This window comes from Cervus elaphus, chromosome X, assembly GCF_910594005.1.
Source record: "Cervus elaphus chromosome X, mCerEla1.1, whole genome shotgun sequence".
NCBI classification, from domain to species: domain Eukaryota; kingdom Metazoa; phylum Chordata; class Mammalia; order Artiodactyla; family Cervidae; genus Cervus; species Cervus elaphus.
Genome location: NC_057848.1, coordinates 34,017,442 through 34,305,799, shown reverse-complemented (window position 1 = coordinate 34,305,799; position 288,358 = coordinate 34,017,442). Strand labels below are relative to the sequence as shown.

Below are 288,358 nucleotides of genomic sequence, written 5' to 3'. Positions count from 1 at the left end.
AGATAGCACATAAAAGCTCCCAGTACTTTGGGGCGTTCCAGAGGTCCTGCTCCCTTGACCAGCTAAGAAGGAAATGAATTAAAAATAGTGGAAAGTTGAAATTGTACAATTTGAAAATGCTGTTTCAATACTCCTAAGCATTTACAACAATGGGAAAATAGGACAAGAGTGACTGTACAACTGGGACTTATAATTAGCTTAATGAGGCTTCTAATGAGCCCTAGGAGGGAGCTGGGAAGACTTAACTAAGTCAAACAAGACCTTGTCCCATCTCCCACTCCCTCTCCCAACTTCAGGGAGGCTTAATTAGTTTAGCGACTTTTCTTTCAAGATCTGGCTATAAGAAGCTACAGCCTTCCTTAGTCCAATTTTTCAAGACTCCTAAATTAGCAGAGCTCAGATGAACAACATTTTATGGGGACTGAAAAAGAGTCCTTTCCCCCATTTGGAAAACTTTCATAATTGTGTTTGTTTCTAACCCCCTCCCCGTCTTTCCTTCGCTCTGGAGCTCAAGACTGCCTCCACCCTTTATGTTTCAATTCTATAAGCTTTCCCAGCATTCAAAGAGCTATTTATGGATATATTTATAGCTTGGGCAAAGAGATAGTATCATTTCCCTCAGACTTTCCCTGTTTTTTTGTTGTTGTTGTTGTGAAATCCCAGAAGACAGTTCTACGTGATTTTCTGAGGCCTTTCTGTGAGTGTGTGATGGGCCTATTTCAGGGAGTCTTGCTAAGTCACTACTGACTTCATTCCCAATATCCCCGGAGTCCATTGCCAGTTATTTCCTGCACATCTACTGGGAGGCCTCACCCTTTGCTTCACACTGTGGGGAGTGCAAAAGCCAGAGCTGCTGTCCTCCAAGGGTTTGCAGTTTGAGGAAATCCAAGTACCCACGTGAAACAGTTGGAGAGTGATTAAGAAGAACCCTGTGAGATGGGACACTGACCCAAAGTGAGATGATCCATTTGAGACGTTTAAGATCAGTGAGGGAGAAAGAAGGCTTCATGAAGAAACTAAGGTTGGGGAATCAATGGATAAGCCAGACTTGGATAGATGGAAGAGTGAGAAAGACAGTCTTAGGAGAGGAAGATCTTGAGTGAAAACATGGGAGTGGGGAAGGATTGAATCATGCTTCCTGACCTGACTTCTGGATCACCTCAATTCCTGACTCCTCATCTTGCCTTCTATGGCCTTGCCCACTCTCACCTGGTACCCAGTGCTCAGTTTGTTGGGGCTGACACTCAGCTACCATGTATACGTAAGTTTTGGATGACAGCTGCATCTAAAGTATCATCCCCATCCAACCTTCCCAGCCCTGAGTTCCCTATCCCAGCACCCAACAGTGGAGGGATATTCTTGAAAATGTTGTCCAGCCCTGAGATTTGGAATACAAAGGAGAGCTAGACTAGCACCAAAGAGTAGTGGGAAAACCAGTCGTGGGAAATGGCTAAAATGACATCTCATGGTGGAGGAAGGGCCTTGGTCACCAAGCAGAGTGGTATAGATTTGATATAGTCAGAGATTAGGAACCACTGTGACCATTTATTTTTATTACTAGGGACAGAGTTTTCCTTTGACTAATATTAAGAAACTGGAGCCCTTTAGTTGACAAGGCAAATGAGTTGCTTCCCCTAATTAAAGGAAGTTCTGCCGACAGCCCAGTGAAGCCTATTTTTGTGTTAACCAGGGCAGCAGGGAAGACATCCAATTTACCCCTTCCCAAAGTCTTGGTTGAACTCCACCCCACACTGGCCCAAAGCTATTTGGTTTGGAAGCTGACAGTCCAGCCTCTTCTGTGGCTTCTATTCACACTCTCACTGGCCTTGGGAGATTGTAAAGTCAAAAGAAGCAGAGGCTGCAGTTAGCTGGCCAAAACCAAATGTTGCTGCCCCACAGTGCCCCATGACACTCCACTCTGGGTGTAGCTGTATTTTCCCCATAGGGGAACTTGATTTTTCAACCTCAGGGTGGAAAATGCCCGAGATGGGAGAAGAGATCAGGAGAGGAATGCAGCTGGAGGGTGCAAAAGGGTAGAATCCAAGACCTGGGTGTGGATTGACATGGGGTTAACTGGAACCTCTTGGAGAGAGTAGCCACCAACTTACTCTAGCAATCCTGGGCTACTGAATGAAAAGGATTCTTACAACTGTTCCCACAAACTTTTGAAGGAGGTCAAAATTTGTGCAAGAATAGGTCAGATGTACCCCTTTATCTGGAATACGAAGCAAACAAACAAAAATAGCACAGACTAAAAGCTTCCACAAAATAAATGAATGGCTTGTCTTTAACTTATGGAGAGCTGAGATCATGTTTCTTATTACTCTTCATTATATCCCCTGGACCTAACATAGCAGATGCTCAGTCGGTGCTTGTTAGATGAATAAATGAATCACAGTAATAATAGTAGTGACACTAATCAATATTTGTTGAGCCCCAGTTGTACCCCAGGCAGTGCCCTAAGGAGTTTACATGTGTTAACTAGCTGATTGGATCCTCACAACAACCCTCTCATGTAGGCTCATTATTATTCCCATTTTATAGCGCAGGAAAGCAAGGCTCGAGAGGATAGTTCCTTGCCCAAGGATATACCACGACTAGTAAGCCACAAAGCTTGAATGGTTACTTCCTAAGGGAAGGCAGGGACACCCTGGCTATCTCTTGACCACTTGTGGTCTCTCTGTGTTCATAATGATCAATCAAATGTACTGTGAGGCAGACCCACGGTGACGATTCTTGATTATTTCCCCTGCCTGGGATGCTATCCTCAGTCTCCTCTACCATCCTTCCATAAATGCACACATCACTCCTTTCTTTCTATTAGAATCCCACTCTTGCTTAAAGATTTAGTTCAAATTTCACCTCTTTTACCAAGATTGCACTGACTGCTCTTGCTAGAAGAGCTCTCTCCCACTTGGGAATTCATATGGCACCCATGGGCCATACCACTCTTTTGATACTTGAAGTCTACATAGCATGCCAGTTAAGAGCCAGACTTTAGAGTCAGACTGGGCTGGGTTTAAATTCCAGCTCTGCCAATTTACTAGGTGTGTGACTGTGGGCAAGTTACTTAACCTCTCCATCAAGGAACATGATCTTTGAACTGGAAAGAGAATTAAAGCCTAAGATAGATGAGGAGATAATAAGGGAGTACTTAGTTGCCTTCAATGAGTTCAAGTTTCCAGGCCCGGACAAATCACATCTGCGGCTACTGAGAGAATGTGCAGATGTGATCACAGAGCCAGTCTTAGTAACCTTTGAGAAATTATGGCAAAGGGAAGAGGTGAGAGACAGAAAGAGGCAGGCAAATGTTGTTCCAAGTTTTACTGAAGCGAGAGAGGGAGGTTGGTGTTACAGAGTACAAATATATTCCGGAAACTGCAGACCAGTGAGCATGGCATTGGTCTTTGGCAAAGGCATAGAATGCACTATTAAGCAGATCATTTCTGAGGCCTTAGAAAGGGAGCGGAAATCACTAGGGGTAAGCATGAGCTCAGTAAAAGCAAGTCATGCTTAACTAAGCCCATTTCCTTTTTTGAATGGGTATCTTAAAGGGTAGATGAAGGGGATATACTGGAGTGTAATGTATCTGGATTTCAGCTAGACATTTGAAAAAGTCTTATATCCTTGTGGAAAAGATTGAAAAATTGAAGCCGAATGGTAGCAGAATTTACATGGATTGCTTCAAGTTTCAGCAATCATATTAAAAGTGATTTTTAATAAGGGGTGGGCCCTAAGGTCATGCTGCATAATTCTGTCCTGGACCCTATCTTATTCAATATTTTTATTAGTCAAGTTGATATAAAAGAAACTTGGTAATACAGAGCAGGCATTTTCAATGGAGGCGATATCGCCCCCAAGAGGGCAAAATTGGTTCTTGAGGAGTGAAAAGAAACATAACACACATAGAGCACAGATCTGTACAGAGTAAATAAATACACAGCTTATCAGTGTTATTAAAATTTCATGGGACAAGATTAGGGGAAAAAATGTCTTAAAAGGCTCCCTAGGGGGTTGATAATTTTAAAAAGGTTAAAAAACATTCGTATAAAGAATACAATATTTTAGGTAAGAGACTCAAAATCTAGAAAAATCATAAGAGGGTAAATTGAAATAAAAAATGAACAAGGTGATGGTTATCAAGGATGTATGGAAAGCCCAGAATCTAGGTTAAAATAAAAGTCAACTGTATAAGCATAGAATCTGGCAAATAATAGTAGTTCGTATAAGAAACAAAAGAGGGTTTTAATTGCGTTACAAGCTCCATATTGAGCAGACAAGAAACCTGCAAACTGTGTCCCACGAGGCATGATTTAAGTGAACTGAAGATATTTGGCCTGGAGGACAAAAGACTCAAACTGACGCGACAGATATCTCTCATATGAAAGAGGAATTAGAAATAATTAATGTAAAGTTAATTTTTGCTCAGCCTAAGGAATAACACCCCCCCTTTTTTTTTTAGCAATTAGAGGATGTCCAAATGTGGAGCAAGTTGCCTTCGAGAGGGATGAGCTTTCTAGATTATCAGGGTGGTATTTCTGCACTGAGTGGGACGGTAGGTAGATACGGCCTCTAAAATTTCTTGTAATTCTCAGATTCCTTACTCATTTGAAAGTTACAGAGGTGGAAAAGATGGCTGAACAAGATGATCCCAGACAAAACACTCTCCCCTTGCTTTCAAAGCTGTAACCCCAAATACAGAGGATACTTGCTTGAGAAATCTGTTACTCAGGAACCAAATCTGGTGCACCCCTACTTCTGGTTCAGTTTCCATCTTGGCATACAGGGTGACATGGCACAGAGGGAGTGTGGGGAAGCGCCAAGGAGGAGATCTCGGAGACCAGGGTGAGAGAACCGCTCATATCTGTGTCATGAAAATACTGGTACGGGGCCAGTGCATAGGGTGAGCACACTTCCTTTCCTTCTTAGTCTCTCCCCTCTCGGACTCAGTGAGCCAGCAGCACATTTGATGCAGGGATGGGGCAGAGGGTGGTAATTTCAGATCAAAGGTTAGAGAGCTGGCGAATGAGATATGGAGCCCTCACGCTTTCTGAAAATCGAAACAAAGAAAACAACTTGAGAATCTAGTCCCTGGAATTGTGGCCCAGGGACTGTCTCAGGGGATAGGGCCCCAACGGGGGTGCACCATAGTATTTACAAGGCTCTGAGTATCTTGCTGAAGCCTCTTGGTCGGCAGTGCAAACCCAGTTATTAGTTCTGCTTTTCACCAAACATGGCCAGGCAGACTCTCCACAGCCCCATTGCTAGAAATTAAGCTTCTTCCAGCTGCCATGGAATCAAACTCCACTCGCTTTCCTCTTACTGTTACCCTCTCTCTGCCCTTGGCCAGAGGTAACCTGTTGCTTTACAAAACAACCTTTTCTTCCCTGTGCCCCACCAGGTCCTATTTCACTCCCATCCACTCGCTGAAGGGCTCATCACCAGCATAGATCTGTGTACCAGTGCCGGGACTGCAGCTGAGCCCACTAGAACTTTGCCAGCACTTCGAGATTTTTCTCTCCATGTCCTCCCTTGAGTCATGCTCAGGTCTGCACTCTTAACCTTGGGACAGAAAAGTCAGAAATCTCTCAGACCCCTCCCTGAAAAGTCCTCTTTCTTCTTGGAGCAGAAAGCACTTTCAAATATGGCTTTCCTGTTTTGTTTTGTTTTTCAGTTTTCTGGTGGGTGGATCTGGAGTGGGCATCCCGTTTGCACATCTGGTAGGGGCACTTTCCAGATTTTCCTCATGACTCAGGATCAGTTTCTGACTGTTAGGCGGGGCCAAGTCTCCTGAATTTAATGCAGGGCACCTCCCCCTGTGAGCAGAGCTTGGTACAGCCCAAATAGTTTTCAGGTTAAGAAAGCCAGAATCTTTGTTCAGCCGCACTTACTGGACAGACTCTGTAGGGGTTACCTGGTGAAGAGCAGCGGCGGCGGCAGCAGCAGCAGCAGCAGCGAGTCTCCTGGGATAACTCAGGTGAGGAAGGCAGACATTCACAAACTCATCCTGCAATCTTATTTGCTGGATAACTGAGTATCTAAATGAAGTGAAGAAACTTGAACTTTATAGGTAAACTCCACAGCTATCCTTTTACAGTTTGTCTGGATTGAATATGTGTGCATAATAACAGTTTGAAAACTTCAAAACTAATGAAATTTTGAATTGCTTCTTTGGGGATGTTTAAGGGGGGTAATTGTGGATGTCTGACCATGAGATTTTTCTGGTGATATCTGCTCAGGGTTTGTTTGGTTGGTTGGTTTTTTTGATTTTCCATTCCTGGGAGGCTAGTGTAAGAGGGAGACCACATTGTCAGGGCTTTATTCTAGCTTCTGCTGATCCCCAACCATGGACACATTGTTGAAATGCAGGCAAAATCTTGGAGCCACACTCTGTGCACAAGGTCTTTAAGCCTTGGCAATGGGGTGCCTGGACGGTGTACTGCCGCGCAGGAGGGAATGGCTGCAAGGTCTTTCCTGTCTGCAGAGCTGGGACCCTCCTGTCCTGGTGACAGGCTGATCTCGGCAATTTCAGGATAGTCTTGGTTTTGTTTTCCTCTGATTTTTGCATTGGTTTAAACTTTGATTTTCAGTTGAGGCTCTCTCCACACCCCGCAACTTGGGGCTCAGCCGGGCCACTTGACCAGAGCAGGCTGGGGTGAGAAGGGACTGGAACATTGCAATTGAAAATTAGTTCTGAGGATTTGGAGCTTGAAATATAGTGAAAAACACAGAGGAAAATTCAACAGGTTCTGCCATTCTGACAGTCACTTCTGGCTTCAATAAAAAGTATCCCTTGTCTGTATTAATGTTTTTATCAAAAATCGGCTAATATCTCATTTGCTAATCATTGTTATGACATTAAGGATGTTTTATAGTCTGAAGGAATGTAGAAAAAGAATCTATGGGGGACGGCTAACTGGCATACCTCTTGCAGTTTGTGTGTCTGTGCGTGTGTGCGCACACATGCGCGTGTGCCTGTATGAATACTTTGGATTTGAATAGCATTCTTTATTTATCCTTGAGTCCTTAGCAGGCGAGGGAGAAGTCTAAACACTTGTGTCGTCAGGAATAGGTTAAAAAGCAGGCTTTCTGTATCCTTGGGAGTTTTCAGTCCCCAAATTAAAAGCAGAAAAAGCCCCTTTGTGACCCCCAAACAGTGTTTCTTTGATTAGCCTTGATTTGAAATCATCTCACCTTCTGACAGCAATTCAAAAAAAAAAAAAAAAACTCCTAAGTGCATTCTCGTAAGAAGAGGACAATACACATTTTCACAAGTAACGTCCTGAGGTTTTGTGTTTGCATGCTTCCCCAACCTCCGGTTTTTTTTGTGGTTAAAAAAAAAAAAAAAAAAGACGAGTCAGGAGGTCCAAGTTTTAGTCACTAACTATGTAACCTTGGACAAGTCCCTTTACCTCCCTGTAAAACAAGCAATTGGACTAAGCAATCTACCTCTAAGAGTCCATCCAGTGTAACATTCTAGAAAAATTGAAATTAGGTTTCTGAAAGGCTGTAAAATTAGAATTATCGGATGGGCTTATTCAAGCCAAGAGGGGGAGAAAAGGGTTAGGGGGGGCAAATCAGCCAGAACGGAGAGGTGGAACAGAGGGGAGGTATCGAAAGGCAGAGGGGCCATTTTACATTGGTCTTTTGAATGTTTGTGAGTGTCTTATATGTGATCAAATATCCTCATTTCCCAATAAGGACAAAAAAGAGATTTAATTTGCTCAAAACGAGTGTTTCCTGATACTACTGCCTTACATTGGTCTTCTCTGTAATAGTTAAAAAGCACGTTCATATTCCTAATTTTGTTAGCTGTCCCCAATAACACCCTGAGGTGAATGGGGCAGCTATTTTAGCTCCATTGCTCTTACGGGGAAACTGAGGGACAGAGATGTTATTTACACTAAATGATGGTATTTGGAACTTGACCCTGGATCTCCTGACTACCTGTGCTCTTTTTAGGATTTTGAATTTTTTTTTTTTCTGATAGAGGTCTGCAACAATGTAATTAAAGGAAATTGTGTTTTCTGTTTTTCTTGGAATTTCTTTGAACAGAGTCTTCTCTCTGGGCAGAGTAGATGTGTCCTATATAAGGCTGGGTCATGAGACTTTTGTGGTCCCTTTCAGACCTCCGGCTATCTGGCCAACCATTTGAATCAGAATCGCCATGTGTTCCCTACAGCAGATGTGTGCCCACAGGTGTGGCTATGCCTCTGCCTGTGTAGACTTGGAACACACTCTTCTGTATAACATGCGGATGCTGGATTTTTATTAATTCCTCTTCTCCAAGCCCTGTTTCTCTCATGGCACACAGCTGCAGGAGTGAGGATAGGGGTCGTCCCCTGTGCTGAAAGTCGCTGTGACTTCATGTCAGGGCAGAGTTAAGTCTTGAGTGTTCAGTTTGCTCTGCAAATGCCTAATTGCTTTGACCTCCAAATTTGCCCCAAGTAGAGCACATGGGGGAAACTGGGGGAAAAGGAGAAACCAGCCAGAAACAACACCCTGGGGGCCCCCTTCCCTCCCTCTCTCCTTAAATGCCCTCCCCTCCCTTCTCACTCATCCCAATCGAAACCAGTTTATAAACCACAGACTGGATTTCTCCTATCAGATCATCACTCTTGAATAAACTGAGGCAGATTTGACTTCTTAGAGCAAAATCTGGTTTCTACTCTAAGGCTGACCCACAGGTAAAGAACAAGTGATTTTCCTCTTAAGAGTTTGTCCAGCTGCCTGAGCTTTCCAGTCCAGGGAGCAGCAAAAGCTCCCTCTCCTAAGTGCGACCTCGTGGTCTACGTGGCAGGCTCCCTCAATTTCCCTTGGCAATTCCGAACTCACCACACCCTGGGGTGTGGAGGAGCCCTGCTCAAACAGAACTGCTGAAGACCATTATCTCAATACAAAACTCCACACTTTTTCACCCAGCCTCCCATAATACTAGCCCTCCGAGACACAAGGTCCCTCTTCTTAAATGCGAATGTTCCCTTCTCGTTAGCTGGAGGCTCCCTTTCACTGATATTCAAAGCAGCCCCGGCTTTGATTCTGTTTCTGATTCTGTTTACCGACTTTCCTATATGTGGTCTTTAACCTAGAGGCTCCCTGGTCTTCACAGCTGCATGCAGCAAGTTAACAAAGAAGGAACAGTCCCTTCTCCACTCTCTTATGCCCTGACAGGGCAAGTTGTTGATGATGAACCCGATTCAAGTTTGTGAGTCTCTGAAAGTTTTCTGAGACGCAATGGGATGAACCCTGGGATGTGAAGGGTTCAGATTCTCCCATGCTTATCAAACCATAGAAATAAAGGACCTTTTCAATATTCATCACGGCAATAAATCCTAGGCAGAGTGCCTCCAAGTTAGGTATCATGTTTGCTTTGGAGGGTTTTCCTCATCTGAGCTAAAAACAAACAAACAAACAAAAATCCCTTTCTTTAAGAAAGCAGTGAGCAAAGGAAGCAGTGTGGTGTGATAAAAGTCTGTACACTAAATCTGGTGTTACAGAGAGCCACCATTTTCTAGCTGCTCCTTGTTTGAGCAGCCATTTCTGAAGATACAAAATGAAGGGCCCAGATAACATCTACTAAACATAGCTGCCATGAAGGGAACATGAGCTGAAATGCACCCATCAAGTAATAATTTGCCACGCAAACATGAATTTTCTCCATAAGGCATTCATCCATTCTACAAATATTTCCTGAATGATGGTTGTGTGCCTAGCTCTGTGCCAGGCAGTGAGAGGGCTTACAGTGTATATCTTGCATTTATGGAGCCCTTTCTATGTATTCAAAAACCTAGACACTAACCACCTCATTAGGGACAGCCACAGAATAAGGAGGAGAGGATAAATAACCCCACTCCCCTGATGAGAAAATTGAGGCACAAAGAAACCAAGGTCACAACAAATGCAATATAGTTCTCCTGCTACCTAATCAGAAATTGGGGTCAATTCTAGTCTGCAAGTCCAACAGGACTTGGGACTACAATTGTACTCTAACCAGAACCAGTCAAAGTTGAGGCTGGTAGCTTGCTCTTCCTTATTTCCTGTGCTCCTCCAGAATACTTGTGCCCTCACTCAAAGGCCTGAATGATCCGCACCAGCTGTACATCCTGCCTCTGATAAAGTCAACTGGGATCATACCAGTTTTGAAAATTAAATTTGATTTTCTTTTCAGTTGGTGCCATTCCTGTCTGTAGACAGGCCCTCTTGATATAACAGGGATTCCATTTGCAGGTTCCTGCCTGCCTCGCCAGTTGACCAACTAACAAGGGAGACTGGCAGGGGCAGAGGGCCTTCCCAAGAACAGGAAATACTCATTTATCCAAAATGTTCAGGGACCAGGAGGCTTTAGCAAACTAAATATCTTAATTGCACCAGACGACCCCCCATTTGCGGTCCCCAGCCTCTGGCAATCCACCCAACCTTCCAGGAAAAGCCAAGAGGCACAGTAGTGTTTGTTATAAATTTGAGCACACATGAAAATTGGGATCCATTTGTAAAAGGCTCCAGAAGGGAGCCTGGGCACACATTCAGACTGGCTCTGATGCTGCTTAACAGAAAAGTATTACTGATACCATCCAGGATTTCACATACAATGAAATATACATTAATATCTCAAACCTATAGACAGACTTAAACCTGAAGACTGAAAGCATTTTGGTATTTGCAGCATCCTATAGCCTTCCATTTGAAAAACAATTGCCAATAAACAAGTACTGGTGGAAAGACTGATTATTTTCAGCTTCTTAGTCCTTGGCTTCAGAGAAAGGGTAAGTTTGTTTACATATACTGGAGGTTGCAAATAACATCAAATTAAAGATTTTTTATGGTTTTCAAATGGGGAGACTTCTTCACCAGTAAGGCATTTCAAAGTAATGCTGAAGGAACACAAAATGACATAAAGAGGTCTGATTAATATTACACTTGTTATAAAATAGCAACTGCCTCATTATTAACTAAGTTTTGAACTGTGCTACTACACAGATACTCTTGAAAGTGCTAATTAGCTCCCCACCAAATTTGGTCCATTTTTTAGCAGATACTCTGACCTTAGCCCGATTCTTTTCTTTCAACCCTCCTGTAATCACAAAATGTAGACACAGTTATCCTTAAAATAAATTTTTGAAATATTTGGTGCCATATAAATTCTACACCCCTGCACATTTAAACATTGACTGTCACAAGAGGATCATTAAAATCGCTACAAATATATCTTTGTGAATCACGAAAAGGCATCAAAAACCCTGCTATTTAAAATCAAATTTGCCTTTCAAATTACCCTCATAAAAACCAGTTGTTAGGGACATCTGAGTGTGGGGCACTCTGATAGACATTGCCTAAAGAGCCACTGTATTAATTCTCTATTTAGCCATGATTATTTTTTTCAGAAAAGAAAGCAACAGTGTATTGCCACGGAATAAGAATCTATAGTCCACCGAATTAGTGTAATTGAATTTTAGTCTGTAATTTGAATTTTATCCCAGGCAAATGATTGCACACTAGACTTTTAAGAAGAAAGACATATGCAAACTTTCTACCTTTCCTTGTCTTTGGAGGCCATCTGCTGAGCTCTGTTTCTTGTGTTAGTCTCCCTGGCCAGTAATAATGCAGAACTCTTTAGTGATAAGAGGAAAGGAATTGTGTAAAAGGGCTTGTTAGAAGTGAAAGGGGCTGTTTCTCTCCTTCAAGCACCACGTGTGTGGCCCTTCAAGGCACCAAATTATTCTGAACATAGTAAAGTTATTTCTTCCCCTTTCTCTTCAAATTTGGAATTGTTCTGTGATTGAACTTGTCTCTGCCAGTGGAAAATGGAAGATTGCCCTTTAAATTATAATGACTCGTGTTTAACTCTCAATCTTGACATTTATTATCTATTTTTCCAGTAAAATTGTTAAAGTGCATATTAACCCATTTGACAGATGAGGAAACTGAGACCTGGAAATGATTTAGATGCCTTATCCCAAGCCCCAAACTAACTAATTTGTTGCAGAGTTCTGAGATCTTCTTTCCCTCAAAATGGTGACTTCTCCTTTAAAACTAAACTCAAGTTGCCTAGATCCAGGAATAAATCACTGGGATGATATCTGTTGCTCTAATCTCAGATAATCTTTCAAAAACTTGAGAACTTCTTCCCTCAATAACAACAATTTTCTCATTTTAGACATAGTTTGACATGATGGGTCCTCCTCTGAAGTTCTTCAAAAACCAGAAGTACCAGGAACTGAAGCAGGAATGCATCAGGGATGGTAGACTTTTCTGTGATCCAACCTTTTTGCCTGAAAATGATTCACTTTTCTTCAACCGACTGCTTCCTGGAAAGGTGATATGGAAACGCCCGCAGGTAACTTTGTGGTTTCAATTCCTGTCTTCCTCTTGATCTCTTTCATCATAATTCTACTTGGTTCACTATTTCACTCACACAGCCCGCTGCATATAGACTAATTTAGCAGACAACTTTAATTTTTATAGCATAGTATCCTTTTTATGTTTTTAGAGCACAGCAAAATTAAGAGGAAAGTGCAGAGATTTCCCATATAAATGCCACCTCTCAGAGTGGTACCTTTGTTACAACTGGTGAATTTACACTGACACAGTATTATCACACATAGTTCATTATTTACCTTAGAGTTCACTCCTAGTATACATTCTAGGGTTTGGACAAATGTATAGTGACATACATCCATAATTCTATAGTATTAGAATATTTTCACTGCCCTAAAAATTCCCAGCAGACAACTTTATAATGAGAAGTTTTATGGATCTGGGCTTCTGACTCTAACATGAGGAATCTTGGATTTTAATCACATTGTATCAGATTTAGTAATTTAGAAAGAACCAAAAGAGAGAGATACTGTTCTTATTTTCTTTTGGAAGTTCATTTGAGTAAATATGGTAACTCAAAAAGCTCTACTCTCATCTCTTTACTGAGTTACCACTCAGAGCAACTTCAAGATAATCTCAGACCAGTAAGGAAAAAACTCCTTATATAGGCTTGTTAGTCACTCAGTCGTTTTCGACTCTTTGTGACCCCATGGACTGTAGCCCACCAGGCTCCTCTGTCTATGGGATCCTCAGGCAAGAATACTGGAGTGGATTGCCATTTCTTTCACCAGGGGATCTTCCCAACCCAGGGACTGAACCCGGGTCTCCCGCATAGCAGGCAGATTCTTTACCTTTTCTTTACTCTTTTTTTTTCCATTTATTTTTATTAGTTGGAGGCTAATTACTTTACAGTATTGTAGTGGTTTTGTCATACATTGACATGAATCAGCCATGGATTTACATGTATTCCCCATCCTGATCCCCCCTCCCACCTCCCTCTTTATATGGTGAGCATAAATGAAATGAACTCAACAGGAACAAGATGGAGTTTGAACTGGGGGAGGGAGGCTTTTTGCTGCTCTTTAGATATCGTCATCTGCATCCCCCACCATTAACAATGTGGGATCTAAGTAAGATTGTAGCTCTTTCACCACTTATTAATAGTTGCTATGGTTCTCTGTGGAGCATCTGTAGACGGTATCTCTAAAGCAAGTGTCAGAATCTCTTCAAAAGTCCTATGTAAGCAGGAGGTCAATGTATAAAATGATAGGATGATGGCATTTGGAGAATAAATAGTAACCTAGTTAAATCTAAAGAGTCTACCAAGTTAGAAAGATATTCAATCTGGGCTCCTTCCCAAAGTGGGTGACCAGGTATACAGGTCACTTAGGGTTGTTATGAAATGCAAATTCATAGACCTTCACATTATCCTGAAGACCTTTTGATCTTATTTCATGATTATACCTGTCTGTGCACTATTGTGGAACCATCTCAGTCAGCAACTCAAGATTTGCCTTCTTCAGTGAACAAGCTATCACTCCTTAGTGTCAATTTCCACAACTTGAACTCCTGAAAGGGATTCTTACATGACCTACTTCACTTTATGTAGGTTGCCACCAGGGGGTGCCAAGACACATGGATCACTTTGAGTTGCTTGTTTTCTATATCATTCAAAGGCATGCCTCTGTTTTTGCCCATAAAGTATGAAAGCCATTGAGAATATGACTTGGAGAAGTTCTCTCCATCAGAAGGAAGATTACACTCCTGCTGGGTTCTATGCCTCTGGTTATTGACACCCTTGTAGATCACTGACCTACCAACAAATCTGGAAAACATGAGCAGAATTCATTAGCCACAAATTCAGTATAGAGAGAGGTAAGTTTTTTCTCCCGAAACACATGGAGAAAATAGAAATATGCTGTTTGAGAGCCACTCTGGATGGTGATAATCAGGACCATCACTCTTTTTTGATAACTGGCTGTGAAAAAAGGGAGGTCAATAGGGTAGAAGTAGCTGAAAAGAAAGCAGGAAATTGAGGGAGGTTTTCTAGGGGAGGGTGTCTTTTACAAATAGGACAGACTTGAACATATTTATAGGCTAAGGAGGAAATAGTAAAGTAGAAGAGGTTAAAGACTCAGGAGAAAGAAGGGATAATGGATGGGGGTGAGGTCCTGGAGGAGGTGGCAGCGGATCTGATGGGCCATAAAATCACAAGCCAACATGAAGCCGTTCCCCAGTTGTGAACCAAGCCAGCAATGCTTCCTGTACTGGCGCATCTTTAGACACATCCTCCCCCCTCTGTCTTGGCTCAGACCTTTGTCCTTTGCCTTCATCTTTCAAATTCTGTGGATTGAGTCCTAGATGGATTAGCACTGAAGGAAAAAACTTAAATAACCATGGCAATCGTCCATCTTGCCTCTGAGGTAAGCGATACTCCTTCGAAGGTGAGGGAGTGTCAGAAAGAGAAGGGAAATGGGGATGGTAGAAGAAGGAATCAGCATTTAGGGCTTGTCTGCTATTTGCCCAAATACTGTGTTTGGGGTTTTCTATACATTTTTTTAAAATTTCATACTAATCTGCTATGGCTTAGCAAGGTGCTTCCCTGGTAGCTCAGTGGTAAAGACTTCACCTGCAATGCAGGAGACACAAGTTCGATCCCTGGGTTGGAAAGATCCCCAGGAGAGGACATGCAAACTACTTTAGTATTCTTGCCTGGGAAATCCCTTGGACAGAGGAGCCTGGTGTGCTACAGTCCATGGGGTCACAAAATGTCTGGAAATGACTTAGCAACTAAACAACAACAGCAAAGCAAGGTAGGTATTTAAAAATCCACTTTGATATAATTCTTTTTTTCCCAGTGTAAAAAAGAAAGGTGGATACTATGTTCATTTTATTGATGAGGAAACTGTGTCTCAGGAAGAAGGTAAGAATTTTCCCAGGTTTAGACTGCTAACAAGCTGGGATTTGAATCCAGGTTTGACTCCAAAGCCTGTATTAGTTTTTACTCAACCACACTGCCATGTAAGGAACATAGATTTGCTTGTGTGTCTTTTGATAAAATACATAGCTTCCCTCCAGTGAGTTCTCACATTTCTCCTCACCATGTTGATGCTGCACATCCATTAATTGACCCATACCCTCCCTTTTGAGAGCATACTCTGAGCTTAGTGTTTATTCAGCCCAAAAGGAGAGTCAATTGAGAAATATTTATGTAGCACTTACTCTATGCCAGCCTCTATGCAAGATACAGACAAGATCTGAGATGAGGGACTCCCATTATAGTAGAAGAGATGGATACTGAGCTACCAAAGAGTTAAATAATAAATTAATGCTGGATAGAGGAAATGCTATTTTAGGCATACAGACAGTAAATCAACATAGGGTTTTGAAGAAGGGGAGATCATGGTGGATTGAAGTGGTTGGGGAGGGGACCTCTTGCGGGAAGTAGGGGAAAAAACAAGGCTCTGGACCACCATCTGAATCTTCAAAAAGCTGGAGAGTAGTTTCCAGTCAGAGTGGAGGCCAAGCCTGTGGTCAAGAACCACGTCAAAGTTCTCTGGCCTCCCATTAGGAAAGCTGAGAGACAGCCCTAGGCCTCTTTAAATTGGCTCAGGAAGACACGACGGGTCGTTGGACTCACTGCCTCATTGGCAAGCAGGGTTATTTTCTGAAGACTCTGAAAGGGAAGAAGCACGATTAACCTGATATTTTCTGTCTCTTTCCCCTTCTGGGTTGAACAGCCTCTGTGTCTGTAAACATTGCTGCTAATTGAACCAACCAACTGCAGTCAAGCCCCACCATCCTAGGGCAGGACTGAGCTCCTCTTTTTCCCACTTGCCACTTCTCTGCTATGTCCTAAGGAGCCACTTTAGATTGACCGGGATTATGAGAAGGTTTTTGCAATTGTTCGATGCCAGTTCATTGGCCCATATCCTCCAGAGGAAAATCCTTCTCCTTAAGGCCTCCATTGGTCCAATGACCCCAGCTACTGGCCTTGCTTCCTGGGTACACAGGTATATTCCCTGAAACCTGTATTCCTGGGCTTTCCCGTCCTCCTGGACCTTAGAAAATTTGAAGAGCTGAGTTCTACTGAGTTACCATGTGATCCTAAAATGGCAAGTAGGATTTTTAGGTTGAAATCTAACCACCAAATTCCCACAGAAAGTCTCTTCTCCAGCTCCCTCCAGCCACTCTTCCCTCCAACCCACCTGTGGCTTTTTTTTCCTGACTGACTCACACCCTACTACAATCATGTCCTTGAGTCAGACTCAACTAATCTCCGATTAAAATGGAGCAAGGCCTTGTGGGGATTTGCACAGCCAGTGTGGGAGAACGCACAACACCTGCACAAGATCTGTTAGCTCTCCTGGTCAAATTTTGAATTTAGCCTCCACTACCATTGACCTTGCCCAGGTCTTCCACCAGGGAGTACCCTCCCTGGGGGCCATTTTACTACCTTGTATGGGAAGAGGCTGATGAAGCTCTGTATTAAAGCAAAGGTGGGAGGAATGGAAGGAAAAGGCTGAGAGGAGATTTTAAAAGCAGGATACACAACCCTCGGTGGTAGATTACATATGGTGGTGATGGTGGTTTAGTCACTAAGTCATGTACGACCATTTTGCAACCCCATAGACCATACTCCACCAGGCTCCTCTGCCCATGGGGATTTCCCAGGCAAGAATATTGGAGTAGGTTGCCATTTCCTTCTCCAGGGGGATCTTCTCAACCTAAGGATTGAACCTATGTCTCCTACATTGCAGACAGATTCTTTACCAACTGAGCCACCAGTGAAGCCCAGATTACATAAGAGGGACCAATAAAGGAGGAAACATATCTCTCTGTGCCAATAGAAATTTCCAATGCCCAGTTGAATGTAATACCTTTGTAGTGTAGTTTGGGCCTAGACTACTCATGAATTCCTTTTTCTTCCCAGAAATCACATCCCTTCACCTGAATAGTCCTAAGTGTTTTTAGCTGTTGACACAATCAAAGGGAGTTGAATAGGCCCTTGCTCTTACCATCTTTCCTATTTATTTTAGATTCTGAATTAAAAAAAAACACTAACAGCTTTAGTAAAGTATAATTTATATATCATAAAATTCAGCAATTTTATCAAAGCAATGATTTTTTAAAAAATTTACAGAGTTATGTAAACATCACCACAATCCAGGCTTAGACTAGTTGCATCATCCCAATACATCCCTGTACATCCCTGTGTACATTTGCAGTGAATAAACCCCTCCTACTCCCAGTCACATGCAATCACTAATCCACTTTTGGTTTCTGTTGGTAAAACATTCTCTTCCCATTCCTAGATTTGCCAATTCCAGACATTTCCCTTAAAATGGAATCATAAAAGTAACTCGCTTCTTTGATTAGCATAATATTTTGAAGGAACACCCATGTTGTAGCATGTACCTGTTTCGTTTTATTGCCGAACTGTATCCCATTGCAGATACACAAATTTTCCCAATAAAGCAGTTTAGGATTTACCCCTGGAATCTCTTTAAAGTAGTCTGAAGGTTTAAAAAAGATAATTCTGTACTGACTTGCTTGTCCAGTTTGAAAGTGGAAGTTGAACTTAAGGTATTATTCTACAGATCCATATTGAATTTTCCTTGGAGGCATTAGGAAGGAAGAGAATGTTTTACCAATGATAAAATCTTCATACAGAAGCAAAACTCCCCAGGAAAGTGGATTCCTTGAACAGAGGGGCCAACATTGGCCCCTGAGAGGAGGTCCACCTACATGTTGTGTCTGGAGATGGTACAATTTTCTAAGCATAAGATAACTGCTTGAACTAGCTGGTAAAGCCCTAGGATCCTGAGTGGCAACCCTAGGCCTTTCAGGATGACTTAGAATCCTGGACTTACTCGTAATGTACCTACTACAGGGCCAGCCTCACTTGTAAGTGTCCACACTGACCCCAGCCCCACAGGACTGCTAGACAGCCCATAGCACTTTTGAAAGCGCCTCTGTTCTTCTGGCTGCTGGTTTTCTAGGCAGGCTTTCACTTTACTGTGGTTCTTGAGGTTTACCCTGGACCTCAGTGTTTATTGTCAGCAAATTTCACCTGTGTAAAAAAAAATCACTAAAGATGTGGATGTGGTAAGTGCCATATAGAATGTGGGGGGCTCCAAGGCTCATAATGGTAAGCCCCCTTCTCCCCCGACCCCGAGGAGTCTGGGAAGGGAGAGATGAGGACAATGAGAGGGTCTTTCAGTGCTCAGCTAAGGCAACATATTTCCTAGAGATGCTGCTTTGCTTGTAGAAAGCTTTGGCTCTGGGATGGGGGTCTGCAGAGAACATTCCTGGACTTACTCTTGGTGCTTGACTTCCTAGTTGTATGTTTTCCCACTAAGAAGTGATTTGCCTTGACAAACAGCCCAATTCCAGGATCATGTTGAGTACGCCAACACAGCTGGGAACAATTAGGGGTTCAGCAATCTTCCCTACTTCTCAAGCCACCCAAATATGTGACTGTGTAAGCTGTGACCTCTCCTCCAACTCCACTCCCTACCATTTCAGCAGTGCTTGGGCTGAAATGTCCCATCTGCACTCTGCATCTCAGCTTTGACTTACAGGGAAATTTCTCCAGCCTTGCTTCCTTACCCCCACAGGAATTATACCCAGTTGTCCAAATCTAGGGGAAAATGCAATAATAAGCCATTTCATTGTTTCCAAATTTGTCATCGAAAAGTCCACTTGGCTGTAGATTTGCATTGGCTCATTACCCTTTACCCTTTCTACCTCCTTAGCTGTTTCTAGTCTTTCACTTCCTTAAAGAGATTAAAAAAAAAAAAAAGTGGCTTGATAAAAATGTTCTCCCATGTTTCACATCATGGTGCTGACATATGTAAGAGTTTGATTCATATTTAGTGGATGAGGTTGAGGAGATTAAAGCTCATTGGTAACATTATATTTAGCCTGGAACCAAAAGCTAAAACATGTCTTAAGCCAGTCTTCCAGAATGAGGAGGAGCTTTTTGGTGAGCATTAAGCAGAGACAAAAAGCCCTGGGATGGATGACTGAGAGAGCTGGTTGTATCTCCATCCTTGAAGAACTACACAGTATTATCCTTTACATGGTGGCCATTAATAAACTTAAAGGAAAAAGGATGGACTAGTTGATGTTTAGAGGTTCCTTCTCTATCTGTATGTGAGGAACCTAAAGCTTTACTCCTAGGTCTACTAACCAGCTGAATGCCAGGAGGGTTGAGTTACTCTCCTTCTCTGAGCCTGTTTCCTCATTTGAAAATAAACAGGTTGACTAAATAGTCTCTAAACTCCTTTCAGGCTTGACAGTCTATGAACTGTTAACTTATTTTTTTAAACCCATTGTTAAATAACCATCCATCATGTATGAAGAGTGGTGAAGTAAAACTGGGGCATGGGCCAGTTTATGAGAGGAAATGGAAAATAAGGTGAATTTTTTTTTTGCCCAAATATATATTCTTCCATGATTACACATAGCTTTACAAACAAGCATGTGCTCTCTCTCTCTCTCTCTCACACACACACACATGCATACACACACATTGTATATAAAATAATCACCTTCAGATTAGTCAATAAGAGAATAATTATACAGTTCCTCTATTTGAGTTCTGCTTCCATGTCTCTGTTTATTTATATGATCCTTTAGGTCTTAAATAGAAGTTGACATGCCAAAAGTGTTTGCTGAGCCTAGATCCCTGCTATGAATGAAAGCCTTGTGGAAATTCAAGACTAATGTGACCACAACCACTAATAACTCCACACAAAACCAGCAAGTAATTTGCCTTAATAATCTAAAAGCACACTTTTCCACATATCAGTGTTCACATTACTGATTTTTCATGCTAGGAAATTATTAGATGCATTATCTAAGTCCAGGAAATCATAATATAACTTTTCATCTTGCTCCACATAAAATGGTAATGCATAGCTCAGAAAGGAAAAATTGGGTTTCATTTCATCTTAGAAAGGGCAAAGGAACAAACAGAAGAGAAAGAATATAAAAATTGAATTCACCCAACACACCTGCTCTATACTCCGTAAGTGAAAAAAAACAGGCAGTTCCCAACTCATGAAAAAAATTTGTCTTTTTTTAAGACAAAAAAGTAATGATGAGACACCTAAAAAAAAAAGACCAGAAAATACAAAGTTGACAACCCACCTAACTCTCTCCTTTTGGCAAAAGGATGACCAATTAATCTTCAGTTTGGTCTTGTCCTTGCCCAGAATGTCTGTTCCTTTCCAGAGTTATTTTGGCTTTTAAAGAATATATGGAATGTTTTATTCTGTAGACCAGACCCTTCATCAAAGAGAATTATGTCCATTAAAAAAAGAGTTTTGAGAACCAGAAAAATATAGATGTCTATTTAATAATTTTTTAAAGGACATATGTCTAGATTTTCTTTCCATTTGAGACTAGGGTTTATTTCTGCTGGGTAAGCAGAATGTCAAGGTACTGGCCAAAGGCCTCCTCCAAGAAACTGTCTCCATCTACCCAAGACTTCATTGGTATTTCCTGCCTTTGAACTCTCCAAGGGCTGATACTCTGAATCACGCAAACGTGTCTTAAATTATATGGTGTCATGTATGTGGCTATGCCTCTGTCCATGCTGTCTCTCTACTCATTATACCTCCCTACCACTCCCGTGTCCAATTGCTAACTCTAGTCATTCTTAAGGCTTCAACCTGAGCATTGCCACTACTTTTCAAATTATTCCACCTCCCACCAGGGAAACTTGGGGATCTTTCCTTCAGGCACTGGCTATACTTTGAAAATGCCTCTATTACTTTGTGTTGTAATTGTATTATTTGGGCCTCATTTTCCTCCTTGCGGTGGGAATGGCACAGCTAATGATATATTAGGGAAAGACACACATACACCCCTAACAAATGCTGCAGCCAGTCTGTCAGCATCCCTTGGAACATCCACTGGGGAAAAAGAGTGTCTGTTGAAGTGCTCCTCAGAACAGTCTATTACCATCTGCTATTAGTGCTGCTGCCATCTGTATTCATCCAAGGAGGTAGGGAAATCTAGTTGCCATGGAGAACACTGTTGCCTTTGCTTTTTATTAGGAATGGGTTTCATATATAAGGTCCCCTAACTCGTTTTCCTAGAGAGGGAGAAGTATTAATGTCCATCTCCATCAGACCTTGTCTTTTAAATGCAATCACCCTTCCTAGTACAGGCTCTTCAGGAAATCTCATCCTGACAAATAGGATCAAAATGTAATGTGCTAATCCCTTGCTCTCCTCTTTACAACTGGCTGCTGCTGCAAAAACTGTCTGAGGGCACTAGCACATTTCATCCTGTCTCATTCTCACCTTCTCCTTCCACCCTGTCACATGATCCTTTTCCTGTGGCTTGATGATCTACTGCTTTCTGTTTGTTCTCACAACCCCACAACCTTCCCTTTCTCCCACCCGTGGAAATTCTGGTCATCTTTTGATCTTACCTCATCTGTGAGGTCTGTCCTGTGCAGCTGAGCTCACACTGTCTGACAGGGAACACATCTCAGAATCTTAGAACCAACTGTTGTATCCACAGGACATCTGCGATGACCCTCGTCTGATCGTGGGCAACATCAGCAACCACCAGCTGACCCAAGGGAGACTGGGGCACAAGCCAATGATCTCTGCGTTTTCCTGTCTGGCTGTTCAGGAGTGTCACTGGACAAAGGTATTCTCCCTTCTTCAGGACCTCACTTGGCTTCTACCTTCTTGTCTTCTTTAGTAATTTTAGGAAAAGTCAGCTTGTAACTTTCTTAGCTTGCTTAATTCTTGAAGTCAGAAGTATTCACGATTGGAGGTGATTTTCCTCCATTTTATTATGACAAGTTTCACAAATACAGAAAGTTGAATGATTTTTACAGTCAACAGCCATTTACTCACCTGCGTTCTACCATTAACATTTTGCTCTATTTGCTTTGTCACACATTATTAGTTGATCTTTTGTTCACTTGCAGTACTTTGACTCAGTAGCTCTGCATACTTACACTCTCTGTACCTAATGGGGTAAAAAAAAAACCCACTGGGATCCAGGAAGTCACTGACAGATATGAATAAAAGAAAAGGTGAGAAAGATGGAAATATATCCTTGAAAAGGTTCTAATAAATTATTAAGAGTACAAAAATTCCTATGGCATTTAGGCAGAGTTCAAGGCAATGAAGTGTTGATTTGGGACAAAGGTAGAGCATTTTCTTCAGAAAAACAATTTTAGAAGCTGAAAGTGTAATTGAATTTTAAAAGGAGACTTTCCAAAATGTAATTTTATTCAAGGTGTGAATAAAATCTATCATCTATAGAATCTGCATGAACTCTCTAATGTGGACCTCTAAAAGCACAGGGGGCCTTGTGTTTTGAATAATTTTTGGTTTTTAAAATGCCTTGTTTATAGGGCTGAATATGCAACCATGAATATGATTATGTAGACAGTTTCTCATGATCGACTTTGTAGATTATCTGTGGGAAATAATTTAAGCCATAACTTGCTGCCCTCCATGATCCTATGTGTATTCAGGGCAAGCATGGTAATACTATTCTCAGCAAAACTGAACTGGGGAAGCAAAAACTGTTGGGGGGGAAAAATGCCCTACCAGGGACTTCCTAACTTAGACCCAAGCCAAATGTATTTGGTGTGCTTTCTGTTGCCCCATGGATTTTCCAGAAGTCAACTGTAATCTCAATATCTGGATATGGTCTGGTGAATAAAAATTGACTGATTGAATGTTCTTATGTTTCCAGACAATCCCCAACCATAAGGAACAGGAATGGGACCCTCGAAAACTAGATAAATATGCTGGGATATTTTACTTCCGGTTCTGGCATTTTGGAGAATGGACTGAGGTGGTGATTGATGACTTGCTGCCCACCATCAATGGAGATCTTGTGTTCTCCTTCTCCACCTCCATGAATGAGTTTTGGAATGCTCTGTTGGAAAAAGCTTATGCCAAGTAAGGAGGCGGGGGGTTGATTAGTCAGTGGTCAGGCTACACAAGGGAAGGAAGGTCATATTCATCCTTGGGAACTCATACTCATGCTCTCCCAGCTTAGCTTTGGGTGGGATGTCAGGCAGATCCAAGGCATTGCTCTGGACCTGGGACTGGCTCTCCATAATTCTAGATGAGAAAGAAATAAGCTGTTCCAATTTCCATTAAACCCCTACCTGCTCCCTCAGAAAGGTGCCCCCTTTCTGAGGCTAATCTAAGGATCACAAGACATTATGGCCTCAGGTTTCCTCCTTGTCTAATATTTACTGATGGAAAGAAGTTTCATTCATGGACTTAGATCAACATAGCCTAAGCCTAGAAATATGACTATGGTCTCAAAATCTCTCTTCTTCTGTGCCTAGAGAAAAGCTAGCTGGTAAGGACTGACTGTACAAGGAGTGTTCTGCTTTTGAGGGAACAAGATGTCCTAGACCTGGAGAAATAATTTTACAAAGGTAACTTTGCATATTTGCCCCTAGGCTCCTTGGCTGTTATGAAGCCCTTGATGGTCTGACCACCAGTGATATCATTGTGGACTTCACTGGCACATTGGCTGAAACTGTTGACATGCAGAAGGGAAGATACTCTGATCTTGTTGAGGAGAAGTACAAGCTGTTTAAAGAACTGTACAAAACATTTACCAAAGGAGGTCTGATCTGTTGCTCCATTGAGGTTTGTACTCATCAAAACCACTCTTTACTCACTTTTGGTGGAGGAAACCATGACATTTAGTGTGCAATATGACCCTAACCCTGGAGATCCAAGACAAGCCACTGTGAAACTCAGAAAGCTAACAAGAGACACTGAGCCCTGGTGCAGAGGCTAAGGATATTTAACATATCACCCTTTTGTACCAGTCATTCCAACCTGGCCATGCAGCATTCAAGCAGATATAAATAGCCTCTGCTAAATTATTCCTCCTACCTCTGCTCCTGAATGTGGAGGTTATAGCTGTTTGCTCAAAGAATTAACCAGTCCCACGAAATTTTGATGCTCTTCTTATCAATGTACTACGATGGGTCATTTGTATTGTTTGAGTTGTTATATTAAATTCTTTGCTTCTTTTCCTTGGCTTGCTTTGTGTCAAGTTAGGCAGCAGGAACAAATTTCCATGTACATAAGAGAACTAGTTTCAACCATACTGGTGTAAACCAATCAAGGAAGAGGAGGAGCCAAGCCTTGGCTCTCCCAATTCTTGTGCCCTTATGTATGTGTTTTTGTTCTCAGTTTCCTGACCAGGAGGAACAAGAAGTTGAAACTGATTGGGGTCTGCTGAAGGGCCATACTTACACCATGACTGATATTCGCAAGATCCGCCTTGGAGAAAGACTTGTGGAAGTCTTCAGTACTGAGAAGCTGTACCTGATTCGTCTGAGGAACCCCTTGGGAAGACAGGAATGGAGTGGGCCCTGGAGTGAGATGTGAGTGGCTTTTCACTTTGACGGCAGCATCCCCCAAACCCTATACCTTCTCCCAATCCCATCCCTCAGGTTGTTAAGGGGCTGTCAATGCTTAGTGACATCTGTGGGTCCTTCTTGGGCATGGAGTCTGTGACTCAGCTGACAGTGAAACAAAGCTGTCCCAATCCTCATGCATTCTGTTCCTTTGGCATCCTGCTTCCTGTAGGAAGTCAATGGCAAACATACTGGCTTATCCCTTTGTTCATTTGCCTTTAGTTCTGAAGAGTGGCAACAACTGACTGCAGCAGATCGCAAGAACCTGGGGATTGTTATGTCTGATGATGGAGAGTTTTGGTGAGGAGGATTTTTCTGTGCTAAGAGAATTGAGGCTTTCACATGGAACTGCAGGGGTAGGTATTAAGTACCATCTTCATTTCTCTCTCCTGCACTCCATCCATTCAGGATGAGCCTGGAGGACTTTTGCCGCAACTTCCATGAACTCAATGTCTGCCGCAATGTGAACAACCCAGTTTTTGGCCCCAAGGAGCTGGAGTCGGTGGTGGGATGCTGGACTGTGAACGATGATCCCCTAATGAATCGTTCAGGAGGTTGCTATAACAACCGTGACACCTTCCTGCAGAACCCCCAGGTTTGAACCAAATTCTTTTTGTCTTCAAGTTATCAAGGCAATAGGGCTTCCCTGGTGGTTCAGAGAGTAAAGAATCTGCCTACAATGCAGGAGACCTGGGTTCAATCTCTGGGTCAGGAAGATCCCCTGGAAAAGGGAGTGGCAACCCACTCCAGTATTCTTGCCTAGAGAATTCCATGGACAGGGGTTGCAGTCAGACATGACTGAGCAACTAACACTTGCACTTTTCACTATCAAGGCAATAGGAAGCCAGGTCTCACCTTGGAATGTTTCTTTGACATCAGTTCTCCCACTGGCCACTATTGTGTAATATTCATCAACCAAGATGAAGACGAATGGGCTCAGATGCTTGTAAAGCACAGTAGACTGTGTCTCTTTGCAGATATGTGATTTGGCAACATTATCAAATCCAAGCCACCTCCTCTGGCTGCCTCTCTCTTGACTATATTGCTGGGTATGCTTTGACATGCCCTGCTACCTTGTGATGGCCCCACATTGGAGAGAGAGGATCTGCTCTTTGATGCTTTCTCAATTCTTTTTTATATCTTACTGCCTAATTGCTCCCTGGGGTGCACACTTACTATATGTGTCCTCTTTCTCAGGCAGGTGATTCTCCTGAACCCCATCATTATGACTCCCTTTTCTCATCTAGAATCCCAGGTCATTATTCCCAGGATTTGAATCACTACCATACCAATGAACCTATTCCATTCATCTCCCATTACAGTGCTATGCCAGGTGACACATTAGAGGTCAAGCCCGGGCACACCTCAAAGCAAAATTTACAAACAGCCAAAGCCTGAACCTATAATAACCTTGATGCTTTGATCCACAAATGTGCTGATGAGCTAGCCCACAGGAGACAAGAATTCTGACTGTACTGCAGCCTTATCCATGGGTGTTTTCTTTCCATGAACCTCATTGGCAGCCATTTTGAAAGATACTAAAGTTGGTGGGCTGCTTTACTTAACTCATACTTTTCTCCTTTCCTTCTACCTTAATTGTCCCTAAAGAGATGAAAGCTCCTATTACCACCTCCCTTCATTTACAACCCTGGAAATGCTTTAATTGTCAGGCAATATACCAAACTGGTGAAATGGGCTTTTTTTGGCTTCACTGTTTAAGTGTCTTCACAGGATAGATCTGTGGGGGCCTTGTGAACCTATGATTTTGCATCTGTTTCCTGTTTCTTTCTAGGAGGGAGAGAAAGACACACACACACACATATACACACAGAAACAGAGACAGAAACAGAAAAAGAGAGAGAGACAGAGACAGAGGCAGAGAGAAAAATATGATGCCTTTTAGATTCACTTCCCAATGGCATGATTCCCCAAATTATGTTTGGAAAGTCTCTAACACAGCCCTGTAGCTTCCCTATAATAGTGATAACAGAGTATCAATTCACCAAGGAACTGCATCCAACCCCTCCCACAAGTCACACATCTGGGATGGCAAAAAGAGGCTAGCCTAGGGGAATGCTGCTGTGTCAGGTTAAGTCAAGCAAGAATGCTTTCTGTCTTTATAGATTCTTGATTTTTCCTATGTACAACTTAAAAAATAAGGGGATAATTGGGAACAAAAAGACCAAGAGCCTAAACAATTGTTTATTAAAAGAAAGCATACCTCTTTGGAATTAGAGGCCTGGGCATGAAGTTGTGTCTCTCAACACATGCTGAATGCCATAGGGAAAAACAAACATTAGAATCCACAGTTAGCAAGTCAATGAATTATCCAAATTCTCATTGTCTGGTCAGTGGCAAAGCCCAGAACATAACCCAAGTCTCTGCTTCAAAAGGTAGAGTTTTCCACCCTGACATTTGAGCTGACCCACCTGAAACAGAAGTGCGTTAACTAAGCTCCTTGGTGGCCTCTTTTCTCTAGTACATCTTCACTGTGCCAGAGGATGGGCACAAGGTCATCATGTCTCTACAGCAAAAGGACATGCGCACTTACCGCCGCATGGGAAGACCTGACAATTACATCATCGGCTTTGAGCTCTTCAAGGTAAGAATGGGCCTTTGGAGCAGAGACGGTAATGGCAAACAGCATCAAAATTAGAATGCCTTGGGGTTAAGGGAATTAAGCAAGATGGCGGGATGAAGCTAGTAAGAGGACCTAGAATCTTCCAAAACCAAAAAAAAAAAACCTGATATGAGTGCAATGGAGCATTTCCTTCTCTTGCATTTCCAGGTGGAATTGAACCGTAAATTCCGCCTCCACCACCTCTACATTCAGGAGCGTGCCGGGACCTCCACTTACATCGACACACGCACTGTGTTTCTGAGCAAATACCTGAAGAAGGGCAACTACGTGCTGGTCCCAACCATGTTCCAGCATGGTCGTACCAGCGAATTCCTCCTGAGAATCTTCTGTGAAGTGCCTGTCCAGCTCAGGTGCTGTTTTCTTGGCCAGCCCTGCCAACTCCTATTCTAGGCTTTGCCTCCAAGTCCTAACCCCATTGGCCCTCTCCCCCTAGATGGATACTCAGAGGGCCAAGTTGTGCAAGTCAGATTTAACTGAAATGATGGCAGGAGAACCATGTCTCAAAGAGGGGTGGTTTGTGAGGAATTCCCCGCGGAGGTCTGGGCTTCAATGCTCTGAGCTGCCATTTAAGGAGAACGGGCCTATAGCCTAAGTTTTTCTGCTTATATTTTATCATCTGTTCTCTGGCTGACTCTTTTCTTAAACAGCTGGCCCTCCTCATTGCGTCTCTCTTATGTTCTGAATGCTGGGTCACCAAAGCTACCTTTTCACCCCAGCCCTGCCTACTCTGATATTTATCTTCTGGGCCTTAAAGCAAGGGGAAAGGAAAACATACCCATAAAATATAAGCCATGTCTGGGGAGGAATGGGCTAGGCCCCTTGGCATTTCATGTTTTTCAACAACGAGGTCTGCTTTGGCTAGCCTTTCTCCTCATCAAAGGGCATTCATCGTGGATTACGTGTCTTCCTTTTGATGTTCCAGGGAGCTGACTATGGACATGCCGAAGATGTCCTGCTGGAATCTGGCTCGTGGCTACCCCAAGGTTGTCACCCAGATCACAGTGCATAGCGCTGAGGGCCTGGAGAAGAAGTATGCCAATGAAAGTAAGAAATGCAGGGGTGTCTGGGAAAGCAAAATGCAGTTTCACTTATTGCATATATGATTAGGAAAGATGGTCACAGATGAGTCTCTCCAGTGGTATTTTCAGTGTAGAAAAGTCAGAGTGGCTGTCAACCAAGTTAGGAAAATGGGATATAGGTAAACAAGGTCTTACTGTATAGCACAGGGAACTATATTCAATATCCTGTGATAAACTATTATCAAAAAGAATAGTTAAAAATAATGTATATATATTGTATACATAAAATATATAAACATACATATATATTTCAAGCATTATATATTGCATATATTATATATATGTATATATATTAAAAGGATATATTTATATATATGCATAGGTATATATATATAAAGGATTGACAGAAAAGCTTGTTTGGGCTTTTCCACATCTTACAGAAAACCCAAACAAACATTTTGGCTATGTATATATATATAAAACTGAATCACTTTGCTATATAGTAGAAATTAACACTATGTTGTAAATCAACTACACTTCAATTAAAAAGGAGAAAATGGGATATAAGTGTCTTTGGGCAAAGCCTATCTAGTATTCATTTTTATATCCTTCTATAAAATATAGAAAAGAAAAGGAAAGTAGACACCAAAGTCCTAGGTCATTCTACTAATCAGGTGTTATGCTAAAAATCCCTGAGTAGACTTAGTGAGATCATTTTAACTATCCAGGAAGAGGACTTTTCATCACTGCATTCAAAATAACGGTTACTTTGTTCCAGCTGTAAACCCATATTTGATCATCAAGTGTGGAAAGGAAGAAGTCCGTTCTCCTGTCCAAAAGAACACCGTTCATGCCATTTTTGACACCCAGGCCATTTTCTACAGAAGGACCACTGACATTCCTATTATAGTGCAGGTAAGATGTGAACAGGGACCCGCAGAGTGGCTCCTATTCACTACTAGATACTAAATGATCCCAGCTGCATCACAGATGACTAGGATACAGAGCAAGGGTTATTTTGGGTTATTTGTTTTGTACTCAGATACCTCCCACCAGGCACAATCACTGACTTCCTTATGAATGTCCATCCTAACTGTCTTCTCCTCCACATATTTAATTGTGGGCAGAAACCCACATGCTGTCAGATTCACATGTTAACACAGGCGTGGCAAATTCCCATGTAGGGAAGCATATGCCAGTTAACATGGCCCTCAACCTGCTAGGTCAGGATGGATCACTATGGTTTGGCTGTGTTCCCCTGACTTACTGCTTCTGACCAGCTGCCAAGTTTGATCCTGAACTCTGCTTTTCATCTCTGCTCTTTGAGGTACTTTTCCCCTACTCAGAGTGGTAGTAGGAAAAAGTCCTTGGTTTTTAAATAGCCCTTTCTAAGTCCAGCATTAGGTCCACAGGGACAGAGTCCAGTGTCACAGAGGGTTACTCACCTTCACTCTGTTCACTTGTCTCTCCAGGTATGGAACAAGCGCAAGTTCCGTGATCAGTTCCTGGGCCAGGTTACCCTGGATGCTGACCCCAGTGACTGCCGTGAACTAAAGTCCCTGTACCTGCGTAAGAAGGGTGGCCCAACCGCCAAAGTGAAACAAGGCCACATCAGCTTCAAGGTTATTTCGAGCGATGACCTCACTGAGCTCTAAATGTCCAGTTCCAGGGAAGCCTGACAGAGCTCTTCCATCCTTTCGTTTTCTGTCAGATGCTAGATTTTATCTGGGATTCCTAATCTTTTGAGAGAGAAATTCACAGTAATTAACTTTCCTTTTCTTCTGATCAATTCCCTATACCTCTTGATCTGAGTAGCATAAGTAGCTACATAACCTATTTACCTCCAGCAGCTGGACAGGGGGAGGTGACAGTCCCATCTGGAGATTAGACAGATGTTGGCCAAGAAAAAAGATCTCTGGGGCTTCCGGGGGTGAGAGTCGAGCAGGACAACATCAGCCTGGATACTCTACCAGTGTCATTGCCGTTTTCGGGTTCCCCATATGTCTCCCCTGTAGGGCATGTTGAGGAAGGGGGAGGGGTGATCGAGGCCAAGCAGGTCTAGCCTGACATCCCAGCTCCTGACTGAACACTACAGCAGTCCCAGCAGCCAGTGTCTGTTCACACGTCCCCAGCCCTTACCGCCATCACTACCACCACCATCAGTCAACACCGCCATCAATCTCCACCTCTGGAAAGAGTAGTCCTGCCCTAATCCAAGTCACCCCCCACAGTAGGTTTTATCTTCATGTTGAGGAAGTTTCCTAGGTGCTTAATCAAGAGCTAGAGTTCCCTGAGGCTCAGACAGTGGAAAGGGCCCGAGCTCCAGCTCCACGGAAACCAGCTGTGTGCCACACGAGGGAAAAGTGGAAGAAGCTGCAGTGGGAGACAAAGCCTCGGTCCCCCACCCATCCACACACACCTACACTCACACACGTGCACGTGGGCGCGCACGAACTACCGTTCAGGCAGTCAGTGGGCAAGAGGAAGGATGAATAAGGACCACACAGGATGAAAGGATGAAAGAGTCCATCCAGGCGTAGTTCAGCCAGTTTGGGGCCCCTGACTGCAATGTGAAACCTCCTGCTGCTGCTAGGTTTACAAACAAGCCCGTTGCCCTGTGCCTTCTAATATCATTGGTACTGAAGACCCCATCTGGGGGCTTGAGCCCCCTCAGGCTTCCCAGTTGGGAAGTGTCACTCCCTGGGGGTGTTTGTTTGCCCTCTTGTTTTTTTTCCAGTCCTTCTACAGAATTTTCTCTGAAATCTTCTTCCCTCCACCTCATCTATCAACATTTTACCCCTCCTTCAAGGCCCAGCATAAATGCCACATCCTCCATGAAGCCTCTCCCCATCCTCTAACCTCCAACTCCTAGAATATCTCAATGCTTCTGCAATAATGAATACAATGACATAGCTGTAGCTCTTAGTCTAGTTCAGCATGCAATCATTTAAAAAATTATTTTGTAGATGATTTTTAGCTCACTCTTTCCTACCATGTTTTTCAATCTATCTTCTCCACTGCCTCCACCACACTGTCTTACATAATCCAAAGCACAATAAAGTTCACATTTAATTAATTGATCAGTCTTGACTTGATTTGGCGGCACCGGAGAGATGACAAGAGTGGCCATCTGCAAAGACTCGCTTGGGAGCTGTTCAAGGGGTGGGGGGTGGAGTGAGGGAAGGGGTACTTGGTATAACCTGAGCCCAGGCACGAGTCTGATGAATGTAGAAGCCTTGGCTCTATTCATCCAGGTGGGGGTGGGGGCTGGTAGATTGGAGAAGGGGTTTCCTTTTCTAGTCGGGATATTTGTGTGGTGTCCGGGGTTACATGGTTTTGAAACCCCTCTGAGATTAGGCTCAAAGCCAAAATTACAGAGGCCAGGTCATTCAAGACTTCACACACTTCCTACCACACTCAAGTTTTCCTCTGCCCATTTTAGGGTAGGCTGTGAAGAAAATTCCTTATTCCTTGAGCTCTGCCTCCTGACAGGAGAGGATGCCCACACAAAGGAGGCATTTCCAACCTCCACAGGACTGTCCTCAAGCACAGTCCTCATTCCCTGTCCTTGCAACACTAACCCAGACACACTAGAGATGAATTCCCAAGTTCAGGATATTTTGAAGTGGTTGAACTTTGTCAGAAATGAAGTATCCAATACAGATAAGGTAATAGCTCTCTATAGTCACCAGATGGCACTATGATATCATGCTTAAATTCAAATGCTCTACCATTTTTTAAGAATGAGAAATTTTTTCTCAAACAAAAAGGTAGAAAAGAAAAAGAACTAACATTTTTTTGATTGCCTGCAATGTGTCAGACTCCATGTACAATGCTTTAGAAATGAGAACTCATCTGAATTCACTTAAACATATGAAGTGTTGTCATTGTCTCTGTTTTTCAAAAATGACATGAAGGAACAGAGGATAAAACATCATCACACTTATAACAGAGAGGCTAAATAACACATAAATAAATAACAACTCAAGGTTTCTGGTCAGTAATCATATAATGATTATTAATCAGATAATAATGTCCATTTGATGCCTAAAGCTTGAGCTGTCCAATGGAAGTATGCTGTCCCCAGAAAGTGGTAACATCTTCCCTACATCTGTATTACCACCTGTGTATCCATAATACCATACTAAGAAGTGTGCAAATAGCACACCAAATGTTTCTCTCAGAATCTTTACCTCTCTAATTTACATACTCATGTGTATACTTAAGTATGCACGTATATAATGTCAGACGACTTGGTCTTCCCAGAATAAATCCAGTGCACGAACATGTATCAATATATATTGGATAACAACATAAATGACTTTCAAAATAATAACATTGGGTGAAAGAAGTAAGGGGGGAAAAGGGTGTATCCTGCCTGGTTCTATTCACATAAAATCTCAAAAATACAGACTACGCTATAGTGATGTAAAATTTCTCATTGGTTACCTGGGGAGGTGGGAACAGGAGAGAGGAAAGGAATACAAAGTAACCTGAGGGTCATTTGGGGAGTATTGATTTGGTTCATTATTCTGAAACTTTGTGTATCAATTGTCGAGTTGGTTACACAACTGTCTATGTGCGTGCTAAGTTGCTTCAGTCTTGTCTGACTCTTTGCCATGCTATGGGCCATAACCCGCCAGGCTCTTCTGCCCATAGGATTCTTCAGGCAAGAATACTGGAGTGTCTTGCCATGCCTTCCTCCAGGGGATCTTCCCCACTCAAGGATGGAACCCTTCTGTTAGGTCTCCTGCATTGTCAGCCAGGTTCTTTACTACTAGCACCAACTGGGAAGCCTACTCAATTGTCTGCATTTCTCAAAACTCAACTGAATTTTAGTATAAATAAATTTTTAAGAAATAAAGCATTATAACACTTTACCATCCCTCTCTATTCCTTCAAAGTTTCATACATATTATATCTGAATACATTAAAAATTCCTCCAGACAATGTTACAATATTTTGCTTTCAACAGGCCTACATATTTTAAAGAACTTAATGGGGGGGAAATAGTATTTTATATTTACCATTTTTGTTTCACTTCTTTACTCCCAAAGTTCCAAGATTCTCTTTAGTATAATTTATATTCACCCTGAAGAACTCTCTGTAGCATTTCTTTTAGAGCTGTTGATGAATTCTCTTAGTTTTTCCTTCATCTGAGGATATCTTTATTTTGCCTTTATTTCTGAAGAATATTTTTGTTGGATATAGAGTTCAGGTTGGCAGTTCTTCTCTTTAAGTGATTTAAAGACATTATTCTTTTCTGCCCTCCTTGGATTCTGATGAGAAATCCACAGTATTTCAAATTTTTGTTAATATTTTGTGTATTATGTGTCATTTTGCTCTATATGCTTTCACAATTTTTCTTTATCTTTAGTGTTCTTTAGTTTTGTTATCTGTCTAGGCAGGATTTTCTTTATGTTTATACATTTGGATTTCATTGAGTTTTTGAATGTGTAAATATGTCTTTGATCAAATTTTGGGACATTTCCAGCAATTTTTTACTCAAAAATTGCTGCACCAATTCCTTTTTCCAGTCCCTCTGGATCTTGTGACATGAATATGAAACCTTTTTATATTGTCCCAGAGATCTTGGAAGTTTTGTTCATAATTAAATTTTAATTAAAACATCCACATAGTGTGAATGATTTGATAGAAATACACATAGAGAACTGTTACATACCAAGGAGGTACACCCAATCCCAGGGATCAGGAAAGGCTTTCTGGAAGCTGATGTTTAAGCTGAAATCTGATGGATGAATACAATTGGCCAAATGAAGAAGGGAGGGACCACCAGTTGCAGGTAGTGAGAATGATGTGTCCAAGTGCAGAGACTTGCAAGAGAGCATGCAATGTTTGGAGAAAAACAATCTGTTACGGTTGAAACATTTGGTGCCAGTGTGGAAATGATGAAAGATGATGTTCAAGGAGTAAACAGAATGAATCATGAGAGGTTGTATATTTCAGGAGAGGAAGTTTTGGCTTAACCAATCCTGAGGCCAATTGGGAAACAGAAAAAAAAATTCAGTGTCAGTGGAATTATTTATTCTAGTTCTGTGAAACATGCCATTGGTAACTTGGTAGGGATTGCATTGAATCTGTAGATTGCTTTGGGTAGTACAGTCATTTTTGCAATATTGATTCTTCCAATCCAAGAACATGGTATATCTCTCCATCTCTTTGTGTCATCTTTGATTTCTTTCATCAGTGTCCTATAGTTTGTGCATACACGTCTTTCACCTCCTTAGGTAGTTTTATTCCTAGGTATTTTATTCTTTTGTTGCAGTGGTAAGTGGGATTGTTTCCTTAATTTCTCTTTAGCTTCTTTTTTCTTCTTTTTGCTTTTCTGAATTTTCTCAAGTTTCTGTAACGGACATATATCATTTTTTTATTATGACAATTTTAATAAAAAACATAACACATATCATACAACTCTCCAATTTAAAGTGTACAGTTGAATGGTTTTTGATTTGTTTACAGAGTTGAGCAACTATCATCACAATCAATTTTAGAACAATTTCATCACCTCCAAAAAGAAACCCTATACTCCCCACTGCTTCCTAATCTCCTTCTCCTCCACTTTAGGAAACCACTAATCTACTTTCCTCTGTGGTTCAGCTGGTAAAGAATCCGTTTGCAATGCAGGAGACCTGGGTTCGATCACTGGGTTGAGAAGATCTCCTGGGGAAGGGAAAGGCTACCCACTCCAGTATTCTGGCCTGGAGAATTCCATGGACTGTATAGTCCATGGGGTCTCAAAGAGTCAGACATGAGTGAGCGACTTACACTTTCACAATCTACTTTCTGTGACTATGGATTTGCCTATTCTGCACATTTCTTGTCAATAGAATTATACAAAGTGTGACTTTTTGTGTATGGCTTCTTTTATTTAGTACAATATTTTCAAGGCTCATCTACACTGCAGCATGGATTAATTTCTTTTTATCTCCAAATGATCTTCCCAACCCAGGAATCAAACCCGGGTCTCCTGCATTGCAGGCAGATTCTTTCCCAACTGAGCTATAAGGGAAGCCCCAATATTCCATTGTATGGACATACCACATTTTGTTTATTGACTCACCACTTGATGGAAACTTGGGTTGCTTTCCCTTTTTGGCTATTGTGAATAATGTTGCTGTGAACATTTGTGTACACATTTTTGTGGGGCCATGTATTTTCATTTCTCTTGGGTATGTAGCTAGGAGTGGAATTGCTGGATCATACAATAACTGCTTAACTGTTTGAGTAATCAGTTACTGACAGATTATTTACCAAAGTATCTGCACCATTTTTCATGCCCCCTAGCAGTACATAAAGGTTCCAGTTTTTCCACATCCTTGCCAATAATTGTTATTATCTGTCTTCTAAATTACTTCCATCCTGGTGGATATGAAGTTGCCTTCTCATGGTTCTGATTTGCATTTCTCAAATTGCTAACAGTGTTGAGCATCTTTTTTATGTGCTTATTGGCCATTTGTATATCTTTTTTTGAAAATTGTCTATTCAAATCTTTTGTCCATTTTTAATTTGTTTGTCTTTTTACTACTGAGTTGTGTGTGTGTGTGCTAAGTTGCTTCAGTCATGTCCAACTCTTTGCGATCCTATGGACCATGGCCTGTCAGGCTCCTCTGTCCATGGGATTCTCCAGGCAAGAATACTGGAGTGGGTTGCCATGCCCTCTTCCAGGGGATCTTCCTGACCCATGTCTCTTATGTCTCCTGCACTGGCAGGTGAGCTCTTTGCCACTAGCGCCACCATAGATGCCCTTTATATATTCTGGATCTAATTCATTTTATAGATATGTAATTTTGCAAATATACCCTCCCATTCTGTGAGTTGTCTTTTCCATTTGATGGTGTTCTTTGAAGCACAACATTTTTTAGTTTTGGTGATGTCTGATTTATCTATTTTTCTTTTGTTTATAGTTTTGATGTGATATCTAAGAAACCATTGTCTAATTGAATGTCACAAGATTTATGCTTATGTCCACTTCTAAAAGTTTTGTAGTTTCAGCTCTCACAGGTAGATTTTTGACCCTTTGAGTTAGTTTTTGTGGTTGATGTACAGCAAGGGTCCAAATTCATCCTTTCAAGTGTGTCCCAGCATCATTTGTTGAAAAGACTATTTTTTCCACTACTGTATAGTTTTGGTACTCTTACTGAAAACCAACTGACCATAAATGTATGGGTTTATTTCTGGGCTCTCAATTCTATTTCACTGATCTATATGTCTGTCTTTATGCCAATACAACACTGTCTTGACTACTGTAGTTTTGCAGTAAGTTTTTTTTTTTTTGACTGTGATGGGTCCATCGCTGTGTAGGCTACTCTCTAGCTGAGCTGTGTGGGCTTCTCATTGCAGTGGCTTCTCTTGTTGCTGAGAATGGGCTCTAGGACACGTGGGCTTCAGAAGTTGCAGCTCCTGGGCTCTAGAGCACAGGCTCAATAGTTGTGGCGCATGGGCTGAGTTACTCTGAAGCATGTGGGCCCTTCCCCAGCTAGGGTTGAACCCCATGTCTCCTGCACTGGCAGGCAGATTCTTTATCACTGAGTCACCAGGGAAGCCCTGTAGTAAGTTTTAAAATCAAGAATTGGAGACTTTCAATTTTGTTATTACTTTTCAAAATTATTTTAGCTATTCTGGGTCTCTTGAATGTCCCTATAAATTTTAGGGTAAGTCTATAATTTCTGCAAAAAACCAGCTGGAAGTTTGACAAGGGTTGCTTTGAATGTGTAGATCAAATTGTGTAATATTGACATCAAACAATGTTAAATAGCATTTAATTTAACAACATCAAAATGAACATGGGACATGCATTACTTTTTAGATAAAAGTAAAACGAATATTATTTATTGATAACATTGTACACTAACTCCATTTACAGCCCCCTTCTCAGCAAGTGCCCTGTGTCCCTCTTGTGTTGTTTCTACCCGGTCCTCTAGAAACAGAAACAAAGACCTTGCTATTAGAACTGTGCAGTGCGCGCTAAGTTGCTCAGTCATGTCCAACTTTTTGCGACCCTGTGAACTGTAGCCCTCCCAGGCTCCTCTGTCCACAGGATTCTCCAGACACAAAAACTAGAGTGGGTTGCCATGCCCTCCTCCAGGGGATCTTCCTGACCCAGGGATTGAACCCGCGTCTCTTACATTTCCTGCATTGGCAGGCAGGTTCTTAACAACTAGTGCGACGTGGGGACTGGGCCATATCAAAAAGAGGCAGTTCTGACCCTGAGAATTTTTGGTTTTGCAGACTCACTCTTCATACAGTCTCAGGCTGGGCCAGGGTAAATGAAAACTACCATACATCAAGAGCAATACTGTTGGCTAAGTCTGGTGCCCTGCATTTTCCCACAACATGAATTCATTCCATCTTTACAATGAACTTACATGGGTATAACAATTCAATTTTACAGATGATGAAGTGAAAGCCTGGGGAGTTTAAGAAATTGGATTCAACTTACAGGGCTATTCAGTGGCAGAGGTGGGAACAAAATTGTTCTAACTCCAGAGCCTCTGATGGGCCAACTGCTCCCATGCCCTGAAACCAGTGAGTGTATTAAAACATCTGTCCAAACACCTTTAACCCTGCTTCCCGGACCTAGCAGAGGGAGTGTCACTTCCTTTCTCTGGACCTTCTTAGGCTGTTGAGTTGCTGCCATATTCTCCTTACAGATGCTGAGGGTCACTAGGGAAGTCTGTGGTCTGTGTTAGGGTTCTTATCCCAGCTAACCTGGACTCTGGCACAGTACATCTCTCCAAAGAAGCTCTGCCCAGAGAAGGGCATTGCCTTTTATCCCGGGGCTGGACTTAGAGTCAAACCAACGACTCTTATATTTTGGCATTTTAGTGTAGACCTTCTCACCTGGCAAAACCTTTGAGATACAGGTCTCAGGGACAATTATGTAAAGAAGTCATTTTACTCTGTAATGGAAAATGTATGTGTGTCTAGCTCTAGACCACTATAAGGCCATTTCCAAGGATTCTGAATATATTGAACCTATCCAGGTTATTGGCCAAGGACCATACCTTCTTTTTTTAATAAATTAATTGAAGGATAATTACAATATTGTGATTTTTGCCATACATCGACACGAATCAGCCACAGGTGCACGTGTCTCCCCCTCCTGAGCCCCCCTCCCAACTCCCTCCCCACCTAATCCCTCTAGATTGTCCCAGAGCACTGGTTTTGAGTGCCCTGCTTCATGCATCAAACTTGCACTGGTCATCTATTTTACATATGGTAATATACATGCTTCAGTGCTAGTCTCTCATCATCCCACCCTCGCTCTCTCCCACAAAGTCCAAAAGTCTGTTATTTACGTCTGTGTCTTTTTTGCTGCCTTGCATATAGGATCATTGTTACTGTCTTTCTAAATTCCATATATATGCGTTAACATACTGTACCTTTAAATTTTTTTTAAAAATTTTTAATTGAGGTATGGTTGATTTACAATATTGTATTAATTTCTGCTGTACAGTAAAGTGATTCAGTTATACTTATGTATACATTCTATTTTTAAAGTTTTTTTTTCCAGTATGGTTTATTACAGGATATTGAATATAGTTCCCAGTGCTATACAGTAGGATATTGTTTTTTATCCATTTTTTTTGTTTATCCATTTTATATTTAACAGCTTTTATCTGATAACCTTAACCTCCCACTCTATCCCTCCCCCAACCCCCTACACCTTGGCAACCACAAGTCTGTTCTCTGTGAAGGACCATAACTTCTTGAGCATCAAAGTGAGAAGAGAATTAGCTTACCTTCCAGGATGGAGACTGGACTGCAGCAATTGGAAGGGCAAATCAAAATGCCATGAAATAGAGAACACCATGTGATTCTGATTGTTGGCCATTACAAAGATGCCCCCTCCTCTTTTCAGTCTGTGAGTTCTCAGCCTCAGAACTAATTATAGCATTGACTTTATATGTTTTTCCTATGGGATTATCATACAGGAAGAGTTTGCAATCACAACCTACAATCAGTGTTCTTCAGCATCTTTTTTCTACTCCCTACGGGCCTAGGATTCATTAATTTTGATTTATTGATGTGACTTTCTTATGTGGTTTCTGTATCTCTCCATGGATTTATAAGCAAGGGTCATGGTTTCTTTTTAGGAAGTATTTGACAAGCTCTTGAACTTGATATGAGAATCCACATGAAGGGCATGCACTGGAGAGCAAGGGGCCTGTCCTGGTGATGCTAGAGAGTCTATGGAAAGGATTTAAGAAAGGTCATGACTTTGTCAGATTTTCTTTTCAGAACAGACACTAGCAGCATTGTGAATCAGAAGAGTGCCAAGAATGAAAACTAAAAGACTGGTTCCTTCAAGCCTTCATTATTTATTTTGCTGCAATATTCCCCAAATAAATAGTGGAGGTAAAGAGTAAGGGACAGTTGAAAAGATATTTAATAGGAGGACTCATAAGAACTTGGTAACTGAGGAGACAATATGGGTAAACAAAATGAAGAGAAGCTCAAGGATTATACCCAGGTTTCTGACTGGGGTGGTGATGGGAGACAGAACAGAACACAGGGAGAGGCTCTAATATGGTGACTATTAGTTGATGCATTCAGTTCGGGACAATTTGAGTGTTGAGTGACTTTGGGACACATTAGTGGGGATTTCAAGTGGGTTTACAATCTGGATCTGAAGGATCTGAAGTGTAGAGGAGATTTAGATATTACTTAGAGAGCTATGATATGTCGGGGGGATGGGAGACCTGGGTGTGAATAAAATTGACCATGAGAGAATCCTGGAAGAACATCCACATGTGAAGGATGGTTAGAAGCAGGACTCTGAAAAGGGAACTGGATAAATGGAAAACAGAGAAGTAAGAGAATGACCAGGAAAAACTGGTCACAGAATCAAGAAAAGACAGAGTTTCAAGAAGACAGGAACAAGGACTTTCCTGGTGGTCCAGTGGTTAAGACTTTGCTTTTCCATTGCAAGGGGCTCAGGTTTGATTCCTGGTTGGGGAATCCTGCATGCTGCATGGCCAAAAAAGACAGGAAGAAAATTTCTTGAACTGAATAACAATGAAAATATCAACTTAAACATTTTTTTTAAAAAAAGAAAGAAGAAAAGAATAGCCAACATTCACTGAGTTAACTAAGGTTTGTAGATGGCTGCTGTGTGCCTGGGGATGCCTCAAGGAATTAGAAAAAAAGATCTTTGCCCTGGTGGAGCTTACATTCAACTGGGAAGAGTCAGACAACAGATAGAAGAAATAAATGAAATGGTGAGTATGAAAGTAATTGATAGATATTATGAGAAAAAGGACAAGGGAAAACATATCAGGAATTCTGGTGGTGGAATTGCAGTTGAAATGGGGTAATCAGGTTGGCCTCACTGAAAAATATTTGAGCAAAGACCTGAAGGAAGTGAGACATGAGATGTGTGGCTATCTAAGGGAAGTGTTTTCCAATCAGAAGGAACAGTCATCACAAAGTCTCTGAGGCAAACACACGACTGAAATGTTTGGAAACTAGCAAGGAACCAGTGTTCCTGGAACAGAATGAGTGAAGGGGAGAATAGAAGGGGATGAGAAGGTAGGGGTTGGTACCCACAGTGGAGGGCCATGTAAGTCATTATAAGGACCCTGTCTTTACTAGGAGAGGAATATGGACCCAAAGAAGAGTTTTAATTTATGTTGACTGTCACGTTGAGACTACAGTTAGGCAGGCAAGGATAGAAACAAGGACACCAGGTAAGAGGCTATTGAAACCAAGCAAGAGATGAAGATGCCTTGGGTCAGATTGGTTGCTGTAAATGTGGTCAGAGGATATATACATATATTCACAAACACACATACACCAGAACACTCACACTTAAAATCATATACAGATGGTACCCAATTTACGATGCTTCGACTTAAAATTTTTCAGCTTCACAATGGTGCAAGAGCAGTTTGCATTCAGTAGAAATCATACTTCGAATTTCGACTTCTTTCTGGGCTAGTGACAATCAGTACGATAGTCTCTTGTGCTGCTGGGCAGTGGCAGTGAGCCACAGTTCCCAGTCAGTCATATGATCACAAAGGTAATTGATACACTGACAACCATTCTGCACCCAGACAACCATTCTGTTTTCCACTTTTTGTGCAGCATTTAATCAGTTACATGAGATCTGCAGCACTTTATTATTAAATAGACTTTGTGTTAGATGGTTTTGTTCAGCTGTCAGTTCAGTTCAGTTCAGTCACTCAGTCATGTCTGACTCTGTGACCTCATGATGGACTGCAGCAGGCTCATGTAAATGTTCTGAGCACGTTTAAGGTAGGTTAGCCTAAGTTATGATGTTCAGTAGGTGAGGTGTGTTAAACGCATTTTCAACTTAAAATATTTCCAATTATAGTAAATAATTTTTTTTTGACATTTAGGACAATTACAACTTTTATTTCTTCTTTTTTTTTTCATTTATTTTTATTAGTTGGAGGCTAATTACTTTACAATATTATAGTGGTTTTTGCCATACATTGATATGAGTCAGACATGGATTTACATGAGTTCCCCATCCCGATCCCTCATTCCACCTCCCTCCCCATCCCATCCCTCTGGGTCTTCCCAGTGCACCAGCCCTGAGCACTTGTCTCATGCATCCAACCTGGGCTGGTGATCTGTTTCACCCTTGATAGTATACTTGTTTCAATGCTGTTCTCTCTGAACATCCCACCCTCGCCTTCTCCCACAGAGTCCCAAAGTCTGTTCTGTACATCTGTGTCTCTTTTTCTGTTTTGTATATAGGGTTATCGTTACCATCTTTTTAAATTCCATATATATGTGTTAGTATACTGTAATGATCTTTATCTTTCTGGCTTACTTCACTCTGTATAATGGGCTCCAGTTTCATCCATCTCATTAGAACTGATTCAAATGAATTCTTTTTAATGGCTGAGTAATATTCCATGGTGTATATGTACCATAGCTTCCTTATCCATTGGTCTGCTGATGGGCATCTAGGTTGCTTCCATGTCCTGGCAATTATAAACAGTGCTGCGATGAACACTGGGGTGCACGTGTCTCTTTCAGATCTAGTTTCCTCGGTGTGTATGCCCAGGAGTGGGATTGCTGGGTCATATGGCAGTTGTATTTCCAGTTTTTTAAGGAATCTTCACACTGTTCTCCATAGTGGCTGTACTAGTTTGCATTCCCACCAACAGTGTAAGAGGGTTCCCTTTTCTCCACACCCTCTCCAGCATTTATTGCTTGTAGACTTTTGGATATCGACAGCAAATCCTGAGTTATCACAAAAAATTATTTCTTTAATTTTGTATCTATATGAGATGACATATTGTTCACTGAAACTTATTGTGATAATAATTTCATGATGTATGTAAATTCAATCATTATGCTGTACACCTTAAACTTATACAGTGCTATATATCAATTATATCTCAATAAAACTGGAAGAAAAATAAAAAATATTTTCAACTTACAATGGGTTTATTGAGACACAACCCCATCAGAAGTTGAGGAAGATCTGTTGCTTCTTTTTAGTCAGTTTCATTGAAGTATAAGTTAAATACAATAAGATTGCCTGACTTTAGTTGGATGATTCAGTTGTGGGTGGACTATGTCTTACATGGATGCTGCAATGCCTCCTGCTAAAAATAAATTGAAATAGCTGGTTTTTCCCCAAGAGTATTGTCTTATGGCTTTAAGAGTGTTACAGAATGGATTTGGCAATATAAGAAGGGAAAAGATTTGGTAACTGTTAAAGAACCAGTTATTTCAGCCAAAGATGGGTAAGGAATTGAAATACAAATGTGAGGCAAAAGTTTGCTTTGCACAGCACAAGATTTCACCAATATAGATAGTTTAACAGGATGCTACCCCCAGATGCAAGCCACCCAGGTTAGCAAAGATTTTCTTGCTTTTGGATGTAGATGGGAAAAAACGGGGTGCATTCTTACACTGCACAGTTCAACAACCTTCCAGTCTGGCTCTACACAGGACCAGAAGATCTCTAACGATGGCTGCTGTGTCATGCAAGAAACACTTCTCTGCATTTGGATTGCCAGCCAAAATTCACTCAGGGCTGGCTACTCTTGAAGGTGTTCCAATAGGCCAGGATATTTTACAAGACTAACGCGCTGCGCTGTGCTTAGTCGCTTAGTTGTGTCTGACTCTTTGCAACCCCATGGACTGTGGCCTGCCAGGCTCCTCTGTCCATCGGGATTCTCCAGGCAAGAATACTGGAGTGGGTAGCCATTCCCTTCCCCTGGATCTTCCTGACTCAGGGATCAAACCCAGGTCTGCATTGCAGGCAGATTCTTTACCATCTGAGCCACCGGAGATGCCCAAGAGCTACCATTTATTGGTATGTTTTGATATATGTTGAGCATTTTGTATTGAGTAATATGTATTGAGCATTTTAATATGTTAACTTTCTTATTCTTCACAACCCCATCATGTATATTTATCCTCTTTTGATAAATAATCAAAATAATTGAAACTAACACTTAGTTAAGAAGAGTGAAATGAAGTTCTAGCTCTGAAATCTAAACTCTTAAGCCCATGTCAGCCTAAGGGGAATCCATCACTTCTGAGATTCGCATGAATTGACAGTATGTGGTCGAGTGCAATTGAGGCAAAAGAGCAAAAGAGGTGGTGGGAGCCAGGATTTGGGTTCTGGGTTGCTGCTGTATTATGAATGATGATTTTACACTCATGGTTTTATTTTTGGAGGGAAATCCACAGACTTCTATGCGGGAGGAAGTGGAAGGTATGGAAATTTAGGAAGTTGCTGATATAATATTACTATATGACTAAAGTAGAAACTTCCAGAAACATAGATTGCCACCTCCCAAGGCATTTTGCAGCAACATTGAATGGCAGAAGCACCAGAAAAATGTTGGAGTAGGATGACAGCAGCTGAAAGATGGAGTGCTAATTGATGTTGAGGAATCGGGGGCCTCCCTGGTGAGCCCCAAATCATTGCTCTATCCATGGACAGTGAGAAAAATGGGGTGAACCTATCACAGTGGGTCACAGCATGTACCCCAGCCAATAGGCAATTAATGGAAAGCCAAGGGGGCCACCATCCACAAGCTTGCCAGCAAAGTAAATGCCCCTCCAGACAGGGTTCATTCATTTACCTCTTACATACTTAGAGTCCAAGGAGCCAAACTTGTCCTTGAACTGGCTTCTGGATCTGCTCCACCTCAGTATAGCAAGGTGCCACGGCAATGATAAAGAAAGGTGTGATTGGAGATGATGTGTTACTGTGTGGGGTGTGGGGGGAGGGGGAGGGAGCCTCCTTCAATTGCGATGCCATGATGGTAAAAGAAAAGTTGGTGGAAAAGCCAAAGAATTGAGAAAGTGAGGCAAACTGAAGCTGGTATGTGGCATCTTCTGGATCCTTAAGCCTGTGGCCAAGTGCCGAACCTCACCTTTCCCATCAGAGGAACAAGTGCTTCCTGGAAGGTCACAGAGCACCACGCTCAGGCCCAGCACAAGCAACACTGCATCCCTTATAGTACAGATGTTAGTGCAGATGACATCAGGGCTTTCACTAATAGCCTATAAAATCCTATGATCCAGACACAATTTGAAGGATGGCTTAAGGTAGGTGTTAATAATCCTCAAAATGATACAAATAATGAGTTAGAAAAGATCATAGGATACAGAGCCCCTGTTTGAGTTTCCTGAGCCATATAGCAAATTCCTGTTGGCTATCTATTTTACATATGGTAATGTAAGTTTCCATATTACTCTTTCCATACATCTCACCCTCTCCTCCCCTCTCCCCATGTCCGTAAGTCTATTCTCTGTGTCTGTTTCTCCATTGCTGCCCTGTAAATAAATTCTTCAGTACCATTTTTCTAGATTCCATACATATGCATTAGAATATGATATTTATCTTTCTCTTCTTGAGCACATGCTCTGTGAGAATACAGCCTTGCTGATAGCAGCCTGGGCAGGAACCACCTATCAGGGCACCTCCTTCCTCTGATGACAGAGCAACCCGTTTCACCCTCCACTGGTTGTGTACTAGTCTCTTTATCTTGCGTGCCATGCAGGCTAAGCCGCTTCAGTAGTGTCTGGCTCTTAGTAACCCTGTGGACTGTGGCCTGCCAGGCTCCTCTGCCCATGGGATTCTCCAGACAAGAATACTCAGTGAGCACAAGATTATATATCCACTCAAAGGGAACACAGTACCATTGGGTATTCACTTAGAAAGACATCAAATTATATACACAGGCTCCAGAAGGAATACTACCCCACTGTACAAGTATTACCAGGGTAAAAAACCTCCACTATGCTAAATCTCTGGTGTTTTTATCTCGTCCTAAGGACTCAGAGAGTTTCTGATAAACCTGACTCCAACATGTTCACTTAGCAGCTTTCAATGAACTTTACTGTCATTTAGTCACTCTTGGAGTTGGTTTTTAATACAAACGTTATCTTTCTCAGAAAAGTCCACAGTGCCTGACATATAGCAAGAGCTCAATAAACCTTTTATGAATGAAAGAGTGAATGAAAGAATGAATGTTCTCAGTGACACGGCTTTGGAATCTCCTGTGATTTGTGGCCGTTGATTCTAGATAGAAGATAAAAACTAAACATTATGCAGATGTACTTGTTCCGAATTTTCCAAGCAGAAAGATGAGAAAAAGAAACAAATTACTACATATGCTTTCTTTTGGCAGTTTTCCTTCATCTACCTTTTGCCCTGCATCGAGTATACAGATTTGTCTCTTTGAGCTCTTCTATGTAAAAACCCGATGGAGATTCTGGGCCTGAGTTATCCAGTGGCAGGATCTGCAGGACATTTCCTATATTGCTTACAAGATTGGATGTTTCCCTGCCTTGATTCCTTTGAGAGAATGCTACCTTCTAACCTGTGAATGGGGTAAATGGCCAATGCCAAGGGGGTGGGTTGAAGGGTGACAGAAGAGAGAAGCACCAGCTCAGTGATGTTTGTCATTTTTATTTGCAATACTTTAGGTCCAAGTTTCAAACTGCATTATTTTTACACTCAAGACACAGTCATGCACAATCCATATTTCAATTTTCTATTGCTTCAACCACAATTTAAAGTAACAATATCATAAACAAAAGTCCTTAAAAAGAGCAGATGCTGAGGTCAGAAGGATGGAACCATACCATCAGCAGGTTTACAAAAGAAATAATTTACTTAAAAAATCAAACAAAGACCATAAATACCTTTAATTCAGTTACAGAAGAATTTCACTACACATGGGTTTACAGATAACACATTTTAACAAAAGTAAAGCACAGCCAAATGAGATACAACTCTGATAATGAAAACACAGATCCTCCTTAACTTGTTTTGTCTGGATATTATGAGTATAATCCCAGTACACATCACTAACTACCCTGTGATCTGTCTCTTCCTTGCTGATGTACTGAGATTTAAAACTCAACCCACTAGTGGTTACAGAATTCTGTGAAAGGTCTTATTATCACTAATGAATATAGTATATGCGGGTCCATAAAGCACACCACACACGAGCACACACACTGAACTTGAATTTCACACTTAGGGCTAGTTGGCACTGCTGTAGGCAGTGCAATGGGACTGTCCACTAACTACAAGTTGATCCTCTTTCTAGTATCATACTCATCCAGTTGGCCAATCCCTGTGGGAGCTGTCATCAGAAAAGCTGTCTTTGGTTCCCAAGTGGATTTGTCAACACTCCTTAGTGCTAATAGCATGTAATCACTTTTTCCTTTATCTCTCTGCAACCTGAAAATGTTTAGGCCCACTCAGTAGTCCCAGCCATGACATGGGTTCTGCCATCTTGTGCCATTTTGGAAGTAAACTCTATAAAGCCCAACACTGCTTCACAGGAAAGGAGAGGCCGAAGTATAGTTCTATTCTAGCAAGTGTGACAGTGTATTTCTGTTCTAGTAGCAAATACTGGCCACAGCTTAATGAAAACCAGACTTCACATACAGAGTGTATGGAAAAGAAAAATTGGAATACTCAACAGAAAAGGAACACTAAATCAAAAACAAAACAACAGTGAAGGAATTGGAAGGCTGCCACAAGTTTTATCAACATTCCCTAGTATTTATTCACTTCATTTACTTGAGGTTTGATTTTTTTTTTTGGCATCATCTTACATAGTTCTATTGTTTAACTGCAACATAAGAGACCCAGGCTTAAGCATATGATATTTGCCATCACTTTAGCAGGATGAATTAGCAAAGCAATCTATAGTACCACAGAATGTTAGAGCTTTGGAAAGCCTTGGAGAGCTAGTCCAATACCTTTATTTTATAAATGTGGAAACAGACACAACATGGTTAAGTGACTTGCCCAAGGGCACACAGTAAGTTAGGAGCAGAGCCTACATTAGAATCCAAGTATTCTTATTTCTGGGCTTCCCTGGTGGCTCAGTCGGTAAAGAATCTGGCCGCAATGCGGGAGATCCGGGTTCAATCCCTGCATCGGGAAGATCTGCTGGAGAAGGAAATGGCAACCCACTCCAGTATACTTGCCTGGGAAATCCCATGGACAGACGAGCCTGGTGGCTTACACCCCACGGGGTCCCAAGAGTTGGACATGACTTGGTGACTAAACCACCACCACCATTCTTACTTCTAGGTTAGCACTTCTTCCACTACATCTGATTGATTCTAATTGCTGTTGATTTCCTCCTAGGTCCTAAATCAGACGCACATGGTACCTGCCTCACTACTGGTATTATGGGATAGCATTCATCTGACGGCAGCTTCCAAAGGAGACTCTGATGGCGCTAAACAGCTTCTATAAGTTTCTCTTGCAAGTGTGACTGTATCATGTGGCAGTAAATGCTCATTATTATCGTCTAGTTGAACACAAAAGTGTGCACATGGAAGTTATAATCTCAGTTCCCACATTTGCAGATTCAGTTAGATATTGCTTGATATTAAACAGACATCCTCAATGCACGAGGAGTTGGGTTTATATTCACTTGGAGCATGGGATCAGAAAAGGAATGGGAAGAAAGCTTACTACCAGAAAGATCATATCAGAAACCAATTTTTGATGAAAAAGTCTTTCTTAGGAAAAATAGTTCCATTATTTCCAGGGTCCCCTTTAATTCCTTCCCAATCCACATGCAAATATATGTTCAGAATTGTGTGTTAAGTTCACTCAAAATTTCGGGTCTGTTAGACTGTCAGTTTACAAATGCTGAATTTCAGTCCTCTTGCTCAGAGACTAGGAGTAGGCCATCACTGGCCATGCCTTTGTTTAACCAAATATTAACTGCAAGTAGCTCAGAAAAGGACCATGAGATACAACTGGGGATGTCAGGGTTAAGACTCTCATAAGTAGATTATACGTTGAGAATGGCCCAAAGTGGGTTCTCTAGATAAAAGGTCTGCTCTTGGTGAAACTAACACCTGAGGCCACTACCATATCATAAAAGTCCTCACCTGCAAAGTCTTTGGTGAGTTACAAGGAAATTCCTCTCTTTGGGTAGATGGTCTCCCTGTTTCTCCTTTAAAATGACAGTAGTTACCGCATACAACCTATAATTAGGCAGATCAGAAAGCACCTAGAGGTCACCATCTCAGGCCAAAGCTCAAAGGAGTTGAGATTGAATGCCAAGAGGCCAGGGCTGTTCTAAATATTTGTCTCAATGTTTTCACAGTCAGCTTTTAAGTGCAAGTCATAACTTCTACTGAAATCAGCGGGACTTGCCTACTGTTCATTAAAATAAAATCCTACCTGAATGATAGTATATCCTGTTGGAAAAGGAAATGGTGGAAACTGGGGATTTTAACCTTCTGTTCTTCCAAAATTCAACCTAAAATCTGCTAAAATGATCCAGAAAGGCAGTACCTGAAACAGATGTTGTCAAAGGGGCTATCCAAAGTGACCCCTCCAATCTAAAGTAAGCAAAACAGAAACCTTGAGGCCATACCAAAGCAGAGGGGGCAGCCAGCCAGTTTGAAAGCAGAAGGATGTGTTTGGAGTTCTAACAGCGACATCTCCCTAGCTTTAACTTATAGATACTAGTCCCCGAAGAAAGCACATGCCATAATGAGTGTGTGCCAACTGCAGCATCCAGGCAAATATAAAGCCTATGGAATAATTGTAATTAACAAATACCTGTGCCCTGCATGCTCTGGGCTCTGGCCAGAAGGCGTCTGCTTCTGGCGTCTTTTCTATGTTTCTATAGTCCCCTTTCTGATGTTTATTTATTATAAAGCAATAGTATAACAATATCAAAGAAAATTTTAACAAGAAAAAAATTTGCATAATCCCACCATCCCAACACAACTGATTTCAATTGTCTGTGTTCCCAGTCTTTGTTCATATGCGCACTTATTTTTACATAGTTGTCATCCCTGTTTATGTTATTTAAAGGTGATTTTATAGATTCTCTCTGAGAACTGGCAGCCTCATTAGAAATAAACAACCCATTGAGCAAAGGAATAGAATTATTTACATGATCTTTGAGCTGAGAAATATCGTTTATAGACAAACATCTCAAACTATCAAACAGTTTTACAGACGAAAGGAAGCAATTTCGTATTTCTTTTTCTTTTAGCAATGGAATGTGCTTCACAAGGGAGGGAAAGATGTGGGGATCAGGTGGTTAAAATCAAACATTGGGGAGCAATTCACAAGCCTGAAAGAAATCTGAATAACACAATTAAAGAATAAATACTTGGGTTAAATCTTCTTACATGACTTGGCCATCCAGTAGCCAAAATGGAACACGGACACACAAATATTTACAATGACACAAAGACGAGATCAGCAAGAACGAAGTCATTACCCAACACGGTGACTGATTTGAGGGGATGTGTCATCCAAAAATCTTCATGGGATGATGACAACGTGCTGGATCCTTGCTACAACATTAATGTTCTTTTCTTTCTTAAATAAATAATCTCTGCTGTGCTTCTCACCCTTCCCTGACTTTCCCACTGCCCTATCCCTATCTCAGGACATTTTGGAATCAACATTCGATGATGCGCCCTCCTTATCTCAGGGCATGCTAGTGACTTTAAAGATCTGGATAGACTCACCAATGTCAAGATGAGCTACAAAAAAAACAATCCAGGAAAAGGGAATAAACTACTAACCATCTGGAGTACAACTTGGTCAGGTATACCAAGTGTAAATCCTTCAGCATCATTTTGGCAGGAGAAACAGCTTCTCTCTAATACTTATTAGAAATATACATAACTCTCCAACACGGGGAATGGTCTTTAGAAGCTGTTCTCATTTTAAAATTTACATAGATATAAGTCTTTAAGAGCAAAGCCTACTGGGATATATTATCATAAAATCTTGGTACAACAGGATGTGGTGAAGTAGTACAAGACTCCCTGTTGTTAACATGCTGAATTGAAAGCATAAAAGAGCAGCCATTTCTCTGCCTCCAGTAATCTGAAGGATCACTGCTCCAGGTGTCCTTCCACCAAAAAAATGCCTTCATGACATATAAGGGATGCTCACGGACAATTTGAGCTTCCCAACCAGGTTTGGGGCTCTCTCCAGTGGCAGGGCATAGGTACCAATGTACTGAATTCTATTTGCATCCCACCTATTGTTTCATTGAATTCCCTGGTATGATGAATGAAAAATTTAAAAATACTTAATTTTAAAAGAAATCAAAATTAAGGCCTCACTCTCTCTCACACATAAAACAGTGTGGCATTAACATTTTCAGGCCCAGCCACGTCTTTGTGAAGAATAACATAATATGGTTCAAATTAATACTACCATTTGATCTTTTCACATTTGTTGTTTTATGCCCTTGTGCACATTTTCTAGGGGCAGGGGTCAAGCCCCTCCCAAGCTTCATAGTCAAAGGAAACAACAGGAAATCCACCAGGAGTGTTATCTCCTAAATATAAACATGTGCACTATATGGTTGGATAGCAGAAACTCTCTAAAGAAAGTGCTTTCATTTTAAGGAATGAACAGATGATTACATGGACGGATGTGCCTCAGCAGAGAAGGAGAGAGGCCCATGGCAGTGATCTCTTTCCCTCTCTTGCTAAATGCAGATAGGTTCTATTCAGATTCTTGACATACTACAAATCAAGGAGCCCTCTACTGCACAAACTGCTAGCTTTTCAAAGGCTTAGAGAAAAAACTCTGCAGAATTTATAAAACTGATAACACTCAAAAGAGAAGCATATCCTTTCTATGCAGACACCCTCCAGATATTTTTCTACTCTCAGAAGATTCAGGAAGTGGTGACTGTTGAGTGTCTAATAAATTGATAAATGGTGAAATAATTGTCAAATTTTCATATCTTGCCCAAGCCACAAAAGGAACTCAGCTGGACTGATAGGTCTTGGGATACATGATTGCAAAGCCAAAGGCTTTTCACTGGAGAACATCAAGATCTTTAGATACATGTTTTCGAAATTCAAAAGCCCAAAGGGCTAAGCATGGACACACCATATGCAGAAACAGAGATTAGTGATACATAGGGGAAATGACAACAAGTACTTAGAGCCAAGCGTTGACTGGGATGTAGTTTTCACTAACCTCCCATTTCTTGCAGAGTTGAATGCTTCCAATATTTCTGTTCTCCATATCTTAAAACTTTTTTTTAATGTTTGTTATAAATTGTGAAGATAAATAAGATTTTATTATCAGCAAATGTTGGATAATGGGTCTATTTCCTCCTGATGTGCCTGTTTTACAGTTGCATACATTCCACAAGCACAAAACAGGATTAAATTAGGTATCTATATCTTTGTTTACTTACTGTCCAATGAAGATTTCAGTATTTCATGCTTATATTATCTTCCTTTTGGCTCTTAGAGAAAGCCCCATCTTTGTTTAAGTGTGGCCTCTCCAATCAGGATTTCCTAGGTTTAAGATCTAGACTCACCCAACTGGAGTGCCATAGTTTTGGTGTGTCTTTTTGCAGGTATCATGAAGATAAGCAAGCAGGTTTATACAAATGCAAATCAACTACCACTTAAGCATCATCATGAAAATGTGATAAGATTTCACCATCTGAACTTTATTTAGATAGTTTTTAAAAGCCCTTCCTGAACACACATATTCCCCTCTGCTTTTGGAAAATGTCGTAAAAGAAACCTTTTCCAATACAAATGCAGAAAAACAGGTACACAAACCAAGCCACCACTATAGAAGAAGAATAAAAATTGCAACTCTATGAGGGCATGGACTTCCACATGTTCACACAGTACTTGCTTTGGGTTTTTTTTTTGTTTGTTTTGTTTCATTTTGTTTTTTTTGTTTGTTTGCTTGTTTTCTTTTTGTTTTTTACTTTCTTTTTTTTAAAAAAAGTTTTGACATCTTTTTTTCTGGACATCTAATGACAATGCAAGTGAAAAACATTACATTGGGTAAGGAGTTTTGAAGGAGGTTTGAATGCAAGAGGGACTACTCTCTAACTTAAAAACAAACACAACACTATGGAGAGGGAGTGTGCATCTTTGAGAAATCTTTTTTTTCTTCAAAGTGAATGCACAAAATGAGGGGATTCACTACTGGCTCTTTCGCTTCACGGTGGAAGTGACCTTTTTATGGTCACTTCGACATTGCTGCCCTGTATGGGCCGCGATTCAGGCTTACAAATAAATTACATAATCTGAGGGAGTAGGAAAAAGGCTTATAAGAAGTTTCTATTCATCTCAAAGTTAAAGAAACCCCACCCCATTTGACTGTCTTTTCTTCCATCTTTCCTGCAGCGGAGTTTTATTTCAGTCTTACTCATGAGGGAGATGGTGTGGGGTAAGGCTGGCAGTCCTAGCGGCTGCTGTTCTTAATCGCTTCTTTTGCAGCAATAATCAGAGGAGTCAGGCTGGAGAGAGGCTTGGCTAATTTTAAAAATGGATGCTGCAAAAGGAAAAACAGAGGAATTACTGAAATTCTTTCCTCCAACAAGTATATTACTTTACACTTGCAAGGAGCCTTTTTTTCATTAAAATTTGTATTTTGTGGATCCAATTAAACATCATTTAAAAAAATATAGCGCCAGCTTTTGTTCTTCAGATGTTTTTGTCCTTCAGTGTCATGAAATCTTTGGGAAACTGACTGGCAAAGCTAGAAATTCAGAGTAGGTGTCTTGTAAAATCTCACTGTGTTTGGGAATCTAACTTTCCGATTTTCTTAAATTGATGAATTTATCTGGAGCAGCCTTCAGTGCTTGAAAAACTGTGTTCTGTTGACCACTAGAGACCTTGACCCTGAAACCAATGGCCTCCTAACCGCTAAACCCAATAGTGTGCCTCCGCCATTTCTTTCTTGGTTGCTCTGCAGTACTTCATACAAGTGAATGTCCCTTCCTTCTTTTCTTTCAGGGCCTGTAACATTTTACTGTCTCAGTTCTCTTCTATATGCATGCTCACTGACTGCTCCCTCCCTATCTTCTTCCTGGTTTCACATCCTCTTTCCACCTCCTATAACTTGACTCTCATCATCTTCTTTTTCTAATTTAATTTCTTGGAGAGTTCATTCCTTTTCATGGTTCCAACCAAGCTCTCATCAGCCTTATGGAGATGACTCCCAAATATCCACTGTGTGACCTGATCTCTTTCCTGAATTTTGGTCCTATTTCTCTAATTGCCTGTTGGTTATTTCCTTTTGAATGTCCTCCTGCCACCTTGAACTCAACATTGAAAAATGTACATTCAATCAGGTTGACATATGGCAGAAACCAACACAGTATTGTAAAGCAATTATCTTTCAATTAAAAATAAATGATTTTTAAAAAATATATAGTTTTTTATACTATGAAGTTTCTCAAACAGGATACTGTTATGTGATGTAAGCTATAGGGGCTTTGGAGTCAGAATACCTAGGTTCAATCCACTCCTCTGCTTATCACAGTGGTTAAATGAGGTAAGCGACAGTTTCTTGTAAGCTATATCAAGGCCAATCAATGTTAGTCAGTGTATTATTATCCTCTATCACTTCTGCTTTTGCTGAATGCTACCATTGGTTTGATATTCTGAAGTCACTTTTGTGTTCTTCTTATGTTTTACATGCAATCAGTTACCAAGTGCTGCCTTTTCAATACCTTTTACAATGATCTCTTGCTTTGCCTAGGCCTAATCAACTTAATCCTGAATTATAAGAATAACCTCCCCCCCATCTTCCTGCCTCCATTTGTTTCTGTTGCTAATTCTTATTGCAGACCACCAGCTTCATCTTCCTGAACAAAGCTTCTATCATGTGTGTCCCTCAGATGACTTCAGTGTTTCCCCATTACCTACATCCCCTATGCTTTAGCCTGGTGTTCAAGGCTCTCTACAGTCCTGCCACCTGCAGCTGTCCTGACTTGAACTCTACTTCAGCCACACTATCTATTTTCTGTTCCTTTGAACCTTGCCTACATGCCTTTGATCAGGTGATAATCCTTCCATCTGAAATTCTTTCCCCTTTCCCCCTTAAACTATCTAAGACTGATCTGTCTTTCAAGGCCCAGTCAAACTCTTTCCCTTTCACAGACATCTTCTGAATGCTATAGGCCACGGACACATATCTCTAATCAATTATGACATTCACTGTTTAAATGACCACTTGGTTCCACTGAGTCTCTGAACAATCTTGTTTTTTTTTTCATATTCCCAAGGAGACTGTGAACTTCTAAAGAATAAGAATCATGCCTTTAAGAGATTTGTATCACCCAGTGCACTTAAACCTTGCAAATAGAAGTTGCTCTATAAAAATCCATTTATCTGTGTCTTTTCTCAAGTCTTCCAGTGGTGTGAATGACATGTAAGTCTCTGTTTTCCAACCTCTAAAATGGACTAGAGCCAGAGAATGGAGTAATATGGACTTAAGGTAATACGCAGATCATAGCTTACATGTATAAAATCAAAAGATGCAACAAACACATTCTTCAATCTTCTCAAAATATCATTTTGCATCAGTAATTTGACTGGTTCAGATAAAAGTATTGTTGAGTAAGGAATTAACTAGATAATTGATTTAATTACATATATAACTGTATAGCTACCTTAAGTGAAACTGTATTTTCACTTATCCTTGAAAGAGACATGATAGAAATGTGTACAGGATGTGTATGTGGGGTGGTAAGAGGCGTGAAAAGACATGGAAATGATGTATTCAAAAGTTCCAATTTTTCATCTATAATTTGAAGCTGGAATAATGGGAGGACTAGTAAAGGGCTATTTCAGATAGGACATTTTCAGGCCTCATGACAGCCTGTGAAATGCTCACAGGTAGCAGAAAAGAGAAAGTCTAGTTTTCCCAGTTCCTCCAAATTGGTTTATCCCAGGTATGACTTAGGTTGGGGTAAGGTATTTTCACCTGAGTGTGGCTCTCTGTCTCTGGAAGGAGTTCAGAAGCAATAGGAACTTTTTTTGTTGTTTGGCTGAGAACAGACTGAGTCCATCGTTAATCACACTCTGCATGACCAAATATTATGCCTTTTGTTTAACTGGATTATGTGTTCAAAGTCAGGGAGGACAAGTAGTCACTTTTCTTGGCTTGGCTATTACAGATTTTTATTTTCTTCCCCGAGGGACCATCCCCAGCAGTGATCCTGGGCATGCATTGCTTTATCAATGTAAATGCTTTTTTCCCCTCTAAATTGGTTTGTGTGGAAGAAAGACAATCCAGGGCTCAAATTCAAGTTCCTGCATTCAATACTTGTGTGAGCTTTAATTTCTACATCCATAACAGGGATTAATAACACCCATCTTAGAGTGTTGTAAGAATTAATGAGATAAAATGTGTAAAAAATTTGGTATCAAGTAGGTACTAATTATCATCATATATACGAATCCCTGAGAGCCATGAAAAGGACAAATGGTTACAGAGGCACTCACCACTGGATGGTACTCACCCAGGCAAGCAGGTGCCTGCCATTTGGCATCACAAGCAAAGGGGCTTTGACCAGTAAAGCATTAGAGTAGCAAATGCCATGGAAATAATTGCATAGTTATGTAGAGAATTACCTCCGGCCAAGAGCACCTGCGTACAACATCCAGGGGCACAAGCAAAGTTTAGAACAAAACAGCAACACCAGAGGTTCACATTGTTTTTTCCCCTTGCAAAATAAGACTCCAGGAAGAACAAAAGAGAGTTCTAGTTTAAACTGCCAACTTCTCAGAAGAAAGGCCACATGCCAATCCATTACATGTTAGATGCATGCCTATATTTCTGTGCCTGTGATCTCAAATCAAATGGTTAGCGCCTAACTCGAACTAGGCATCTCTCAACAGAGTTCTCTGACTGTCACACATCGAGGTGGAAAAGCTCAATATAACGACTCTCTGTTTGTAACTGTCCTATTTAATTTTCACCTGCAAAAGCTCCTTGGCGGATCCTCGCCTATCCACATCCATCTCAAGACAGCGATTTAAAAAGTCGCGGAATACAGCAGACAGTCTCTCAGGATTCTGCAGCTCTGGAGTTCCGTTAGTGGCTATCAGATATAATGCCTGTAGAAAAAAATCAGAAAAATCTATTCAGTACATACATATTAGGATCGTGAGTTGACACAGAAGACACACATCCAGTTTCTTCTGATTTTTACCTTGGGTCTTAAAAACTCCATTTTAGAGAATGACGTTGGCATACACTGCAAAGTTTCTGTAACACTGAGAAATGATTACTCTTGGCAGTAACTGAGGAACAGTGAGGTGCCCTACCCTCAATAGTTTAGAAATAAGGTTATAAGGCTGTCCTCTGAGAGCTAAACCAGTAAAGTGAAAATGTTAATCTCTCAGTCATGTCTGACTCTTTTGCCACCCCATGGACTGTAGCCCATCAGGCTCCTCTGTCCATGGGATTCTCCAGGCAAGAATATTGGAGTGGGTTGCCATTTCCTTCTCCAGGGGATCATCCTGACCCAGGGATCAAACCTGGGTCTCCTGCATTGCAGGTAGATTCTTTACCATCTGAGCCACCAGGGAAGCCAGTAAAATCCATATAAAATGAATTTATCATTAACCACCTAGGAAATGAAACCAAGGAACTGCCTGGGAATCTGTGACCACAGAGTTAGGGAAATACACACACACATCTGAACACATTGATATAAGTATAACCTCTGGAAGGCACAGTTGCAAAGGTGATTGTAATTTACTAACTGTTTATCTTGATGGGAGAATATTTGTGAGTAGACCAGGGATGAACAGGGGCTTCCCAGATGGCTTGGTGGGTAAAGAATCTACTTGCAATGCAGGAGACACAGGAGACTTGAGTTCTATCTCCAGGAAGATCCCCTGGAGTAGATGTACCCCTATAGATTTTAATTAGGTTTCCCATGAAAGTCTAGCTATAATAGAAAATATAAGAAAAGCTGACATTAGTAATCCTGTATCCTACTGTAAGTTGTGTGTGTGTGTGTTGGAGAGAGAGAGAGTCATTCAGTCATGTCCGACTCTTTGCGACACCATGGACTGTAGCCAGCCATTCTCCTCTGTCCATGGAATTCTCCAGGCAAGAATACTGGAGTGGGTTGCCATTTCCTTCTCCAGGGGAATCTTCCTAACCTAGGGATCCAACCCACATCTCCAGCATTGCAGGCAGATTCTTTACTGCCTGAGCTACTAGGGAAGCCCACTGTAAAATACTAAGTTGCTAATATATCTCCGAGATCTTAGTTGAGGTCACTGAGAGAGATCAACTCATGGTGTGCTGACAGAATCAAGGGCCCTAACTTTCAAGGCACACAGCTGGACTAAAGACCATGGTTAATTCACAAAAGTAAACTCATCTTTCAAAGGCTTCTGAGCTCCTGACAGCCATAAAAAGCTGGCCATTCCTCATGCCTCCTCTAAGCAAATTATTCTAGAGTATTAAGTACATATCAGGAATCATATTAGACACTGGAGATTCAAAGATGAATAATGGAATGTCCCACTTTCAAAGGTCATACAGTTTAGTGAAGAAGAGAGACTTACATATACCCACCATACAGTGAGACAAGAGCCAATCAGAGGAACGTTGCAAGTGCCAAGTCAATACAAGGATGAAGCCATTTGACACCATAGCTCAGAGAACACTTCACAGAGGAGCTTGACATTTGATTAGGGTCTTGAAGGATACACAGGAGTTTTCCTGCAGGTATCACCACCAGGGTTATGCCTGCCTATGCAACCAGACTCCTAACTATTATGAAGACACGCTCCCTCTTGAACTGGCTTGGACTTTGCAGCAAATTATCATCCCCTTTTCCCACCATGGCTCTGAATATTATTATCAAAAACATTTCTATCAAAGTCTTTTCCCAGGCCTGTTTTCATCAGCTGGTGAGAACATCTCTCCTCCATTCCAGAAACCTCCACAGATGTACTTTAGAAAGGGTTAGGAAGGGCCATTTCATCCAGTGGCTATCAACCTATAGCATGTATCGGAATCACCTAGAGGGGCTTGTTAAAAACAGATCAATCTGGAGAGGGGTCTGAGAATTAGCATTCTAACAAGCATCCTGTTGATGCTGAAACTGCTGGTTTTAGGACCACACTTTGAGAACTGGTTTATTCCACCCCATTAAGCAATGGGTTTAATGATTAATGCTCAGAGCACCTGTCCTCACAAGCCATCTTTGTTCTGTTATTAAAAGAAAATTGTTACTGCAAATGACATTTGCTGCCTCCTCCTAAAACACTCTTATTTCAGCTGGGCACAATTTCTGCCAACCTCTGCACCCTTTGCTTGCTTTTTTTCTGTTCTGTAGCCAAACCCAATCCTAAACAAACACATCTCTTTTCTCCCTTTCTACTCTCCCTAAGTCTGTGTACATGCCATACTGTTTGATTTTCTCACTTTTCGTCTCATCTTTCTTAGCTCAATACATTCTACTCCAAATAATACTGCTCCTCACAAGTATATATATACACCTCTACTCAAGTCTTTCTCACCTCTCTTCAATTCATGTACTAAGAAAAAGATTGATAGGAAATACTCCAACATGTGAAAAATGGTTCCTCCTGGGTGGCAGGATTATTAATGATGTAATCTTTGAAAACATTTTTTCAATTTTCCGAATTTTCTACAATGAATGTGACTGCTTTATTTTAAAAAATCCTCCAAAATACTATTTTAAAAATAAAATCTAAAAAGCTGTGCCATTCAGTTTACACAAAAGTTCTCAGCTATTTCTCTTTGTCCTCCTAGGATTAAACCTGCTTTTCATGCAGTACCACCCCCCTTGAGGGAAACAAAAACCCAGACAATTTCTTTTTCAGCTATTGTTTTCATTTTAATTGTAACAGTACATATTTCCAACTAATTTCCATTGCAGAAATCCACACTTTCAGTTATATTACGGCGGAACTGGCCTTTGTGGACTGGCCTGAGAACTTACTCACTAGGCATAATGCCGCTTCTATGGGAAAATGCACTCAGCGTTCCAAATAATTAACTTTAAAATGAACTTGCGTGTAAACTGGGCCCTATCTTTGTTAAAAAGAAAACTGCTACTCACTGCCCTGCTAATGAGAGACAAAACCAGTTGTGGGCAATACAATGATCAGAGCAAAAAGGATTTTCCTAGCAAAGTCAAATCTTAGCTGAAGAAAGATTGAAGAAAATCAAACTAGGCACAAGTGACCACATTCTGGTTTTTATCTAAGTTAGTGAAAGCTCAAAAGAAAACGGGCTGGCTCAGAAACTACTGTTGTTTAGTCACTAAGTCCTGTCTGTCTCTTTGCAACCCCATGGACTATATAGCCCACCAGTCTCCTCTATCCATGGGATTTCCCAGGCAAGCGGCAAGAATACAGGAGTGGGTTGCCATTTCCTTCTCCAGGGGATCTTCCCGACTCAGGGATCGAACCCGTGTCTCCTGATGGGCAGGTGGATTCTTTGCCCCTGAGCCACCTGGGAAGCCTGGCTCAATAATTAGACTAGACTTATTTTACTCACAAGGGCTTCCCTTGTGGCTCAGCTGGTAAAAGAATCTGCCTGCAATGTGGGAGACCTGGGTTTGATCCCTGGGCTGTGAAGATCTCCTGGAGAAGGGAAAGGCTACCCACTCCAGTATTCTGGCCTAGAGAATTCCATGGACTGTATAGTCCATGGGGTTGCAAAGAGTCAGACACAACTGACCGACTTTCACTTCACTATTTCACTCAACATAATACTCACCAAATCAGAAAAAGATAAATACTGTATGATATCACTTACATGTGGAATCTCAGAAATAAAACAAATGAGTGTATGTAACAAAACAGAAACAGACTCACAGATACAGAGAACAAACTAGTGATTAGCAGTAGGGAAAGGGAAGGGGCAGGGGCTAGATAGGGGAAGGGAATTAAGAGGTACAAACTACTATGTATAATAATAAACAAGCAACAAGGATATATTGTACCACACAGAGAATATAGCCAATCTTTCATAAAAACTATAAATGGAATACAAATGTTAAAAATTGTGAATCATTATGATGTAATCCTGAAACTTCTTATTGTACATCAACTATGCCTCAATAAAAAAAAGAGATTAGAGATTTCCTTTGTAGTTGGTTGCTTCTTGAGTAAGAAACCCAGAATCTACCTGACTTCTCCTTCTTCCTCATCTAGAAAATTTTCGCTCCCCCAACTTTAGTAGCTTCAATTCATGCAACCTTTAGAAATGTCTTTCACACCCATCCACTTTCCTCTGTCCCTACTGTTACAATAGCCTCCAATAGGTTTTTTTTGTACTTAAGCCTCTGTGTTCTTCAGTCCATCCTCCTGAACAATCTGTCTTATCCAAAATCTCATCATGGCATCTATTTTTCTGCTTTAGCAATTTTTATTGGCTCTCTATGGCCCACAGAGGGCTTCCCTGGTGGCTCACTGGTAAAGAATCTGCCAGCCAATGAAGGAGATGCAGGTTCAATCCCTGGGTCAGGAAATGGCAATCCACTCTAGTATTCTTGCCTCTTGCCTGGGAAATCCCATGGACAGAGGAGCCTGGAGGGCTACAGTCCATGGGGTCACAAGAGTCAGACAAGACTTAGTGACTAAACAACAACAATGTGGTCCATGGGCATGGTTTTCAAACTGTACTCCCCCAAATTCCCCTCAAGACTAGCTAAGTGGTAAAAGGGGTGGGGGAAGAAGATAGATGGAGAGATTCTAGGACCCTATACCACATGTGTTTCAATCAGAGAAATACTTATTTTATTCTCTATTTATGCTTCCCTTGTGGCTCAGCTGGTAAAGAATCTGCCTGCAATGCGGGAAACCTGGGTTCGATCCCTGGGTTGGGAAGATTCCCTGGAGAAGGGAAAGCTACCCACTCCAGTATTCTGGCCTGGAGAGTTCCATGGACTGTATAGTCATGGAGTTGCAAAGAGTTGGACAGGACTGAGAAGCTTTCACTTTCACTATGCTTCCAAGCAAGGTTTAATTTGAACCAAGGGGTCACTATAGCTGTTTGAAAACACTGGACATAGTAAAGATTCCTTTGCATGGCATAGACGGTCCTCCATGATTTGGCCCCTGCCTCCCTTTCTAGTTCTCCTCTCTTTTCATCTGAGAGCCCTGCTTCCCCCACTTTCACATACATACACGTATTAGACAAAGCTCACATGCTATTCATGCCAATTAGTTCCTCATTCCTATAATAAGAAATGCCCTTTCATATCTGCCTCAAATGCTCTTCCCTTTAGTGCCTGGTGAACTTCTACTTGCCCTTTAATTTCTATTTCAAATGGAACTTCCTTTGTAAAGTCTTCTCAGTCTTTCCCAGATGGATATGGTGAACAACCACCTCAGTTTTCCAGGGACTGTCCTGGGTTTTACTACTGAAGGTTCTACGTCTCTCAATGCCAAGCACACTGGGGTGGCAGTCACCATGGAGATAGGGTTAGCCCTCTCCTCCTTTGAGCTACTATACCCCTTTGTTTATATATCTGTTTTCATGTTCAAGGGTGAATACCTGTTACTTGTTCACAGGTCTGTTTCCCCAGACTGTGAAGGTAGGAATTGTGTCACAAGCATCTCTGGATTTTGTGGATAGTGGCTCAAAACAGGTGATCAATAAATATTTTGGTTGCTAAATGAAATGAAAACCAAAAGGTATAAACAAATCTCACTGAGATGGGAATATGACAGACTTTGCCATACGAAGTATTAAAGCTCAGAAGCTAAAGCGAATGAGTGAACATATAAGAAGATACATAGAGAATGACACCCTTTCTGAGTTGAACAGGCCTGGAATGCGGGAACTTCTGACTACCCAACTCTTCAGTGTGAGAGAAGGAAGAGAGTGCCATGAGCAATGTAGGTAAGGGGACGCCATCAAAGGGAGGGAAAACTGGAGAACACCACAACATGGTAATCTGTTGTGGGCAAACCCAGAGAGCAAGTGAAGACAATTAGTTCTCTCTAGAACTGGAAACACAGAAACTTAGTCTTCTCTGACTGATCTTGAACATAGAAAGAGCTCTTGATTTTTCTTCTGCTACATCATTTAACAAGGTCTGTTTCACTCCTAAGGTGAGACAACATAGCCCCCATGACCTACTGACCTTATTTATAATATTAGACAGACAACCTTTGGTCAAAAAATATTGCCTTTCTTCATTGTGATATACATATTACCTGGAAGTTTCTGGTGTTCTGGAATTCTTAATAAGTTTACATCCCTTGTTAAATAACAAACAAATGTTGCAGTTTTCTATGGATCCTGATGTGCAACTAAATTTACCTAAGTACTCAGCACGACTTTACCCAGCTGGAGGAATAATTCAATTTACCTTATTGGCAATTTCCTCAGTTAAAAAAGATCAAAGCAGTCATCTTAGAAGTTACCACATTTCTCCAAAGAAGTCCCCAAACAATCCATAGGTACCCAATACATTTTCATTAAGGCAGTTTTGCAACTGGACTAACCATTTAATTAAAAAGCTTCAGTTTGTGACTCAGTTCATTCTGACAGTTTGTAAAGTTTAGGAGACTCACATGGAAATAAGTTAGTAACCCTGAGAGGCCCCAACACTGATATAAAGACTCCCTTTACAAAGAGGAGAGTGGTGGAACATTTCTTTCTAAGTTGAATATTTGGAACTCAAAATACATTTTCCCGTGGAAATGGTGTTATACATAGTGAACAGGCTGCCAGACTAGCCCATAAAAATCTATTTAACAAACCATGTAACAATAAGACCAAGAGGGCTATTCATCTATATCTTAATATCTGTATAAATCCTGTTTCATGGGAAATACTATTAGTTAGCATTTACTGAATGATTACTATTAGCTCACATGATTCATACAACAATCCCCTGAGTTATACTCGATTATGACCAATTGACAGATGAAGAAACTGAGGGTGGTAGGGCTAACATAATAACTTGCCCAACATTACACAATTAGCAATGAGGGAGTCAGTATCTGAATCCAGGAAGTGTGAGCCCAGAGTCCATATGCCTGACCACTTCACGGCACCACCTCACAGAGTTCCCAACTGCTGTGATAGTGGTTGTCGTAAGCAGAGGCAGACAAGGACTCTTCAAGAGATGGGACACACTGATATAAGACCAGGTACAGAAATTTCATGGTCTAAAGGTATTGAGATCATATAGAGTCTGTTCTCTTATTACTGTGGAATTATGTTAGAGACCAATATCAAAAGATTTGAAAATAACCCACATATTTTCAAACGCAGTGTGACATTTACCAAGAGAGCTCTGTGACTTAACTATTGAAAACCTCAATAAAGTTAGAAGACTGAAAAATCCTGGAGGGTGACTGCAGAGAAGAAAGCATTTAAATGAGAAAATAATGTCAAAATGAGAAATTAATATCAAAGATACTTTAAAAACTCTCATGTATTTGCAAATTAAATTTCCATTTTTAAATGAGGGCTATATCTAAGAAGCCATGGTCTTATATCCCTGGATATGTTTCAGAATCTCCTAGTTTACAGTCTATGGGAACTTGAATAGAATTTGTATCCTACTGTTGTGTGAAAATTGTATAAATCTTAATTATGTCAAATTGGTTCATGGTGCTTTTCGGGTCTACTATATTCTTCTACTTCTCTGTACATTCATTCTATTAATTTCTGAGAGCCTGATATTGAAACTTCAACTAAAAAAAAAAGAGAGATGAGACACACTGAGCATTTGTAACTCCACCGCTACCTTTAACAAAGGGGATGGACCCTTTTGAGGTCAATCGTTTTACAATTACACTTGGAAATGGGGACAAAAGGCCCAGTTAGGTTTCCTATTGTATTCACCAGTATCTGTATATATGTTGAGTGTTTATAAGCAGCGTGTCTTCTGGTTGTTGCCTATAACCTACTTATGTCCCGATTCCTTTCAACTACCTTTGAGTGTTTTATAGGAGAGATTTGGCAACAAGTGACTTGACACCTTATGACTTAGAGGTTACTTTTGACCTGGGATTTCAGAGGTTAAAGGCCAGAGTGTATTACTGCCTCTGATGCGTTTATGGATTTCATTAAAGGCCCTGACATTTCTAAGAAGAGAGTAAATGTGGACAAATCTACAAAAAAGTTGTTATAACTAATGTTGTATTCCCTATTTTGACTTATTCAACCCAACAGTTCAGTGTGATAACTGAATAAGCACTGTGCTCTAATTTAGTTCCTGACTTGTCTTGTATAGTAGGTCTCATCTGTCACTAAATTATACATGGTGGGGGGCTCTGCTGTTATTGTTTAATCCTTAAAAAGTCATTAAAAATTGAGCTATTACAGATCTATTCCCTTATTGGTTGATGGTAAAAGGTAATTAGGTACCACCAACAGAGGTGTTGAACTACCTTTAGAGTGCTCCTTTCAAGCATAAAAAAACTGGCTATTGCCAGAAAATAAAGACCAGATGACTCCAACAATGTACATGCTCATTTTAAACTCTCAGGATTAATAGTGTTTGTCAAGAAATGTGGAGCAGGCTATGTGTGCTCAGGGAGACACCCTGGGCAGCCCAGGAAGCACCCAAGCTTGAGAACCACAAGGGGTTTGGAAGTAGAGGAGGGATAGGCATAGAGATAGAAAAGCAGGAAAGCAAAATGGGGCAGGAGGTAGAGGAGAAAAGCTGTAAGCAGCAGAGGTAGCAGAACACAGGGCAAGGACTAGGGCCAAAGGACCATGGGGAGAGAAGGTGGCTGGTGGAGTGACGAGGAAGAGAAATGAAGATAAAGGCTCCACAATTCAGGGAGGTCAAGGGGACCTGATCCTAGGATCCATTCTGCTACCTCCCCATTTCTCTGGTCCTTCTCCCATAAAACTTCTCAAAACATCATCTAACATGTGGTCTGTTGACTTCCTCATCTCCCATTTTCTCTTCAACCCACACCTAGTTTCTAGTTTCAAAGTACTGTTTACCATTATATGTTTATTCCGGTCTCATTTCAGAACACTGGAGCAGGAAGGTACTAAGTCCCTGATTCTTTGGGGCTTTTCCAAATTAGCATGTTAGAATCAAAAACCAGCTGGACTGTGATATGACCTGTGAAACATGCATTACTGCTTACGTAAACTGGCTGCAACTTCTGTTTTATATGTAGTTCATCAGCTGAACAGCTCTGTACACAATAACACGCACATCTTCTCAGTACAAGCCAGTGTAGAAAATGGGTCCCTGCAACAGCTTTATCACTGTTGTGCTCTTCCCTGGCTTCTTACCCAGCCTCACATGCAGCATGTTTCATTTGCATCACGATCGAGTGTCTTTCTTGGTAGGGAAATGGGGTTCTTTCCACTCTGTGGAATACAGACTTAGTCGGGAGATAATGAGAGAGATGTCTCCAAACAGCTTTCTTTGTTTCTTTCTTTCTTTTTGGCTGTGCCACTCATCAAGTGGGATCTTAGTTCCCCAGCCAAGGATCAAACCCACACCCATTGCATTGGAAGCATGAAGTCTTAACCACTGGACCACCAGGGAAGTCCCTCCACTCAAGCTGTCTGAAGATCACAACTCTAGAAGCCCTCCTACAGACAGTGCATACTCAAACCTGGGCCCTCCTGGCACTCATGGGAGGCTGGAGCATATCTACAGCCTAAGAAAACAGAATCAGAGACAGAGACCCATGAGTTTCCCCCTTTATTTAACTAAATTTCATGTGGAAGCCTGATACAGAAAACAAGTTAATGAGGGAACTATTTTGGTGGACTTGAGAACCACATGACCTCCCCATTGGGCCCCAAGGACCTCCATGGAATTCTAGGAGTCCATGGAATTCACAGAGTTCACGGGTAACCAGTAATCTTGTCAAATTCCACTTGTTTGAAGCAAAAAGAAATGAGGCCCAGCAAGAAGTAATCTATGCAAGATCATGGGGCTCCTGATGGGTAGACCTGGGAACAGAATTTACTCTTCAACTCACATGATAAAGGAATCTGGGAACAGAATTTACTCTTCAACTCACATGATAAAGGAATATCAGTCCTGGCCAACAATAAGTCCCTGGTTACCACGTTTGTAATCTCTCTTTGCCTCATCTTTGCCTAGTCAGAGTCTCAGACTTTTGTTTGCTGTGGAATCAGTTTCTCCTTTGGCTGTCTTCTGGATCATAAATCACTGGTTTGAACTGTCTGCTTCTGAATTACAATCTAAATGAGACTTGCAGCTTTCCTATGGCTAGGTCCCATTTTCCTATGTTAAATTCCTGACAACCAATGAGTCTTAAGAGCTATCTATGTTTTGACAGGCAATATTTTTCTGATTAAAAAGAGACTCTGTTACTGTTCTATAATTATTTTAGTTGCCGTTATCCCAACTCGCCCCTCCTTTTAGGCATAGGTTTACCCTCAAAGTAGGTGGAGTGTCAACAAACCATCAATAAAGCTTGCTGTTCCATAGAGGCTTATGGAAAAAGAAGGGAATGCTCCCAGCTCTTCCTGAAATACATTCAAAACAATATTGACAGAGTGCTAGCAAAGTACGCTTGCTTCTCTGGCACTCAGGAAGTTTATATTTGACTTTAATTCCATCAAACCCAGACATTCCAGTCCACAACACAGGTTCCAGTGGTTGGAGGGAGCTCAAAGCACTTTGGCCCTTAATTGCTGCTTTTTAGTGCTAGAGACTCTATTCTGCTTAATTCTCTTCTCTAGGCATATAAGCTAACCACAATTCCCCTAGTTCTATAATAAAAAAGAAGAAACTAACACTTGTGCAGTGTTTCAAGTGTGGGGATGGGGGAGTAGGGAGCCTCTACCTGTAGACAACAGGTCTCGATTGATACTTCTTCCCACCCTTCTCTCTCACCATACAGGTTATACACTCCTAATTATGAGCAGTCAGACTGATGGCTTTATTATCACCAAAACATGTGATGTACACAACAGCTATCAGGTGGTAATGATGGACTCCATTTATAGGAGAAGCAAAACTGAAAAAGAAATTGGCATAGCAAGGAGGTATATGCTGAACTAATGTCATTTCTTTTTTGATAGCATTGCTGGAAACAGTAAATCAAAGAATGCCAGAATGTGCCAGGATTTTGACAAAGTAATTCATGATGTCTTTTTTAGATGAAAAGGAGAAATGTGCCCAGAATAAGAGCATGCTCTTTTCTGGTTGAACAACCAGGCTCAAAGAGGGCTGATGAAGAATGGTTTTTTCTGTTTAGACAGGGTTCTACAAGGGACTAGACACAGAGCTTTGTATTGCTATTTGCTCTAGTCCTTGGTGTAAAAACCTGACCTCACTGGTTCTTGAAGCTTCACAGGGATTCTGATGTACAATCAAGGAGGAGAACCACTGGTATAAGATAGGTGGATCCCATACTCTCCTAAATACTGTTTTTAGCCTTCAGATATCTCTTTTTGATACTGATCATTGTCTTCCAAAGATCCAGTGTTTGATATGGCTTCACAGTTGCTTAAAGCAAGGGTAGAAAGAGAACACCTAAAGTTCATCTCAAGTAGGATAAAGGTCTGGAAAGTTACACAGAAAAGGGGTTCCACCCACAGGGTCCAGTAGGATCCTCCACTGGATATCACTGAAACGTTTCACAAACACCAAAATCCCTCAAACCCATTGACAAGAACAGCCCCATTATGTGGAATGCCAAGTTAATAGAGGCACTCTCTTAGTGCTGAGGAAAAAACAACAACAACAAACCAAAGATTTGTTTTATGGAAATGATTGTGCCTCCTTATTTAGAATCAGGTCATTATAATCATAGGTTTACAAAAAGATATCTTCAAATGAACACACAAGTTGGGGAGAGGAGCAGTATACCAACATTTGATTTGCATATCCACAGAGAAAGTTCGAATTTGACTTCAGTCACTTTGGTGAACAGAAAGAACAAGGCACTTTATTATTGGAGGCTGCACCAAAAATGGCTGTGGGTCACAGAACAACACATTCAAGGCCAATTACGTTGAGTGCACAGACTTCAGGCAGTGAGGAACTTGTCTCCTCTCTGTCTCTGAAAGAGTACCAACCTTATAACATTGGTACAGTTAACAACTCTTTAACCTTTAAAAGCCCTTTTATGAGCAAATTAGGTCAATTAGTACAGAGCAATTTACTTTAAAAAAAATCCCAACTGCTTTAAAACTAGGGAGGAAATGTAGCTAATTCCTTGCATCAGTGATATGTTAACAGGCAATATTCCAAGAGGGCTTGCTCAGTTCCAACTGACACAACAGGGACACACACACACACAAGCCACAGCAAAATGCCAACAGCCTTTGAATGTATAGTCCCAGCAGTAACTTCTGCTCCTCAGTGTAACCCGTTCATGGTAATTTATACTGAACCGTGTGGGACCTTCCACTCTTCAGGAGGATGCTACTGTGGAAGGGAAGTGCTTGGGGGGAGTGGGGAATCCAATCTCCCTTCATGAATGGGTAAAAAGTATTCTAAGCATCTGTTCTGTTTCCTTTCTCACTTTTCGATTGATATATAAATCTCTTTCTCCCTTTCCTTACAATGAGTTAGACACCGCGCTAGGTGTTCACATGCATGATTTCATTTAGATTTCATACTAACTCTGCAAGAGAGATATTGTCCCCAATTACACACAGGAAACAGGGCATATAGAGGTTTTGGGTCACCTGCTGAAGGTCACAGAGCTGGCAGGTTGTGGAACCAGGACTTACCCAAATCTGCCTGACTCCATAGGCCAAATGCTTTTCATATTAAAATGTTAGACTTCACTCTACCACTCTGTCTCACTTCCACTTCCTTCCTTTTGTTCATCTTCAAAGCCTAAAGTGGTATACAGGTGGTAGTCTTGGAAGGATGTTAAAGAAAGAAGGACTAAGCCAGCTCTGCCATTTTCTATTTCTCCACACATGCTCTGGTCACCAGAATTCAAGAAAACACAGGCTTCCAAGGTCATGGTATGTGTTTTTCTGTCCAACCTCTCCAGCATTTCAGTGACTATATTTTTCAAATCCCAAATAAGGGCATATAGCCAGGGATACTGGATTTTATTTAAGAGAACAGGAGGACAACATATTCAAAATCAAAACTTAAAAAGTCCTTGTGGCCCCTGGCAAACAAATAGAGGGCTGCCTCCATACAGACTTGATTGAGTCACAGGAGGTTGATCACACACGGAGAATAATGAGCATAGTTACAGTAAATCCTTATCAGTGGAATTCAACAGGGTGGTCTTTCTGACAGATCTTTTTGTTATAGCTGTAATGTAGGCTTCCTGAACCTGTGGCTTGTTAATCTACAAGTACTTGTTTAGATACAAGGCTTCGGATCCTAAGAGACAAGCTGTTAATTATTAGCTCTAATCCCAGGCTAGAAGATGCCCATAAAGATTACAAGTTGTTTCCTTTTTTCTAACAATTAACAGCCTTGCTGAAGAGCGATCAATTGTACTTGGGGAACTGAAGAATGTAATAAATACATTACTGAGGCCAACTGCTTTACAGAGCCATTTATTTAATCCTGAAATTTTGCAAGCTGTAAATTACTCATTAGAAGGCAGAAAGCAAAATAGCCATAATCTTAGTTTAGTGCCTCCAAACTCTGAAGACTTAGAGGAGGAAATCCATGGAAACAAGAGGCCTGGTGTGTTCTTTCACTGCTACTTCTTAAAGGGCAAAGGTGGTTAGACAATAAGGACAAGCCCATGTAATTATCCATAGGTCAGGGGTGGGTTTGATTAAGTTCCTGGAGGACTGACCCACAAACAGTGGGAAAATGCCCCTTCTTTTTCCACTCAGCCCTGCAGGCAGCTAATCACTCTGCATGTCTCACTTCCAGATTGTTTCATGAGCCCAGAGCAATAGCCCATAGCAGTCATTAGGGCACTCACTCCTATCTGTTATTTTCTAATCAGTGCCGGGTCTAAGACAAGAGGCCAACTAGCAGAGAAGAATTAGGAAGGGGCAAAGGGGACACTGTCCCCCTCTCCATACACAGGGAATGCAGCTCCCAATTACAAACTGCTCCATTTCAAAATAACTAGATAATTAGTCTGTAAGTTTCTTTACATGTACCGAAAGCCACATATATTTGGCTTACATATGGATTTTATAAGCTGAACGTGTGAACGCTTAACCATGTACTAAGGGCAATGATTTTTATATACTAATGGTAAAATTCAGTTTTGGACTCCTAGTTGTAAGGAAGCCAACAATATGCAAGATGTCTTTGGCACTGGCACTCTGCATAGGATTTGAGATTAGAATTTGAATTGGTACATGTTTCCTTTTCTTAATAGTGTGATGCCCTTTATATATATAACACAGCTTCTGACTTACCTTTAGGCTTTATTCAACAAAACAGCTCCTGGCTCACTTCTGCACTGAGCAAGCATTTCTTTCATGTTCCTTTGCCTTTCTCTGAATGGGTGTTAGGCTCCAAAATGGAGCTTTTCTCTTCATAGAAGTAACCAGACCACATAAGGATCTAACCTCTGATTTTGCAGTAGCAAACTGAGTTATCCAACATAAACAATTTCCATTCATTTTTAACTTGACAGTCTAATTAAGTTTGTGATTTTGCCAGGCTGGTACTGTGTCTATCTTGTGCTCTATTCAATATCCACCAAGCTGCTGTGGCTCAATAAATCATTACTGATAATGAAACAAAATCTAATTTAAAAAATTTCAGCTGTTCTGGAAATGCATTTATTTACTTTGCTAAAAGTAAGTGTTTCCTATATAGATCATTTAACTGTGACATGTGATAAAAATACTGTTTTCTTCCCACATCTTGCTTTTAAAAAAAGCTATATATTTTTTTGACAGCAGAAAATTGTGCTACAGAATTTTAAAGACCCCTGACATTAGAAATAGTGTTATCAAAGCATTTGAAAAAACTGTTGAGACATCTTAAGAGAAACAGAAAATAAATAACTCACAGTAATTTTGAAAATTACAATTTGGAGCTTCTATGTCACTTGTCCCATCAAAGAGCCCATTCTGGTGACTTTTAGTGGAGACAAGAAATGACATTTGGCTTTTTCCCCTTCCCTGGGGATGAAGGACTTGAGTTTTCTTTTTACTTACCCTGAGTGGATTTTCATTAAGGTAAGGGGGTTCGCCTTCTACCATTTCAATTGCCATAATTCCCAGAGACCAGATATCAACTTTCGGACCATAAGCTTTTCGAGTCACCACCTCGGGTGCCATCCAATAGGGAGTTCCCACCATCGTGCTTCGTTTACTTTGCTCAGGGGTGATCTGGGCACAGAACCCAAAATCAGCTGCAGAGAACAAAAGTCAGTTAAAATCAGCTCAACTTATTTTTCTTTTACGAGAGGTCACTTTCAGATACGGTTGTACCTTCCTTTAGACACTGAGCTTCTGCAACTGCCTCACTCATATCCTTTTGTTATCCGATCTCTCAGCTGCTCCAGACTTTAAACTAGTCTGAAGTAACTGAGTGATATCATTTTTACTAGACCTCAATCCTGGTTCCCTCCCCATATTGTTCCCTCTAACTTATAGAATCTTTCTTTTATTTTTTTTATTTTTAATCTTAAGATTTTATTATGTTTTAGTATTATTTTTGACTATTATAGTATAACTATATATTACAGATTAGGTATTTGTCATCCAGCAGATAGAAACCACTAGATATTCTTAACTATTAACCCTCCCCAAATCTGGTCACAATACAGGAATACAACGTGAAAAAAATGCTTCACCTCAAACTGGCCTCTAAATGCCTTCAAACCCTCACTCTCAAGAGCCCTTTTCTTCTCAAGATAGACAGTAAAAAAGCATAAATCCCCTGACACTCTCTCACATGCCATCTGAACCATAATACCTACTCAATTTGACAGAGCCATCCATCCCAAGGAGAATATTGTCACTCTTTATGTCTCTGTGGATCACTTGGTTTGAGTGCAAGAAATCCAGAGCTTGGAGGCACTATTGTATCAGGAAGAAAAAAGTTCTAGTTATATCACAAAATGTTTTTAAAAATGTGTTTCATTTCTAGATAAATTTTGGGCAAGGGTACAAGCTTAAGTTGTCAGGTGAAATAAATTAAATGTTTCAAAGCCATTTTGAAATCATGTTACCATTTACATCAGTGATGCAACTTAGCATTATACATATGAAAGCTCCTGAATCAGACTTGGCCACAAAAAGTGACGGTGTGGTAAGTAGCACTACATTGTTAATACAGTCGAATGAACCAATTACTATAATCATACTTGGACCTACTTGTCTGAAGAATATGGATTCGGCTTGATCTGTTACAGATATAGTAAGCATCTGCTTCTGGGATATGATTAGATTTAGAAGGTCTGGAGTGGGACCTAGGAATCTGCATTTAAAACTAGTGCCCCAAGCTAGTTCTGATGGACAGATAGCCAGGTTCAGGAACCACTTCTAGGCTCTGAAGTAACTATAAGTACTAGTTTGGAAATGGCTTTGTGTTGTAATACTAAAAGATGAAACCACAGGCTAAAGGCTGAAGAATCCCCTGAATATTTTAAGTTTGATTTATTGTATGAATAGAAAATATATGAATTTGGTGGATATGTGTACATATTTGGGGAGGAAGAAATGGGAATGAGAGGACAGCAGAAGGAGGAAATTTAAGTGAATAACTTAAAAAACAATGAAAGGCTAGCTGACATTATTTGGCTTTGTTTTACTATCACTGATTTTCAAGTTTCAGTGGGTCAGAGTTCCTACTTGTGTCTATAGAAAACTTCAATGAATAGAGGGTAGAGGGTAATGCTCAAGATAAGACTCCAATGAGGAGTGTTTTTTTTTAAATATTGAGAAAATTAATATAACAAAATATCCTAAGTTTAGTTTGAAACTGGGGATATGTCACTGTTATTAGAAAACAGGCAGACACTCAGACCCATTGGAGGGGTCTGAGGGAGTTTCAAGATTGTACTGTGAAAGCAACTACTTTCTGGACTGAGGGAGGACCTCGTGTAAGCTACCTTCCAGAAAATGATGGGGTTATAATGTGATCTGTATATGTACATGGCTTATATTGCATAGACAAGGCAAAATAACTATCATATAAAAATTCCCCCCAACCAGGAAGAAGTTCCATGTCAACATTACTGACTTCCATATTCACTAAGACTCCATTAGGCAGGCTTAGATATGGTACCCCGTGAATGGTATAATAGAATTCAGAAAGATCCATTACAAAGCAACTAAAATAAACAAGGAGCTGGGGAGAGAGGGTTAGGATTTAAATTGTTGTTAGGATCTTCAATTGTTTTTTAGTATAAAAGATGCGCTATTGATACTTTGACGTTATAAACAGTTTGAATAATCAAAGATAAAAAACTGCCAATGTGGGTGTTCTCATCAGTCAAAAATGTTCTATTTTCTTACCTCTCTGCAGACAGCTGCTATCTGTCCTTCATCCATACAGGTCTCTGTGACCACATCAGTCAAAGAGCCACCAGCCAAGTATTCCATGACTACCCACAGTTCATCACCCACTAAGTAGCTACAACAAGAGAGGAAAAAGACATTGACTCAGGCCTAAGGAAGTGGAGACCCTTCTATATTTCCATTAAGAAGGCAATGTGCAGTCAGTCTCTGCATTTGGTCATGTTATATAACAAGAGAAAAATATCAGTTATGCTTATGAGACACTTCCTTTATCTTAGAAGAGAATATGCATGGAAATCAAAGGATCATGAGATGAAAGTGCACCATGGAAGGAAGGAAAAGAGCAAGGAAGTCTTTGGTGACTGACTACTGTCAGTCATTCCACTGTAGAAAGCTAATTTCAATGAACAGGATTGGTGAATAGCCCTTTTGGATCATTCAAGCCATAGTGTTGACCTCCTGGACTGAACTGCCCCATGACACAATTTTATAGGATAATGTACTCACATCTCAGCATTATTTTTGATGCTACTCAATTAATTACTGAAATCTTCAGATATTCAGTGAATCAAAGAGAATCAAAGAATCATGTTGATGTATGGGAGAAACCAATATAATATTGTAATCCTTTATTGGATTACAATCCTTTACAATCCACAATATTGTAATTTTTAATCCTTTGATTAAAGTAAATAAATTTTTAAAAAGAGAATCAAAAAGATTCAAGTTGGCAATGGATTTATTGCACTGAAGTCTCAGTTCTGATAGAAGTCGGTTATCACATGCCCATTATCTTTAAGTAGGTATTGAGAAGCACCTCCCACAAGATCAAGTATGGGAAGGCAGGTCACCAGAGCAAATTCAAACCCCTAGGATAATCTGAAGGCATTTTAACAGTATGATCAGGTCTGTCTTTCCCCCTGTTTAGCAAGAGAGAGGCATTACAATGACTGGAACAATCCCAACAATCCTATCCTGCTCCCAGCTTGACGTCAGTATGAGAGGCATTACAATGAATGGAACAATCCCAACAATCCTATCCTGCTCCCAGCTTGACGTCAGTATGAAGCAAGACTTTCTATCCAGTGGTGTTCAAGCTGCAGTGCCCATAAGATTTACTCAGAAAGCTTGTTCAAAAGGAAAATTCTCATTAAAATTCTCATTTCACAAAAATGAAATACCTCAGTAGTTATGGAGAATGGCCTAGAAATCTGCATTTTTTTACAAATGCAGTTTTTACAAAATTACAAAAGCAGAGAAAAGTGACTCTGCTGTAGTTGGCCCCTAAATGACACTTGTTTTGGCCCCTCTTCTGCCTCCTTTCTGTACCACTGGTCCACCTGGTATAAAACACAGAAAGCGAGATCTTAAGCTCACTGAGGTTGTAGACTTGGTCTTATTTCCTTTGTATCAACCCAGAGTACACAGCACAGTGGTGCTAAACAAACACATTGAAATTGAATGAGACAGATATTAAATCACAAGTAAAGAGTTAGTGCTGTTTTTAAACACCTATTAATAACACACTGCTAACATAACTGATGAAAGAGACATTAATTACCTGGTCTAGGAAAAAGGTTTGAGATTAAAGTCTCAATTCCCTAGACCTCACTGTCAGTTCATCACAAAGCACCCATTAAAGCAGGGCCATTGTAGTCTGTCTTCTTTACTTAGATAGCCAGAGACTGCATTGGCTCCAAACACTTGATTAAATGTTTAAAACACCACAGCTCTCTACTATATGCCATAGTCTGTTTCCTGGCAATACAGAACCACAGTCTTCAAAAGAAAATTACACAAACTGCTCATGTTTAGAAGCAACACCATAAAATGTGTCTTCAAATGTTTAATGGGCGGACAAAGATAAGTGGGTACAAGTTTAGCAATAGAGCTGATGCTGTTTTGTAGCATTTGAAAGATATTTGCAGAATGGATGCTAAATGAATAGATCCTAAATAATTGACCATGAAAATTATATCCCATAAAGAAAACAAGTAAATGATGAAAAAAAACTTACCTATCTAAATAATTAACAATATTGGGGTTCTTATTTTCCCTCATGACCAGAATTTCATTAATAATTAATTCCTTTTTGGGCTGCTGTTGAAGGTTCATCTGCTTTATGGCCACCTGAATCATGATTAAAAGATAAGAATGAATTACCATCATTAGACTAAACACAAGCATCCATATTTTTCAGCAACAGAGTCAGACATACAAATTATTTATCTTACTAGGATTTTTCTTAATGCCACAAACCCATGCTCCTTTTCTTTGGTCAATCATGAATTCATCACTCACAGCAGATACTTTGGACATCAATGAAGGAAACTTATGTCAACCCAGTGCTACCCATTTTGTCAGGCACAAATGCCATCAAAGAAGAATTCTGATCAATACAAATAAAGGAAAGTAAAAGTCAGAAATGAATGTTAATGCTTACCTCTTGTCCTGTGGCAATGTCCAGCGCTGTATAAACAGTACCTGAGGCCCTGTGAAGGCAAAAGTTATCAAATGAATAAGCAATTGAAGTGTTATCAGTATATTTCATTTGGAATAATATGTAACTATTTTCAGGAGAGGGAAATCAGAAAACTCCAGATTAAAGGATGAAGTACAAAAGGAACAACCATTTTGGACAGTAATTGCTTCCCAAACTATCACAATGTATCTCTATTGGTGGGTCAGAAACTCTAATCAGATGTTATGTGTGCCATGGAACTAGGCAGTCATGAATTGAGCAAAATGGCCTTGTTCCTTCTAGGAAACTCCTGGAATATTTTTAATACTCCTTGAACGTTGCACAACCAATACTGCAGTCCTTGATTAAACACTTTAGGAAAGATTATATCATCTTTTGCTTAGACAACTGTAAATTAATCTTTGCTTTTAACATATGGACAGACTGGCTTTTTCATATATTTCTAATTCTTAAGAATATCTTCATCTAACAAATCAATCATTCCCAACGCTGTAATTACCTATATTATCAACATATGGAGGAATAACAACGTGGCTTTACTCTTAAGCCTTTTTACCTTTTTGTTAAACTTCTCAATAGCTTCTACTCTTAGGTTTCACTCCAGCCCACTATCTTTTAAAGTCTATCATTCCTTAAATCTTGGTAGTACTTATGCTTCTATTATAACTTCAGTTATAGGGTTCCCTTGCTTTGAAAATAGAAATTGTCTAGTAAAGCTGTATGCAGGGGAACTTTCTGTGAAACACACATGCATTCTGAACCACCTCCCTACTGCCATCCCCAAGAAAAAAGAAAAGCTTAGTCAATTTCATTGACATGTTTGTGGTGAATAAAGGAATGAGGATAGAGGTCCATTCTATGATTAAGCAGGTACTATAATGCCGCAATTTTATGATTTAAACTCTCTGGTAACTGCTGTTTCTCCTCTGCTTTCTGGTTATCTCCCTGGCTGTTTTGGTTTGTGACTCTAGGAATTCTTTCCTTATGTTATCTATTTCCTTGTTTTCCTCTCCCTTCCTCTCCGTGGATCAGCCAAACTATTTCTGACAGGCATAAGAAGTTAACATTACCTGTTCCTAGGGAATAAAATAGGTGGTGTAGTAGAAGGAATATTTGCTAACCGAGATCTGAGTTTTACTATCTGCCCTAACAAACTATATGATCTTAGGCTAGTCATTTCCCCTTTCTGAGTTTCAGTCCTCTCACTCAGAAAATGGTGATCACAATTGTTATTGTAAACGTATAATATATAATATATTGAGCATGTTGTGTTCTACACTAAGAATTTGATATAAATTATCTTGTGCAATCCTTACCATGTTTCTGTAAGGCAAGTGCTTTTACCCCCATGTTACAGATGAAAAGCCTGAGGCTGGGAGAGGTTAAGTAACCTGCCCAAGGTTATACAGTTTACAGTCCAAGGCCATCTGACTCCCTGACCTATAAAATACAGGAAAGGGGCCATCTCATTACTAAGGTTCTTTTATTCCATGATCTAGAATCCAAGGACTCTACTGCCCTCCTCACTCGGTGAGGATATTTAAATAGCCATTGGAATGAGACTGAAAAAGCACACTTGACTAATAGATTCTACCTAAATTTGGTTATTTCAGATATTCCTCAGGATCAAGGGTTTTATTAAATCTGTCTCAATTTCATGTTTGAGTCACTGGGTGCAGAGCACATAGTTGGCGCTCAAGAAGTATTTGTTCAATGAACAAATTAATAAAAGTCTTTTCAAGGAAACATGTAATTGCAATAAAACCATTCCTTTCTGTGAAGGAAACATTTCTTCTACTTAAATCTATGGAAAACACTTCTTTCTTGGAATAAGCTATCAGACATTCCCAATTTTCAGGGGCCAGTTTGTGATTTGTCCTTCTGAACTCAGAATTGCCTGGGTTCAAAGGACTAGATCATCTCAACCTGGTGTGTATTTCAGCTGCATAAGCCCTGAGCAATTACTTAAATCTATTTGCAGAGTGAGAGTGATTCAAACATGCCTTTACTTGGTTTATTCCTATATCCTCAGGCAACTTGCATAGCTCCTTCAGAGGCAAAAAAGTGATGACGTCTGCAAAATGAGCATCTATCTCATAGCGCTGCAGAGAATAGAATGGCACAATCTATAAAAACATTCAGCTCTGTGCCCAGATGAGAGGTGACACTGAATCAGTAACTGCTATGCTTTTATTTCTACTTTACATTGGAGGATAGTTGATTTACAATGTCGTGTTAGTTTCAGGTGTACAGCAAAGTGAATCAGTTATACATACACAAATATCTACTCTTTTTCAGATTCTTTTCCCATATAGGTTGTTACAGAATACTGAGTAGAGTTCCCTGAGTTGGGTCCTTGTTGATTATCTGTTTTTATATACAGTATTGTGTATATGTTAATTCCAAACTCCTAAAGGTGGGGGATGGTAGCTGTTATTATTATCATTTATTGCTGCTATTGCTGTTATTGGTTTTATTCACTGAGTCATTACTTAGACCTTCCCAATCTCCCAGCCAAAGCACCCTTGCTAGTGTCTGCCCCTAAATTCAGAAAGGACAAAGGACAAAGGCGACCTATTTGAACACTTTTTAGAGCTCCCTCATCTGTTTTTTTCTCCCTTAGGAAAGTGGTTTTTGCCTTTTTCTTTAAGTTTGGAATGTCTGTCAAATGAAGCCTCATGGATAAACCCTCAATATAAAATGGGAGGGTTAAACTATAAATGGGAGGGTTAAACTGCTCAAGTTAAACTAAGGGAGTTTATGTGACACACCCAGTGCTCTGTGACAACCTAGAGGGGTGGGATAGGGAGGGAGGTGGGAGGGGGGCTCAGGAGGGAAGGGACATATGTATACCTATGGCTGATTCATGTTGATGTATAGCAGGAACCAACACAATACTGTAAAGCAATTATCCTCCAATAAAAGAAAGCTAGGGAGAGAGGCCCCAAATTCTTGTCCAAGTGGCCTTCCCCTTATTCACTGCTCTGCCCCCACCCCCAAGTCCATTTCCACTGTCCTAGGAGCTAAAATTGCGATTGATTTAGAATACAAGGGGGATTAGTCATTAGCATCTCCCAGAGCTCTATCTTTCAAATCCTTGACCTTTGCTTTCCCTATCTCCCTCAGCATTTCATTGTCTTAAAATTGTTAAGAGTACTAACCCTGGAAGCCCAATAGCCAGGGTTTTATGGCATTCTGTGGTATAGTATTGCCACAAATCCCTACTCCACAGAAGTTTAAAGACCCTAAAACTCTAGGACATGAGTTATTAACTCAAAGACAAGACTTTCCCCTCATTTCCCCTCCCCCACCTTATTGCATATATGCCACTGTCCAGGGGCAGCCATTTTCTCCTTCCCTCCAACTCTGTTCCCAGTCTTAAAATGGGGTTAGCCTCCTCTACCCAACTTCTCACCCCTCTAGGCCCACACCAACATGTTGTTAGGCATTCAGAATTCATTGCTCTCACCAATAAGTTATTGATCGGCCCAACATTCAACCTTTGTAGAATTCTCAACACAAATGCACAAACTCAGGTACTAATCTTCAGAGTAAAGATTGATGCCTGGTCTCCAGCTACATTTCAGCACTCCCAGTACTTCTCCACCCTTCAGTTCTGATGCCTTTCCATATTTCAGCAACTTAATATTCAACTGTTAAATGTGAATCTCTCTTTCTCTTATTCACCTACTAGAGCACTATATCTGTCCACTGATGGGTTAAGGACAGTAGGCCTCATCTCCATCAACTCAAACTTTCTGGGGTTCAAATCCTCCACACAATTCCTAGTTGTGTGATACCAGGTAAATCATTTAACCTCTTTGTGGCTCAGGATTAAAGGAAGATTAAATGTGCACACTGTTTAAAACCAGTTCTGGCATATAATATTAATAATTGTCCAATAAATAACAATATTAGTAATAATGATAATCATTATTTGGTTGATCGCTATCTAATATATCCATTAAGTTTCCAAATTATAATCTGTGGATCACTAGAAATTTTTTTAAGTATCTAGGAGTTTCCAAGATATCTTGGTGTTTCAAATTCATAAGAGAAATTTGATACTTACCTAAGATGAAGTTAATTAAAATATCACATACATTTCCTTTTAGTGAGAATTACATCAACTTGTGATTGCATGTCTCATGCTGATCAAACGCTCTAAGTAGCAGTTATATGTTTTTGTTTTTTGTTTTTATTTTTGCTTCACCAAGTATGGGAAATAAGCTATAATAAATATAGTTTAATAGTTATTATTATTTACAATCTGGAGTTCATAAAGACAAATAATTGAAGGAATCTTTGCTGGTAAGGTTGGGAAGTACTTTCCTTGTAATAGCTGATGCACAATAGTGTGTAGTCACAAAGAAACAGTCTTTGTGTCAACAAGATGCCACAGTAATTCCAAAAAGACAAACTTTGCAATAGCTGTGGTATGTTGAAGTATCTCATTGGGTATCTTTATAAAATCTGTTAATCACTTTCACAGAAAAATAAGTCAGTATCACATAGCACTTTAGGAGATAATAATGGCAGAAATCAAAGTGACAAAGGTGGCAGTTAAAACCCCTAATCCTCTAGTATATTGGGGCTGAGGTGCTAAAATGGTCAACATCGTCTGTTTGATTTTTATGGCATTTAATTACATTGATCCCTTTTATTCTCCTATTGCAGTTATACTGAAGCCAGATTGCTGTAGGGAGAACATTTGTTTATGATGGGGATTTTGTGTATTCCAAACCTTAGTCCTTCAGATGGTATAAAGAAATCATGCCTTATCAGGACCCAAGGGAATATAGAGATCATCCAGGTTAACCTCCTCACTACAGATGAGAAACCTGAAGCACAGAGAGTTTGGTGAACTACGATTCAAGAATATTAAACCAATAGATTGCTCAACTGTTGGGCCTCATCAGCAATTACAGTGTAATGTGTACTGCTGGGTTCTTGGCATCACATTAGATGCTTTGTCAACAGTTTCTTCCTGACCTGGCCAAGAACTTAATACTCAAATGGAAACACTGGCATCTAGCCTAAAGGGTCCAAAAAGAAACAAACAATTCACTATTTCTTCCTTTTCCTCTCAAGACAAGTCAGTTTATGCATCAGCAATCTTCATCACGTTTTGATGTTTCTTGCTCAGAGCCAATGTCAACCAATGATCATGAGCAGCTGCCAAAGCAGTGATATGGTAGGACTTATAATTTAAATAAATTACTCTGATTTCAGCATCGAAATAGATTAGAGGCAGTAAAGAAGGGCAGGCCAGTGGGGCTAGGACGAAGCTCTTGCTCTGGGAGAAAATGGAAAGAGGACTAGAGGGTTCAAAGAGGTTCAAGGAGAGCCTCATGGGAATAAAAGTGAGAAAGCAAGAAGGATAGGGCATTAATCACATCTGAGGTTTCATAAGTATAAAATCTGATGCTCATGAGATCATAGTCAAGAGTTTAATCCACATTTAGGTTGGCTATTTTTTACATCTACTTCAACTTCTATTGCTGCTGCTAGAAAAGACTGTATTATTTATTGAGCCTTACATTCTGCCTGCTCTCTGTAAATGGATGAGCTCACTTAATGTTCACCCTATACAACCCTATGAGGTAAGTTCTATTATCTTTCTTTCACAAATGAGGAAATGGGAACTGGGAAATGGTAAGTAGCTTGCCTAAGGTTACAGAGGGTCAGCAGCTGAGCTAAAAAATACATCTGTTTGATCCACAGCCCATGGTCTTAGCCACCATTTCATGCTCTGCTACAGAAATTTAGGATTTTAACAATGCAAGTGTGGTACTTCCCAAAGCCCGCATTTGTATCTACTATGCTAAGCTGCCTCCGTAAAATATTTCTCTTGTCTCTAATTTTCTACTCACTTAGTCCATGTGCCCTATTGTGAACCATTTAACATGTCCCTGGACACAACCAGAGATCAAATTGCCAACATTCACTGGATCATCGAAAAAGCAAGAGAGCTCCAGAAAAACATCTATTTCTGCTTTATTGACTATGCCAAAGCCTTTGACTGTGTGGATCACAATAAACTGTGGAAAATTCTGAAAGAGATGGGAATACCAGACCACCTCACCTGCCTCTTGAGAAACCTGTATGCAGGTCAGGAAGCAACAGTTAGAAGCAGACATGGAACAATAGACTGGTTCCAAACAGGAAAAGGAGTACATCAAGGCTGTATACTGTCACCCTGCTTATTTAACTTATATGCAGAATACATCATGAGAAACGCTGGGCTGGAGGAAGCACAAGCTGGAATCAGGATTGCCGGGAGAAATATCAATAACCTCAGATATGCAGATGACACCACCCTTATGGCAGAAAGTAAAGAAGAACTAAAGAGCCTCTTGATGAAAGTGAAAAAGGAGAGTGAAAAAGTTGGCTTAAAGCTCAACGTTCAGAAAACTAAGATCATGGCATCCAGTCTCATCACTTCATGGCAAATAGATGGGGAAACAGTGGAAACAGCGGCTGAGTTTATTTTTTGGGCTCCAAAATAACTGCAGATGGTGACTGCAGCCATGAAATTAAAAGATGCTTACTTCTTTTTTTTTTCCTTTCTTTTTCTTTTTTTTTTTTTTTTTGCTACCCTGAGCTTGGCGGAGCGCCCTCCCAAGCCCTGACCTGAGCGGGAAGTTTTGTTTTGAAAAGGAGTGGGTCAGTGTCGTTCGTGATTTGGGAAGGTAACTAGTTCCAGGTACAAACTCCCGGATAACAGCAGGTATGCTGCTGCTACTGCTAAGTCATGTCAGTCGTGTCCGACTCTGTGTGACCCCATAGACGGCAGCCCACCAGGCTCCCCCGTCCCTGGGTTTCTCCAGGCAAGAATACTGGAGTAGGTTGCCATTTCCTTCTCCAATGAAGATGCTTACTTCTTGGAAAGAAAATTATGACCAACCTAGACAGCATATTAAAAAGCAGAGACATTACTTTGTCAACTAAGGTCCGTCTAGTCAAGGCTATGGTTTTTCCAGTAGTCACGTATGGATGTGAGAGTTGGACTATAAAGAAAGCTGAGTGCCAAAGAATTGATGCTTTTGAACTGTGGTGTTGGAGAAGACTCTTGGGAGTCCCTTGGACTACTGCAAGGAGATCCAAGCAGTCCATCCTAAAGGAGATCAGTCCTGGGTGTTCATTGGAAGAACTGATGTTGAAGCTGAAACTCCAATACTTTGGCCACCTGATGCAAAGAGCTGACTCATCTGAAAAGACCCTGATGCTGGGAAAGATTGAGGGCAGGAGGGGGAGGGGAAGACAGAGAATGAGATGGTTGGATGGCATCACCGACTCAATGGACATGAGTTTGGGTAAACTACAGGAGTTGGTGATGGACAGGGAGATCTGGCATGCTGCAGTTCATGGGGTTGCAAAGAGTCGAACACGACTGAGAGACTGAACTGAACTGGAAACAATAAGTTTGATTCCTTTGAAAGAACTGTAGAAGATAGTTCTTCCTGTTTTTGAATCAGTTAAGACTGGTCATGCAGCCAAGAGTGAATTGGACCTAGAATTAGTTCTTAGGACTAGACTTTATCTTCTGCTGAGTATATAAGATACATGTACTCCTTGTAGGCCTCTATGTAGAAACTGTCTCACTATATTAATGAGTTTGATATAAAAATATATAGATATCATATTTTCAATACTACCACACATTTACTTTTTTGGTAAGACATGTTCTTTAATGGGCTTCCCTGGTGGCTCAGTGGTAAATAATCCACCTGCCAATGCAGGAGAGGTGGGTTCAATCCCTGGGTCCAGAAAACTCCCTGGAGAAGGGAATGGCTACCCACTCCAGTATTCTTGCCTGGAGAATCCCATGGACAGAGGAGCCTGGCAGGTTACAGTCCATAGGTTTGCAAGAGTCAGACATGATTTAGCAACTAAACAATGGCTAAACAACAGTCCCTTAGGGCTCAGGAATGGTAACAATGTTACCATTACTGGCAATAATGCTGCCAGAAAAGAAGAGATTCAGAGTTTCTTATAATTTGTCACTCAAAACTTTATCACTAAATTAAAAAAAAAATAAAATTGTGCAAAAATCATGTTATCTCAGTACCTTTTTAAGTATACAGAATGTGGCAATGGGCCAGGTGAGATAGTCTTTAATTACTAGGATTATAAACAGGAACAGGCAATTTTTTTGTTCTTTAGCTAGGGCATGATTTTCCCCAGTGTATTCATGGTCATCTAATTCTAAATAGAGCTGTAACACATTATGGGTGTGGGGCCAGGGACCTCAGTGGGTTATAGTCCAGTGATAATGAGGCCACATTTACAAGGCTTAATCCCTGGAAAGGCCTGCTAACTCTCAACTACTCACTCCAACATTAAGTCTAAGCAACTGTTTCCCAGTGTGCACCATTGGTTTCAAGAGGGCCTAGAGAGGAAAAAGGTAGGGAAGGCAGGTGGCTTAATACAAACTCATTACTGTGGCTGGAAAAAAACAACCTGAAGTGCAACCTCTGCTAATGGTGGCTGATTGAGTGGTGTCATCATTCTTTACAAGGGATAGCACACAACACAGTGCATTTAAGAGTATTAAGTAGAACTGTGTTTGAGTGTCTCCTGTGGATGTACAGGTCAGCAGTGGACTGCTGCAGGGGCAGGGGCTCTGGATGCAGCATGGGTATGGCATAAGCTCTCTTGGAGGAGATCGCCATCAACCCCAACACAGAGCTGCCAGAACTTACACAGGACTGGGGAAACAGACTCTCAGAGGGCACAAACAGAACCTTATGGGCACCATGACCCAGAAGAAAGGAGCAGTGACCGCATAAGAGACTGACCCAGACTTGCCTGTGAGTGTCCAGGAGTCTGTGGTGGAGGTGTGGGTCGGTGGTGGCTTGCTGCAGGGTTGGGGGCACTGAGTACAGCAGTGTGTGCATGGGACCTTTAGAAGGAGGTCTCCATTATCTTTATTACTTCCGCCACAGTTTGGCCTCAGGTCAATTAATGGGGAGGGAATACAGCCCCAACCATCAACAGAAAATTGGATTAAAGATTTACTGAACATGGTCCTGCCCATCAGAACAAGACCCAGTTTTCAGTCAGTCTCTCCCATCAGGAAACTTCCATAAGCTTCTTATCCTTCTCCATCAGAGGGCAGACAGAATGAAAACCACAGTCACAAAAAACTAACCAATCTGATCACATGGGTCACAGCCTTGTCTAACTCAATGAAACCAAGTCATGCTGTGTAGGGCCACACAAGACGGATGGGTCATGGTGGAGAGTTCTGACAAAACATGGTCCATTGGAGAAGGGACTGGCAAACCACTTCAGCACTCTTGCCTTGAGAACCCCATGAACAGTATGAAAAGGCAAAATGATAGGATACTGAAAGATGAACTCCCCAGGTCGGTAGGTGCCCAATATGCTACTGGAGATCAGTGGAGAAATACCTCCAGAAAGAACGAAGAGATGGAGCCAAAGCAAAAACAACACCCACTTGTGGATGTGACTGGTGATGGAAGTAAAGTCTGATGCTATAAAGAGCAATATTGCATAGGAACCTGGAATGTTAGGTCCATGAATCAAAGCAAATTGGAAGTGGTCCGACAGGAGATGGCAAGAGTGAAGGTCAACATTTTAGGAATCGGCAAACTAAAATGGACTGGAATGGGTGAATTTAACTCAGATGACCACTATATCTACTACTGTGGGCAAGAATCCCTTCGAAGAAATGGAGTAGCCATCATAGTCAACAAAAGAGTCCAAAATGCAGTACTTGGATGCAGTCTCACAAACGACAGAATGATCTCTGTTCGTTTCCAAGACAAACCATTCAATATCACAGTAATCCAACTCTATGCCACAACCAGTAATGCTGAAGAAGCTGAAGTTGAATGGTTCTATGAAGACCTACAAGACCTTCTAGAACTAACACCCAAAAAAGATGTCCTTTTTATTATAGGGGACTGGAATGCAAAAAAAAGATAAAGTCAAGAAACACCTGGAGTAACAGGCAAATTTGGCCTTGGAGTACAGAATGAAGCAGGGCAAAAGCTAATAGAGTTTTGCCAAGAGAATGCACTGGTCATAGCAAACACCCTCTTCCGACAACACAAGAGAAGACTCTACATATGGACATCACCAGATGGTCAATACTGAAATCAGATTGATTATATTCTTTGTAGCCAAAGATGGAGAAACTCTACACTATACATCAGCAAAAATAAGACCAGGATCTGGACCTGACTGTGGCTCAGATCATGGACTCCTTATTGCCAAATTCAGACTTAAATTGAAGAAAGTAGGGAAAACCACTAGACCATTCAGGTAAGACCTAAATCAAATCCCTTATGATTATACAGTGGAAGTGAGAAAAAGATTCAGGAATTAGGTCTGATAGACAGAGTGCCTGAAGAACTATGGACAGAAGTTCCTGACCTTGTACAGGAAGCAGGGATCAAGACCATCCCCAAGAAAAACAAATGCAAAAAGGCAAAACAGTTGTCTGAGGAGGCCTTACAAATAGCTGTGAAAAGAAAAGAAGTGAAAGGCAAAGGAGAAAAGGAAAGATATACTCATTTGAATGCAGAGTTCCAAAGAATAGCAAGAAGAGATAAGAAAGCCTTCCTCAGTGACCGATGCAACGAAATAGAGGAAAACAATAGAATGGGAAAGACTAGAGATCTATTCAAGAAAATTAGAGATACCATGGGAACATTTCATGCAAGGATGGACACAATAAAGGACAGAAATGGTATGGATCTAATAGAGGCAGAAGATATTAAGAAGAGGCGGCAAGAATACACAGAAGAATTATACAAAAAAGATATTCATGACCCAGATAATCATGATGGTGTGCTCACTCAACTAGAGCCAGATATCCTGGAATGCAAAGTCAAGTGGGCCTTAGGAAGTATCACTATGAACAAAGCTAGTGGAACATGGAATTCCAGTTGAGCTATTTCAAATCCTAAAAGATGATGCTGTGAAAGTTCTGCACTCAGTATGCTAGCAAATTTGGAAAACTCAGCAGTGGCCACAGGACTGGAAAAGGTCAGTTTTCATCCCAATCCTAAAGAAAGGCAATGCCAAAGAATGCTCAAACTAACGCAAATTGTACTCATCTCACAGGCTAGCAAAGCAATGCTCAAAATTCTCCAAGCCAGGCTTCAACAACATGTGAACTGTGAACTTCCAGATGTTCAAGCTGGATTTAGAAAAGGCAGAGGAACCACAGATCAAATTGCCAACATCTGTTGCATCATCGAAAAAGTGAGAGAGTTCCAGAAAAGTATCTACTTCTGCTTTATTGACTACGCCAAAGCCTTTGACTATGTGGATCACAACAAACTGTGGAAAATTCTGAAAGAGATGGGAATACCAGACCACCTCACCTGCCTCTTGAGAAATCTGTATGCAGGTCAAGAAGCAACAGTTAGAAGCAGACATGGAACAATAGACTGGTTCCAAACAGGAAAAGGAGTACATCAAGGCTGTATACTGTCACCCTGCTTATTTAACTTATATGCAGAATACATCATGAGAAACGCTGGGCTGGAGGAAGCACAAGCTGGAATCAGGATTGCCGGGAGAAATATCAATAACCTCAGATATGCAGATGACACCACCCTTATGGCAGAAAGTAAAGAAGAACTAAAGAGCCTCTTGATGAAAGTGAAAAAGGAGAGTGAAAAAGTTGGCTTAAAGCTCAACGTTCAGAAAACTAAGATCATGGCATCCAGTCTCATCACTTCATGGCAAATAGATGGGGAAACAGTGGAAACAGCGGCTGAGTTTATTTTTTGGGCTCCAAAATCACTGCAGATGGGGATTGCAGCCATGAAATTAAAAGACGCTTGCTCCTTGGAAGCAAAGCTGTGACCAACCTAGACAGCATGTTAAAAAGCAGAGACATTACTTTGCCAACAAAGGTCTGTCTAGTCAAAGCTTTGGTTTTTCCAGTAGTCACACATGGATGTGAGAGTTGGACTATAAAGAAAGCTGAGTGCCAAAGAATTGATGCTTTTGAACTGTGGTGCTGGAGAAGACTCTTGGGAGTCCCTTGGACAGCAAGGAGATCCAACTAGTCCATCCTAAAGGAAATCAGTCCTGAATATTTCATAGGAAGGACTGATGTTGAAGCTGAAACTCCAATACTTTGGCCACTTGATGTGAAGAACTGACTCATTTGAAAAGACCCTGATGCTGGGAATGATTGAAGGCAGGAGAAGAAGGGGACGACAGAGGATGAGATGGTTGGGTGGCATCACCGACTCAATGGACATGAGTTTGAGTAAGCTTCAGGAATTGGGGATGGACAGAGAAGCCTGGCATGCTGCAGTCCATGGGGTCACAAAGAGTCAGACATGACTGAGCAACTGAACTGAACTGAAGTAGAACAAAGAGCATCTTCCATTTCTCCATAAACACTGTTCTTCACATATGCTAATGTGTTTCCAATCCCCTTCATCACAAAATCTACTATGAAGCTCATACTACATCTAGTTAGTGCCTCATACCAGTGTTCTGTCTTGTACAGCCCCGAATAGATCCGATGAGGAAGCAAACACTTTGGGGGTGGGTGGTCTTACCCAAAGAATCACTTCTGTAAGCCCTTGAGATACCACTTCTGCTCTTGCAAATATTTTCTTGAATAAAGAAAAACAAGTCAGAGGTTTTATTCTCAGCACTTATCCCTGAGTTCTATGCTGAATACTGCTTTGTCATATTTGCAAAGCAAGCTGTTATTCATCCAGTCCTTGAAGAAACAAGTTTCAAAAATATTCGTCTTCCATATGGGAACGTCATGTTACAATAATAAGAAGAGATAAGTCTGCAAAATACTTAATGTGATATATTTGTTTGCTTAAGCACTAAAACTAAAGTTAATTTAGAGGGATGGGGACTGGGAGGCTTCCAAAAAATGTTTGTTTGCAATTACTGACGAACTGGTCATATTCTACATGATATGACTGGCAAAGATCCAGAGAGTAGACAAAAATTTCTTTGCATCAGATATACATCTTTATGCATAGGAGAAAATGATTTCAAGAAATCCTCCCATTGTCACTTGCTGACAAATTGAGCTGCATGGCTGATCTAATATCTGAAGAGACACGGCATACAACAAAGATACTGTGGTGTAGTACAAACATGGATTATATTGGCCAATGGATTCTTCAGGACAGCCTTCTCTTTTGACACATAATTTCTTGTTAGAATATCTTTCTTAAACATTTTTTCCTTTGAAAATCAGTGTGGGGACAGTTTTCATTATTGTACTAAAACCCCACATATTTGAACATGGTTGTGTTGGCAAGAGTGTGGACAAAGAGGCACCCTCATACATTGTTGGTGGGAGTGTTAAATGGAACAACCTCTCTGGAGGGCAACTTGGAAATGAAAAATATACTTATCTTTTAATGTAACAATTCCACTTTTAGGATTTTATCCTAATGATAAACTTGCATATGCATGAAATGGCTTATTTGTTTATAGTAGCAAATATTGGAAACAAGTTAAATGTCTATCAATTTGGGCCTCGTACATCTAAACAGCAAAACACTGTGCATCTGTTAAAAAGAATGGAGCACCAAGATGGAACCATCTCTAAGACATAGGCACATGATAGCAAACGAGATATACAGTGTGTTAACATTTGTGTTAAAAATATATGCACAGCCTGCACCTGCATACACACACACACAGAGAAATGCACCATATATCCCAAATACAAGGTAAGGGGTTCTCTCCCAATTTTTCCCTCAGAAAAAAAGGGAATGGCCTTTTATTCATATCCTTATAAAATTGTTTATGTAATATAGTAATTCTCCATACCCATTTATTTATTTTTTTTTTCATACCCATTTATTTTTATCCACAAAGTACAGTTTAGGAGAGACACAGTAAGTGGAAATATTCTCAATCAATGCTGGTTTTGGATGCTCATAAAGAGTATCTGTCAGAATTGGAAAGAAAGGATGTAAATAAATTATTTCTTAAGGAAATTAATTTCTTAAGGAAATTTCTTAAGGAAATAAATTATTTCTTAAGGAATTCTTAAGGAATGACCTCATAAATGCAGGTGTTAATATAAAAACAAACTTTTTAAAGGTCACTTCCAAGCTTAATGCAACTTAAATGGGAAGGAAATCTATGAAAGAGGGGATATATGAATATGTATAGCTAAATCATCTTGCTGTATAGTAGAAACCAAAACAACACTATAAAGCAATTTTACTCTAATAAATTTTTTTAATTTAAAAAATAAACCAAAAAACAAAATGAATGCAATGAAAAGGGCTCCCAGTAGGTAAAGACGGGACAGTTTGACCATCAAAAACAGTAATAGATGAATTGAAACGGACTGAAAACATAAAAATCCCATGAGTTTATAAAGATTTTTTTAAATAAAAGAGAATACTTCCCTCTCCTACTTAAATCAAAATACCTCTCATTGGACACCTTTAGAAGTAGCTTGAGTACCAACATGTTATAATGAAAAATGGCAATTTAAAAATTAAGCATGTATCTTGACTTCCCTGCATGAGCTGTATTTCAAGGTAACCAAAGACTCCCCAGCTAGAGAGACAATGTTCTTTTTAACATAAGTATTTTAACCGATAAGTGTAGACGGAATGTTAAAATTTAAAAAACAGCCATTCTGTAACTTCTAGTGAAATAATTGATTTGGGCAATAATTATCAATAGTTGGAACCATTAGATGAAAGGCTGATGACAAAATTTGCATTGGAGGGGACAATCACCCAGTGAGTCTTTTGATCTACTCATCACTAAAACATGGGACAATCAGACACTGTACCTCTTGATATAATATACTATGAAACACAGAGCACCACCAACAAAGAAATCTTACCCCAAACTGAAACTGAGCCTAATTAAGCATCTGGATCTAACTTTCATTTATAGGAAATACAAGAAATATGGAAGCAAGGTAAATGGAATCAAATATAACCAATAGACAAATCCACGAAGTGCCTATACAAGATGCTGATGAGTTTGTTCAGTAAGTAAATGGCAGCAGTAAAAGAAAGGAGATGCTTTAGAGCAGGGTACCTAGGCCATGGACTGGTACCAGTTGGTGGCCCATTATGAACTGGCTTCATAGCAGTTTAGTGGCAGGTGAGCAAGTGAAGCTTCATCTGTATTTACAGCTTCTCCCCCTCACTTGCATTACCACCTGAGCTCTGCCTCTTGTCAGATCAGCGGGCACCATTAGATTCTCACAGGAGTGCAAACTTACTGTGAGCTGTGCATGCAAGGGATCCAGGTTGTGCTCTCCTTATGAGAATCATCCTGAAACTGTCCCCTCACCACCAGTCTGTAGAAAAATTATCTTCCATGAAACAAGTCCCTGGTGCCAAAAAGGTTGGGTACCCCTGCTTAGAGTACAGAGATTTAAGAGACACAACCAAATGTGATATGTGAACCTTTTTGGATACTGATTTGAACAAATAAATCAACTTAAACTTCTGTTACATTTTTCAGACTTACACAAGAGTAGAAAAAATTGTATGGGACCTCCCATATTCTTAACACCCAAATTCAACATTTATTATTATTTTTAATGTAATCACCATGCCATTATAACATGTATAAAAATTTAACATCAAACACCCAGTTGATAATCAAGAGTTGACCATTTGTCTCAAAAATGCAGTTTTTATGGAAAGTGAAAGTGGACTTTCCATAAATGAAAGTGGACTTCTATAAGTGAAGGTGGACTTTCCACAAAAACTGCATTTTTGAGACAAATGGCCAACTCTTGATTATCAACTGGGTGTTCGATGTTAAATTTTTATACATGTTATAATGGCATGGTGATTATATTAAAAATAATAATAAATGTTGAATTTGGATGATAAGAATATGGGAGGTCCTATTCCTATACAATTTTCTCTACTCTTGTGTAAGTCTGAAAAACGTAACAGAGATTTTTAAAAATGATATAGTATAGAGTTATTGTTAAGATCTAAATCTACACCTACAGGATAGATTCAGAAGACAATCATCTTAATGTCATATAAATGGGTAATTGTAACTAGGAATAAAATATCCAGGGTCAGAATCATATGTAGATTCAAAAATATTTCCTCTCAAAGATCTTAGATGGAAGTCAGATGATGTACTTGGTTAACTGCTGGGGGACTCAAAAAGGGGGCTCCGGGATTAGAAAAAACAATAAAGATGCATGGGCAGATTTTGAATTACACCGCTTATGAATTGTTGAGAGTAGAAAAATGTCTCCTAATTTATACATGATTTTATATAATGTGTGGTTTTAAATATGTAAATAAGGGTGAATTAACAAGTTAAACATCATAAGTAGACACCATTTATTCATATATCTAATACTTTGTGTATTCAGGTGAGTAAAAAAACAGTGTCAACTAATATTTGAGCATATATAATGTGTATTAGCACACATGTACACATGTGTATGTGTTTGTGTAAGTGTGCAGAGATTCTGTGAAAATATAAGAAATCATAAATAACTTCTTTCTGGACGTTTCCTGCATGCAAGGTGACTGAGAGGCTGAGGGGAAAGGGTTGGAGGGACACTTACTTTTCACTGTCTACTCCTCTGTATCTTCTACCATGTTCAAGTACTACCTACTTAAAAGAATTAAGCTCAAACAAAGAAAAAACACAGTATTGCTTATATCTCTCAATGTGTTTCATAACATAGCCCTGACTGATCTTTCTAGCATTATGTCCTGTTAACTTCCCTGCCAAAATATACTTTTGACTGTCTATAGAATTGGAATTCTTGATTTAATTCTTCTAGTCTTTTCAGTATGCATTCATCCAATACTTGTTGAATATTTACTCTATGCCAGACATTATTGCAGGTCCTAGGGATATCAAAATGAATGAAACCTACAGACTGAAGCAGGTGTTCACTTGGTCTTCTTCAACTGAAACTTGCTATAATCTCTACTTGTTAAATCCCAATATTCAATCGCATCCTCCTCAAAGAGTTCTTCATCATACCTGTCCCCTGGCTATAAATGATTTGTCCCCTTCTCCCTGTCCCCACAGCTCTTAGTAATTATTTATAATAATTACTGTATTTTGCTAACTGTGGGTGTGACTCTTACCCCTAAAAATAACTCATTTCTGGAGCCCTTCACTATGTGCTACATACTGTGCAAAGCACTTTAAATATCTTCTCTCATTCATTTCTCACAACCTTATAAGGTATGTGAATTCTGCTTACTATGACTGAGAACTGGTGCTTAAACTAAATACCTTGCCAATAGCCTTCTGACTTCAGAATCTGGGCTTTCTTTCTTTTCAAACTTTCCAAATAGTCCCCCTTTATTTCACCGTGGATTTCAGAATTTCAACCAATTTTATATGTCTAGACAAGCTAAGATATAAGTGGTGTAGACATGCCCGTGCAGATCTAAGCTGGAGGATTCAGAAGGACATAGAAAAGATGTTAGGGCTGCAACAGCCAGAGAGCAATTTGTGAGGGAGATGACAGTGAAGAAAAGAAGAGTGTGTGGATAAAGATGGGGGAAAGGTAGACTCATCTGGGAGTGAGGCGGTCCAGCTTATTTCTTAATACAACTCTCCATTTCTCTGTGTTAAATGTTCTGAGAGCTAGTAAGGTCTCTGTTGACTCCTAGAACCTAGTTCTTAACAACCACTCTGCATTCCACATAGTAGACCCTTGACAAAAGCTCGCTGAATGAAACACGTTATTTGTTAAACTGGATCCAAACCATTTCCTCTGAGCTGCTTCCTGAAAAATATTTTTCTATTAAAATGTTGAAGAGAAAACAAACAGAAACTTGAAAGAGAAAAAAGGTTTATTTTCAGTGCACTCTCGTTTAAGGAAAGACTTAATGAATTCAAATATATTAATGAGAAATCTGTTCGAACAGCTGCCATGTTCACGAATTCAGCCCTCTGTTACACAGCTACTGCTTATTCAGGAGTTGCACAGGTGAGCCAATGACAGCTGTTGACTGAAAATCAATATTTAATTTTGGCGTCTCACCCTACCTCATTTATTAAACAAGTTCTTTTCTATAACTATCCTAGACAGTGAAGATGCTTAAATCTCCACCAGATATATTTCTGAGAAACTCATGTTGTCAAGTTAATGATAATTTGTGGGGTACCAGTCCTGTTTTCTTTCTGTTTCTTTTTAAACTATACATACATCTGCTCTAAATACTTAGATTTGATAACCACTTATAGGATACTTTTCACAGCAAATCTGATCAAATAATGTCATTTTTAGCCTTCAAGTCACAGCTATGGCCTCAAATGATTGGACATGCAATTCTGAATTTGATTTATGAGAGATGAAGTCCAATACTCTGGCCCCAGGCCTGAATGCTGGGAGAGCAGGAACCCATACTGGAAAAATTTTCATTTTCCAAGTAGATGAGGGTGATTAATGGAGAGGTTCCTCTCAAATCTGGCTCCCAATAGTAAGTTGTTGTGCTCCAGGGAGCTAAAAATGGAATACTGGGGCTGATTATTCCTAGCACCAAATGGTTACTGACACAGGTTTGAATGTCACCATCATAGTAGGTAAAGCAAAACAATTTTTAAAAAGCGCAAACTCTATAAGCTTGAAAAGAAAATAAAAACTCTATACATTGATAATTGTTGTTGTTTAGTCTCTCAGTCATGTTTGACTCTTTGTGACACCATGGATTGTAGCCTGCCAGGTTCCTCTGTCCATGGGATTTCCCAGACAAGAATACTGCAGTGGGTCGCCATTTCCTTCTCCAGGGGTTCTTCCCAACCAGGGATCAAACCTGCATCTCCTGAGTTGTAGGCAGATTCTTTCCCACTCAGCCACCAAGGAAGCCCGTATATTGAGAGTAGAATCTAGTTTATCTAATTTGGGTCAATATTTCATGGGAAAATCCATTGAGAGCAATTTAAGTAAAAGGAAAATTAATTTAAGTGTTTTTTCCCCTGGTCTAGACAGAAATAAATCAATATTTTGCTAATTCCCTTTAAAATTAGGAAGAGAGCAAAAATCTACTGAAAAATGAAAAAAAAATGAGTTTATTAAATAAATGATAGAGTAAATAAATAGATTTAAGTTACTAGCTTACATCTTTAATAGCTATGTAAATACATCTTGATTTTATATGATGACCATTTTAGTTGGGTGTGTATGTGAAAATGGGCAGAAGGTGAAATCAACATGGATAAAAAAAGACAGATATGTGACACACACAAATAACCATAAAGCCAAAGGAGAATGTGAGGCTGATCTAGTCATTATGAGAAACAGTTGAAGACACATTCGAAAAAAAAGAGAGGGACAGAAGGAGCTAGAAAGACATGCATATACTCAGGAAAAGACAGGACAGAAGAAAGGGAGAGCTAGAAAGACATTTTTATTAGTTCAACAAATATTTATTGGGGCAAAAACAGATCCAGAGAAATGGGGAAAGCAGACAGGGGAAGCTATATAAATCTCTGAGCTTGGCCAAATGAACTCTGGCTGTTGATTAAAACTGTTTTAGGGGGATTTGCTAAGTACAAAAGGACTATGCTAGACAATAAAAGACTATAAAAAGGATAAATCAAAAAGAGTCCTGGGGGAAGGGTGGGAGGGAGGCTCATGAGAGAAGGGAGATACATACATATATACATATATATGTACTTATGGCTGATTTATGCTGTTGTATGGCAGAAACTAATACATCTTTGTTAAGCAATTATCCTCCAATTAAAAATTAAAATTAATAAAAAAAGAATGCAGAGAAAGGGATAGGTTTGGGGGAACCATCAATATTTAGGCAATAGAAAATGTAAAACCAAATAGCTTGGGGCCAATTCGACTCCTCCCTGTAAAATAATACTGGTTAGAGCAAATTAATATTTTGAATATGAAGCCTAATCAAATATAACTGTAATAAAATTAGGTAAATTGAGAACTCCCCCGCCCCCCCAAAAAAAGACTCCCTACCCTCTAAGGGCTTATTTAAAAGCTGAATGTGGTCTGTAAGTGAACTATCTGCCAGTTTCATCATTCTTGATAATGATGAACTGGTTGGGACGTTAAATCTTTCTGCAGTGGCAAGCATGATTTCTGCTTTGATTTTTCATTTTAGATTGCAGAAATAGAGAACTCTCCTTTTGCACCTTCAGAGGTTAGAAGCACAAATACCATCCTGGAGGGGAAATCTCTTTGGTATGCAAAATAGCTTGGCAGCCTAATCTTTGTTCTTGGAGAAATCAGTCTTGCTTTATTACCTGGTATCTGGGAGATATTTAAAACCATCTCTTACTTTTTTCTTTTCTAAATTCAGCGATGTTTTTGGCTCGGTTGGGTCTTAGGGATAATAAGGAATCAAAACAAAATTATAACATCTTTCATGCCCCAAAAGACAACTCTGAAAAAAACACTTTATGAACAAATAAAAAGCTCCCATTTAAACCTACAACTAGGGCAGTGTTGTCCATTAAACATATTAACATGTGCCATATTTTAAATTTGGGGGGAAACCATATTTAAAAAAGCTTAAAGGTGACATTAATATTAATAACATATTTTACTTAACACATATTAAAATATCAATTCAACATATAATCAATATAAACCTTATTACTATGGTATTTTGCATCATTTATTTCATAGTAACTTTTCAAAATCAGGTGCCTATTTTATAATTACAGTATATCTCAATTTGGACTAGTTACATTTCAGGGGCTCAATAGCCACATGGCTACCATACTGGACAGCAAAGATCTGGAATGCTATTTCTCTATGGATTGTGTATCACTTTGCAATGTTAGCTCCATCAAAGAACCCAATTCAATTAAAATAAAATCTAAAAGGTAACTTTTCCCTTTCAAGTTCCCTTAGTACATAATATTGTGTTTTTTAACCTGCCTTATGGTGTTAACCTTTTGGACAAAAAGAAAGTGAGTTAAGGTTTGTATTGATACATGGACTTGAGAAGGCATAGCTTCCTAACTTAAATAAAACAACCAGTTCACTAGAAGCTAAGAAGGAAAACTCCAGGTGGGAAATAATGGCTACAGAAGCCAATCCTGCCCTACACTTTGGTGAATTGAGTAGGCATGTCACCCAAGGTATCCTATTTAGCCTGTTTAAGCATTCATCACTATAGATTATAAATTCCTTGAAAGCCCACACTATTATTAGCAAGCTCTGTTTCTCCTGCACTTAGCATAGTGCCTGGCACATAGTTGGTATTCAATAAGTGTGTGAACAAATAAATTTATGCAAATAAATAGCTCTCATTTAGTCTAGACACATTTGAAGTGCTCCATAGCTTCCCTGATATCTCAGTTGGTAAAGAATCCGCCTGCAATGCAGGAGACCCTGGTTCGATTCCTGAGTTGGGAAGATATGCTGGAGAAGGGATAGGCTACCTACTCCAATATCCTTGGGCTTCCCTTGTGGCTCAGCTGATAAAGAAATGCTGGAGAGGGTGTGGAGAAAAGGGAACCCTCTTACACTGTTGGTGGGAATGCAAACTAGTACAGCCACTATGGAGAACAGTGTGGAGATTCCTTAAAAAAACTGGAAATAGAACTGCCATATGACCCAGCAATCCCACTCCTGGGCATACACACTGAGGAAACGAGAACTGAAAGAGACACGTGTACCCCAGTGTTAATTGCAGCACTGTTTATAATAGCCAGGACATGGAAGCAACCTAGATGCCCATCAGCAGACGAATGGATAAGAAAGCTGTGGTACATATACACAATGGAATATTACTCAGTCATTAAAAAGAATACATTTGAGTCAGTTCTAATGAGGTGGATGAAACTGGAGCCTATTATACAGAGTGAAGTAAGCCAGAAAGAAAAACACCAATACAGTATACTAACACATATATATGGAGTTTAGAAAGATGATAACAATAACCCTATATGCAAGACAGAAAAAGAGACACAGATGTATAGAACAGACTTTTGGACTCTGTGGGAGAAGGTAAGGGTGGGATGACCTGAGAGAAAAGCACTGAAATATGTATATTATCAAGTGTGAAACAGATCACCAGTCCAGGTTGGATGCATGAGACAAGTGCTCAGGGCTGGTGCACTGGGAAGACCCAGAGGGATGGGATGGGGAGGGAGGTGGGAGGGGAGTTCAGGATGGGGAACACATGTAAATCCATGGCTGATTCATGTCAATGTATGGCAAAAACCACTACATCATTGTAAAGTAATTAGCTGCCAACTAATACAAATAAATGAAAAAAAAAGAATCCACCTGCAATGTGGGAGACCTGGGTTCGATCTCTGGGTTGGGAAGATCCCCTGAAGAAGGGAAAGGCTACCCACTCCAGCATTCTCTCTGGCCTGGAGAACTCCCTAGTCCATGGGGTTGCAAAGAGTTGGGCATGATTGAGCAACTTTCACTTTTATACAGACAAATGTTAGTGGTTACCACATAGGACGGTGCAGATGTAGACCATCTCTACCATCCTGGAAAGTTCTACTGGACAGCACTGTCCTAGAGCAATGGGCAGGACTACTATTTGACTTGTTAAGTTTTAGGGGACCTCTAGACACCACAAAACTCTTTTTAAATGAGCAAGTGAGAATACCAGTGACATCAAATGATGAGGAATGAAGCAAGAGCACGAACAGGTATATATTTTACTCTCTAGAAAGTTCAAATGCATCATCATTATGGTTTCCATTGGAAGAAGACACTGCCATATATTTCTCCCTGAGTTTCTGCCTCCCTCTTAGGGTCTTCTCACCTTGATTCCCACCAGGCACAATCCCCGAGTGTCCCTCTTATCCTCTAGTCAAAATGTCTAATGAATCCTTTCCCTCATTTCCTGACATAAGTTGGCAATTTCAAAAGACACGTTAGTACAAAAGTTGGGCGGGGCAGGGGGAGAAAGAAATAAAATATAAAAATCACAAAAAATAGTCCAACTTATATACAATATATAATTTTCTGAACCTAAGAATCCCAGGAAAAGCAGTGAGGTGGCTGAAGAAATCCTACATTCTCTTACCTGGAAACAGACTCCATTAGCTGAGGGGATAGCACAATTTTGCAGGTACATCAGCTATATCCCTTTCTTCCCAGCCCCAGTCTCAGTCAGGAGACCTCTGGGGTGCCATCTTGGTTCCTGGCATATAGGAGTTGGTATACCTAAATATTGTATTGGCCAAAAAATTTGTTTGGGATTTTGTGTAACATCTTACCAAAAACCCAAACGAACCTGTTGGCCAACCCAATATCTTGTCTCATTTCCCCTTAAAGGACACCCCTTTAGAATGCTTCATTTCTCTTTAAACAAAACATTTTCCTATTTCAAAGCCGGTTGCCTACTCAGGCACTCCTGCTTAGTTTCACATCGAGGCTTGAGAAACATGTCTATTTACAGCTGACTTGTAGAACTGGTGACTCCCACCTTTAACTCCAGCGAATGATCTAACCCCCTGGTTTCCAGGTCTAGCTGATGGGTCAGGATTATTTGAGGAAACGGCTCCAAAGTTCAGGTTACTAGGCCCCACTCCAGACTTCTGAACCAAATCTCTGGCAGCAGGGCCATTCTTATAAGCATACTGGGTGAAAATGATGAACTCCATCCCATTCAGGGATTACTAATCTATTTCTTCCTTACTCAATCCATCAACTCTGCCCACCTCTAGATCATTCAATAAGGACCTTTCCCACCACCTGTCACTTTACAGTTTGACAATGAAACAGGATCTTAAGCATAACATCCATACAGATGTAGAGGGGGCAGGAGTTTTCCTATAAGCTAATGTGCATGCAAGCATGCACACATGGTTTTCATATATATAATCACTTACCCTTGACCTATTTTTTCAAATCTTGTGTATTTTTTCTTTGGGTCACCAACACTTACAATGCTTCCTGAGGGAAGGGAGGGAAGAAAGAGAGAGAGAGACATTTAAATTGATTGATTTGCCTCTATTTAATACTAAAATTTAAGATGCTAGAGCCAATGACAAATAAAATGTTAGAGAAACATTTTCATATGGTTTCTAAAATTTATATGGATAATGATACATTTTATTAAAGTAATAAACAGTAATATCTTAATTAAACTAGTAGTAATAACCCAGATGCTTATACTCAAAATTGATGATGTTTGGGAAACAAAAAGAACTAATCATAACCCAACATTTATAAAAAAGTTCTCATAAAAGGATACTGTAGATTAGGAGATAAAAACATCTAAGGACTTGAACACAGTATTTAATAAAATCACTAAGTGAAGTTGAGTACATTCAATTCTGCAGCACATTCAGTTCTGCTGGGTAAATATCTCTTGAGCAATTAATACATACCCAATACTATACTAAGGGCAATGGGGGATAGGGAAGGGTCTAATAAAGAACACAGTTTAGTAATGAGGCTTGTTGTTTTTTTTTTTTTTTAAAAAACATACATTCCCCAGACACCTGAAAGTAATATAATATTGTAAGACAATTTTACTTTAATTAAAAAATTGTACAATTATAAAATAAAATCCTAAAAATCTCCACACATCCTTGAACCTAGGACCCTGCTAGCATTCAAAACATTGTTAACAGTTTAACTGAGATATGATTTCCATACCATTAAGTTCACTCATTTAAAGTGCACAATTATTACCATCTTTCTAAATTCCATATATATGTGTTAGTATGCTGTAATGTTCTTTATCTTTCTGGCTTACTTCACTCTGTATAATGGGCTCCAGTGGAATTTAGAAAGATGGTAATGATAACCCTATATGCAAAACAGAAAAAGAGACACAGATGTACAGAACAGACTTTTGGACTCTGTGGGAGAAGGCGAGGGTGGGATGTTTCGAGAGAACAGCATGTATATTATCTATAGTGAAACAGATCACCAGCCCAGGTGGGATGCATGAGACAAGTGCTCGGGCCTGGTGCACTGGGAAGACCCAGAGGAATCGGGTGGAGAGGGAGGTGGGAGGGGGGATCGGGATGGGGAATACATGTAACTCCATGGCTGATTCATGTCAATGTATGACAAAACCCACTGCAATGTTGTGAAGTAATTAGCCTCCAACTAATAAAAATAAATGAAAAAAAAAGTGCACAATTAAATGGCTTTGAGTAAATCTTTAGGCTTGCACAAATTTACTAAATTTTACCATAATCTGATTTTAGAACATTTTTATCATCCTAAAAAGAAATCTTGTATGGGTTAGCAGTCACTCTGGATTCCCTCTTTGCTTACCAATTCATCCCCGGGCAAGCACTTATCTATTTACTGTTTTTGTTTCAAACACTGTGGAATAAGTTGACAAACCACACAAGAAAACCATTCATTTATCCTATTTGGCTCTGGGAAAAAATACTGGTTTTACAAGTTCAAAATATCAAATCCACTACTCAGAGGATCAATACGTGCCATTACTCAGAATGAATCTAAAGGAAATGACATTGACTCTTCAATGCAATGCTCAAATAGGTACAGGAAAATTCTGTGCCATAGCAGCATCATGGGAATAAGTTTGCAAGAGGACAACTTTGAAGGAAATCATTTACCTGGATACTTTCAGCTCTCCTTTTTTTCTCTGAACCACAGTATCAGTATCAGTACTTTTAAATTATCTTAAACATCAGTATCATTACCTTTAAGTTATATCTTACTAACATGGCCCCTATTCAAAGAAGTGTGGAATCAGTAAAACAAGATTTATACACATGATCTAATTATGGAGTCTATCTGCTAATTGTCACTCTTATCCATTTTCTCCTCTTCATGCCCATGGCCACTGACATTGTTTAGGCCCTCAATATCTATTGTCCAAACATTTGTCCTAGTCATTACCTAACTCTAAACTCTGCCTTCTCTAATTCCTTTTCCACAATGCCTCTGGAATAGGGTAACCATACAATTCATAAACCAAGACTGTCTTGGGTAAACTGAGATGTAAGGTCAGCCTACTTCAGAGTGATTTCACTCCATTATCCATAAATCCTCAAAAGTTCCTCCTTACTACAGGATCAAGTTCAATTTTTTTGTCTGGCATAGAAGGCCCTTTATCATCGAGCAGCATCTAGCTCCTACCCAATCAAGCCTAACCTTATATTATTCCTCTCCTCTCCAACCTTCCTAGTTTATATCCTAGCAACACCATCACTATCCAAGGCTCTGGTCTTTGGACATGCTCCCCCTTTCCCTTTCCTATCAATTCCATGAATTCCTATTTATTATGTAAGTATAATATCAAGTCATCCCTTGTGAATTCTTCTCTGATCCTTCTAATGAGACTTGTGTGCGTGCTAAGTCATTTCAGTTGTGTACAACTCTGTGTGACCCCATGGACTGTAGCCCGCCAGGCCCCTCCTCTGTCCCTGGGATTCTCCAGGCAAGAATACTGGAGTGGGTTGCCAAGCCCTCCTCTAGGGGATCTTCCCTACCCAGGGATTGAACCCGCTTCTCTTACATCTCCTGCATTGGCAGGCAGGTTCTTTACCACTAGCACCACCTGGGAAGTCCCATACATGCTTCTTTCTGAGGGCCAGAACGTTGTCTTTTCATTCTGGTAACTTCAGTGCCCAGAACAACGGCTTCCACTGAATCTGTTAACCAAATGAATGTGAACAAGAAAATATGTATTCCAGAGCTAAACTGTGTGCTACAGATAATATTTTGTGCTAATTTAGACATGATCTACTTTCTGGGCTAGTGAACAATTTAATTCAGAATTACCAGTACATAGTATACTTGAAAAAATAATAAATGTTTCACTCATGGGTTGTTCATCCATGGTGGTTAGGTTTTTGTTGTTGTTGTTTGTTTTTTGTAAGACAAGCAAGTTCATGTTCCAGTTAGGTTAAAGAAGACTTACCATATGTGAGTTATTGTAAGGTTTTTCCTTTTGTATTCCCAATCTCAGTCAATGGTACTACCATCCCACTTATCAGGAGCCCAAGTCAGAGATCTGGTAATCACCTTGACTCATCCCTTACCTTCATCCCCACATCGAATTTTCTACTGAGTCCTGGGCCTATCTCTGTTTATCTCCTAGATACCTTTGAATCTATCATCTCCTCATTACTACTGTTCTAGGTGGGCCCTCATTTTTGTTTGAACTATTCCAACAGCCTCCTAACTGGACTCAAAAATTTTCAGCCTTCACCCACTTGAGTCTAGGCTCCACACCTCTATCAGTATGCTCCAAGTACAGACCTGATCATGTGATTCTCCGGTTCAGGGTTCCTGGAGGCTTCCCCAGCACCTACAGGGTAAAGCTCAAACACCTTGGCATGGAATCCAAGGTCCTTCATATCTGGTTCCTGTGTCATTCTCCATCTCATCTCCCCCACTAGAACCTTTTGCTCTCACCAAGATGAACAACTTGCAGCTCATGATCAGATCCTGCTACGTGATTTGGCTTCTTCTCTTAAAATTCTAGTACCAACATCTACCACCAATTCTATATTCAGGTGGTATTGAATGAGTTAACATTCCCAAGCATATGCCTTTATACCTCCTTTGTGTGCTAGTCTCTGCCTAGAATGTCCTTCTAAGTTTTCTTCCTGGCAAGTTCTTATGCATCCTTCAACTCAGCTTCAGTTAAGCCTCTTCTAGGAAGTCTTCCTTGATTTTTTGGAATAAAGTTAATAACTTCTCTGTACTACTATTGCACCTTCTCTCTCTCTCTTTCTGACACTTTTGCTTTTTTCTTGCTTTTGTTCTTGCTCTCCTTCTTTGTACTTAAGCCACCATCCTTCTATCTACATCTATGTATTTGACATCCCCTTATAGATCATGTCTTAAGGACAGGAGCCATGTCTTATGCATCTCTGTATCCCCAGTGCTTCTTCATATAAAGCTGTGTGTGGAATACATTGGTTACTCAATAAATATCTGTTGAATTAAAAACAAATAAAATTAGGAATTTCATTTTGTAAATGCCCCATATTGTAAGACAGAGATGTATTTTACTTGAGTTATATCTATCACCAATTTAATGATTCCTGAGTTGCTATTTCATTTTTCAAATTGCCTCCCAGATTTCTATAACACTGTGAACTACTCTTATTCAAGCTAGCTATTAATGGTTAGTAAGGATCTGGAGCTTAATTTTTTTTAGTGAAATGATGATTTTAAAGTCACTTCAAACCATAGTTTTATTAATAAAGTCTTCTAAGAAAGTTATACTATAAGTTGCTGAGCACACTGTTTTCTGTAGACTGAACAAAATTAAGTAAGCTTCAGCCCAAGCCACTTTCTGAATTATGACCAAATCCAATTGGCAGGCATTAGTTAACAATGTTTTATGGTAGTAAATGATTCAACTTTTACTTCTGTGGTATGCAGGATAAAAACAACAATAACAAAAAGTGGGAATGAATCCTTTCATAAGGACTGTGTGTATATGTGTGCACATGCTCAATCGTGTCTGACTCTTTTGCGACCCCAAGGACTGCAGCCCACCAGGCTCTCCTGTCCATGGGATTTCCCAGTCAAGAATACTGGAGTGGATTGTCATTTCCTTCTCCAGGGGATCTCAGGGATTGAACCCACATCTCTTAGGTCTCCTGCATTGTCAGGCGGGTTCTTTACCAGCTGAGCCATCAGGGAAGTCCCATAAGAATTACCAAAAGACAACCATTTTGATGCGTTCCTGCTTCTGAATTTAACTGCTCTTCAAATAAAATGGCTCCCCCACGTCCATTACCAGTCACAGGAGAGTGTGTGCTGCCATCTACTGATGCAAAGCAAGTGAACAGGAAACCTTGTTTACAATTCTGAATTACAAAACAAGCTTTTACAGTGACCTCTTTCATCAGAGCCATTATAATTTGTATTCATAATTTATACTAAAGATAGGATTAAAAAAACATTGTGACACAATAGGCACAAAGTGACGAAAATCAGCCAGTCAAAATCAAAAGGAAAAAATGATAGCAATACCAGAAAAACTTCCAGCCAGAGCAATTTCCCAAATGAGAAAAAAACCATTCACTTTAAAGGACAAGGATTTAAGAAATCACTAAATACTAGTATTTAAAAATGGGGCTCATGATGCAGTTTCAGTGACAGAAAAGTCAATCAATGTATTGTCCTACGTATCAAATAAACTAAGTTGTCCAACCATGAAAAGATTTTCTCTTTGGCATAATGAACATTCTGATTTCTGCAAACAATCAAACAAAAAACAAAAGAACTCTCTAAACTCATATTGGCTCTATTTGAGGGTATATTAAGAGAAAGAATTTTCAGTGGGAAATTTCGGCTGGGGTGGGGGGCGGCGAGAGGAGGTGTGGGGCCCAGAGGAGGGAAGCCCGAAACCAATTTCTAGGATTGCACAATTTTGCTGACAGTCAGCACCTTTTGAAAAAAATTCAGTAAAATGTAGGGGTTTCTTTATTTTCCATCAGATTCAGACCAGACCACAATGAACAAGCCAGACCCAGGCTATCCATCTGTGTAAAACTGAAAGATGATCTGTTCATTTCAGCCATTAATGAATGGTCCCAAGGGCTGGCCCTCACAATTGCTATCTGCATGGAAGAACAGCCTGACAGCTTTGTGGTCTGGGCTACCCACCTCACAGTAATCAGATTCCTGAGACTGAAGGTGAGGCCACCCTTCCCACTTTCCCTGCTTATAATGGAGTCCACTTTGACATGGGCTGTGCCTACATTATAATAAATCTATTGAGATTTGTAATAGGTATCAAATAATAATTTTTACTAAAGCAAAGCTGTCATATTTTTAAAATCTGATATAATAGGATGTGCAAAATAAAGAAAACTAAGGCATTAAGTATTCCAAGAATACTTGAACTGAAATTATCCAGGCAATTCTTTCCTTTATTCATCCCTTTTACACAGAGACAGCCAGCATATGCAGAAGCAAACTGAATAATGGAAATAATACAAGCTTCAAAGGCAAAGAGATTTGAATTCCAACTCTGGCTACATCACACATTAGTTTGGTGATCTGGTAACTTTAGCTTTTTGAGGCTTACTTTCACTGATCTGTAAAATGAGGCTAGGAAAATCTACCACAAGGAATTACGGTGAACATTAAACTCGATAATGTATGTAAAGTGGCCAGCAGAGAAGGCACTTAGTAAATGGGAATTATTTCTGCTTTTATTCAGGAAATAGTTGGTATCAGCACTAAAGAGGCATGTTTAATCATGTACAGTAAAGTCAACTGGCTAAACCCTCAGTTCCAGTTCTGAGCGCTTACTGACTACTGTAACCCGAAACTTAGCCTTCCCAAATACCTCTGTCTTAGATTGTTTCAACATCAGCACTGTTGACATTTGGGGCTGAATAATTCTTTGCTGCAGAGGAGAAAGGAAGGAGGCCTATCCTTTGCATTACAGTGTTTAGAAGCATCCTTAGCCTCTCTATCCACTAGATGCAAGTGGCATTCCCTGTGCTACGAGAAAACACATGTCTCCAGATACTGCCAAATGTCCCCTGGAGGGCAAAATGGCCCCACGACCACCTCTGCAGAGTCTTCCTGTGGCCTATAGCCTACACCGTTCTCTTCCTTTTCTGAGTTCTTTTAGATGGACTGTTGCATGACCAAGAAGGTGTCCTCTTCTCTAATTGTGGCACACTATTAAACCTTATCTTACAAATAAAATTGTAAGCTTCTTAATATCAGGAAATTGTTTTTTGATTGTTTCCTCCAAAAGACTCTGGCAGAGAACAGACAAGTAGGAACCCGGTGAAGAGGCACTTGTTTGTTCATTTTTTCACCCATTCAATCAAAAAGTATCCATTAAGTCCTTTTATGTACCAGGCACTTTATTAGAGCTGGACATGTGGGAAAAGAAGACACAACCTCATCTTTAAAGAGCTCCTGGTCTAGTGAAGAAGACAGACAAGTACAGTGGGATTATTTGCTACAGTGGTTCAAAGTTCAGTCACTAAATTGTGTCTGATTCTTTGAGACCCCATGGACTGCAGCATGCCAGGCTTCCCTGTCATTCACCAATTCCTGGAGTCTGCTCAAACTCATGTCCATTGAGTCGGTGATGCTATCAAACCATTGCATGATAGAGGCAGTAAAAAGATCCCTCAACTCATACTGAGAGAGACAAGGACAGCTTTCCTGAGGAGGCATCTTTTGAGCTGAGGTTTGAAAGATGAGTAGGAGTTAGATTGAGGGCATAAAGTGTAGAAAACTTGCAATTTGTTAGATGCTTTTGGAGTATGAGTTTAATGAGTATGCTTCACAGAACTTTGATCCTTTTCAACAGAGAATTTTTTTTAAGTCTCTCTGACCCAGAAAGGTAACTAGAAAAGGAGTGTTTTATAAAATGGAGCAACTGTGTATGCACAAGCATGGATACACTAATAACACTGCAAGAAGGAGGCTGAAAGCATCTGCTGGCCCTGACTTCCTGTCCATATAGCAATGCTCCTAAATTAAGAGGAAGGGCTATTTTATTGTGGCTGCCCATTTTGATTGACTGTGTTGGATTCTGAGGTTGAATTATCTATCATGATTAATCAGGTGGGCGCCCCTGGGGTATGATCATAGGATATTTTTCATCAGACTGTTTCATCTCTTTGGGGGGAGGTATAATCTTAAAATAAAACTTACTACTTAATTCATTTAGCGAAGTTTTCCTCGAAACTGATTTTTTTCAAGTGAAAATATTTGGTTTCTGTGTAATTAGGAGTAAGGGGGGTGGAGATTTAAAATACACAGTGCATCTCAAACTTTTTATCTCATGATGTCAGGGAGCCTGCAAGCAGGTTCAAATTTTTGAAGGTTTAATTCCCACTCAAAGTGGTTTATGAGAAATGCTCCCATGAAGAAACAGATGATGGCAGAAAAAAACTCACTTAGCTTCTCTAGGATCTCCTCATCTGTCATTTTGGATTTTTTCCTTTGCCGATCTGTGTTTCTATACAAAGTACTGGAATTGGCGTTCTCAGCAGAAGGTGGTGTGACCTCTTTATTTGGTGCTGCTGGTGAAGCAATCGATTCAACCACAGAACGAGTGTAGATCTTAAAGACAAAAAGTTTTGTTACAAGTTAAAGACAATTGATGAACCAATATTGACACATCAGAATCAGTGAAAGTCCGCAGCTTACATGTGGTTCACTCTTCTTCAAAAACACACACACAATGATTTATTATCATGTACTTTCATAATTATTAAATGTATCCTTTACAATTATGACTCTAGAAGCATCAATTTTTGTAGATCATTAATATATTCAATTACTGACTCAATGGACGTGAATTTGAGCAAACTCTGGGGGATAGTGAAGTACAGGGAAGCCTGCCGTGCTGCAGTCCATGCAGTTGCAAACAGTCAGACATGACTTAGCCCCTGAACAACAACAATAAAGTCAGTGTCCCTTGAATCTAAAATCACCGAGTGTGGGTGATACAGATACTAGTGAAAATTCTGTAACTAAATAGTTGTATAACCCTAGATAATTACATCATCTTCCTAAAGTTTTAGGGTCTGAGTATACTGGCTATCTCTCTTCTAATTCTCAAAATTTATGTTTGACCTTCTGCCTTGATTCTTTCTTTCCAGAAATGCCTTCTCTGTCTCCTATCATCTTGTATATGAGATGGCAGCCTCCAGGACTATCAATTTCTGTAGAGGTATTTACCGAACTGTATTTACCTACAGAAGTCAAGCAGGAGGAACTAGAAGAGCAAACTATAATAAAGGTAGCATTAGGCTATTATATTTTTGGCCACACACAGACTGGATCAATAGAATTATGATATTCAAGTATCCTATTTTTCATCACTTTCAATCCAACAACCATATGGCTCACTCTTAATGTTGCAGATTCTATGGGTTTGGATGAGTGTATAAACATGTGGGCTTCCCTGGTGGCTCAGTGGAAAGAATTCACCTGCCAATGCAAGAGACGCAGGTTCAATCCCTGGGTCAGAAGGATCCCCTGGAGAAGGAAATGGCAACCCACTCCAGTATTCTTGCCTGGAAAATCCATGGGGTTGCAAAAGAGTCGGACAAGACTGAGTGACTAAACAACAATGTAATGACATGCATCCATCATTATGGTAGCATATAGAATATTTTCTCTGCCCTAAAATTCTTCTGTGCTCCACCTATTCATCCCTCCCTCCACCCTGCTCCTCAGCCTTTAATAAGCTTTTAAAGACAACTGATTTCTATAAAAAAAAAAATTTACAATGCTTCAAGTATACTGCCCTTGAAAGCTCATAGGAGTTAGTCTTTTGAGGCCCCCAAACATGCTGTGCTAATTGTGGTCTTGGTTCCTCTGCTGATGCAATACTTCCTACATGATTCCCATGGATTTCATTCTCTAGCTTAACTTCTGCCATGGTTTTAAAATTTAGCACTTATTTATATATTGTTTGGTATTATTCTTTTGCTTTCATGTGCTAATCTGTATCTCTAAATAGTAGCCCCAACCAAATTTGTATCTTATAGTCTAGTTCTTCACCAGCTGAGCCACAAGGGAAGTTCAAGAATAACAGAGTGGGTAGCCTATCCCTTCTCCAGGGGATCTTCCTGACCCAAGAATCGAATCAGGGTCTCCTGCATCACAGGCAGATTCTTTACCAACTGAGCTATCATTGCAAGAAACCTGGATTCGATTCCTGGGTTGGGAAGATGCCCTGGAGAAGGCAAAGGCTACCCACTCCAGTATTCTGGCCTGGAGAATTCCATGGACTGTATAGTCCATGGGGTCACAAAGAGTTGGACACGACTGAGCGACTTTCACTCACTCATTCTAGTTCTGGGAACACAGATGCTCAATAGATACTGGGTCATCAACTAGTTTCAAACTCTAGGATTATTTCAAAGGACATCTGTTGAATCATTTGGAAACAGTCACTTCGGACTTACTGATTTTGTATGCTCTGGTCTTGGTGCAATGACTGGTGGGGGCTCATTGTCATCTTCTTCTTCTTCCTCTTCTTCATCTTCTTCTTCAGACACAGGAGGAGCCAAAGGAGGCTCTGATGCTGTTTTTGTACTCTTAGGATAAAAACAAAGACCAGGTATTAACTCTTCATGGTTTTTCTTCAGAAATGAGAAAAGGGAGATAAGATATTTAAGCATGTAGGGATAGGAGGGAATTTTATCTTTTACACGTTAGCAGAACTGTCTGCAGTTTGGTGGCCAGGACCTGCCCACACTCAGAGATAAATTGAGGTCAGGATTTGAGCACCATGAGATTTTAAAAATTCCTTTCATTTTCTACTGAGCTCAAAAACAGTGAACTATTCATGTAACATTTTCGAGTTTTAATGTTTTTTAAATCGATGAATATATTGTAAAAATCAAATTGCTAATAAAGTCTTGAATTTGTACCAGGTCAGTTGTCATTGTGTTGACTGCTGACAGTTTATCAACAAGAAAAGGGCTATTTTGTGCCTAAAGATAAGAGTATACATCTGGATATGGCATAAATGTGTGTGTGTGTGCTGTCACTTCCGTTGTGTCTGACTCTCTGGGACCCTATGGACTGTAGCCCTCCAGGCTCCTCTATCCATGGGGTTCTCCAGGCAAGAGTACTTGAGTGGGTTGCCATGCCCTCCTTCAGGGGATCTTCCTGACTCAGGGATCAAGCCCACATCTCTTGTGTCTCCTGCACTGGCGGGCAGGTTCTTTACCACTAGCGCCACCTGGGAAGCCCCGATAGTACAATAAATATACACAAATGTCAAAATAGCCTCAAATTGAAGAGTAGGTCCCTGAACAGTATTTAGTATTTAATAACACTAATACCAACGGATTTGTGATGGATGAGAAGCAAATCAGATTCCTACGACTATGGGAGGCATCATTAACTCCATATTAATTATATAGCTATTAGTTTAACACATTTAGTGACTACAACATTGTTTCTATTTTGATTCCCATCCAGGCTACTAGAAGATGCTGAAACTTGTAAACAATGCAGGCTATGTCTAGAAGGTGTTGTCAATCCCATGAAGTCACATCCTATGGGATAGCTAGGTCTACTGGGAGTGTTTCTAATGCAACAAAAGCACAAGCAGTGTGAAGTACAATCTCCTCCTAAAACCACAAGAAGTACATAAAGTGCAATTCCACAGTCCTAAGTTACTGAGTCCCAAAAAAGTGATCCAACTTGACCTTAAGGTTCCAAATTTAGTTCATTTGATCAATAGAAACCCACCCTTAGCCAAGTAGTTTAATCAATTATCTCCATCTGGAAATTCGGCCAGCCCTTTGAACTCAAGTTGCCTCATGGGAAACTCGGCATCTTCTTACAGAAATATGCACCTCCTGAAAGATAATGTCCTCATCTTTTTGGCTACCCGCATATCATTCAAAACCTGCAATTATCTTTGACCGAAACCTTTCCTCCAACATCTAATCAGTAACCTAGATATCTCCGGAATTTAAATCTAATCTCCATTCCCACTGCCACTGTCTCACGTAGACCCACATCACCTCTGGCCTTGGATACTTGCAATATCTCCCCAGTCGGTTTCCCTTCATCCAGTCTTACCTTCTGTCCTTAATTCCTTCTGAACATGTGTGATCAAATCACCCTTCATAAGCTTTAATAACTTAACTCTCTTGTTCCACAAAACTTCAAGGGCTTTTCCCCCTGTACACTTACTTAGACCAGATTCCTTAGAATACTATTTAAGGGCTTCTATGATTTGGCTCCAACCTAACTTTCAAAGCTGAACTCCTATGATTCCTTTTCTTGCATCTCAGTCTTCATTCAAATTCATACCCCTTTGTCCGCTTGCTCTCTTCACTACCGTGCCCTTTATCATGCTTTCCCTTTGCCAAGAATACCCTTCTGTATCTTCACAGATCCAAATCGCATCTGAACTTTAGGATCGAGTTCAAATTCCACATTTTCTATGAAGCATTTTTCTAATTCAACATTCAAAATATGTACCAAGTGCGTATTTTGTACTAGGCCCTTGAAAAGGGCCGCTCCCTTTATCCCTCCCCAGATAAAAGGAAGCTCCTTTCTTTGAATTCTCATAGAAAATGAACATATTTTATGGTGTGTAACATGATTCATATGGCACTGTGCTTCTTTATGTTTATACTTTTCTTCCCTTACTGGACTGAGCTCTAAATTTCCTAGTTTTGATAAGGAGGCACTTGATAGATACATGTTTTAAAAAGTAAATTCCAGTTGTTCTTATCTTCAAACAGTGAGTTCATCAGTTTCTTTCCTGATCTGATGGAATATTTTTAACATTATGTAGATTTAGTTTTAATTCTACAAGTAAAACCAATAGAAGCAAGCTAAAAAAAGGCCAATGTATCTTAGGAGATAAAAGCTGTTTACAATAAAAACCAACACATGGACCATCCTAGGAAGTTGGTGTTCAAAATAACTGACCTCCTTAAAGAGATAACAACTATTTGTCAACATACCTATCTAATAGTGCACAATAATGACAGTAATTAAATCAAGGGAGGTAAGGTATGTGTTGATGATGGAAGGTTGGCATTTCTGTCTTTCCCACTTTGTTATCATCTTCCTTCATGTGCTGTTTTCAATGGAGTCCAGGAAGCTGTCACAGCAAAGCAGCAGCAGGAGGGCAATGAGCAGTGAGAACAGGAGAGCTACCTTCTGCTCTGTTCTGAGAATTCTGAGCAAGGCACCAGTACCAGGGCCTCATGCAAGTCTCATGTGTGGAGAAAATGAGTTTTCATCCTTGTTGCCATCTAAAAGCAGCAGCAGTAGTAGCTTACATTTAGTGAACACATAGTAGGTGCTAGGAAATGTACTAAGTATATTATATGCATTATCATATTCAATAGTCACACATGTTTTAGGAAGCAAGTATTGTTAGTATTCCCAGCTAAGACTGAGGAAAGAGAGGGTCACAGAAATCAAGCCACTTTCCCCAAGTGGCCTCCACTTGTAAGTGGAGGAAAAGACTAACAACTTATGTCCAGAGTCTTTAGTCTTTTAAGTTTTCTCTTTAGTTGTGGTAAAATAGACATAACATAAAATTTACCATTTTTAAGTGTACAGTGCAGGAGAGTTATGTATATTCACATTGCTGTGCATCCATCACTGCTATCCATCCCCCGAATTCTTTTCATCACTGAAACTCTGTACCCATTAAACAACACCCCATTTCTACCTCACCCAGCAACCACTTTCTGTATCTATGATACTGACTACTTTAGGTACCTTATATATAAACAGAATCATGGTATTTTTCTTTCTGTGACTGGATAGTTTCACTTAGCATAATGTCCTAGAGGTTCATCCATGTTGTAGCATATGTAAGAATTTCCTTCCTTTTTAAGGTTGACTAATAATCCACTGTAAGGATATACCACTTTTGTTTATTCATTCATCTGTTGATGGACACTTGGATTGCTTCCACATTCTGGTTACTATGAACATTGCTGCTACAAATATGGGTGTATAAATACCTACTCAAGACTCTGCTTTCAGTTCTTCTGGGTATACATCAAGAAGTGGAACTGCTGGATCATGTGGTAATTCTCTTCTAAATTTTTGAGGAACTGCCATATTATTTGAGAGTCTTTAATTTTCACCAGTAATGATTTACTGCTGTCACACTGACTGCCCAGGGTGACATCAAGCAGGTTAGCATTTATCCTCTATAAAAGGAAGAATTAGCTTGATTATCTATGACTCTGAATAAGCAGTTAGGAAACTTTCGCTAATGTTAATTAAAATATTTCACTCTTAAGGAAGCAAACAGGGCAGGAAATTATTTCTATCAGGTTATCAAAATGAAACTCATACAAAGAGAAGCCTTGTCTAAGATGATTTTCTCTGTATGAGTATTCTTTCAGATACTATAGCACTTTCAAGGCCCTTGAGGTAAGTTCCTTATTTTCCAGTCACTTCTCTGATAAAACTATCTATGGGACTTTTAGTTATCCCCTCCCCACTTCATCTCAGTTTGTTGGAACAGGTGACACCAAAAGATGTAGTGGTATGGCCTTAGACAAGTTATTTCACCTCTCTGAATCTCATCTGTAAAATGGAGACAGTGATAAGACTTACTTAATTGGGTCATATGCTGAGTGAGAAAAGTCAATCCCCAAAGGTCATATACTATATTATTTCATTTATGTGAAATGTCCAAAATGATAAATCCATAAAATCAGATTAGTGATGCCCTAGGGCTAGGGTGGGGTGGATGGGGTTAACTCTAGGCAGACTTGGGAGACTTTATTGGGGTGATGAAAATGTTCTAAAATTGGATTATGGTGATGGTGGTACAGGTATATACATTTACTAAAACTCATCATCAAACTGTACACTGTAAAAAGGGTGAATTTTATCATTCTAAATTATACCTCTTAAACTATTTTTTTAAAAGACTCTATGTGTATCTAAAAACTGGGCCTGCACAATTATATTCTGTTGGACCACCAGAAATACCAAACATACAAGATCATTTTCAATTTTTCACTTACCGAAGGATGGGCTGCTATGTATCCGTGTGCACTTTTATCTGAAAAGTGAAGATAAAGATATTAGCTTTGTTTTATAAAGACTGCCTCATTGAAAGACTATGCTCTAAAAAACCGCATGTGTTTGACCAGAAGGAAAATTTTCAATTCAGTATTAAATAGATATCATGACAAATGATGTTTTTCTTAAAATAGTTCATACCCTTGCATCATCACCATATTCTCGCCATCCCATTTTATAGGTTTTAATGAAGGCCTCCAGTGAATTGCACCTATACTGAGCAATGCTGAGATTACCTACTGCTGACTGGTATGACTCTACTCATCTATATTCAGAATTTTTCCTCAGCTTCCTCCTTCCCTCTCGCCCTCCTTCCTTCTTTTCCCTTCCTTCCTTCCTTCCACCCTGCCTTCTTTTCCCCTTCTGTTCCTTCCCTCCCCTTCCTACACTATTAGTCACAACATGAGAGCATCAAGAAAACACATGGTGAGTTTCAGAATACAGCAATAACTCAGATACTGTTGAGTTCTAAGCTAGATTTCAGGATCTCATCTTTGTAAGCTGAGAAAATTCGACACATAAAAATAAAATGGTTAAAAAGCAGTGGCAACATGGAATAAAGAACAAATTCTGCAAAGCTGCCCTATGTATTAAAACCAATGCCAAAGGGAGGGGCTCTTTATAGCTGGAGCTGTAATGACAGTCTTCTCTTCTTCCTTTAGATGTAAAATAATAAATTGCTTTAGAGATTCAACCCAGATTATCCTTTTCAAAATGCAAAATTATTCTTTGGTATATTTTCCAGTTGTTTATAGTGCAAATTTGGACATCAGCATGTCAAAGGCCAGGTCACATGCTAGCAAATGAAGTTGAGATAAGGCAGGAGGAACACAGTCATTTTGATCTCTTATAAACACCAAGACATATGTCTTTTTTGTAAGTCTGATTTTGAGGTCTGATCAAAATAATCCAGCAACCATAAAATTTGCGCTGTGCCATCATGGTGCAATTCAATGATCAAAGGGATAAAATAATAAATTTCAAGAGACCAGGGTTTGATCCAGACACCTCTTATTTCATGAACACATCACAAGGCCTGATCCTAAGTGACTTGACTTTCTTCACGCCAGTGAAGAGACAAAACAACAATTGTGATTGCTGATTCAAACTGACAACTACTACTTCACTGGACAATTTCTTTGTTTGAGCTCTAAAATCACCCAAGTACCATAAATCTTCTAACATCAACTTCAACTTCCAACTTATCCTCTGGCTGACTTATGTTGAAGTCATTTGGAAAAGGAGCTTGATCTGTCTTCAAATGCCCTCCAGGCATTCTGTTCTAATCCTGAAGTTCTGAGACTGAAATGACTTGTTTTTTGTTTGTTTGTTTTGGATGTGCTGCACAGTTTGCAGAATCTTAATTCTCCAACCAGGGATCGAACCCAGGCCCGTGTCAATGAAAGCACGGAGTCCTAACCTCTGGACCACCAGGGAATTCCTTCTCCTTTACTTTTTGATATCTTAGATTTATTCTTACCTCCCGATGTAAAGCTCATGTATTTCTGGTTGTTGACTGTTTCTTTGGAATCATAGAATTTGAGAACATCTAGAACAGCTTGGGGGTTCTTCTTCTGTTCCAGCTTTGTTATGTTGGAGGTTTGGAGTAATCGTGCCCATTGTTCAGGGATTCCCTGTGGACAACCAAAGGGAAAGAATGGCAGCTCAGAACATTCGGCAGCTGCATTTTCATGTTCCAGTAAAGTTCTTCACCAAGAAGCCCATGCTACCTGTAGGATTACACTTGGGAAACTGAAGTTACACTCTAGATTTAAAGTTAGTAACTTAATAATGCAATCATTCTCTTCTCTAATTAAAACACATAGGTAAAACTAGGATCCAACTTAAAAAGGGTGGGTGGGAGTATGACTGTGATAGAAAAAAAAAAGCGCATGAAAATCACCTCCATATTAACTCTGCTCATCCATGAAATGATGTTTACGGCTTAGCTTATTTTTTTCTGGTGACTCAGGGCAGACATAGCAAGACTTCTCTAAATTTGTGCACAGCACAGTATAGTTCAGATCAATAGGTTTTATACGGCTAGAATAACATAAGCTGTTTCTGAGCATGTTGTAATTAGAATATCTCTTAGAATAAAAGGAAAGCCTCACCCTTGGTCAGTTTATATTTTGCGATTATCAAATGCAATTTTTTGGGGGGTCTAGAACTTTAATATAAAGAGGGATTGAGAGGAGACAAAAACAGAATCATGGCAGAGCAATAACCACAGGAGTGCTAAATAGTAAAGGCTGCTTTGGGTATTTTCCCTGCAGCTTTCTCCTCTCCCCCCTCTATCCCCTCCTCCCCACTTCGTTCATTGGCCACATAGAACCTGGGACTGTGGCAACCAAGCCAAAGCCTTGTGAAAATTTGCAATCATCCAAAGTATTTAGAGCAGAGAGGAGGGAGTGTTTGGTACTCTAACCAAGGAGAATTGCAAAGATTACACTGGGAGGTGAGCTTTGCATCCTTTCCTACATGTTCAGCCTATGGATGCCCCCATTTCATAATTATCCAACCTCCAAGAGCAACTTGGAGCGAGAAACAGACACACTATTCCTGAAGTGCATCTAGACACAATTTACGTGGCTTTGTCCTATGAAGTCTCGGCAAAACAATGTGTGACGTGGGCCTCCAGAGTTTGGAATGACAACAAAAAAGTGAGATAAGCCAAGCAACAACTCTACTGCACACACATGAACCTGCTGCTGCAGTGCTATGACATCTCAAAGAAGCACTTTGATGCAAGCTTCTTTTGGGCCTGTGACGCACCTCTGGGAGCTTCCCTGGGCACATCTGTGAGCCATAGAGATCTGGCTGTAATGGACGTAAATAAAGAAAGAAAAGAAAGTTAAAACAGAATGTGGGACAACTTAGAAGGTGGGAGGAGATGAAACCAATGGGTCTGAATGGGGAGGGGGTAATAATCCCTTCTAAAGTGGGGCGGTTGTGAGAATAGGGAGGTATTAACTAAATAAGGGCCAGGACAGGCTACAGGACAACAGATTTCAGAAAACAGAGAAAACGACAATGTTCCAAAGTTTGGATGCAACAACTCCACTTTTGGTCAGATGCTTCCTCCATAAATAGGCAATCGTAAGAGTTACCATTACATAGCTAGAGAAATTATTAAAAGGCAGAAACATGAATTTGGAGGAAAGAAGGATGGCATCATGAAAAACTTCAACAATAATTTGTAAGTCGTCTTTTACAACTGGGTGATCACAGGTAGCCAGTGGCCATGTGATGAACTTACAAATTTCAGTTCCCAATTCTGGTGAACCATTTTCAATTTCACATGGGAAGTGTCTGTATGGCTAAAATTCAAAGAAGAGTTATATTGTGATGCTGAATTTAACCTTGACCTCATTAAAGTGATTCTTCTGTATTTTGGAGCTAAAGTCATGGCTGGCTTAGAAAAAACTAGATTAAGGATTTCCCACACAGCCAGACTCTATGTTTGAATTTCTTAGTCATTTAGACCAGGGAAGGGAAATCATTTCATTTCATACCATATTATGAACAATCTCCATTTTAATGTTGCTGTTCCAAAGTCCCATTTCCCACATAATAAGATCAGATATAAGGTAACAGCTTTGTCTAAATAAAGATATTATTTACAACACTACAGAAACATGCTTTGACCCAACTGGTTTGATTTGGGATACAGGTCTTTGATTCCTGGCATTTGGGGTTACTCCAAGCACAGTGAAAAGGATACTTTCACATGCATTCATCACGCAATTTGAAGCTAAAGCTTTAAGCCAAAAATTTGAACTCAGGAGCCCATGCATGATCCCAGTTCTGATTCTAAGTGCAATTAATAGCATTTGGTTAATACTGTAATGGCCAAAGGAGTTATTAAATGTTACAAAACCAGGTATGCATTGCACATAACCACTAGAGCGGACATCACTGGCATGATCATTACCATAATCATTAGAATATTTGCAGTTACTATACATTCTCATGGCACTTCTAAGCTTTTGTGATAATAGTCTTATGATCACTAGACAGCAGGAATAACTGCTGTCAACTGCAAAAGATCTTCCAGACAACTATACTTACCATGTGACTATGCTGCTGACATAACGTCTTTTTTCCTTTTTTAAGTTGAGATAAACCAGTTCATCAATGAGACCTAACACTTAAATTTGAATGTATGCCACAAAGGGATGTAAACAGAAAGCCATCTCATTACTCCAAATTGAGGTACAAACCCCAGAAGTCAGATAGCTCATGAAGACCTAGACGTGTGAGCATCAGAAGCAGGAGCAGTCAAGGCCTGACCATGTAGGTAAGAACAACTAGATGTATATCAAGCTGGGGATTGTCCAGTGTAGCCCAGGAGAATGGCAGCATGATACAACAGGCCAAGCATTTATCTTATCAGAAGAATTATTATTTATATCACTCATACCATTTTTCCCTCTGATTGACTTGAAGCGACCGTCACAGGTCTAGAGGTCTGGAAGGGGGAGTTCTGAAGTATTTGGGACAAAAATGGCAAGATAAAGGGTAAGGACTTGTAATAGTTTCATACCCCAAATCTCACCTCCCAACCTAATTTTAACCTCAGGGTCCAAGCATATGACCAAGTGTACAAGGTTTTACGGGCCGATTAGTCAAAGGATAAGCACCAAGCAGTACACCAAATCAGTGTCCAAATATTCTAAGTAACAGGCTCTTGTGACACAACTGGACTAGATAGTTCAACCAATTGCTCAAAATTCAACCTCAACAATTGCAGTGGGCAAATTTAGTAATATGTCCCTCCCCCTCCACATGCACACGCACATACACATAATTAGTGGTACGGGGGCAATTAAGACTCAATTCTAAATCCTACCAATAAAATGACTTTTAAAAGCTTATTATCGTTTGGTATTGTTAAAGCCAGTAAACATAAATCACAGGTTAAGATGGCAAAAAAAAAGAATTTGGTATTTTAAAAAAATAATGTGGGGTCAGATAGTTATAAAAGATTATCATGATGACAATAAAGTACATCAGATTTCCAAATTTAGCCTGTGTCTTATCCATATTCAGTGGATTTCTAACAACTGCATCAAACACTTTATTTCAATATTAGATTTTTGAGAAGAGGGGAAAAGTTCTTGTTCGGTTTAGTTTAGTTGCATTTAACTGTTTTTCATGACTGGAAAGACTGCCCATCACATATTGCTCCCCCACACCGCTCCGATTGGTTCTTTGGGTTCTAATTGATAGCAAAGTGAAAATGACTGATCTACAGTCAGCAAAATGCTGGTGATTCACTTTCTTTCACTTCCATTCAAAACCCATAAAGAACAAATGAAAGAAAAGATAGAAAAATTGTATCATAAGATGTCAGACAAGTAGGAAAAAGTGGAAAAAATTTAAAAATTGGAAAGGAACCAGACTATATCACATGAGAATAGTGGAGGGGAAAATTTTCACATCCACAAACAAAAAGGAAGAATAAAAGAAAAGAGAAATATGAAATAAGACAATAAAACAGAAGAAAAGCACATAGAAAACAAAAAGGTCAAAACTGGGAAAGAGAGCTCTTAAATAAGTGAAGTGTTTTAAGAGAAAACTTATAATGATTAAGTGCTTTTACTGTTTCAAACGTCAGAAAAAAGGAGTCATCTTTTTATGATGTTTTAAAATTTAAACTTGTTCAGATTATTCAAAATACCAATATATGAAGATTTGTTGGTTTTGGTGGAGGTGATGATGGTGGTAGCAGTGACAATGGGGTTACATTTTCTAAGTGTAGCTAACAGAATATTCTCAAATACGGCAAAGAACAGAGACTGGGCTCAAATTCAAAGCCATTTAAATAATGTCTCTGATTTCAATGATGAAATTGGTTAAACCATTATCTCAACTTTATTTAATGTCAGTACTTCTTAATGTTCTCTTCTACTTGCTACTGAGAACATACAATAAGTTTATATCACTTTACAAGACTAAGATGTTTAATCAATTACCATTTCATTCTCACACAGCTTACTTCCGGAATTAAGAAAAAAGATAACTTGTCTGTTAATTCAGAAACATGGTTTGATTCTCTAAATCAAATTAATTTCTTCCTTCTTTTCAAAAATTTAATCTTATGACAAAGTCTACTCACTAACCATCGTGTTATGAAATAGGAAATTTACTTATTTAATATCTAAATACCTCTCTGGTTTAAGAAGCCAATAATCAATGGAGATGGTTCTATCAAAGATTTTTTTTCCAGAATGCATTCAAAATTACTCATTATCTCAGAATGCACATTTTGACTGAGGTCCTTACTAGTATGAAAAAGTAGTTGATCTTCCTGAGGACATATTTCTACCTATATCTTTTCCTTCATCCATCTAAAAGAAAAATGCCAGATCTTTAAAAAAAAAAGGCATAAAATATCATAGATCTGAGATTATGTGCCATTTGGGCACTACCAATATCCAAAGAAAGAGTGGATCTATAGCTGTAGCCTTTCTGGAAAATTCTTGTTGGTATTTACTGTGGATTGTGTATATATATTTGTATAGTATATATACAAATATTATATATATATACAAATATAGAGTAAGTATATAACCACTAAAGCACACAATACACCCATCAATATTTCTTCCTGAAACATGAGGTTTGTTGTTTTGAATGTCTATAAAATATACCTGTATATAAGCCTATGTTCTTGAAATCAAAGGGAAAAAAAGGTAGATTTTACAGAGATTTTTGGTTAGTGTGGTTAATTTATCTAGGTAATCCAGGTTCCAATGTAAAGCCTGAATTATTCAGATAGACTGTCTTCATTGGCCAAGTTGAGTCAATGGTTCTCTGATTCACTTCACGTGATAAAGAACAATCTCAAGTTGAGTCTGTCTAGACTATGCTTCCTGTGCCATGGCAAATTAGCATTTTCAATCAAGTTGAAGGCTAACCACAATTAAACATTTTTGTCACGATGAACAAAATAATTTTGCCAATCCTAAAGCCACTCTCTAGTTCCACCTGTGAAAGTCTAGGCAAAGTCCATCTTCCTTGAAATCACCAAAGACATCAAGTCTGATAATTTGGGACGTGGCAATTCTTCTTTGAAACTGATTTTCACAAAGGAATTTTTTCATGCCTTACAAAACAAAATAAGAAGCTTACTTACAGTGAATTCCCCGGTGACTGCATCAAACCCCACATGAATCGTATGTTCAAAGTCTGAAGGAAGAGAGATCTCTGGGCGCTCTTTCTCTTTCTTCTTATTGGCTAAAGGCAAAATGTTAACAGGTATTTATTTGGGATAAAGTTTTGGCATCCATAAGTTGTACAGTTAGGTTCATCAAAATAATTACAAAGCTGAATGACAATTGAGACCAATGCAATTATAACAATATTTAACTCCAGAATTTATAATTTTATTTAAATAAGTTGCTGAGAGTTGGACAAAATGTCAGGTCCAAATAATTTACAAATTCCCAAATCCAATTCAAACAAAACTTGTAGTCAAACTGATTTATATCTTTTACCAGTCTAATGATATAATCAACAGGTATCTAGGTAGATTGTATTTAACTGGCTTTGCTGAATCAAATATCACCTACTAAAGAAGAAATTCATTAGACTCAAGTAAAATTAAGCTTTACTATTAGAAAGAACGAATAGAAAAGTGCTCAAACTAAAGTTTTTTATCCATAAGTGTTTCTATGTTAAACCATAGCTAAATATCAAGTAACTAGAACTTTTAAAATTTACATGTTTACATTACAAAGCATATCTTAACAGACACTTAGTCTTCTTTCAGTGAGAATATTCTTGCAAATCAATAATGTTGCAAGTCTCTCTTTATTATTAAAAATGTTTTAAATCATATCATACCCAGAACATTGCTAGTAAAAAAACAAAAATAAGAACAAATTGCTGCTTTTTACTGAATTAATTTCAGGTTGTTCCTAGAAACAAAATTTCATGCAAAGATGGGCACAATAAAGGACAGAAATGATATGGACCTAACAGAAGCAGAAGATATTAAGAAGAGGTGGCAAAAATACATAGAAGAACTATACAAAAAAGACCTTCATGATCCAGATAAACACGATGGTGTGATAAGTAACCTAGAGCCAGACATCCTGGAATGAGAAGTCAGGTGGGCCTTAGGAAGCATCACTATGAACAAAGCTAGTGGAAGTAATGGAATTCCAGTTGAACAATTTCAAATCCTAAAAGATGATGCTGTGAAAGTGCTGCACTCAATATACTAGCAAATTTGGAAAACTCAGCAGTGGCCACAGGACTGAAAAAGATCAGTTTTCATTCCAATCCCAAAGAAAGGCAATGCCAAAGAATGTTCAAACTACCACACAATTGCACTCATCTCACACACTAGCAAAGTAATGCTCAAATTCTCCAAGCCAGGCTTCAACAGTACACAAACCATGAACTTCCAGATGTTCAAGCTGGATTTAGAAAAGGCAGAGGAACCAGAGATCAAAGTGCCAACATCCGTTGAATCATTGAAAAAGCGAGAGTTCCAGAAAAACATGTACTTCTGCTTTATTGACTGTGCCAAAGCCTTTGACTATGTGGATCACAACAAACTGTGGAACATTCTTCAAGAGATGGGAATACCAGACCACCTGACCTGCCTCTTGAGAAACCTATATTCAGGTCAGGAAGCAACAGTTAGAACTGGACATGGAACAACAGACTGGTTCCAAATCAGGAAAGGAGTACGTCAAGGCTATATATTGTCACCCTGCTTATTTAACTTATATGCAGAGTACATCATGAGAAATGCTGGACTGGATGAAGCACAAGCTGGAATCAAGACTGCCAGGAGAAATATCAATAACCTCAGATATGCAGATGACACCACCCTTATGGCAGAAAGTGAAGAACTAAAGAGCCTCTTGATGAAAGTGAAAGAGGAGAGTGAAAAATTTGGCCTAAAACTCAACATTCGGAAAACTAAGATCATGGCATCTGGTCCATCAGTTCAGTTCAGTTGCTCAGCTGTGTCTGACTCTGTGACCCCATGAACCACAGCATGCCAGGCCTCCCTGTCCATCACCAACTCCCGGAGTTCACCCAAACCCATGTCCATTGAATCAATGATGCCATCCCACCATCTCATCCTCTGTTGTCCCCTTCTCCTCCTGCCCTCAATCTTTCCCACCATCAGGGTCTTTTCAAATGAGTCAGCTCTTTGCATCAGGTGGCCAAAGTACTGGAGTTTCACCTTCAGCATTAGTCTTTCCAATAAACACCCAGGACTGATCTCCTTTAGGATGGACTGATTGGCTCTCCTTGCAGTCCAAGGGACTCTCAGTATGTCTTCTCCAACACCACAGTTCAAAAGCATCAATTCTTCAGTGCTCAGCTTTTTTTACAGTCCAACTCTCACATCCATACATGACCACTGGAAAAACCATAGCTTTGACTAGACGGACCTTTGTTGGCAAAGTAATGTCTCTGCTTTTTAATATGCTGTCTAGGTTGGTCATAACTTTCCTTCCAAGGAGTAAGCGCCTGGTCCCATCACTTCATGGCAAATAAATGGGGAAACAATGGAAAACAGTGACAGACTTTATTTTGGGGGGCTCCAAAATCACTGCAGATGGTGACTGCTGCCATAAAATTAAAAGACGTTATAACCAACCTAGACAGCATATTAAAAAGCAGAGACATTACTTTGCCAACAAAGGTCCGTCTCGTCAAGGCTAGGGTTTATCCAGTGGTCATGTATGGATGTGAAAGTTGGACTATAAAGGAAGCTGAGCGCTGAAGAATTGATGCTTTTGAACTGTGATGTTGGAGAAGACTCTTGAGAGTCCCCTGGACGGCAAGGAGATCCAACCTGTCTATCCTAAAGGAGATCAGTCCTGAACATTCACTGGAAGGACTGATGCTGAAGTTGAACCACTCATACTTTGGCCACCTGATGGGAAGAACTGACTCATTTATAAAGACCCTGATGCTGGGAAAGACTGAAGGTGGGAGGAGAAGGGGACAGCAGAGGATGAGATGGTTGGACGGCATCACCGACTGAATGGACATGAGTTTGAGTAAACTCTGGGAGTTGGTGATGGACAGGGAGGCCTGGTATGCTGCAGTCCATGGGGTGGCAAAGAGTCAGACACAACTGAGAGACTGAACTGAACTAGAAACCTCAAACCAATTCCAAGAGTTTGTAGCTATTTTCCCATGTCCTTATAAATTTTGTCATGGTAGTCATTCAAAATCATTGTCCTCAAGTAACAGATTTTTCATAGTGACACAATTATGAATAAATACTTCAGTAGTTAATAAGTCAAAAAACTTTAAAGGAATAATCACTGAAGAAATAAATTTGGGAACTGTAATGAAATTAGTCTATCTCATAAACAATCCCAGGAGGAAATTATTGTGGAAACACTGTAAGATGGCATTTATATATCAGCAAATTCGAGTATGTATCTCTGCTATGGCTGCATTTCACAGTAAAAAAAAAATAATACCCTCCTAATACTGGGTAAGTCAGCATGAACCAGTTTTGCCCAATTGAAACCAATCAACTTTAGAGTTGCCAGGGTGGTAAATTTAGAACATTCTGGTTCAAATAGATGTTTCCTTGCTCTGAATTTTAGACAACATTCAATTAACCATAATGGATTACTGGTTCCGTGGGTTATCCAGGATAAATTTTAAACTCAAAACATTTCATATCCAATGGTCACTCTCACGGCTTCTTTTCTCTTTCGACTCTCTCACTGCTCCCTTTCGCCAGCCAGAGGACAGAGATATGGCACACAAATATGGAAATTCAAGAAGTAAGAGGATTAAGATACAAGATTAGGAAAGAAAGGTTGAGGTGGTCGGTGGGGGGGGGGGGAGTGGGTAAGGGGGACAAGGGTCACTCAAAGTCTTTGCCTGGCCATAGAACACATTTAGGACTCATTTTGAAAAGTATATATGTGCCATCTAAATTCAACTGGGTATAGATTCCACATTTACAGTGAATCTATTTTATTGACTATCATTTTAACTGAACAATGAAGATTAGCATTTTCTGTAGGTACTTCTACTTCCCTTGCATGTTTATAGACTGTAACTACCACTTATAATTGTTCAACTACCACTTTTACTTGTCCAGAAAGGCAAATAAAACACTCAGCTTTCTGTTCCAGCCAGTCCACTGATCACCACTGATCACCCAGCTACTCCTGTAATCATTTTCTTATTTTCCTCTTTCCTGATCTCCCATCCATGTTGAACTTGGCTAAACACCTCTCTTTCTGTTTCCTTGACAGTGTGGTCTGATCCCCCTCCTCCCTAAGTAATCATTCTTTATTTGATGGGCATTTCTTATTCTGCCTTTCCTTTCCTAGCACAGTCTTTGGCATTCATTTCTCTTGGATGGCATTCACTCCCAGATACTAACTCATGTTGGGTAGTTTCCTAATCTGTGGTTGGCAGGGGTAGATACAGATTTTGTGGGTACAAAGACTTTATGTGATTTGAGAGGAATATTCCCTTTAAGTAAAAACAATACAAAAATTGCTAGGACTCCTTCAAGAGCCTTGGAAGAATCCCAAGTGAGAAACTCTGAAGAAGCAGCTGAACTCACTTCACAGTAAATCTACTGGTGATTGGTGACTATTTTGGTGTCAAAGACCACTATGAAAAATCTAAAGAAAGCTGTGGTACTTCTGTCTACAAAATTGGATTATACACACATATACACACTTCTGAATATAACTTCAGAGGCTCAAAATTTCCCTAGGATCCAGGTTAAGACTCCCTAGCTTAGGCTATATCTTTAATCATGATATCAACTTGCATTCAAGATCTCTCTTGCCAGCAAACAGGCTCTCCCTACTTCTCCATTAGCTACGGCAGCACAACTGAAGCATGTTGACTAAGATGTAAATAAGTGTTAGTTGCTCAGTCGTGCCCGACTCTTTGCGACCCCATGGACTGCAGCCCACCAGGCTTCTCTGTCCATGAGATTTTCCAGGCAAGGATACTGGAGTGGGTTTCCATTTCCTTCTCCAGGGAATCTTCCCAACCCAGGGATTGAACCCATGTCTCCTGCACTGCAGGCAGATTCTTGACCAACTGAGCTACAAGGGAAGCTCCACTACTTAAGCTGAATTATGAGAATCAGCTTAATGGTGTATCCCTAAGGTCACCCAATTGCCAGTCCCTTATAAGCCTAATTATGCCATTCTCATCACATAGCACTAATTATAACAGAGGCAGGATGTCCAAACTTGCTCCTCCTTCAGTGTCCATGTTCTCAGTGAAATGATAACCACTCACTGCCCAGATCAGAGGAGGATTAAGGCCTTGGACTCCTCCTCTTTGGGAGACTCTAAGCAATGAAAAAATTATGACTCTCTCTCAAATAAAAACAATCCTACTGCATAAAAAAGGTAAGGAAGCCACAAAAGTTCTGATATTCCTACGGTGATTAACTTGTCTAACTACTGTATATCCCAAACCAAAATGTTTTCACATTTTGGGTGCCCTAATTTGCTGGGTCTTAGACACATGCTTTGGGGAAGGAAATGGCAACCCACTCCAGTGTTCTTGCCTGGAAAATCCCACGGACGGAGGAGCCTGGTGGGCTGCCGTCTATGGGGTTGCACAGAGTCGGACATGACTGAAGTGACTTAGCAGCAGCAGCAGACACATGCTTACTTTGGCTATTGGGTATTTCAATACTGGCCCAACTGCCCAAATCCTAAATTTGGGAGCTTCTTTGACTCCTTCTTTAATTAGATCTTAATCAGTCTAAGTCTTAATGATGTTCTAGCTCATTTTGGATCCATCTTCTTTCTTTCATCTCCACAAATCATCATCATCTTAGTCCAAGGCACCAGCATTTTTCACCAGGTCTTACTATCTCCAATTTTGCCCTCTGTGACTCATTACTCTGTGGCCAGAATAATCTTTTGGAATATACATATCTGACCACATTCCTGCCTTTAAGACCCCCCATTATCCAGATGTTCAAAGCCCATGCACCCTAGCATGTAAGCCAAGGGCCTGCATGATCTGCCCTCAGCTTGCCTCTCCACTGTCTATTCTAGATGTGGCCCCCACTGTTCCATATCCATTTCATACTCCCTCAACTGCCAGCTTCTCTCTTACTGCCAAGCTTTTACATGTGTTAGGCTGAGGCCTGGAAAGTCTGACTTTTTACCACATGCCTCTGCTTTGTGTGGACAACTCCCATTAATCCTTACTCTTGAAGACTCACTCTTGCATTCTCTCTCCTTTGGCAAGACTTTTGCTGTCTTCCCTCTGCAGACAAAGTTAAATGCCCTTCTCTTTCTGCTCCCATAGAGTGACCCAGTGTATACTCAGAGCTTGGCCCTGATTAACACTGCATTTTCATTTCTTCTTTACATACCTATCTCTGTAGCTAAACTTTGAGACACTTGACAGCAGAGACTGTATCATTCTCACATTTCCTAGCATGCGGTTTATGTCTACACATGTAGTCACTAGCATTTAGGGAATATTTACCACATGCAGAGTGTTTCTAGGGTTATCTCATTTAATTTCCACCACAATTTTATAAGGCAGAGCTGCTCAGCTGGTAAAGAATCCACCTGCTAATGCAGCAGACACAAGAGAGGAAGGTTTGATCCCTGTGTTGGGAAGATCCCCTGGAGAAGTAAATGGCAACCCACTCCAGTATTCTTGCCTGGAAAATTCCAGGGACAGAGAAGCCTGGCGGGCTACAGTCCATGGGGTCGCAAAGAGTCAGATATGACTTAGTGAGTGTGCACTCACACACACACACACATTGTTGTATAGATGAAGAAAGTGAGACTCAGGGAAGTTAAACCACATATGCAGGATTCAACAGCTGGCAGAGCCAGGATTTGAATCTAGGTCCCAGCTGTGTCCACAGAACCTATGCTCTTAATAGTTGCACTATTTATTATTCAGGCTTTCCTGGTGGCTCAGAAGGTAAAATAATCTGCCTGCAATGCAGGAAACCCAGGTTCAATCCCTGGGTTGGGAACATCCTCTGGAGAGGGAAATAGCAACCCACTTCAGTATTCTTGCCTGGAGAATCCCCATGGACAGAGGAGCCTGGTGGGCTATAGTCCATGGGGTCGCAAAGAGTCGGAAACGACTGAGCAACTTCTACATTTATTATTCAGTAGCATTAAAAAAAATCAATAGGTTTGAGCCTAATCTTCAGCAAATGTTCAATGACTGGGTCCTAAGTAAGAACTTTTTTCTTTCTTTTTGTTTTAAGGAATACTAAAAATATCTGTATCTCCTCTAGAAAATTCTCAGAGCATTTGTTGTTTATATTAAGATTCAGCCTAACCTGAATCCTGGGCTCATAAGATGCAGTCTGTTCAGCTCTGGATTGATATTTGCAGAGAGCAGAAGCACAAAGAAGAAGCACCATTTTGTAAGACTATCAACCATATTCTATTGGAACCTAGAACAAAGGTCACAAATTGCTGACTGGACCACAAACTACAAATGGTGTTTAGTGCTGGGACCCTCTGCATGTATATGGGTTCTGGCTGTAACTCCAGGGGTCAGCTAGTCTCTCTAGAGTCTCATCTTGACATCTTTCTCCATCCCCCTACATTTTAAAGGAGAAGTCATCTGTCATCTCCTATATTTCCCACTCCAATGTTCTGCATTTCCTCTAGTGACTAGGGCTTACTCCATTAAAATCCCTCTACACCTTCACTCCAACCTCTTCATTAAAGGCACTGTTGACTTCTTGCCTTAGGTTCTCGAACCTCACTATGCATCATTTTTGTGTGGGAAATTTCAAAAAAGTCAGACAGCGAGTGAGAGAGAGAGAGTTGGAGGGGTGATGGAGAGAGATTTCAGAGCCCTACTGCTAGAGATTCAGATTTTCTCTGGGGTTGTCCCCAGAATCGTTGATTTTTAAACACCCTCCAGTATTTCCTTAAGCAGCTGGGGTTGAGAAAAATCATTTTAAACCCTGCTATCCAACGAAGGCATCACTTTCTCAGATAATCCTGATGGACGCTGATCATTCTTCCCCATTCCACGTCTTTAGGCCTAGGGCAATGGAGAAGGGCAGAGTTGCTTCATTTTTATTCCAAATTGTTTGAGATCAGCCATTCTGCACTTGTCTACAAAGCCCCCTCCCTTGAGGTCACTGCCATTTAGTTCTCCTGGCCAAGTCCCCTTTATCACTGACTTTGGCTCCCAGTATTCTTTCCAACACTCAGTGCTACCATCTTGCTGTTAAACATAATATACAGATGGGCACCTCTGTCACATACACCCTCTCCGTTTAACTCCTTGATGCCCCTCAGCTTTAATGAACTTCATCTCCTTTCCACTCCTTTAATCCATTCCCATGGCCACCATTACACGAGTGGTTCTTAACCAGGGCTGCTCATCAGAATAACCTGTAGTGTTTCATAAAAATCTGAATATCTTGGGCCCACTCAGAACCTACCCTATCAGAATTTCTGAAAGGGAGGCCTGGGCAAATGATGTTTTGAAGTGCCATAGATGATGTGCAGAGTGGAGAATCACAGCTATTTCAGGCCTTTTCATTATCCAGAATGACCCTTTCTCTGTAATATTCTCTCAGATAACCCTGTTATCTTATTCTCTGGACCCAGCTTCCATTTTGCTAGCTTTCTCACTCTTTCATGTCATTACTCCTATTTTACTTATTCTTTGATTTCAACAAAACCTCCAATCCCTGGATCCTTCCATTTTTAGCCAACTTCTCAGCTTCCTCCTGGCATAGACTCTACAGTACATCATTTAAACTGCCCTTAAGCCACTGCCCTGGAAACTATGCTCCTTTGACCTCCTCTTTCAGCTCTCCAACAAAACCTTACCCTGATAGAATCTAGCCATGAAACCTCCATTTCCATACCGAGGCTGGTAAAAGTTGTTGGGGGAAAAAAGTCACAACCATGTAGATTGGTGCTTACTATAAAGGTCATGGACCAGAGCTGGGTCATCATTGGTGCTTGCAACACCCTTCTTGGCCCTGGCCAACTTCCTTTCCCATTCCTCTTAGAGAATATTCTAGAATTTCACCACTTCACTCAAACTTCTGCTTCATCTTCCCCTCCTTTACTTTTAGCATAAGAAATTCCTTCTACTTCACTGAAAAAAACAGAGGCCGTGAGTTTGGAAATCTTTTAACTTCACTTTCTGTCCCACTCCTAGCAATGTATCTCCATTAGTAACATCTCCCTTCACATCTTACTGGAACACTGTCCTATCCTTCTTCCTGAGGTTTATGCCCTCACTGGTGCTCCACATCCCTGTCCCTCTCATTTCTCCGGGGGGGGCGGTTTCTCACTCCATTGATTATTTCCTATTTCTTCTTACATCTTCAGTCTCTCCCTCTCTACTGACACTTCCTATCTGGCTTTAAAAATACATGCTGAGATATCTTTTGTCCTTAAAAATTAAAACTCCCTGCTACCACATAGCTTTCTTCAGTTGCTATAATCCTCAACTGCTCCTTCTCTAGCTTCAACTTCTTAAAAAGGCAATCTAGACTTCCTTAACCCTCACTCTTCAAAGCACTGAAATGAATCTGAGGTCCCAAACTGATCTCCTTCGTGAGATGGCAATTTTTCAGTCCTCACAGTCACTGACTTCACAGTCAAAACTGACATGCTGACTATGATCTTCATGAAACTAACGTCTCCCCACCATCTTTCACACAAATCATTCCTAGGGTCTATTTGTACATTTCTGGGTCTTCTGTAGACTCTAACTAGTAGTCTTCGGGAGCTGTCCTAGGTCCTCATCTCTTATCATCAACACATCTTTCCCTTAGGTCACTTCATCTACTTGTGTGGTTTCAATTACTGTCTACTTTCAAGACTCCCCAGGTGGATCTCCTCTGACCCCATGGAGTTAACCGCCTATTGAACACCTTTATTTGGCTGCCTCACAGCCCCTCACTTGAAATATTTTCAAAAGAAAACAAATTCTCTACTGCCTTTCCCCATCTACAGGAAGAAACTACAGTTCCTCTTGTGTTCCCTACCTCACTCTATTTTAGCTTCTCCTGTCACCATCTGATTAGTTGCCTGCATGCTATGCATGCTTAGTCAGTCGTGTCTGACCCTCTGTGACCTCATGGATTATAGCCCACCAGGCTCCTCTCTGTCCATGGCATTCTCCAGGCAAGAATACTGGAGTGGGTTGCTGTGCCCTCCTCCAGGGGATCTTCTTGACCCAAGGATCAAATCTGCATCTCTTGTATCTCCTGCATTGGCAGGCCAATTCTTTACCACTGAACCATCTGGGAAGCCTGATTAGTTGACTAGTTCTATTAATTCTTCCTCCTAAATGTTCTCTCTGCATTGCTCTCTTTTATTCTTACAATACTGACCCTTTGGTTAGGCCTCTGTGATTTCCCACCTGTGTGATTCCCACAGCCAGACTTGTCTTCTTTCATGACGCCCCCATCCCCTGCACCATCCACATTCATTCTTCTCCTGTGGCTACAGTGATATTTTGAAACACAAATCTGATATTATTTCCCCACTTGAGTGTTGGCCCATTGCCTTCAGAATCATATCCAGAGCCCTTAGTATGATATATATAAACCCTCTGGAACCCAATCCCCAATTACTTCCACAGCTCCATTTCCCACCCTTCCCCTTAGCACTCTATGCACTAGTTATGCTGAACCACCTGTAGTTATAGTCATAGAACCTCAACTAATATTATGTCATGCTTACTGCCTTCATAATGCTGCTCCTTATATCTTAAATGCCACCCAACTCTTACATAGCTGGCTCTATTCATTCTTTAAGACTCAACTCAGTTGAGTGGTCCCCTCCTCCAGGAAGCCTTCCCTAACTGCTCCTTCCCTCAGTCTTCAATAGACACCCCTCCTCAGTGCTTACTTCTCTATTGCACTTACCATGCTAAACTCTACCTACTAACTGACTTGTCTGTGTCCCTCACTAGGCCATCAGTTCCTTCAAGGCAGGAACTGGGACTTATTCACCTCTGTACCCCAACGTCTATCTAGCCTGGTGCCTGATTCACTAAATATTTAATGAATAGGCAAATGAAAAAATGAATGGATGAATGAATGACCTTCATTATATGAAATGAGATCCAATATATGGAGACAGGTCATGCCTATTTGCCATTATGTGTTCATGGATGAGGAGACACTTATCCAGTTTCCCCAAGAAGGCTGGAGGGGTGGGAGGGTATGGTTTAGAGTTGTGCTGGGTGGTGATGGCAGTGTTGCTGTTTTCCCCAACACTGGGGATGACTCTGTACTCATTCAGGCACACCTCTTGCCAGGTGCCACTTTGGGGTCAAAAGCATATATTGGTAACTCAGTTGTGCCGGGTTCAAGGTACAGCAAAGCAACCAATTCTCCCCTGGACAAAATCCCAGGGCAGTGCTATGCTTGACTTCAGAAAGCATTTTAGAAAACTGTCACCTGAGTCGTCTTTGTTGTAGGAGTTCCACTTGTCATCTTCCCCTAAAATTCCTGGAAGTTTTTTTGGACCTTCTCATTGATGTCATGGTCACATGCAGAATTATTTTTTAGAACACTATCTAGCTCCTTCAAAGCAGAGCATGAAGGAAAAGAAAAGTAATAACAGAGGACAGACATAGAGAAACACTTTCCTACATAAATTTGGCCTAAAAGCATAGAACAATCATTATTTTTAGAAAAGCAATGGAAAGCATGCAAAATTATGATGTATGGCATAATAAAAAAGTGACATTGAAAGCCATAATAATACAGAAAGATAAAAAAACATAATATTATATAAAACATTTTTAAAATGCAGAAACAATTTTTCCAAAGGGGGAAAACACCCACAGAGGCTGACTAGTTCTAAACAGCAAGCATTTCACAACCTTGCCTCTGAGGAACAACACTTGCTATAGTCCCAGCCCCCTTTCCTTGGAACCAGTCAGTGGGTCAGTTAACCAGTAGACATAGAATTGTGGATCAGTGTGGTGACAGATTGTGTTGGGTGACTCATTGGGAACCTAAGGAATGTTCTAAACATGTGACCTCACTGGGGAAATAAGCTTAGCAAACAAGAAACAGTTTGACAGAAGACAACAAAATTCTGTAAAGCAATTACCCTTCAATTAAAAAAATAAATTATTTTTAAAAAAAGAAACAGAAACCGATACTACCAGACTAAAGAAAATTTGGTGCTAAGTTGGGAAGAACAGAGTATAAAGGCTGTTGTATGTCCAAAGAAAAGAAGATCAGAGAACTCTGTGGTGGAGAGTGAGGGCTTACTGGAAAGGAAGGAGGGTTTGAGAGATGGGTCTTAAAGAAGGGGTAGGCAGGAAAGGTAAGGCATCTCAAGTAGGAAAAACAGGAGAAGCAAATCTTGGACACTGGAATATCTATAGCACACTGACGAGGAACTGAGAAGAAAGAAGAGTAAATGGATCAGATATAGTCTTAGAAATCAGGAAGAAAGAAGAAATTGGACAGTCATAAAGAGTGTGCTTGGAAAGGCTTTTGAGCAGATGGATGTGATGATGAAAAAGGTGTCTACTGGAAGACAAACCAGGTAGCTTTGTGCTACTCGGTACACATGGGATGGTGGGGGCAGGCTTCAGAATGGCTGTTCTTTCACACAGGCTGAGGAAGAAAATGAATGGTGGGGGTGGAATCGGAAGAGCCATCTGCTACTGCATCTATTGCGTTGGAGATCACCTACTAGGCATTTTCTATATAAACTGTGTGTGTGTGTGTCTGATTTCTGCACCTAAATCGAAAATGACCTGAGGACAGAGAACCTTGTCTTACAGGTAGGATTCCCCCACGACACTCAGCACAGAGTGAGATACATAAAAAGCAGACACCAATCTTTTCTGAGTAAAGTATGTAAGTAAACTGCAAAAGATGCTCCAGGTAAGCCTATATTGACACCAGTTCTGTTCTATCTCATTTTTAAACTGAGGTAGCTAATAAACTAGATCCGGGCTCAAAATCAGCATGCAGCTCAGATTTAAGCATTGGCTGGTTGCACACAGGTCTCTATCATGTGATCTTCCATTAAGTTCATTCGAGACAAAGGAGGTCTAATAAAAGATTTCACCAGGAGGCTTGTTGCAGCACTCCTAGGAGGGTCGCTTGTCCTACAACCCCTAGCTCGACACTAGAAGCCCTCTCCTGCTCCCCCTGCCCAGGAGCAATCTGTACTCAGTGTTGTGTGTTCCTGAAGCCAAATAACTTGTGTGGAGAGAGATGTCATTTCTGGCAGGGGTAGTGGAGGTGGCTGGGTTAGAGATGCATCATATTAAAATGCTTGTTTTTCACCTCAGTATTTCTGAGCTTTGCTCTAGGAATGCCATGTTGGAAGGATAGAGAAATACTTTCAAAGGGCCACCCATCTCCTACAGGTGACAACCTTTACTTTTCCTAAGAGACGATCCTTAGTGACTTGGTCACTCCTTAGCTGGATGAGAGATGCTTTCAGTGGTTCGATCATTTTCTCTATTTCACTAAGAGGCTGCCAGTCAATGACTCACAAAATCATGTACAAAATGTTACCCTCGTGGTCTTTTAAGAATTAGAATGCCTTAGTGTCTGCTTAACTACCAGGAAAGTAAATTAAGTACTGCAGTTGGTGCTTTAATTTTAAAAAATGCCATTTTGCTCCATCACCTGCTTTGTGGGTCACTGAGCACCCTGAGCCATAAACCTCCCTCTCCCCCAAGGGAAACCTTTTGCAGCCTTATTCTTGGATAAGACTAAGTATCCCAGAACAATTCTTTCTAAAGCAACAGAGCAGCCTTGCAGGTGGTATGGAAGAGGCGAGTGCTCAAATAACAATGTTGTGATAGTTTCAACATTGTTAATCAGCTATACTCCAATATAAAATAAAAAGTTAAAAAAAAAGGAAGTGAGTGCTCACTGTGAGGACAATAGTTCCAGAGGGACTGATTTATGCAAAGACGGTTCTAGTTTTTGGCAGTTCTGCTCTACAAACAAACATCCTGTTGGAGAACATATTATGAGAGGGGACCCACAGGAATGTCTCACCTCTTGGATTCATGAAATGCACATTTTCCCTTACACAGGAGAGAGACTAGTTATCTAGTTTTCCTTTTTTTTTTTGGTAGAAAAAATGACATTTTGTGGGCCTTCAAATTTATTTTTCCCATTGGAAATACCTGAAAGTACTTTGTGGTAACTACAATGGAAAATTAGGCATAAAAATAGATTTAATTCTTGGCTCTAAGTATTTAAAGCAATTGGTAGTGCAAGGTGGGTAAAAGATTTAAAAAGAGGTTCTACATAACAGATATATTTCTGGCTTAAACCTAGCATCCTGGGCAAAATACATACTGATTGAGCAGAAAAGGAAACTAATGTTTAGTAAGTGAGGGAAAGGGTCCAAACCCTTAAACACTGGATTATGAATGAATCTAAAGGGAGGGATGACAGATGACTCTATATAGGTCTTTAATATTTTAATTGTAAAGGATCAGATATTTTTGTAATAGAGAGTTAAAGGATGGAAAAATATAATACAGGAATCAAGGAAAATAATTAACAATGTTCTTTTTTTAAACAAAGGCTGTTACCTTCTGCTAGCAAGTTATGCCCTTAGGAGGAATAACTTGTAAAAAAGCATGACTACTGTTGTAACTGTTGAGTAAGAAAATAGATTAGATTCTCTTAGGTTTTACCTGCTTCCATAAAAATTCCATTTTTGATATTTCACTGGCCCAAAACCTATTTTCAAAACACATTAGGTGACTCTCTTTTTATGACAAGCAGTATTATAGTCAATCACTGAACCAGGAGTCGGGGATCTAAATTCTAGGCCAGCCTCACTTTGTAACTAGTAGTGGGGAAGTTTTATGAAAGTCAGTTAACCTCTCTAAACTTCTGCCTTCCTTTGTAAAATGGATAAACCTTGCCTTCATCATAGGAGGTTTGAAGGAGGTGATTGATATGAAAGTTCATCAAATACTGTAATAACCCTACAACTGCCATCCAAAAGACATCATCTCACTAGGAATATACATACATATTAACAGCTTCTGCTGGAGAATTAAGGAATCATGTCACCATCTAAACCCGGCACTTCCCATCTAGTGAATGATGACCTTTCAAACATAACTACCAAGAAAGGAGATTAAACTGGGCTATCGTAAACAGTCACTGCTCTTATGTCTTTTATTATATTAGCAAACCCCAGAAGTATATAGTTGGGAAGGCCCATGGGGGAAGATTCATTCTCCTGTCTTCAGGTAGAATGTGCTAAAGCCAATAGACTCCATCCTCCAATAAAGAACCTAGAAAATTTCACCCTTAGTAATTGATAATACTTAATTGGCATATCTGGAATTTCTTTAAGGCTAGTTGCATTCCCTCTGGTGGAATAGTAAGTCCATTTCCCCCTGTCAGCTCTTCAGTGCCTATGAAAAACAATGTATATTCTCTATAAATCCTGATTCTGCAAGAGTAGCTATAAGCCCAATTCAAAAGTGGCATGTTCCATGAGGATGACAGGGAAAAGGAAATGATGGTCCCATGTGAGCCCTTCTTGTGACCCCACACTCACATACAGACAGACAGACAGCCGTCAACTTCAGTGGTATCATCTTCAAAAACTTTCAGCAAAAGTGATCATTCTGGCAAATTATCAGGAACCTGACTCTTACCCATCTTCTTCCAAGGCAACACACACTAGTTTCACTCTCATTTGTACCCAATTCACACGTGCAACAATTTCAGTGGAAAATGTTGGAAAACAAAAAGGAAATAGGAGGCAATGCCCTCAACCATACACTTCCATTCACATGGATAATTATATAGGGCACAAATAAGTTTGAAGGAGTCGGAGAGGCCTCATTTGTTTTAAGGAGGAAAACAACTTCATATCCCTTAGCTGGTGTCAATTTGAGTCTTCTTGCAACCCTTCATGTTAATGTTTGATGTGTCTCTCTTCTACCTTCCTCTCTTCTCCTCCATTTCCTATATCTTCTGCATCTCTTAATCTCTCCCTCATATACTCTCTTAATTCCTCATAATTCTCATAATCCTCATAATTCTCCCCCTCATTCTTCTCTTAATTTCTCCCCATTGCTTCTTTCCTTTTTTCTACTTATCTCCCAATCCCACATTCCATACTTTTCTTTTTGCATTTGTCTGCTGTCTCTAGTGGGATACCATATTTGTGCTCAACTTCCCTGTTTACTGGCCTTGAAATAGAAGCAAAGGCCCTAGTACATAGTGCACCCTTACCCCACCATTTTCCCGTTTCAAACACAGGGGATTTCTATGAGTAAAGGGGGTAATATAGGAGGCTCTTGCCCTGGGGCAGAGCACTGACCCTGGAGGACAAGACGCCATGTCCTTCAGACTCCCCAAAGGGCAGAGCAATGACCTCCAAAGAGTACTCTTTGCTGAGCTATATGGTCTACATTTGAAGAACCAAGAGGGATTGTAAACACTATCCAGGATGTAGTCCTCTCTGACATCTGGCTTTCTGCTAAGAGAATCCTCAATTAATTGGGACTCCCACTCATTGTTAATGCAAAGAAAATAACCTTGAGCTACTGCAAAATCCCAAAGGGTCTTCAGCATCACTGAAGAAAGATGGTATACTGTTCAGTCTAGTTAGAACACTAAGAATTTTTTATTGTGAGCAATTAGATAAAGTTAATAATGTGTATTGACCAAAACATGTGAATAACAAGACCATAAAGGATAACTGAATCTTCTTTAATGTTAAACAGTAATGCTTCCTGCTGTGTAGTATAGATAGAAAACAACATACTCTAGGAATTAGAACAATAATGTATATGATATACAATAACAAAACTATGTGGCACTTTAAGAACTTTTTCAATAAAATTTTTAAAAGTTTTCACATATATGAACATATTCAATTTAGAACCTCAACCTTTGAAAGTAAGCAATATGTAAGCCAGTAGACACACCCCGGATGAGAATCTAACTCATCAAACACCCAAATCAAATTGTTAGCACATCTCTCTGGTCAACAATATTTTCTCACCATCATTTCTTTCCAAAAAACATGAAAAAAGTTTTCTTTCCTTCTGCGTGACAATAAAAAGGACAGTGTGATAGAGTAGCACAAGCAGAAGGTTTGGAGTCGGAAAGACCCAGGAGATTTCTGGCTTCTGGCATCTGCTGTGTGACCCTAGGCTGTCTACTTAAACTCTTTGAGCTTAAATGGCCTCACCTGTAAAAGGGGGTTAATACAGAGTAGTTATAAGAATTGAAAAAAAAAAAAAAAAAAGAATTGAAAGGCTCAATAGATGTAATGTGCCTGGCACAGGCTTGACACTAGGAACTAATAAGTCAATCACAGATCACTTTCTATTCGTCCTGATTTGATTTATCCAACTATCTCCTTGCCTGCTTCCAGGAAGCAGGGACCTTTACTTCCATCTGCAGGGCTCACCAGCCCCCGAATCTCCGGATTTCCCACAAACAAAATGCACATGAACTGTGCTCCCTAAAGACAGCTCTTCACGCAGCATTGCATACCCCCTGAAAGACACCTAAAGCTCTAGTGCAGCACAAGACATGAGACGCATAAGCACACTTCAGATGACAGGACATGTCCCCTCCAAAGGTAGCCTCACCTGCCTCTTTCCTACATGTTCTTCCTTTTAGAGGAACTATGCCATTTTCAGAATCCTAGCTGATTCACTTGTCTCATGGCCTTTGCCTTATTGTTTTATTTATTCATGTATTTTTAATGGATTTATTCACCCATGTATTTATTCCCCACCATGTTCTGTAATGGATATAAGGTGGTTTACAAGAAAGGGATGGGATGGGGAGGGACGTGGGAGGGGGGTTCAGGATGGGGAACACATGTACACCCATGGCTGATTCATGTGAATGTATGGCAAAAACCACCACAATATTGTAAAGTAATTAGCCTCCAATTAAAATTTTAAAAAATTTAAAAAAAGAAAGGTAACAAGGAAAAGTGCCCCTGGCTACTTTCACTGAGAAACTGGAGTGGCCCTTGTTGTTACCTGGATGCTAAGCCCCTGGAAAGAAAAGGCACAATTGTTACAGGATTTTAAGGCTCCTCCCATTAAAATTCTTAGTTTTCTCTTTCCTTTTTCAGTCAAATCTGAATAGTTTTTTTTATCCATTTGAGAAACCAGCCAAAGATATTTTTGGTAGAGGGAAATGAAAGCAAAGAGGTCTTCCTTTGTTTCCTGATTTCAAGGAATTCACACCTGGAGTAGTGAGTCTCCAACTGTGGCCCCTGGACTGGCAATATCTACATCACCTGGAAACTTGTTAGAAATGCAAATTCTTGGGCCTCAAGCCGGATCAAATAAACCTTAAACTCTGGGAGGTGGGACCAGCAGGCTGTGTCTGAACAAGCTCTCCAGGGTGACTCTGATGTACAATAAATTTTGAAAACCAAAAAAAAGAATACACAAAATGCAGTATGATAGCAGCAGAAATTCAAAGTCAATCAAGTGAAAGGAAAACAAAACAAAGATAAGCTCATAAAATGGAGCCTGGAGGAAAGCTATACCAAGTGCATACACACCATAGCGGCCCATTACAGGTGCCAGGCACGGGCCACACATTTGGCACTAAGTTTTCAAGCAGCCAACAAAAGAGAAACCTAATCAATCTCACACTTCACAGGGTCCATAAAAGAAAAATGAACCTCGTGTTCAGGATATCCTTTTCCTGGTCTAACTTCTGAAAACTTTTCTATGGTGAAGCATCATAATATGGTGGCAAACTGTCCCTCTTACTTTGCTCTAAAACAAGATTCAGCTCTTGGAAAGGCCTCCAACAAAGACAGATCCTCAACCTGGAAATTATATTTACTGCTTGTTTTTCTTCTACCTGTCTCTTGAAGTTCCATTTGGTCAATGAAATGTAGCAACAAAAGAGATTCTTTAAAACAAACAAACAGAAACCTCTGCTGTCACCAAAGCAAGTATTTTCATTTAACTCAAGAAATAATGTGACATTACTTGTGACAAAAATTTCAATAGGATCTCAAATAACCAACAAAATAAATGGCTAAATAAACCATGATGTTACTATATGATGAAATATTCTACACCATCAAAAACTATATTTATGAAAAAATTTTTAAAGATAGGGGAAAATGTGCATGATAAAATAGTGAGTGAAAAAGCTGGTGTAAAACTATATATTATGATTTTAACTATATAAAAAACTACATATATATATAGCCATTAAAAAGTATGGAAAGCAAGCCACTAAATGTTAATATTATTTCAGAGATTTGTGGATATGAGTGGTTTTTATCTTTTCTATATGTTTGTCTTTATTTTCCAAGTTTTTATTATTGATGACAATTTCCATATGATGAGAAGAACTAGGAGGAAAAATACCAACCCAGTTAGTTATCTTTGGCTTGTAAAATTTGGGGTTGATTTTAACTTTTTAAAGAAAATTTCCTATTAACTGACATATAAATTCTAGTTATGGACAAAGTCACTTAAAACAAGAAACAAGAATTCTAAAACCTAGTTTTTTAGTTGTTTGTAAAGTTCCAGAATGATACAGATATAATAACACCTCACAATTACTTAGCACTTTAAAATTTTACCTTTAATAGCACTCTGATATTGAGAATTACATTTGATTGTCAAAAATATTTTGCTAGGTAGGTCAGGTCTTATTATCTTCATTTAACAGGTGATGAAACTGAGGATCAAAAAAACTAAGTGACTGGCCCAAAGTCACAATAATCCGTGGCAGAGCTGGCCTTGACCCTAAGTCTCCAGAACCCAAGTACAGTGCTCTTTCCATTCACTGGAGACTGACTGTAGTATAACCCAAGTCATCACTCACAGGCAGAAACATACAAACAGCAACCCCTCCTCACCTATGAGGGTCAAGTTCCTCAGTGACCCTCACCTAGATAGGAGAGTTCCACTGAGGAAATTATAATTTTATGTGGTTGAAAAAAAAACATGGCAGGGGAACTGAGGTCACATGTGAACTTTTGAAAGTCCTCATAAATATTTTTTATGCAGTAAAACAAAATAACAACAGTACATTACATAAACAGAATAATGATAATTTACATAGCTTGAATTAGTTAAAAGTGACAGGCTTGTATAGTTTCCATTTAGAGCCTGAAATGGTTTCCAGAGGTGATAAAGATGTACCCGCTCATGGCAGTGGAAAATGAGGGTGATGGTGAAGCAACAAACAGAGGTGGACTGTTAGTTCAAATCATGGATCTTCGTGCTCTCAGAGTCTTCATCTAAGTCCGATCCTGAGATTAAAACAACTTGAATGGGGCATTAGCCCTAACAAGCAAGTGAATTTCAGTGGCATGACTTAACAACTTTGGCTCTTCAAGATGCTTTCTGTCTTCTCAAGTCTTTTTCTGAAGACACCATAGCACGTCTGCATACAGTGCAAATCTTTAGCTCAAAAGAACTAAAATTCATTCTTTTTTATGGCCAAGTAATATTCCATTGTGTAAATGTACCACATCTTCTTTATCCATTTGTCGATGGACATCTAGGTTGCTTCCATGTTCCAGCTGTTGTAAATAATGCTGCAATGAAGTTTGTCTGAAGGCAGCTTATCTGCTGTCTGGCACAGATATTTAAATAACACTACTTAATGATTTAGGCTCTTCTGAGGTTGCTTTTTTCTGAACACGGTGTTGTAAAAACAAAGACTCCACCTCTTTATAAATTCAATTAAAATCATTCAAGCCTTATACAAAGGCAGTTTATCAGCTGTCCAGCAATCATATTAAATGGTACTACCTGATGATTTAAGCTCTGCTGAAGATGGTTTCTGGGAGGTTTTAATCTTGTTCTAAAAAATGTTCTCCTGTTGCTTATAATTGTATTTGTCTCCAGTACTATAGCTTCCTAACTATCTTCATCATCACTTATGATAATCACCTCTGTGGTCCCGTGAGCTTCCTGAGTCATCCTCTAGCCCAGCACATCACTTAAATCAGCATCAGTAGATTCAGACTCAGCTTCAGCCAATGATTGCTCCTGTGCCAAATGTTCATCCTCACCCACAGCTTCTTCTTGTTCCAAATATTCTTAAGGTCTTTAGAAGAAATCACTGGAAGACACTTCTCTATCTCTAGTCCAATTTTCTCCCATGTATGTTTTTTTTAATTCATTTTTTAATTAGCAGAAAATTGCTTTACAATGTTGTGCTGGTTTCTGCTGTACAACAATGCAAATCAGCCATATATCACCTCCCTTTTGAGCATCTCTCCCCTTCCTCCAACATCAATGGGGGAAATTAGTTTAACATTAATGTTAAACTATCTAATGCCTCTTTTATGAAGAATACATACTTATTCTTACTTCACCCCTCCAGGTGATCACAGAGCAGGGCTGGGCTGCTGCTTGGAGCCTAGGCTGGGCTCCCTGTGTGATACAGCAACTTCTCACCAGCTATCTATTTTACATATGATAATGTATATATGTTGATGCTACTTTCTCCATTTGCCCCTCTTTCCTTTCCCTACTGTGTCCACAAGTCCATTCTCTATGTCTGCATCTCCATCCCTTCCTTGTAAATAGGTTCATCAATACCATTTTTCTAGATTCCATATATATGCATTAACATATGATATTTGTTTTTCTCTTTCTGACTTACTTCACTCTGTATAACAGTTTCTAGGTTCATCCATCTCACTAGAACTAAAATCTGTTCTTTTTTATGGCTGAGCAATCTTCCATTGTGTATATGTACCACATCTTCTTCATCCATTCATTTGTTGATGGACACCTAGGTTGCTTCTATGTTCTAGCTGTTGTAAATAGTGCTGCTATGAACACTGGGGTACATGTGTCTTTTTCAACTATGGTTTTCTCTGGGTATATGCCCAGTAGTCTCCCATGGCACAGTAATGTTAAACTATCTAATGCCTCTTTTATGAAGAATACAGCATGAGTGATGGTGTAGGAATTCCATGCACTAGGATCTTCAGACAGAGGTGCCGTTGTAAGATCCTGAACAACAAAGTCATACATTAGCTTGGCATAAGTCTTCTTAAAGGTCAGACAAAACACTGTCTAAGGGTTCCAGGACCTGAATCATGCCACTGGTTATAAAGACAACCTCAAAATGAGGATGCACATTTGCCAATGCATCTGAGGAACCAAAAGGACAAGCAGGAATCAACATGACTTTGAATTCAAGATTTCTTTTTAGTAGTCTTGAGCTTCTGCAAGAAAGCACTGTTAAACCCATTCCTTAAGGAAAGAGGGAGTCATCAGGCTTTTCTACTTGCATGCCGGTATACTGGAAACTTAGTTTAGTTGTTTCCTCTGAGAGGATATGGGCCTAGTTTTCTGCAGACAGTAATGGTTTCACTGTGAGGTCACCTGAACTACTGACACAAAACAGAAACACCAGCCTCTCTGTTTTGGCTGGCCTCATGTCAGCATCAGTTGGTTCATGCTCTTCAGAAGGGCAAACAGGACTGATTGTTCAAGGGCTTCCAAAGCATGGCGGTCTCGACAGCACCAAAGATTTGTGCATGCACATGACTCTCCTCTTTAGTTGCTTTCTACAGTTGTGGCAGATACAACGCGGGAGCTGCAGGATCTAGTGGTTCTTTCTTTGGCACCACTGTCACCTAAGATTCAGTTTCCAGGTTGTGCATGCATTTCCAGGTGCACCATGCATTTCTCAAACCGTCCATTGCTCTTGGCAGCTCTTTTTTTTTTGGGATCCACTTTGGTGTCTGCAAACATGTCTTCAAAAATTCCTCTCACATGATGGGAGATCCCTTGCATGGAAAAGTGAAAGTGTTAGTCACTCAGTCATGTCTAACTGTAGTGTGCCAGGCTCCTCTGTCCAGGGAATTCTCCAGGCAAGAATACTGGAGTGGGTAGCCATTCCCTTCTCCAGAGGATCTTCCTGACTCAGGGATCAAACCTGGGTCTCCTGCATTGGCAGGGAGAGTCTTTACCATCTGAGCCACCAGGAAAGTGTTTTCTTATTCCTTTGTTTGTTTTCAATCCAGAGGTTTAACAACATTTCTGTCTTTTCCATCCTTGGGTCACGAGGGATAAAGCATTTATTACATACCATAGGTATACAGGAGGCAATCAATATTGGCCTCAAGAGTTTCAGTTTTCCTTATGGAAATTCATTAATATAATATAAGCTACCTATAAAGCTATCTGTTTTACCTTTAAGAAGCTTAAGAGTGTCCCTTTTCTCTTAAAGAGATATCACTCTTCTTGCCCTTTAGCAACTTTCTCTGGTGCTGGAGTCCTTGTACCTAGTTTTACTCTCTTCTGCCATAATAGTCACATTTATAGAAGCCATGTATTAGGCTTTATGCTAATTAATGCAACCTGACAATTACTTATGAGGGATTTTATATTTTCCAGTGTCACAAAGTGTCAGCATATGATATTTGAGGACCAAGGATAAATGATAATATACTGTTGTGATACTTAATGCAAAATAGGCTGATTGTGTAGGGGATGACTGGCAGAAGAATGGTAGAGGAAACAAAGGACTCAGAAATTTCTTCACACTTTGTGATATAGTCAGACAGACAATAACGTGGCACTTGGACTGACTTCCGTATGCTCAATTCAACATTTTCATGGTTGTGAAAATGGTATACAGAAGTAAATCCACCAAGACTCATATTCCTAATAAGGACAACTTGTAGTTAGGAAGGGATTACTATAAATTCTCCTTTAAGTTTTATCAGAAAGAAAGGCACTATTCATATCTGTAAAACAGTCTTCTAGCTATGATTTCCCATGGCTTACTGCTGAATTCCATGTTATGTGAAAGGCAAACACAGCATTTAAGTGTATTTTCTGTAAACCTACAGTAAGTCAATCAAACATCATCCTCTGACAAAATGCAACCTCTGAAGATGGAGATGCAAAAGTCAGGCAGACCCTGAACAGCCCATGCTCAAAAAATGACTTGAGAAAGAAAGCGACAATGAAAGAATAAACTAGCCCCTTTCCAACACCCGGCCACTGATACTTTACTTTTATCCCCTCCTCCTGGGAAGATAGAGCGAAGCCTGGCTTTCTTATTCTTCTCTTCAGGGGCCATAGGAAGTGGTTTGGAGCTGTGGTTGAGTGCCGAAGAATCCCGGTTGTTACTGTTCATCCTCAGTGGGGGAGCTGGGGGTTTCTCTTCATTATCCAGACCGTCAGACATTTTCAGTTATAACTGATTGCACAACTCCTAAAGAAGAGGAGGAGAAAACAGGAGTTCAGAGAGGTCTGAAAGACAATCTGGTATATACAGGAGATCTAATGTCTTAGAAACAGAAGCATTGGTCTCATGCTATCTCAGGTTTGATAATAACCATTCTGAGGGGTTCCTTTTCTAGAGGGAAGGGAGCTGTCTCCCTAAGGCCCAATGATGCAATTTCCTAAAGAGGAAAGCAAAGGTGAGCTTTTTCAACATGTAGATACAAATACCTAAGGTGCCTTCTCCCAAAGACACTCTATTTTCTGCTGTCCACACACAGTCTTTTAATGAACAATTTACAATCTTTCCTCTTTGTGAGCAAGATTGGGCACAGGAGCAGAAAGGGTGACAGAGGATGAGATGGTTGGAAGGCGTCACCGACTGAATGGACATGAGTTTGAGCAAACTCTGGGAGCTGGTGATGGACAGGGAAGCCTGGAGTGCTGCGGTCCATTGGGTTGCAAAGAGTCAGGCAGGACTGAGTGACTGAACAACAATGATCATTTTGGTCAGGTAGTACCACTTCCTCGGAGTCTAGAATTGACATAGGCTTGGTTGTTGATTTTTGACAGCCCACAACAATCATGTTAGTCACTTTGATACTGGGATGCCTTCGGCATCTGATTCATACCTGTGTGTACCTGATGAACAAAACACATTCTATTGCTTTATGAGAAAGAACTGAGAAACAATCTAGTAAACCTGGTAGTTTCAGCAAAGTTGGGGTAGACTGCTAGGAGAAGCACTGCTCCATCTTCAGTAACAGAGTAGATGATAAAACAGAGATAAGTGTCATCAGGAGCAAAGAGGAACTCCAAGGAGAGGACCGTTTCCTGAGGAGACACCATAACCCTATTCCTTGCCATATTTTATGTCCTGGAAGAAGGAACAAGGGAATTGACAGGGGTGACAGGCTGGTAAGAACCAGTTTGGGTCTTAGCAACTTATCTGCTCTTAATTTCATTATTCTTTAGTATTTTGTGCCGAGAGCTGAACACATTTGGGTTTCATCCCACTGAAAGGTTACGTGAACTGGAAAAGCACAAACTCAAGGAACTGTTTCGGTTCCTAGCTGTCTTCCCACTCTAGTTCAAGTCTTTCCATTAGGGCCCTGACACTTGCCATTTCAAGTCAGGTGTTACAAGTACCTTCCAGGGGAAACAGGGTGGGGGAGGGATGGAGTGGGAGTTTGAGGTTAGCAGATGAAAACTAATGTATACAGAATGGATAAATAACAAGTGAACTATATTCAATATCCTGTGATAAACCATAATGAAAAGGAATGCTTAATATATATATATTAATCATATATACTTAGTTCAGTTCAGTCGCTCAGTCATGTCCGACTCTTTGCAACCCCATGAATCGCAGCACACCAGGCCTCCCTGTCCATCTCCAACTCCCGGAGTTTACTCAAACTCATGTCCATTGAGTCAGTGATGCCATCCAACCATCTCATCCTCTGTCGGCCCCTTCTCCTCCTGCCCCCAATCCCTCCCAGCATCAGGGTCTTTTCCAATGAGTCAACTCTTCGCATGAGATGGCCAGAGTACTGGAGTTTCAGTTTCAGCATCAGTCCTTCCAATGAACACCCAGGACTGATCTCCTTTAGGATGGACTGGTTGGATCTCCTTGCAGTCCAAGGGACTCTCAAGAGTCTTCTCCAACACCACAGTTCAAAAGCATCAATTTTTCGGTGCTCAGCTTTCTTCACAGTCCAACTCTCACGTCCATACATGACCACTGGAAAAACCATAGCCTTGACTAGATGGACCTTTGTTGGCAAAGTAATGTCTCTGCTTTTTAATATGCTATCTAGGTTGGTCATAACTTTCCTTCCACGGAGTAAGCATCTTTTAATTTCATGGCTGCAATCACCATCTGCAGTGATTTTGGAGCCCCCAAAAATGAAGTCTGACACTGTTTCCACTGTTTCCCCATCTATTTCCCGTGAGGTGATGGGACCAGATGCCGTGATATAGCTAAATCACTTTGTTGTACAGCAGCAATACATGCAACATTATAACTCTGTATCTCAATTTTTAAAAAGAGTACCTACCAAGTGAATCTCCACTTCCAATACAAGGGAAATCAACTACTACTGCAACAAAATCTTTGTAATTTCATCAAGTATTAACCGGTGCTAATTAGCAGTATAAGAGCTCTCCAAACACAACTCAGCATATCACTTTATTCCAATAACATACCTAAGTACAACAACAATAAAAACATTACCTGCTCTAATGAGAAATAACCTGCCATCATTCCTTTCAGCCCTTCAGTAGTTACACGTTTATTATTTTCAGTAATGAATTCTAAATTATATTACATTAAGTGGAAATTAAAAAAAAAACTTTACTGTTTAAAATTTTCTCAAATATATGGAGCCTGTAAGTATTCAAAACTAACAGTACCAATTCATAGCTTCTCCGTCTGCACAGGGGACCACCAACCAACAATGACTGGTGAGACCTTGATTTGGACAAAAGATCTATTTTACTTTGCCTAACTCTCATGCCTTGCATTATCTTAATGAATTAAGACCAATTCTAGTTTTTTTTGAGGAATTGTGACAGTGAAAATATTCAGTAGTAAATGTATGGTCATACACCACCACCAGCTTTGTAAGTCTCACATTTTCCTATATGGGTGAAACTGTGTTGTCTTTATTGTTTAGACACTCAGTCGTATCTGACTCTGCAACCCTATGAACTATAGTCCATCAGGCTCCTCTGTCCATGGGATTTCCCAGGCAAGAATACTGGAGTGGGTTGTCATTTCCTTCTCCAGGTGATCTTCCTAACCCATGGATCAAACTTGCATCTCCTGCTTGGCGGGTGAATTCTTTACCACTGAGCCACCAGGGAAGCTGGTGAAACTATAGCACAAGGTAAAACGAAAAAGAAACTGTGATGTCAAGGATCAAGTATATCCATAGACTACCGGTAAATATTTTAACTAGAATATGAAATCAGTGCTAATGGGTCTACGTTCCCTTTCACATTTTGATCCTTCTCAATTCATTCTTTCTCCAGAAGATAAGTAAGTTTAAGAGTGATTTCACCAATGGTATTCTGTATCAGACAGGTTCATGGTTTTTACTTAGTGTTGAAGAAGAATTTGCCAGACGAAGAATAAAAGCACTAATTTTTTCGCCTTGTGTGTGTTTTGTTTGTTTTACTTCCTAGGTTCAAAAATAATGCTTGAATATAAGATGATTATTAAATAAAGCTCAAATGTACAGAATCTTGGTAAAAATAATGAAAATTGAAAGTTATTACAAAAGAACTGAAGATTCTAAGTAAGACCTAGAAAACAGATTTCCGAAAAATGTGTCTCATGGGGAGAGAGAGCCACCATGTTCTGGATGATATCTATTTTCTGAGGACATATTTAACTTGAGATGACAGAAGCCAGAGAAACATACATGGCCTCTTTAAAATGATACACAAAACTAATCTTACACAATAAGGCAAGTAGGAGTCTGAGCCATTCAGGGTTCTAGTGCACCTACGTAATCTAAAATACTAGGTGCCTTTGTTGTGGATAATTAGGTGTGGCTAACAGTGACCTTTTTCATCCTTAAATACTCTCTCTGGCTAGACACTCCAAAAGTAGATGCCCTGTTTCTTTTCAGGTCGAGATTAAAAAGGGCTACTTGGAATATAGAACTCATACTATACTCTCCTATACTAGACTAGAAATTGCTGCTGAAAATATGAATACCACATACTTGCCATGGTCCACATCACAGGCATTCTGTAAGGGACCCAGCTTAAATGGCACATCTTTCTATTGCCCAGCAAACTGGAATCAGTTTAATTCCGTCCAACTCATCAAGGGATTATAAGAAGGGCTGAAATAAATCTCTTACAGAGATGGAAATGAAACTGAAGAATCTTGGCCCATTTCCGCAATAGGAACACGAAGCAAATAAACACTCAGTTTACCTAGACATTTCAGATTCAGTTTTGCTCAAATTATCCTAATATTACATCAGTTCTTCATGACCCTTTACAAGGCATAACCAATCTTCATCTTTTTCTAATGGTCCCAGATAATTCTGAGTTTGTGACAAAGGAATAATGTGGGAGACTCCTTATCTCTAACTCACCTTAAAAGCAAGGACTTCAGAGTATACTTTTAGGTGACCAATGGAGAAAGGGTAGGGCCCTGTAAAGCACTCTTGCTGTTAATCTATTTGCTTCCCAAGTGGGAGGTATCTCCGGCTATTCCACAAACATAGAAAAAAAGGGGGAGTCTATTCTGCTATGTTTATAAACAATGCTGATTTACTAAGCCAGGTCCCTCCCCTGAGACACCTCTCTACAAAGGAAACTATTAATGGATTGCTGGTTCAATCTGCCTATGAGGTCATTATTTCCAAGATCTTGAAAGAGACTATTTTATTTGGGGTGGCTGTAGGCTCTACTTCAAGAACTGTACAAAAGCACCATTATTCTCCAGGAACCCAATTGAAAAACTGTTGATCTTTAAAGTTTAACTGTTGTTGTTCACTTCTGCAACACAGAAGAAACTTGCAAGTGTGGGTCATGCTGGACCCAGCCACCAGCCATGTCATTTCACTTTTAGAACATGGCCCTTTGCATTGTTGGAGGAACAGCTAATTTGAATGGGCACCCAGCAACAGCTTATATCTGTTCACAAATTGCTTTCAGACTTGGCTACTAGGTTTTTTCCAAGAGAATTCAAATGGCTTTTGCAGATGGTATAGTTTTGGTCCAGCCCTTGGGAGTTAATGTGGCTTACCAAGGTTCTGTAATTACAATTGAAATTCATCAGCAGTAAGAAATGAGCCTCTTGTCTCATGATAACCAAGAAGCTGGAACAACCCTCTTTCAGAGTACAAAAAAGATTAATTTTTTATTCCCCTCCCTCCTTATCTCCCTTTTTCTCTCACTCTCCTCTCTACTCCCACGGTCCCACCCCCAAATGCAAGGGCAGGCATGTGCACACAGGTGCACACACACATACACACCCCTTCACTGAGTTGCCTTTTGACACAAAGATTTACTACAAAGTATTTCAAAGGAAAACTTTTATCAAGATGCATGGCAACTTTAGATGAAATGATTAGGCACTGTATATAATGGTCATTCTCTCATTCTTCCAAATGTATTCTGTTAATGTGGTACCAAATGAAACCCTCAGAGAACATTCAGTAGGTTAAAAAAAAAGCCACCAACCTGCATGTTCCAGGAGTCAAGGGGAAAGATAGGTGCTCAAATATATTCTAGATAATGTGGCCAAAATTCATACCATGACATAAGTGTGGAATTGGATACAATCAAAAATACCAATTGTGCCCATTTGTCACAGGTGCTCTACTCACATATGTGAAAAGGTGAGAATCCAGAAATACTGGCCCTACGACTTCCAAGACCATCTAAAATCAATATTTTCATCAGATCTGATATCATCAGAGACAATGGTATCTGATACCATACAGAGACAATGCATGTCTGTATTATACGGTCTGCTTTCAAAAATCTAAATCACTGTTTATTTGCATACTTTCCCAATGAGAAACAAACTAATACTGGCCTCCTTTCAAAAACAAAAGCCTAGGCCAGCAGACATACAGCCATGGTCTAATAAACCCAGAGGTAAAGTTCTCAAACCACCAGCCACACAAGGCCATTACTATAAATCGGGGAGCCCATCAATACTGCTTATGTCCCTCTCATATCAAACTAAAGGATATAACGCAGGAATGAGATGCAGCCCAGGGGAAATTTCCAAAGTTTCTGATGTTTCTGAGATACCTACAAAAAGAATAGGGTTGGCTGCAAGACACCTGGAGCTGATGAGATGACAATCAAACTGGCAAGCACACATAAGAAAGAAGATTGATTTTGGTATCACAAAAATGTAGTCAACAAGTCAAAGAACCCTCACTATGTTAAGACATTAACAGATCATGAGGGCATTTCAAATTTCTGGAACTGGGTAAATCTTTATAGCAAGAGTTAGATCTACAGATCAAGAAATGAACTTTTAATAAGTTTCCAGATTGGGAGGTATTAAGCTGACACAGATTTAAAGTCAGCCAACACCTCCTTAGACAAAGATACCAACGCTGGACTGTTCTTTGTATTTTGGGATGAGGTTACTGCTTTTACTGTGAGAATGGTGTATACACTGAATTATACTTTGGTTGTGGAAAAAAGGATCCAAGAGTTACTTGCTGGCTCTTTCTTGGGCTCCCTTGTAAACAGAAGTACACATTTTTCAAGATGGCTAGCTGAGTTTCCAGGTATAAACTTGTGATGGGGACACAAATGATGCTTTGCTAACTAGCCTATGCTGATACTAAACCCACTTTACCTTAGACACATTCTTAGCAACTGAAGTAGCCAGACACTTATGACTGACGGTGTAAGAAGATGTAGTGAACTGTTTTCAATTGCCTAAAAGGAACAAAACACCTGGCCTTCCACAAAGGGGACAATGTATTATCCTTTGAAAAAATATATAGTGCTTTGCATTTTACAGCAACTTGCATCTGAAGATTTCTAGCAACTTTTCAGCCATTGTTTCCCATAATAGGCTAAGATGCCAAAGAAGAGAGAAAGGGCATTCCTCTCATTTTATAGAGAGGAAAAACCGCCACGTCTGTGTCCCTCAGTAGCCCTAAACCCCCACTCCCAGGTGGAGTAGGTAGATGAGAGCCTGGCCCCTAACAATAGCCAACCAGATGGACCCAACTTAGCATCATTTTTACCATCTTGTCTCCAACTGCACATAGTCATTAAAAATGTCATCCCCCTCACTAGATCATAAACTCTTAGAGGGTAAGAATTCACTCCTCAGTCATAACTGTCATGCTTTCATACTGCCTAGTACACTGCCTTGTTCCCAGTAGGCATTAAATACACACGTGAGGGAATGAATGGAACTCTATATGTTCTATGCATTTGTTGAAGCTCTGAGTATGTTTTCCATAATGTAGAATAAGCCTATATGCTTACTCCAAGCAGGTCTGAGCCAAGAAGGAGTTTGGACATTTTGGCACTAGTCTATTGGCCAAGAAACTGGGCATCATGGAGAAGCCAGCCACCTTTGGATTATCAACACCTCATTGTGACCTTGTAACGACCATGAGTTTATTCAAGTTCTGCTCTTATTTGAGCCAGACAACAACATGTGAAGAAGGGAGCACCATCCGCATTTTCCACACGGGGAATTAACAAGGCATAGAGGTTAAATGACTTATCCAAGGGTAGCAAAATAACTGTAAGAACCGAGACTAGAATCTCGAACTTTCCTCAATTCCCTTCCCTTGATACCATTACAATGTGGATCCAGGTAAACCCACCCACACACGCACACACTTTCTCTTTATACATACACTTTCATCCTCCCCAAATATTCATATGACAGTTCTATCTTTTTCATTTCAACCCACTTCAGGCTGGTACTTACTGATTTCAACTGCATTTCTCATCCAAAGACCCAAGGCTAGTAGATTTACTGACACAACTCCAGGAGGATTCGTTGGCTGGTAGGACCAATTCTTAGACGGCCTTGTTTTGGGGCTTGTCTGTTCTGGGGCACTCACCAAGGGAACTCTGCTATCAGAGACAGGGGTGTGCTGTTTCAGAGAGCCTCGCCTGGGAGATACCATTACAGCGTGTAATGGAGGGAAGCCATTTCGAAGATCATTTGATCAGGAGCTGAGCTACTTGTTAGGCAGATTTGCAAAAGCAGCCAGACAAGTAAGGGAGGCACTAGCTCTTTTTACAGCTGCCTGGTTTCAGTCTTAGATCCTGCAAAAGATAGCTCACGACTGACACACATACAAAACATGGTCACACAGAACACATTCATGCTCTGTCTCACACACACGAGCAAATGAGGTCAGTTCTGCTGTAGTCCTGTTCTCTGCTAACATCTTTCTGAGTGACTTCCATTGTTTGTATCAGGAACTTCACATTAATGAAATCCAATAAGCCAGCATATTATAGTTGCAAATTTCAATGATAGGTTGCAAATAAGGAAATTAATAGGTATACCACAGCATACTGCACATATTATGTGGGGCAAGTAGCTCCCTATTTGAGCGACTTCCTAAGCTTCTAAATGGATGCAGCACCATACTTTATTATTCACTGTGTATGCTGTATGAGCTAATGCCAAGAAAATGCTAATGACCATCTGACGTGTGTTTAGAGTCGCAAACTGATGCATTATTACAGGTTTGGGCTTTTCATTTCCAACACTGATGCTTCAAATGAGAGAAATGTTTCAAATAAGATGCATGAAGAACAGAGGTAGAAATTGTTTAAGCATAAAAAAGTATAAGATGCTTCAAATAAATGTGTGGGAGAAAAAAGAGAAGTAAAACCAAGTAATAAAACACTTCCTAGTTCTCAAAACAGAACACAGTATCCTTGGAGGCTGTTGGACAGAAAAATTAGATGCAGACGAGCAGCCCAAGTGAACAGGATATGATAAACCATCTTGAGTTTCTGGGGTTCTAACTGCTCTCTGTGACTATGCATGGGTGATAATTATAACCTTCCCTGATCGACTCTGGTGAAAGAGTCACAAATTCCCTCAAACTCAAGCCTAAAAATTCAATTGCTAAAATTGCTAGGGTTCTTTGTATACCATAGAGATGTTTGAACATTGTTTTCAAACCCGTGCCTTATGGCTCATTGACCTAGGAACTTGCTCTAGTCTCAATTTTTCTATACCCAAATTGGCTTTCTATAAGGAAGGCCACTGAACATTTGAAGAGAAGAGCTACATGGAGTCAATTGAGACATTCACATTACATTTTTCTAAAATAGGAATTTAGATCATTTTAGCAAAGTTCATATTCTACCCACCACCCCTCCAAAAAAGACATTTTGCCAGAATTGGAGGTCAAAGAATTTGAACTGGTATAAAATGCAGCAACTCTTCTTCCAGCTTTTGCCCCTCAACCAAAGTTTACAAAAGAGCGGAGCATGCGTCTATATGGCATGTGGGGGGCTATAGTTAAGGAAGAGGAAATATTATCTTTAAAAAAAGGAAGAATGGGAAATGATCAGACCCAATTTCCATCTATCACACTTCACAAATGGTAGGGGATAAACTGCTGGCCACAGCCTTAGTTGCAGGAATTCCCCATCTCCTACCCCCACTGAAAGGGATTATTATTGTCTTAAAGAAAACTGGCCCTGGGTCTAAGAAAAGATTACAGTCCACCCAAAGAAATTCCTCTAGAAACCAAAAGCCTAAAGGATGACCTCACAATCAAGCCTGCTGGCTTTCCTGTACCAGCTAAGTTCACTTAGGAGCTTCGGATCCACCAAGTGATTCATTCTCCTTGCAGCTGGGTACTCAGCCACATGATTGCAGCTGCCACTGCCCACTTCTCTAAGATATGGCTCATGACTGGTTCATGCTGGAGCAGACCCCTCCTCCAGCACACGATCAGTTCTGATGCCCCAGTACTCACCCGCACACACAAAGAGAAGGCTGTCAGATACCTAAGTCTTTCTGTGGCCTGGGGAAGTCCCCAGACTGAGATCATAGGGCCCAGCCCTTACCTCTCAAAGGAAGGAAATGATATCCTGGTAGGAAAAGTGCAGATAAAGCAGAAGCAGGATTTAGTAGAAGTGGGAATCAGCAGGGGGACTCAATCAGTAGTTCCCAATGACTCCTGTGGAGCCAGGACTATGGCCTAGAACAAATCCTGACCAAAACTGGGGAAAGGAAGGGACTTCTCTGGCAGTCCAGTGGTTAGAATTCCACACTTCAACAGCGGGGACCAGTTTGATCCCTGGTTGGGGAACTATGAGCCCACATGCCATGCAGCATGACCAAAAATAGAAAAATGGGGGGGGGGCAGGAAAGGGGGAGGAAAGCTGCGTGTTCATAATAAATAAATAAATATAACTCTGCATTATAATTCTGTATCAAGCAATGGTCATCTCAGAGTGTTCTTTCTCCCTTAAGATTGAGCCTAACACATTCCCTGCACTTACAATCACGTCAGCCAACCACTAGCAGGTTATACAGCTGTATAATGAGAGGAAAAGGGAAGATCTTATGTCAGCCCAACATTGCTTTTTATAGGAAAAGAAACCAGGTACATGCCTTCTTATTATGGACTGCTGATTGACTTTCATTTCAAAGAATCTGAAGACCAAAACAGAGACCTCCTACCCTGTAAGGAGGTCAGATAGTAACTCATGCCTCTTAAGCAACCTATCTGTGCTTGCATTCGTCTATTTCAATAACAAATATTTATTGAAGCTTATGTACTAGCTACCATGCGAGGTGCTGGGAGTAAAGAGATAAATATCAGTAAATGTCCAGCCCCAAAAGAGATTATAGGCTTGAGCAGTGGGTTTCATCTCTGGCTGCATATTCTATCTAAAATGTATAGTAAATATACAGATAACAATACAACTACAGAACAGGTAAGGGCATGTGTATTGCAAATTGAAGAGTGCTAAAAAAAAAAAAGAGGGCCTGGAGGAGTTCAGAAGGAAGAAAAGACACTCTTTGACTGCTATCCTACTAGATGAGAAATCAGTACCTGCACATTCAAGGCAAGTGTTTGACATGGATATTCATGCCTTTCATCTCCATGCCACCAACATTCATACCTACCAGGTATTGTGTCAGGTACATGGAGATATATACAAATAGAGATGAATGAAGACCAATCCAAGTCTTCAAAGAGCTCACAGTTAAATGAGGATGGTGGACATGCATACATGCAATAGGAAATACAATGGGATGCAACCCAGGTAGGCACAGGATGCTTTAGAGGGACAGAGCAGAAAGGGTAACTAATGTTCTCAGAGAAGATCAGACATATATCACTTCAGCAGAGTATTGAAGGATGAGTAGGAGTTCTCTGGGGTTTGAGAAATGGGAAGTACTAGGGTGTTGTAATACATTATTCAAGAGAATATTCCAGCAAACAAATAATCCAACCATGCTAGATCATGTTTCTAAGGTTTGGGCACCTCTTTCTCCTGAACTAAGTGATTCTGGTCTTATGTAAAAACAGATCTTAAAACTCCGGAAGAAAGTAACATGTATAAGACTTTCAAAAGCCAGAACACGGGATCCTGGTAACATATAGAAGGGACCAGTATGGGTGACACAAAGCATTTTCCAGACCTAAAGTCATATATGAGCAGAACAGACTTCTTTGGGGAAAATATATTAAGACTATAATATGTGGAAAAAGAAACCACTTCCTTTCATATTCCATTTAAGAACTAAGTTGCATCTTGTTCCCTAATTTTAATTTCTGGAGTTGATTTTTAGTTAGGTCTTTTTATAAACCCCCCAAAATTGTCTCCAACCAAAGAAGAATGGCTAGTTCTAGCTCCACTCCTGGATTGTTCTGCAATCTTGAGGCAATCAATAAATCTTCATAAATGAATTCAATCCTTCATTCAGCATTTATATAGTGTCTAAAATGTGCCCAGAAGGAGGTGGATGCTTTGAAATGTTAGTGCAGGAAGGGTAGCTAGTACTCCCCACAGGTGTCTGAGGATACTACACTTGAGCAAGGTATTGAAGGTAAGTAGGAGCTCACCAGTGTCTAGGGCTAGAGATGAACTAGTTAGTCCCTGCCATCAAGGAAAACAGTTTCACAGGCATTGGCCATGGCAGCTCGGGGTGAAGATGACAAGTAGCTACTGAAGGACAAGAGAGGGGCTCCCAACAGCCTGAAGAAGGAAGCTTCACAGAGGAAGTATACTTGAGTTGAATTTAAAAGGACAAGTAACCAAAGGTCACATTTCAGGCACAAGGAACAACATGTACTAAGACCAAGAGAAGATTACAGACAATGCAGTATATGAGAGAAACTACACATAACTTGATGCAAAAAAAAAAAATAAGACCAGTAAAGACCAAATTAAGAAGGATCTCATATGCCTTTCTTAGGGGTTTGGACTCTGCCTGTCTAGATAAAAAGCCACAGGTGAGGAAGCATGGGCAGTATGGAAACAGGAAAAGAGAGGTTTCAAGAAGTAGCTCTATTCTGGACATTGGCCAAAGATGGCAAAGATGCTAGTTGCGGGATTAACTGGTCTCAGGACCCTAAATGGAAATTTATCCCAAGAAGCCCAGAGGAGTGTGGGAGGACTAATGTGGGTTTTTTTTTTTTTAGTCTTTAGGGGGTCTTCCAGCTTTATTTAAGGATAATTGACAATTTTAAAATGGCAACCCACTCCAGTATTCTTGCTTGGAGAATCCCAGGGACTGGGGAGCCTGGTGGGCTGCCTTCTATGGGGTCGCACAGAGTCGGACATGACTGAAGCGACTTAGCAACAGCAGCATATGTATACAATGGGAAACGGTTATCACAATCACATTAATTCATACATCCATCATCTCACATTGTTTTATTTTCTGCTTTGTTTTGCTTTTTGGTATGTTGAAAACACTTAAGATCCGCTCTCTTAGCAAATTTCAAGCATACAGCACAGTATTATTAACCACAGTCATCATGCTGTTCATTACATCCCCAGTGTAGCCTTTACCTTTTGTTCAGAATTCCAGACAGAACTGTGCTTCAGTTTGTTTTTAGGAAACGAGAGTAAACAACTAGCTTAGAATGGTGATTATTTAAAAAGCTAATGAAGTTTGTATGCTGATAACAAATATGATGGTGTGGGAGGCCCCTTAAATGAGCAGCCACTGGACTGCCAGCAGTAATAATATTCCCAAGAGAATTGTAAGAATTATTCTGGTTTTGGCCAGTAGGACAGCCCTTATCAGTTTCATTAAAAAAAACTGTCTAAATTTTTATAAAGACTCTACCAACAAACATAAACATTCTACAAAGACTAAATATCTACAAATGGTCCTCAAATGTATAACTTTTCTACAAGTCTACGTACAAAAAGAGAACAAACACAGTGACACATTGGTTACCTCAGTAAAAATTATACTAGAAATATCTAGTGGGAAGCAAAACAAAGATCTAAAAACCTTGTCTTTATTACATAGCAAAAATAAAAAGCTGAAAGGAACATAAATTCACATGTGATTGGGAAAAAAAATTTCTCTCTCTAGCTATACCTATTCCTCTCAATGTGTGTGCTCAGTTGCTTGGTCGTGTCTGACTCTTTGCGACCCCATGGACTTTAGCTCACCAGGCTCCTCTGTCCATGAAATTTCCCAGGCAAGAATACTGGAGTGGGTTACCATTTCTTCTCCAGGAGATCTTCCCAACCCAGAGATTGAACCTGCACCTCTTGCGTCTCCTGCATTGGCAGGCGAATTCTTTACCACTAGTGCCACCTGAGAAACTTTCCTCTCGATAGGGACAGCAAAATTAAGACAATAAATATAAATAGAGCAGCAGTCATAACATGTTTATATGGCATTATGGAATGGCTCAATGGAGAGCAGGATACATGGGCTGAAAATATTAATTTGGAGACCATCAGCATGGAAATAGGTGCAATCTGTCAGGAAGACACAGAATGACAGAAGGCAAGATCTCAGGGGGACATCAATATTTAGGGGCTGGAGGAGGAACCAGGGATCCTTGAGAAATATGGTTAAAGAAGTGGAGGAACTGAATCTATGACATCATGGAAACCAAGAGAAAAGTATTCCAAGATGCGTATGGCTATGAGGCAAATGTCACAGAGAAGTCAAAAGTGCTCTTATCTTTTTGTCCTTCCATCCTTTTCCTAAGGTTCACTAAAGTTGATGCTTCGTCATTTTCAGGTCAGAAGAGAAACAGCCAAGGAGCCCCAGAGGTCTAGTAACGTGTTTCAGTATATTTCAAGAATTTCCAGGCTCTGGACATTTGGTACTCCTTGAGCAGCATGAAGAAAAACTACATGACATGCCTTGAGAAAGATTTTTCCTTTTGATGGGAACTGGTACTGCCATAGCCATATATCACCACGACCCTCAGCTTTGCTGCGAAGGGCACTCTTATGATGTCACATTTGTTGCACTTCTGCAACATGCTGGGCAACAGACAAGGCACCACATGGTTCAGAGAACAGAAAAACTGTAGCTACCATTTAGACATTTTTTTTTTCACAAGAAGGTTTATGCTCAATTCAAAGAGGTCATACTTGCTAACCACCACCTCAAAGATGCTGTGAAGCAAAGATGCAAATATTCAGCCTGGACTGGAACCTTCTCAGCCCAGCACTGCTGCTAATGAGCTTTATGACCTTGAGTACATTCCTTGATCGCTCTGAATCTATTTCTTCACAGACGAAAGGTTGTGAGACCAAGAGGTTGTGAGAATCAAATGATCCACACGTGAGAAATGAGTAAAGCAATTTAAGGTATGTTACCCACAGAAGATGTTTACAATTACTGCCACAGATTTCATGGGCCATAAAATCACCACCATTCATTAAGATTTATGTCCCAGGCGCTCTGCTAAAAGTTACTCATGAACCAGTTCACATAACTTGCATAACCCCTTGAGGTATCATTATTTCCATTTTACAGATGAAACTGACATTCAGAGACAGCAGCTTACTTGCCAAGGTCACAGAGTGAAACTATACAAAGACAAATACCATACGATTATCACGTATATGTGGAATCTAAAATATGACACAAATGAACTTATCTACGAAGCAGAAACAGACTCCCAGACATAGAGAACAGACTTGTGGTTGCCAAGGCGAGTGGGGTGGGGTAGGGGAGGGTTGGATTGTGAGTTTGGGATTAGCAGATGCAAACTATTATATATAGAATGGATAAATAACAAGGCCCTATTGTATGGCACAGGGAACTATATTCAATATCCTGTAATAAACCATAATAGAAAAAAGTCTATACAATCTCATGTCTGTGTGACTCCAAAGTCTATGCTCTTATTTATGCTTCCTCAATCACACTACAGTTTTATGTGAGATGATGAGTTCTCAGTTACCACAGCTTTTGCATAGACAAGAAAGCTCTTAGGGCTTTGAGATGGGTGAACTGTGCTTCCATTGTGATGTTTCGGAACAAAGCTTGGAAATGAGCAGACCCAGCGCCCACAATGCAGGCATTTCAGCATTAGAATCAAGGTCAGAGGCGTGCCTGTGGTTAGAGACCAGATCTTGGGCTCCACTAGCATAAGGAGTCTTTTTCATTCCTCCTCCCCTAAGTTTCGGTATACCAGCAAATGAAGGTGACATTACTGAAGCCTTCACAATCTCAAGGGAAAAGTTGTAGGACAAGAGGGGACATCAAAATGGACAGGAAACATTGCTACAGTGGCCAGATAAGGATGTCCTAAAATGACACAGGAATTAAGGAAATGCTCATGGGTTTTCTTTTTCACTCTTCTTAAGTGGGAATGAGCATTGACCCCAGCTTGTGGTTAAGAGAAATAAAAACTTAAAGCAGGCAACAAATCCTGTGAAAATTGGGTCTTTGACAGCAAAGAACCATACTGTTTCTCTGTTACTTCAGGGTTCTGCCCCTTTGAAAGCACCTCAGTGCAAGGGTTGTGGTGAGGATAGTAAGATCTACCATTTGTTGAGCACTGACTTTGTGCTCAACATTTGTTGAGCCAGTCATTGCATTTCATCCTAACAACTCAATGAGGTAGATGGTATTAGTGTCATGCCCATTTTACAGATGAGGAAACTGAGACTTGAGGAGCATGGGTAGTTGACTCTAACAAGGTTACATGATAGGAAGTGGCCAAATTGGGATTCAGAAGCTGGGGTAGCTAAATTCAGAATCGGTGCTCCTAATGCTTCTTGCAAAGAGTGGACTCACTAGAAAAGACCCTGATGCTGGAGGGCAAGAGGAAACAGGGATGCCAGAGGATGAGATGGTTGGATGGCATCACTGACTCAAAGGACATGAGTTTGAGCAAACTCCGGGAAACAGTGAAGCACAGGGAAGCCTGGTGTGCTACAGTTCATGGGGTCACAGAGTCAGACACGACTTAGTGACTGAACAACAATGAACAACAACACTTCTATCATAATGAATGAACAGGTTATTAGATATTTTGAGAAGTATAAAATACCATATAAATACAAGGGGTGGGTCTCTTTACTTAGCACTCCTCACTGTATTGAAGTGAATTCAGGTAGGTGCATTTTTCCCCTCCTAAATTTTAGTCAGTACTGTCAGTTTTATAATTTGCTTTCAGTTAAGTCTCAGCATATTGGCAGAAAAGATCAAATATAAATTTGCTGGGTGATTTCCCTAAAGCTGTCTCCTGGAGGAGGTTGTGGCTAAATCTTAATTAAGTACAAGATTCCCATTAAGGTCTAAAGGCTCAGTTTTCTTCCTCTGCCTTATGCCCAGTGATAAACTGCTTTGTTACACAATTTTCTAGAAAGATGAACAATATTCCCTGTGCTAAGAAAGATGTCTATGAGGCAGTCTGCTTTGGGAAGTGGCTTCCTTAAATCCTGACTGCTGTTTCCAACCACTCATGGGTCTTCAAGGCCTTTGGATGCTGAAAAACCACTGGATGACATGATAAAGATTCCTCTAACCCCAAACTTCAAGACTGCTGCCTTGGACTACAGTTTCATGGTGACTTCATCTTTCCCAATCAAAGGAAATTACATCAAGGGCAGAGTCTGGGGCTTTCACCCTTTGCATTTCCCCCACTATGTAAGGTCCACAGAGGACTCTCAATTTGAGCTGGTAATGCCATTGGAATTCTGGGATGGAGGGACAGAGGCACTGGATCTGTCCTGACAATATGCTGCTGCCCAGCCACCCCTTTTAGTTTCTTAGCTGAGTTTCACAAGTAGCTGCTCTGAGTCTGGCATTATGCCAGGCATTGAGAATCCAAAATAGGTAAGGTGATGTGGTCTCTGCTATTGAAGATGTTCTCAATCTAATGATGGGTGTGCATGGCAGGGTGGAGGGGGAGCTGTTATCCCAGAGTACAGGCTCTTCCCTATGGGGTGCCAGAAAATAAATCATATGGCAGCACGGTTGTACTTTGCACTCTTTTTCCTCCAGGGAGACTCCAGCAGGGGCAGCCACGGACTGGGAGACTCCTACAGGTTGCTGGTGCAGACTAGGCTGGCTCACAGCTCTGGCACCAGGCTCCTGATCTACTGGTTCACTCCTGGGTTTTTTCCTCACCCTCTGCAAGGAAATCTACAGTCTGTCTGGAGTGCAAGGAAGTTTCTTCAACTTGTCTTTACCCCCGCCTACTGAGAAATTTCCTCTGTTGACTTGACTTTTAACAGCTTTTGAAATTCCAGTGGAGTCTATATATGCACGTGCACACTCACAATAGAAATGCATTTTATTATCCAGCTAGCTCATTAACCTTCTCTTTCTCCTCCTTGAATACCATGATCCAGAGTAAACAGGGGAAAAGCAGACCTGGCTGGATGAGAGGTACCTGCTTGAAAGCATGACTGCCCTTTCCACGTGTCTAATCAGCAGGCAATTCCAGATCATAAACATAAAAGCAGACACCTACATTTGCATAGGAAACCACTAACAGTGCTTAAAGAAATGCACGCTTCACCTTCGTCTCCCCTTGGGAGGGAAATGAAGTGGCAAGTTAAGCCATAAACTTGGAAAAGATAAACAAACCATCTAAATTCTAACCTCTCTGGAAAGGACTGGCTAAGGTTCTGCCTATTAGAGATGATTTCTGCAAAAGATATCTATGGCAAAAGGATGTAAAAGATGTAAAACTTGATCTAGGATTTGAGTTGCTTCTTTTTAATCCTAGACATAAATCTCCGTACTTTCTGATAGAAAGATCCAGTCCCATTGGCACCTGCCTAAGAGCAACACTCCTCCTTTTAGCTGATGCTGAGAAGAGAACAATGGAAAATGAGGGAGGGAGTGACAGTTGTGATCATGAACACAATTGAGTGTGTCACAATGTGTATGTATGTGTGCATGTGAAGTAAGAAAGTGTGTGAATGTGGTAAAAATCAGTGTATGTGTATACATAAGAGTTTAGGAAAGTATTATGTGGGTGTGTACATTACAGTGTGGGTCACTATTTAGCACTATTGTGAATCTATGTCAAAATGAGTGTTGCCATGTGTAAGTGTGATTACGTGCAAATGTGACTGAGTTACAGTGATTATGTCAGCACTGAGTACATGAGTAGAAGAGAATGTAATCCAGAGTGTACAAAAACAAGTGTTTAAATAGGTGAGATTGTGTTTATGGTGTCAGCATGTATAAATGTGAACATATGAGCATGTATACACATGTGTGTGTCCTGGTGAGTTATGAGATGTATAAATGTGTAACTGTAAGAAGGAAATAGTGATGACAGTGAAAATGTGTTAGAGTATATGAAATTGAGTGCATGTATGACTGCATGAGAAACAGGCAGAGGAATGTCAACCTGTATCTGTACACAAAGTGTGTGTGACTGTGTAGGAATTTGGGAGTTAAGGGTGACTATATCATCTGTGTGGATGTGAGTATGTAGGTATGACTGGGAGTGTAAGAACATAAAAAGGAACATCAATGGGTGAGTGTATGAGAATGTGAGCATGGGTGTGTGTCAGTATGGAAAAGTGAATATATAAATATGAGCATGGGGACTTCCCTGGCGGTCCAGTGGTTAGGACTCCATGCTTCCACTGCAGGGGGCGCTGGTTTGGTCCCTGATCGGAGAATTGGATGTTCTGAGAGAATAGCACTGAAACAAGTATACTATCAAGGGTGAAACAGATCACCAGCCCAGGTTGGATGCATGAGACAAGTGCTCAGGGCTGGTGCACTGGGAAGACACAGAGGGATGGGATGGAGAGGGAGGCGGGAAGGGGGATTGGGATGGGGAACACATGTAAATCCACGGCTGATTCATGTCAATGTATGACAAAAACCACTACAATATTGTAAAGAAATTAGCCTCCAACTAATAAAAATAAATGGAAAAAAAAAAGATGTCATGTGGTGGGCCAAAAATTAAAAAACAAAGTTAAAACACAGTGCATCAAATATATTAAAATAAAAATTAAATAAATAAATGTATGTATCAGTGTGTGGCAGTAGGAATGTACCAGTACATAGTGTGTCTGGAAATATGACCATGTATGAGGGTGAGGGGTTAAGAGTGATCATTGCTATAAATGTGTCCGATGTGAAAAGTGAGTGTGAGCCAGGGAGGTAAATATGATCACGTCAATGTACAAGACTGTGTGAGTGTGATTGTTTTGTGTGTGCATGCATATGTGTGTATGTGAACAGTGGAGGGCTCCAAAATAATCTAAGATGCTGAGAGACATTTCAGGAAGTGTCTTTCCCCCCCAAATCACAACATGTGTCGAGTTACATGCAAGTGCCTTAGCCGCTCTCAACCTCTATCTTCTCAAGGGTAAGAGAGATGATAAAAATACCTACCTCGTGCTTGCATCACTTTCATAATCAGAAACAAAAACAGCAACTATCAGGGAAAAAAAAAATACCTATCTTGCAGAGTTACTGTAGGATCAAACGGTCTCATGCAAATAAAAACACCTAGCATAGTGCTGGCAACAGTAGGTACTCAATAAATATAAGTTATTATTGTGGCTGTCATTGAATACCCAGGAGAGACCAGGGGCTTGCCTCTTGTTTTAGCCAGTTCTAGTTACCTTCTGTTGCTCCAGCTCTATAGAGGATCCCCTGCCAGGGCATCTCTGGAAAGCTGAATGCATCAGTATCGACAAGGCTGTAATTTCACACCTTCAATTTCACGGCCAAAAGTCTGGAGCTTCTCCCTCCATGAGAAGGCATCACAGAAACACCTGCCACTGAGTTGCAGCTCTCCTTTGTCCTGTAGGCCCAGGACAGGCTCAGTGTGAAAGAGAACTACACTGCGTATTCCTTGTTTCTTATTTGAGTTTGTTTCTTTTTCTCATGGGGTGTGTTTTTCTCTTTTGCTTGTTTGGTTTTGCCTTGGGCAATATGAGAGATATCTCTGCAACTGACAAAGAGACAAGACAGAGGGACAGTAAGATACAAACAGATAGCTAGACTGTAGCACATAGCAACAGAAGGCCAGATGGAGAGAGGACAGAGGAAGATGCTGTCATGGCTGCCTGAGAGGAAAAGACACAGGTAGATGATCAGAGAGGCAGGCCAAGAAATCTGAAAGAAGTGGACAGGAAGAGAGAGAGGCTCAAACGGAAAAGCTGGCAGGAACTGGCAGACACTTGAGCGAGACTAGAGAACTGTGAAATTTGGTCCCTACTCCTGAAGGCTTCAGTCTAGTTTACCTGCCAAGAGGAATACACCAGAAACCATGCAAGGCTTAAAGGCAGTAGAGCAACAATGGCTACACTACATGCTATGGACTCAGGCGTTGTTGGAGAGTTGGGGAAGGACACACCCCCTGGCTGGATGGGAAGACAGAGGGAAGGTTCTGGAAAGTTTAAGTTAAGCCTGCCAGATCCCGAAGCTGGGATGGCCAGGATAGGGGTACACTTTGAATAGGAAGGTAACATGAAGGCTATGGGGCAGTAGAAATGACAGGAAAGAATTGGTGAATTTGTCACACATGGCTGAAATGCCACTTCACTATCAGGAAAGCAAGAGGAAAACAGCTTGATGGGATGCGTGCCTATGTTATACTAAAGCTCCTAGATGGCGCTTGACATTTGCAAAGGACTTGGCAATGACTGTTAGCTTAGTTTTCCTACTCCAGGATGTAGGTCGAAGCTGTCATTTTCATATCAGAGATGGGAAACCAAGGGCAGTGGTATAAGCCCCCAGAAAGTAGGGTCTTTGGTGGCAGGAGCTCTGGTGGAAAGGTGGCATTTACCTGAATTCGGAGATCCCCTAACTTCCTGCCCTGGAATCCATTACTCACCTCACACCGCCACCGCTGCAGGACCTCCGATGGGCTCAGGGCTGGGAACAGCAGCTGTCACAGGGTGCAAGGACTCAGCTGCTCTCTCGGGGGAAACCTGCCAAGAAATGCATTGTGGGGGAGCGGGAATCTCTTTCCCCACCTGCTCCTGCTCCATCCATCTCCCCCAAACATCACACACACACACACACACACACACACACACACACACCAGAAAATCCCTTAAGAAGGCAGAGAGTCAGAGTCAAGAAGTATAAAAAAGTCCAGGTACATCAGAGTCCAGAAAAGGCACTGAACTGGGAGTTTCAAGTTGAGAATGGCTATCACTTCACCACTCTGGACCTGCTTGCTAGTGAGTGGACTACCCTCAGCAGCTTGGGTAAGTGCTGATAAGTGAAGTGAAGTGAAGTGAGGTGAAGTCGCTCAGTCATGTCTGACTCTTTGCGACCCCATGGACTGTAGCCCACTAGGCTCCTCAGTCCGTGGGATTTTCCAGGCATGAATACTAGAGTGGGTTGCCATTTCCTTCTCCAGAGGATCTTCCCAACAAGCACTCAGTCAAATATGACAGATGTGAAATATTTGCATATTGACAGGAGGTGGTGTCATCGAGTGGACAGGAGGAAACCATGAGATAATGGCAAATGGAGGTTTGGCTATGGTGACACCTGAGCTGCCTCAAGACCCAGCTGTTCAGCTTATTTCATCCTTAACCTCCAAGTCTCCACCATCATTTCTGTTTCCCTTCTCAACAATGTCCCTCACTGAGTTGGTGGGCAGAGCACTTTGAGTTTCCCTAACTTGCTATCATCTCACAGCTGCCTGCCGGGGGCCTCAGCCTCTGATCGTATTTGGAACTTTAATCTCTGCCACAGGGATGTCTTCCCTAGTCTTCTCCAGATTTCTTTGGGTGAATACATCCAGGGCTTTTTAGGCGGTTACAATTTATCCTAGTTTCCCCCAAGAGGTTTCCATGCCCAACCACAAAGAAGACAGGGTCCGTCTAACCCCTCCTCTCAAAGAACAGACTGATATTTCCTTGACAGGACCCCAAGCTCTGCAATCCTTCTCCTTCCTTCCCTGCCCCTCTCTTCTCCACAGTCTTTGCCCTCAAAGAAGAGCAGCACCTATGGGCTAACTTCCAACAGAGTCAGATCTAGGCTAGCACACGCAGAGGGTCCTAATCCGAACACATGGATGGATGGGTATTCTAAAGGTAGAGACAGTAAACTTGAAGCCTCAGGGAGCCAGGGAAAGCCCCGTCATTCCCAATTCCCCCCTTCTAGAATAAAAAGACCAAGCCATCCCCCAGGGATGCCAGTTGCTGCTGGCAAGCCTCCCAAGTACGTCTGTCCCCAGGGGGCCCTGGGCGCGTCCCACATGCACACTCCAGGCAGCCTTTCCAAATCCAACCCACTGCGCTGCTGAGCGGTATGCTGCCCCCTCCCCCGCTGCGTGAGACCATCCTACAAGGGCATGGGGTGGGGGCGAAGGAAGGAGGGCTGCCAAAGCTCCCGAGAGAGCTCAAGAAGAATGAGAGGGCTCAAGAAGAATGACCGCAGTAAGTCCCCTGCCCATCCCCTAGTGGGGAGGCACACTAGAGGACCTGGAGGAGCGGAGGGGGCAATTGCACCAGCCAGTACTAACCAAGCAGCTCCAGGTTTGTGTGCTGGATCAAGAGCTTTCCTTAGGCCGACCTCCACTTCCCTTCAGACGCTTGTTAACTCCAGGGCAGCCCGCTTTGAGCTGATTGCACGCTGGAGCCAAAGCAGAAGCAACAGCAACAGTAGGACACAGAGCTCCACCTAGTGGTCACACTCCTCCCACCCGTCTGGAGGTTAGTGTTGGAAGTCGGGGGTGTGTTGGGGGGGTGTCCTGCGTGTGAGCACAAACGGGGTTGGGTATGTCTGAACTGCATCCAGTACCACTTCATATTTGTGTGCCTCTACCATGTCCTCTGTGTGTGTGTATGTGTGTGTGTGTGTGTGTGTGTGTGTAGTTGTGTTTATATCATACTGCATATGTGTATCAGGTCAGTACCGTATTGTGTATGTGCCCTGGGCCTGTACTGTGTTGCATGTGTATTCATTCCATCTATTCTGTGCTGTGAAGTGCCTGGGTCTAATCTATATTGTGTATCATATGTCTGTGCCACATTGTGTGTATCTTCTTGTGTGTTTATACTGCTTGTGTGTGCACCTGTGGCTCAGCCTCCTCCTGGAGGCAGAGGTAGAGATCAGTGGAGTCCTTGTGTGCCTACCAACACCCCAGCCTTGCTGCCATCTTCCTGCCAGCATCTGTCTGGGGATTAGAGTTGACACCTCTTTGGTGGGGGAGGGAATCTGTGAGCAACCACTCTCTCTACTACAGAGCACCCCCTCCCATGGTAGGTGCCCGGTCCAGCACTGAAGATAGCTGGGAATGTTCCAGAACCCTTTTCAGGCCCAAAGAAGGAAATTGGGCACTGGGGGTGGGATGGCATCCTCTCTCAACTCCCAGCCCCAGATGGAGCTGCAGGAAGCTGCAGCCGCCTTTTTCTTTGGGCTGTTGGAAGTACTGGACCCCTTCTCCACAGAGAGTTAACAGTTGCATAGCAGGTTAAATAAACACTGACACCCCAGGTATAAGGGGAGCTCTGTCAAAGGCATTCCCATTGAGGTCACTAGAGGGCGCAATTGAGCTGATTGTTAGGGGCAATGTCTCTTAAAAGTATAGAATTTCAAAAAGTCCACCTGGCTCAGAGAAAGAGAGCAGGGTGAGGAAGACAGAAGGAAAAAGATACAGACCCTAAGCCAGGCCCTTCCTTCACCTTCACCCCAAGCCCTTCTGTTTTCAGACTGACTTGAGTCAGGGCAACTATTGGGTATCTGCCTTCACCCCAGGGTATAAGATCTGGGTGAGATTCCCCATAGCGCTTTTTAGGGTCTTGGTTGAAGTGAAAAGTAAAAAGTGTTAGTCACTCAGTTGTGTCCAGCTCTTTGCAACCCCATGGACTGTAGCCCATCAGGCTCCTCTGTCCATGGAATTCTCCAGGCAAGAATATTGGAGTGGGTAGCCATTTCCTTCTCCAGGGGATCTTACCGACCCAGGATCAGACACGGGTCTTCTGCATTGCAGGCACGTTCTTTACCATCTGAGCCATCAGGGTCTTGGTTACAGCGGGAGATTCTACATGTGGGAATCTCCCCCCATCCCACTCCCTTCCCATTCATTTTAAATAAAAGTAAGGCCACACTGCTGAGATGAAATATGTGTAGTGGTTGTGGGCTTGTTTTGTATTGTCTTCCTCTAAATTAGAGGCATTCCCAAAAGTATGATTTAAAAGGGGTAAATTGAGGGGAAGGGGCTCTCCTTGAGTGAAACTTTTTTCATTACCAAGAACAAATGGACCCACTTCCTAAAATGTTACTACCATCTTAGGAAGCACCTAGTTCACCCTGGTCATTTGAAAGACAAGGAAACTGAGGCCCAGAGAAGGGGAAGAAACACTCAGACCAGAACACTAACTTTTGGACCCCCATGGTTGGCTCCACTCCAGCTGTTTTTCCCTTTAAAACTTCCTTCTTCAGACTTCCCTGGTGATCTAGTGGTTATGACTTCGCCTTCCAGTCCAGGGGCACAAGTTCGATCCCTGGTCAGCAAACTAAGATCCCATGTGCCACATGGCATGGACAGAAATCAAAACCACCACCAAAAAAACCCTTCTCCAAATCCAGGACCCTCCCACCTCAGGGCAAAACCCTGGCCTCCATCTCCAAGTGTGGCCTCCAAGATTGTCCTATTTCACTTCAGTGATCAGGCAACCAGGCCTTATCCTGGTTTCTATTCCCCACCAGGAACCTGCTCCTCTCTTTGCAGCCTTCAAGCTCTACTTCCTTCATTTTGCTTCCCACCAGTACAGCCAGCGGTGGCTCTGCCATCTTGCCCTTCCTCGCATCCCCCTGGGTGCCGTGCAGATTGCCCCAACCTGCAGATAACTGACCAATTGTGCAAACCAAACACGGATCCATTGCATTGATTAACATTTCCAATTAAACTCCGGGTTAGACTATATTAGTGACTCCAGTAATCACCGCGCAAAGTCGCTCAGTCGCGTCTGACTCTGCAATCCCATGGACTATACAGTCCATGGAATTCTCCAGCCCAGGATACAGGGGTGGCTAGCCTTTCCCTTCTTCAGGGGATCTTCCCAACCCAGGGATCAAACCCAAGTCGCCCGCATTGCAGGCGGATTCTTTACCAGCTGAGCCACAAGGGAAGCCCACGGAGGTAAATGCAAATACCTTCCCAAGGAAGCGGGACACGAGAGGAAGCGACACATTCTGACAGGAATTGGAAACAGACTGCTAGACCCGAAGGTTCATCTGGTACCCCTAAAGCAGACTTGAAATGTATGCCAGCCTGTCACATGATCGGAGGCTCAGGCTTCACACCCGAAATGGAGGACTCGAGTCCCAGGCGCCTGAATGCTTGCCCTTGCCCGCCCCCTGCTGGAGAAGCCGAGTAGTGCCTAGTGCCGAGCAGGCAGACGAGTTCCGCCCCCACCCCCAACCCCGGTCCCTGTAGAGGCAACCCCCTGGCCTCCAGCAGGTGGTGAGGTTGGGGGGAACAACAGGGGAGCTTACGCTGCACTCTAGATGCCTCAGCAGCTTCACTTACCTTCTAGGGCAGTGGTTTTTGCCATCGATGGCCTGCAGAGGGTCCCATGGGCCCCTGGGAAGGAGGGCTTTCTATTTGAGCATGGGCAGATACATACCCCCATCCCCCGAGCAGGGGCCCCGGCTCAGCCCTGGCCCACCCCATGTAAAACCAGTCAACCTACCGTCTGGGCCAGGTTAGAAGCTCCCTCAGTCCCTTCTGAGGCCCTGGCCCCCCACTCCCTTCTCCTTACCCAGGAGAAAGAGCTAGTTGTAGAGGGTACCCTGCTCATCATCAAATTTTTTCTTCCCTCCACCAAAGCTACCAGCTCCTGAAGGCAGCTTACCTGGGTAGGAATGCTATTGATTCCCCAGCTATGCAGAAATTGTCCCCCTAAGTCTGGGCTAAGCCACAGGTGCCTCAGCACCAAAATTTCAACTAGTTCACCAGGGAAATCAGGGCCTTTGGGCTCCTAGGAAAATGCTGCCTTTTTCTTCTTCTTTCTATGGTTTTATTCCTACCTACTCCACTGACCTTACCCACCTACTCTATATGATTTCTAGATCTGATTTGTTTTTTTGTGTGTTTTTTTTTGGTCTTGGCTACCCACTTCGACTTCACAGTAGCTCAGCCTCTGACCTCGTAATAACAGTCTCTGATGGGAGTAACACCTCCCAAGCCCTGCAGTTATTCCTCAATTCCCTCTCTCCTCACGTCTGTCTGCTCCCTTCCCCTCAAACACCTCAGCAAGCTGGCTTGCTCTCTATTCCATTTCCACCTCCACCTCTAAAAATCCGCTACCTGTGGGAATGGTCAGCTAGTCAGCTACTTGGAACGTCCTTAGGATGTTGTGGCCCCATGCCTGTACCCCTATCACAGGCGAACCCCTTTTTTCTGTTAGGTCTCTCCTACAAGGCCCACTTGCCTGCCTGGAGGCTTGGAGGGCCTGCTCCTTGACATCCCAAGGTCCTCCTGCCCTCGAGATCTCGCAGCTGTTGGCTTTTACCTGCATATGTCCCAGTCTCCGGCTATTTTGCCTCTTTCATGGGGGAGGAGGGTACGATATCTGTATCTAGAAGCAGAGGCTGACATGACTCTATCCAAGCCCAGGCCTGTTAATCATCTATTACCATATTAAGCCCCTTTGCCCAAAGGTGTCTTGAGAGGCCTCAAGAACCAAATCACAGACCTGCCCAATTATAACTTTGCAGATGGCCCAGTGAAAGCCGCACTGACCTTTATACCTCGGTCATCCCAGAACAGGGCCACAGTGTTGTCACCAACAGGAATGGACCTCCTTCTGTTCCAACACCTCAGACAGCCATACAGTTGGCCTGGATTTGAGTCTGCAAAACCATGGGGGGAGCGAGACTAACATGGCTAAAGGCTTCCCTGCTGAAAACCAGTTTTTAAAAATAGCACTGCAGCCGCCCCCTTCATAACTTCCCAAAGCCAAGCCACTCACCCTTCTCTCCTTGGCTTCTACAGACCACAGCCCAGAACCCTCAAGTCCAGAGTCTGGCACTAGATTCTGGAAGGTGGGACCAAAAAACAAAACAAAACAAGTGGGGCCTCTGGCTCCCTCCCTTCAGGCACCGCCCTCCCTCAGCTCCCCCACCCCACCCCACCCCTCCACCACCACCTGGGGAAGGAGAACCTGCCAGAGCAAGAATCAGAAAGGTCCAAGTTCCCCCCTCCCAAAGTATGGCAGGTATCTTGGCAAAGCCAGTTCACAAACTGAGGGCAAGGGTCCAGCAAGCTGAGGGGGACTGGGAACGGGGGCAGTGGACCTGGTGGCCCTGCTCCCCAGACAAAGACAGAGGCCAACTGAGGGACCCTGGGCTTTCTAGGGACATTATTGCATCATTCTAGTCCCCAGAGGAGAAGAAAGGAGGTCTGCTCTGATTGCCCTCCACCACCCCACCAAAAAAGGGGAGGGGAAATGAAGAAAAATAAAGAAGAGGGGAAAGGCGTCCATTTAAGAAAATCGTCACTTTTTCTCTGTGCTTCTGTCTGGCGGTTCCCCCTCCCCCGGACTTGCCGGGCCGCGGCCACACCCCCTCCCCTTGGATGGGGGGCGCTGCTGTCGCTCTCCAGCGTCTGGGGAGGGAGGCGGGAAGATGGTACAAGACCTACACCCTGACGTAGCTCTGGGGGCGGATTTTGCCTCAAGCGGCCCAGGCCCCAGCAAGCGAGTCTAGGACTCGACCCAGCGAAGGGGCCCTGGTCCTCCGGGAATGGCCCCGACACACCCACTTGTCCGCGATCGCGAGCCGGGATCGTGCACCGAGCGCGCCGGGTGTCAGGGCTCCGGGGGAGGCAACGTAGGGGACTCGAGGCCAGGGCTCCGCGACAGCGGGAGGAGGGTCCGAGCAGGTAGAAAATCGGCCCGGCCGCCGAAAAGCAGAGCCCGGCCGCCACCCCCTTCCCCAGAGCAAGCCGGGTGCCATCCATCGCGGGATTTACCTGCCACTGGTCCAGCCACCCCGTCCAGACCTTGCCTCTCCCTCCGAGCGCTCGGGCGGGCTGGCGGGGCTGGGGCGCCGCAGCCCCGCGGCCGCAGCCGCACGGCCCGCTCCCCACCCCCGTCCCCCGGCTCTCCTCCCGCCCCTGCACACTCGTTCCGGGCAGGGGAAAGCTGGAGCCCCCCGCGCGAGACCCCAGGCTGTCCGCTGCCACAGCTGCCCGTCCGCGGTCGAGCCCTGCTCGGCAACCGCTCCCTCGCCCTGCTCCGCTATGACGTCACCCGGGCTCTGCACCGCGCGGAGGCCAATCAGAGAGGGAGCAGAAAACTAAAATCACCCTGAGTGGGCTACTGGGGACCAATCTTTTGTTTCCAGGCAGGAAGCGCCTGGGAGGAAAAAAAAATGAAGGGGAGGGAACAGGGAGAGGGAAAGGAAAAGGAGATGGAAACTTCTACACTGTCAGGGTTGTCTAGACAGAGGTGGGGCCGTAGAGAAAGAGATGCGTCTGACAGTGGGTGAGGAGGGGGTGATTGAGTACAGCTTCTTCAACTGCCCACTGCAGGAAGACTGGGATTTCAGGTACATTTTCAGGGAGGAAGTCTGTGCAGCTACACAATCACTCTTTACTGGGGGGGAATGCTATGGATTTGGGACACCACCTGTCAGGCAAGCAGGTTACACTAATGGGAGTCTCCTGAATCCACAGTAAACTGAGAGGCAGATATGGCAAAGTGGGTGCAAAGAGATGACAATCTAGATAGGAAAAACACCCTTCTACACATGAAACACACATTTTAAAAAAGAAAGCACTATACAAAAAGACAACCATTAATCCACTTCAAATATATAGGTGTATATGTGCAGTGCGGTGCTAAGTCGCTTCAGTGGTGTTGCACTCTTTGAGACCCCAAGGACTGGAATCCCCCGTGTGTGTGTGTGTGTGTGTGTGTGTGTGTGTGTGCCATTATACTAACAATCGTTCAGATGTGGCTGTCTCTGTCCATCCTTTCACTGAAACACTTCATGGCATCGCTTGTCTTTAAGAAAAAGTTCAAAATTTTGCCGATGTCAAAAGCCTTCTAAAATCGAACTTCAAATATCATGTTTTGTTATTCCCAAATCTATCCTCCCTAGATTATGTACATTAGATTATGTCAATTAGAGTAATTTGGCTAGGTTATGTAAATTAGAGTAAATCCCAGCAAGAAGCTAGCAAGCTGTCATCAAAAATGACCAAAAGTGCAAAATAATAAGTACATTCAAATTATAATGATGCAAAACATGCCAGCAAAAAAAAAAAAAAAAAATCAGAGACGAACATAAAATTATAATAGTTGGGTTAAAGAAGTAGAATTATGGGTGATTTTTCCTCTTCACTTTCAAACTTCTTTTTATAAAGATGTGTGTCTTCACATACTTAAATGGCCAAGACGGGTCTGACCCTCCCCAGTGCACTTTTATCCAATTTTCTCAACATTTATGTAACATCCAGCAATCATTTCAGCATGAAGTCAACAAAAGAAGCTTCAAAATCAAGAATGAACTAATATATCTGCAAGGGTCCTTTTAGGAAAAGTCACACACCAGGCCCCTAGACTCACCACAGACAACATCTGAGGAACCTGGAGATTGGTGTGACTCTTTGGACTAATTCATTTTATTTTATTTTATTGGTGGGTATTAACTTCCTTTCACTTTTAATTGGAGGATAATTGCTTTACAATGTTAGGTTGGTTTCTGCCAAACATTAACACGAATCAGCCATAGGTATACACATGTCCCCTCCCTCTTAAACCTCCCTCCCACCTCCCACCCCATGGACTGAAGTGAAGTGAAGTGAAGTCGCTCAGTCGTGTCTGACTCTTTGCGACCCCGTGGACTGTAGCCTACCAGGCTCCTCTGTCCATGGGATTCTCCAGGCAAGAATACTGGAGTGGGTTACCATTTCCTTCTCCAGGGGATCTTCCTGACCCAGGGATCAAACCCAGGTCTCCCACATTGGAGGCAGACGCTTTAACCTCTGAGCCACTAGGGAAGCCCATGGACTAATTCCTTTTAAATTGTGATGATACTGGGAATTGAAGAGAGAATGACATTGACCCCTCAAGTCCATGACAGAGCAGGAAAGAAGGAGGTAAAGACTAATTAAACCACATACTCCTCAACTTTAAGAATCACTTTGCATTTTACTTTTCATTTTTCTTAGTTAAAAAATATATTTATGCATACATGAGTATTACATGAATTTTGCAGAGCTGGCATTTATGTATAGATCTGAGTACAAAGCCCATGCTTTTTCTAATATGATGTGTGGTATTACTGATTTTGTTAAAATATATATTGGCTTTGAAAAAAAAATCTGAGTATATCAGCTTGATTTTCTTTAATCAGGCATTTTTAAATAGCTTTTGTTTTCAGTGTGGCTATTGTCTTCTAATGCAAACACTCCCATTACCCTCCTCCTGAAATCTTTGATTAATAGGTTTAAATCAGGATGGTTCTGCTTCCAATGATCTCACAGATATCTTTTTAATTAACTTTGGGGTTAAAAAAGAGGAGCCCATCACATTGATTTTGGTTTTTACATCATGGTAAAAGTAATCTAAATATCACTGATATAAATGAATGTCATTTACTAAATGCTACATCTCTGATTTGTAAAATGCACTCCTTTGGGTTATTTTAAACAATAAGAACACATTTAAATAATAAAAAGATATAACTGGATTTTCCTGGCTAATGATTTAACTTGGGTCTTCTAGGCTATTGATTTAAACTGTAATTAAAAGGTACTTGATTTCACCCTAATCCTCCCATATACCTCAGCTATAACTCAGAGCTATTTATGCCATCACCACACATGGTTATTTAAATGTTTCATGCATATGTTTCTTCTCTCTCTGGTGATTATAGAAACTAGCACAGAGCCAAAATCCTTTTAGGTGCTTGACAAATTAAAACATAGTGGTGTCATAGAAAAAGGACTGGACTTAGGAGCCAGAATCAACAGGAAAGATTTCAGTCTTGAGGTGAAAGGGTGATAACCTATATCATTCTTTTTTTTTCTATATCATTCTTGATACCATAAAGCAGTCTTTACTGCTATTGGGGCTTGTTCTCCAGGAATATAGGATAATTGCATGGAACCTTGCAGGGAAACTGAAATGTCTTAGAAGATTTTCATGTGTTCATCAACTCCCACTCGCCCCTGCTCCCTTCCCCCAAGTTCATTGATTTAAGGATACAACAACATTACCATAATAACTTCTTGGCATGTGCATCCTGCCTCCTAGGTTACATACCACTGTCATATCTCCTCGTGTGCATCCTGCCTATTAGGTTACATACTAAACTTTCATATCTACTCATGTGATCCTCACAACAACGACAACAGTGTACTGTGGCAATTATTATGATCTGCATTTCACAGATGAGTGAATGGAGATCCAAGGGTTGAAAGTAAGATCAGTCTCTCTGTTCAATGCCTCAGAGAGATGGTCCTAGAAACCAGGTCTCCCACTGTCAGTTCTGTTCTTTCTACCACCCTACATGGCAACTTCAACTGTATTTTTCCTTTGGTTCCCACCAGCCCGACCAGCCCTTTGACTCACATGAGAAGTGAGACACTCTGGGACAGGGCTTGTAGCAACAGAGATAAACTGAGTAGCTTCAAACTGTCTCAGCCAAATCCCAACTAAAGGGAACATTATTGTTGTTGTTGTTTAGTCACTAAGTCATGTCTGACTCTTTTGCAACCCCATAAACTGTAGTCCACCAGGCTCCTCTGTCCATGGGATTTCCCAGGCAAGAATATTGGAGCGAGTTGCCATTTCCTTCTGGAGGGGATCTTCCCCACCCAGGGATTGAACCTGGGTCTCCTGCATTGTCAGGCAGCTTCTTTAACACTGAGCCACCAGGGAAGCCCAAAGGGAACATTGCTCACTCTCATATACCATTGATGCAGTGTAAAATGGCACAGCCTTTTGGAGGGGAAGTTGGCAATACTTACGAAATTTTTACTGCATAAGCTACTTGATTGAGCAATTTCAACTCAAGGAATTTGCCCATAGATATACTCATAAAAACATGCCAAAATATGTTCAGGTATTTTTAATGCTGAATCTTATGAGAGAATGAAAAAAATTAGCATAAAGGACAACCTAAATGATCCTTATAAGGGAACTGTTAAAGAAATCACAGTATATATGTCACAGTGTATACTGAGTAAAAAAAAGTTGTAGAACTTGTACTATTATTTTATTTTTGTTTAAAAAAGTGTGTGCATGTGTTTAAGTTGGAATTATACACACCAAACCACGCTTCCCCAGTGGCTCAGCAGTAAAGAATCCACTCTCAGGTCAGGAGATGCCTGCCTGCCAATGCAAGAGATGCAAGAGATGTGGGTTCGATCCCTGGGTTGGGAAGATCCCCTAGAGGAGGGCATGGCAACCCACTCCAGTATTCTTGCCTGGAGAATTTCATGACAGAAGAGCCTGATGGGCTGCAGTCCATAGAGTTGCAAAGAGTTGGACTCAACTGAAGCAACCGAGCACATACACACCAAACTGCTAATAGAGTTAACTCTGGGAAGCAAAAGGGTGGGAAGGAAGACACATGGGTGTGTGTGTGTGTGTGTGTGTGTGTGTGTGTGTGTGTGTGTGTGTTGTGGGGGAATGGTGTGTTCTTTATATGCTTCTGCATTGCTTATACATTTTTTAAAATATATGGCATTTTCAAAAGGGGGAAATATAGCTTACTTCGGATTAGGAAGAAACAAAAGAAACAAAAGCACCCCTACTATCCTAAAAGGTATCCGAATGCCAGGTCAATGGTTCAGGCCTGGCAATAAAGGCTCTGATGTTCCAGGCTGAGCTAAGCCATACCTGGGCAGGCACTGGAGGCTGGGCAGAAATGTACAACCCAGTGAACAAAAGCAGCCTGGATTTCCTGGCTTCCTCTCCACCCCTGCCTCAAGTCCCAAAGCCAGAAATTATTCCTGGTGGTCAACTCTGGGTCTCTGTGGCTCTAGGTCTTCACAGTTTTTGCTATAGCAGCTACACTTGGGGAAAAAAATACCACAAAAAACCTGCTGCTCCGAATACAAAAGAACCTGGTTGGCAGCTAGTGCACAAGGCATTGTCTGGGAGCTTGCTGCCCACTCCTCTTTCATCTGGGCCTGTTCATTCTAACCTATTGCCATCACTGTAGTCAGGCCTTACTAGGCTCCTTCCCAACCTTCCTGCCTTCCACTCCAATCATTAGGGGCTCCAGCTGTCCTGTAGGAGGAAACATGCTGGGTAGCCTGTTGAGCAGAGGTCTCATCCGACATTGCTTAAAACCAGAGGCTAGGGAAAGAGGGAAGCCCATGGCTAGGAAAACACCATTCACGTGGGTCTTAAGAGTTCTCGACAGGGCATCAAGAGACCCAGATTCTAGTCTAGCCTGTGGCCAGGATACCTTGGGAAAGACAAATTTCCCTCAGCTTGAGATTTCTCCATTGTGAAACTTGGCCTGCCTATTTCCCTGGACACTTGTATGGAGTTGTCATTGCTTTTTACTCACTAAGTTGTGTCAGACTCTTTTGCGAACCCATGGACTGTAGCCTGCCAGGCTGTTCTGTCCATGGAATTCTCCAGACGAGAATACTGGAGTATGTTGCCATGCCCTCCTCCAGGGGATCTTCCCAACCCAGGGATCGAACCTGCGCCTCCTGCATTGGCAGGCGAGTTCTTTATCAGTGAGCCACCAGGGAAATCCAATGGCTAATGGAACACGAGTGGTTTTAACAGGTTTTAGAGCTACATGCCTCCTTAATAGACTTGATGAGTCCCCACTTACATATACTCCCTGTATGGTGGGACCTTGGGACTTGGGGGTATCTCTCCTCACCTTCCCTCGCTATAATTAGCATCTGTTAAAGACCTGCCCTGTACAATCTACAAGCTTTCAGAAGCCCACAGCCTCTGCCCTCCTCCCCTCCACTAGGGAGTTAGTGAAGGAAAAGCAGAAGACAATTAAATGCAGGTGGATGTGGATGAATTAATATGAGAATTAGGAAGTTCCTCTCCTCTGACTTGGTTTTAATTAGCCCCACTTCCATGGTCCTACATATCAAACCACATGATTTAATTGAGCTGATGCTCTGTTTGATTTTGTTCCTAAGTGGATCACATTATACGTTCCTTCCCCACACTGCCGTCCAAACCTAAGTCAAACTGCAGAGTAAACTGAATCTGGAAAGTTGGTTTCATTGCTCTTTCCATTTTACTAGGGGAAAAGAGAGAGAATGAGAAAGTGGAGGACAAAATCTAGGGGACAAAGAACCAAGGGGAGAAACAGAAAACCAAATCTTATTATTATTTTTGTGTGTGTGGACTGGCTGGACTATGATGTCATGCTTTCTCAGCTTACCTGTGATTGGCTGCTCAGTTCAGCATCTGCTGAGAGCTAAAGGATGATTATTTGCCAGAGATACAGACCTTTCAGGGAAGCTTTGAATCACTGCTGGTTGTCGTGACAACCTGGGCAGTGTCTGCTCCTGATAACCACATAATGAGGTTGTCAGGAACAGAAGTGGCCCTGTCCCCACATTCAACCTTCCCTTGTGAGCAATAGCAAAGTGGTGAGCAATAGAACTTTTCTCTTGGGAGGTGAAGGGGAAAAAAAAATCACCAACAGGCATAGTGGAGATCCCCTCAGACAATGTACGTCAGCCCAATCCTGGAGAAAAATCTCCTTGAGGAGTTCCTCACCTACCATTGGCAAGTTCCCACCTAAACCATTATATCCACTACAAATTCAGTGACCTGACGAACAGGTGGTGGAAGGGTGAAGCCTATCTCTGAAAGCATGCAGAGAAGCTGAACAGAGGGCAGTGTGAGTGGAATATTAAACTGATATAGGCAAGGAGCATTACCTCTCTTCAAAAGATACCATCATGGCGTGGTCAAAGGTCAATGGAGGGCATGTGTCAAAGATGGCAGGGCATGGCCATATCTGGTCACCAAAGCCAGACACAAAGGGAGCTTGAGGAGGATGAGTTATGTGCTTCTCTTCCTGATGCTTTCATTTCCCTGGAGGTCAACACCTCTCTCTACACTATCTTAGGGCTCCAGATATTCATGAGAGGGAATATCAACTGCATCTCTGTGAAACATTCTACATGCAAATCTAATTTTATAAGCACCTACTAAGGACAGGGCACACAGTTAGGTGCTACAGATACTACACAGTTGAACTCAACTTGGACTGTCTCCTCAAGGAACTTGGGATCTAGTTGGGGAGAAAAAATACAAACCCAAGTAACTAGGATACAAGAGAGGTGTAGTAAGTATCCCAAGGAAAATCCAAAGTCTTAGATTTCAGACAGAGGAGAATTACACCCAGACAGTTACACTCCAGTTCCAGCCCATCTTTCCAGGTTCTTCTCCCACCTGTCCTCCCTTATACTCCAAGCGTCAGCTCCATCAAACCAATATCTGTTTCCCTGATATGCCTTAACTTTCTTACTTCTGTGCCTTTCCTCCTGCTCTTTCCTTTGCCTATCATAGCTTTCTCTCTCTTTTCCCTGTGCGCGCGCGCGTGTGTGTGTGTGTGTGTGTGTGAGTCACTCAGTCATGTCTGACTCTTTGAGGCCCTGTGGACTGTAGCTCGCCAAGCTCCTCTGTCCACAGAATTTTCCAGACAAGAATTGCCCACTCCAGTGGGTTCCCCACCCAGGAATCAAACCCGGGTCTCCCACATTACAGGTGCATTCTTTACCAGCCGAGCCACCAGGGAAGTCCCTTCTTTCCCTACACGGTGATAGTTAATGCATATTTTCAAACCCTACTCAAATAATATCTCCATTGATGTACAAACTGTTCTAATGTTTATAACCCACTGTTATCTGTACCCGGTAGACATGGATGTTGACTGACATCACTGCTGGGTACCATATTCCAATTCAGTGACATACAACAGAACGTTGATACAACCAATTTTGGATTATTTGGGGGGAAGAGAATAAAGTCTTAAAACGTCTTATTAAGATGATCAACAGAAACCTGTTCTTCTGCTACACACCTTCTATAACTTTTAAATTTTGAGAAATTGCAGAAATAGTACAGAGGGTTCCCAGATATCCTTCAATGAGTTTCCCCCAATGTTTTGATACATCATATTATGTTACTTTACACAGCCACAGTACCTTGTCAAAACCTGTGAAATTGACATTGATACAGTACTACTAACTGAAATACAAGCCTTTTTCAGAATTCGCCAGTTTTACATGCACTCTCTCATTAGATAATATACCAACTCAGTTGAAAAGCAGTAAAACTATTCATGGTAGATATGAATGTCAACTTTTTTCCCCCTCAGGCCCATCCCCTCTGAAAAAAGGCCAAAATCTCAAGAGTCAAACTTGCTTGGGACTGAAAGAGAGAAAAATCAGCTTGGACTAAGGAAAAACAGCCCTGCCATTCACTAGGCTGGGAGGACAGACAAAGGAACTCAAGCTGCAAAGTTAGCAGAAAACACAGTTTCTCCCAAGGTTACATAGTGACTGTAAAATGCCATAATGACCTCCATCTTCTTTGAGTGACTACCACTATTGATACTGTCTTGCCAGTGATGGCTCAGACCCACTTTGCTATTCTCATGTATTACTAGGAATACCAATTACTAAGCCACCCTTGCCTCATGACAGTACCCAATTCCTACTCAACCCCTTTTCTCCTGATCCTGTCTCAGGAACTGCAATCAATCCAGAAATCATCCCTGCTTCCTTAGACCCTCCTCAGCATCCTTCAAAAAATGTTCCCTCCTCCTCCTCTTTTCAAGAGTGGTACCCTACAGTTCCTCTGGAAGGCATTTCCTCAATGCATATTGACTTTGTCCAACTGTATTTGACAGTCCAAAACATTTGACTTTGTACAACTACAGTCTTGTCTCTGGTAGCCTTTTGCTTATTAAGTTTTAACATAAATAATGCAACAACCAACCTATGGCTATCCGGAAGGCCCCGTGAATTATCAAGAGTTAACCATATTTCCTTGAATCTACCTAGAGTCACCCACTATACCTAAAACTGAGATTTACTTAGTAGATTTTCACTGAGTGGATGTGGGGTTGTCATATATCAGATTTGTTGGAATGGTACTGGATCCAGGGAAAATAGCCCAGAGAAACAGTATTGTATAGAAGTTCAACGTGCAGACTCTGAAATTAGTCTGCTGATATTCAAACTCTAGATTCACTAGTTAACAGCTCTGAGACTCTGACAACTTATTGAGCCTTTCTGAGCCTCAATTTCCTCATCTGTGAAATGGGGATCTAGTAGCACCTCCTTGTTATGGTAACTGGGAAGATTAAATATAGATTAAATGCCTATAAAGTGGAAAAGCTTTAGGGCAGTAGGTCCCAATTTGCTGCACTTGGACTCACTTGGTGATCAGTATAAAACACCAGTGCCTGACCCCTGCCCAGAGATTCTGATTTAATTTGTATGGCATGAATCTGGGTATTGAGGTTTTTTAAAAAATCTTACACAATACTCTCCTCTGATTCAAATGTGTCCTAAAATTTGGGAAGCACTACAGTTGGGGTTTCATTACTTAAGGATTAACTTTCTTCCTTAATTAGTGGGTAACATCTCGCCATCTCTCTCTCAGGGCCAGGAAGTAGAATTGGAGAACTTTCCCAAAGGGCAGGCATTTAAGTTTGATTCTCCCTCAGGCTTTATATTGCTTTTTCCAGCAATCCCCATGTCAACTGCCAGATGGTTTGTTCGACTTGGAAAAAAAAAAAAAACACAGCCCTTTCCTTCCACGTGCAGAACAAAGTGATGAAGACTCTGAATATCTGAGTAAAACTGCAGCTGTATTCATCTTTCCTTTTTTCCCCTTCCCAAATACAGCTCAGTCACACTTCAAATTAAGTGATCTCAAGAGTGGATTTAAAAACCAAGTTAATATGTGCACTCAGGATTGGCTGGCCATCTTGGAGGTGGCTAATAGATCCAAATATCATTGTGCTGCTGTTCCAGATAGTTATCCACCTGTTGAGCCCCATAATCAATCCTTATTTTGTTATAATCCAGGAACTGATTACATTCAATGTTCTCTGTGTTCACTTGATTGGTCACTTGTCGGGGGAGAGGATATCCGCAACGGCTTGCCCCTCTCCCCTTTTAATCAACCAAGTCAATACATTCTGTACCCAGTAAATAATAAATATGAATTAACTGATGAGTTTTAAAGGTCAGTTAAAAATCAAAGTTGAAAATATGTTCGTGCTGATGTTTTACAAGTGGTTCACCCTCTCCCCTCTTTATTCATTCCCGCAGCTAATATGGAAAATTGAACGAATTCTGACCTGCCAGGTTCAAGTTTACTGCCAAAAAGGAAAGGGGGTAGGTTGCTAGGCAAATTAATACTATAAACCCAGGAAAGTGACAGCCTACTAGGGGAGTATGCTAACATGCAGGTTTTAAGCGCCACTCTGACTGCACTTTGCATTCAAATGACCAATATGCTAATTACAATCCTTATCTGTTTGTTCAAGGCCTTTAAGAGGCTCCGCAGTTCAGAGCACAGACCCCAGCCAGCAGTTTGACTGCAGGCAGGTTTGTGGAAATAATCACATGGCATTTCTTTCAACATATTTTCAAATTCAAGTTTCTTACAAATCGAGATTGGCCTTTTCCCCATTCAGGGAATTAGTGAGGCTTAACTATGTTCACCGTGGTGCCGGCCCCCACAAACCCCTGCTAACAAAGGTTCTGACTCCTACTTGAGCACCATCGGTTGGGGCAAATTTCCATGGTAATTTGCTGGTTCTCTTTTGAAAGACATGCAGTGTCTTTGTAAACGGGAGGAGGGTGTACTTTCCCACTAATCTTGGGATCGTCTTTGACCCTTTTTAATTTTCACCATCCATGTAAGGCCAGAAAGAACTCTTAACCAGGCTTTTTGTAATTTCAAAAGCCCACGCCCCTTCATTCCTTTCTTAAGGGAGAGAGGCAGACAGAGCATCATTCTCCCCCCAATTTTAGTTGAAATCATGAGACGTTTATCAGAGCTACATTGGGGGTGGGGGGCTGAGGATTTATCATCTTCTCCTCACCCAGGCTCTATTTGGATTTTCCTTGGTGGGGGAGGGGGAATGGGGAAAGTATCCTGTTCTAGTTATACCACACAGTCTTCAAATTCCTGAGATTTTTAGTAAATGCTACATTATCTAGAATTTCCATAACAGAAGCCTCAAATACTAAATCTATTTTTTTTAACTGTATTTCACTTTTTTATAAAAAGCCTATCCCACACACACAACACACACATGTTGACATCGGAGTCATCTCTCTACAGTTTAAGACAATAATCCACGGACATTACAGGCCTGTCCTAAACAAAACTATAAATTATTCTTAATATGCTGTAATCAAGATTGCCAGGAAAAATATCAGCAGTCCCAGATATGCAGATGATACCAGTCTAATGGTAGAGAGTGAAGAGGAACTAAAGAGTCTCTTTATGAAGGAGAAAGAGGAGAGTGAAAAAGCTGGATTAAAACTCAACATTCAAAAAACTCAGATCATGCCATCCAGTCTCATCACTTCAAGGCAAATAGATGGAGAAACAGAGGAAACAGTGACAGACTTTATTTTAGGGGGCTCCAAAATCACTGCAGACAGTGACTGCAGTCATGAAATTAAAAGACGCTTGTTCCTTGGAAGGAAAGCTATGACAAACCTGTGTTGCATTGTGTCTATGCTTAATCGTGTCCGACTCTTTGAGACCTACACAGCTTATTAAAAAGCAGAGACATAACTTTGCCAACAAATGTCCATATAGTCAAAGCTATGGTTTTTCCAGTGGTCATGTACGGATGTGAAAGTTGGACCATAAAGAAAGTGGAACACCTAAAATTTGATGCTTTCAAATTGTGGTCCTGGAGAAGACTTTCCAGAGTCCCTTGGACTGCAAGAAGATCAAACCAGTCAATGCTAAAAGAAATCAACACTGAATATTCATTGGAAAGACTGATGCTGAGGCTGAAGCTCCAATACTTTGGCCACCTGATGTGAAGAGCTGACTCACTGGAAAGATTGAAGGCAAAAGGAGAAGAGGGCAGCAGAGGATGAGATGGTTGGATGGCGTTACTGACTCAATTGACATGAGTTTGAGTAAACTCAGGGAGATAGTGAAGGACAGGAAAGCTTGGTGTACTGCAGTCCACGGGGTTGCAAAGAGTTGCATGTGACTTAGTCACTGAATGTGGGAGACCCCAGTTTGATTCCTGGGTTGGGAAGATTAGCTGGAGAAGGGATAGGCTACCCACTCCAGTATTCTTGGACTTCCCTTGTGGCTCAGCTGGTAAAGAATCTGCCTGCAATGCAGGAGACCTGAGTTCAATCCCTGGGTTGGGAAGATCTCCTGGAGAAGGGAAGGGCAACCCACTCCAGTATTCTGGCCTGGAGAATTCCGTGGACTGTATAGTCCATGGGGTCACAAAGAGTCAGAGACGACTAAGCAACTTTCACTTCACTTCACTTCACTAGTGACTGAACAACAACAAAGTCGTTTCCCTTCCTGTATTCCATTCTTCCTTTCAATGTCTTCTCCCAGCCACCCAGAGACCCAAAGAGCTAAGGTAGCTGCTTGTTTCCTTACTTGGTTTGGGTAAAAGAAATCTGACTGAGTTCTTCTCAGTACAGTCCTAGCCATTTCATGGATTGCGTCCTTTAGATATCTTCATATAGAAATGAATTGCACAAGTGAAAATGTAGAAGCTGCTACAGGTTTAGGGGGAGAGGATGAGAAAAGCAATTTTTTTGGTAGAGAAAAAGAACCTACTAAAGAGACCATCCCACAGCCAAGTTTGGTTCTGATGGGGTCCAGGGTTCTCAGTCATCAGAACTCCATGATGTCAAAGAGAGATTTCTGCATTTATACAGGCAAGGAAGACTTGTCATCAACTCCAAGAAACTTCCAAACAAAAACAGGGCATTCAGTCATAGAGAAATTCAAAATGCATCTCAGTGCTGATGACCCTCAGCTTTCTGGTTAATTGCAACTTGACCATACTAGGAGTCAAGGCTAGTTCCCATCTCAAGAACATCCATCTTTATTGCTGTTCATCTTTCTGCATTCTGATTTAGAAGGGCAGGAGGTGATAGTGGGGTTGGGACACATTCTCTTGGGTATTTTAACAGACCTTTGAGATAACCTGGATTAAAACAGACTGGTGAAATTGAAAAGCCATTTTCTGGTCTGAGGGTTTTGATTGGCTACAATACACTGCTTTAAAATAACATCTTCATTTGTTATTTTAAAATAACATCTTCATTTTTAAACACAAATTCTCTTGTTAAAAAATGACATTTACAAATAATTCAGCACTTGAAGATAAGCTGGATGTTTTATGCAACTTTTGGAAAACCTGCTTGTACTGAAAAACAAAAATAAGCAAATACATTTTCCTCTAAGCAGATACTCTCCCATTTTCAATGATTTTTGAGCCCAAAGCTCTTTCTACACTAGCCAAGACAAATGGACTAGGCCATTTACCCAATAGGTCATTTGCAAAGCACCTAGGGAAAAGGGTAGTTGTTTTTCAAATAATTTACTGTGCCAAAACATACAAAAAAGGAAGGCACAAATACAAAGCAAAATAAAACCTCACGCATTCCATTGGTTTAGTGATAGCATAGTTTCAAAGTTTCTGAATCAAAAAGGTAAATATTGTCACTCTGCTTATTTAACTTATATGCAGAGTACATCATGTGAAATTAGGAACTGTATGAATCATGATCTGGAATCAAGATTGCCAGGAGAAATATCGACAACCTCAGATATGGAGATGATACCACTCTAAGGCAGAAAGCAAAGAGGAACTAAAGAGCCTCTTGATGAGAGTGAAAGGAGAGTGAAAGAGCTGGCTCAAAACTCAACATACAAGAAAAGAAGATCACGGCATCTGGTCCCATCACTTCATGGCAAACAGATGGGGAAAAAGTGGAAGCAGTGACGGATTTTATTTTCTTGGGCTCCAAAATCACTGCAGATAGTGACTGTAGCCATGAAATTAAGACACTTGCTCCTTGGAAAAAAAAACTATGACAAACCTAGACAGCATATTAAAAAGCAGAGATATCACTTTGCTGACAAATGTCCATATAGTCAAAGTTATAGTTTTTCTAGCAGTCATGTATGGATGTGAGAGTTGGTCCATAAAAGAAGGCTGACGGCCGAAAAATTGATGCTTTAGAACTGTGGTGCTGGAGAAGATTCTTGAGAGTCCCTTTGGACTGCAAGGAGATCAAACTAGTCCCTCCTAAGGGAAATCAATCCTGAATATTCATTGAAAGGACTGATGTTGAAGCTGAAGCTCCAATACTCTGGCTACCAGATGCGAAAAGCCGACTCATTGGAAATGACCTTGATGCTGGGAAAGATAGAGGGCAGGAGGAGAAGGGGGTGACAAAGGATGAGATAGTTGGATGGCATCACCGACTCAATGGACATAAGTTTGAGCAAGCTCTGGGAGATGGTGAAGGACAGGGAAGCCTGGCACGCTGTAGTCCATGGGCTTGCAAAAAGTTGGATACAACTAAAGTGATTGAACAATAAATAAATTACAGAAAGGCTTACAGGCTCAAGGACTCAGCTACTGGGCTAGGTGTTTTGAAACCACCCTGGATGTGAACCATCCACAAGCTAGACACCAGAGCTTATCATTTACTCTGCTCAATTAAAAAATAACTGTGTGCCACCCATCCACATCACAGAAAGGGAGGCTGATCCCAAGGAAGCTTCCTAGAGGAGATGCTGATATCTGCTGCAGAGCCTGAGCTCAGGATGGAGTATGAAAATCCCTAAGGAAGACACAGAGGGTAAGCAGTCCATGTTTAAAAGCTGCTTCACAATTGGAGCTAAACTATTTACAATCTATGATTAGTTTTATGTCAATTCATTTCATTTCATTTAACAGTCACTACTTCTCTTCAATAGCACAGAGAAGAGAAAATTAATTGAATGCAGTGAATCAGTAACCTCTTGTACACATTATTTTATATGCAGTGGAATGAGGCGGCTCTCAGCTAGCTTTCCCCAAAATCAAGGCCAACAGGCCAGTCCCTGCCCTCTGGATGCCCACAAAGACAGATAATCCAGGAAGGAATAGAAATGTGTGTGCACTTGTGAATATTTCATGAACACATCTGAATGGACCAGCCAGTCAGCTCTCCAGCATACTTTGAGGTTTGTGAATGTTATATTTCAAGACACCCAAATTAATTGTTGACACAAGATTAATCAGGATGGGTACATCTGCAATGAAAAAGATAAAAATGATTTTGAAGTTGCCTTTATTCATGTCATGGGTAAAAGAGGTGACTGTTTAGATATGAAATAAATAAGATAGATGCTTAATGGCTCTGCCAAGTATCTAGAAGTGTGCAGTATTGGAGAACCAAGTGAATGGCATGTTGTATAAGGAAAACAGTTGGTGCAGGCAGTGGGTAAAGCATGGGGCAATGATAGATACCGCCTGGGTAGAGAAATCCTCCTTTGCTCACTCTCAAGAGCATGGCAATGCACTTCCAGAAAAATCAGAAGTGAAGTTTTATGTGCAACAATTTATCAAAGAGGCCAAGAATTGGCTGTGATAAAAACAGAGGAAGAAGGAAGGATGTAAACAAGGATAAAATTCATCACTTAAAATGTTAGAGAGTATGGAGTGTGGCAAAGGAAAGAGGGAAGGCGCCACTTAAAACAGAGGTTAAAGAGAACAGAAAGGGTTCATGCTAATAAATCAGGTGAAAGAGAAAGAGACCAAAAACTAGTCCTGGAACAAGCGAGAGAGGCTATGGAATAATAATGACTCAAGCTTACAAGAGTGGAGCCTTTTTAAAAGTCAGCTTGCAGACAAATGAATAAACTAATTTAGGCAAGCAGCAAGTCATGGAAACCTCATAAATATAGCCATCAACCAGAATGAGGTAAGGGACTACTTAAGCAATGTGAGCCAACTCACTCTGAGCCAGCATCTATGATACATAAAATCGTATGAAGGAAAAGACTGGTTACACTTTCTGTGCTGTATTCGGATTTATGGGAAAGGAATGTCAAAAGCCACAAGAAAAGCAAATAGGAAGACTTCCTTCATTTGAGCCCACCAAATTTAGTTTTGTGATAATCCCAGACCTAGGGTGAAATAAAGTTACCTTTTGCATTTCCTACCAAAAAACTTTGCTAAGTAAATTACTAGTGTTCACGTCAGATTGTTTGGGCGAAGATCATTTCTTTTCATTATTTCTGTGGCATTAATTTGTATATCTATGTCTTAATTATCAACATGTCTCATTCATGCAGTGAGAAATCTTTTTTTAATTAACACTTTTTATATATCAGGAAGTATGATAGGCATTAAGGAAACAAAGATATAACTACATGCATATTCCTGCTCTCAAGAATTTATACTCAGAGGTCAGAAATGGAGGAAGGAAATCGGAGGCTGAAAGTCTCCATTTAAATATCATTGTACAAAAAAAATATTATGCAAATTCTTTTCTGATTTCAGTTGTTACATAACATTGAGCAGTGTTTTCTGTGCTATACAGTAAGTCTCTGTTTGCTTTCCATTTTAAATACAGCAATGTGTATAAGAATTTGAAAAAGAATAGATACATGTATATGTATAACTGAATCACTTTACTGTACACCTGAAACTACCAGAACATTGTTAATGTAGATACTTAATGTATGTTAAGAAGGCTGAGCAACAAAGAATTGATGCTTTCAAACTACGGTATTGGAAAAGACTCTTGAGAGTCCCTTGGACTGCAAAGAGATCAAACCAGTCAATCCTAAAGGAATTCAACCCTGAATATTCATTGGAAAGACTGATGCTGAAGCTGAAGCTCCAATATTTTGGCCACCTGATGCAGAGCTGACTCATTGGAAAAGACCCTGATGCTAGAAAAGATTGAAGGCAGGAGGAGAAGGGGAAGACAGAGGATGAGATGGCTGGATGGCATCACCAACTCAAGGGACATGAGTTTGAGCAAGCTCTGGAGAGACGGTGAAGGACAGGGAAGTCTGGCATGCTGCAGCCCATGGAGTCTGCAAAGATTCCGACACGACTGAGTGACTGAACAACAAAATGTATGTTAATGTGTAGATATTTCAATATAAAATAAAATTTTAAAATAAAATAAAAATAAAAATCATTAAAGGATATCTACTGTATGTCACAAAACGTGCTGTATACTTGATATATGTAACCTGCATTCCACAAGTACACGGGTGACAAATGAATTTGCTGTAATAGTAATAACTCAAGTAAAACTTGCTTCTTCTTGGCACAGTGGAGAACAACAAAGAATCTTTTCTTTTTGTCCTTTTTTGCCCCAACCTATTACTGTTGGCTTTCCCTTCCTCCAAACTCACCTCCCGCGGGCAAATGGAGCACCTAAACCTCAGAAAGAACCTGCCAGAATCAGCCCCTCCGTCCTCATCCCACCCGAAGGTCTTCTTAAGAGTCAAAAACTTCCCAAGATCCACTTGGCGTCTACATAAAGCTTAGCTATCTAATACCCAGGACACTTCAGAAGACATTTTGAACCTTTATAAACCATTGGGTCTCAAGTTTCTCCAGACCATACCTGACCTTAATTACACATGAGATCACATACATTTTAGTAGGTCACATGGCACTGATGTATGTCCTCCACCTGCTCAGTTCTCCTTACTGTTTCCCCAGTTATTTCTGAGAATCTTCAAGAACAGTTCTTTCCTGTTATTCTTCTACTCCCTCTCTCCTCACAAAAGGTCAACTGCCAATAAATGAATTGAACAAATGTTCTTTAGGTACCATGTACCAGGCACTGGCCCAGTTGCTTGGACCATGACAGACAGACATTTCTTTTCTAATGAGAGACCGTCAGGCCCCAGTGCTGGAGGGCACTTCAGGCTGTGGGAGCATGGAGGCCCCGGTTGGGGGTGGGTATGGATTCCTGGGCTGCAAATCCGCAAAGGCCCATGAACGATGCCACCCTCCCTTCAGGAAGCTTTGGCTGAAGCCACTGATGGGTCTCCCCAGAAAGGCAGAAATGCCCCCTCACTTTCCTGTGACACACTTTGTCACCTGGACCCTGAAACTACATTGCGTCTACCCTATGAGGCCCAGTGGAGAAGAGGACCTTCAGCTTCTTCCTGCAACACCCCCTCTTCAGAGCCCTCACCACCCTGCCTCACACTTTCCAACTCTGTTCCCCTGCCTGGAGAACCAGCACCATCATATCCTACCGGATGGCTCCTCCACCCCACAGCCTGAGGTGTCCAAAGGTCCTCCTCACAGAGCTCTTTCCTTTTCCTCAGATTATCTCAAGCAAATAGACATCTGGCAGTCTTCACGCACTCAGATGTGTCTGAATCTCAATTTAGGGTCAGCAGCAGGACCTCTGCTACTAACAATGTACTTCACACATAACCCTTCAAATAATCTTATGAGGTCAGGTACAATTCTTCAGTCCATGATCAATAACCCCCAATTCCAGAAAGCTCTGAAAGCCAGCTTTTTTTTTTAAATAAGTTTTCTGACAAAGTTTATATGGTGACAAAACCGTTGAGGCTCTTTCTATAAATATGCATATGTTTCCTTGCAGAAATATTGATGTGATTGATTGCTGGGTTCTGCAGTAGTAGTTTTAAAATAAAAAGAAAATAGTGAATTATGAAACTTATCTGGCCCCTAGGCTTTTAGATAAGGGGTTGCAAAACTATTTCTATACCACTTTTATAGATAAGGAAACTGGCATTCAGGGACTTGGCCAAGGTTGCAGAGCTAGCAAATGGTGAAGCCTGGTGGAGAATCAATGTCTTTCTGACTCCTAACCCTTTGCAATGTCCACTATGTAAGTTTGGCTGGGAATTTATGTAAGAGGTAGGGTGTATGGGTGGATATTGCAAATAAAGGAAGGTGGAGACCAAGTAATCAAAGCACATCTCAAAAATCTACCTTGCAAAATTGTGTCTCTGTTAGTTAACCACCTTGGTAGTATCATTTGTCACAATTCCATCCTCAAAAGAAATTATTTTCTGACAGTACATTTTAGTACTGCTTTTAGAAAACTGACAGATGGTTAATGAGGAAACTCAGAAAGATGATCCATTTCTAAAGGATTCCATGGTGTTCATCACTCTACTCTCTAGCAGGGACATGTGGATTTGCAGTAGAAAATTTGAACAGTACTATTTGCTCAAGATAAACTATCTGTGTGACCAAATAAGCCATGCTCCAGCAATGTGACAGAGTCATGGTATAGTCGCAGCATTCTAATAACCATATTCATAAGAGGTGCTAGTTTTGAGAAACTACTAGAGATAAGAAACACTGCCATATAGTTTATATCATTTTATTTAATAATCTTACAACAATCCTGAAAGTAGTTAGAGACTGTGATGATGATGATAGTGATAACAATGTGCTAAATCTTTACAGTGTGGTAGGCACTGTGTGGGCTAAATTATTTTATTTCTTTTTTATTGGAGGATAATTGCTTTACGGGTTTCCCAGGTGGTGCTAGTGGTAAACAACCCACCTGCCAATGCAGGAGACACAAGAGATATGCATTTGATGCCTGGATCAGGAAGATCTCCTGGAGGAAGGCATGGCAACCCACTCCTATGTTCTTGCTTGGAGAATCCTACGGACAGAGAAGCCTGGCAGGCTATAGTCCATAGGGGTAGCAAAGAGTCGGACATGACTGAAGCAACTTGGCACACACGCAATTGCTTTACAATGTTGTAGTGCTCTCTGCCATTTATCAGTGCAAATCAGTCGTAATTATACATATATCCCCTGCCTCTAGAGCCTCCCTCACACCATTCCACCCCTCTAAGTCATCACAGAATGCCAGGCTGGGCTCCCTGTGTTATACAGAAGCTTCTGGCAAGCTATCCATTTTATACATGATAGTGAATATACTTCCTCATTCCATCCTATCCTTTGGGGAGATTCTTTGCCTGCTGTGTCCACAAATCCACTGTCTACATCTGTGTCTCTATTTCTTCTCTGCAGATAGGTTCCTCAGTCAGTTCAGTTCAGTCGCTCAGTCGTGTCTGACTCTTTGAGACCCCATGGACTGCAGCACGCCAGGCTTCCCTGTCTATTACCAACTCCCAGAACTTGCTCAAACTCATGTCCAGTGAGTTGGTGATGCTGACTCAAAATAGGTTCCTCAAGTACCATTTTTCTAGATTCCATATATATATGCATTCACATACAATATTTGTTTTTCTCTTTCTGATTTACTTCACTCTGTATAACAGGTTCTAGATTCTTTATGTGAATTAATCCTTAAAACAAACCCATGAGACATGTACTATTATTATCCTATCAGATAAGGAAATTAAAGCACAGAAAGCTTAATGTGTCCAGTGGCACACAACTAGTTAAGTAGTCACTATTTCATAGTGGAGCAAAGCTTAAAATCCAGTTTTATTAGTTAATGCTGGGCTGGAGGGATTCCAGCACAAGCTGGAATCAAGATTGCCGGGAGAAATATCAATAACCTCAGATATGCAGATGACACCACCCTTACGGCAGAAAGTGAAGAAGAACTAAAGAGCCTCTTGATGAAAGCGAAAGAGGAGAGTGAAAAAGTTGCCTTAAAGCTCAACATTCAGAAAACTAAGATCATGGCATCTGGTCCCATCACTTCATGGCAAATAGATGGGGAAACAGTGGAAACAGTGGCTGACTTTATTTTTCTGGGCTCCAAAATCACTGCAGATGGTGATTGCAGCCATGAAATTAAAAGATGCTTATTCCTTGGAAGGAAAGTTATGACCAACCTAGACAGCATATTAAAAAGCAGAGACATTACTTTGTCAACAAAGGTCTATCTAGTCAAGGCTATGGTTTTTCCAGTGGTCAGGTATGGATGTGAGAGTTGGACTATAAAGAAAGCTGAGCACCAAAGAATTGATGCTTTTGAACTGTGGTGCTGGAGAAGACTCTTGAGAGTCCCTTGGACTGCAAGGAGATCCAACGAGTCCATCCTAAAGGAGATCAGTCCTGGGTGTTCACTGGAAGGACTGATGTTGAAGCTGAAACTCCAATACTTTGGCCACCTGATGTGAAGAGTTGACTCATTGGAAAAGACCCTGATGCTGGGAAAGATTGAGGGCAGGAGGAGAAGGGGATGACAGAGGATAAGATGGTTGGATGGCATCACTGATTCAATGGACTTGGGTTTGGGTGGACTCCGGGAGTTGGTGATAGACAGGGAGGCCTGGCGTGCTGCAGTTCATGGGGTCACAAAGAGTCGGACACGACTGAGTGACTTAACTGAACTGAAAGACCAATATAGCCTCAGTAAACTGGTTCCCTCAGTGGCATATGTAAGAATTCCCCCAAACACTTTTAAACATCCAGGTACATATTAATAGTATAAGCTTATTGTCCCATTAAGCATCTTCCCAGGTGGTGCAGTCGTTAAGAATCTGCCCACCAACACAGGAAATGCAAAAAGACACAGGTTCAATTCCTGGGTCAGAAAGATCCCTTGGAGGAGGAAATGGCAACCCACTCCAGTATTTTTACCTGGAAAATTCCATGGACAGAGGGGCCTGGTGAGCTACAGTCTATGGGGCCACAGAGTCAGACATGACTGAGTGACTGAGGGACACACACATTGCCCCATTAGGTTGGGTTACTTACATGGATTCTAGAGTCTGACATGCAATCACTCACTAACCATGAGAGCCACCTGATGACTACATGTACCCTATGAAGTATCCTCAGAAAGAATATTTTAATAGAAACATCAAAAGGTTGGGGAAATGGCAGGTTGCACGTGAAAGAACCACATGTAGCTCTGGAGGCTCAGGGAAAGTATCATTGCATTAAAGGATACAACAATTCTCTACAGGCAAACAGGAGTCAGTTAGATCACCCTCAATCATGGGAACTATGAATGAAGATTCTCCCCATTAGGTGCCCAGCATGCAGCAACATGGTTGGACTCTCTGGAGAGCAGCAGCAGATCAATGTAGTGACCAAGACAAAATATCACAAAGTAGAGGCAGTACAAACAGTGGCAGCATCAAGTATGATATCTTCTGATGATCCTGGTACTAGAGAATGGTGTTTTCTGTGGCCTTCAGCTGCCTCATCTGTAAAAATGGTGGTCACAGTACCATCCCTAGCAGAAGGATGGGAACTGCCTCAGATAGTCTCAAGGTCCTTGCCAGCGCTAAGATCTATGATTCATTTGAAAGAGTCATCCAAGAGGTATAGTAATGACTTGTTGAGTCGCTAAGTCGCATCTGACTCTTTGTGACCCCATGGACTGTAGCCCACCAGGCTCCTTTGTCCATGGGATTTCCCAGGCAAGACTACTAGAGTGGGTAACCATTTCCTCTTTCAGGGGATCTCCCTGACCCAGGGATCGAACCCATGTCTCCTGCACTGGCAGGTAGGTTCTTTTATCACTGAGGCACTGGGGAAGCCCATAGTAATGCCTTACACAAAGGCTTTACCATGAGATTAAAACATTCTTGTGCTCAAAAAAACAAAACAAAACAAAACCTTCCGTCCTCACTCCTGCCCCCAATTCAACCTAAACTGCAAAGATTTTCCTGCAGTGAAAGAATTGCAAAGATTCTTCTGCAGCAAAAGTAGCCCAGTCTCAGAAAGGCAAGATGTCTCCATTTGCTTAGAACAAGACCACAACCATTTTGAAGTCCTGGAGCACTTAATAGGAGTCTCACTGGAAGAACACACAGTCCATACAGATGATCAATTTCAAGACAGCTCTGGGTTGGTGCAACTCCCCTGGAATCCCAGCCAGCCTGTTCTTTTGTTTCAGGGTTACCTTGTGCCCATATAATGCAAAATCACTTTGTAATGGCTTGAATGGGTAGAAAATTGACCGTAAAAAAAGAAAGCGCTAATAGATAATCTAGTCCAGCGTATATCTGGCAAAGAGATTAGCAGAATGCCATGTCAGAGCCTGCTTTGTCCTGCACTGTCATTAATGACACAGAAGAGAGAAAGAAAAAGGCAGTCCGATTTCATCTACAAAAGAGCCCAATTAAGGGTCGTCTGGAAGCAAGGACATTAAAAACAATGGATGAGGGTGTGAAAATGAAACACTGCTGGAGAGTGCAGTTGGAAAGAAATGGCCCTATTCATCTGGAAAACAAATTAAAACTCACCATTCTCAGGATGTATACATCAGGCAGCAGTGGGGGATTGGCAATAGGAGTGTGTAGAGGAAGAGACCACAAAAGCATTCTGAAGGAGGCCTCTGTCTGGACAGATGATATACAGACTGTGTCTCAAGGCAATGAGACTGTGGTCTTACACATAAGGTACAAAGGGAGATGAAACACCCATCCAGATTGTTAAGCAGGAAGATGATGGATTTTGTTTTGGTTTTGTTTTATTTTGCTAAGAATATCGTTACCCATTCATCTCATTTATTCTTTCAGCATGAATTTACTGAGGCATTTGTTTTGCTTAGCTCTTTACAAACCACTTGAGGAACTACCGTGGAGCTAGGTAAGAGGCAGCCCCTGACCCTAAGAAGCTGAAAATATTAATGGGGAGACAAGACAGCTATGCAAAAGTTATAAATATAAGCAAAGAAATATCATAGGTTACAAGGTAATATACAAATTACCCCCTTTGCTATGGACAGAGTGGGTATGAAAAGCAAGAAGATAGTGGTGTTGAGCAGAAAAAAATTAACCAGAAGCCCTATAGATTTTTTTCTCCAGGAGTGGACTTAGAAGATTCTATTTCCTCAGTCCTACATGATCTATGGGATGTGCCCATAACCAACTAAGCAAGACCCTTCAGGGTAGCTACAAACCTCTAGAATTAGATAAGCCAACATTCTAAGTGTGTACTGCCTGGCAAAGAGGGCTCATAAGGTAAATACCTTCTCCCCAACCCTGTAGAGGAAGCTCTTTAGGAAAAAAGCTGCCCCTTTCTTAGTGGATCAACTAACTTTTCAAAATTGACATTCAGTCTCATTTCTCATATCCTCAAAGGCTCATTCCTAGGTTGTGCTGAATAAATAAGTCAACACCACACTGCTTCCAGATTGGGAGATAAGCAGAGACACACACTGGGATGGACAATTACTCTTTGTATTGATTGAGAACACAGGTTCAAAGTCAGGCCATGCAGGACTCAAAAACAATTAGAAATCGGCAATAAAAAGATAACCAAATACCCCATTCCCATCATATAGACCCAACCAAAATACATCTATAAATTAAAGCCACAAACACACTTCTAAACAACTATTAAATAAAAAAGGAATTTAAAATACTACAAATGCTTTAGAACTGAATGATGATGAGTACAGTACATATCAAAGTCTGTTGGATGCAGTCAAGGCAATATTCAGAGGAAAACATGTGGCCTTAAATTCACTTATTAGGAAATAAAAATGGAAAATAAATTAATTAAGCTATCAAATCTAGGGGTTACAAAAAGCACACTTCTATTTGTGGCAAATAGAAGGGATTGATAAAGATAAAAATCAGAAAATGATGAAATAGAAAACAAATAAAATAGAACTGATTCGTAAAACCAAAACATTTTTAAGTCAAACCTTCAGTAAGTACTAATTAAGAAAAAAAATGAGAAGGCACAAATGAACACCACCAGGAAGCCAAATAGGGTCACAGGTAACCAAGGTAATATTAAAAATAAAAGAATATTGCATAAAATCTTATTTAAAAGTTTTTTTTATTGAGGTAGCATTGGTTTATAATATTTTATGTTTCATGTATACAACACTATATTTTGACTTTGTATAACATACAGTGTGCTCACCACCAAAAAGTTAGTTTCTGTCTGTCACCATACAGTTAATCCTCTATACCCATTTCACCCTCCACCTAAACTTCCCCCTCTAGTAACAGCTACTCAGCTCCTTGTATCTATGTGTTTGCTCTAAACTAATATATTTCAAAAGGAAAATTTCTAGGAAAAGACAAATTACTAAAATTTATTTAAGAAATAGAAAAAACAGACAAAAATCATATAACAAGTTGAAAACATAAGCAGCTTTACCTTTTCAAACCTTTAAATCACAGACAATTCCCATTTTATATAAATGGTTCCACAGTGTAGAAAAAGCTGAGCCACTCTCACAAATTGGACAGACAGGAAAAAAAAAGAAAAAGAAAATTATAAATTTATCTCACTTATGAATAAAAAAATAAAAATCCTAAAGGAGATGAAATCTAGCACCTTATTAAAATGATACTTCGTGTCCAAGTAGGGTTTATCCCAGGAAAGTAAGGAGAGTTCAACACTAGCAAATTTATGAACATATTTCACTATGATGGCAGATTAAGAAGACAAATCATACAGTCATCTCAACAGAGGCAGAAAAAAATTCTTGACAAAATGTAATATCCAGTGCATGATAAAAACCCACAGCAAGCATGGAATAGAAGAGAACTTCCTCAGCAAATTTTTAGGAAACTGTCAGGAGGTAATATTGGCTCTAAGCACAAGCTTTGGAGTCAGACTGGTTAGGTTTGGGTCTTAGTTCCATCATATACAAGCTATGTGATCTTGTGCAAATTATTTAATCTCTGTGAACCTCACTTTACTCATATTACAAAAGTAAGGAAAATAATAGGACCTTCTCCTAATAGTATTGGTATGAGGTTTACATGATATAAAATATATAAAGGCACTTACAAGAGTGTCAGACAATATTAATTACTCGAGAAACGATTGTTAATTAGAACTACATATTGACAGAACATTAAGATGAGAAAAAGACAAGGATAGTCACTATCACCACTTACTATTCAACATTCTGATGCCTAACCAGTGCAGTAAGATAAGAAAAATATACAAGAGACAAAGGACTAGAAAACAAAAAAAAAATTGCTATTGTTTACAAGTAATATGGCTATACAGAAATCTGAGACAGTCAACTGACAAAATATTAGAACCCATATGAAACTCTAGTAGGGTATATAGAATATCATCCTATGAAAATCAATAGCTTTCCTATATATCTACAATAACTTATTAGGATATATGATAGAAAAAGCAGTCATTTATCATAGCAACAGAAACTACAAAATACTAGTTATAAGGCCCTGAGCAAGTTATTTAACCTCCCTGGGCCTCAGTTTTCTCATATATCAAATAGATGAGTTAAGAGTAACTATCTCACAGGGTTCTTATGAGGAGAATGAGACAAAGCATGCCCAGTACTTAGCAGTGTTCTCCTTCACAAATCATATATACTCATTAAATGGTACTACTACTTTTGCTGGACATTACTACTACTATTGTTATTATTACCATTCTTGTTTTTAAATTGGGTAACTTTCTATCTCACCAAGTCCTGGTGAAAGAGGTATTAGTCACAGCATCATTCTCTTTCTGCAAATAAGAAACTGTTTAACAGAGCAGGGAAATGGTTTAGCCAAAGTAGGAGTATGTCAGAGCCCAAATTAGGCACACCATCTGGTTTCCCCTTTAAACAACCAAAGCACTCTGATGTACAGAGCAGTAAACAGATTAACACAGTTCAGGGCATGTGGGAGGGGTCTGTAGAGCAATCCTGGAACTGCGGTCTTCCCTTTGCCAATAAAGTCCCTGAAACACAAGGAAAACCCTGGAGATTTTCAGAGGTTAAGTCAAGTCAGTCTCCGAGTCTAGCTAATCTTGAACAACGTTGAGGAGTCTGAAGCTTCTTTTCATGTGTATGGAGTCACTGCTTTTGCAATGAATGCCCAGTTACATGTGCCCACTCTTTCCTACAAGAAGATATGGCTGCTTTAGCAGCAGGGTGCTACTGAAGGTCTCTCTGGGGAATCTTGTTTCTCTTTAATCAGGTTCAAATCATTTAGTGTCTGCTTGCAAGTCACTGGAGAGAAATGGATACAGAGTAAGACGGTGTATCTTCCCTTTCACTCTGAGGCTTTTCACAATAATTCCATTCAGTAACTCATTCTAACAGATAATTTTTGTGAACCCCGAATAGTGTTAGATTCTTTGCTAAGCATTTTATACATACCATCTTTTAATCATCACAATGAAATGATTTTTGAGGTAGATGCTATTTTCATCCTCACTTGGCAGATACGAAACTGAGGCCCAGAGAAATCAAGTGATTTGTCCTAGCTCACATAATAAATGAGGAAAAGACCTAATGTTAAAATTCAAGTGTGTGGACACCTAGCTCCTTCCACAGGACCATGACCTGACTGCAGAATACTCATTCCATTATGCTTTCCAGGTATTTCCCCAAAGTATGAGGCAGAGAGGTTCTTTTGACAAAGGAACATGTTAAGCATTTGGTGTCAGCCACCAGGTTTTCCAAGCTACTGTAAGAAGCAAGGTGTATATTTTTCTCTCTTCATGTAACAGGAGTGGAAGCTGTCATATGGCACTACAAACAGTATGTCATGGAAAGGGCAAAGCCAGTCAGCCCTAAGCAATGATTGCCACAATGACCAGGTGACAGTCTTCAAGGGAGTGGCCTTTGTCTCCAGTTCAGTTCAGTCAATCAGTCCTGTCCGACTCTGCAATCCCATGGACTGCAGCATGCCAGGCTTCCCTGGAAGTCTACCACCAACTCCCGGAGCTTGCTGAAACTCATGTCCATTGAGCCGGTGATGCCATCCAACCATCTCATCCTCTGTTGTCCCCTTCTCCTACCACCTTCAATCTTTCCCAGCATCAGGCTCTTTTCCAATGAGTCGGTTCTTCGCATCAGGTGGCCAAATTATTGGAGTTTCAGCTTCAGCATCAGTCCTTCCAATGAAATGACTGATTTCCTTTAGGATTGACTGGTTGGATCTCCTTGCAGTCCAAGGGACTCTCGAGAGTGTTCTCCGAGACCACAGTTCAAAAGCATCAGTTCTTCGACTCTCAGCTTTCTTTACAGTCCAACTCTCACATCCATACCTGACCACTGGAAAAACCATAGCTTTGACTCAATGGACCTTTGGTGGCAAAGTAATGTCTCTGCTTTTTCATATGCTGTCTAGGTTGGTCATAGCTTTTCTTACAAGGAGCAAGCGTCTTTTAATTTTATGGCTGCAGTCACCATCTGCAGTGATTTTGGAGCCCCCCAAAATAAAGTCTGTTACTGTTTCCATTGTTTCCCCATCTATTTACCATGAAGTGATGGGACCAGATGCCATGATCTTTGTTTTTTTGAATGTTGAGTTTTTTTTTTTCATTTATTTTTATTAGTTGGAGGCTAATTACTTTACAACATTGTAGTGGGTTTTGTCATACATTGACATGAATCAGCCATGGATTTACATGTATTCTCCATCCCGATCGCCCCTCCCACCTCCCTCTCTACCCGATCCCTCTGGGTCTTCCCAGTGCACCAGGCCCAAGCACTTGTCTCATGCATCCAACCTGGGCTGGTGATCTGTTTCACCCTAGATAATATACATGTTTCGATGCTGTTCTCTCGAAACATCCCACCCTCGCCTTCTCCCACAGAGTCCAAAAGTCTGTTCTGTACATCTGTGTCTCTTTTTCTGTTTTGCATATAGGGTTATCATTACCATCTTTCTAAATTCCATATATATGTGTTAGTATACTGTATTGGTCTTTATCTTTCTGGCTTACTTCACTCTGTATAATGGGCTCCAGTTTCATCCATCTCATTAGAACTGATTCAAATGAATTCTTTTTAATGGCTGAGTAATATTCCATGGTGTATATGTACCACAGCTTCCTTATCCATTCGTCTGCTGATGGGCATCTAGGTTGCTTCCATGTCCTGGCTATTATAAACAGTGCTGCGATGAACACTGGGGTGCACGTGTCTCTTAAAAATATGGAACGCTTCACGAATTTGCGTGTCATCCTTGCACAGGGGCCATGTTAATCTTCTCTGTATCGTTCCAATTTTAGTATATGTGCTGCCGAAGCGAGCATGAATGTTGAGTTTTAAGCCAACTTTTTCACTCTCCTCTTTCACTTTCATCAAGAGGCTCTTTAGTTCATCTTCACTTTCTGCCATAAGGGTGGTGTCATCTGCGTATCTGAGGTTATTGATATTTCTCCTGGCAATCTTGATTCTAGTTTGTGCTTCATCCAGCCTGGCATTTTGCATGATATACTCTGAATATATCAGACTTCCCTGGTGGCTCAGATGGTAAAGCATCTGCCTACAGTGCTGGAGACCTGGGTTCAATCCTTGGTTCGGGAAGATCTCCTGGAGAAGGAAATGGCAACCCACTCCAGTATTCTTGCCTGGAAAATTCCATGGATGGAGGAGCCTGGTGGACTACAGTCCATGGGGTCGCAAAGATTCGGACACGATTGAGCAACTTCACTTTCACTTTTCACTCTGCATATAAGTTAAATAAGCAGTGTGACAAAATACAGCCTTGACATACTCCTTTTCCAATTTGGAACCAGTTCATCACTCCATGTCCAGTTCTAACTGTTGCTTCTTGACCTGCATACAGATTTCTCAGGAGGCAGGTAAGGCAGTCTGGTATTCCCATCTCTTGAAGAATGTTCCACAGTTTGTTGTGATCCACACAGTAAAAGGCTTTGGCATAGTCAATAAAGCAGAAGTAGATGTTTTTCTGGAACTCTCTTGTTTTTTCTGTGATCCAAAGATGTTGGCAGTTTGATCTGTGGTTCCTCTGCCTTTTCTAAATCCTGTTTGAACATCTGGAAGTTCTCGGTTCATGCACTGTTGAAGCCTCACTTGGAGAATTTTGAGTATTACTTTGCTAGAGTGTGAGATGAGTGCAATTGTGTGGTAGTTTGAACGTTTTTTGGCTTGTTTTAAGATGAAATTAAAACATACACAAATTGTAGAAGCCAATGCAATAAGACAGATAAAGAAGATAAGTTTAAAAATGATATGACAAACTATTTAGAGCTCATAGTACTTAAAAAATACTTTTATTCATTTATTTATTCATGGCTGTGCTGGGTCTTCATTGCTGTGAGGGCTTTTTCTCTAATTGCAGCGAGCAGGGGCTACTCTCTAATTGCAGTGCATGGGCTTCACATTGTGGTGGCTTCTCTTGTTGCAGACCATTGGCTCTAGGGCACACAGGCTTCAGAAGTTATGATTTGTGGACTCAGTAGTTGTGGTTCCCAGGATCTTGAGCATAGGCTCAATGGTTGCAGCACATGAACTTAGTTGCTCTGTGGCATGTGGGATATCTAGATCAGGGATCAAATCTGTGTCTCCTGCATTGGTAAGCAGATTCTTTACCACTAAGCCACCAGGGAAGCCCCTCATAGCACTTTTAAAAGTGATTGGGTATATGGTTCACAGGCCAAAAATAATAGCTTTCTATATACCAGCAATAAACAACTGAGAAGTGTAATAGAAAAAAAACCAACCTTCTGAAATACATAGGAATAAATCTGACCCCAAAAATGGTCAAAACTTTTATGAAGGAAAGTATAAAAATGTATTGAACATAGAAAAACCTTATAAGTGAAATACAAGATGTTAAAAACATAAATTCTCACAAAAATAATCTTGTAAGATCAAGGTAATCACAATCTAAATTCTAAAAGATACTTCATAAAGTTTGACAAACTGATTCTAAAATTTAAAAATAAAGTGAATATGCAAGAATAGCCAAGATAGTTTTAAATAGACAACGTACTTGTAGATATCAAAGCATGTAATACCTCTGGGTAATTAAAATGTATTTACATAGGACTAGACAAAACTAAATCAATAGAGCATAATGAAAAGTCCTGAAACTGATTCATGTACCTATGGGAATTCAGTATACAATAAAACTGGCATCTCAAATCAATGAAAAGAGTGACTATTCAAAACTTCACATCTAGACAATAGTTTATCAGTTTAAATAAATAATATTCTTACCTCATATACATCATTTGGAAAACTAATTTTCATGTGAATGAAAGAGCTAAATGAAAAATATGGATGCAGTCTTCATTTATGCAGAATATATAATAAATGCCTACAAACCAACAAGACAAAGATGCTCAACACAGTAGCAAAGTGCGCAAAGAATAAAAACCAAAAGTTCACAGAACAGTAGACTCAAATGGCCAATAAATCTAAGAATATATCCAATCTTCCTAGCAATTAACAGTGAGATACCATTTTCATCCATTAGATTGCCAAAATAAAAATTTTCTAAAACATCAAATGTTGACAAGAAAAATGTTTCTCCTAACACTATTCAAGCCACCAGATGTATCTTCCAGGTCATAGGAAATACAAGGGAAACAGTAACAGGTAAAATAATACCATTTGTTACAATACCATTTGAAAGAATCAGACAGATACAGAACAGGAGACAGTCTACAAGACAATTAACTTGATATCTTTCAAAAGCAATGTTTGGAGAAAAAAAGTGGGAGTACTGTTCTAGAATAAAAGAGTCTAAAGAGATAACAAAACCAGAGTTTCACAAAGGACCAAACTGACTCAAAAATAACTGTAAAAATCCAAATAGAGCTATAAAAACATTAAATTAATAACCAATTACTTTCTTCCAGGAAAAGCCCAGGACAAAAAGCTTCACCAGTGAATTCTATAAGATGTTTAAAGAAAAATTAATACTTGATACTTCACAAACTCTTGCAAAATTAGAAGAGGAGGGAACACTTCCTAACTCTTTCTATGAGGCCAGTATCACCCTGATACCAAAACAGACAAAGACATTGCAAAAAAGAACACTATAGACGAATATCCTTTACAAATAACATATATAAAATCCTCAACAAAATAGAAGCAAATGAAAGCCATCAGCATATAAAAAGGATGGTATATCATGACCAAGTGAGATTTATCCCCCAAATTCAAGATAGGTCCAATATATGTAAATCAATTGACCTAACACACCACGTTAGTAGAATAAAGGGGAAAATTCCACACAATCATCTCAATAAATTAAAAAAAAAGCATTTGACAAAACCAAACATTCTTTTATGATGAAAACACTCGACAAACCAGAGATAAAAGGAAATCTCCTCAACCTGACAAAGGGTGTCTATGAAAAATCTTAATAAATAAAGACTAAAAGTTTCCCTATAAGATCATAAAACATGAATGTCAACTCTCACCGTTCCTATTCAACACTGCTTGGAGGTTTTAGCCAGGGCAATTAGGTCAGGGGAAAAATGGTATCTGAGATTGGAAAGGAAGAAGTAAAACTATCTCTATTCATAGATGATATGATCATATATGTAGAAAATCCTAAGGAAATCAGTAAAAACTTTTAGAACAAATCAATAAGTTCAAAATAACTCAACATAAATAAAACCTGATTTTTAAAATTGGCAGAAAATATGAATGAATATTTTTCCAAAGATGATATACAGATGGCCAACAGGCACATAAAAAAATGCTCAAAATCACTAATTATCAGAGAAATGCAAATCGAAACCACAATGAGACATCACCTCACACCTGTCAAAATGGCTACCATCAAAAAGTTTATAAATAACACTTGTTGGTGAGGATGCAGAGAAAAGGGAACCCTAATAAACTGTAAATCGGTGCAGTGACTATGGAAAACAGTAGGGAGGTTCCTCAAAAAAGTAAAAATAAGAATTATCATAAAATACAGTAATTCCACTGCTGAGTATATATCTGAAGAAAACAAAAACACTGATTAAAAAAGATGCATGCACCCCCAATGTTCATAGCAGCATTATTTACAGTAGTCAAAGATACAGAAGCAACCTAAGTATCCATCAACAGATGAATGGATAAAGAAGATGTGGTACACACACACACACAGAGAGACACAGGATGGAATATTACTCAGTCATTAATAAAAGAATGAGATCCTATAATTTGCAACAACACAGATGGACTTAGAAGATATACTTAGTGAAATAAGTCAGACAGAGAAAGACAAATATTCTATGTTATCACTTATATGTAGAATCTAAAAAATATTCACAGATAAAAAGAACGAAGTCTTCCCAGGTGGCACTAGTGGTAAAAAACCCACCTGCCAATGCAGGAGATGGTAAGAGACACAGGTTCCCTGGGTTGGGAAGATTCCCCTGGAGGAGGTCATGGCAATCCATTCCAGTATTCTTGCCTAGAGAATCCCATGGACAGAGGAGACTGGCAGGCTATAGTCCAAGAGGTCGCAAAGAGTCAGACATGACTGAGTGATTAACACTTTCACTTTTCACTACTTTAAATAAAATATGCAATTAGTTAGCCTTGACTGGATCCTGGTTGCCAAAATAAAGCATTATAAAAGACATTTTGAGACTCTTAGGGAAATTTGAATTTGAACTGAATATTAAATGATATAAAGCTTAGGATATTATTGTTAATTTTCACAAGGGTGATAAGATATCATTTGAATGTAATGGGCATTTATGTAGGAGAATGTCCTTATTTTAAGAGATCCTTGCTGAAGGATTTTGATGGTCGAGTCATGATACTTACAACTTACAATGAAGTGGCTCAGCAAAAATTGATAGCTCTATAATGGATAGATAGATAAAACAAGAATGGTAAATGTTAACAATTATTTAATTTAGGTGCAGTTATATAGAGAGTCATTATACTATCACATTTTTTCTGTTTGAAATTTTTCAGAAGAAAAGTTTGAAAAAATATTTGCAAAGGATTGGGGAAGCACATATGTTTATACATTTTAAATTTTGAAAAGCCACTTAAGAGCACGATTATAAAAAGTCCACCCACAGAATAATCCTCTATATTTGTATTGGTCTCTATATACATACATAAACATAGAGAAAAAGGTCCTAAAATACACACACCAAATGGAGGACACTGACAACTTAGGGAGGGAGTGTGGAGTGAGATTGAATGTGATGATATCACATGTGAGACCAAAACTGAATAGAATGCAGTGAAAGGAGAATAATGGGCAGAAAGAAGGACAATGAATTATGGTTTGTTTCAATCTCTAAAGACTGACAACAAACTTTCATATGAAGGGTTTCTTTTAACAATTATTTCCCCTCATGTGGTATGGCAAGGAGTGGGGTATGAGGAGGCTCAGAAGATTTTCTCTACTTTTTGTTCAAGGTCTCCTCTTGGTCAGTTCAGTTGCTCAATCATGCCTGACTCTTTGCGACTCCATGGACTGCAACACACCAGGCTTCCCTGGAAGTCTATCACCAACTCCCGGAGCTTGCTCAAACTCATGTCCATCAAGTTGGTGATGCCATCCAAGCATCTCATCCTCTGTCATCCCCTTCTTCTCCTGCCTTCAATCTTACCCAGCATCAGGCTCTTTTCCAATGAGTCAATTCTTTGCATGAGGTGGCCAAATTATTGGAGTTTCAGCTTCAGCATCAGTCTTTCCAATGAATATTCCATCCATTAGAATGGACTGGTTTGATCTCCTTGCAGTCCAAGGGACTCTCTAGAGTCTTCTCCAAGACCACAGTTCAAAAGCATGAATTCTTCAGCGCTCAGCTTTCTTTATGGTCCAATTCTCACATCCACACATGAAGACTGGAAAAAACCATAGCTTTGAGGTCTCCTCTAGTCCCTCTCAATTTGGCTGACATCACCCTTCATCTGGGGTCTGGTCTTATCTCACCAGCAGCTGGCTTGGGGGCCCTGCTTACTAGAGGAAGGGGATTTTGTTCCCCAACCATGCTGTTCCAGGAGCACAGATTCTCATTCAGGAGGCCCCGCCTGGCGGTAGGGGCGGGGAGGGGGGGGCTGGCACCGCCTTTGAGCCTTCCTGAGTTTTCCTCTGGCCTAAATGGAACTGGGGACACATCCAAACTATTTTGACAAATAATACAGCAGTGACTCGACTGAGAGAGAAAGAGAACAAGGGGAACAGAGAATGGCAGTAAAGGGGTGAGAGGAAGGAAGAGGGAAGGGGAGGGAAGGAAGAGATGAATGTGAAGAATGGGGCCGTATGCCAGGTTTGTTCACAGATCAAATCATCTCATTATGTGGAGAATGCTTCTGTGGGCTCTGGTCAACTTAGCAGCTTCTGTTGGAGTCCTTAGTCTCTCAGAACATTTCAGTTTTATGCGCTGAGGTTCGTTTTCTAGCCTTGTGAAGATTTGCTTCCGGATGTGAGGCATGGATGTATGTGTGATTGCCTGGTCAGTGTTGATGTGGATCTCACACTGGTCAGGGATGACCTAGGGCCATGTGGAGAGCAGTTGCTGCCCTGTTCTAGTCAGTGTCCTGAGTGGTTTCACAGGACTGCTTGGGGTAGTGATTCACTGTTGAGGGAAGAGAGACTTGAGACCTGACTCTGTTTAGCATGTCCCTTGAATTGTTGGGGGTTTCCCTGGTGGCTCAGATGGTAAAGAACCCACCTGCCGATGGAGGAGACACAGAGATGTAGGTTTGAACCCTGGGTCAGGAAGATCCCCTGGATCCCCTGGAGAAGGAAATGGCAACCCACTCCAGTATTCTTGCCTGGAGAATCCCATGGACTGAGGAGACTGGTGGGCTACAGTCCATGGGGTCACAGGACAGACACATGTGTCCAGTCAGACACAACTGAGCTACTAGCATTTTCACTTTCACTTGAATTGTTGGAGACAGTGTTATGGATCTTGGTTTCATAAGTTCAGCCTAATGCTCTGTGAATAGGTGGTGTGGGAGCCATATTACAGGCTGACACCATATTCTTGGTGGACTCTGGTCTGGTCTTTGGGCTTTGAGGACTGGTACCAGCTATGTGGACCTGCTCTTGTCAGTCATTTCCTCAAGCTACAGTTGTGTGCACTGGCCAGATCATGGGTTGTCCAGATAACAGGAGCAGTCGTGAGTGGCTGATCAAGCCAATAAGTGAAGTGGAGGCATGGTTATAACCTGTCACATGGTGTGGGGAGATGAACAAGTGGAGGGCTGCTCCATGAAGAGCTTGGTTGGGGTGTGGTCTGCTCAAGAACAGCCCCCAAACAAAGGGTCCATATAAGGATGGGGAGTGATGGTGTGGGCCAGTGGTTAGCACACACTGCATACCCACACTGGAGTCTTGCTGCTTTGGAAGAGATGTGCCTCATGGCATGTGCACTGAGGTAGTGAGCCTTCGAGAGCTATATAATGTTGGGTTGCAGTGGTTGCAGGAGAGGATGATGTTCAAAATATTTAACAACAGATTCTACATGGGCACTGTCCACTTGGAATATGATGCTAAAGCAGGCCTTATATCTTGGTTGTGAGATTCTGAGGAGGTCCAAAAAGTCTTAGGGTGGGTCTAGGGAAGCTAGGATGATGATGGGATACACAAGGGGAAGGGATGATGATATAGAGAAGTAGGTATTCATCAGTAACTAGGGAAGAATTTCAGTATTTGAACATCTGTTATGGCCATACTCATGTATTCTAGATGAATATTGGTCCTAGTTACAAGGTTACTATTCTAAGCAAAGGCTGTCTGATGGCATGAGGCATTTTGAGTAGTGACAGGTGACTGCCTCATAGTTTGTGGGGAAACAGAAAACACAGGCCAAATCAAGGCCTTTGGAAGCCCTAATTATGGAAAAGATTTTGGAAGTTTGCCCATATCTTTGTCATTCAAATGGAAATCATTTTAAACCATATAACAGGTGTAAAAAAATAATTCAACAAAGTTCTGATTTTTCTTATCATGACTACTTCATTTTTTAAAGTCACATTTCAAACTCCTTAAAAAGTTATTTGAGGGCTTCCCTGGTGGTCCAGTGATTAAGACTGTGGGCTCCCAATGCAGGGGGAATGGGTTTGATCCCTGGTCAGGGAACTAAGATACCACATGCCTCACAGTGTGGCTAAAAAAAAAAAAGTTATTTGGTGGTGCTACTGCAGTGCCGTGCCCTAAGCACATATGAGCTGGCCTTCTGGATAATACAGCACTAATCAGGGGCACTAGACAGTTGTTTCACCAGGCATATGTGAACCTTGGTCTAGGAGATGGGTTGCATTACTAAGAGCAAAATGGCAGCATAAAGCCTGGTGAAGGTGAGAGCTGGTAAAGTCAGCTTCACCGTAGATCCAACAAGGGAAGTCTCTGACCTGGCCATCCTGCATGAAGTGGTGGCGGGGTGGTCAAGATTGACCTCATGCTATTCAGAGTGGTGGCATGGTGACAGATCATGTAAAACTGGCTTCACTACATTGTAAAGTTGAATAAGAGCTCCAATCTGAGCAGCAGGTGCCTCACAGAGTTAAGATTGGGGAAGTAGGCCATGGAGGTCACTGTCAAGACTCCATAATGGTAGGGTGCACTCTGGTGGAGAGCAGGCTTGTCTCAGTGTATATCACAGCTAAGATGCAACCTCAACAAGAAAGCTCTTACTCCGTACAGTTAGGGTATGGCTTCTCATGTAAGTGAGAGTTGCCTGACAGTATTAGGAGAGTGGGTGAGTGCCAGGAGGGCTGCTGTGTGGGGTTCACCATTGTGGTGTGGACCTTGGTCGGAGAAGGTACTGTGTGGGGTTATCCTGATCAGTGGGTGAGATCCCTGAAGGAATGTGTCAAGGAAAAAAGAAAGGGCTCTAAGATGGATAGGGCCTGCCTTGTGTTGCAGTATGGCACAAATGTGAGGGTCTTAGGTGGGGCATGACTGACCCACTGTATGTACCTTGGTCTGAGAGTTTCCTTATTAAGATCCTGCCTAAATAGTATGTAGCATGTCAAAAGTGTCTTGTCCTGGAATGGGCCTTTAAGGATATTATATCCAGACACTTAAAACACACATGGAACCAGTACTGTCAAAGGTTTGCTGACTGGTGACTACTCAATGGCTTATATTCCATCATTTAATATCTATGCATGCTAAGTCGCTTCAGTCATGTCTGACTCTTTGCAACCCTATGGACTGTAGCTCTCCAGGCTCCTCTGTCCATGGGATTCTCCAGGCAAGAATACTGGAGTGGGTTGTCATGCCCTTCTCCAGGGGATCTTCCTGACTTAGGGATTAAACCTGGGTCTCTTATGTCTCCTGCATTTGCAGGTGAGTTCTTTGCCACTAGCACCACCTGGGAAGCCCATTTAATATCTATATAGATAAATAAATAGAGACAACCTGGGCATTCCTCTGGACCTGTTCCTAAAATCTTGTAATCTAGAAGACATCAGGCCTCCAATTTCCCATTTGCACTCAGAGACACTGGTAGCTACTGGCCAAAGAGCACTGAGAATCTCAAGATTCAGAATCTGTTGGGGTTCCAACTGTCTCATCCATTCCTGAGCCAGTGGTAGAAATTCATTCCTCAACCAGGCACACCTCTTTCCATCAAGTCTTCCAGAAGCCTATACTTCTCTGTATTTTAATCTCAAATTCCTCCTGGAAATAAACATATAGGAAGGCCCTGCCTCAGATATCCTGCACCTCACACATGGGGCACATTCCTGAATATGTCCTACATCTCAGAAGAATAGTGAAAGTTAAAGTTGCTCAGTTGTGTCCAACTCTTTGCAACCCCTTGGGCTATACAGTCCCATGGAATTCTCCAAGCCAGAACACTGAAGTGGGTAGCCGTTCCCTTCTCCAAGGGATCTTCCCAACCCAGGGACTGAAGCCAGGTCTCCCACATTGCAAGCAGATTCTTTGTCAGCTAAGCCACAAGGGAAGCCCCAGAAGAACAGATGTGAACCTAATTTAACTGTGCCTATGAGATACCTGTGCTGTACATCTATGAAAAGTTTGCAAAGTAGAAGCCACCACTGTCAATTCACAGCTTTACAACATACATAACATGGCCTATTATTTAATAAAAGTATAAAATATATCACCATATCCTTTCTAGCTTTTCTGACATAAAGGGGTGTGGCCAAGATATTAAGTCCCTTATTCTGAGAAAGAAGCTAAAGTGTTTATAAAATCACCCACTTCCATTTCTACTGTGTCGGCTTAAAACCTTATAAAATTGGTACTTATGTCAGAGAGTCAAAGGAAGGAAACACACTTATTGTAGGTGCACCAATTTTGTTCACAGAAGTTAGATAGCCTAGCTTCAAATCTTGTCTCAATCACTCAGTAACTGTGTGACCCAAGAATATTTATTCACCACTCTAGGTCTCGGCTTCATCATCTAAAAGCTAGTGGTAATATTAATTACACTTGCCCCTTGGGAATCATTGTGAGGATTAAATGAAGTTGTGGGATAATTTGCTTAAGAGGATTAGGACAGTATCTGGCACATAGTTTACAATACATGTTAGCTGCCATTATTATTAACGCCACAAGATAGAGTTAAAAAAAAAAGAAATTATTTACTATTACTCTGTATTCTCTATAAGACATGACAAACAAAACATTTAAGCTATAAAGCTATATAAAACCCTTTCTGGAGGCCCTCTGGCTCTCATTCCAGTGTTCTGTTGCCTTAACTCATTCTTCTGTGTTGATGACCTATAGATTGTTCATGACCTCTGACTCTTGCCTGCTCCTACAATTCTTCCCGGTTCACCAATAAACTATCTAACTTAAGGCTAATTTCTCTTCCTCAGCAATTTCCAGAGATGGTGGGAGAATCTGGGAGGAGGGAAGGCAGGAGAGCTGAGGGGTGTGACTCAGGTTTCTGAACTAGGCAGCTCAAAGAGCTAAGCTCAACCTGGGCCAGAGGACTGGGCTAGATGGTACTTGCTGCCCCCATTACTCTCCTCCCAGGGAGGAAGTACCGTTTATAGCCACATGCTTGTTTGTCTTCCAAGCTTCCCAGTATCTTATTTTACAATGACCTTGGAGCTGCTGAGGATGGATTCACTTTCTGTGTGTTTGGGGAAGGTCCACCTTTGCCTTGAACTGAGAGCTCCACCTTAGGGCCAATTTGAGACTTGGTCTCTAACGAGATATCTTCCTGTCTAGTACTTACCATGGTTCCAGTGACAGGCTGGGAAGTGCCTAATCATTTTACTTACACATGAATTTTCATTCTCCATGGCCTTTTGTTCTTTTCCTTCTTTGGGGCAGTTAAAATTGCTTATACATGTACACACATGCATACTCATGAACACACACATTTCCCATAAGGACTACACCCACTGATGCCACACTAAGCAGAGATCAGCACAAAACTGGAAATCCAAGTTATCAGACTCAGATTTGCAGCAGCAACCTAGTGACAGAGGGAGGAAAAATGGGAGCTTATTACCAGCTTGCTGCTGCTGCTAAGTCACTTCAGTCGTGTCCAACTCTGTGCGACCCCATAGATGGCAGCCCACCAGGCTCCCCAGTCCCTGGGATTCTCCAGGCAAGAACACTGGAGTGGATTGCCATTTCCTTCTCCAATGCATGAAAGTGAAAAGTGAAAATGGAGTCGCTCAGTTGTGTCCGACTCTTCGCCACCCCATGGACTGCAGCCCACCAGGCTCCTCTGTCCATGGGATTTTCCGGGCAAGAGTACTGGAGTGGGTTGCCATTGCCTTCTCCTATTACCAGCTTAAGAGGGAAAAAAAATCTTGAAATGTTCAATGTGGAAGACTAGGTCTAGAGAAAAACAAAAAGGGAGGAAATGGGCCCAAGACCATCTTTTAAAAGCAATCTCTGTGAGCTTTTGGCTTATTGCCTGGAATGTTACAGAAATTAACTTCTTCCAGTGACAGCTAGGAAAAGGTTTCCAGTAGACAAGCTGAGTTTATCAATACAATTCTAAGATTTGCGATGGACAGTCAAACCTATTTTCATTCATCCACATATTCAACATATACTTTTTCATTTTTGTCAACACATATTTACTGTGCAACTGCTATGTGCCAGGCACCCTTCGATGCCCTGGGGAGAGACATGTGAACAAGCCACACAGTCACTGCTCAACTGGAACATGTCTCTTTTTAAATTTTTTTTTCAGACTCCAAATCCAGACTGTCTTGTCTTATTTAGAAGGCAACAACCCACTCTGACCACCCAAACCCACCACACTCTTTCTGCTCAAACCCAAGGCCCAAAGCCCAACACACAGTTGTAAGTTTCATTTCACAAAGCGGCTGAGAGACTTGGGCCACTTGCCATTTTGTCCTGAGTCCCTACTTTATAGTGTTCTCCACCCATTCCTGGCCTCCAGGTTTGCCTTGTAGGGTCTAGACACTGACATAGACACATAAGCCCTTCAGTTGAAACAAAATCATCATTGTCATGTCCTCATTAGGGACCCTATTATATACTCTCTGCACAAGTCCTGACACTGGCCAGTGCCAATCTGCCAAGGGAAGTAGAACAATCAGTCTCTGATAGGCTCTTGGCTCCCAGCAGGGATTCAGGATGAAGCCCAGGGTGAAGGATGAGACCTTGCTTACTGGCAGAGGGAGAGGGTTGGATAACACTCTGAGATTGTTGCCAGCAGCAACAGAGGGGCTGGCCCTAGAGGTCTGAGGACCTCATCCCAGCCCTGCTACTAAATTCCATGAGTGAGTTCCTTCACTGTGACAAGCCACATGTTGACCGTGAATACAAATTATAACAGTGTTTTGACTGACAACATTAGCCAGAGTTACAAGAAGCTCTGCGTGTCTAGAAGAGCTTGTTGATACTGCCTTGTCTCCGGTAGATAAGGGATCAGAAAGTGCATTTATAGTGGGAAAGCAAAATAGTGGTGATGACTTTATAGTTCAATTCAGTCGCTCGGTCATGTCCGACTCTTTGTGACCCTGTGGACTGGAGCACGCCAGCTTCCCTGTCCATCACCAATTCCCAGAGCTTGCTCAAACTCATGTCCAGTGAGTCAAAGATGCCATCCAACCATCTCATCCTCTGTCTCCCCCTTCTCCTCTTGCCCTCAATCTTTTCCCAGCATCAGGGTCTTTTTCAATGAGTTGGCTCTTCACATCAGATGGCCAAAGTATTGGAACTTCAGCTTCAGCATCAGTCCTTCCAATGAATATTCAGGGCTGATTTCCTTTAGGATGGACTGGTTTGATCTCCTTGCAGTCCAAGGGACTCTCAAGAATCTTCTCCAGCACTACAGTTCAAAAGCATCAATTCTTTGGCACTTTATAGGCAGGCTTTTTCCCCCCCAACTTTTTTTTCAATCATTCTGAGGCACTCTCCACTGCTTATCTTGATATCCGCCCCTGTGAGCAGTGAGGAGCGTATGTTATGAAGCTGATATCAGGGAGGATGACAATGACTCCTCACAGCCCACGCTTAGGGCCCCCTGCCTGGGAAAGAATCCACAGGATTGTTCAAGGGAGGGAGCAAACTGTGGGGAGGAGGCTGGGGGTGTTGGAGATGATTATAACCCACACGTTCTAGTTGTACATCCTGGGAGGTATGAGATGTGATAAACAGATCCCTTGAAATAAGAATTTTCTATACCCTTCAGTTGCTTTGTACTCCTCAAGGATCCCGCTGCCATTACTTTCAACTCTCATCTCTATGCTGATGAAATCCTCCACCTCTATCTCCTCCTCCCTGTAGGATTCTAGGCCCACATTGAAAGGCTCTGCCAGAAACCTCAGGGGATGAGTGAAACTCAGCATGTTCTAAACCAAGCCTGTCATCCTTCCTTCCCACCCACCAGCAATTCTTCTCCCAAGCGTTTTGCTTTAATTTCATGGCAAGAAACTATGAAATTATCATTTATCCCTTCCTTCCACTCCTATAACTTCCAGATAGCAAGTTCTACTGATCTAGTCCTCCACCTATTTTTTTGATTAATGAATGGATAATTACTTATTTCTTAATTGATCCGTAGTCCCAGTTTTAAATCTCTGTAATAGAAATAGTGACCTAAGAAGCCTTCCAGTGTTTCCAGCATTGCATGTGTGCATGTTCAGTCATATCCATCTCTTTTGTGACCCTATGGACCATAGGCCACCAGGTTCCTCTGTGCATGGAATTTCCCAGGCAAGAATGCTGGAGTGGGTTGCCATTTCCTCCTCCAGGAGATCTTCCTAATCCAGGGATTGAGCCCACATCTCTTGCGTCTCCTGCACTGCAGGTGGATACTTTACTGCTGAGTCACTGGGGAAGACCATTTCCAGTATTAAATGCCCTGAAATGAAATCTGGGTGGGTCTGATCTGATATTGATATTTTTTTTTCCAATTTTGCTTCCTATTATCACCAATTTAATTAAAGGGACTTTACTGCCTGTTGCATCACTGCAGTAACTGCTCTGCTGCCAATTAATTTATTCAACATTCATTCAATATATATTTACTGTATGTCTACTACATGCCAGGTACTGTTCCAGGCATGGAGGATACAAGGGCAGATGAAACAGAAAAGGCTCCTACTCTCATGGAGCTTACATTCCAGTTGTGTGTCTGGGTGGTGGGGAAGAAACACTTAAAGAACGAGAAAATTTGATAGAGATAAATACTATGAATAAAATAAAACAGGGACTTTCCTGGTGATCCAGTGGTTAAGAATCCACCTTTCAATGTAGGGATGGGTTCAGTCCCTGGGTGGGAAACTAAGATCCCACATACTGTGGGGCAACTAAGCCCATGCACTGCAACTAGAGAACCCATGTTCACAACTACTAAGCCTGTGTGCTCTAGAACCTATGCTCTACAACAAGAGAAACCCATGCATCGCAACTAGGAAAAGCCCTCTAGCCTCAACAAAAAGCCTATGCATTTTGACAAAGACCCATCACAGTCCTCCTCCCAAAAAGAAAAGAAAACAGGCTAATGTATTAGAAAGTGATAGCAAGGAAGGAAGTCAACTTCAGGTGGCCAACACAGCCCTTTCTGAAAAGGTGACATTTATGCTGAGTCCTTAATAACAAGAAGACATCTATCACATGTAGAGAATTAGGAGATCAGCATTCCAAATAGAGAGATGAATTGGCATGGAAGCCCTAATGGACTTGTTTACCAACAGACAAGACAGTGAGACTGAACTATAGGGAGCAAGAGGGAATGTGGCACAAGCTGAGGCTGAAGAATCATGCAGGGGCCAAATCCTGTAGGGCTCTTGTATGTCACAGGAAAGAGTTTGGATTTTATTCTAAGTGCAATGAGAAGTGATGGTTTCAAGCAAATGAGTGATGATCTGACATATTTTGTTAGATTTTTTAAAATATTTGTTTATTTATCCATTGAGCCTTTGCCCTCAGTCATGCCTATTGAAAATCCCAGGTTTCAGTACCTTCCCTGATGCCCCAACAAGAAATGATCCCTCCTTTTCCTGGTGCAGTTCTTAAGGCCTACAGAAAAAACTACAACCATGAGCATTTATATAGTTTCAGCTTATAAGGTTATATGCATGTTCTTATTTAGACTCATAGTTAACACTGTCCTATCCTATAACCCATTGCGTTTATGTGTCTCTCCCCCTTAATGTTCAAGTAACTCTCTGAGATCAGGGACCAGGCCTTAAGCCACAAATACTCATTAGTATCTATTACTATGTGTAGAGTGTGAAATGACATCAGATCTTCATCTATACACAGATAAATCTCAATGCAGTCAACTTGTTTTGAAAGTTAAAAAGCATCTGGAATTTCTATAAGGGAATCCCTTATGGCATTCACCTCACAGGCTATCAGTTTTAAGAGGCCTGAATCTTATTATGGTGATCAGATTGAAATGTATGGACATATCGAATCACTATGTTGTGTAAAAGGCACTGACAATGGTGTTGTAGGGCCATTATAATTAAAGAGCAAAAACTCATAGAAAGACAAGATATTTATGGTTACCTGAGGTGGGGTGGAAGAGGGGGAATTAGATGAAGGCAGTCAAAAGGTAAAAACTTCCTGTTATAAGATAAATAAGTACTAGGGATATAATGTACAGCATGATAAAGATAATTAACACTGCTGTATGTTATCTATGAAAGTGGTTAAAAAGAGCAAATCCTAAGAGTTCCCATCATAAGGAGAAACACTGCTTTTCTTTTTGTTTAATTTTGTGTCCATATGAGATGAGATGGGCTTCCCAGGTGACTCAGTGGTAAAGAACCCTTCTGCCAATGCAGGAGATACAGGAGACATTGGTTCTATCCCTGGGTCAGGAAGATCCCCTGGAGAAGGGCATGACAACCTACTCCAGGATTCTTGCCTGGAGAATTCCATGGACAGAGGAGCCTGATGGGCTACAGGGGGTCACAAAGTGTCAGACATGACTTAGTGACTAAGCACACATGAGCGTGAGATGATGGATGCTCATGAGACTTATTGTGGTCATCATTTCATGATGTGTAGAGTCAGGTCATGATGTTGTACCCCTTAAACTTATACAGTGCTGTAAGGCAATCATATCTCAATAAAACTGAAAGAAAATAAATACAAATAGGCCTGTCTCTCATTCACTGGGGACTGAGTACTGAGCTTCCACCCCTTCATGTGGCCGGGTGCTGTGCCATATGTGCATTCTAGGGCACGATTATGTGTTATGACTCAGCATGCTGAGAGCTGTACATAATAATATGGAATTGCCGCATTAGTCAAGTTCTGCATTAAAGGTTACAAACATTGAGACAATTCATATAGGAAAGATAGGGGAATGAAATACTCATTAGTATCTATTATTTGTAATAATAGCAATTTTTTTTTTTTTACGTTTCAGTACTATTCTGAATGTTTTTCATTTAAACAGGTGTTAGCCATATCTTTAGTTACAGATGTAGAAACTAAGGCACATCCAGGTTGAGTGACTTGGATGAGTCACACAGGTGACAAGTTGCTGAGTTGAGATTTGGGACGCCCCACACCATTTGTAGGGCTTCCCAGGTGGCACAGTGGTAAAGAATCCGCCTGCCAATGCAGGAGATGCAAGAGACACGGGTTTGATTCCTAGATCTGGCAGATCCCCTGGAGAAGGGAATGGCAACCCACTCCAGTATTCTTACCTGGAAAACTCCATGGATAGAGGAGCCTGGCACGCTACAATCCATGGGGTCACACAGAGTCAGACATGACAGAGCACACACATGCCAAACTGAAGCCCAGTGAAAGGAAGTGGCTTGTTTAAAGTCATATGCTTGTTGGACCACAGGCTCCTCATGCCTCATGGAGTCAGTTCAGTTCAGCTCAGTTCAGTCGCTCTTTGCGACCCCATGAATTGCAGCATGCCAGGCCTCCCTGTCCATCTCCAACTCCCGGAGTTTAACTCATGTCCATCGAGTCGGTGATGCCATCCAGCCATCTCATCCTCTGTCAGCCCCTTCTCCTCCTGCCCCCAATCCCTCCCAGCATCAGGGTCTTTTCCAATGAGTCAACTCTTCGCATAAGGTGGCCAGAGTACTGGAGTTTCAGTTTCAGCATCAGTCCTTCCAATGAACACCCAGGACTGATCTCCTTTAGGATGGACTGGCTGGATCTCCTTGCAGTCAAAGGGACTCTCAAGAGTCTTCTCCAACAACACAGTTCAAAAGCATCAATTTTTCGGCGCTCAGCTTTCTTCACAGTCCAACTCTCACATCCATACCTGACCACTGGAAAAACCATAGCCTTGACCAGACGGACCTTTGTTGGCAAAGTAATGTCTCTGCTTTTTAATATGCTATCTAGGTTGGTCATAATTTTCCTTCCAAGGAGTAAGCGTCTTTTAATTTCATGGCTGCAGTCACCATCTGCAGTGATTTTGGAGCCCCCAAAAATAAAGTCTGACACTGTTTCCACTGTCTCCCCATCTATTTCCCATAAGGTGATGGGACCAGATGCCACAATCTTAGTTTTCTGAATGTTGAGCTTTAAGCCAACTTTTTCACTCTTCTCTTTCACTTCTATCAAGAGGCTTTTTTTAGTTCCTCTTCACTTTCTGCCATACGGGTGGTGTCATCTGCATATCTGAGGTTATTGATATTTCTCTTGGCAATCTTGATTCCAGCTTGCACTTCATCCAGTCCAGCGTTTCTCATGATGTACTCTGCATATAAGTTAAATAAGCAGGGTGACAATATACAGCCTTGATGAACTCCTTTTCCTATTTGGAACCAGTCTGTTGTTCCATGTCCAGTTCTAAGTGTTGCTTCCTGACGTGCATACAGGTTTCTCAAGAGGCAGGTCAGGTGGTCTGGTATTCCCATCTCTTTCAGAATTTTCCACAGTTTATTGTGATCCACACAGTCAAAGGCTTTGGCATAGTCAATAAAGCAGAAATAGATGTTTTTCTGGAACTCTCTTGCTTTTTTGAAGATCCAGCAGATATTGGCAATTTGATCTCTGATTTCTCTGCCTTTTCTAAAACCAGCTTGAACATCTGGAAGTTCTCAGTTCATGTATTGCTGAAGCCTGGTTTGGAAATTTTTGAGCATTACTTTACTAGCATGTGAGGTGAGTGCAATTGTGCAGTAGTTTGAGCATGCTTTGGGATTGCCTTTCTTAGGGACTGGAATGAAAACTGACCTTTTCCAGTCCTGTGGCCACTGCTGAGTTTTCCAAATTTGCTGGCATATAGAGTGCAGCACTTTCACAGTATCATCTTTCAGGATTTGAAATAGCTCAACTGGAATTTCATCACATCCACTAGCTTTGTTTGTAGTGATGTTTTCTAAGGCCCACTTGACTTCACATTCCAGGATGTCTGGCTCTAGGTGAATGATCACACCATCTTGATTATCTGGGTCGTGAAGATCTTTCTTGTACAGTTCTTCTGTGTATTCTTGCCACTTCTTCTTAATATCTTTTGCTTCTGTTAGGTCCATACCATTTCCGTCCTTTATCGAACCCATTTTTTCGTGAAATGTTCCCTTGGTATCTCTAATTTTCTTGAAGAGATCTCTAGTCTTTCCCATTCTGTTGTTTTCCTCTATTTCTTTGCATTGATCGCTGAGGAAGGCTTTCTTATCTCTCCTGGATATTCTTTGGAACTCTGCATTCAAATGGGAATCTTTCCTTTTCTCCTTTGCTTTTCACTTCTCTTCGTTCCCAACACAGGACCACCTCACTGATGGCAAGGAAAACAAGTGGATGGCCCACCCTTTAGGGCTGAGCCATTTTGACCTTTTCATTTGGTGACAGCAAATGAGAACAGTCAATGCATATAAAGCACGTGGAACAGTGCCCAGCAAATGGTAAACGTGCTGTAAATGATAATGGCCTTCTTGCCCTCTCAGTCTCGGTTCCCACACAGCTCACTCTGCCCACCATCAGTCAAGGATCTCTTCTGGCCCGCAGTTGAGCAGGTTAGCCAGGATGGCCCTTGTTAACAATGAGATGAGATTACAGACTGAAACTTAGATCAGTAAATGAGAAGGCCAGACTACCTCAGCTTAGTGGCATGGCAGTGGCAGAAACAAAAGCTCAGAAGCAGGGTCAAATAGAGGTGACTAGTGTTGAAAAGTTCCTGTCCGCTGGAGCACCAGACAGGCATCTGGTAGCCAATGCAACTCATGAGCTACCCACTACCCCCGCAGCCTAGCCCAGCACTGGACCATCGAAACAGCAAGTGGGATGCAGGGAAATCAGCCATGGAGGCAGTTGCCTAGAATCTTGAGACCATAATCTTGAGACTTCCTAGGGGAAAATTAATTTTGCTCATTACACCAGCACCTCTATAGCTGGAGGTGTGTGACTAGGCGTGACTGCTGGTGAGACAGGTGGCCCTTATTTAATAGAATAGACCCAACTTTTGTTGGCAAACCCAACCAATTATCTTCCTTTCTCAACTTCCCAATTATCTTCCTTCTCATTATCCTGGGAAACATCAGATTGAGTGCAATCACATCACACTTAGAGGGACAGCAAATTTAGTGAAATCTCTTATTTATATGAAAAAGAAACCCATAACCATATGCTAAATTTGCCACAATTTTTTTCAAATATCAATAGAAATATTGTGCTCAAAACATCAGAAAATAGAACTGTTGAAAATAAAAGTATAACATAATCCCGGCAACCGGGCAATATCTGCCAATAACATACTGGAAAGTGTTAGCAGTGTGGTTCTGCTTTTAACTAGTGTCAAATCACCTTACTGCTTCCAAATTGACATTCAAGGTAATTTCCTATACATTTTGGGCACTTTGCCCATTGCTTCCCCTTGTTGGCCTCTTTCCAGACATCTGTGCCTGATTAAACCTGTAGCATCTGATGAGGATCCTTGGGAAGAAAAGCTAACAGTGCCTAAGATCTAAAGTGGCAGTCAATTTCATTGTGGAAGGCAAAAGAGGAGAAAAGAGCTAAAGGAGTCTGTGGATGGGGTGTCTCTCCTCCAGGCTTCCCTCGCAGAGGTTGTGTAGACAGACTGCAAGCTTTCATGTCATATGTCATAGCTGGAATCGTTCATCTTCTAGACATTTCTGAGTCTCTAATGCCAGCCCCCACTCTCCTCCCAAAAGGCTTATGTTCACAATCTCTATGATCTAGCTTAGGTGGGCAATGCCAAAATGGCAGGTTTTCTTGGAGTTTCTATTCCACTAACCTGCAAAACGCATTCTAAGATCACATTCTCATAGTCACAGATGATAGCACAGATGGAAAAATTAACACTTATGAGTTAAAGTACTCCAGAATTCTGGTATGCACATTCTTCAAAGCTGCACCTGAGGGACTGCTACTACAGTGTGGGAGATGATGATAGATGGGAGTAACCAACAAAGCATCCATTATTTGCCAGCGACCACTTATCTCCCTATTTCTATGGTAACATCCAGGGAGTGACCAAGGTACTTGGACAGAAAAGAAAAGAAAGGACCAGAAACCTTGATACCACTGCTTTTGAAAAGTTGCCAACTCTCTTTCTAGGGATTCCTACACAAAACAGAGTGGTTAAAGACCAAATTAAGAAAGCAGGTGTTGGGAATTCCCTGGTAGTCCAGTGGTTAGGACTTGACACTGTCCCTGCCAGGGTCCAGGTTCAGTTCCTGGTTGGGGAACTAAGATTCCACAAGCCATGTGGCATGACCCTCCCCCCCCCCAAAAAAAAAGGAAAGGAAAAAAAAGCAGGTCTTGTTCTTTGTTGATGTGCTATTAGCAGCCATTGAGTGAACATAGAAGGAAAATGAGGAGCAACTGAAAGCCACATTCTCAGGATTCGTCAAGAGAAGGGGGTAGCAAAAAACAAAAGAAAGAAATAGAAATTACCTATTATGTTAGATTACGTGTCCATTCTCAAATGTTCTAATAGGAGAATATATTATAATATAATAAATTAATCTTTAAATGCTAAAAAGAAGAGTGGGGGTAGCACATTGGGGAACAACACCCCTCCATTTTTTGGTAATGTGGTGATAACATGGTGGTAGAGTACAAGAGATACATGGTGGAAGCCTGAATTCTCCTCCAAACTTAGTCATTATTTCACTGTGTGGCTCCAGGCAAGTAAGTTCCTCATCCACAAAAATTGACATAACTTAGCCAGACTACCTGTCTACTTCAAAGCATGATGACAAAATTGCATTCAGTACACTTTGGTTTCTTATACTGGTTGAAGCCACCAAAAATCTCTGGATAAATGTTTTTTTTTTTAATGTCTTAAAATCAACAAAGAACCACACTAATTATGAACTATCAGAAAGAGAAATTAAGAAAACAATCCCACTTGAAATTTCATCCAAAAAACAACAAAATACCTAAAGAATAAATTTTAACCAAGGAGATAAAAGACATGTACACTGAAAATGACAAATCACTGAGGAAGGAAATGGAAGAAGAAACAAATAAATAGAAATAAATTCAGTGCTCATGTGTTGGAGCCTGGGTTGCTTCTTAAAATGTCTATACTGCCCAAAGTGATCTACAGATTCAATGCAATTGCTATCAAAATTCCAATGGCATTTTCCACAGAAATCAAACAAAGATTCTGAACATTTGGATAGAACCACAAAGGACTCAAATGGCCTAAACAATCTTGAGAAAGAAGAACAAAGTTGGAGATGTGCTCCTTGATTTCAAACTATATTACAAAGCTATAGGAATGAAAACTGTATGATATTGGGATCAGGATTGGGAATAAAGACCTGCCCTCTGTAGTTGAAATAAAAAAAAAAAAAAAGACACATAGATCAATGGAACACAAGAAACAGCCCCACAATAAATTCATGAATATATATTCAATTATTTTATGACAAAAGAGCCAATTATATACAACATGGAAAGGACAGTCTCTTCAATAAGTGGCGAGAAAATTGGATAGTCACATGAAAAACAATGAAATGGGACCACTATCTTACATAATACACAAAATTTAGATCTAAATGGATTCAAGACTTGAACATAACATTTGAAACCATAAAGCTCCTAGAAGACTACAGAGGCCATAAGCTCATTAACACACATCTCAGCAATGATTTTCTTGGCTCTGACACCAAAAGCAAAGGCAATAAAAGCAAAACCAAATAAAGGGGACTACACTAAACAAAAAATTTCTGTACATCAAAGAGAACCATCAACAAAATGAAAAGGCAACCCACCAAATGCAACAAAATACTTGTTTAAATCATAGATCTGATAAAGGATTAATGTAGCCATGAAATTAAAAGATGCTTGCTCCTGGGAAGGAAAGCTATGACAAATCTAGACAGCATATTCAAAACCAGAGGCATCACTTTGCCAACAAAGGTCCATCTAGTCAAAGCTATGGTTTTTCCAGTAGTCATGTATGAATGTAAGGGTTGGACCATAAAGAAAGCTGAGTACCAAAGAATTGATGCTTTTGAACTGTGGTGCTGGAGAAGACTCTTGTGAGTCCCTTTGACTGCAAGAAGATCAAACCAGTCAATCCTAAAGGAAAGCAACTCTGAATATTCACTGGAAGGACTGATGCTGAGGCTGAAGCTCTAATCTTTTGGCCACCTGATGTGAAGCGCCAACTCACTAGAAAATACTCTGATGTGGGAAAGATTGAAAGGCAAAATGAGAAGGGAGTGGCAGAGAATGAGATGGTTAGCATCACCAAGTCAATGGATGAGTTTGAGCAACCTCTAGGAGATAGTGGAGGACAGAGGAGCCTGGCATGCTGCAGTCCATGGGGTCACAAATAGTTGGACACTACTTAGTAACAGAATGACAACAAATCAAAATATATAAAGAACTCATACAACTCAATAGCAAAAAACAAAACAAAAACAATCCAATTAAAAGTGGGCAGAGGATCTGAACAGACATTTTTCCAAAGAAGGCATACAGATGCCCAATAGTCATATCAAAAGATGCTCAACATCACTCATCATCAGGGAAATAAAAATCAAAATCACAATGAGGTATCACCTTTCACCTGTTAGAATGACTATTACGAAAAAGACAAGAAATAACAAATGTTGGCTGGGATGTGAGGTAAAAGGAATTACATTGTTGGTGGGAATATAAACTGATGTAACTACTATGGAAAACAGTATGCTGCTGCTGCTAAGTCTCTTCAGTCATGTCCAACTCTGTGTGACCCCATAGACAGCAGCCCACTGGGCTCCTCTGTCCCTGGGATTCTCCAGGCAAGAATACTGGAGTGGGTTGCCATTTCCTTCTCCAATGCAGAAAAGTGAAAAGTGAAAGTGAAGTCACTCATTCTTGTCTGACTCTTAGCGACCCCATGGACTGTAGCCTACCAGGCACGCACGCACATACATGATGGACTATTATTCAGCCATAAAAAAGAACAAATCTTTCCATTTGCAATAACATGGATAGAACTTGAGCACATTATGCTGAATGGAATAAGTCAGATGAAGAAAGATAAATACTGGATGATTTCACTTCTATATGGAATCTAAAACAGAAAACAATCCAAGTTCACAGAGACAGAGAACAGATTGCTGCTTGGCAGAGACAGGGGGGTGGAGTGGGTGTAAAATGGTGAAGGCAGTCCAAAGGTACAAACTTCCATTATAAAATAAATGTCATGCATGGAGATGTAATCTATAGCATGGTAACTATAGCTAATACTGTATTGCATATTTGCTCTCTTAGCACAGTTGCAAAGAGAATAGTTCTCACAGAAGAAAAAAATCTGTGATTATGTATGAAGACAAATGTTAACTAGACATTGCGGTGATTGTTTTTCAGTATATACAAGTACTGAATCATTATGCTGTATACCAGAAACTAATATAATGTCATATGTCAATTACACTCCAATAAAAATAATAAAGCTAATGATATTGGTTAAAAAAGAAATTAGGCTAATGGGATGAGAGGAAAGAAACGTACAATAATGGTCAATAAAATATTACACACGTAAAAAACAAACAAAAAAAAGATCTAACAAGGTAGCAAGTACTACAGGACAAACCTGAAGTGATAATAGGAACCTAAAAAGTTAAGTGAGCATGGAGCTAGTTTCTTTTGCCCTAAGGGAATTTTCTAATGCTAGAAAATTTGAGTTTTCATGTTGAAGCCTTGTGGGTCAAAGGGGACAGAAATCAAAACCCAAAACAGCAGAATGTGAGAAATACGACAGGAAACTCTCCCTACAGAAATCCAGGGCTCCAAATAATTATACTTACAGGATATGGGTGAATCATACACGAACCTTGTAGACAGGGAGGGAGGGAAGGATGAGGATAGGGTGAGGAAAGCAGCCAGAGCTTCAGGAAAGAGGAAGATGTGGAAGGACTCAAAAGCCATAATTTAGACTTGATCTAGAACTAGTGGGGACCAGCACCAAAGGCTTGGGGCAGCAGAGGAGTGGCATATGAAGGGGTGTTTGGGAAAGCTGAACCTAGTGGCAAAGGTTGGGCATTGGGTAAGGTGAGTAGCTTCAGAGCTTCTGGGAGAAGAGTTAAACACTCTCTACGGGCATCTGGGCAGACTGCATCCCAAACATTCCCCTTGCATTGTCCCTGAGGGCAACCACCCAAGAGGGCAAAGTGAGAGCAATTCAGCCATCTCTTCTCCTCATCCCTGCCCAGCAAAGGTCTGTCTGGACTCCAGCTTTTGCCTCAGTGCCTACGCAAACACTAATAAGTGCCAAGGCATTGCCATGGAAACCACTGCTTCAGCTTTCTCATGGAATGCTCTGCGGCAGCGAGGCTTCCTGCTCTGGGAAGCTTTTTGCAAATATTTGAAGAAAATGGCAGATGCGTCAGCCAGGAATGTACACGTTCAATTGGCTAGTGGGGTGTGGGTGTGGAAGGAAGGGGCTACATCATAGTGCACAGTCCATTGGGAAACCGACTTAACTGTGGGGCCACTGGAAAACAATGACCTTTGAAAGCCACAGTGCTTTTAGTTAATAGGCTGGGCTCCTAACAATGTTTTACCTCTTTCCACTAGCACAAGGTTATACCCTAGGACCTGAGAGTCTCAACTGCATGCCCCCACTCCAGGAACCCATCAGTGACACTCTGGAATTCCCTATGGAACAGCTCAACATGATGGAGTAAAGTCTGGTGGAATAACATGGAACATAGCAGGGCTGAGAACTGCAGAGGAGAAAACATCCACAATGATAATAACCAAGAATAAATCTTAGTTAATTCTGTGCAGAGCACTGCTCTAAGCACTTTCTAGGGGTTGTCTCATTTAATTCTCACAATATCCTGTGAGGTTGGTCCTATGAGCCTGAAGTAGCTTCATGATTTACCCAGACACTCACAGGTCACAGAGCTGAAGGTGTGAACCATGGTTTGTCATACGTTTGTAACCATTCTGCCTTCCTTTTTTTCTTTCTGATGATGGCTTTATTGTGAAATATAGTATGCCTTAAAAGTATGTGAAGGGCTTCCCAGGTGGTGTTAGTGATAAAGAATCCACCTACCAAGCGGGAGATGCATTTTCAATCCCTGGGTTGGGAAGATTCCCTGGAGGAATGCATGGCAACCCACTTAAGTACTCTTGCCTGGAGAATCAGGCTATACAGTCCATGGTGTTGCAAAGAGTTGGACACAACTGAGCAACCGAGCACACACACACATAAAAGTATGTAAAAATATATATGTATTTTCTTAGTTATATTTGTCTGTTTTCAATAATTGATCCATAATGTTGATTATAATAGTTAACATTTACAAGGAGGGTCCTAAATGCTTCACCTATCTTCTATGTTACATAATTCTCACAACAACCCAATGAATCAAGGACTTCTATTATCATCTCTATCTTAGAGAAGAGTAAAATTGAGGCTTGGAGAAGTTAAGTAACTCAACCAGTGGAATTTGGCAAAGCAGGGACATGAACCCAGGTCTCTCTGACTCCAAGGCCCTACTGCCATTTGCAGTCACTAAGTGCCATTCTCTCTGGACTTAGGTTGAGTCTTCTAGTGCAGGCAAACCTCCCCCCACCACTATTCTGATAGCATCTTGGAGACAGTTTTTTCTTTTTTTTTTTTGCTATATCTGCATTTCCTGGAACAGTTAAGAATTCCGAGGGACCCAGCCCCTCTCTAATATGCAGGATGTCCCCCTTGGATTCTCAGGGTGGGCAAGTGTTTCTCAGCCAGGACCCTAGAATTGGGTGCCTCATAGGACTCTTTATTTCATTAATTAATTAATTTATTCATTTATTTTTGGCTCTGCTGGGTCTTCGTTGTTGCATGGGCTTTTCTCTAGTTGAGGTGAGTGGGGGCTACTGTCTAGTTGCAGTGCGCTGCTTCTCATTGCGGGGCTTCTCTTGTTGCTGAGCGTGGACTCCAGAGCACACGGGCTCAGTAGCTGTGGCATGTGGGCTCAGTATTTGCAGTTCCTGGCTCTAGATCGCAGGTTCCATAACCATGGCTCAAGGGCTTAGTTGCTCCGTGGCATGTGGGATCTTCCTGGATGAGGGATCAAACCTGTGTCTCCTGCATTGCAAGGTGGATTATTTACAACTGAGCCACCAGGGAAGCCCCACAGGACCCTTTTTTTAGCCACAGGGCGCCCCATGGGCCCAGCCACTTTGGGGAAATTCATTCACCTATTTGCTCATAGCTAGCTTGCCTTCCTGGTTTGGGTTTCACACAAGTTTAGGGCAGGCTATACTGACCCTTCATCTCTGATCATTCATGAGGCTGCATCTGTGTGGGCCACAGTCTAGCCTGATTCTCCAGGAAAGAAATCATCTCTGCCCCAGTTCTCTCACTGCCCTTTGTCTTCATGGTCTATTAAAGCATCAGCCTGGTCTGCTGAGCTTAGAGTAACTCCAGCACTCTCTCACTGAGCAACCTCACCTGGAGGCATACTTCTTTAGTGAGTGGCGGGTGGTGGAGGGTAGATGAATTGATGCTATTTTCTGCTTAGAGTCTAAAGTCAAATGGCAGATGCAGGTACAGCTAGGTCAGATATAAAACTGAAAAGCTGATGGCATCAGCTTTATGACATGATAATTCCTCTCATTTAAGAGCAACAGGAACCTTACAAATGGGAAGTCTGTAAATCAGCAAGTGAAATTTAGCATATTAATGAAACAATTTCACCCAAAGCCTCTTGTCAATCAAAGCTGTCCAGGACCTGACAAGGAAGGCAGCAAGTAAAACTGGATTTCTCAGTAATAGCTGCTTTGTGAGCATGAGAAGGGTAACTGGTTGAACTTGCCCTTTATGCCACTGAATTTCATGGATCAATCTTCAAATGTCATCCAGGGAAACACAAGCTTAAATGACGGTGAATGGCATAGGAGAAAGAAAACTACTAAGTTCTAAGTAAACCTGGTTTATCTTAGGTATTACTTGCTACTGACTAGCTGGGTGATCTTGTGAAGCAAGTCACAGAACTTCTGATCAGGAAGTGATGATAAAGTTTATCTTGTCTAATCCTCTCCTGATGCTTGAATACACTTCATAATACCAGTATACCAGTGACTACCGGCATCCTGGGAGTGACAGGGAACTTGCTACCCATCAAAGCACTTCCTCCAGTTCTTAATGAGCTCTCAATTTCATCTATTTTGCTATTTAACTAGCACTTACATTGTGCTTCATATATGTCAGATACTGATTTAATCAAATCACAAATTTTGAACTATTTAATCTTTAAAATAACTTTATGATATAGGTGGGCTTCCCAGGTGGTGCTAGTGGTAAATAACCAACCTGCCAACGCAGGAGATGCAGAGACATGGGTTGATCCCTGGGTCAGGAAAATCCCCTGGAGGAGAGCATGGCAACCCACTCCAGTATTCTTGTCTGGAGAATGCTATGGACAGAGGAGCCTGGCAGGCTATAGTCCATGGGGTCGCAAAGAGTCAGACATGACTGAAGCGACTCAGCATTGCATTGCATTACATGATGTAGGTAATATTATTATCCCAATGTTACAGGTGAGGAAGCTAAGTGTCAGAGAGGCTAAAATATTCAAAGTCACATAGCTAGTAAGGATTCCAACCCAAGCAATGTGGCTTATCACTGTATGCTCACCCACTGCACTGTGATAAACTCTTTTATTGAGCTGAAACATGTTTACCTCTGTAACTTTGTTACCTCATTGTTCCTAGTACTTACTCTTCCTGCAGTCCCAAAGGCTACATTAGATTTAACCTCAGAAAGGCCTTTTCTACCCTTGAGTGCAAGGCAGATTAGGATGCTGCAGCCATTGCTGTAACAATGATGGTTGAGGTGGGGTGGGGGAAGGAGGAATGTGGGAGGAATTGGGAGACTGGGATTCACACACACACACACACACACACACACACCCCTTATTGATACTATGTATAGAATATATAGCTAATGAGAATCTACTCTATAGCACAGAGAACCCTACTTAAGGCACTGTTTTGACTGAATGGGAAGGGTGTCCAAAAGGGAGGGGATATATGCATATGTATGGCTGATTCATTTTGCTGTACAGTAGAAACTAACACAACATGATAAAGCAACTATACTCCAATAAAAATTGATTGAAAAAAAAGAATGATGGGGTTAGTGCCCCAGTTCAGTTGGGCAGAGGATGGCAGAGCACTTTACTGTCAATGTATCAGACCCAGGGATGGAAAAAGTCAGAGAATGAGTTGATGATAAAGTTTGAACTTGAATCTATATATTTGGACTTCATGTTAATGTCCTTTATGCTCCAGTCCCTGAGGCTATGTCCATCCTTGCCCACTGCTCCCAACACACACATTATTATTACTGGTAATAATTGTAGCTACCATTCAATGAATGCTTACCTAATCTGTACCTGATTCTCTGCATACATTGTCTTGCTTAACCCTGAGAAATACCTCTACACCATGAGATTGTTACAACTATCATCTTCATTTTACAGAAATAGAAATCAAACCACAAGGAGGTCAAGTAATTTGCCAACAGTCAAACAGCTAGTAAGTTGCAGAACTTGTATTTTTTTTAATATGGACCATTTGAAAGTCTTTATTGAATTTGTTACAATATTGCTTGTTTTATGTTTTAGTCTTTTGGCCACAAGGCAGGTGAGATCTTAGCTCCTTGACCAGGGATCAAACTCACACCCCCCTGCATTGGAAGGCAAAGTCTTAACCATTGGACCACCTGGAACGTACCCAGACCTTGGATTTGAAATCAGATCTTTTTGTCACTAGAGTCTGGGCTTTTCATCACTATATCGCAGACCTCGCCATAATATTCACAGAACTGGGGCACCTTGTTGAATCCCTTGTTGAAAGGGAGATTATGACTGTTAAAAGTCTATGAATAACTATAGATATCCTGTTCCTGATATAATCAAATTTTTATTATATTGAAAGAGTTTGAGAAAAAAAGAGGAAGAATGGATTTTGCCTTTAACTGAGATAAGACATGAGAATATAACTAGTAAAACATGGTGGGGGAGACTCATGCTTGCTTTAATTTTACAACAAAGTTTTCCTCAGCGCCTACTATGTACTCGATATGGTGTACTAGAAAGACAGCAGACCTATACTGTGTGCTACTTAACAGGTTCAATTTTGTTTCTTACCAGGGTAATGCCAAGTCTCTATGACTAAGGGGAAGATAATATTCACTCTACTTCCTCTAAGAACTGAAATATTTGGTTACCCTTGAGTGATTAAAAACCACAGTATCAAGGAAAGATCAGTTTGTGAACAAACAAGGGATGTGGGACCAAAAAAAAGCCATCTACACCCATACAAACCTCAAATGGAAATCCTCTCAATTTTAAAACAGTGGCAGGGAATCGGGAAGCCTAAAAAAAATTGGCACAAAAGGTTGATAGCCTTCATATATAAAGAGTTTCCAATTTGTCAAGAAAAATAGACACTAATGGTTAAGTGGGCAAAAGATACAACTATTTTCTAAAGAAGGAACTATAAATGGCTAATAAATATGTGAAAAGCTTCCAACCTCACCTAGAAATAAAATACATAAAATGAGGTAACAGTCAGAAGCAACTTTTGCCTATTAAATAAGCCCCCCAAAAGATTTTTTAATGAAAGGACTCAACGATGGCAAAAGAAAGTCCTGTGGGCTCTCTTACGCATGGCTAGTTTCAATTGGACAAGCTTTCTGTAAAATTTCCCTGATGCTGGGAAAGATTGAAGGCAGAAGGAGAAGAGGGTGTCAGAGGATGAGATGTTTGGATGGCAACACCAACTCAATGGACATGAACCTGGGCAAACTCCCAGAGATGGTGGGGGACAGGCAGACCTGGTGTGCTGCAGTCCATGGTGTCTCCAAGAGTCAGACACAACTTGGTGACTGAACAAAAACAAAAACAAGTGTAAAAAGCCTGTGCTTCCCTGGTGGCTCAGATGGTAAAGAATCTGCCTATAGTGTGGGAGACCAGGCTGGATCCCTGAGTCAGGAAGATACCCTGGATAAGGGAATGGCTATACACTCCAATATTCTTGCCTGGAGAATTCCACGGACAGAGGAGCCTAGTGGGCTACAGTCCACGGGGTCACAAAGAGTCGGACACAACTGAGCGACTAAGACTTTCACTTTCTTTTCACAAAAAGCCTACATTTAGACCCATGGCATCTAATGACTTGCCTGAGGTCTGTGTGAGGGGCGGCTATGGTCCACAGGTCTATCTACTTACTCAACAGACACTCAGCACACACAACTTTGATTAGTCAAGCTTAGCCTCATGTAATTCTTGGTGTCTCAACTAGACTTTGGTCTGCGTCCAGGGCCACCTACTTTTGGAAGTCCCTTGTACTGAGTACTTGTTCAAGGAATTGCTGCCTAGAGATGTACGAACTGATGGAAATGGTGTTACACAGGGAGCCCAAGCTCCACATTTCACATCATACAGATAATAAGCCTGAGTTTTGGCATTAGCTCTTCCACTGACTGGCCATTTGGCTTTGGGGAGTTTACTTACCTCTCTGTTTCAGTCTCCTGACCTGTCCACTGGGGCTGGTTTTATTCCCCTGTCAAGATGACTGTGGAGTGAGGCTCTGCCACTTGATCTTGAGAGAGCTACTTCACCTCTCTCAGAACTTCAATTTTGTCATCTATTAATACTTCTCTCACAGGGGGCTGAAGTGGAGAAGGAATGAGATACTGCATGGAAAGAACTTAGCACTGTGCCCAGAGTAAGAATTAAAATATATATATATTTGAGGGGGCTGAAGTGTAATCTCTTCTAGTCGCACAGCATTTAAAATTCTATTTTTAAAGCATTTTCTTTCTATTTTCTCTCTCTCTCTAGGAAAGCCTGAAAACATCTAGCTAATAATGTTTCATAGCCATGACCACAACCTCTGCCTGCTGGCATGCCACACCACTTCCCCATCCCCGTCCTCATGCCAGGCACCATTAAGTCCCCAGCATGGCACCAGCTACCCACAGCAAAGAACAACAGGTGCTTTGCGAAAATTCAGCCAACTGCTTACAACTCCCTCTGGGCATGGCATCACAGTGGCTATTTAGTGGGGACTAAACTGAAGCTTAGAGATTTGGGTGAGTCCCTGCAGATGGCAGCAGTTGAAACAAGAGGCAGAATCCTTGACCCTCAATAACCACAACTATGTCCATTAGCATAGCACTGCATGTGTTCAGGACGTTTTCCTGACATCTCCATTGAACTACCCAACAAGGCTATGGGGCCAGCAAGGCAGATATTACCATTACCACTGAAAAAATGAGGAAGTAAGGCTCAGAGGACAGCCTTGCCTAAGGTTATACAGTTAGCTAGCAGAAGAGGTGACATTAGTTCCTAGGTCTAGTCTAGAGTTCTTTCCATTATATCTACCACAGGCCTGGCAAGGTCAATTTTAAAGGAGTGCAGCTCAGGATATAGAGGTTATCTTGGGAAAAAAAGAGCAGATGACTATTGACAGCAAGCCCACCCTTTGGCCCCATGGTAATCTACTTGCCCTGACCTGGGAAATAACCAAAAGACTGAAACGGCAGCATCCATGGAGTACTACAAAGGTTGTCTAAAAAATCAGACAAAGAAGCTTATATAAAAATTGTATTTTACACATTGTTGGAAAGGGAGGAGTGGAGAAGCAATGACAACGTGATCACTGGAGCATTCGGGCCGTCTCTTGCTTATGGAAGGTGACCTCCATTTGCTCTCTGGATCATTTTTTAAAAATCTCTGGGCATTTATCTGTCTCTCTTTCTCTGTCTCTCTCTGAAGATACAGATATAAATACATAGACAGATAGACACATAGATATCTTCACCATCTTTGGCAGAGAAGGCAATGGCACCCCACTCCAGTGTTCTTGCCTGGAAAATCCCATGGACAGAGGAGCCTGGTGGGCTGCAGTCCATGGGGTGGCTAAGAGTCAGATAAGACTGAGCAACTTCACTTTCACTTTTCACTCTCATGCATTGGAGAAGGAAATGGCAACCCACTCCAGTGTTCTTGCCTGGAGAATGCCAGGGACGGGGGAGCCTGGTGGGCTGCCGTCTATGGGGTCACACAGAGTCGGACACGACTGAAGTGACTTAGCAGCAGCAGCAGCAGCTCCATCTTTGGCCGTATTTTAGCCTTCTGGGTAGTTTACTGTGACCATCTCCCAGGACATAATCTATCCTTCAGTTTTACTCTGTGGCTGCCATCCTAATGGAGAGAATAAAGTACAGAGAGAATTAAGAATAGCAGGGGAAATTTAGAGTAGAATTGTGTGTATGCATTTGTATGTCTGTGTGTGTGCACGCACGCAGGGGCAGGAGAAATGAGAACTTGAAATTAAGAGAAAAAGTTTCCAGCTCCACTAGGGTGCTGACACTGAAACAATGTGAGGCATAAGATGGTGGAATTCTTTTTTAAGAATATATGAGATTATTCCCCCTCAAGTGATTGCTGTATAATAACAATAATAACCAAAAAATTAAGGTCAAATTTATTGAGATATTGTTGTTGTTGTTCAGTTGCTCAGTCATGTCCAAATCTTTGCAATCCCATGGACTGCAGCATGCCAGGCTTCCCTGTCCTTCAGTATCTCCTGGAGTTTGCTCAAACTCATGTTCGTTGAGTTGGTGATGCTATCTAACCATCTCATCCTCTGCCACCCTATTCTCCTTTTGCCTTCAATCTTTCCCAGCATTTCTTTGGGATTAGAATGAAAACTGACCATTTCTAGTTATTGAGATCTTATTGTGTGCCAATAAATTAAATGTTTTATAAACATCATTTTACTTACTCCTCACAGCTCTGTGAGGTAGGTATCATCATCACATTTTACAGACAAACGATGTTTAGGGGAATTAAGTAACTAGACCAAGGTCACACTGTTAATGTCACAGCTCAGGCTGAATCCAAGCTCCCATCTCCAAAGCCTATGAGTTAAACATTACACTCTATTCTTCTGCAGGGGGATGGACTCCCCCCTACTCCCACCCTGCTCCAAAATAAGACATAATACTTATGAAAAGTTCCTCAGAGTACCGTTATGCTTTTCACTTTGTTTCATCCTTATAACCAGTACTATTAGTCCCCACCTTATAATAAAGAAAGTTAGGACAGAGAAAGCAAGGGAAATTGCTCAAGGTTCCATGGCTAACTAATGGCAGAGTCAGAATTACAAGACAGGAGTCCTGACTCCTAGTCCAACGTTCTTTCCATAATGTTATATCTGCTTCAGAGCTTCTGACATGGACCCCAATGCTCCCTCTGGGATCGACAGACATGTAGAGAGAGCTGGACCTAGTGACTTCCTCCTAAGGGACACAATATAGCAAAAGTGATGGGAAGTAACTTCATTGATTAACAGCCAAAAGGCTGTTAATCCATCTTGCTGACACTCTCTCTCCACTGCCTTTGTGGGCTAGCCACACTAATGCTGTAAACTGCCACACAGGAGAGGCCACGTGCCAAGGAACTGAGGGTGGTCTCCAGACAGTAGCAAGACCTCAGTCCAACAACCCACAAGGAGCTGCATCCTCCCAACAACAATATGAGTGAATTTCAAAGTGGATTGTTCCTCAGCTGAGCCTTGAGATGCCTACAATTCTGACAAGCACCATGAGGCAGCCTTGTGAGAAAACCTGCTTAGCTGTGCCTGGACTCCTGACCCACAGAGCCTGGGAGATTATAAACATGTTTTGTGGGAAGTCATTAAGCTTTGGGTTGATTTGTTACATAGCGATAGATAATTAACACAGTATGATTCCAGCCAACAGCTTCATTGATCTTCTGCTTATTCACAGCAAAACAAAACCATGGCATAGCCCTGGAGAGGGTTGAGGAAAAAGATCTAGATGAGCTTTTTAACTCCCGGGGAAAGCTGTGAATCTAAGGATTGCCTCCTGGCCTCCTTTGCTATTCCTTTGCCCTGAGGTTCTCATAGCCATGTCCCAAGGTGGTGCAAGTGAACCTAGGGCCTCTCATGCCCTACTAGTCATAGTCCAGTTTCTCAGTGCTTGACTTGTGTTAAAACCAAGTGGCTAATATGACCCAGCAATCCCACTGCTGGGCATACACACCGAGGAAAGCAGAATTGAAAGAGACACGTGTACCCTGATGTTCATCAGAGCACTGTTTACAATAGCTAGGACATGGAAGCAACTTAGATGTCCATCAGGATGTCCATCAGCAGACAAATGGATAAGAAAGCTGTGGTACATACACACAATGGAATATTACTCAGCTATTAAAAAGAACACATTTGAATCAGTTCTAATGAGGTGGATGAAACTGGAGCCTATTATTCAGAGCGAAGTAAGTCAGAAAGAAAAACACCAATACAGTTTATTAATGCATATATATGGAATTTAGGAAGATGGCAACGATGGCTCTATATGTGAGAAAGCAAAAGCAACACAGATAAAGAACAGACTTTTGGACTCTTTGGGAGAAGGCGAGGGTGGGATGATTTGAGAGAATAGCATTGAAATGCGTATATTACTATATGTGAAATAGATTACCAGTCCAAGTTCGATGCATGAAACAGGGCACTCAAAGCCAGTGCACTGAGATAACCCTGAGGGATGGGATGGAGAGGGAGTTAGAAGGGGAGTTCAGGATGGGGGACACATGTACACCCATGGCTGATTCATGTCAATGTATGGCAAAACCCACTACAATACTGTAAAGTAATTAGCCTCCAATTAAAATAAATAAATTAATTAATTTTAAAAAAACAAGTGGCTGAAATATCAGGTCAGCTTGGGAAGCCCCTTCAGTGCCTCCCCTTAGGAGTCCCCATAGGGCCCAAGGCACCACACTAGACTGTCTTCGTTCCAGGAACTGTAGCTGCTCCCTAGCCACTGGTCCAACCACAGAGCTATTTCGGAATTTCTGAGTGTGGGCTGCAGTAAGTGAGGGGTTTTGACAGACTCCCTAAAAGCAATTAGCCAAATGGGAATCACTTACGCTCGATTTTCAAATGGCTAATTTGGTGTCGGGGAATCTTCTTTAAAAGGCGTGGGTGGCAGACATCCCAGTGTATCCTGTAACTATTTTCACTAGCTAGCTTAGCCAAGGGAGTTGCATTCCCACACACTAAGAAAAGTCTCATCAAGGGGGTCCACCCGAGTGCTTTCTTTGCTTGCTCAGGCGTCTCTACTAAATGAGAGTCGAGCCCGAGAGAGTTACTTTTCACCCTGTCAGCAGAAACTGGAATGTGAGTGCGGGCCAGTGTGGGGCTTTAGCAGAGCACTGCCCTGCCTGTGAGGTAAGGTTCCTCACCCTTAGTCCCCACGTGTCTCATGAATGCCTGTGTGTGTGCCTGGACTGGTAGTTATGGGGGAAGAAAGAGGGAGGGGAGGGGCATGGCAGATTGGAAAATGTGCACTCCCCCACAGACAGGAAAACGTGAACCAGCATCACCTCTCACAGTTGTAGGTGACGGGTGTGAAGATTTGGCTCTTGACAGCTACATGTGACACACATCTAGAGGGGGCTGTGGCCATAAAGACCGTGTGTTTGTGCGTGGAGACAGGCTGTGAATGGGAGCATGGGAGCACACCACTGAACAAACTTTCACTATATAGAGTGTTTCTGGGTCAGTGTACCTAAATCTAGTGATGAAAAATCAAGTCACAATGGGACTATGTATGTATGTATAGCACATCTCAAATTCTCAGTGTGAGTCATTCACTGACGTGCATGTGTGAGTATACCTTCCTGTGTGTTAGTAACAAGGAAAAAAAAGCATGTGAACATGAAACTGACAAGGATCCCCGTGAAGAGTCCTTTAAGAGAAGGGCAAGGAAGAAGATCTAGCTCTTTAAGTCCCTACCCCAGGGAGCTGAACCAAACTACTGCATTTCCTCAACAACTGAGCCAATCCCTGCCCCCTTCTCCCTCCACTGCAGTCATCAAGACATCCATGGCTGATTCACGTCAATGTATGACAAAAACCACTACAATATTGTAAAGTAATTAGCCTCCAACTAATAAAAATAAATGGAAAAAAAAAAAAGAAAAAAATGAATTAAAAAAATAATAAAAAAAAAGAGAGAAAGGGAAATGGTGCAAAATTACCTCTCCCTCAGCTGAAATGTACATGACCTCCCTGCCTCTTTCTTTCCTAACAAGTGTCTGTAAGTACCTGCCCAGCTTGGCTCAGCAGTGAGCTTTCTTCCCTTTGTTTTTCATTATCTTCATTTAATCTACAGAGTCTACTGTTCACAGGTGCACCCAGGGAAGAATGGTTAAATGCAGTGCTGTGAGCCGCCCCATCTCAATTTCTGACTGTTCCCGAAAATTACAAGAGAACTGGCTACCAGTAGAGCAATAATGGATTATCTTGCACCCAGAGGTCTTGCACCCTGAAGAATAAGCTTGGCTGAAAACCAGAGCTGCTCACATAATGTTCCTCTTCCGCCTGTAGTTACACAAAACACAACCTGGGTTTAATGGTCCTCGAGAATATTGATCTACATGTTTACAAGCTTGGGCAAGTTTCTGGATGAAAGATGCTAACATGGTGGTGAAAAAGAAATATTACTCCTTACTCTAGACCAAGCAATTGTGGCAAATGCAGTGGTGAGCCTCTCAACCATTTTTGTGCTATGGACCCCATGGCAGTCCAATGAAACCTATGGATCTCTTTCTGAACAATGTTTTTAAATGTATAAAATATACAGGATTACCAAGGAAATATTGAAATAAGCCCATTATTTAAAAATTTGTGATATAGTCACATATGTTCCTTTTATTAACATGTTAAACAGGTTTTAGCAGAAGATCTCATAACTAATGTAATTTGCAAATAGTGATCAGCACAAATGATATTTCAAGACATTGGCAATGGCTGTAATGTTATAGGATAAAAACATCTGTGATTTCTACTGGTGATAAAATTACAACTACTGCTAATACTACTGTGGCTTACTGCCAAATTTGTAACAGAAGCAAAAGCTAAATTTCAGTTAGAGATCTGTAAAAATACAAGCATACTTTTTTTCTTATTCAAATTCAATAGACCCTCCCTGCATTCTATCCATGAATCCCTAAGTCATTAAATTTTCTTGAGACATAGAGACAGAGAGCATCAAAGCTGAAAAATAAGATTGTAGTAGCAACTCCTAAATAAGAGAATGTTCTGACCACCTGATCACCTCTGAAAAGTCAAAGGAGGCTGAAAACAATGAAGTCAGTGATTGCATTAGATGCACAAAGAAACAAAGACAAGTGTACAAACAAACAACAACAGTGGAAATGTTTGGAAATCAGAACTGATTCAGCCATAGAGATTTACAGTCACTACAGTAACTGAACATGATGATAAACCAGCCCTAACCAGAAAGGGTTAAAATATATTTTATTACTTTGTTCTCTGCTCAAAGAAGCACTTTATTGGTTTCCTTCTCTCTATAGGAGTAGCCTAATTTTCTTGGGTTGGCCTCCAGGGATTCCTAGTACCTTCTTCCTATAGGAAGCCTTCCCTAACCCTCTCAAATAGTGACTCACTTCTTGCTCTAGACTACCCCAGTCATCTAGTACTCACTTGCTGTACCCTGGTTCCCTGTTTCACATATCTCTTTCTTCCATTAGACTGCGAGCTCCCCAAGATAGGAGCTGTGCTTTTTTCTCTCACTGTAGGTATTCATTTTGTATGCACTGCATGTATATGCTAGTAAGTCTTATTTCCAATGGATGAGCCGTTGCAAACAATTGGCTTTGACCACATCACTCGTCCAATTTGTAATTTGCTTGGGAAAAAGATAAGGGTGGGTTTCATTAGTTGTTTACCAGTTGTCAAAAGTATAGGACACCGGAGAGTTCAGCTAATAATGAAATCACTTGCAATGTGTAACTCAAACTTTCACAATGAGAATTAATGTGGGACTTCCCTCATGGTCCAGTGGCTGAGACTCCCCACTCCCAATGCAAGGGGCCTCCTGGGTTCAATCCCTGGTCAGGGAAAAAGATCTTGCATACCCCAACTGAAAGAAACTGCATGCCACAACGAAGATCAAAGATCCCACGAGCTGCTACTAAGACCTTGCACAGCCAAATAAATATTTTAAAAGGGAAGAATTAATGTCATTCAAATGTATTCAAATGGAGCTAAGATACAGCATTTATAACACTGTTAACTTAAAACCTAATGAAAAAAGTGGGAAATGACCAGGAAGTATTTCATGATGTCTTGAGGCAGGCCTACCTGAACTTCAAAAACAATCAAGAAACAAGCAGATCAACTTGAGGTTTTCTTCTTTTGTCTCCGTCCAGTTCTCCATCCGTCCATCCGTTCATCCATCCATCTTTCCAGCCATCCATCCATCCTTCCATCAAAAACCATCCAACATCTAGTCATCCATTCACCCTTGATCTATCCATACATCCAACAATCCCTTCATCCATCCACCCACCTTTCTATGTAACTAACATAACTAGGGAAGTTTAATGTTCTTGGAATCTTAAAGGGAAATAAGCTTTACAGTTAATGTAGCTCTCAAACTGAATGTCACATGAAAATTATGATGGGGAATATGGAAATCTGATATTTAACAATTGTTAGGTTGAACTAAGCATTATCTCTCTCTTTTTTTATTTTATTTTATTTCTTTATCTCTCTTAAAAACCTAGATCTTTTCAGTTCTGCCTTCCCTCTCACTGCAGATTCTAAATAGTTCTCAAACATCAGTCCTGCCACCCTCCTACACAAGTTTCTTCTCAGTGAACATTGGTAAGGATTCCCACCTCCTCAACATGAAGGTGCGAATTCTGCTGCAGTCTTTTGATAGATGTGGAGAAATGACAAGGAGATTTTAGGCAGGATGTGACAAAGGGAATCACACCTTAAAACTCACCCCCTCCCCTGAAAACTTCCTGAGGCTTCACTGGCTCCCAATTCTTTGAGGAAGGTACCAAGGGACAACCAACAGATCAAGAATAACAAATATCTAAAACTTGTATGGGAGATTGTTGCCCTATTAAGCCAAGCTTCCCATGAAACTTTGCTGAAATTCCAAGCAAGGAAAATAGGCAGCATGAAATGGCACTGTAACTCAGTCCCTCACTGGCATGGGTCTGTGATTCCTGGGAGAAGTGAATCAATACAGTAGAGTGTCCAAGTGGGATACATTGCCCAGAGAGGGATAGCAACCTTCTTCACATCCCCAGGGGAGACCCTTCACTGTCCACTCCATACACTCTTTGATTTACTTCTTAGTTCCTTTTGTGTACCTTCTATAGTTTATTTGTAGTTACCATGGGGATTACATGCAACATCCTAAAGTTATGCCAATCTTTCTTTAATTGATACCAACTTAAATTCAATCACGTAAAAATTCTACTCTTCTACAGCTCTACCCACTCACTTCATGTTATTGATGTCACAAATGTTATGTTATTGATGTTGTATACCCATTAACATAGGTTATATTTTCATGCATTTGTCTTTTAAAGCCTTTAGAAAATACCAGTGGAGTTATAAACAAAATTAAAATTAAAGTGTTTTTTATATTTGTCCATGTATTATTTACCTTTACTGGAGAATTTATATTTTCATATGGCTTCAAACTGCCATCTAGCATTCTTTCATTTCAACTTAGACTTCCTTTAGCATTTCTTTCAGGGTACATCTAGTGGGAATGAACTCCTGAACTCTGTCACCTTTTGTTTGTCTTGAGCTTGTCTTAGCTCCCTCATTTTTCAAGGACAATTTTGCTGGATACAGAATTCTCAATTGACAGTTTGCTTTTCACTCAGCATGGCCTGCAAGGTTTCTGCTGAGAAATTTGGTAACAGTCTTATGGGGGACTCCTTTATATGTTCAAGCCGTTTTTCTCTTGCTTCATTCAAGATTCTTGTCTGTCATTCTCTTTTGACTATTTGACTGTTGGATTATAATGTCTTTGTTGTTGTTTAGTTGCTCAGTTGTGTCCTACTCTTTATGACCCCATGGACTGTAGCCCACCAAGTTCCTCTGTCCACGGGATTTCCCAGGCAAGAATACTAGAGCAGGTTGCCATTTCCTTCTCAAGAGGATCTTCCCAATGCAGGGACTGAACCCACATCTCCTGCATTGTACATGGATTCTTTACCACCGAGCCACCATTTGGGTCTTTGGGGGTTTATCCTACTTGGAATTTATTGAGCTTCTTGGATTTGTATATCTATGCCTTCCCTCAAATTTGCGAAGATTTTAGCCATTATTTCTTCAACTAATCTCTCTGCCTCTTTCTCTCTTCTTCTAGGACTTCCATAATGTGTTTAATGATCTGTTTAATAATATCACGTAAGTCCCATAGGTACTAGTCACTTTTATTGATTCTTTTTTCTTTTTTGCTTCTCAAACTGGATAACTTCAAATAAACTGTCTTCAACTTTGCTGATTCTTTCTTATGCCTGTTTGAATCTGCCTTTGAAATCCTCTAGTGAATTTTGAAATTCATTTATTCTCTTTTTCATCATCAACATTTTTCATCTTTTCATAATTTCTACATTTTATTGATATTCTCATTTTGTTCATATATTGTTTTCCTGATATTTTAGCTCAGGCTGCTATAATAAAATACCATAGATGCACTGGCTTTGTTGTTGTTGTTCAGTTGCTCAGTCATGTGTGACTCTTTGTGACCTGATGAACTGCAGCACACCAGGCTTCCCTATGCTTCATCATCTCGGAGCTTGCCCAAACTCATGTGCATTAAGTCAGTGATACCATCCAATCATCTCATCCTCTGTCGTCCCCTTCTCCTCCTGCCTTCAATCTTTCCCAACGTCAGGGTCTTTTCCAATGAGTCAGCTCTTTGCATCAGGTGACCAAAGGATTGGAGCTTCAGCATCAGTCTTTCCAATGAATATTCAGGGTTGATTTCCTCTAAGATTGATTGGTTTGATCTCCTTGCTATTGAAGGGACTCTCAGGCGTCTTCTCCAGCACAACAGTTTGAAGGCATCAATTCTTCAGCACTCAGCCTTTTTAGCTATCCATCTCTCACATCCACACATGGCTACCGGAAAAACCATAGCTTTGAGTATATGGATCTTTGTAGGCAAAGTAATGTCTCTGCTTTTTAATACACTGTCTAGGTTTGTCATTGCTTTTCTTCCAAGGAGCAATCATCTTTGGGCTGCAGTTACCTTCCATTGTTTCCCCATTTATTTGCCATGAAGTGATGGGATTGGATGCCATGATCCTCATTTTTTGAATGTTGAGTTATTTATCTATTTTATAGATAGTAATATGTATCTGTTAATCCCATACTCTTAATTTACCCCTCCCTCTCCCCTTTGGTAACCATAAGTTTGGTTTCTATGTCTGTGAGACTATTTCTACTTCGTAAATAAATTAATTTCTATTATTTTTTAGATTCCACAAATAAATGATATATAATATTTGTCTTTCTCTGCCTGACTTACCTCACTTAGTATGATATTCTCTAGGTCCATCCATGTTGCGACAAATGACATTATTTCATTCTTTCCTATGGCTGAGTAAAAGTCCATTGTATATATGTACCACATTTTCTTTATCCATTCATCTGGTAATGCACACTTAGGTTGCTTCCATGTCTTGGCTATTGTGAACAGTTCGCCCAACTGCTTTTAAATGTTTTAACTTCCCAAAGATTCTCACCTCTGCTTCTTCTTAGGTATTAGATATGTTATTATATTCATTTGCCCATAATCTCTTGGTCCCAAGCATCCACAGGTCTGCAGTTCTCCTGCAATTTGCCTCCATAGCTTCCAGCCTGAAATCCAAATTATGTCACTATTCCTCATTTGTGCTCTGAGTCAGGTGATACAGAAACCGGTTCCTCAGGTAGCCCACAGACAGGCCAGAGTATTGCATACACATTCCATCCTGCTCCTTCTGTCCCAAGTGGGGGAAACATGAATTCTGTTGATTACCCCTGACCATACTGCACCACATTGTGGAGGGGGTGAACCAAGGGTGAGTAAAGTGTAATGAAATGTCTGGCCATTTTTAATGTAGCTTTTATTTGATTGGGCATTTGCTTGGTTGCTACTGATTTTTAACTGGTTTCTGAAACTCTTATAAAATTATCGTAGTCAGTCCTTAATTGTTAATTTGATGTTTCTGTGAGGACTTGGAGCTTCCTAGTCCACCATCTTGCTGATATCACCCATTTGCACTTATTATTAACCATTGAATAAACAATGCATGGTACATAGGAAATGCTTAACAAATGTTTTCTGAATTGAATTTTAATCTGACTTGCATTATTCATTATTGCTTCAAGTATATTAGACCTGAGTGCTCACCTAGATTGTAAGCTCCCTAGGGTAGGGAAACATTCATAATTTCTGCTGTGTTTACATAGAATAGGTATAGGTGCTTAACATCTGCTTATTTTGCTCAAAGTAGATGTTTAACAAATATTTATTGACTTTATATGACTGAATTGGCTTTTACCTCTTATCCTCGCTTTGCCTTTGCCCAGAGTGTACACAGACTTGGATTTCATTAGATGGTACATAAAAATAAATGGATTGGAGCCATGTGGTGCCCTTGTCTCACTCCCAGGAAGTAAAAATAAATCTAGGTCTAGCCTCTACTCTGCCCCTTGCGAAACTCACATTCATTTCCAGCCAAAAGCAGGGACTACTATCCTTGCTGAATTTTTACTGTTTAGCATTGTGAGTCCCAAAGGAAGCACCAATTTTAGAATAAAAGTTATAGGTCACAAACTCCTATTTATCTCCAAGAGTCCCTGGAGCAAATGCTTTAATCATCATCTCATAATTATTCCCTCCTTTCTTCCTTCCTTCTTTTCTCCCTTCCTCCCTTCCATAAATATATATTTAACAAGCACTACTGAACAAGAACTGATGATGTACACATGAGACAAGTAAGGCATGGACCTTGCCCCCAAGAGTTCACTGAACAGTAATCATATATGTGATCCTTCACTCTATCTGGAATAATGGTTACTTTTTGAAAGAATTCAAACAGCCAATTATCTCCCTGGTAACAAAACCAATTTGGGGGTGGGGGGAAAGATAACTGTGTCCACAAGGAGGAGCAGGAAGACCCTGAGCTGACCTTTTCCCATGGGCACATCAAAATTACAGCTATTTACAGAGCAACTACCTATGAGAACAACCTGAAGATTAGCAAAAATTATCTTCCACAACTAAAGATATAAAGGAACCACAATGGGATGGGTAAGAAGAATTGGGACACAGTATAGTCAAGACCCACATCCCTGGGTAGCTGACTCACAAACAGAATAATCACAATTGCAGAGGTTCTCTCCAAGGAGTGAGAGGTCCAAGTCCCATAGTGGGCACCCCAGCCTGGGGGTTCTGCCCCAGCAGGACAAGTCCCCAGAACACCCAGCTTTGAAGGTCAGCAGAGCTTGCATACAAGGAAGACTGAGGGCTGTAGAAAACAGAGACTTTGCTATTTAACAGTTTGCACAAAATCTCACATGTTTCAAGTCCCAGTGCAGAGGCAGTAATTTGAAAGGAGCCTGGGTCTGATTCACTTGCTGATCTTAGAGAATGACCTGGAGAGGCAGAAAGCAACTTGGACTCCCCGGGGACACAGATACTGATAGCAGCCACTTTTTGGAGCTTGTGTACCATAAGGACACTGGCAAGTGCCATTTTCGAGTCCTCCTTCTAGCCTTTTAGTGCCAGGGTTTTATCTGCCCACCAGTGGGCTGGCATCAGTCCTGGACCACCATCCTTCCCCTAGCCAGGGATCCCAGGACCTAGCCCTGCCCAACATCAGGCTGGGACAAGACCCAGGCCACCCTGGCTCCCCGAATCAGCCAACTTGGGACCTGACCCCACCCACTAGTGGGTCAGCACCAGCTTCTGGATCCCCCCTGACACAACGGCCAGCCAACCCAGGACCCAACCTGCCCACCAGCCAGCTGGCACCAGCCCTGGGACATTTTGAACCATGCAACCAGTCAAGCTGTGACCCAGGCCACCATCAGGCAGCAGCCAACCAGATCGGGGGCCAGTCCTACCTACAAGTGTGCCCACAGTAGTCAGCTCTGCCACAAGAGAAGGGCCCATGTAGCCCACAGAGGGGATTCTAGAGAATATAGCTCTGGTGACCAGAGAGGAGTTTGCTGCTGGGCCCAATTGAATGTCTCCTGCATAAGCCCACTTCTCCAAAAACAGGAAGTGTAACCAACCTACCTCATACTTAGAAATAAATACAAAAAATTAGGCAAAATGAGGAGACAGATAAATATATTCCAAAGGCAGGAACAAGACAAAACCTCAGGAGAAGAACTAAATGAAGTGGAGCTAGGCAATCTGCCTGACAAAGAGTCATGGTAATGATCATAAAAATTCTCAACAAGCTCAGGAGAAGAACTGAAGAACACAGTGAAGTTTAACAGCTAGAAAATATAAAGAAGAACCAAACAGGGCCTGAAAAATACAATAACTGAAATTGAAAGTACATTGGAAGGAATCAACAGTAGACTAGATGATACAATGGAATGAATCAGCAAACTGTAAGACAAAGTAGTGGAAATCACCCAAGTTGAACAGAAAAAATTGAATTAAGCAAATGGGGATAGTTTAAGAGCTCTCTAGAATTACATCAAGCATACCAGCATTGGCATTATAGGGGTACCAGAAGAAAAAGACAAAGGGGCAGAGAACATATTTGAAGAAATAGTGGCTGAAAACTTCCCTAACCTAGGGATGGAAACAGATATCGAGGTATAGGAAGCACAGAGAGTCCCAAACAAGATGAACCCAAAGAGGTCCCCACCTAGACACATTGTAAATAAATTGGCAAAAATGAATGATAAGGAGAGTCTTAAAAGCGACAAGAGAAAAGCAAGTACAAGGGAATTCCCATAAGGCTATCAGATGACTTTTCAGGAAAATTTTGCAGGCCACAAAGGAGTGGCATAATATATTCCAAGTAATGAAAGGAAAACACCTAAAACCAAGAATACTCTACATGGCAAGGCTATCATTCAGATCTGTGAAAGAAAGTCGTGTCCAACTCTTTGAGACCCCATGGACTGTAGCCTGCCAGGCTTTTGTCCATGGGATTTCTCAGGCAAGAATACTGGAGTGGACTGCTATTTCCTTCTCCAAGGGATCTTCCTTATCCAGGGATACCTGGGTTTCCCGCATTGCAGACAGGCTCTTTACAGTCTGAGCCACCAGGGAATTCATTCAGATCTGAAGGAGAGATAAAAAGTTTTACAGACAAACAAAAACTAAAAGAGTTCAGTACCACTAAACCAGCTTTACAAAAAATGTTAAAGGGACTTCCCTAAGCAGAAAAGACCACAACTATAAATATAAAAATTATAAAAGGAAAAACTTAATTGGTAAAGGCACATGTACAGTAAAGATAGTGGACTAACCATTTATAAAGCTAGCAGAGAGGCTAAAAAACAAAAGTAGTAAAATCATCTATATCCACAATAAATAGTTAAAGGGATACACAAAACAATTATATGTAAAGTGTGATGTCACAAACATTAAACATGGGAGGGAGTGAAAATGCAGGGTTGTTAGAATTCATCCAAACTTAAGAGATCATCAACTTAAAATAATACGTGTGTGTGTGTGTGTGAAACCACAAAACAAAAATCTGTAGTAGGTACACACACAAAAAGAGAAAGACATCCAAACATAACACTAAAGACAGTGATCAAATCACAACTTAAGAGATCAAAAGAAGAAAACAATTAACAAAATGGCAATAAGTACATACCTATCAACAATGACTTTAAATGTAAGGGGACTATATGCTCTAATCAAAAGACACAGAGTGGCTGAATGGATATAAAACACAAGACCCATGTGTATGCTGTATATATTAATATATGGCACTTACTTCAGATCTAAAGATGCACACAGATCTGAATAAACATTTTTCCAAAGAAGACATACAGAAGGCCAGCAGGCACATGAAGAAAAGATCAACATCACTAATTATTATGAAGATGAAAATGAAAACCACAATGGGATATCACCTCACATCTGTCACATGGCTATTAGCAAAAAGACAAGAAATAATAAAAGTTAGAGAGGATGTGGAGAAAAAGGAATCCTTGTGCTCTATTGGTGGTAATATAAACTGGTGTGGCCACTATAGAAAACAGTGTGGAGATTCCTCAAATAATTAAAAATAGAACTAACATACAATCTGGCAATTCCACCTCTGGATATTTTTCCAAAGAAAACAAAAACACTAATTTGAAAAGATACATGCACCCTCAGGTTCATTGCATCATCATTCATAGCAGCCAAGATATGGAAGAAATTTGTGGCCAATGATAAAGAAATGGATAAATATGTACATGTATACAATGGAATTTTACTTAGCCATAAAAAGAATGAAATCTTGCCATTTGCAACAATACAGATGGACCTATAAGGTATTATGCTAAGTGAAATAAGTCAGACAGAGAAAGAAAAATACTGTTTTATTTCAGTTACCTGTGGAATCTAATAGGACAAATGAATGAAAATAACAAAAACAGAAAATTCCCTGGTGGTCCACTGGTTAGGACTCTGCACTTTCACCACCAAGGGCTGGGGTTCAATCCCTGGTTGGGAAACTAAGATCCCGCAAGCTGAGAGGCATGGCTAAAATAAATAAATAAACAAACTAAAACAACTTGTTTTTTAAAAAATTTAAAAAATAACAGAAACAGAAATGGTGTCATAGATACAAAGAACACTGGTGGTTGCCAGAGAAGGGATTGGGGGTGGGGGGTGGGATGAGTCAAATTGGTGAGCATGATTAAGAGGTACAAATTTCCAGTTCTAAAATAAGTCATAGGGATGTACAGCATAAGGAATATAGTCAATAATGCTGTAATAACTTTGTATGATGACAGATGGTAACTAGACTTACTGTGGTGATCATTTTGCAATGTATGAAAATATCCAATCACTATGATGTACACTTGAAACTAACATAATATTGTTAACCCAATTATACTTGAACAAAACAATTTGGACCTTGTGATCTCTCCCTGTGCACTCTAGGACACACACACATTTTTAAGTAGGCAAGCTATCAAAATTTCTCTTTTGGATTTTCCATGTCTCCATTCAGTGATTCTGGCACTGTCTCTTCCTGCCCCCGGGAAGCTAGTGCACTTTTAATCCTACCAGCTAACATTTTAGAGAGTTTATGCTATCTGGCACAATGCTCCCACCTGTTCCCATGCAGGTGCCTCTTCCTGACAGTGCCCTATGCTCTGTTTTCACCTCTCCAACACCTTCTGTCTTAGGGCCCAATTCCAAATGGCTGTTCTCTTAGCTTCTAGTTAACTGAAAAAAAGAATTTTGCTAAGGTACTTATGGTTGATCAATTTCATTATTTTTTAATTGAAGGATAATTGCTTTACAGAATTTTGTTGTTTTCTGTCAAGCCTCAACATGAATCAGCCATAGGTATACATATATCACCTCCCTTTTGAATCTCCCTCCCATCTCCCTCCCCATCCCACCCCTCTAGGTTGAAACAGAGCCCCTGTTTGAGTTTCCTGAGCCTTACAGCAAATTCCTGTTGGCTATCTATTTTACATATGGTAATGTAAGTTTCCATGTTACTCTTTCCATACATCTCACCCTCTCCTCCCCTCTCCCCATGTCCATAAGTTTAGTTTCTATGTCTGTTTCTCCATTGCTGCCCTGTAAATAAATTCTTCAGTACCATTTTTCTAGATTCCATATATATGCGTTAGAATACAATATTTATCTTTCTCTTATTGAGCACATGCTCTGTGAGAATACAGCCTTGCTGATAGCAGCCTGGGCAGGAACCACCTATCAGGGCACCTCCCTCCTCTGATGACAGAGCAACCCATTTCACCCTTCACTGGTTGTGTACTAGTTTTTCTATCTTGCATGCCATGCATGCTAAGTCACTTCAGTAGTGTCTGACTCTTAGCGACCCTGTGGACTGTGGCCTACCAGGCTCCTCTGTCCATGGAATTTTTCAGGCAAGAATACTGGAGTGGGTTGTCATATCCCCCTCCAGGGAATCTTCCCGACCCAGGGATCAAACCTGCGTCTCCTGCAACTCCTGTATTGCAGGTGAATTCCTTACCTTCTCTTTAGCCCTGGGGAAGCCCTCTCTTTATCTTACTCTGTCCACCATTCCTTACCTTTAGATCTCCCAACAATTCTGCCCTTGACAGACATCCCCACGGCCTCTGCCTTAGCTCAGACTTTCATGACCTCATGTCTGAGCTATCCTAATAATAGTTAACTTTTATCAACTGCATGTGGTGGTGGTTTAGTGGCTAAGCTGTGTCCAACTCTTTGCGACCCCATGGACTATAGCCCACCAGGCTCCTCTGTCCATGGGATTTTCCAGGCAAGAACATTGGAGTGGGTTCCATTTTCTTCTCCAGTCACTGCTTATTAAGTGCCAAACAGTGTTCTAAGAGTTTGACACAATTTAATCCTCACATAACCCTTTGAGATGAGTACTATTATTGTCCCCATTTTATAGATAAGAGACCTGAAGTACAATAATTAGAGTCACATGGCTAACAAGTAGCAGTGCTGGGACACAAACTCATGGAAACTTGGCCTCACATTTCACACTGTAAGACTTCTTTAGCTAGAAGGAGAACATAAAAACAGAGTCTGTGGCAATCTTTTTGCTGAACAGCTTGTCTCCATTTTTGTTGTTGTTGTTATTTGGAAGATAAAGTCATCATAGCCCTGAGAATCGAGTAGTCTGAGAAGCAAGGTAGTCAGAGAAGCTTTGTTGAAGTAGCTGGTCCTTGAAGGGTGAATGCAATTGACAGGAGGGGAGAACAGCAATGCATATTTCAGGAAAAGGTAAAAAGTGGGGAACGCTGGGCTCCCCTGGTGGTCTAGTAGTAAAGAATCCACTTTTCAATGCAAGGGACACCAGTTTGATCCCTGGTCTGGAAAAGATTCCACGTGCCTCCTGGCAACTAAGCCCACAAGCTGCAACTACTGAGCCCATGTGCCACAACTACTGAAGCCTGGGTGCCCAGAGTCCCTGCTCTGCAACACCAGAAGCCACCACAGTGAGAAGTCTGAGCATCGCCATTGGAGAGTAGCCCCTACTCACTACAACTAGAGAAAGCCCACAGACAGCAACGAAGATTCAGCACAGCCAAAACTAAATAAATATTATTTAAAGGGTAGCTTTAAAAAAAAAGAGAGAGAAAGTTTTGGTTTAAAAAAATGTGGAGAATGCTCCAGTTGTGTGGAAACCAAACTGCTGAAGCAAATTCCTTTGGGAGAAAGTTGGAAGCCGAACAGGAGATGCATGCTAGGGCCAGGGTAGTGCATTCTTGAATATCAAGTTAAGCCCTTTGAATCTCATGAGTAAGTCAGTGGTCTCCACACTGTGTTCCCTGAGACCAAAGGAAAAAAGTAGACTCTATGTCCTCCCTCCTCGCTTCAACTAAAGCACAGCTACATTTTTTGGAGCATATTTGCTTTTCACTTGGGAGTTTCAACTACCTAGTATTTTGCTTGAAAAAAGCATCCCCTGGTAATTGGAAACCAAAGAATGAACAAATGAACAAACAGACTTTGAAAACTACAACTCTAGGCAATGGAAAGCCAGCTACAGTTTTTGACCAGGGGTATGACATAACCAGAATGGTGTTTTAGAAATAGAATCCTGCTGATAGAATGCAGGGTGAACCATAGGATATCGATAATAAGTAGGGGGACCTGTTGGGACCTGTGGTAACTGTTGAAGTTGATAAGGCCAGGGGCAGTGGGAATGATTAGAAAAGGGATAGATGTCCAGAACATTGCAAAGGATATTCACAGAGCATGGTTAATATAGTATGCTAACTAACAGGATGTGAGAGTCAGAAAGGAGTAGGAGTAGTAGTGTTAGTCATTCAGTCATGTCCCACTCTTTGTGACCCCATAGGCTGTAGCCCACCAGGCTCCTCTCTCCATAGGATTTTCCAGGCAAGAATACTGGAGTGGATTGCCATTTCCTTCTCCAGGGATCAAACCTGGGTCTCCTGCATTGCAGGCAGATTCTTTACTGTCTGAGCTATAGGGAAGTCCTTAAAGGAAAGAAATAATCTCTATGAAAGTGTAAGTCACACAGTCGTGTCCGATTCTTTGCAACCCCATGAACTATAACCTGCCTGGTTCCTCTGTCCATGGAATTCTCCAGGCAAGAATACTGGAGTGGGTTGCCATTTCCTTCTCCGGGGGATCTTCCCGACCTGGGGATCAAACCCAGGTCTCTTGCATTGCAGGCAGATTCTTTACCAACTGAGCCACTAGGGAAGCCCAGTCAGAAAGGAGTAATATCTCTAAAAAGGATATTTCAGCTGATAAAGAAAATATTTGGGATCAAAGAGACCATTCCAATGTGCTTCAAACTATAACATGTTCGCTGAGATGTACTTCTGACCCCTCAGAAGAGAAAACTAGCCTCTATTTGTTTTTTCTGGAAAACAAACTGACACATTTATCTATCTTTAAGAGTGAATTGGGCAAAATAAGGGTGATTTTTTCAGGACTACTCAAACACCAGTTACCAGATATTCCTGTCTGACAAGATATTCCCTTAGGGGTCCATACTGGTGAAAAACAAGCTTAGAGAGGAGAAATGTTCTTATAAGACTGTACTGTCTATGCAGAGCAATAACTATTTTAGATTGGGCTTCAACAAATTGAGATTGGGAACTACAGGGCAGCAGCCAGATCTAATTCTACAGTCTCTGGAACACCTAGTACATTACTGCTGCTCCATCAGTGTTAAGTCAGTCATGGAAAGAAGCATAGATCTGTATGCCTAGTGTAAGAGAGAAATTGGGTTAGGCCAAACGAGACTCAAACAGAGGTCTAATGAAAAATGGAATTAAGACCTCATTTCATACCCCTTTCCTACAAGTGAAATGAACACTGGATTCAGGATCCCATACTCAAAGCTTTACACTATTGCCAATTATGTATACAGTGTTGTTGTGTAGTCAATAAGTTGTGTCCAACTCTTTGGTGACCCCATGGACTACAATCTGCCTGGTTCCTCTGTCCATGGGATTTCCCAGGCAAGAATCCTGGAGTGGGTTGCCATTTCCTTTTCTAGGGGATCTTCCCGACCCAGGGATCGAACTTGCATCTCCTGCATCACAGGTGAATTCTTTTCCACTGAGCCACCAGGGAAGCCAATTATGTATGAGACTTTGGACAAATCATTTACTTCTCCAGGCCTCATTCTCTCTGTTGTCCAATGAGGAGTAGACAACAGAGAGAATGAGGCCTGGGTGCTGGGAAAACTGGTCAACCACTTGTAAAAGAATGAAACTAGAACACTTTCTAACACCATACACAAAAATAAACTCAAAATGGATTAAAGATTTAAATGTGAGACCAGAAACTATAAAAGTCCTAGAGGAAAACATAGGCAAAACATTCTCCGACATAAACCACAGCAGGATCCTCTATGACACACCTCCAAGAATATTGGAAATAAAAGCAAAAATAAACAAATGGGACCTAATTAAAATTAAATGCTTCTGCACAACAAAGGAAACTACAAGCAAGGTGAAAAGACGGCCTTCAGAATGGGAGAAAATAATAGCAAATGAAGCAACAGACAAAGGATTAATCTCAAAAATATATAAGCAACTCCTGCAGTTCAACTCCAGAAAAATAAAAGACCCAATCAAAAAGTGGGCCAAAGAACTAAACAGACATTTCTCCAAAGAAGACATACAGATGGCTAACAAACACATGAAAAGTTGCTCAACATCACTCATTATCAGAGAAATGCAAATCAAAACCACAATGAGGTACCATTACACGCCAGTCAGGATGGCTGCTATCCAAAAGTCTACAAGCAATAAATGCTGGAGAGGGTGTGGAGAAAAGGGAACCCTCTTACACTGTTGGTGGGAATGCAAACTAGTACAACCACTATGGAGAACAGTGTGGAGATTTCTTAAAAAACTGGAAATAGAACTGCCATATGACCCAGCAATTCCGCTGCTGGGCATACACACCGAAGAAACCAGATCTGAAAGAGACACGTGTACCCCAATGTTCATCGCTGCTGCTGCTAAGTCTCTTCAGTCGTGTCCGACTCTGTGCGACCCCATAGACAGCAGCCCACCAGGCTCCTCTGTCCCTGGGATTCTCCAGGCAAGAATACTGGAGTGGGTTGCCATTTCCTTCTCCAATGCATGAAAGTGAAAAGTGAAAATGAAGTCGCTCAGTTGTGCCCGACTCTTAGCGACCCCATGGACTGCAGCCTACCAGGCTCCTCCGTCCATGGGATTTTCCAGGCAAGAGTACTGGAGCGGGGTGCCACTGCCTTCTCCGGTAACATTCATCACAGCACTGTTTATAATAGCCAGGACATGGAAGCAACCTAGATATCCATCAGCAGATGAATGGAAAGGAAAGCTGTGGTACGTATACACAATGGAATATTACTCAGCCATTAAAACGACTATATTTGAATCAGTTCTAATGAGGTGGATGAAACTGGAGCCTATGATACAGAGTGAAGTAAGCCAGAAAGAAAAACACCAACATAGTATACTAACGCATATATATGGAATTTAGAAAGATGGTAATGATAACCCTGTATGCGAGACAGCAAAAGAGACACAGATGTATTGAACAGTCTTTTGGACTCTGTGGGGGAGGGGGAGGGCGGGATGATATGGGAGAATGGCATTGAAACATGTAAATTATCATATGTGAAACAAATCACCAGTCCAGGTTCAATGCATGATACAGGATGCTTGGGGCTGGCGCACTGGGATGACCCAGAGGGATGGGGTGGGGAGGGGGTGGGCGGGGGGTTCAAGATGGGGAACACATGTACACCCATGGTGGATTCAAGTCAATGTATGGCAAAACCAATACAATGTTGTAAAGTAAAATAAAAAAATTAATTTATTTTTTAAAAAGTGCTTTAAAAAGCATCAAGTATGTACACAGTAAAGTATTTAGATATGGATCTTACATGCCCAGATAATGGTATGTGACCAGAATTTTTATAAATCAAACCACATATTAATATTTTAACACTTTGTTATACAAGTTTGAAAGAACTTTACAGTGGACATCCATGTCCCCACCATGTCCTTGATTTTTAAAGGCACTGTTCAACAATAGTTTTGCAAAAGAAACTAGCTAAGCAGATTGATATTCATCATTTTCTGTAATTTGTGCTCATCTTCCTAGTGTGGCCTCTCTAGCCCTTTTGCATTGTCTTACAAAGGAATCTTTACCTGGGGGAGAAGCCAGAATGTGTTTGCTCCTAACAAAATGTAGTTTCTCTTTGCTTATCAAGGTTGGACCTAGAATGCTCTTGGCTAGAAAAGGCAGGAGAATAATTGGACTAGATCAGTGAAGGAAGGCATCAGGAAGATGTGGTCCAGTTGGATAAATTGTAATCCACCTCTTTCTGGGATCATACAGAAAAGAAGATGCTATCTTTGGATGCCCATTCCTTACAAAAGTCCTTTTCAATTCACACCCTCTACTATGGGGGAAGTACTAGAAGGCAAGTGAGATCCGCTTAACAGATGAACAATAAAGCTTTTGTTAATAAAAGGAGAGAATCAGAATTCTATTTATGAAAACCAGCCAAGCAATCTCGCCATAGGTAAATTAAAGCCCTCTGAAACACAGCAATCTTAACCAGCCTTGGTAAACATGCCGAGATGAATGGGGATTGTGACCTTTTTCACAGGAATGACCACAAAGTTCTATACAACTTGAGCACGCCTCAGTAGATGAATGGTTGAATAAATCCTAGTAGAATCATGTTATGGACTATTATATAGGTATTTGAAGAGATGAGCCAGATCTATGACTACTGGTGTGCTGGGAGGTCTGTGATGTACTCGGTGTTTTTTTTTTTTTTTTTTTTTGTCATTGTTGTTTGTTTTTATTGGGGTCTAGTTGCTTGACAATGTTGTATTAGTTTCTGCTGTACAACAAAATGAATCAGCTATATGCATACATATATCCCCTCCCTCTTGGACCTCCCTCCAGCCCCCGCATCCTACCCATTAAAGACATCACAGAGCACTGAGCTGAGCCCCCTGAACTATACAGGAGGTTCCCACTAGCTACCTATTTTACAAATGGTAGTGTATATGTGTATATATATGTGTCAATCCTACTCTCCCAATTTGTCTCACCCTCCCCTCCTCCTCCATGTACACACATCCATTCTCTACATCTGCATCTCTATTGCTGCCCTGCAAATAGGTTCATCTGTACCATTTTCCCATATTCCACTAAAAACAGAACTACCATATGACCCGGCAATCCCACTACTAGGCATATATACCCTGAGACAACCCTAATTCAAAAAGACACATACACCCTGATATTCACTGCAGCACTATTTACAATAGCCAGGACATAGAAGCAACCTAAATGTCTATCAACATAGGAATGGATAAAGATGTGGTACGATGGAATATTACTCAATCATAAAGAGGAATGAAATTGGGTCATTTGTAGAGATATGGGTGAAACCAGAGCCCATCATACAGAGTGAAGTAAGTCAGAAAGAGAAAAATACCACATACTAACACATATATGTGATGTACTTAAGTGCATAAGGCAGGCTGCAGAGAAATGTGTATCTCATGATCCCATTCTACTACAAACACCAAAATCTCCAATCACAAGCTCTGTGCCTGCATGCATGTGCACAGGAAGGCAGTGGGAGGATTCAGACTCAGGCTGTTACTATTGCTTATTCTGTAGAGAGGAAAAGGAGAGGGGAGCACATTGCTTATTTTGCTTCATATGCCTGTGTATTGTTTCACTGGTTGCACCGAAGATGTGGAACATTTATAATCTCTGAAAAAGTTGAATTCAATTCCTATTTTTAAAAAAGAGAAAACTTTCCATGGGTCTTAGAGGACTCCTCTCCCCTCCATTGCATCCCTGGTTTCTCTTCTCCCCTATCTTTCATGTCTACAGTTAGGGACAAGAGAAGTTATTTCTCACTTGGAGACGCTTGCCTCCTTTGCTGCTGAAGCATTTTTATACCAGGAAACGTGAAAGGTGAAGGGTGAGGGAATGGGGAGAGCTTTAACCAGGCTTCATCCCCTTGCCCCTTGCCAACATTCTTGGGAAACAAAAATAAGCTACACGGAAAGTCAGACACAGCCTGGTGCATAAACAGTTTTGGAGTGAATAAGAAGCAAATTGTGTTTGCTTCAAATTTTACCCTGGTGGTCCAGCGGCTAAGACTCCCACACTCTCAATGCAGAGGGCCAGGGGGTCAGGGAACTAGATCCCATATGCCGCAACTAAGAGTTCAAATGCTCCATCTAAAGAGCTCAAGCTTCTCCTCTGGTGAAGGAAATGGCAACCCACTCCAGTACTCTTGCCTGGAAAGTCCCATGGGAGGAGCCTGATAGGCTACAGTCCATGAGGTCGCAAAGAGTCGGACACAACTGAGCGACTTGACTTGACTTCACTTCAAAGAGCTCAAATGCCACAACGAAGATAGAAGATCCTATGTGCAGCAACTAAGACCTGGAGCACTGAAATAAATAAACAAATTTTAAAAGGAAGCAGCTGATCTAATGAGGTGGATGAAACTGGAACCTATCATACAGAGTGAATTAAGTTAGAAAGAAAAAGACAAATACTATATATTAACCCATATATATGGAATTTAGAAAGAAGGTAACAATGATCCTACAGGCAGGACAGCAAAGGAGACACAGATGTAAAGAACAGACTTTTGGACTATGTGGGAAAAGGCAAGGGTGGGATGATTTGAGAGAACAGCACTGAAACATGTATATTACCATATGTAAAACAGATGACCAGTGCAAGTTTGATGCATGAAGTAGGGCACTCAAAGCTGGTGCTCCAGGACAACCCACAGGGATGGGATGTGGAGGGAGAGGGGAGGGGGGTTCAGGATGAGGAGACACATGTGCACCCATGGATGATTCATATCTATGTATGACAAAAACCATCATAATATTGTAAAGCAATTATCCTTCAATTACAATAAATTAATTAATTCTTTAAAAAGGAAGCAACTGAGTTTCAAAGTCATGTCTTCATTTCAAGGAAAGGGGGGAATTGGCAAACCTTTTGGTCCAGGAGGCCCAACAGCCCAAACTGCCTGCCCCTGGCTGCTACTTCCCTCTCCCTTTTGCATTCTGCCTTTCATCCAAGAAAAACCAGTCACAAAAAGTGTCATCACCTTTTGAGCATGTGCTGTGAGGCCAGCACTGACACTATGCAGGGCATTGTCAGCCATACCATGTCAAGTTAATGTGCTCGACAACCCCTGTGATAGATAGGCTGTGATTTTGGGGAAATGGACTAGGCCAGAGCCATCTTTAGAAGGCTTTAACTGGCTTTATTTAATCCTTTGCTGTACCAAAGCCTGAGGAGTCCCCTAGCACTCTCCCAACTAAACTTGATGAAAGACACAGAAGGGAGTTCAGAGAAGTTCAGTTCAGTTCAGTCACTCAGTCATGTCTGACTCTTTGTGATGCCATGGACTGCAGCACCCCAGGCTTCCCTGTCCATCACCAACTCCTGAAGCCTACTCAAAGTCATGTCCATTATGTCAGTGATGGCATCCAACCATCTCATCCTCTGTTGTCCCCTTCTCCTCCCGCCTTCAATCTTTCCCAGCATCAGGGTCTTTTCCAATGAGTCGGTTCTTCACATCAGGTGGCCAAAGTATTGGAGTTTCAGCTTCAGCAACAGTTCTTCCAGTGAATATTCAGGACTGATTTCCTTTAGGATAGACTGGTTGGATCTCCTGGCAGTCCAAGGGATTCTCGAGCCTTCTCCAACACCACAGTTTAAAAGCATCAATTCTTTAGTGCTCAGCTTTCTTTATAGTCCAACTGTCACATCCATACATGACTACTGGAAAAACCATAGCTTTGACTAGACAGGCCTTTTTTGGTAAAGTAATGTCTCTGCTTTTTAATATGCTATCGAGGTTGGTCAGAGCTTCCAAGGAGTCTTTTAATTTCATGGCTGCAGTCACCATCTGCAGCATTTTGGAGCCCCCAAAAAATAAAGTTTCTCACTGTTTCCCTATCTATTTGCCATGAAGTGATGGGACCAGATGCCATGACCTTAGTTTTCTGAATGTTGAGCTTTAAGCCAACTTTTTCACTCTCCTCTTTCACTTTCATCAAGAGGCACTTTAGTTCTTCTTCGCTTTCTGCCATAAGGGTGGTGTCATCTGCATGTCTGAGGTTATTGGTATTTCTCCCGGCAATCTTGATTCCAGCTTGTGCTTCATCCAGCCCGGCATTTCCCATGATGTACTCTGCATATAAGTTAAATAAGCAGGGTGACAATATACATCCTTGACGTACTCCTTTCCCGATTTGGAACCAGTCTGTTGTTCCATGTCCAGTTCTAACTGTTGCTTCTTGACCTGCATACAGAGAAATTGGCTAGTGCTTAAAAGATCACACAGCCTTGAAGAGCAGAAATGGAAATGGCTTGTCCGGGATTCAATTAAGTCCAAGGAACTTGCTACTTCCCAGGGTTATTACAGAGCACCTCAGGAGCTCCAGTTCCCAACTTGCAACTGTGCAGCTCTTACACAATCTCAGGAAGCCATTTATTCATGATAGCAATTCCTGACATTGACATAGCACTTTACATTTTGCAAATGTTCCCTGTATTATTGTATATCTTATACTCACAAATCTGATGGATATCAGACAAGAAAATTACCCCAATTATATAGATGAAGAAACATTTTCAGAGGGGTTACATGACTCAGCCAAAGTTATAAAGCCGGGAAATTCATGATCCAGAACTAAAATGTAGGAGGCAGTGAATGAAGGAAGCTACTGTATGTGGTTGCTACACATTTTTTTTCTTTCTGTTCAGCCAACTAAGTAACATCTATCCTGGGATTATGAGGGCACAGTATTACTTAGTGGCATAAACATGGATTTTGATACTTATTTACCAAGTGGCCCTGGATGAGTCACTGACCAGCTCTGTGCCTGAATTTCTTCATCTATAAAATGTAGATACATAAGAAAACTGCCTACCTCCTTGAGTCATTGTAAGAACTCTCCTATGAGATAAATCACATAGAGCAGTTATGAGTTCAGGGCATTTAGCACAGTGCTTTGCATCCTGGAAGAATTCCATACCTATCAATTATTCTTTTTCCATTTTAAAATACTCAAGATGTGGCTCTTGTTCACTAGTACAAATACAAAGTAGATTGTGAGGCTGTGGAGCCTGCCAAGGTTATTTTGTAATAGATGCTTTGATACAGAGCACATTTATTCACAAGGAAGAGGAGCCCAAAGATGGAAGACATGATCACAAAAAGTGCTCTGAGAGGCCATTAAGTTCAGTTCAGTCACTCAGTTGTGTCCGAATCTTTGTGACGCCATGGACTGCAGCACACCAGGTTTCCCTGTCTATCACCAACTCCAGGAGCTTCCTCAAACTCATATCCATTGAGTCGGTGATGCCATCCAACCATCTCATCCTCTGTCATCCCCTTCTCCTCCTGCCTTCAATCTTTCCCAGCATCAGGGTCTTTTCCAAGGAGTCAGTTCTTCGCATCAGGTGGCCAAAGTATTGGAGTTTCAGCTTCAGCATCAGTCCTCCCAATGAATATTCAGGACTGAATAGTTTGTAGTAATCCCTTTTGCGTTGTCTGCTGTCCCTGGGGCCACTGGAGGGCGAAGCAACAATGGGTTGTGCCTGTTTTCATCCATATCAAAAAGTGGCTTTACCAGCTCCAACCTGAACTCTTTGTCGGTGCCACCCTTCAGAGCTGGCACCTTTCCAGTGGGTCAACACACTCCCTCCCTCTCCCTAAATGTAGATGTCAGCCAGAGACACCTACTCCTGTCTCCCCAAAAGGTAGAAGGGTGGAGCGAGACAGGCCCATTGAAAAAATGGAGGGGGAGGAACCAGGTGGGAATGGGAACAGGTATGGTACAGTGACAGGAAGACTGACAAAAACAAATGAATGCTGCCTCCTCTGGATACAGCCAGTTGAAAGGGGAAACCTACTCTAAAGAACTCAGGGAGCAGGGGTCGGCCAACACTGTGACTGTACTAAATGCCACTGAACTGTTCACTTTCAAATGGTCAATTGCAGGAACTTTGCTGGTGGTTAAGACTCTGCACTCCCAATGTAGAGGACACGGGTTGGATCCCTGGACAGAACATGGCCAAAAAAAAAAAAGGTTAATTACATGTTATATGGATTTTACTTCAATATAAAAAAGAATCCTGGGGCTCACGGCACCACAGTCCCAAAGAGAATTTTTTGCAGACATGGGCCCTGGCCTGGGGTTCAAAGAGCCTCTAACAGGCAATGAATGCCTATTTTTGTCTCTCCTGTAACCTGTCCCCTCTGGGATGCCCACTCGTGTGGTGATAGTGTATGCGTGTGTATGAGTGTGTGTGTGGTTTCCCAAAGCAGCTCCTATGACTCTTGACTGCAGGAATTTTCACAAATAACACTTAATCCTTATTAAACCCCCATTCTAAGCCCATCTTTAATCCTCACAGCAATCCTCAGAGGTAGCAACTATTATCATATCCATTTTACAGATGAGAGAATGGAGCCCCAGGAAGGTTCAGGAGTGGCTACAAAGTCACCTAGTAAGTGAAGTGTACAGGCTCAAACCCAAAGCCAGGCACTGAAGCTCTCCACTTCCTGCACCAAACACCTACACTCTGTCAGGTTCAGAACAGTATAAAGTATGTTTATACATATGGGTCTTCCCTAGTGGCTCAGACAGTAAAGAATCTGCCTGCAATGCAGGAGACCTGGGTTAGATCCCTGGGTCGGGAAGATCTTCTGGAGAAAGAAATGGCAACCCACTCCAGTATTCTTGCCTGGAGAATCCCAGGGACAGAGGAGCCTCGTGGGCTACAGTCCATGGAGTCGCAGAGTCAGACATGACTGAGCAACTAATACACACATATGTCTATACATAGAAGAAACTCAACAAATCCCCATCAAATGAATGCCTCTCTTCCATCTATTAAGCTCCTGCTCAGCTCTCTATCTCATTTGATGTTCAGAGCCCTATGAATTTAATGCTATCATCAGCCCCACTTTACAGATGAGGAACCTAAAGCTCAGAGATGTTAAATAACTTGCTCAAGTTTATACAGCTCTTCGATGGCAACACTCTGATCCAAACTCAGACCTGTCAGCCAGGTCTTTCTCAATTGTCTTCCAGAAACTTCTCTGGGGCTGCCTGCTCAGTAAAGCCCAGCTGGCTTCTTCTGTGCACCCATGTTAGTTGGCCTTGATTTGGATGTAAACAGGGGAGATACAAATAACAGACTGGCAGAGTGGAAGGGCATTGCCATGGGGGAAAGGAGGGAGGCAAGGCCTGGAAAATTCTGATGGAGCCAGGGGCTATTCTCCATCTGCTCCCACCAGGGGAAAGACATTTTGGCTCCTCTTATAAGCAAAAGCAACAAATTCGAAGCATGCTACAGTCAGCATGAAATGGGAATCTTCCTTGGACATCTGATTCTAAGAAATAAGTCTCCATGCTAGGGGAGGCAGCCAGGTTCAGACAGCCTGTACCCTGACACCTCATCAGAATTATGCTGCTCTCTGCCGGAGCCTCAGTTCGGCCCCAACTGCCACCCACCAGGAGGGGCTGAACTTCCCCTGTGACCTGTATCATGGGCTCAGTTTTGCTTCATACCCCTCTTCCATATGCTGCCAGCCTTTGTTTCAGCTTCTTCTGTTGGGTGCTCCATTCTGTTCTGGGGATCAGAGTGATTCTCACAGGGCCAAACCACATGATTCACAGGGTGATGCCATAGTCCAGGGGTCAAGATGGATGGACGACCTATCCACAAAGCTCTGCGGGCCCACCCTACTTCACTTAGAGCAGCAGTCCCCGACCTTTTTGGCACCAGGGACCTGTCTCATGGAAGATAATTTTTTCCATGGACTGGGGGGTGGGGGGAACAGTTTCTGGATGATTCAAGTACATTACATATTACATTAGTGGTGCAGTTTCCTTCTGTTATTATTACATCAGCTCCATTTCAGATCATCAGGTGTTAGATCCCAGAGCTTGGGATTTTCCTACACTGCTGAGCCCAGAGGAGATGGTTCCAAAAAAATGTGTTGATTGATCCACCTGTGTTGACAGGTGGATGGCAGGGTGATTCAGTCCTAGAGCTTTGCTATTCCAGGTGTGGCCCATGGACCAGAGGCACTGGCATCACCAGAGAGTCTATTAAAAATGCAGAATCTCAGGCCTCAGCTCAGACTTCCTGAATCAGAAACAGTTTTTAACCAGACTCCCAGGAGATTTACATGACCATTAAAGAGAGAGATGAACTGGTGTAGCACAGTAACTCAGAAAGGCTTGCACTGTAACCGCTGTTTAATAGGTACTCATTCTCTGTTTTTCTGAATCCAGTAGTTTCTAAATGTTGTTGTACATTACTTCATCTGGGGTAATTTTTAGATTTTTTTTTATTTGGAAATCATTTTAAACTAACAGAAGAGTTCTAAGAATAGTACACGGAACCCTTGTCAGCTGGGTAAACCCTCACCCAGATTTGCCAAATGTTAGCATTTTGCCATATTTGCTGTATTCATCCCTTGTTATGTTTCTACATGTTATTTTCCCCTTTAATCCATTCACCTAAATTGCAGACATCATGTTCTTCACTCCTAAATACTTTAGCATGTATTTCCTAAGAACAAGAACATCCTCTTAGGTAACCACAATCCGGTTATTAAGTTCAGAAGTTTTAACACTGATACAGCCATATGATCTAATATACAGTCCATACTCAAATGTGGTCAATCAGCTCAATGGTGTCCTTTATGGCAATTCTGGTTTTCATCTGGAGAGCTTTTCTTTCTTTCTTTCTTTCTTTATTTATTTATTCATCTGGAGAGCTTTTAAAGTGCTGATGCCATGGTCCCATCCCCACACCGATTAAGAACGATTCTCTGAGGAAGGCTTGTGCCTATAATACATTTTTAATTGGAGAATAATTGCTTTACAATGTTGTGTTAGTTTCTGCTGTACAAAAATGTGAAGCAGCTATATTTATACACATATCCCCTCCCTCTAGAACCTCCTTCCCACCTCCCCACATCCTACCCCTTTAGGTCATCACAGCACTGAGCTGAGTTCCCTGTGCTATACAATTTTAGGCTTTCCAGGAGATTCTAATGTGCAGCCAGGGCTAAGAACCTGTGTGCCATAGGCTTTTTCTGTGGTCCCTAGAGATCACAGGGTAGGAACTGTTGCTAAAAGAGTGAGCCCTGAGTATAATTTGTCTAAGCTCCATGTCTTCTTTAATCTGAGTTCTTTACCAACTGAGCTATGAGGGAATGCAAATCAAAACCACAATGAGGTACCATTACACACCAGTCAGGATGGCTGCTATCCAAAAGTCTACAAGCAATAAATGCTGGAGAGGGTTTGGAGAAAAGGGAACCCTCTTACACTGTTGGTGGGAATGCAAACTAGTACAGCCCCTATGGAGAACAGTGTGGAGATTCCTTAAAAAACTGGAACTAGAACTGCCATATGACCCAGCAATACCACTCCTGAGCATACACACTGAGGAAACTAGATCTGAAAGAGACATGTGCACCACAATGTTCATCGCAGCACTGTTTATAATTGCCAGGACATGGAAGCAACTTAGATGCCCATCAGCAGATGAATGGATAAGGAAGCTGTGGTACATATACACCAAGGAATATTACTCAGCCATTAAAAAGAATTCATTTGAATCAGTTCTAATGAGATGGATGAAACTGGAGCCCATTATACAGAGTGAAGTAAGCCAGAAAGATAAAGACCAATACAGTATACTAACGCATATATATGGAATTTAGAAAGATGGTAACGATAACCCTATATGCAGGACAGAAAAAGAGACACAGATGTACAGAACAGACTTTTGGACTCTGTGGGAGAAGGCGAGGGTGGGATGTTCTGAGAGAACAGCGTGTATATTATCTATGGTGAAACAGATCACCAGCCCAGGTGGGATGCATGAGACAAGTGCTCCGGCCTGGTGCACTGGGAAGACCCAGAGGAATCGGGTGGAGAGGGAGGTGGGAGGGGGGATCGGGATGGGGAACACATGTAAATCCATGGCTGATTCATGTCAATGTATGGCAAAAACCACTACAATATTGTAAAGTAATTAGCCTCCAACTAATAAAAATAAATGAAAAAAAAATTAAAAAAAAAAATCTGAGTTCTGCCATCAGTCATTGCCTATAAGGTCCCTGGACCTTTCTTCACTTCTTCTGATGCCACCACCCTGATGGGAACAAAACAGTTATTTTTCCATGATGCTATTTCCCCTACAGCCACTTGGCCCCATCCTTTTCTTTATAAGAAATGAAGCCTTGAATGGTATCTGCTCTGGGCTGTGTTCTCCACAAAGCTGTGTCTAACAAGTTGGCTACAACACCTGGAATTACAGAAGAGCAAGGGCAGATGGTGGAAAAGAATTCTAGAGATGCAGCAAATCAGTTAAGGAGAGGGCCAAATTTCTCTTTGGGCTAGCCACAAAATTTCTCCAGAGTTCAGAGACTGCTTGATTAGAACTAGGCAGTCCTCAAATTACCTTGGTTTGGAAAGCAAGCCACTGAGGTGAGCAGATGTAGCAATCTGCAGCTAGAGTGGACACAAAGGTGATGTACAGATGGGGAGCAATTGAAAAACTCCAGCTAATCCCAGGAGCCAGCAGGCTTTTGCATTTCCTGAAAGAATTTGGGTCAATCTAACTGGTCAGTTTAATTGATTCAATGGATCTCTTCTGTTTCCAGCCATGAGCAGATGAAGGGGAAGCCTGGCATGTCTGTGAGGGAGTTCATGTTATTTAGTTGGCTGGGTCACCCATTTCCCCAGCCTTGAAATAGCACAGCCACCATCACCTCCACCCCTCCTCCCACCCAAACATCTGTGTCACTGCAGCCAAAGAAACTCAGTTTTCTTTGAAAAGGCTCCATCAGAGGAGGCTGAGTCCAGATTTGTATGTGTTGGTGAATATATTCTGGAAGAAAGGTAAAGGCACAAAGCAGATTATTTGGCTTCAAAGCAGCTTTGTCAATGCCTGACAAATTGACTCGCTTTTAGGATATATTGACATTCTTTAACATTCGAGAGAACTAGTCAACTCAGATGGATGGCTTTAACAGATACATCTTTGCAGTTACTCAATGACAAAATATTTGTGAGTGGTTAATGTCTTTCCTCTTCACAGGAACTCAATAATGTGCCAAATGAGATCATTCCCCCTGGCCCAGGACTTGAGAAAATTTTGAATTGTGCTCATCCTGACTGGGCTTCCCTGGTGGCTCAGCTGGTAAAGAATCCGCCTGCAATGAGGGAGAGCTGGGTTTGATCCCTGGATTGGAAAGATTCCCTGGAGAACTCTAGTATTCTGGCCTGGAGAATTCCATGGACTGTATAGTCCATGGGGTCACAAAGAGTCAAACACAACTGAGTGATTTTCATTTCACTGATTGGGAACTAAAGAATACTCAACTTATTGCCAAAGTCCAAATGGAGGGCACCCAGTATTACTAGACAACTGTTAGAAAATTCCTCAATTAGGACCCCGTGTATACTGTCATTGCCATTTCTAACATCTCCCTCATCAGAGGACTCCGTGTCTGATTACAGATTTTGGTCCCTGCCAGTAAGACAGAATGTGCTTAAATTTGATCAAAGATGTGTGAATTGCACATATCTCAAATTGTTGTACAAAAATGCCAGCTTCGGGAAATGTTTTCATAGAGTATATTTCACATAGCTTAATTCAAGCTAGCAAAGGGATTGTCTTTCACATTAGAACTATTAAAATTTGGTTAATATTCTCTCCAACCATGAATTTTCATTTTCTGGTTACTTAGTATGTATATTAAATATATACATTGTATGCATCCCCTGGAGAAGTAAGTGGCAACCCAACCAGTATTCTTGCCTGGAGAATTCCATCGACAGAGGAGCCTGGTGGGCTACAGTTCATGGGGTCACAAAGAGTTGGACGTGACTGAGTGACTAACACTTACTTTCACTGCATAGCCAGAAATGAGCCAACACTAAACAAACTTTAAAAGTACACAGGCTTGTCCTTCCAAAACTAGTATCTCCCACATATTTTTGAAATACTATGGAACATCTTGAATCCTAGGCCTATCAGTTCAGTTCAGTTCAGTCGCTCACTCGTGTCCGACTCTTTGCGGCCCCATGAATCACAGCACGCCAGGCCCTGCTGTCCATCACAAACTCCCCAAGTTTACTCAAACTCATGCCCATCGAGTTGGTGATGCCATCCAGCCATCTCATCCTCTGTCATCCCCTTCTCCTCCTGCCCCCAATCCCTCCCAGCATCAGGGTCTTTCCCAATGAGTCAAGTCTTCGCATGAGGTGGCCAAAGTACTGGAGTTTCAGCTTCAGCATCAGTCCTTCCAATGAATACCCAGGACTGATCTCATTTAGGATGGACTGGTTACTTGTACTCAAAACTATCTCCAACCCCACCTTTTTCTTGGTGTCTCATTTCCGAAGGATCTTATTTGCTACTAGAAAATTACTAAATTCATAGGCTCAGTTAAGTTAAGAATTGCAAGGATATATTTCAGAGAAATGACTAATGATATGAGCATTTTGGCATGAAAAATTAACAGTGGGAAAATAAGCTTCTTTCATGAAGTTCCAGAGTTATTACTGAATAAGATATGTTGTCATTTTCAAAAAACTTAATGTGCTATTTTTCTATAACTTAAAAAACATCCAATAAGAAATGTGTAAAAGAACTAAGATCACATGCATCTCAGGAAAGTCTTTGTTTCTAATCTCAAACTTACTAAGATTCTACAAAGAGATAGCCATCAAGGCAAAAGAAATCCGTCATCAATAACAGGGTTAAGATTGAATATAAAAAGTTAAAAAAACAAAACAAAACAACACAACATTGTAAAATCAACTATGTGCTGTGCTTAGTCCCTCAGTCATGTCCAACTCTTTGCGACCCCATGGACTGTATTTCAACTTTAAAAAAGAAGACTGCATGTCAAATACATAAAAAAATGTATATTTTGAGGATGTGGCTAAAAACTCACCATGTCCACTTTAAACACTGCATTGACTAATAACAAGATATAATTCTGGGCATGATTTTCTCAATGTCAGTTCCACAGAGTCTCAGATCTCTTATATTAGTGACAAATATGAAAAACACAGAACAAGTTAGTGTTCTTTCTGATTCCATATATGTTTTTTCTCCATTTATTTTTATTAGTTGGAAGCTAATTACTTTACAATATTGTAGTGGTTTTTGCCATACATTGACATGAATCAGCCATGGATTTACATGTGTTCCCCTTCCTCCATGTATGTTTAGTTAATTGAGTTCTTTTTCTCTCTGCCTGTTTTATCTCCATAGCCCTTAGTGATTACATGATATATTTGGCTTCTTTGCTTCTCTCTACCTAAATTGAGAACAAAATATAAATTCCATGAGGACAAGGAAATTTTTTTACCACTGTATCTCCAGTGCCCGAAACACTCTGACACATAGTAGGTGCTTAACTGATGTATGAAAGAGGATACCACTATATTAAGAGAGATAACAAACACAGATTCTATTATAATGAAACAACATAAAAGGAGATAAATGATTGACAAAAATGCCATTATTGTTTGTATCTATATCTGAATATGCATTTATAGGCCTTTATGTGAAAGAGCAATGCTGAGTTAATTTCCTTCCATTTCAAATAATGACTAATATATTGATAAAGCTAGTATACCGTGGAGTACAATAATATTTTGCCTCATTCTCAATGTTTTTTAGTTTATATTGCTATTTTTGTCTTCTGTGAAAGTTTATTTTTAAAAAAATTTTTTATTTTATATTGGAGTATAATTAGTTAACAATGTTGTGTTAGCTTCAGGTGTACAGCAAAGTGATTCAGTTACACATGTATCTATTCTTTTTCAAATTCTTTTCCCATTTAAGTTATTACAGAGTATTCAGCAGAGTTCTCTGAGCTATACAGTAGGTCCTTGATGGTTATCCATTTTAAATGTAGCAGTGTGTACATGTCAATCCCAAATATTTAATATATCTTTTATCATAAGTCACTTTAAATCAGTGTTGGAAGTAAACAGAATGTATGTTTTACTAATGATAACATATTAATTAGAGAAATATTCATTAGGCACAGTACCAGACCCTTGAAAACTAGTGTCTTGTTTAAGATTTCTGTTTTCTTGAAAATCAAAAGCAAATATTGATTAAAATAGTCTTCTCCCCAAGAAAACTAGCACATTCTCTTTACTGACTGAAAAACAAGAATGTTGATAACTGAACTATAACAAGACTCTAAATTAGACTAGTTAAAACTGAATACTAGATTTTCTATAAATCTATGTTCGATTGAGGTGCTTGCTAATATATCTTCTCTGATTATATAGACTATATGCAAGAATATTTGGACTTTCATAATTACAAAATACACTGAGAGAAAATAATTTTTGCTAGCAAATAGCAAGTAGTTTAGTTACGGTTCTTTTAAAAATATATCTCCCTTAGTAACTATATCAACATATTTTATGATTGTTCCCTCTTTCTAACATTATATAAATGGATTCATTTGAATCTCAGTGGAGAAAAGGCACAGACTATAAAAATACTTGAATAATGAGCATATAGTTTTTCAAAACCATATAAAAGAAGACATAAGATAAAGTCAAGATTCTGATAAAATACCTATATGCTTGTAAGTAAAACTTCAGGGTAAATGTACTACTGCAACTGCAACTGGTACTAATATAGCTTTGGTTAACATCTAGCAAGTATATAAGAAAATCAAAACAAACCAAAAAAAAAGAAAAGGGAGAAGTTCATGTTAAACTTACACTTTTGTGTGGAGCCACTAAACATTAGTGGACAAAGCAATACTCAAGAAAAGAAAATGTGGTCAGTATTGTTCAATTAAAAATAAGTCTTTTCCAACATACATGATTTAAAGTTATGAGTCCTTCATGAAAAAATTATTAGAGGACTAATTTAGCAAAGTAATAACTGATGGTATAAACAGCAGCAGGAGTTTCCCTGAGCAGATGATCTATTTAAACCTCAGATTAAAGATAAAATGCCTGAAGAATTTATGGTAATAAAACACAATGGAAATATGGAAATAAGATAACTTTTTAGAGTAGACTAGTGAAAATAATGAGATACCATTACACACTAACTGGAATGGCCAAATAGAAAAATCTGACAAAACCAATTACTGGCAAAGATGAGGAATAACAGGAACTCTCATTTGTTGTTAGTAGGAATGCAAAATGGTAGTCACTTTAGAAGCAATGCCTTACATAGCTAAACATTGTCATACTGTATGATCTAGCAATTTTGCTCCTAGATAGTTCACCAAATGATTTCAAAGCTAATGCCCACACAAAAACATGCATATGAATTTTATAAAGTTTAACTCATACTCTCTCTCACACACACAGACACACAAATTGGAGGCAACCAAAATATCCTTTACTAGCTGAATGTTTAAACTAACTACGGAACATCAATATAACAGAATATTATTCAAGAACAAAAGGAAATGAGCTATCAAATCACAAAAAGAAATGAATGAAACCTGAATGAATGTTATTAAGCAAAATAGCTAGTCTGGAAAAGGTTATACACTGTGAAAGTGAAAGTCGCTCAGTCATGTCCAACGCTTTGAGACCCCATGGACTGTACTGCTGCTGCTGCTTGCTGCTAAGTCGCTTCAATTGTGTCCGACTCTGCGCAACCCCATAGAAGACGGCCCACCAGGCTCCCCTGTCCCTGGCATTCTTCAGGCAAGAACACTGGAGTGGGTTGCCATGTCCTTCTCCAATGCATGAAAGTGAAAAGTTAAAGTGAAGTAGCTCAGTAGTGTCCCGACTCTTCAAGACCCCATGGACTGTAACCTACCAGTCTCCTCCCTCCATGGGATTTTCCAGGCAAAAGTACTGGAGTGGGGTGCCATTGCCTTCTCCACCATGGACTATACAGTCCATGGAATTCTCCAGGCCAGAAAGTTGGAGTGGGTAGCCTTTCCCTTCTCCAGGGGATCTTCCCAAGCCAGGGATCGAACGCAGGTCTTCCAGTCTGTAAAAGGTTATACACTGCATGATACCAATTACACGACATTCTAGAAAAGGTAAAACTGTAGCGCGAATAAAAAATATCAGAGACTTTTTTCCTTTTGCTTCAGAATACTTTTATTAGTTTGGATATAATTTGTCAACACTCAACTACTCCTCTTCTTCGATGTGCAAATTCACTCCATCGGAGTCTCCGGTGTTCCATACCTCATATACTGTAACGTTATTCTGCGCGTCAGCAGAAACCTCCATATTGGGACGTTGGCGTTTCTCACCGGTTGCCGAATTGAATTTCAGATTCTGCACCGTGGACACAAGGTTCACAAGTTCCTTCTCGACCTGGGTTAAGCCACCGCACATAGAGTCTTTGTGGGGGGAAGCCTTTATCTTCTTTCTTCCTGGAGAGCCAAATGAACAGCCCCGATGGACACAAGGAGTGCACACGTTACTCTTGTCACTGCCTCCTGGAAACTGCAGGATCACCAACAACATGAAGAAGAGTAAAAGCCAGTGTGACTTGCTCCCAAACCAGCCTGGGGCATGCTCTGGTTGATTCTGCCGAATCCGGAAGTGCCTTCCACTGGGCACCATCCCCGGAAGTTCTTCGGCTTCATCTCTCAGAGCATAAAACACATAGGCAAAGATAAATGAGACAAACGTAGGCCAAAAAATGAACCATATTACAGACCGCATCGTGAGCTGAGACGAAGTGGCTCCTGGTGCGCTGGTCTGCGCTGGCACCTGGAGACTGAGGACCAGGCAGGGCTGGGCCCTTGGTGACGTCACAGAGGGCCCCGCCCCACCAGAACCCCTGTGGCCGGGGTATGACTTCAGCGCAGAGGGTAAGGAGGCCTGCAGGGGTCAACCGGGAGTGGGGCTTAAAGGGACATGGCGACATTTCCAGTGGGCAATTGAAAAAGAGGCGAGGAGTGACAGAATGCCATCTCCATGCTAGTGTATTCTTTCTGAACCTGCTGTTCTACTGGGAGGGTCGGTCCATCTTCTATTATTATTTTTCCATTTGTTGAATCCAGACACTGTGGTGGGCAGAGCAGACCCACGGGCATGTGCCCCTCCGGAGCAGAGAGCCAAGTGGGAAAGAAAGATATTAAAGCAGAGGCCACAAACTAGGAGCCACTGATGTTTTGTGTGGCCTACCGCTGTTCCTAAAAATGACTGTGCTCAGTGCTAAGTCCTGTCTGACTCTTTGCCACCCCATGGACTGTAGCCTGCCAGGTTCCTCTGGAGAAGGAAAGTCAGGGGCATCACCAGTGATGCGGTAGAGGGGGGCAATGGGGTAGGTACTCTCTAAGATCCCTCCCAGATCAGAGGTTCTATGATCCTGCATGGCAATTTCCCAGAGGGCAGGGATGCACCTCCCAGGCAACAAGCAGTGGAACTGGCACATCTCTGGGGAATTGCTGAGTTGGCAACACTACACTACCTCTGATGCACGTGTGGATGAGCAAGGACTAGCTGCACTCTCCCTCTGTGCATGTCTAACCGCCACATGTGTTTGAAGGTGACCTTGCTCTGCAGGTGTGGCTTGAGAGCTGTGTTCCTTTTCACTGTCCTTCCCTAGGAAGATGATCCTTCTTTGTGCTGTGCAAGTTGATGATCCAAACGCTTGTGTATGGCTGCAGCACTCGGCACTTTGCCTTTCTGTCTGGGCCGGTGGTTTGCACACTTGAGTGTGTATCAGAGTCACCTAGAGGGCTTGCAAAGTCCCATATTGCTGGATCTCAGTCCCCAGTCAGTCCTGGGTGAAACTTGGAAGACTGGCCCTTCGGCAGGTCTCTGGGCCACACTGAGAACCACCCTCCAGACAATGGCTTCACTCACAAAGATGCAGCTTCCCTCTGACTGCTGTGCCCTGAACCTGAGGGGCCAGTGGGAGTGGAGCGGCAGCAAGAGCACCGCCTGGAGCCTGAAGACCAGGGTTCCACACTGCACCTGCGCTCTAGCGAGCTGTGTGACCTTAGGCAAGCCTCAGCACTCCTCTCTGCCTGTAGCTGCCTCGCAGGCACAAGGATGCGATGAAGTTGGTGACTGCTACTCTGGGTGTTTCTGAAATTCAGAGTTGGTCTGTCACTCTTGTCCCCAGCCCAGTCTTCCCAATTGGGAAGCCAGAGACCCCCCACAGCACCCCACCCCCAAGCATCCAAGTGCCCACTTCTGTCCACAGTCACTCCCAGCTGGAGTGGTCCACTTGCTTGGGGGTCTCCTTCTACAGCCGGCCCTGTGTATGGAGCCCAAAGAGTGAAACTGGTGTCTCCCTCTTAGAGATCCACGTCTACCACTTGGGGGTATGTGTGTCTTGCGTGTGCTATTTCAAACACCTTTTAGCACAGAGATAAAGATATAGAATCCTAGAGCTAGTCTCCTGCAGGTAAATTCTGATGTTAACGACTTACTGTGTTACCTTGGGTAAGTTAGTTAACATCTCTGAGCCTCATGTACCTGACTTTAAAATGGAGAAACAGTACCTACTTCATGGGATTGCTGTGAGGACTAAATGAGATCATGTATGCAAGGCCTTTACCATAGTGCCTGGCACATAGTAAGTGCTTAACATGGTAGCTGTTGTTTCTCAAAAATAAGATAATGGCCTCCTCTATAACATTAGAGATGCAGGAAAGCTTAAAATACTATGGTTGCAGGTGTTCTACTTCCTTAATACCTCCCATGGTACATAATAACAATAATAGTAATACACATATAGTAACACTAGGGCTTCCCAGGTGGTGCTACTGGTAACGAACCCACCTGCTAATGCAGGACACATAAGAGACTGTAATTCGACCCCTCAGGATTCAATCCCTGGGTTGAGAAGATCCCCTGGAGAAGGGAATGGCAACCCACTCCAGTATTCTTGCCTGGAGAATCTCATGGAAAGAGGAGCCCGGCGGGCTACCATCCATAGGGGACTGCAAAGAGTCAAACACGACTGAAGTAACTTAGCATGCATGCATAGTAATACCTTACAGAAATGTCATATTTCACATTTTTGAGAACACTATCCACTAAATCCTCTCATTCCATCTTTATCACACTATAAGGACAAGGCCACCATGTTTGTGTGGATCTCAGGATGAGCTGAGATGTTCTGAAAACACTACTGTCTACAAGCCTCCCATCAGTAGGCTGCTTTTCCCTATGTGGATTTCTGCTCCTGCACAGGTGAGAGAGCATCCTGGGCCATGGCTGCCAGCTGGGGAGGCTCCAGGGACCCCATCTGGTACTCGGCCCATTTTTCTCAGGTACACATCAGGCCTAGAGGCTGCTTCCCATGTGGCATTACTGCTTGCACTCTGTTTACTGCATGCATTACTAGGCCCCAAATATCCAAATGATGCTAATTGGATGACTCGGGGACTTTCGATACTACACATAAATGAAACCAGAACAATGCTCTGGATTTTTTCATTTCCACTTATTAGTCCAAGAAAAATCAGACGACCCTTTTATGCTGCTAATGACACTTATTAAGGCAAAATCATGAAGATGGCTCCGGCTGTGGTGTTACTGCCACACTCGGCATCAATTAGAGTTCACTGATCGGTGATGAATCAAGCACAGGAGATTCAGAAACTCATTATGGGGCTTAATAATGATTTGTTTCCTCACCAGAAATTGGATAAGGATTCTAGATTTCAGTGGTTTCACTTCCCTGCTCTTTTCTTTCCCTTCATGCTTCTGTCATCACTGACTCAGCTGGAAACAGAGGACAATGGCAGGTCCTCTGTGTGCGTGCTATGTCACTTTAGTCATGTCTGACTCTTTGCAACCCCATGGACTGTAGCCTGCCAGGCTCCTCTGTCCATGGGATTCTCCCGGCACGAATACTGGAGTGGGTCGCCAAACCCTCCTCCAGGAGATCTTCCTGATCCAGGGATCAAATCCACATCTCATGTCTCCTGCAGTGGCAGGCAGTTTCTTTACCTCAGTGCCACCTGGGAAGCCTGGCGGGGCCCCTATTTGGTGCCTATTGTTTGACTTCCCTGAGCCTTCCCCGGTGGCCACGTTCTGTCCATTATCTTTAAGATCCCAGCAAGAAGCAACCTTACCTTGTTCAGCTCTATTCTAGTCACATTAGGCTTCCTGCTATTCCTTTAACTGGTCTGGCCTCAGGACCTTTGCACTTGCTATTCACTGTGACTGACTTTGTGGGGCTCTTGTTCCCTCTCTTCTTTAAAGTCTTTATTCAAATGTCACCTTCTCAGGGAGGCCTGACATGACCAACATATTTTAAAACTGACCCTCTCTTGCTCCCTATCTGCCTTTCTTGCTTTATCCATAGCATCTATTTCCTTCTAAAATGCTAATTTCCCTATCTGGTGAAGGGCTCTGGCTGTCCAGATGAGAGGTACTGTCTACCTCTGTGTTGGGATGCCAGAGGTCAGGATAGTACTCACAGCTTTACCAGGCCAATGGATTTGGAGAGAAGTGGTCCCTCCAAGAAAGAAAAGCAAAATAAACAACATATTTACTTTACCTCACATCCTCTGCTTTTTTCTCCTTACCCTGTCAAAGCCTTCAGAGTCCAATTTCTACCTGATAGTACAAATCAGCCAAGAAGGCAACTGTAGGGAGAGAGGATAAGACAAGAGGATTCTAACTGGAGCCCTTTTAGGCCAGAGAGTTTGAACACAGGGGACCTTGCCTGGCCAGTGTTGTCCAGAGACTTCAGGCTAAGCATATTTCATTTCATTTTAATGTAATAAATATTTTAAAACAGAATGATTAATTTTAGATGATTAATGAATAAAATAATATTTCTAAACAAAAAAAAATACTAATTTCCCAATTGCTTTAGTTATTCCCTCCTCCATATTCACTCTACCAAAAGGCAAGCCCCAGAAAGGCAGGGATATATTTAACTTTTTATTTTGAAATAATTTTATTAAAAAACAGTGTTTCGAGGGGATGGAGTTTTGATATTTTTATTTCTTTGGGAGCTTCTATCACAAAAGTGAATACTCATAGTTTGCATTTTTATAATACTTCAAAAGTAGGTTCCCATACAAATTCCTTGCGATACATTATTATTGGGTCTAATTCACAGATGAGGACACTGTGACTTAGGAGGTACAGCAGATACTGTCAATGTCCTTACCATATCCTTTGTCATTTATCATTTCTGTGCCTGCCAGCCTGCTTTCAAACTGCCTAAAATAATGTTTGACTTTACAGGAAAATAGTAAACATAGCACAGAGTTGCTGTACACCATTCACCCAGCTACCACTCACATTAAACTCCTTACATAATAATGGTAATAGTATCAAAACCAGGAAATTAATATTGATACAACACTGTTAACTAATCTATAGACCTTATTCAAATTTCCCCAGTTTTCCCACTAATGTCTTTTTCTATCCCAAGATCCAATTCAGGATCTCATGTTGTATTTATTGTCATGTCTCATTAGCGTGAGCTTCCCTGGTAGCTCAGCTGGTAAAAAAATCCACCTGCAATGCAGGAGACTCCAGTTTGATTCCTGGGTAGAGACAATCCCCAGGAAATGGGATCGGCTATCCACTCCAGTATTCATGGGCTTCCCCGGTGGCTCAGATGGTAAACAATCTGTCTGCAACACAGGAGACCTGGGTTCAATCCCTGCGTTGGGAAGATCCCCTGGAGGAGGGCATGGCAACCCACTCCAGTGTTCTTGCCTGGAGAACCCCCATGGACAATGGAGCCTGGCAGGCTACAGTTCATGGGGTCACCAAAATTTTGTGACCCCATAGCCCTCCAGGGTCCTCTGTCCATGGGGATTCTCCAGGCAAGAACACTGGAATGGGTTGCCATGCCCTCCTCCAGGGATCTTCCCAACCCAGGGATTGAACCTGCATATCTTACACCTCCTGCACTAGAAGGTGGATTCTTTACCACTGAGTCACCTGGGAAGCCCTGTCTGAAGTTATTTCATGTTTAAATTAAGATTGGGTATTTGAAGCAAGAATACCACTGAAGTGAACTTGTGCACGGTGGGTTTTTTTGATTGTTTGTTCCTTGTGGTAGCCCGAGTTGACTAGATCAGGCCCTGACATATGGGAGGTGCTCAGTACTCATGAAGACACAAAGGAATCAGACCCCCAGGCACTCGAACTCCTTTCTGACCACGGGAAGATTATGTTCTTGGAACATCACATTCATTGGGAACCTCTTATAACTTTGAGGAAGAAGAAAGTAAGCAAACTGGGTAGGGAGAAGGTCCCCTACCACAAAGTTAAACAATAACAGGTGAAGGAACCCAAGTAGCGTATGGCCCAGTGAAAGGAAAAATGGTATAAGACTTAGAGAAAATGACAGAGAAAGTATTTTTACTTTAAAAAGTAATAATAACCTCCCACCGACTATAGACTGAAGGTTTGTATCCCCTCAAAATTGATATGTTGAAATTTAATCCCTAATGTGGTAGTATTTGAATGTGGGTCTTTGGGAGGTGATCAGGTAATGAGGATGGAAACCTGATAAATGGGATAGTGCCCTTATAAGAAAAGGCCCACAGAGCTCCTTCGTCTCCCTCTGCCATGTGAGATTATAGCCAGAAGATGGTCATCCACAACCAAGGAGTGGCCTCACTAAATTTGCTGGTACCTTGATCTTTATACTGCAAAAAATAAATTTCTATTGTTCATAAGCCACTTGCTCTACAGTATTCCGTTACAGCCACCAGAACAGATAAAACATTCCCCCAAACAAAACACATTACCTTACATGTGAAAGTAAGTGGCTCAGTCGACAGGTTCTGAAATCAGATTGGTGGATTCACAATTTGGCTCGGACACTTACTAGCTAGGTAATGATGAACAAACCTCTTAACCTCTCTGTGCCTCATTTTCCTCATCTGCAAAGTAGAGATACTATTAATAGTGATATAGTAGTATTTTTCTGGGGAATGATGGAGGTAATACAGGTGAGCAGCTTAATGTGTTCAGTTGCTTTAGTCATGTTCAATGTTTTGTGACCCCATGGACTGTAGCCCTCCAGGCTCTGGTCTATGGCGTTTTTCAGGCAAGAATACTGGAGTGGGTTGCCTTTTCCTACTCCAGGGGATCTTCCCAACCCAGGGATCAAACCCGTGTCTCTTGCATCTCTTGCATTGACAGGCAGGTTGTTTACCACTAGCACCACCTGACCCACTCCAGTACTCTCGCCTGCAAAATCCCCGTGGACAAAGGAGCCTGGCGGGCTACAGTCCATGGGGTCGCAAAGAGTTGGACACGACTGAGCAACTAAGCAGAACACAGCACAGCGCCACCTGAGAAGCCCTGCCCAATGTTATCTCATGGTTAAATTAAGGTTGGGTATTTGGAGCAAGAAGCTTAGAGCCATATTTGAAACAGTAAGCACTCAACTTTCCAGAACACTATCCAATAAGTCATCTTATTAGATATTCAAAGCAATCCCTCAAGACCAGAGATTATGACTTTCATTGACCAATAAAGAAATTGAGCATTAGGGAGTTCCCTGGAGTCCAGTGGTTAGAATTCAGCACTTTCACTGCTGTGACCAAGGGTTCAATCCCTGGTCAGGGAACTACAATCCCACGAGCTGCATGGCATGGCCAAAAAAAAAAAAGAAGAAGAAGAAGAAGAAGAAAGAAATTGAGGCATAGAAAAGTGAAAGGATTCATCTCAGGCCTCCTAAGCTACTGAGCAAGAAAGCTGGAGTAAGGTATAAGTCATACCTTTCCTAGTCCAGTGCTGTTTAGATTTATCTCTTAGCATCACACTCTTCTTGGTACTGGAGAGGATCTGGGATACTCTCAACCTTCTAAAATCTTCCAGCACAAGTGAGAAAGAGAGAGCAAGCGTTCTAAGATAGCCCAGCAACTCTCCGGGGAACAATGGTCATACTGACAACCACAGGCAGTTTCCACCTTATATCGACAGGGCTTCTGGGATGGTTGTTTGAACCATGGGAGGTATTTTCCAAGGAAGGTAACACTGTGAGCAAGGGTAGGCACCCAAGCCAGCGTACCAAACATACTTGTAGCAGATCACGGCTACTGATACAGAGTCCAACTACTGATACAGTTCCTGGGGCACAGGTTTTTACAGGGGTGGGGGAAGGAGGCAGAGGCTAGGGAGGAAGGGAAAGCCTGGGTTCTGCCAGGCCTTGATGGCCCAGGAAGAAAGTCGGATTTGGTTCTACATGTGATGGGAAACCACTGGAGGCTGTCAAGCCAAGGAATTATATTATCTGATTTACTTTTGAAAGAGCACTTTGATGCTATAATAGAGAACCATGCAGAACTGATTCTGTTGTGAGACAGACCTGGACTTGAATCTCAACTCTTTCCCTTCATAGATGGAACCTTTTCTGTGTAACAGAGACAATAATAGTATTAGGAGGGTGGGATTGACATGTACACACTGTTGTGTATAAATTAAATAACCAATAAGGACCTCCTGTATAGCACAGGGAACTACACTCAATAATCTGTAATAACCTATATGAGAAAACAAACTAAAAAAGAGTGACTATATATTATATATCTCTATAACTGATTAACTTTACTGTATACTTGAAACTAAAACAACATTGTAAATCAATTTATAGTTCAGTTTTTAAAAATAGCATTCGCCTCACAGGTGTGCAGTAAGGAGTACAACAGATAATGTATATAAAGTGCTTAGTCCAGTGACTGGCCCATAGTACATGTTCAGTGTGTGTCAGCTGCAATTATTATTATTATTATTAGTTGCTGTTGTTGTCTTATTATTACAGTAATGACTTTGAGAAAATACACAGGATGTGATCCAGATTAAGCGTTGAAATAAACGGGTTGCAATAAACTTTTTGGACTCCTAAGACCTGACACAATGGTGGACTCTTCAGGTGCCAGGTGAGATGGAAAAGGTCTGTCTGAGGGTACTGCCAACTAACTACATCCTTTCTTCCCAGCCCAGGACATGCTCTTGCCTGTGGCTGTGTCCCTGCACAGGACTATGTCTGGGCACTGAGTGAAATGACAGGGAAGGCATGGATAAAGAAGCATTCTTTCCTCACCATTCGTATTAGTTCCCAGAGTCCCAAAGGGTCCATTCATTCAAAAGTGCCTCCTGTGTGCTAGGGCCGATGCTGGGCCATGCCATCTTTCTAGCAACAGCTGAGTCACAAGAACCCTGGGGAAAGCCCCAGTGGGCTGACCATCACCTTACACTGTGGGGATTATGCAATATGGCAACTGGGAGGAGCCAGGTCCAAGGCTTCTGGTGGCTGCTTGGCCATGGGCTTCTCCTCCTTGGGCTCTGGTTTAGCTATTCCTTGGCCTGAGCAACAGGAGGCTATGAATCACCCTTAGGAGGGGCAGACTGGGATAGCACTGCGGCCCATGTCTCACATGTGCCCTGTGCCACAGATAGACCACACCCAGAGAATGGTGATGAAGCACAGGGGTTTCTCTTCTGGCACGCTCCTGAGCTTTGCTGTCTCATCTGGCTGCACCCGGTTCTTACAGTCCCAAAGCCTGTCTGCTTCGTGGAACGGAGGATTGCAGAGACACAGTGTGCCCTCTCAGCAAAGGGAGTTGTGCCAGGCCAATCCATGCCTAGGCTGTCTGGCTTTTGGGTAAGCTTGCTGTGCCAGGAGTGTGGCAGGAATGACTGGGACTCAAGCCAAGATTCCGTGCAACTCACCTGCCACTTTATCCTGCTATTACTTCTTATTCAATGCTTTAACATTTACTTCCATTGATTTTGTTTTGTTTTGTTTTTTACTATTTGTTTGGGTGCATTGGGTCTTAGTTGCATCATGTGAGATCTTAGTTGAGGCATGCAGGATCTAGTTCCCTGACCAGGGATTGAACCTGGATCCCTGCAATTGGGAGCAAAGAGTCTTAGTCACTGGATCACCAGGGAAGTCCCTAGTTCCATTAATTCTTTCCAACATTTGATCATTCACTTAATCAACAAGATTTAAAAATTTTTATTGTCATTGAAGTATGTAGTTGATTTACAGTGTGTTAGTTTCTGGTGTACAGCAAAGTGATTCAGTTATATATAGATATATATGTTCTTTTTCATCTTCTTTTCCATTATGGCTTATTACAGGATATTGGATATAGTTCCCTGTGCTATACAGTAGGACCTTGTTGTTGACCCATCCTATATATAATAGCTTACATCTGCTAATTCCAAACTCCTAATGTATCGCTCCCTCACTCCCTCCCCCTCGGCAACCACAAGTCGGTTCTCTATGTCTCAACAACATTTATGGAATGCCAACTCTGTGCTAGGCACTATGGGAGGTGGTGCAGACACATGAGACAAAATCCCTGCCCTCAAGGAACTTACATTCTGAGGTGTGAGACTGCATCATTCATATTATTTATTTCTCCCATCCAAAAAATTAATAAAACACTCTTTCAACTCTAACCCCACCTCCAGATACTACTACTGCCCCACTGCTGCCCTCCTCCTTATACTAAAACCTTGAAGCAACTGTTTATACTCATTGTCTCCAAGTCCTCTCCTTCCCCTCCTTGTTGTTGTTTAGTTGCTCAGTCATGTCCAACTCTTTCCAGCATGATGGACTGCAGCACGCCAGGCTTCCCTGTCCTTCATTGTCTCCCGGAGTTTGCTCAAACTCATGCCTATTAAGTTGATGATGCCATTCAATCATCTCATGCTCTGTCGCCCCCTGCTCTTCCTGCCTTCAATCTTTCCCAGCATCAGGCTCTTTTCTCTCTTCCATGGAGTCTTCCCCCCTGTATACATGCACCTCCCAGACTAAGTTAGAAGCCACCTGCTCTGAACTTCCAGAACATGTTTAGAGTGTGGGCTTGAGAGTCAAACCTCTGTTTGAATATCACAGCTGTACCTTCCCAGTTCTGTGATCTTATGTAAGTCACCTATCCTTTCAGGGCCTGATTATCCTTATCTGTAGAATGGAAATAAAACTATATAAGATATTTCAAAACACCTAACTGAAAGTGAGTCAGTTCTTCACATCAGGTGGCCAAAGTATCGGAGCTTCAGCTTCAGCATCAGTCTATCCAATGAATATGCAGGTTGATTTCCTTTAGGATTGACTGGTTTGATCTCCTGTCTATCCAATGGATTCTCAAGAGTATCCTCCAGCACCACAGTTTGAAAGCATCAATTCTTCGGTGCTCAGCCTTATTTATGGTCCAACTCTCACATCCATACATGACTACTGGAAAAACCATAGCTTTGACTATACTAACCTTTGTTGGCAAAGTGATGTCTCTGCTTTTAAATATGCTGTCTAGGTTCGTCATAGCTTTTCTTCCCAGGTGATCTGATTTACTATTGTCTAATATAGCTCTTGCTGCTGTGTGGAGGGCATGAGTGAAAGTAGAGAAACAACTTCAGGGTGACCTAAACTAAGCTGGTGCCTGATGTCCCTTTCCATTTAGACAGAAGCCTGAGAGCAACATACAAATACATTCTACTCAGATAACCATAGACTCAAGGCCATTGTTTTCTGGAAACCTTCCCAAAGCTATGATTCCATAGATTGCTAATTCTGTGACCAATGGCTCAGTGGTTGGAATATGTATGCCATGTCCTGCCCTACGGACAAGGCCCCCTTGATCAGTTAATGGGAAAGATGCTTTCTAACAAGAACACAATACAGTGATAAAGAGATTTTAAGATGTGATAGCAGCATTCATTCACCTAAATTTTAAAGAGCCCCATTAATCCCCAACACTGGGTCTTTTATGTTTTCTAGTTGGTAGAGGTGGTAGGGAGGAGAAGAAAGAGAGAATGGGAGAGAGAGAACTCAACTCACAAGGAAGCTTATACATTAGAGGAGGAGATCAAGACATGAACACAAACAGAAATCACACAAAATATATTGAGGTTAAGTATCCAAATGGAGATAGAGATACAATAAATAATTGTCATTTATTTAACACTCAATTTATGTGGAGCACTGTGTTGGGAGTTTTACATACATTCTCCTTTAATATTCATAAGGCTATGGAATAGGTAATATGATCACCCATGATGCTATAATAGCAGCTAACATTTATTAAGTGCTTTATATCAGCCAGGCATTGGGTTAGGTGTTTTGAAATATCTTATATAGTTTTATTTCCATTCTACAGATGAGGATAATCAGGCCCTGAAAGGATAGGTGACTTATATAAGATCACAGAACTGGGAAGGTACAGCTGTGATATTCAAACAGAGGTTTGACTCTCAAGCCCACACTCTTAACATGTTCTGGAAGTTCAGAGCTGGTGGCTTCTAACTTAGTCTGGGAGGTACACGTATACAGGGAGGAAGACTCCATGGAAGACAGAAAGTGTGAAGATGAGGAGGAAAGAAACTATACAGGGCCTGACAACTGACCTCACTTGGCAGAGCTGACGGTATGTGATGGGGAAAACCTGTCTATCACTCCAGACTTGATCTTGGGGTACCTTGGTTCTTGGTTCTCCCAAGGCCCCAGAGAGTTCAAACATCTTTAACTACCCTTCAAAGAAGGATAAGGTTTAGATTTTCAAACTCAAAACATGATGAGCAAGGAGTTGGCAGACCCTTCCTTAGTTTATTTCTTCAGTAGAAGCAGCCTTTGGCATTTATAACATTGAAAACAAGATCCCAGACGGACAGGGAATCCAGGGGAGGCAAAACCTGGCAACCAACACCACATCTCAAGCCAGCAAAGTTCATCATGCATCACTGCTTACAGAACAGCAAAAATTCGCCAATGATGTAAACCTCCATCATTATGGGACTGATGAGTTAAGTTAGGATGCATTCGCAGAAAAAAACACTGTGTTGTTAAAAAGGATGAAGTGAAACTATATATTCTGACAAAGAAAGACATTTCCAAAAGCTTATAAGTTAAAAAAGTAGGTCACACAACATTCTCTGTAGTATGATTCGATTTATATCACAGATCTGTGTTTATGAATACACAAAACCACGAACCACAGTTATCCAGAAGCTGGTCAGCACAAAGAATTACAGAAGGACTTTCTCATTCATATACTTTTGTATGCTGCTGACCTTTACATGCTTATATTACTTTTATCATTGGAAAGAGTACAATAGTTTCCATTTTACAAAACAAAAGAAGCCTTCTTGGATCATCTTCCATCCATCCTGTCTTTTGTAACTACAACATATCTTAGGTTCAGCAGTGCATCTGAAATTGTCTCTTACAACTTTCCCACAAATGAGTTAAGACAAAGCAGCAATATATTAACCAAGTTATAACACAGGTGAAATAGACTGGCAATTGATCAAAAAATTTTACACAAAGCATAGGTAGCAACCAGGAGAAAAGTCACCAGAGAAAGGCCACAGGGTTTTTCCACTTTTACTAGTAACTTAGATCAGTGGTCCCCAACCTTTTGGGCACCAGGGACTGATTTCCCAGAAGACCATTTTTCCATGGACTAGGGGGTGGGGAAGATAGTTTCAGGATGAATCACATGCATAACATTTATTGTGCACTTTATTTCTAATGTAATGGTGCTGCTGATCTGACAGGAGGTACCAGTCCATGGCCCGGAGTTTGGGGACCCCTGACTTAGATGACACAGAAAATGTACTTACCACGTCTGAAGATGACCCAAAACTGGTGGGGATATCAAATTTGTTGAAGAACAAAACTGAGATTCAAAATGAGCTCAGAATGGCTGGAGTACTGGGCTAAAATTAAAAGAAATAATAAGGTGAAAATTATAAGATAAATAAAAAAATTCTCAAAAATTTAAAAGTCTATTTTGTGAGACCAGAATAAGGGAAGCATGGCTTGGCAGCAGGTCACATAAAAACAGACAATTCAAAAAAGATCTAGCAGTTCAAGTTGATCCATAGCGTAATGTAACTAAATTATGTAGCTGCTAAAAACAGAGCACATTTTAGGTTGTATTAATTAAAGTATGGTTTATAGACCCCAGAATATAATTGTCACACTGCAGTCTCTGCTGTTCTCTCCCGGAGTCTCCTGTTCCAATCTATGCTCCACATTGCAAGAGGATCATTAACAAAGGGAAACATCTCCAGAGGATGGTCATGAAATTGACAAAGGAGCTGGAAACCATCCCATAACAGGAGTGACTCTTGAAGGGACCAGAGACACAAGGTCTAAAAAAGAGAAACATCCCATTTAGGATACCCACCTGCTTTCAAATCTCAGAAGCATTCCCAGATACATACTTAATCTGGGATGCTCAGGTGACAGGACTAGAACTACTGCCACCTAGTGGTAGCAAGGAGGCAAATTTTTCAGTAAACCTGTCAAAAAAGGCTTTCTGACCTTGAGAGGATCCTGCAGGAGGTTGAGTAGCCTGGTAAGACAGTGTTATTTTAAGGCAAGGATGGATGAACAGATACCCAGTGGCAGAATCACATTAACCAGGGCCCTTTCAGCTCTAAAAGATTACATCTTTCTCCTATGAGATCTCCATGAACTCCCTGGACCAATGAACCTCTCTCTGTGGTCTACAGAGTGGTAAGGACAGCTGGACAGGAACTACTGAATCTGTCCTCTCTTGATTATTGTTATCCAAGGCCTGGGTGGCAAAACTCACTGCTTATCTTATATTTTTATTTGACTTATTTATTTTTGTTTCCTAATCTCCTCTAATGGGCTATAAGTATAAGCAGGGATCCTGTATGTCCTGTTTTTGGCTAAATCTCAACCCCTGGAATATCAGTAGCAGATGGTATGTGCTCAGTAAACATTTAACAAAATGACTAGTGCATCCCAAATTGACATCATTTTCAGAAGGTTTAATTTTCTCAATAAAAGACATTTCAGATTTAAGAACCAGATCTCAAAATAATAACAAGCAGTTGTATCTTAGTAGTAAGATTTTGGGTGATTCTGTTTCAGTTTCTCAATTTTCCTAACTTTTTGTTATGCAATCATATTGCATTACCTGGCCATCGTCATTGTAATAGCTAACATCTACTGAGCGCTTTCCATGTGTCAGGCATGGGGATACGCACGTTATTTGGATTAATTCATTTAAGCTCACAATAGTTTTTTCAGTTGGCACTAGTATTATCCCCACTTTAAAGACCAGGAAACTGAGAAACAGGGAGGTGATATGACTTGCCCAAGGTAATGCAACTATTATCAGGCAGACTTCAAAGGCCATGTTATTACTCCCTGACATCAATGTAAGATGAAAAATGATTATGATGATAATGACAACTAACATTTCTTTAGTCCTAATCATGTATAATATGTGTTAGTCACTCAGTCATGTCTGACTCTTTGTGACCCCATGGACTATAGCTCTCCAGGCTCCTCTGTCCATGGGATTCTCCAGGCAAGAATAATGGAGTGGCTTGCCATTCCCTTCTCCAGGGGATCTTCCTACCCCAGGGATTGAACCCGGGTCTCTCACACTGCAGGCAGATTCTTTACTATCTATTTGTATAAGGTACTGTGCTGTTTCCAACTCATTACCTCCTCCAATGCCCAGAACAGCCCCTTAAGGTGGGAACTATTATTATGACCACTGTACAGTACTAGCCCCTTCTGTAATGTAATCAACCATGTCCACTGCCCCACCTGGACTCTACTTTGGTCTCATGAGAATCATACTTTTCTTGATTTTCTCTTCTGCATTCCAGCCAAGTGAAGAAGTGATTATCTGCGTCACTACTTGAACCCTCCGCTCTATGGAGATTAGGTTTCCAAATTAGATAATTTCAGCCCTTCCCTGTGCTGTTGTCCCTTTCTAGAATGTCCTTCTTCCCTCTTTCACCACAATCCTACTAATATTTTTTTCCAAACACAGCTCAAATGCAACG

General features: G+C 41.2%; 2 protein-coding genes and 1 non-coding gene across 12 annotated transcripts; 1 reads left to right on the top strand and 2 right to left on the bottom strand.

Annotated features, from left to right (window-relative positions):
* The first annotated feature begins 5,815 nt into the window (after positions 1-5,815).
* On the top strand, positions 5,816-31,491 carry CAPN6 (calpain 6). Its single transcript, XM_043896810.1, has 13 exons — positions 5,816-5,977; positions 12,155-12,334; positions 21,856-21,987; positions 23,053-23,261; positions 23,777-23,969; positions 24,525-24,718; positions 24,974-25,051; positions 25,160-25,346; positions 27,231-27,353; positions 27,540-27,742; positions 28,315-28,436; positions 29,190-29,326; positions 29,884-31,491. Exons 2-13 carry the CDS (start codon positions 12,167-12,169, stop codon positions 30,064-30,066), a joined length of 1,929 nt encoding a protein of 642 aa, XP_043752745.1. The 5' UTR covers positions 5,816-5,977; positions 12,155-12,166; the 3' UTR covers positions 30,067-31,491.
* A 14,835-nt stretch (positions 31,492-46,326) lies between these two features.
* On the bottom strand, positions 46,327-174,295 carry PAK3 (p21 (RAC1) activated kinase 3). Of its 10 annotated transcripts, none has more exons than XM_043895310.1 (20): positions 174,031-174,295; positions 173,030-173,095; positions 172,801-172,910; positions 166,927-167,023; positions 145,949-146,150; positions 122,115-122,215; positions 119,397-119,459; positions 117,749-117,793; positions 116,454-116,607; positions 114,916-114,953; positions 110,350-110,481; positions 108,328-108,493; positions 100,330-100,393; positions 76,504-76,552; positions 76,078-76,190; positions 74,058-74,175; positions 72,518-72,617; positions 71,751-71,947; positions 56,651-56,788; positions 46,327-53,213 (listed from the first exon to the last, which is right to left on the bottom strand). In XM_043895310.1, exons 5-20 carry the CDS (start codon positions 146,121-146,123, stop codon positions 53,124-53,126), a joined length of 1,743 nt encoding a protein of 580 aa, XP_043751245.1. In that variant the 5' UTR covers positions 146,124-146,150; positions 166,927-167,023; positions 172,801-172,910; positions 173,030-173,095; positions 174,031-174,295; the 3' UTR covers positions 46,327-53,123. The 10 variants fall into 10 exon arrangements, with proteins under 10 accessions (XP_043751245.1, XP_043751236.1, XP_043751242.1 ...); XM_043895301.1 differs by lacking the exon at positions 119,397-119,459 and adding an exon at positions 56,191-56,318; XM_043895307.1 differs by lacking the exon at positions 119,397-119,459.
* Positions 174,296-202,863: 28,568 nt separating this feature from the next.
* LOC122690996 lies at positions 202,864-202,970 on the bottom strand. The gene has a single exon (XR_006340246.1). It is a non-coding gene; the product is annotated as a U6 spliceosomal RNA (small nuclear RNA).
* Between the last annotated feature and the right edge of the window lie 85,388 nt (positions 202,971-288,358).

Coding starts and splice junctions, on each gene's coding strand:
- PAK3 (XM_043895310.1), bottom strand. CDS start 146,123: ATGTCTGACGGTCTGGATAATGAAGAGAAACCCCCAGCTCCCCCACTG. Junction 116,608..117,748: donor GCCCAGGGAAGCTCCCAGAG/GTGCGTCACAGG, acceptor GGTTGTCCACAG/GGAATCCCTGAACAATGGGC. Junction 71,948..72,517: donor GGATGGCTCTGTCAAATTGA/GTAGGTATTATG, acceptor TGTTCTCTGCAG/CTGATTTTGGGTTCTGTGCC.
- CAPN6 (XM_043896810.1), top strand. CDS start 12,167: ATGATGGGTCCTCCTCTGAAGTTCTTCAAAAACCAGAAGTACCAGGAA. Junction 27,743..28,314: donor GAAGTGCCTGTCCAGCTCAG/GTGCTGTTTTCT, acceptor TTGATGTTCCAG/GGAGCTGACTATGGACATGC. Junction 29,327..29,883: donor ACATTCCTATTATAGTGCAG/GTAAGATGTGAA, acceptor TTGTCTCTCCAG/GTATGGAACAAGCGCAAGTT.